Source organism: Anabrus simplex, chromosome 1 (assembly GCF_040414725.1).
Source record: "Anabrus simplex isolate iqAnaSimp1 chromosome 1, ASM4041472v1, whole genome shotgun sequence".
In the NCBI taxonomy this organism is placed as follows: Eukaryota; Metazoa; Arthropoda; class Insecta; order Orthoptera; family Tettigoniidae; genus Anabrus; species Anabrus simplex.
In genome coordinates this window covers 87240250-87445464 of record NC_090265.1, presented here as the reverse complement: position 1 = coordinate 87445464, position 205215 = coordinate 87240250, and the positions used below count along the sequence as shown (strand labels likewise).

The window sequence follows — 205215 nt, the reverse complement described above, 5'->3', positions numbered from 1 at the left end:
GACTTACTCTGAAGATCGAGCACAAGACCAGTGTGAGAAATAAAGTCCGCTCCCAGTATGATGGGGCAAGACAGGTGCTTAGCCACAAACAATTTAATTTTCCAAGTAAACTTAAAAATACGAATTTTGACCAGTACGGAACCTAGAATTTCTAATGGAGAAGAATTAGCCGAAACATATTGAATAGAAGATGAGACGTAGTCAGGTAGTTTACAAACAGCTTTCAATTTAGAATACCATTCAGCCGAAATAATCGAACAAACACTGCCTGAATCTAAGAGAGCTGTTATAGGCTCGTTATTTAACTCAATCTTAAGTAAAGGAACAGGTGCGGGGGTATCCGCCGCAATCCTAAGGCACTCTTTGGGGCATTCAAAAGATGTATTCGAAGACTTATCGTTCCCTGAATTCTCGACCTTTTTGCCAGGGGCTGAGCCTTGGGAAGCAGAATTAGTTGACTCAGCCGCAGCCACTAGTCACTTTTGATTGTTGTTGGAAGTTACACCAGAAGTTGAGCAGGAGGGGGTGCTATTCGAATTGGGACAATTCTTTGCGATATGTGAGAAAGCCCCACATTTAAAACAGCCTTGTGATGAACCAGCTCCATTATTTGCCCTACTAGTTTTGATCAGAGGACACTTATTGCGCAGATGGTCAGGCGACCCGCAAGCATAACATTTACGGGGGGTGACTGATCGGCGAGGTGGAGGCCGAGTATTACTAATGGAAGGCGGGGGTTCTTTCGCGACACGCAAAGAATCGGCGTATCTAACTCCTTCCGCTGAGACGGCCAATGCTTCAAGTTCCGAGAAAGTTTGCGGGCACGCCGCGAAACACAAATATGACCTATAGGGAGGTGAAATTCCCTCTACAATAGCCTGTACAATCTGATCTTCAGGAAAATGAAGGGCAAACACCCTAGTATAAAACTTAATGTCCTGTATGAAATCAGCCAAGTTTTCATCCAAGCGCTGTACACGATAATAGTACTTCTGAATAAGGGAGGACCTGGCCCTAGCAGGGATGAAGTTAGCTAGCAAATGGGCATGGAAATCCTCAATAGATGATTGCTCGGCAATGGCTCTTACGATTTTATCAGAGAGAATACCAATAGCATACGGATAGATAATTTGCAAGATTTGACATGGAGAAAGAGAAAAAACAAGGGCATGATCCTGAAATTCCACTAGAAATCTTAAAAATGAAATTACGTCACTGGTGGTATTAACGGAAAACTTAGATATACCTCTGAGCAACATTGCCAATGGATGAGGCAAGCTACTAAACCCGGGTGACATAGTAGGTAAAGGTTTCAATGGCAAGGAAGTTAATTCAGAACGGATGTTACTCAGCGATGCACGGCGTTCAGACTCGTTGTCCAGTGGGGCAGGGATAGTTTGAGCAGCAACGGTTATTCTATTAACTTCTCCCTTGGGAGGCGCTTCCTCACTACCTGCATTTACTATGGTGGGTTGATCAGATTTGGGAGGAACTTCCCCAGTTAACAATTGAGTGACCTTACTAGATAATTCGGAAATATTTTCCAGGAGCGTACTAGCTTCCTTCCTCTGAACATCATTCAGTTTTAGAGACAACAGATCGTTAACCCTATTCGAAAAATGATATAGCCTGCCTTGCACACGCTTAATTTGATTAGGAGACGGATCATTTTCATCAAAAAAACTAACTACAGAAGCTAGCCCAGTAATATTCTCCGTGATCGTGGAAAGAGAGTCGTCAATTTCTTTCTCTCCCAAATTGGGGATAGAAATGGGCAAATCAAGGGACTCTCTAAGTTTGTTAGTGTCTATTGCAACCGTGCCTCCAGATTGCACATTTCTGATAGTTAATTCATAGATCAACTCCTCCTTACGCAAATAGTTAAGAAGGAGAACATCGCGAGGGCCGGGCATGATGACAGACCAATTTTGAAAAACTCAAAAAATTCCAGCAACTGGGAAAATAGTTAGAGTTCGGAACAAACAATATTTAGCCGTCAAAAGGGGCTAAATTGAGACCCATTCAACCACGCTCTGCTACCACTTGTTACGGACTTTTCCGTGGTAGGTAGAGGTGAAAGAAGGTGCGGGTGTGAATGGGTTTCAAGCTACGAAATTATAGTGCAATGTAAAATTAATTTAAAAATTAACAAGGTTATATTTTCTTTTCGAAAACAAAGAAATAACAAGCATGGCAGGTACAAAGTAGCAATTCAAAAGGGGTTAGTTACAATATTTACAGAATTTGGGCTTCGCGCCCTGACTTCACAATGCTTGGGCAATCAGCTCAGTTTTACCTCAAACACAAGTTTTAACAGAGGGGGAGAAAACCCCATTCATACCTAGGAGCCCTTGCTCCAAATTACACTGAAAAACCTCCATGAGGCATACAACCCAGAATTTTCAAAAGAGCCACTCGCTCTCAAAATTTAAGCCTCTCCCAGGCCACACCAAACTCCACCTTCAAGTTGTCCTCAACGGACATAAACACAGGGGTAAAATACCCAATCTACTGAGGTCTATTAAAAGAAAAGCAGGTTAATTAAATGACCTCTAAAATAACAATTTGAGAGGAGGCGAACTTGCACTCCTAATACACTTTGATTAAGACCTACTTGGCACTAGGCCGTTAATACAAGGGCTAATCCCATGCTAAAGAGGTGACTTAAGAAAAGAACAATTTGTTTTACATTAACGAAAAATAGGTCGAGAAAATAAGTTCACCTCAAGACAATGTGAGTGGGAGCTCGAGAGGGTTAGCACTCTCTATCCCAATATGTCGTTTTACAAGAGAATAGATGAAAAGGGAAGTTACATTTTAGGAAAAGGTTACATGGTTGAACGCTTAGAACCCGCCCCGAAAGTTAAACTGCTGAGCTAGCAAAGAAAGAAGTTATTAATCGGCCATTACCTTGTGTTGAACGGCTGGAGAAGAAAGAGGCGCTTCCCGCCCCCTGCTATGTACTTAACACACTGAAAGATGGAACAGAAGTGGCCTAGAGACCCAAAAATCAGCAGTTTAAATACTCTCGCGGAAGTTTCTAGGCGTTAGGGGAAAGAAAACACCCTCCCACAAACTCTTTATTGGATAGGACCCCGCAACAGATTAAAGTTGGGGGAAGATACATCTGATTGGATAGAAATTAATTGAAGAAATTCGGGATTGGATACATTCATAACAAGGGGAAGAAAGGGGTAAATATTGCCAACTTAAACAATGACAGAAAGAAATTTAACAAATAACAAACTCTTGAAATTAAATTTTCTCCAAAAAAATAGTTCTTTGACTCCGCACTAGGTTGCACTATTGTAGATCTTCAGTAGTGTCCTCTAGAAGAGAAAGTTCACACTTCTTACTTCAAGCGAAACAAAAACACATCAAAAATGACACAGTTCAAAAACTCAAAATTTTCCACGTGGTGACATCTTTTGAGACGGTAGAAAATTAATACTGTCAATAAAGTTCAGACTTCCTCCAGCAGAGGAGTTTCAACAGGCGCACATTTTAAATTAGCGGAGTGGAGGTGTACCGCCCGGTACAATATTATTAATGGTTTGATTGATATTATTAACACTGCGTAAAGTTAAATATAAATTAAGCTGTTAAATCTAATTCATCATCATCATAGAACCTCTCCAGCGTGTTGGGTACGATAGTGTTGAACGAGTCTTCGCCAACGTTGTCTGTCCAGAAATGCCCTCTCTCTCACCACTGACTCCCTATTCCATCCTCTTCTCTCTATATCCTCTCTCAGCTGGTGTAGCCATCTCTTCCTAGGTCTTACTGCTGGCCTTTTTCTTTCAGCCCTCCTTTCTAGGCATGCACGTGGAATTCTTCTGGCAGGCATTCGCTTTACATGTCCATACCATGTTAGTTTCCAAATCCTTAGTTTCTCTTCTAACGAGTCCACTTTCTTTTCCACTCTGATGCCACCGTTCCCTATATAGTCCTTGCGTGTGGTTTTGGCGGGTAGTTCGTTGAAACTTCATTTCACAAGCTTGTAATTTACTAACTTCTCTCTCTTTCAGTGTACATGATTTTAACTGACCGCGCTCGATAGCTGCAGTCGCTTAAGTGCGGCCAGTATCCAGTATTCGGAAGATATTGGGCTCGAACCCCACTGTCGGCGCCCTGAAGGTGGTTTTCCGTGGTTTCCTATTTTTACACCAGGCAAATGCTGGGGATGTACATTAATTAAGACCACGGCTACTTCCTTCCCACTCCTATCCCTCTCCTGTCCGATCGTCGCCATAAAACATATCTGTGTCGGTGCGACGTAAAACAACTTGTAAAAAATAATAACTGTATGTTCTAATGAGCGCAAAATATGACTTATGCAGAGTCATTCAGGTTCTCAATGGCACTTTGTTATCCCAAAGTCGACGTCTTATTAGGTTGTAGAAGATAGAACTTCTAGCCACTCTGTTTACTATTTCTTTAATCAATCAATCAGTCAATGCTGAACTGCATATAGGAGAGTCGCCCAGGTGACAGATTCCCTATCTGTTGTTTCCTACCTTTTCTTAAATTATTTCAAAGAAATTGTAAATTTATTGAACACTTACCTTGGTAAGATATTCCAATTCCCAACTCCCCTTCCTATAAACGAATATTTGCCCCAATTTGTCCTCTTGAATTCCAAATTTATCATCATATTATGATCTTTCATACTTTTAAAGACACCACTCAAACTTATTCGTCTACTAATGACATCCTATGCCATATTTCAATTGACAGCTCGGAATATACCACTTAGTCGAGAAGCTCGTCCCCTTTCTTCCAAGTCTTCCCAACTCAAATTTTGCAACACTTTTGTAACGCTACTCTTTTGGCAGTTAATTCTACAGGAAGGTGGGAGGGTTTTACAGGCAGAGTATGAACAGCAACGTAAGAGCATGTATAAGGGCGGATGGCTGGAAAAATTAAGGGATATTTGGAGATGATAGGATTAGGGCATCTGTGGGGGGAGGTTTGGACGAAGACAGAAGTTAGAGGGATGAGGATGCTTGTGAGGAGGATTAGAGACATTCATAGGCAGAAATTATTGGGGGGAAGTAGACTGAGAAATTCGCTGAATGTTTTTATTAAAATAGAGGAGGTAGCAGGGATAAATATTAGATACGTTGACAGGTCAAAAAGGTATGGGATGGTGTGGTGGTTTATGGGATTGCATAGGAATAAAGGATTGTTACAAGGGAGGTACAAGACAGTGTGTATACTTTGCGGGGCAGTGAATGACGATTAAGTGACTGTGAAGAAACGAATAAGATAAGAAATAAATTACTGAGTGCCGAGCATCGGAAACTATTGGGAAGAAGGGATGAGCAGTCTATTTTAAGATGGATTATCAAGCAGTGGGAAAGCGGGGGCGAGTTGAACAGGTATTTATGTGCGGTAAAAAGTCATGTGAGAGCAGAATGAAAGAGGTGGAGTTAGAGGGTGGACAAGGGGGTATGTGTTTGGAATGGTGATGTTTGTCTATGGGAAGCGTGTTTAATAATCGGATGATATACAATGGATGGAGATAGTATGATCAAATTAATGGGAAGGGGAGTATTGGTGTTGAGTACATAGTTAAGTGGGTGGATTTGGGTAAATGATGTGCGATTTCATAAAGGTAGGGACTTTTTGTTTGTGACATGGCTGGTTGGAATGTAATTGCTGACTGTCACTGTTTTGGTATTGATCGGGAGTAGGTCAGGGAATAATGAATGTGTCGCAAGTGCTGAGCGCATAAGGACACGTGATGAGTTTGCTGGATCCATGAGTCGGTGGCTGCTACAGCTAATTGTTATTATTTTTTATTAATTCTTCCCATTATTATTATTATTATTATTATTATTATTATTATTATTATTATTATTATTATTATTATTATTATTATTGTATTTTTATTTAAATATCATTATTATTATTAATATTATTATCATTTTTATTAGTATTATTAATATTATTATTACTATTATTATTAATACTATAATTATTAATATTATTTTCAATAGACTTATTGCTTTGTGAACATGTATTGGGGCTGGAAGCCTGTTTGTTCATACATAAATACTGTAAATACTCTTTTGTCAGAAATCAGCCAGAACAAATCGAGCTGCTTTTCTTTGGATTTGTTCCAGTTCCTGAATCAAGTAATCCTGGAGAGGGTCCCATACACTGGAACCATACTCTAGTTGGGATCTTACCAGAGACTTATATTCCCTCTCCTTTACAAACTTACTACAACCCCTAAACACCCTCATAACCATGTGCAGAGATCTGTACCCTTTATTTGCAATCCCATTTATGTGATTACCCCAATGAAGATCTTTCCTTATATTAACACCTAGATACTTACAATGATCCCCAAAAGGAACTTTCACCTCATCAACGGAGTAATTGAAACTGATTGTGAGAGGACGTTTTCTATTTGTGAAACTCACAACCTGGCTTTTAACCCCATTTATCATCATACCACTCTCTGCTGTCCATCTCACAACATTATCGAGGTCATTTTGCAGTTGCTCAAAATCTTGTAACTTGTTTATTACTCTATACACAATAACATCAACTGCAAAAAGCCTTATCTCTGATTCCACTTCTTTACTCGTATCATTTATACATAGCAGGTGGCTCAAGAACGCCGTACTTTCTACTTACAATTGTACCGCATGCACAAATGATGAATGGGATGTCTACCAACTGATTTTTACAGGCGCACTACTGCCAGAGGGTAAGTTACGTCAGAATGTGAAGAGATAAGAAACAGCCTGTCGCTCGCAGCATGTTACTCAGCGTTCCAGGTCTAATGCACCCCTTGCAAAAGTAAACATCGTTTTCCACCGCATAGTTTTAGGCTGGTGTATGGTACAGCCGCACTATATTTGTTGTCAGCATATAGGCAATGTATAGTGTGTTCAGCAGCGACAAATAATCAGACATTATTTTAATCTGGACAACCTGGTCGGAATGCAGCCGAAGCTCCAAACAGACTTAGGCCAATGCCCCCTACACACGTATTATACCTAACAGTATTAGTTTTTGTTTCATACAAGCAACTCTATTATCGAGTGGAATGTCTACACATGTATAAATTAATAAGTTATTAAATTTAATTTTCTGCATCTTTGGCGTGTTTACAAACAGTAGCTACGATTTTTGGAGTAAACATTACATTTTTCTTCCACTTTAACCAGCTGGAACTAGGAATCGTTAAAAAAAAGCTATTTGTACAAACCTTGTTATCGTATCTGCTAATTCTTTCCTTTGTTTTTTAAATATTAACATTATTATTGGTGGAAATACGCACAAAATGCCGTTAGTCGCGGCTAACTGATTTGTATAGCGCTACGGCGAGTAGTGGAGACATTGCATGTGCTGTGAGGAAGGGTAGTAGGGGTACATACTTTTTTGACAAGGTCGTGGACACTGAATTATAATTCACCCGCTTGCCGAGCGCATCCGTCAGTCTGGCAGTCTCGTTTAGTGCCTGTTAGTTTCTTAGTGTGTATTCAAATAATTTTAATTGCATAATCATGCCGTGCTTCTATTTAATTGCACCGGACGAGCAGGCCGTGGGGTTAGTGGCGCGCAGCTGTGAGCCTGCACGCGGGAGATAGTGGTTTCGAATCCTACTGTCGGCAGGCCTGAAGATGGTTTTCCGTGGTTCCCCATTTTCACACCAGGCAAGTGCTAGGGCTGTACCTTAATTGAGGCCACGGCCTCTTCCTTCCACGCGTAGCCCTTTCCTGTCTCATCGTCGCCATAAATCGTATCTGTGTCGGTGCGACGTAAAGGTAATTCTTCTTCTTCTTAATCTGCTTACCCTTCAGGGTTGATTTTTCCTTGGACTCAGCGATGGATCCCACCTCTACTGCCTCAAGGCCAGTGTCCTGGAGGGTGAGACATTGGGTCGGTATACAACTGAGGAGGATGACCAGTACCTTGCCCAGGCGGCCTCTCCTGCTATGCTGAACAGGGACCTTGGTGGGGGAATGGGAAGTTTGGAAGGGTTAGACAACTAAGAGAGAAGGAAGCGGCCGTGGCCTTAAGTTAGGGACCATCCCGGCATTTGCCTGGAGGAGAAGTGGGAAACACGGAAAACCACTTCGAAGAGGGGTGAGGTGGCAATCGAACCCACCTCTATCCAGTCGACCTTCCGAGGCTGAGTAGACATGTTCCAGCCCTCGTACCACTTCTCGAAACATCGTGGCAGAGCCGGAAATCGAACCCGGCCCTTCGGGGTGGCAGCTAATCACACTAACCACTACACCACAGAGGCGGACGTAAAGCCAATTGTAAAATAAATTCTATTGCAATTGTAATTTCAGCGGGAGATAATACCAACGTTCCTTTCACTGGGTTGGATTATTTCTTTTGTGTTATGTTATTTATTAAGCAAATCTATTTAATCTAGCCCGTGGTTTGTTTGTGAGATCTGGTGAAAATTTTAATATAAAGCGTTCAATCACAATCTCAAAAAGTATTATTACAAATAAACCACGGGGCAGGTTAATTACGTTTACATAAATAACATAACACAAACGAAAGAATTTAGTCCGGTGAAAGTAAAGTTGGTATTATCTCCCGTTGAAATTTTAATTAAATATTTTTTTTTTACAATTGACTTTACGTCGCCGCGACACAGATATGACTTATGGCAACGATGAAACAGGAAAGGGCTACGCGTGGAAAGGAAGAGGCCGTGGCCGTAATTAAGATAGCCTTGCCTGGTGCGAAAATGGGAGACCACCGAAATCCATCTTCAGGGCTGCCGACAGTGGGATTCGAAACCACTATCTCCCGCATGCAAGTTCACATTTGCGCGCCCCTAACCACACGGCCATCTCGCCCGGTACAATTAAATAGAAGTACGGCATGATTATGCAATTAAAATCAATTAGTATTTGAATACACACTAAGAAAGTAATTGGTACTAAAAGAGAGTGCCAGACTGATGGATGCGCGCGGCATGCGAGTGAATTATGACTAAGTGTCCACGACCTTGTCAAGAAAATATGTACCCCTACTACCCTTCCTCACAGCACATGCAAAGTCTCCACTACTTGCCGTAGCGCTATACAAATCGTTTAGAAGCGACGAAGGGCATTTCGTGCGCATTTCCGCCAATAATTATGTTAACAATAAAAAAAATAAAGGAAAGAATTAGCAGATAAGACAACAAGGCTTGTACAAATAGCTTTTTTTAATAATTCCTAGTTCCAGCTGGTTAAAGTGGAAAAAAAATGTAATGTTTACTCCAAAAATCGTCGCTACTGTTTGTAAACACGCCAAAGATGCAGAAAAGTAAATTTAATAACTTATTAATTTATACATGTGTAGACATTCCACTCGATAATAGAGTTGCTTGTATGAAACAAAAACTAATACTGTTAGGTATAATACGTGTGTAGGGGGCATTGGCCTACGTCTGTTTGGAGCTTCGGCTGCATTCCGACCAGGTTGTCCAGATTAAAATAATGTCTGATTATTTGTCGCTGCTGAACACACTATACATTGCCGATATGCTGACAGCAAATATAGTTCGGCTGTACCATACACCAGCCTAGAACTATGCGGTGGGAAACGATGTTTACTTTTGCAAGGGGTGCATTAGACCTGGAACGCTGAGTAACATGCTGTGAGCGACAGGCTGTTTCTTATCTCTTCACATTCTGACGTAACTTACCCGCTGGCAGTAGTGCGCCTGTGAAAATCAGTTGGTAGACATCCCATTCATCATTTGTGCATGCGGGACATTTGTAAGTAGAAAGTACGGCGTTCTTGAGCCACCTGGTATATAAGAAAATATAAATGTCCAATAACACTGCCTTGAGGAATTCCCCTCTTAATAATTACAGGGTTAGATAAAGCCTCGTCTACTCTAATTTTCTGAGAGTTATTTTCTAGAAATATAGCAACCCATTCAGTCACTCTTTTGTCTAGTCCAACTGCACTCATTTTGCCAGTAGTCTCCCATGATCCATCGCATCAAATGCTTTAGACAGCTCAAACACAATACAGTCCATTTGACCTCCTGAATCCAAGATATATGCTATAACTTGCTGGCATCCCACAAGTTGAGCTTCAGTGGAATAACCTTTCCTAAACCCAAACGGCCTTCTCTCGAACCAGTTATTAATTTCGCAAACATGTCTAATATAATCGAAAAGAATACTTTCCCAAAGTTTACATGCAAGGTCAAACTTATTGGCCTGTAATTTTCAGTTTTATGTCTATCACCCTTTCCGTTATACACAGTGGCTACTATAGCAACTCTCCATTCATTTGGTATAATCTACTTCATGCAAATAATAATCAAATAAGTACTTCAGATATGGTACTATATCCCAACCCATTGTCTTCAGTATATCCCCAGAAATCTTATCAATTCCAGCCGCTTTTCTAGTTTTCAACTTTTGTATTTTATTGTAAATGTCATTGTTATCATATGTACATTTTAATACTTCTTTAGCATTGGTCTCCGCACGTGGAGGAACAGGTGGTGTTTCCCATTTTCACGCTAAAGAAGTTACCCCACCTGCACGTGTAAAAGGAGCTTGGATATGTTCCACTATTTGTTCTAATAAAAAGTACATATTAAGAACAATTGGCGACGAAAATGCCGTAGTAAACGTTAGGAGATTGTAAGTGAAACAATTTGGTAATTAATGATAAAGATTTTAGACCGCTAAATAGCTCCAGAAGGAAATTTGTCAAAAGACGCGCCTATTCGGTTGAACTCTATCACATCGTCTAAATATAGTTCCTATCGGTTGAACTCTATCACATCGTCTAAATATAGTTCCTATCTTATTAGGTAATTCAACAATTTAGTTGGTTAAGAGAAATCCGTAAATGCTTATCATTAACACCGTCACTAAACAAAACAACTGTGTGTTACATCGTGTCATGCCATCAATATATTTTTATGGGGTAGAAAAAGTGTCTGTGAAAATTTGACGGTAAATGCAAATGGCATTGGAGTGGGAGTCCATGGTATAAAGGTACGGTGCGCCAGTTACAATCTCGCATTGTGTCCAGTGAATTCGAGGCGACTCCACGCATTTCAGAGACTAGCATTGCAAAACAGCGTTTGGGAGACTAAGTCCCAAAAGGGAAGATAGGTTTTGGCCGAAGGTGTCTGTAACATCATCTCCAAGTGGAGATAGGTTTTAAAAGTACGGGATCACAAACATTCTATGAACTTCACTGAACGCAGATCCCTATCTCCTACCCACCCATTAGGATCTAGAAATCTCACTCCCAGTTTCCCACATACCCACTCCATAGTCTCATTTAAATCCCCAATCATCCTCTAGTCAGTATCCTTCCTACACAGTATTCCACTGATAACAATATCCGCTTCCTTGAACTTCACCCCTGCTGCAGTTACCAGATCCCACACATCCCCAAATATGTTGGTACTTATACCAGCTTGCCTTACGTTGTTGGTACCAACGTGAAACACTACCACCTTCTCCTTCCACTCCTCCTCTTCCACTTTCCTCAACATCTGCCTCAACCTAATTGCTGGATAATACTCTACCCTACAGTACCCCTCCTGGAAATCATACTCCCGAGTATGTGAATACCTGTACACATTGAATGTTTTCACCTTCAAGCTTTATGTGGCTGCCAGTATCTTCCTAGATCTAATTCATTTTGAAACATTGGCATCGAATTAATCACGAATTAGAATCAAACAATAGCACACACCGTACTTACCATAATATCAAATTCAAAACGAACCCTAATTTTTCGGAGGTTCCTCGAGTTGCAGTAATGGTATAGTAAACAAGAGCAATGTACTTTGCATTATTATAGTTTATTATAGCAAAGCCTAGCCGGTGTCATTTAATCCTACTGCCATTTGTGACGTATAGGCTACCTTACTAAGTGTTCCGAGCAAGTAGTTGCTCGGTTTGGGTCACGTAGCTATCAGCTTGCTTTCGGGGGATAGTGGATTCGAAAACCACTGATGGCAACACTGAAGACGTCTTTCCGTGGTTTCCCATTTCCACACCTTGTAAATACTGGGACTATACCTTAATTAAGGCCACGGTCACTTCCTTCCTACTCCTCACTAGTCTCTACGCGACATTTATACGCCAAGCAACACCGCGCGTTAACTGAACTTCGACAGCCAAAACATATTGTTACGAATAAATCTCCGTCTGCTTTATTACTCTACTCTGTTTCAGGATGACCCAATAAATGTACACACACATACATACACTTAAAATTCTAATCAGCTATGAATGGCCACACTTACTAATTGCTGTCTACCCTCAAGTCTCTCTTCCTTACGGTACAGCAGGTGGTCCGGCACGTTGCTATACCTTGGGACGGTTAACCCTTACTTTCACTTCTCCAAGTCCAGTCACCCCAGGCAGCAACTGTGTGTAGACCGCTGAATTTGAACACAGGACTAGGGGCTACTCAACACACGATGAATATTCCTTGGCTCGATTTCAGAGACAGGTCATAAATTCACACAGTCACATGCAGTGAACGACTAAACAGCTCAACAGTATTCATAAGCAGGACGACACTCGCAACAGCGAACATTAACACAGGTCAGTTTACCCTCACACTCACGATCGCGGCTTTCTACGTTGGCATGTGGCGATCCTCAGTCCACAGAAATACACAGACGCACAGTACTCTCAGGTAGCACACAGTCTTTCTCTCCGTCGTCTCCAGTCCACCTACACTCTGGAATCTCCGACACCACAACCACAGCTCCTGGTTCAGACCTCGGTGGGACACTAGCGACGGCTAAAACCTCTGTCTCCCTCAGCCCAGCCACCGAACTCCAACACACGGAGTCTCATACTGACTCCACTACGGAGTCCAACAATGACTCCGAGTATTTTGTAACACAGAGTTATCAGATATGCTTCACTCCAGGGCGCGTGGAGTTTTTCCTATGAGTGAGCTGCGCGCTTTCGTATTTTGTTCCCTGACCCGGCCTTTGTTTTGTGCGCTCACACATCTCTGCTAGCTGACTTCATACACTTGTCCGATGTCGCAGTCATATTTCAGCTGTTACAAAGCGCGCGCGCGCGTGTGTGTGTATGTTCTGTTCTTAATCCTGTAATTAATCACAAATCATTAATCATGAGCTCGTTTGTTTTCAAGGATACAGCGTCTTTTTAAGTACGTTTCTTTAGTGTTAACACAGCTCGTGAAGTTCAAAGATGGCTTCAGGGAAGATTCTCGGATGTAGACGTTCCATACCGCAAAACAGTCCATAGTCTTTATGATAAATTTCATGAAAAGAGAAGGAATAAAAAAAGCAGCGTATGATTCTCACCACAGAAAAGTCTACCTCAGTAGCTGCCGTCCTCAGATCCAGGTGTGGTTCTGGTACTGTCAGAGTTAAGAATGGCAGGAGGGCTGGCACGTAGTTAATATGGTACACACAGTGCCTGAAAAGAGCTGCACCATTTCGGGATGAGGATATTAAATTCTTTTTACCGTAGAAATAGTATTAGATGATATTGGTCATCGTTAGGAAAATTCTCCTGAAAAATTACTTCGTCGTCTTGCAGAACAAGTAGGAATTTCATTTGGGTCTGTGTAAAAGGCTACTGGAGCGTGTCGTTGACCAAGCCAGGGCAGGGGGCGTGGCATAGAGGAAGGTCAACGAACTGCCTAGCCACCAGGACTCGCGCCAATGACAGAGCAACTGTTTTTTCAACACTTCGCATTCTATGCTAGAGTAGAGAGAAAACATGTCTTCATTAAGATAAGTTCCAGATTTCAAGCTCATAATTATTTAAACGAAAATGAACATAAATGTTTATATTTTTATAAATGCTTGAGTGTGATTTGATAGAATCTGATGATGTACTTTCAAGAACGAAACATGTCATTCTATTTTAATTAAATTGTTTATTTTTCAGGTATAATACTGTGACCATACCTTTTTATATTTCATATAGTTTATAAATTCATTACTTAAAATTAGTTTCGGCAGACTGAAGAACCTAACGGATACAACTGAAAGTGTTCACAAAATGGCGGACGCCCCCACCAGTCGTCATGACGTCATGTGTTATTGAAATTAATGTTGAAGAACATGTTTGTCCTTCAGCTCTTTAATAGGGGCTGCCTGGCCGAGGCGGTAAAGGCGTGCTCGGTTCGCCCGGAAGGACGTGGGTTCGAATCCACGCCAGGAAGTCGTAAAATTTAAGAAACGAGATTTCCACTTCCGGAGGTGCATATGGCCCTGAGGTTCACTCAGCGTGCACCAAAATTGAGTACCAGGTTAGTTCCTGGGGCCGGGCGTAGAGCTAACCACTCTACCCCATCACGTGCCGAGGTTAACAATGGTGGAAGCCTTTACCTTCCACTCCTCCAAGGGCCTTCATGGCCTGTGCGGAGGTAACTTTGCTTTGCTTTGCTTTGTACATCATCACCCTTCCTGTACAGAGTGACATCACTCACGTATTCACATTCTTTTTTGGAGAAGGTATGAGTTGATAGCACTCCTAAAACTAAAATTTATCCTGGCCAACAAGGATGTTCCAATTAACCTGAAGACCAAGGTTTATAATACGTGCGTTCTGCCAATTACTACTTGCGATCTGGAAACGATGACTCTAAGGCAAATGCTCGCAAGCTTCAGCGAACACAACGAGCCATGGAGCGACAGATGCTAGGGATCAGTTTTAGGGATAAGATCCGTTCGGAGGACATCAGGAGAAAAACGAATGTTAACAGACATCCTGGAGAGAGTAGCAAGACTAAAATGGCAATGGGTAGTACACATAGCTCTACAAGACTACAACAGGTGGACCTCTAGGACTGTTCACTGGAGAGCATGGGAATAGAAGAGAGGCATTGGAAGACCCCAGAAGAGATGGCTCGATGACATAAAGCTATTGGCTGGAGACGATGGAAGCATATAGAAGATGTCTACATCTAGCAGTGGATAGAAATAGGTTAAAAAAGGAAGAAGAAGAAGAAGAAGAAGAAGAAGAAGAAGAAGTATGTGGGACCCTTTGGCCCCGGTCCTGCCTGTATTGCAAGCCTTGCATGCCCTTGCCTTACACTACTGGCTAGCACCCCAGTAGGAGCCAGCTAGTTTCTTGAGTAATTTATTTGGGGTTTTCACTTTAGTTGCCAGGTATGGGAGATGTTGTTTGATAGGTAAGTATATCTCCAAAATTATTCCCAGTTACTTAGATGTGCTGCAGTACGGGAGGCTTTTGCCCTCTGAATTCAGTCTCTGGTCTGTAGTATGAGTGAACCTGCTGTAACAAATGAGAGAAGCATTCACATTACACTTTCTGGTACTGTTGAAGTTGTTACCTGCTTTATGGTTGGTACGGCATTTCTTAATTAACGACTACCACCTTAACCCGACATAGATTAACTGAATGTGATGACCACGGAGTGATATAAATAATGGAAGGTACAATGGTGAGGAAAGCAACGGGAAACTACCTCACTCCTCATTTCCCTAGTACGCCTCTTCAATGATGCCTAGGCCATCTATGACAGCTGATGGCAGAGCTGTTGAGGATCCCACCAGAGGAATCGCTGACGGATTGAACATATATACAGGGTACAACGGTATTCAACTGATGATGAAATTTTCGGGAAGACATTCGGAGTACTTGAAAATGTTTTTTTTTTGCTAGTTATTTTACGTCGCACCGACACAGATAGGTCTTACGGCGACGATGGGACTGGAAAGGGCTAGGAGTGGGAAAGAAGCGGCCGTGGCCTTAATTAAGGTACAGCCCCAGCATTTGCCTGGTGTGAAAATGGGAAACCACGGAAAACCATTTTCCGGGCTGCCGACAGTGGGGTTCAAACCTACTATCTCCCGAATACTGGATACTGGCCGCACTTAAGCGACTGCAGCTATCGGGTTCGGTGAGAATGTAATTGCTTATCGTTCCAAATGACCTATGGATCATTAAGTCACAAACGTAAACAACATATCAGATGATTATCACAAGTTCAAGTGGTCGGTCATGAGGTATATATAGGAGTGTATGTACTGGTTTGGTTACTTCTTTCAAGTACACTTCAAGACTACACCATTTGACAAAATATTGTAGCACGTAAGTACTGATTTATTATGAAGTTTCTAAAGTTTAACTTCCAGCTTTAACTTTTTTACTGAGTTTTTTAAAATTATGCTTTACGTCACACTGACTCACATAGGTCTTATGGCGACAATAGGATAGGAAAGGGCTAAGAGTGGGAAGGAAGCAACCGTGGCCTTAATATAGGTACAGCCCCGGCATTTGTCTGGTGTGAAAATGGGAAACCACGGAAAACCATCTTCAGGGCTGCCGACAGTGGGGTTCGAACCCACCATCTCCCGAATGCAACCTCACAGCTGCGCGATCCAAACCTCACAGCCAACTAGCTCGGTAGTTTGTTAATTAGTTTGTTTGTTTGTTTGATATTTGATTGAATGCTCAGCTTGAACCCTGGTTGATCCGCCAATAGTTGCACCATCACCTGTCTACGCACCTCGGTCTAGAAAGCCAAGAATAACGGCCGAGAGGATTCGCCGTGCTGACCACACGGCACTCGTAATTTGCAGGCATTCGGGCTGAGCAGTGATCGCTTGGTAGGCCAATGCCCTTCAAGGGCTGTAGTGCCTTGGGGTTTGGTTTGGTTTGTCTACGCATCACTGAAGAGCTGTCCTACAGAAGTGAGAAACGTGGTGGTGGTGGTGGTGGTGGTGGTGTGAGTACAACTAGGCAACTATCCTCTCTTAACACTAATCAGGGGGGAAATGTAAGAAGTGAGGCATTTGGAAATGAAATGGCGCACGGCATTTAGTGCCGGGAGTATCCGAAGATGTGTTCAGCTCGCCAGGTGCAGGTCTTTTGATTTAACGCCCGTGGACGACCTTCGCGTCGCGATGAGGATGAGATGATGATGAAGACGACACATACATCCAGTCCCTGTGCCAGGAAAATTAACCAATGATGGGTAAAATTCCCGACCCTGCCGCGAATCGAACCGCGGACCCCTGTGACCAAAGCCCAGCACGCTAACCATTTAGCCTTGGAGCCGGCCGGCATTTGAAAGAATGAAGGTAACTGTAAAATTGATAGATGCCCTGGACCTAGTAAACCTAATATCGTTGGGGTCGGAAGGGAACAGAAGTTGACCAAAGGAGGTCGGATAGGAAAGATAAAGGAGAGGAGCCTGGCACAAGTAAGTGGAAGCAATATCACACTCAGCCTTAGGGGTCTCGTGGTAGCCAATCGACGCTCCCAAATTGAGATCCTGTGGCATTCCACATTCACTTGCGTTTCACGACAGGCAGGGTATATTTTGCATGTAGCCTATAGTACTGCTACAGAGACATGAAATGAGGAATGAGGTAGATTCCCGTTTCAAGGAGAATCTAACAGCTAGGACAGAAAATGACCATAAATGTTCAAATATAAATAATTTCGTATCTATTTCTAGCCGAGTGCAGCCCTTGTAAGGCAGACCCGCCGATGAGTGCGGGCGGCATCTGCCATGTGTAGGTAACTGCGTGTTATTGTGGTGGAGGATAGTGTTATGTGTGGTGTGTGAGTTGCAGGGATGTTGGGGACAGCACAAACACTCAGCCCCCAGACCACTGAAATTAACCAATGAAGGTTAAAATCCCCGACCCGGCCGGAAATCGAACCCGGGACCCTCTGAACCGAAGGCCAGAACTCTGACCATTCAGCCAATGAGTCGGACGAGCCTGTAGATTACGACGTGACACATAGTCGGCTTAAGATATCCTCTCAGCCAAAAAAATAAATAAGAGTGACCTTCTGTTTACAATGTTTATGTTCAGTAAAAAACTAGATTATTTTTCTCATAAGTTTATAGACTAAGAACTGATTTGATCTAAATTATGTATTTTCAGATCAACCTGAACATGAAACTCTTCGTTGCTATTGCCACGTTGGCTCTCTGCCTGGTGGAACTGAAGGCAGAACGTCCCGAGTATATCGGCTGCGTGGATACCAAGGAGTGTGGTCGTAACGAATGCTGCGTAATTTGTAAGTATTAATGGTATTACCTGGACATTATAACAGCGAAGTTCATACCAAAGCTTCAAGCATTAATCAAAGTGTTGGAAACATTTATTTGCGGACAAAGTTAGAGACCCCATACGTAAAGTGGAACAATTTCCTCAATTGTGCCGAAAGTTGAAGGGCTAAAGAGGCCGGAAAGATTTCAAATTGAGAATCTTAGATATCTCTATCAAACTAGCGAAATAAATTTCTAAAAAATCACTTCCGGCCGAAATGCAGTTCCGGAAAAACAGCCTAAAACCGCGTGTTTCTTCACTCGTTTCCTTTTTGATTCGAATCCTAACCAAATTAACTTATTTACATGCTTCTTTCTGTAATGTGTTACTTGGTCCAATCCCCTCATGCATTTTTCGATTTTTGAAAATTATCCACACCGAATGTAGTTATAAGGGCTTAAGTGAAACTCTGCATTGACTCACATTAGCGCTCGTAGTGGAGCTTAAGTGAAACTCTGCATTGACTCACATTAGCGCTCGTAGTGGTGCTTGAATGAAACAATGCATTGACTCACATGAGCGCTCGTAGTAGTGCTTGAATGAAACAATGCATTGACTCACATGAGCGCTCGAAGTAGTGCTTGAATGAAACAATGCATTGACTCACATGAGCGCTCGTAGTGGTAGAAAAAGGCAAACTGCTAATTTAATCGACCGGACATCGACCTCTACTATGACTGGGTTAGCGCACTTATAGCAGAGGGTGATGAACCGGATAACGGTGATTAAGGTAAGGATTGTATTTTTTAGGAATAAATAAATAAATAATATATTCTCATACTTTATTGTATTATATTTTATTTACCTAAAATTCGTATATCATTGCATTTCTGCATTGATCTGCTTACCTGAAAGGCTAGAAATGTAGATATTTTTACTGTCCGGACTTCACATGGGAGCAATTTTGATTTTCGACTTTGATTTTTTCCTATTTGTTTTATGTCGCACCAAATACCAATTTCGGTAGAATTGAAGATTGTTTCCCGTGGCTTTTCTTTTTCACACCAGGTAAATGATGGGGCTGAAGCTTAATTAAGGCAACGGGCCGCTCGCTTCACAACTCTTTCCATCCTTGGGTCACTGAAAATCTTCGATAGTTTTACGTTGCACTGACACAGACGAATGAGGCGCTGGCCTTCTGACCCCAACTTGGCAGGTTCGATCCTGGTTCAGTCCGGTGGTATTTGAAGGTGCTCAAATACGTCAGCCTCGTGTCGGTAGATTTACTGGCACGTAAAACAACTCCTGCGGGACTAAATTCCGGGACCTCGGCGTCTCGGAAAACCGTAAAAGTAGTTAGTGGTAAAGCAAATAACATTATTATTTATTAGTAAAATATATTTTGAAATGGAAATCCCCGGAAACCATTTTCAATGTTGCCAATACTAGGGTTCAAATCCTCTATCTCTCGAATGCAAGCTAACGTGACTCAAACGGATTTTATAAAAAAACAATTTGCTTCAGGTTGCACCGACACAGATTGGTCTAATGGCGACGATGAGAGAGGAAAGACCTAGGAGTGGGAAGAAAGCGGCCATGGCCTTAATTAAGGTACAGCCCCAGCATTTTCCTGGTGTGAAAATGGGAAACCACGGAAAAACCATCTTCAGGGCTGCCGACAGTGGTGTTCGAACCCACTATCTCCCGGATGCAAGCTCACACCTGCGCGCCCCTAACGACACGACCAACTCACCCGTTGACTCAAACCGAGGAGTCAACTCACTCGGTAAGAACAATTTCGAATATATGGTTGTAGTCCTCGTAGACGACATTAGCTCCTTTCCTCGTGACCTCGTGATGTATGTACAGTGCGTAGCTCAGTCACAGTGCCACGTTTTTCCCAGGGCCTTCCGGTCACCTGCCGAAGAGCTCGCTCCTTTCTTCCAGTACGATATTGAAACTATCCCTGCGCTTTCACCAAAATTACGGTAGTTCCTAAACTTAGGCATGGGGCCGATGACCTAGCTGTTAGGCTCCTTTAAGCAACAAACATTGCCGTCATCATGAAACTTAGGCCTGTATGCAACTGTAGCGATATATTTATTTTAATAAGATTATTGAGGTCAATAACCGATTTACTTTAATAATAATAATAATAATAATAATAATAATAATAATAATAATAATAATCATAATAAATTGTGGATATATTGGGTTCGAACCTCACTATCGACAGGCCTAAGTCCGGCACCTCGGCGTCTCCGAAAACCGTAAGAATAGTTAGTGGGACGTAAAGCAAATAACATTATTATTATTATTATTATTATTATTATTATTATTATTATTATTATTATTATTATTATTATTATTAACAAAATGATTGATTTTTAATTATACCATTCTGAAAATCAGTGCTTTTGTAACAGTATTATACAGAATATTATGTTCAAAATTGTAAGGAAACTAAAATACCGTTCTTTCTGAATGTCGGATTTGAGTAAGAACTTGGATCTAAACTCAACAGCTAACAAAGAGCCACTTACTCTGCTTAACCTTCCTTTTTGTTTCAAATGAGTTAAATGTGTACTGTATCAGTAGACAATTAACTGTAGAATCATTAGGTGATGTCTTCCATTCGATGTCCAAACAGAGGCCATGAAGATTTTGAAAAACCATTTACGACCATACTGTAATGACTTAAAGTTTTTTTCCAGAAATACAACGCTAGTACAATATTGTTTTTGTGAAGTTACTGTTATGGTTGTTTCACTGGCAAGAATACGATGGGAATTAAACTGTTGATCAGGGAAACTAACAGATTAAGACCCGAAAAATCTTCTGAACACAGAAATGGAACGTATACTTTTAAGATCAGGCTAAGGAAAAAAAAAATCTTAATTCTATTTATATTTTTCTTATGAGAAAGTTTCAAATAAAGAATAATTTGCTGCAATTGACAAAAGGAACATTGACAAAATCACCACGATATGGACTAAGGTATACATTGGTGGAAGAGAAATGCAACGCCCATGGGCGCCCGCAGGATCTTTTCCAGGGGGGGGGGGGCACATTAACAATTTTCTTGAATATAAAAACCAATATAACGTCAGCAACATTAAATTGTTTACATAAACTTCCAGTTATAACATATGCTAGATGACTGTCAGTAATTTCAGTTTATGAAATAATCTGGTATGATATTAAACAATTGAACATCAACATATTTAGAATTCCAGGGGGGGGGCAAATCCCCCCCTTGCCCCCCCCTTGCGGGCGCCCATGGCAACGCCCTGACTGTGTAAGTCACTTTATGTAGCTTAATGATATTACAAGATCAACGATACAGACTAAGCCAAGCAATAGACGCCATGTATTGAAATTTCTTATTGGAACAACAATGTAACACTCTCTCCCCACTCACTCTTCGGGCTTACATGTATACGATCGTACGGTTGATATATACATCTTGCGGTATAGTGTTCCATGCCCCTTGTTGCAGTTGGGTAACGTTGGTAGCTGGTCGTATAGACTGTGTGAGACCTCGTCCTATCATGCCTCAAACATTTTCAGTGGGTTAGGCGTCTGTAGATCGTACTGGTTAGGGTAGTTGTCGAACACCACGAAGAGCACGTCGCGTGGTAGTAGGTAGTACAGGACATTGATGAGAATATCCTGCTGAAACAGTACATCACCTTCCTTTCGCCGTAATGGCAGCAGGACGGGTTGAACAATGTCGTAGATGTAGTGAGCACTGTTGAGCGGACCATTGACGAACACCAAAGTTGAACGGGAATTGAAGCTTATTTAACATCACACCATGATACCAAGGGGTGGACCGTGTATTAGGGGCGAATACATTCCTGAAGATGACGCTCACGTAAGGTCATCACTCGCATGAACGCGTAACGTGCTATCGTAACTAAACATAACATAGTGGTATTTCGGTATCCAGAGGTCCTTACCTGACACCACAGGGGATTGCACGATAGTGTTGTGACAGAGGAGAAAGCCGCGACGAAGCCATGCGTGTTGGCAGTTCTGCTGGAATTAGACTGTTCCCGATGGCACATGTGATCACTTGGTGTCACATTCGTTCCGATCTCCGCTGCGGACTCGTTTTAGTCTGCCAGTAATACCTTGAAAATACGCCGAATTTGACGTAAGTAATATGCCACCATCCGAAATGTGGTGTTGGATTGTTCATTTAGGGTGGGCCGAAAAAACTCGAATTCTTTTTTCCAATTCGTAATACCGCGGAAAAGTTGCGAATTGCGGAGAATAAAAAGGGGTAAGAGAATAAACAAAATAGTTTCATTTCTTTCGGTCGCGCACGTGCTCTAAAGTTTGCCGAAATTCGGAAAAATGTATATTTTTACGATAATTTTCTACCTTGCTTAACTTGTCAATATTTAAATGTAATAGCTCTAGCCGACTCTTACTCCAACCAATAATGATTTAGAAAAAAGAATGGTTCAAATCGGTTAAGGTCTTCCGCTCGCGCAGCAGCCGTCAAAAATCTAACAAATTCTCGCGCTCGTCGTAACTCGCTCGAGTCAAAGACACTGACTCTCAGCCCACCTACCACTCTCGCCACCACGCCGTGCCATTGTTGTGTCAGTCTGCACTTATCCCTCGTGTTTGATGTGTGTTTCATTGTCTCTTCCAGTTACTATTGTGGCATTTGCATCTACCGTATTTCGAAGTTTGTTTTGTGTTATGACATTTTTGTGTAACTTTGTGACTTAACGGTGGTATACTATGGCTGTTCCGCCTGTTGCCATTTCTTGATGGATGCAGTATTTTTGTATCCGTCTCTTGGCACAGGCCAGAGCAAAGTGTAGCTTCACCGGGCGAGTTGGCCGTGCGCGTAGAGGCGCGCGGCTGTGAGCTTGCATCCGGGAGATAGTAGGTTCGAATCCCACTATCGGCAGCCCTGAAGATGGTTTTCCGTGGTTTCCCATTTTCACACCAGGCAAATGCTGGGGCTGTACCTTAATTAAGGCCACGGCCGCTTCCTTCCAACTCCTAGGCCTTTCCTATCCCATCGTCGCCATAAGACCTATCTGTGTCGGTGCGACGTAAAGCCCCTAGCAAAAAAAAAAAGTGTAGCTTCCACCAAAGTCCCTGTCTCATCCATGGCTGTGACAATATGGAAGCTGCTGGGGTATGGGTGGTGCTGAGTAATGACATTTGCGGCACAACTAGTGTCTGAGTGTTATGAAAGGTGTTGCTCATAGGATCAGTCGTGCTGCAGTGGCACCTTCTGGTCCAGTGAGGAAAGCAATGGCAAACTACCTCACTCCTCATCTTGCCTAGTATGCCTCATTTGGGCTCTGCCATTGGTTTTTGCAGTTTCCCTATAACTGCATAGCCTTTGGTGGTGCTATTTGAGGATCCAACCAGCCTCTGGGCTGATGACCTAACAGACAGACAGACAGACTATGGCTGTACCTCAGAAACTCATCACAAGACAGGTATTTGATTGCCCTATATTTACTGCACCCAAAGACTTTTCATCAAACAAGCTTCCTACTGGTGAGGACATCATCATCATCATCATCACAAGGTTGGTTCATTCCCACCCCATTGGGAGTGGGCGGGCCACCAGCTCAACCAAGGAGCTCTTGGGCCATTCGAAGAGAAAAAGTAAGAAATAGAGATAACAGTAAAGGAGGTATGTACTGTACATACCAGAAAGGAAAAAAAGACTACATTAGGCGCAGGGGCACCGGGACGCCAAGGCGGAACCCAAGGGAGACCCGCAAAGCACCCCGCATAGGCCAACCCCCAAAAAATACCAGAGAAGAAGGGAAAGAGATTTATTGAGACAGCTACGCGGTGTATCTCGGGCGCGCATTCAGAAAAGGAGAATACATGGAATTACAAAAGCATGTTACATAGTTGATGCATGTGCAAAAGGTGCGGTCGGTATGAAGGTGGAGGAAGGGTTCGGGTAATGTTGTAGGAGAAGATAATAGAGGGTGGTGGTAATATTCGTAATGGAGGTGGCAAGAAGTCGAAGAAGGTCAAAAGTAGGATATGGTAAAAGGGAAAACTGTGGTCGGAAACCAGGAAGGGGAGTGTTTGGCGGTGGTGGGGTGGGTGGCGACGAGGGCGTAGGAGAAGGAGGAGACGGGAAACGGGTAGAGCCAGCAAGGCGCGGTGGGGAGCGAGAACGCTCCACTCGATGGATTCGTCCTCGAAAACGGACGCCGGTAGTAAGAAGATGGTCGACGTCAGCAGGAGAGGCGAGGCGAAGGCGGACCATAAAAGTCGGGCCATCGGTGTTAAAGATTCGAAATACCCGTCGGACTGGGACGCCCTCCTGTTGTAGTTCATGTAGGATATCCTGATCCAAGACGTCGGGTGCAATCCCACGGACGACACAGCTCGGGGAGAAGAACGGTTGAGAGGCTGTCGTAGAGGGGTCTTCATTTCCTTGGGAGACGTGCGGAGCTGCGATAGTAACATCCAGGCGATGAGCAGGCGACGACTGGGAAGTAGGTAGGGTCGAAGTGCAGGAGGTCGTGGCTGTGGACATGATAGGGGAGGGATGACTGTACGTAACAGTAGAGGGAGAAGTGGACGATACGCAGGAAGTGGCGGAAGAAGGGGAAGGATGAACGGAAGCTGTGACAGTAGTGACGGTAGTAGTGACCGGAGTAGGGGAAGACAAGGGAGAACAAACGGAGATAGTGGTAGGCGGGACAGAGGAGGGAAATTTAAGGTGGAAATCAGGATCGGAGGCGAGTTGCTCTAGAATATGGGCCGGAGTAGGGAGAACTTTATGTTGAGAATAGAAGAGGTATAAATAGCCGTAGAGGATGGTGCTCTTCGCGAACCCTGATGAACGAAAGAAGACCACGATATCCGGAGAAGGTTGGCCCGATGAGGCATCTTGAAGTCGTATAACCATAGTAGTTGGGACATTGTTATCACTCAGCCATTTGCGAATGTCAGATGGAGAATATTGAGTGTCCACATTCTTGACGAGACAGGAATCAGACAGCATGTTGAGGGAAGGCGACAGCCAACGAGGCGTCTGCCCATGTGTTTATTCTTGGGCCGACTGAGCCGCAGCAAGAAGGAGCGCCACCCAGCCGAAAAAATGCGTGGACATGCGTAGTACGAGGGATGTGGTGAGGACGTGATTCGGTATTGTTCACAGGAGAGATACCGCTTGGTGCTTAAAGTTAATAATAAGAGAGAGTCAGTTTTTCACACGATGCAAGTACAGTAGCTAACAAAATAATTGGTTTGTATCAGAAAGCATACATCCCAACGGTTACATATAAGATAATTTTGCAACTTATAAAGGCGTTGCATGATAAATATTACAAAAGTCGAAAATTATATACTCGGGATAAGGATAAAGATTCGTTTAAGCAGAAAATTGAGTTTAAGCAAAAATGCTCACTGATTTTTGACGTATCGGCTTGCAAATGCCCCATTGTTGTTAATTGCATTTGTAACAGAACTCCTGATTTATGTAAGTGCGATATAACTGTCAACTGTGTGCAAAATCAAACATACATACCTGCTATTGAGCTAAGATTTGTTTACTTATTATGAGCACACGGAATAGGAAAAATTGGAAGGTTGGACGTGTCTGAAACAAAGAAACTTATTAAATCATCGGAAAGGAGATCGCGTGACAGCCATTTAACTCTGGATGATAAATCTGAATCTCATCTGAAACCCTCGTGCTCGTATTCAAATGTAAATATTGTTGAAACTGATGATGAAGACCAATATCTTGGTTGCTATCGCTACCTTTACTAGAAGGATAACAGATTTAACTTTAACTTTAGCTTGTCTGATGAAAAGTCTTTAGGTGCAGCAAATATAGGGCAATCAAATACCTGTCTTGTGGTGAGTTTCTGAGGTACAGCCATAGTATACCACCGTTAAGTCACAAAGTTACACAAAAATGTCATAACACAAAACAAACATCGAAATACAGTAGATGCAAACGCCACAATAGTAACTGGAAGAGCGAATGAACCACACATCAAACACAAGGGATAAGTGCAGACTGACACAACAATGGCACGGTGTGGTGGCGAGAGTGGTAGGTGGGCTGAGAGTCAGTGTCTTTGACCCGAGCGAGTTACGACGAGCGCGAGAATTTGTTAGATTTTTGACGGCTGCTGCGCGAGCGGAAGACCTTAACCGATTTGAACCATTTTTTTTCTAAATCATTATTGGTTGGAGTAAGAGTCGGCTAGAGCTATTACCTTTAAATATTGACAAGTTAAGCAAGGTAGAAAATTATCGTAAAAATATACAATTTTCCTGGTTTCGGCAAACTTTAGAGCACGTGCGCGACCGGAAGAAATGAACCCATGTTGATTCCTTTTCTACCCCGTTTTATTCTCCCCAATTCGCAACTTTTCCGCGGTATTATGACTTGGAAAAAAAGAATTCGAGTTTTTCGGTCCACCCTATGTTCAACTTACCACCATTGATAACAACTTCTCACTAGTTATGCATCACGACCAACAAATGCAGCAGTCCGTCGGTATGTCCTTCGGGCCTCGCGGTTGTAATTGCTCAACAGGGGTACGTACTAGTCTGAACTTAGTGGCCATACTTCCCCCAAGTTTATCGCCCTAATATCGAGGAATTCTGCGCTTAACGTTGTCAATGTCTACTTCAACATCTTGCCTAATAACCCATTCATTCATCTCATATTTTTTTAATGACGTTATAGATGCCTTGTCTATCTGAACAAAGTGTTATGGGGCATTGTCCACTACAATTACCATGTTTGCCTCTATGTTTGGCAGTAACTGTCGCTTGAAACACTTTATACATCTATCATGATTCACCTCTTCATGATAAGTTCCAATTCTTTTTGGTTTGAATACGGGTTGGAAACACGTGAAATGCCCCGGCTCGCACGATTATAAATCTTCCTCCCATCTCAGAAGCACCAGCCGTAGTCCCCGCTAAAGTGCCATTAGTGACCAGCATTCACCTAAGTTTCGTCCAGCCGGACGATGCCCCTAACATTTTTGCCTCGAATTTTTATTTTTAACATTTTGTTTGGACACTATGTCACCCTTTTCGAGTAACACGTTCCTTCAATTAATTCGCCTGTAATCGAAATAAATTAAATTTTGTATGGTCACTGTGCAGAAATGTTCTACTTCCAGAAAATAAATCACAGAATTTATTACAACGAAGCAATTTCTTAACGGTGAGATCCTCACCCTACAGTAATAATCACAAGTACGGCGACAAATAGCATCCTCCTGGAGTTAATCAACACTCGCCTGCTTTTATATGGAGTAGATTCTCTTCTGGGGAGTCCGGCTCCATGGCTGAATGGTTAGCGTGCTAGCCCCTGATCACAGGGATCCCGGGTTCGTTTCCCGGCAAAATCGGGAATTTTAACCATCATTGGTTAATTCCGCTGGCACGGGGGCTGGGTGTAGGTGTCTTCTTCATCATTATATCATCTTCATCACAACGTGCAGGTCGCCTACGGGAGTCAAATCAAAAGACCTGCATCTGGCGAGCCTATCTTGTCCTCGGGCACTCCCAGCACTATAGAATAGAATAGATTTATTTACCATTAAAAGGTTGTTTCCCAATTAAAGATGATGCAATAAAACATAATATACTACAAATACACTTTAAATAAATAACATTAATTTCCTAAAATAATAACCAAGCTCAAACTAAATCTAGAGCCCTTTATATATATGCATATTTAGAACATCTTAAATAAATAAATACAACTAAATCTCCTTAAATAACTAACAATATTAAACTACATCTAGTGACATTTACATATTTACATATCTTACAGATAGGGCCTTACATTCATGAGGTCATTAGGGCATATCTGATTTTAGACGGGGGTGAGTGAAAAAGGTCCACTGCTTCACCCACCTCATTCAGTGATGTTAGTGCCCTCACAAGCCATGAGTTAGCCCGAGCCACAGTTCTCATTTTAGGCAGATGAAAAATATACCTTGCCTAGTATTTCGACGAGGAACATGTAATGGAATCAGCTCCAGTAATGTTGAGCAATCCACTCTATTCGTCAGACACTTATAAAGAAAGAGGGCATTGGTACATCTGCGGCGTGAGTGCAATGTCCTCATGCTCATAGTCTCACAAAAAGACTCGTAATCGGATGAAGAGAGAGAAATACCCAAACCCTTGTAGCTGATCCATTTCATGAACCTTATTTGGACTCTTTCCAAGTTTTGTATTAAATACTGCTGAGAACACCTCGCAACAGTATTCTAACGATGGCCTGATTAGAGTGCAAAACAAAGTTATTAGAGTTCTAGGAGAAACAAATTCGGTACAATTTCTTTTCAGAAAGCCAAGTAATTTAAACCCTTTCCTTGAAATCTTGTCTAAATGTTTCACGAAGGAAAGACCGTAGCAGTTTGAAAGTGTCACACCAAGATCATTTATTTCATTCACACGAGCTATTTGGTTATAGCATAAATGGTAAGGGTAATTTATTGGTTCCAACTTGCGTGAAAATATAATTGCGTTGCATTTTGAAGTATTCAAACCAAGCAGCCACTTTTTACACCAGTTACTTAGGAAGTTTAAGTCAGACTGTAGCAACTTACAGTCCAACTCACTATTGATTACCTTAAAGATCTTTAGATCGTCACCGAGCTCGATAGCTGCAGTCGCTTAAGTGCGGCCAGTATCCAGTATTCGGGAGATAGTAGGTTCGAACCCCATTGTCGGCAGCCCTGAAAATGGTTTTCCGTGGTTTCCCATTTTCACACCAGGCAAATGCTGGGGCTGTACCTTAATTAAGGCCACGGCCGCTTCCTTCCCACTCCTAGCCCTTTCCTGTCCCATCGTCGCCATAAGACCTATCTGTGTCGGTGCGACGTAAAGCAACTAGCAAAAAAAAAAAAAAACAACTTAATATCGTCAACATAGAGAAGGCAATTACTGTGTTGTATAACTGATGTTATATCTTTTATGAATATGACAAAGAAAAGAGGCCCAGTAAAGAGACTTGGGGGACACCTGAAGTAGGGTGGTACGACTTTGACATAATACCATCAGCTTTTACTACGCAAACTCGATTAGTGAGATAGCTTCTAATCCACTCCAAAGCACTTCCTCCTATCCCATATGCTGAAAATTTGTTGAGTAGAGCATCATGTTGAACTGAATCAAAGGATTTGGAGAATTCCATGTAAACAACATCCACTTGTTGCCTCCTATCCAGAGATTCTAAAATGAAATTCATTTTCATTTCTCTTCTGGGGAAGTAAATTTCACCTTCGAGGTCCTTCCATGCCTCTTGCAGCACGTTCTTGTACTTAATTGAATAAGTGCATATAAGAGGAGATCCTGTTTCCCGAATTCTGTCTGATTCCCTATCAAAGAATTTCTGTGCTGCACAATCATTTCTCTTCCCTGGCTTTGAACAGTCACACCTTGGCCAGTTGTGTTTTCCGGTGCATATTTTAGCCTAAGAAATCATTGTTAAACTCTCACAAGAACAAATAAAGTAAAATATATCACGGCTTGTTAATGAATGATGAAGCAATTTTAACAAACTGTGGTCATAGTAAAACGATCGCTATATTCTACAAACGAATAACACTAGAAAATGTGTACAACCGGTCACTGTTCAAATAAAGAAATAAATAAATAAATAAATAAATAAATAAATAAATAAATAAATAAATAAATAAATAAATAAATAAATAAATAAATAAATAAATAAATAAATAAATAAATACATCAATAAATTACCACTGATCGACATTTAGGGTTGTAGGCCAGGTGGTAGATTCCCTATCAGTCGTTCTGCCCAGTCTTTTGTTAAAAGACCCCAAATAATTTGGAATATTTCCAATCCCCGGTTTTCCTTCCTATAAATAAATATTTACCATAATTTGTCCTCTTGAGTTGGAACTTTTTCATCACATCGTGATCTTTCCTACTTCTAAACTCCATTCTAAATTATTCATCTACTAATCTCATTCAATTCCATCTCTCCACTGACTGTTGATTAACTAAAATTAAGTAAGAACAACAACAAAAATAATTAAAAACTTTTAAACTCTTAAAGTCTTTAGGCTTTTTTCAATCGAGAAATTACCAGCTTTTCGCCCCAGTTGATCAGTGGGTTCATCAGTTGGAATGCTACACCGTTCCAAGGCGCCGACGCTAGTGCGCCGTTGCGACACCACTGCAAGCCTCCTATGTAGGACAATGCAGTGACGGTGCACTTGTATAAATGTCTGCCGTTGGCCAATATCATAAAATAGGTTTCCTAGAAGGAAACCATAACTTAATTTAATCGATTGCAAATGTTAAAATCATTTAAGCTATTAAAGTCTTTAGGCGTTTTTCAATTGAGAAATTACCAGCGTTTCGCCCCAGTGTAGCAGTGGGCTCATCAGTTGGAATGCTCACCTTTCCAAGGCACTTGAAAAAAATAATATTCGGGAAACAAACACGTAAAACAAAATGAACTAACACAGCTAACGCAGTACCACTTCGAATGAAATCACAAAAGCGAATGAGAGCAGGCCTAGACATGTGGCGATAGAATCCTTAAATTAGGGCATCGCTGGGATCGTTTCTATGGCAAAATACCATTAGCGGACAGCGTTATTCAAGTTTTCTCTCCTCGAGCTAAGCGACAGGCCCCACAACTCTTATGAGTCCTAGTACAGAAAAATAGTTTTGTGTCTGCTTTGATATACATTGGTCCAAAGAAGAGGTTTAAAAAAAGTCACATACATATTTGATTGGCCCTCGAATATTTATCAATAATATAGTATAATACAAGGAATATTTTTTTCCAACTTCCGATCGGTCGCGAAATTAAAACCACAGTGAGAATCCGACGAAGCGTTGCACAGATGTGTTGCGCAGTGTCTCTAGTATGCCTGTCAACCGCGCTACGTAACACTTGTCAGTGCTGAGCGCGCAATGTTCACGTAAACATGCCTAGGACAATACAGTCTCCCGCCAAGTGTGTAGTACATGCTGTCATTCGATTTCTTCATGCTGAGGAGTGCAATGCAGCCGAAATTCATCGACGAATGAGTAATGTGTACAGACGTGCACATTAATGGTGTCCCGACGTAAACAATCAACACTGCCCCACTCCAGTACTGAAAAGAAGGGGAGAGAGTGAAGGAGTAGTGTTGAAGGCCAATCCAGTACAAAACATGGGGCAAGACTGTGAAGGGGTAGTGTCGAAGGCACAATGACTCACCTTCTCGCTTAACGCATTGCTGCATGGACTGCATGCAGACAGCCCGCTATAAGACTTAGTTATGATCGAAATGGGCACAGTGACGAATGTATTGAAGTACAGCATTAGGTTACCTACTCGTCCGGCCCCGCGGTGTACGGGGCAACGCGTCCGGCCGCCCCGAGTTCGATTCCCGGCCGGGTCAGGGGGTTTTAATTTTAAATGATTAATATCCCTGGCCTGGGGACTGCGAGTTTGTGTCGTCCTTAACGTTCCTCACATTCAACACTCAACACATTCGCAATTCCAATTACATGCAAGTTCATATATTGTGCAAGTAGGGGCAAAAGAACTCTATAGGTCGACGCCCCGAACAAATAGCATTTTAACATAAACAATTTAAAAAGTAACCTACTCTGATAATTACAGTATCAAGAGGTAAAGGATGTTTTTAACCGAAAAGTATTTTATACTACAGTAGTTAGGAATATTTTGTAGCTGCGTTATATTTGGTTTACCAATCCTTCTTCACCTCGTTCTTGCCATATTTCTATCCATTTCCAAACTGTCTTAAGACTGCATGGTATTGCTTCTGCTATTGCTTGGGGGACCATGTGAGCCTCCCACATGCCAATAATACGGCCTCGATTCACCTGCGATAGGATAGGAGCCATCTTATTACAATGTTACAGTATAACGCCGGAATACAACACACTGTGTATTCAGCACTGCCTGTTCACTCCCTTCCCCTCCTTTTCAGCACTGGAGTGGCCTTCAACACTATCCCCTTACTCTCTCCCCTCCTTTTCAGTACTGGAGTGGCCTTCAACACTATCCTCTTACTCTCTCCCCTCCTTTTCAGCACTGGAGTGGCCTTCAACACTATCCCCTTACTCTCTCCCCTCCTTTTCAGCACTGGAGTGGCCTTCAACACTATCCCCTTACTCTCTCCCCTCCTTTTCAGTACTGGAGTGGCCTTCAACACTATCCCCTTACTCTCTCCCCTCCTTTTCAGTACTGGAGTGGGGCAGTGTTGATTGTTTATGTCGGGACACCATTAATGTGCGTGCGTGTACTTACGGAGAAACTTTCATGAGTGACAGCAAAGTGCGGTTATGGTGTAGGAACTTTGAAGCAAGATGTACAGACGGTCATGACTCATGATGCAGGCGGTCAGGGAAGGAAGCGAGTGTCAGACGTTGATCTCGTTCAGCAAGTGGATCAGGCGATTCGAGAAAATTGCATTGCACCCCACAACATGAAGAAAGCGAATGACAGCACGTCCTTCACACTTGGCGGGAGACTATATTGTCCTGTACCGCGCGAGTTGGCCGTGCGGTCAGGGGCGCGCAGCTGTGACCTTGCATCTGGGAGATAGTGGGTTCGAACCCCACTGTCGGCAGCCTTGAAGATGGTTTTCCATGGTTTCCCATTTGCACACCAGGCAAATGCTGAGGCTGTACCTTAATTAAGGCCACGGCCGCTTCCTTCCCATTCCTACGCTTTTCCTATACCATCGTTGCCATAAGACCTATCTGTGTCGATGCGACGTAAAGCAAATAGCAAATATATGTTGTCCTAGACATGTTTACGTGCACATTGCATGCTCAGAACTGCCAAGTGTGACGTGATGCGGTCGACAGGCATACTAGAGGCACTGCGCAACACATCTGCGCAACGTTTCATCGGATTTTCAATGTCGTTTTAATTTCGCGACTGATCGGAGTTTGAGAAAAAATAGCCCTCGTATTATTCAAGTACTATTATCTTGTACACACTGTTTAATGATCGTGCGGCAATTGTAGATATTGTTGCGACAAACACTTCTGTTGCAATTACATTTTTTTTAATACAGCATTGCTCCAAGAATGACGTTTGAATTTAGACGTGAATGATAGAAGTGGAGTCTTCCTCGTAAACTGTCGAGATTTCCTTCTGAAGCCGCAGAACGAAGTTCTCTCTGAAACGGAAAGAATCTAACCTTATTTTCTTGACAAGGCATAAGCCCATAAAGCCTATATTATATCCATAAGTCGGGCCATGAAAGCATCAATGGTAACAAACTCTTGTACTGCAATGGTAAATTAGATGCTGCCATGATCGTATATTACAGTATCAATGACTAGTTGAAAAAGGAAGCAATTTCAATACCATGCAATCAAACGCTTTATCCTTGTTTCATATTTTTAAGTTCCGTTTGGGCCTGCTATGGACCACGTGGTTCTTATCTCTAGCAGCTTTCTTCTTTGACCAGTACTCCTTCATTCTTGCAGTGTGAATGTCTTTTCGCTCCTGAGTCCATTTCACACCTCCTCCCAGACGTACTGTTTTTTCTGTTAGTGACTGGAGAGAGTTTGATGTTCTGATCAACGTTCTGTACTTATTCCTGTCATAAATTTCATTTATTATATATTATTTTTTCTGTTTCAGCGCAACAGCGCTACAGTTTGCCTACTTGCACTCCAGTCCTTCCTAAGGGCGCGTATTGTAATCCCTACATCAAGACTGTGAACACCACTGTGGGCTATCCGGACGGAAACATCGTGGAACTCACCAACGTTTACTTAAATGTGTGCAAATGTGCGAGCGATCTCTCTTGCGACTTGAAGACGGCTACCTGCGAACACCCGTGAAATACATTCTTCCAGAACATTGTTATTTGTTAAACCTCTGTGAAAATGATTTAATAAATAACACAATATAATGGAGTATATAGTTCTTTACAACTTATGTGCTGCATGCTACTGCTATATAGTTTGCCATTTAAGTTTCCACACTGTATGACGATGTATGGAATAACAGGCGGAGAAGGAAAGAGAAGCAGAAGAAAGCTGAAAGGGAAATGGGGAGACTGGATCTCAAAGGGAATACTGAATCAACTTGATTACTTATCAGCTTGATTTGACAAAATTTGACCAGAAAAAGGAGTAAACTGACTGCACACACCTTGAAACATTGCGTGGTTTTCCATGTTCACACCAAGCAAATGGGGCGGTACCTGAATTACGGCCTCGGCCGCTACCTTCCCTTTCCTCCTTGCGTCGCCGAAAGTCTTCGATGTGCTAGTGAATTTTAGAGAATTGTGGAGATTAAGAATGGTACGGAGAGACCAAAACATGAACAAGACAGAGGGTTAGAGTATACGAAGTAAACGGGGAGATGGGATGTTTTTTTTAAAAACTATTGGTTTTACGTCGCACTGACACAGATAAGTCTTACGGCGACGACGGGATAGGAAAGGCCTGGAAGTGGGAAGGAAGCGGCCGTAGTCTTATTTAAGGTACAGCCCCAGCATTTGAATGGTTTAAAAATGGGAAACCACGGAAAACCATCTTCAGGGCTGCTGACAGTGGTGTTCGAACCCACTGTCTCCCGGATGTAAGCTTACAGCTGCGCGACCGTAACCGCACAGGCCCACTCACCCGGTTGGGGTGGGATTTTTTTTTTTTTTTTTTTTTTTTGCTAGGGGCTTTACGTCGCACCGACACAGATAGGTCTTATGGCGACGAGGGGTGGGATTTAGGGCTGCATCAAACAAGTCTGATAATCCAAATAAACAACATTTCATTGCTCATAAACAACTATACAAGTTTCAGGATTTCAATACACTGAATAATAATTATGATGTGGTATGTGCGAATAGAACGTGCATCAGTTATTTGGCAGGTTGTCTGTGGAGAAGTTCCACAGTTGAAGAACCTCCCTTTGTGGATCCGTCATAAAGTGATCCCGAGATCATGGGTTCAAACCCGCACTCCATCTCGTACGATGTAGACATGTAAAAGATCTCGGGTGACACACTTGGCTTTTACCCGACAAATTAAATTAAAAACAGCCATAGATCGCCCATTTCAGTGACATCTGAAGGTGTAAATTGGAACTTCACACAAGCAACCTGGATGGCGTCAAATCAAAATAGTTGCAACCATACTCTTCTTCTTCTTCTTCTTCTTCTTCTTCTTCTTCTTATTATTATTATTATTATTATTATTATTATTATTATTATTATTACAGGTAATGTTGCATTCTCTATCGCAGCCATGGTCTACCAGATGATAAAGTTTTTTGTGGCATTCCTCCACTACTGTCTTTTTTTTTTGTTGCAATCTAGTAGTTGAGAGCCCCAAGGCGCGTTTCGGCCTCTCTACTCATCTGTATCAGAAAATTTGCAAACAGCTCGACGTAGCACTAGCGGGGGGAAAACGATCTGTCGTGAGAAAAACAAGTTTCCCACGTCAGGAATGAAACCCCCTCTTCGCTTCGCTGATAAAATTCTAATAAGCTAGTGCTAGTGGGCAAGGGTGGGAGACATTGGTGTTAAGTTTGCGTAGCAACAAGAAAGAATGCAATTGTTTTGAGGGAGGAAACGTTGGCAAGGCGAATGATGGGATGAGTTAGTGGACCAGGATTTGTCGGGAGGGCATGGCTGGGACTTGTAGTGGAGGGAGGGGAGAGAGTAGGCTGAGGAGGAGTTGGAGGAGGGCAGAAGTGTCCTGGCTGATTTGGGGAGAAGAAGGTAAGAGCGGCGGGGGAGTGAAGTGGTTTGAAATGTAGTGGTGGATATCTTGATTGGTGCAGATGCCTGGAGTGCCTATAGTGAGACCTGATGGCCCTCTTGATGTATGGGCACCCAGGGAACGACGCAGCATGCTGTCCCTCGCAGTTCGCACACCTCGCCCGGTCACGTAGTTCCACGCAGTCAGTGTGGCGGTGGGGCCCGCCACACCTATTGCACCTGGTGGAGTCGGTGCACGTCGCAGCAGTGTGGTGCAGCTGGAGACAGTTGAAACATTGCACGACCAGGGAGGGGCGGGGAGTGGAGGGGGACTTTGGCGGAGGGGCAGGTTTAGGGTTCGAAGTAGGCTTCGGAGCAGATGTCCGGCGTCTTCTTCTTCTTTGAGATGTCTAGGTGGCACTGGTGGTGAGGTTGGGTGAGGGTTAATCTGACTTAGGGCTGGAGTCAAGTGTGGGGGGTGGAGATGGCATTGGTGAGGGGGGAGGGGTGGGGAGGGTTTGAATTTCCGGAGTACTGGGTGAGAAGTGGTCAGTTTGAATTTCTTTGACTTGGGTAGTAGGCTTTTGAGTGCATGGAATGGGTCAGTTTGGACTTTTGTGTCTTGGGTAGTAGGCATTTGAGTGCTACAGTCGGGGGTGGTTGGTTGGGATGACATGATAACAGGATTATCTAAGATCGGGGAGGGGATGTCAGCATGTTTGAGTCCATTGAGGATGGTGGGATTGAATTTGTTACTGAGGGGGGTGATGAGGAGGTGATTGTTGTGTCTCCTCGATGACTGCGATGTGGCCGCTTAAGATTGGTTCTATTTCTTCAATTATTGCTTTCCTGATGAGAGGAATGGGTCCTAGATTTGTCAGGGGTATGATGAGGAAGCTGTTCTTGGGGCTTAACGGGGAGGAGGTATTCTTCCGGGTGTAGTGGAAGGGTTGCTCGTAGGGGGGGGGGGTTGGTTTCGAGGTCTTCTTCTGCTTCTTCTTCAGAGTCGAAGGCAGCTTCCACCAAATCTTGCAATCCAGGGAGTTCACTTGAGGGGGTGAAGGGAATACCTTTACCGGGGAGAAGGTTGGAAAGGACGGCTAGTGAATCTTGGACTACGGGGAGGATGATTAAGTGGGAGGAATCATCTTCGTCAATTCAATGGATCAACTTGGAGGAGGTGCGGAGGGTGGCGGCTATACGCTGCCTGAGCCATTTCATGTTTGTTGGGGTGGGTTCGCTGGGGGTGGGGATAACCAAATAGTTGTCAGTGGGACAGGGGTCGGTATCGAGATATTGGATGTTTATACTGTCTTCACTGGTATCCTCGCCACATGAACTGCTCCACGACATCTGTCTGCTTCTCGAGATGTTTGTGATTCGTTGTCGACCAATCAAACTGTATACTCTTTGACCTCTGTCTACACACTCCTCCATTTTAATATTCTCAAGGATTATTCGTATCACTTTCATTTCGTAGATATCGAGCTGGTCTCGGTCAACTTTTCTAGCTGTCAATGTTTCGAAGCTATATAACACAGTGCTGTGAATGATGGTTTAGTAGGCTTAAAACATGTGTGTATTTCACAGTTTAAAGAAGCACCTGTTTCCGGACTGCGACAAAATCTTTACGGCGAAATCCACTTACAAGGAAACCCTTCATCAACGTGTCCGATCTGATTGAGCTTTACTACAACGACTTCAGCACGAATGATTTTTACAGCCACATCAACATTGGAGGCACTCCGCCTGTCCATGATTCAAATCCCGGTCACTCCATGTGAGATTTGTGCTGGACAAAGCGGAGGCGGACAGGTCTTCCTCCGGTACTCCGGTTTTCCCTGTCATCTTTCATTCCAGAAACACTCTCCAATATCATTTACTGTAATTTCATCTGTCAGTCATTAATCATTGTCCCAGAGGAGTGCGACAGGCTTCGGCAGCCGGCACAGTTCCTGTCCTTGCCGCGTGGTAGATGAACTGACCGGCCGGCCCACCTCTACCTGCTTCCCGCCGCTCACTCCTGCCTGCGGTGATTCAACGAGCAAACGTTAACACTTCAACATAGCTGCTAAATACACTGAAGAAAATGGAAATTGCAACACCCAGAAAGAGTGGTGCTACATTGCTGCAATTGAACATGCAGGACGAGTGTTCTGTTGTGATTCAGTGATTATACTTTCAGGTCCCTCTGACCGCAAGTTTGGACAACAATCAGTACAGGATGTGCCCACCACGAGCTGCAATACATTGATGAATTCGTCGAGGCATGGAGTCAATAAGGCCCTGGGTCGCTTCCTGAGGAATTGTACCCCATGCTTGCTGCACTGCACGGATCAGTTGTTCCAGAGTTGTGGGTGGCTGAGGACAGTTGGCCAGTTGTCGACCCATCATGTCCCACACATGCTCAATAGAACTGAGGTCCGGGGATCTGGCGGGCCATTCTAAGGTTGTGATGTCGTGGAGAGCTTCCCTGGAGATGCGTGCAGTGTGAACCCGAGCACTGTCCTGCTGAAACATCCCATTAGCAATGTTCGACATCATAGGGACAACCACTGGATTGGCTGCCTTATCGACGTACTGTCGAGCAGTCATGGTGCCCTCAACAAGCACTAATTGTGATATCACATTCAAGCCAATAGCTCCCCAGATCATAATGCTTAGTGTTGGCCCTGTGTGCCTCTCTACAATAAGATCTGGGCGACCCCTCTCCCCGGTACGTCGGCGCACACGATTCCGGCGATCACTGCGGGCAAGACAGAAGTGCGATTCATCACTAAAGACGACCCTATGCGATTCGTCGACCCACGTCGATCTTTCTCGACACCAGGCCAGCCTTACACGGCGCTGTTGTGGGGTCAATGGAACACCTTCTGCAGGGACACGGGCTCGTAAGCCAGCTGCACGCAGGCGATTACCAACTGTTTGTTGTATAACGTGGGGTGCCACAGCTGCTCGAATTTGCGCTGCTCTTGCGTGGGGTTCCATCCGGGCCATCCGAATGATGCGGCGATCCTCTCTCACAGTTGTCTGTCGCGCTGGGCCTGTGCCAGGTCTACGAGTGTGGGTACCTTCATTTGACCACTGCTGCCATACACGCTGTACCGTAGATGCCTGTCGGCCACCACGTGCAGTGACAGTCCTTAGCGATAATCCAGCTTCACACAGCCCAATTATCCGAGCCCTCTCAAACGGCGACAGTTGTTGATAGCGTGCTCTTCTCTGTCGTCGAGGCATGTTTAACGGTGAACACTTCACTGCACAGACTGCAAGTCAACTACGCTACACCAGAGTCCGTATACTGGAGTTGATTCCTCCGCGACCAATCACGTGGGGAGACCTGTAGCAACAATCCAATGGGTCTAAAACTTTGATCATTTACATACCTACATAGTATCGTATCTTGAAAATCAACACAAACAACCAATGCCTTCATGGTGTTGCAATTTCCATTTTCTTAAGTGTATAATATTTGGGCATCTAGTTTTGAAATGCCTGAATAAAGCATTCCTACTGAAGTCGTTGTACCAAATCTCAATTGACCGGATATTACAGATCAAAGGGTTTCTTTGTTAGTTACGTTTGATGTAACACGCTCCCAGCTACTTGAATTAATATATCCACTGACTGAAAACCCATTCTGCCTGCAGATAATGAGGCCTGGTCTTGCTTGGATCTTGACAGCATGTAGGCGTACTTAGTCTCATTTTTGTTGAATTGTAGATCCCCGTTGGCAGAACTCTATTGATTAGTTTTATCATAATGGTACATATTAAGTTGTATCATTTTTAACAATCATGTCAAGTTTCTGTTTGAGAAAATCTGCTTCTTCTTTCTTAATTCGTTTACCTTCTAGGGTTGGTTTTTCCCTCGGACTCAGCGAGGGATCCCACGTCTACTGCCTCAAGTGTAGTGGCCTGGATCGGGGATACAACCGAGGAAGAGGACCAGTACCTCGTCCAGGCGGCCTCACCCGCTATGCAGAACGCGGGCCTTGTGAGGGAATGGGAATATTGGACGGGATAGACAAGGAAAAGGGAAGGAAGCGGCCGTGGACTTATCTTAGGTACCATCCCGGCATTTGTCTAGAGAAGTGGGAAACCACGGAAAAACACTTCGAGGATGTTTGAGGTGGGAATCGAATCCCCCTCTACTCAGTTGACCTCCAGAGGCTGAGAAGACCCCGTTCCAGCCCTCGTACCACTTTTCAAATTTCGTGGCAAAGCTGGGAATCGAACCCGGCCTCCAGCGGTGGCAGGTAATCACGCTGACCACTACACCACACAGGCGAACTTTAAAAATAAAATGATCAAAAATATATCTTTAAAGAAATGAAACACAAAAATTGATAATGGTTAATTTATTTGCATCTAACGAATAATTTTCTGGCGACATCTGTATGGAATTCGGTGTCGACAAGAGTAGGATTCAGTGCACCGAAAAGAGGAAATTGACTCAGAGCCTGTTAAAGCACGAATGAAATAATTTCCGTAGAGTGTGATGAGATGAGGCCACTTTGATTGTTTATATTGTTAACAATTTGCTTTACGTTGCACCGACACAGATAGGTCTTATAGCGACGATGGGATAGGAAAGGGCTAAGAGTCGGAAGAAAGCGGTCGTGACCTTAATTAAGGTAGAGCTCCAGCATCTACCTGGTGTTAAAATGTGAAACCACGGAAAACTATCTGCAAGGCTGCCGGCGGTACGGTTCGAACCCACGATCTCCCCATTCCAAACTTTCAGCTACGTGACCTTAACCGCATGGCCAACTTAATCGGTGCCTTTTTGATAAAAGGAGTCTTCTATGCTGTACTTCTCTCAGGCATGGCCATCCATCAATACTTCACATCAGAGCCTGCAAGGTCACATCGGCCATACGTACTCTAATGCCCCTCTTTGACATACGTTGGTTTAGAATTAAAAATCTGCTTTTTTTTTTTTTTTGCTAGTTACTTTACGTCGCATTGACACAGATAGGTCTTTTCGCGACGATGGGACAGGAGAGGCCTACGAATGGGAAGGAAGCGGCCTTGGCCTTAATTAAGGTACAAACCCATCATTTGCCTGGTGTGAAAATGGGAAACCACGGAAAACCATCTTCAGGGCCCCCGACAGTGGGATTTCGAACCCACTATCTTCCGGATGCGAGTTCACAGTTGCGCACGGCCAGAAGTAAAAAATCACTAAGTGCACTTTTTGCTGAAGTTCAGTTACCGTACATATAGTTTCAGAACAAAATATTCTTTTCTGTTCTTTTCTGTCTCATGGAGAGGTCCCCCTGTGGGTGGGGGCGGTATCCCCTGTCAACAGTAAGAGGCAACTAAAAGGGTCCCCAGGGGCTTTTAGCTTGGAAGCATGGGTTGGCGAGCACAGGGCCCTCAGCTGAGTCCTGGTATTGATTCCACTTACTTGTGCCAGGCTCCTCACTTTCATCTACTTTATTCGACCTCCCTTGGTCAAATCTTGTTTTTTTCCGACCCAGACGGAATTAGTGCACTCGAAGTCTAAAGAGTCTCTCATTTAACGCCCTTCGAGGTCCTTGTCTTTCTTTGGCCGATACCGTCGATTTCGATGTTTCGGATCCCTTCCATTTTCTCTCTCGGATTAGTGTTATATAGAGGATGGTTGCCTAGTTGAACTTCCTGTTAAAACAATAATCACCGGGCGAGTGCGGTTAGGGGCGCGCAGCTATGAGCTTGCATCCGGGAGATAGTGGGTTCGAACCCCACTGCCGGCAGCCCTGAAGATGGTTTTCCATGGTTTCCCATTTTCACACCAGGCAAATGCTGGGGCTGTACCTTAATTAAGGCCACGGTCGCTTCCTTACCATTCCTAGGCCTTTCCTATCCCATCGTCGCCATAAGACCTATCTGTGTCGGTGCGACGTAAAGCAAATAGCAAAAAAAAAAAAAAAAAAAAAAAAAAAAGTCACCACCACCACCATCAAGTGCATTGGAAGGCTCCATCCGATTGTTTATTTTAGAAGAATTTTTTTTTTTTTGCTAGTTGCTTTACGTCGCACCGACACAGATAGGTCTTATGGCGACGATGGGATAGGAAAGGGCTAGGAGTGTGAAGGAAGCGGCCGTGGCCTTAATTAAGGTACAGCCCCAGCATTTGCCTGGTGTGAAAATGGGAAACCACGGAAAACCATTTTCAGGGCTGCTGACAGTGGGGTTCGAACCTACTATCTCCCGAATACTGGATACTCGCCGCACTTAAGCGACTGCAGCTATCGAGCTCGGTTTAGAAGAAATCACCAACTGCATTTTTGGTTAAATTATGGTCAGGAATAGTCCAGAAATAGTACCATGAATCTGTCACTTAGTGGGTTTTACCACTAAACCAACGATAATATGTATCTCAGTCATGGCCATCCATCAATACTTCACATCATAGCCTGCACGGTTGCTAGGTAACATCACGTCACACAATTTGTATCGTTAATTTCGTTGAGCTAATTTTCAGATGATCTCCAGACGACATATTCATGTCAAAATAGTCTTTAATGGATTAACACCAGGAGAAGTTTATAATAATATAATCGCGTTTCGACTATAGCGATAGGATACTGTTATTAAATCCATTTTAAGTCTCTGTTCGTCAAAGTATACCCTGGGTTAGACACGCTAGATATCAACCAATGTTATCTTATCAATAATGTGGAAATGGTGTGCAATGTCAGGAGCTATGTAGGCTACTTTCGGACTATGAAAAGATTATCACGATCAGTCTAAATCCTCACTGCAGTGAAGGTGCGGCGTAATGCAGTCTCCTTCAGTCTAAATCGTGTACTTCAAGATAACAAATGAAGCGAGTTTTAAATTGTTTTCAGCATGCGACTTGGTTATTAAAGTTTAAGTTTGTGGGATAATTGATTATCATTTATGGGTATTTACTCGAGATATCTGTGTTAAGGGTTTTAATCCTTTTAGGTTGGAAAAGAGCGAGTTAGGCGTGCGGTTAAGGCGCGCACAGCCGTGACCTTGCATTCGGGAGATTGTGGGTTCGAACCCCACCGTCAGCAGACCTGATATATTCTTCCGTGGTTTCCCATTTTCCCACCAGACTAATACCTTATTTAAAGCCCGGATCGCTTCCTTTCCAGTCCCATCACATTATTTTTTTAAATGCTAATTTTCATAATCATACACTCAGTATGGTTTTTCAAGCTACAAGCTTTCAGAACAGACAGCCGTCAGGACCAAGTCGTCAACGTAGTGGTCTTCGCTTCAAAAAGCTCCGGTTCGATTACCGGCCGGGTCAGGAGTTTTAATCTTAAATGGTTAATTCACCTGGCTCGGGGACTGTGATTAGTGCTGTCCCCAACAAACCCTGCAACTCATTCACCACATACAAAACTATCATCCACAACAATAACGCGCAGTTTCCTAAACCGGCTGATGCTACCCACCCTCGTCGGAGGGTCAGCCTTGCTAGAGCTACTCCAGGCTAGCAACAGCCATACGAAATTAGACAATTACCTGACCGGATCACCTGTTTTTGTTGTTCTCTTCCTGGAATTTGACCTTTTCTGGGAATTGTTGCGCGCGAAAATCAATCCCAGATCCTCTGAAGAAAAGGCCATCACGCTGACCATTGAGACAAGTAGCCGGACACCCAACTGGTTCACCCTCTTGCTATTTTATACCATTGTGTAAATGATTTATGTACGTCATTACAGCAATGGTGAAATATTACAGCCTTATCTAACCTCTGGAACAACTTTGAACCAAAAACTCATCCTACCATCAATTATTCTCGCCGTTGCTCGACTGCGGGCATAAATCTCTTTGATTGTCTGTAATTATGCCACCTAGCCTAAACCCATAATCCCCCAGTACGGTCAAAATATTTTTACCTTAGTTCTCTGTCATATATTTTCCTTGGATCTAGAAACTGAACTCCTAGCATTCTTAAATTAAAACTCACTCAGTACGTATACTACTATTTTTTAGTTACTAGACGCACGATGAAAATATGGTTCTTAAAACTACTGTGTCGCCTGAAACCATACTAGTTTTCATTTAGCCTATTCTCCACCATTGATCGCAACCTCCTTTCCAAAATTCCCCGTCAACGAAATACCTCAATAACTTTTACAAGACTTTCTAATCTCTTGTTTAAAGACAGATGCAATTACTATTTTCGTCCAATCAGAATGTATTTCATTTACCTTCCATGCTAATGCTGTTACTCAACGAAGCCACCTCATCCCTGCCTTCACAATGTATTTCACCATTTCAGTTCTAATAACCAGGAACAATAGCAAGAAGAAATACAAGACATTAACGGTACTGAAATATGAATTCTTAAGAAGAATTTACTATGAAGGTTCCACCTATTCAATACTTAATGTCTACTATTCAATAAATAATAATAATAATAATAATAATAATAATAATAATAATAATAATAATAATAATAATAATAATAATAATAATAATGCCATTTCAATGTGAAATGTTTAGCATTTGCTGATGATCTCGCAATCATTACTAAGACCAAGGATGAAACAAGGTATGCCATACAGAGACTACACAATATAGCATCAAAGGCAGGCCTCCAGATATCCTACGAGAAAACCAAGTACATGGAAAATCTACGTCAAAATAGCAAAAGAACTCCGCTAGAGATGGAAAACGGCACAATTTCACAGGTGCCCTCCTTCAAATACCTTGGAGAAATTATACTACCATCAGGATTAGACAGTAGTGCCAATGTAGAAAGAAACACCAAACTACATAAGGCATACAGACTGACGTGGAATTACTACAACAAAAGAGTCATATCGCGTAATGAAAAATTACGACACTACAAGACAGTTGTATTGCCCGAAGCTTTATATGCCTCAGAAACCATATGCTTAGGTGGTCACTCTAAAATTACAGAAATTGAAAAGTAGGAGCGGAAAATTCTCAGGAAAATTTATGGTCCTACGAGAGAAAATGGAATGTGGATTAAGAGGAAAACAGCGGACCTCTACTCCTTCACCGACAGGTTTACTGATGCTGTACGGAAAAGGCGCCTTAATTTCTATGGCCATATCTACAGAATGAACAGCGACAGACTAACTAAAAGATTATTCAAAGTAATCAACTCAAAGAAGGTCAAAATAAAATGGCTAGAAGAAACTAAGGCGGACCTCCAAGAAATAAATATTACAGACGACATCATGGAAAATCGTGGAGCTTTTAGAACCAAAGTAGCTAATCATAAATTTAGGGAGAAACCAAAAAAGACAACTGGTAGGAAGTGGTCGACAGAACGCAAGATGCAACACAGTGCATTCATGAAGAGATTTTGGGAGGATAAGAAGGCACAAACCATCAAACCAACTAACAAGTTCAAACGCGCTCTATGAATGGGCATAACGAAGGAAGAAGAAGAATAATAATGCCATTTGCTTTACGTCCCACTAACTACTTTAACGATTTTCAGAGACGCCGAGGTGCCGGAATTTAGTCCCACAGGAGTTCTTTTACGTGCCAATAAATCTATCGTCACGAGGTTGACGTGCTTGAGCACCTTTAAATACCATCGAACTGAGCGAGGTGGGGATTGAACCTGCCAAGTTGAGGCCAGAAGGCCAGCGCCTCAACCGTCTGAGCTATTCAACAATTAACGTAATGCCTAAACTAGCACATATTTCGGCCTTCTTGTGGCCATCTTCAGCTAGATTCATCTTTTTATTTTTGAAATACAGATATCAGTATATCATTTCAAATTTTTATTTAGCTCAGATGCCAGTTGGGCAAGTGAGTCCACTTCAATATTCCTTTGGTCTTCCTTGACCCGTACTACACTTTCAAATATATTGGCTCATATCGTAGAGACTAGACAGTAGACGCTGCTACCAGGTCACCTTGAGAGACCTACAGTAATGTGTTTGCGAAATGCTACTTTAAAATAAACTCCACAATTTTATGAATCTTCCTGGGTGGTATTAAAGAAATTGTATTTCTTAGAAAAAATCGACTAAAATGAAGAAACACTAATAACTTCGAAGATTCGCGGCAGAGCGTTTCGTAACACAACCCGCAAATCTCAAAAGCCATGGTCACAACAAATAACCTCGCACAGGATTCACCCGGTGAGGTGGCCGTGCGGTTAGGGGCTCGCCACTGTGAGCTCGAATCCGGGAGATAGTGGGTTCGACTCCCACTGTCGGCAGCGCTGAATATGGTTTTCTGTGGTTTCCCATTTTCACACCAGGCAAATGCTGGGCCTGTACCTTAATTAAGGCCACGGCCGCTTCCTTTCCATTCCTAGGCCTTTCCTGTCCTATCATCGTCATAAGACCTATTTATGTCGGTGCGACGTAAAGCAAATATCAAAAAAAGTGCACAGGATTCAAAATCCTACAGCTCTCAAAATTCGATGGAGTGGACGCCCATGCCCCGTACGACTTGCTTGCCCCGCCCTTCTCTTCTACTGAGAACTGAAAAGTGGCCGAATACTTAGATGTTAGGCACCTTTAAACAACAAGCATGGCTGTGAGCTTGCATCCGGGAGATAGTAGGTTCGAATCCCACTATCGGCAGCCCTGAAGATGGTTTTCCGTGGTTTCCCATTTTCACACCAGGCAAATGCTGGGGCTGTACCTTAATTAAGGCCACGGCCGCTTCCTTCCAAGTCCTAGGCCTTTCCTCTCCCATCGTCGCCATAAGACCTATCTGTGTCGGTGCGACGTAAAGCCGCTAGCAAAAAAAAACAACAAGCATCATTATCATCATCATCAGAACTGAAAAGTAGTACTGTCTAATGACAACTACATAAGTTGTTACGGGTGGAATAATAAGATGAGGAATGCCTTTTCGCCATACATATTTTTGGAGGGATGAAAATTTAATATAGTAAAGTAGTAATCAAAATGCAAATAAACTTCATAATTTTTGAACGTATCATTCATTACACCTTTGTTGAGGCAACAAGCTTAACGTGAACAAAAAGAAGCCAAGGTAAACCCTTGCAAGAATGGAAGTCGTTTAATCACTGGGCTGGCATCGTCTACATAATCGTCTGTAGCGTCTGGGGGCACTTATGTTCAGAATCCGCTGTTCTTGAGACAAGAGTGGCATTTGTGTTAAGTTCTGTGGTCGTACTTGGGTAATGGGGGAAGATTACTGTTTCCGCTGTACTAAAGTTTGAAAAATATTCAATGTGTACATAGGAATTATACATTGTTTATCGATCAATGGGAAGTGGAGATTTCAAGAGGTGTTAAGTACGGACGTCACCTTGCGGCGGATGCTTATCATTCGTTCACGTGGATGTTGACGTAACGGTAGTAGTATATATACTGCCCTCCTACATCATGCAGTGCATCTCTGGAAGCACTATCACAACAGGTGAGTACTCTTACAGAAGTTAGTCTTCGGGGGCAGATCAGAATATTAACCTGTTGATTTATTCTAGGCTTCCTTTACTTACAGGACTTGTTTATTTTTATTTTTATTTTTACCGAGCTCGATACCTGCAGTCGCTTAAGTGCGGCCAGTATCCACTATTCGGGAGATAGTAGGTTCGAACCCCACTGTCGGCAGCCCTGAAAATGGTTTTCCGTGGTTTCCCATTTTCACACCAGGCAAATGCTGGGGCTGTACCTTAATTAAGGCCACGGCCGCTTTCTTCTCACTCCTAGCCCTTTCCTGTCCCATCGTCGCCGTAAGACCTATCTGTGTCGGTGCCACGTAAAACAACTAGCAAAAAAATAAATATATTTTTACAATGTACCGTGACCCCTGATGAAGGGGGAGGAGTTAAGTTTAGTGTAGGCTATATCTAATTTCCACGGCAAAAACTAAACTAAAATTCCCGAATTCGTTATTAAATATGAAATTTTGTATGGACACAGAATGAGAAACATCCTTTGAAATGTTTATTTACATTTACGGCACGAATATCATATTCAGGTTGCTCTGAGAGGCATCGTTGGTTATCTTTTAACAAGAATGCTTATGGTACAAAGCCAACGGCCGTAGCCGTGTTCAAACATCATATCCCGTGAGATCTCCGAAGTTAAGCAACATTGGGCGTGGTCAAGATTTGGTTGCCACCCGCTGTTGGTGGGGGGGGGGGGGGTAAGGTAATGGAGGAGCGGAAAGGAACTGGCCACACTACCGTACGTAAACTCCGGCTCAGGCACACCTCTGCGGAGGTTTGCACCTGCCTTCGGGCAGAATACACCCTTATCTTACTTACGGTACAAAGAATCTCAATTGTATATAAAGTGGATATTTGTTTTAAAATTAAATGTTTATAAACAGGTGGGAACAATGGCAGGAAGGTACTCGGAATGAGGAGATAAAGACTAATTTAGGAATGAACTCGATGGATGAAGCTGTACGCATAAACCGGCTTCGGTGGTGGGATCATGTGAGGCGAATGGAGGAGGATAGGTTACCTAGGAGAATAATGGACTCTGCTATGGAGGGTAAGAGAAGTAGAGGGAGACCAAGACGACGATGGTTAGACTCGGTTTCTAACGATTTAAAGATAAGAGGTATAGAAATAAATGAGGCCACAACACTAGTTACAAATCGAGGATTGTGACGACATTTAGTAAATTCTCAGAGGCTTGCAGACTGAACGCTGAAAGGCATAACAGTCTATAATGATAATGTATGTATGTATGTATGTATGTATGTATGTATGTATGTATGTAGGTATGTATGTTTACTTTCTTATAAAAAAGTGATGGACAATTTACCTGACGCATGTTCAGTAATGTTTGCAAGCTGTTGTCCATTTATTCTTCTAATTCTGGAAGGATCTGATAGATGAAAACATGTTACCAAACTTGAAACCCAACAAGTCCACGATTAAATGAAACAAAAAAGAGAAAATAAAATCTAGAACAACGTGAAAGTGAAAATTGGAATACGTGTTGTCGTTTAATGCGGGGACTACCCAAAATAACTAAAAGTAGAAATAACTGCACTGTTGCGGAGTGTAAGTTTAAGTGGAGCTTTTAAAGGTTGGAAAGATCATAACGTTGGAACTGAAGAGGACAGATTGGGGCAAAACTTCATTTACAGGAAGAGGAATTAGGGAATGGAATAATGTATCAACGGAGCTAGTTCGATAGATTTCCAAGTTCCTTGATTTAGTCTAAGGGAATACGAGGTGAACAATTGGTAATGAATCTCCCACTTGGGCAAAAGTCCTAAATACAGATAAGGTAAGGTAAGGGTGTATTCTGCCCGAAGGCAGGTCCGAACCTCCGCAGAGGTGTTCCTGAGCCGGAGTTTACGTGCGGTAGGGTGGCCATTTCCTTTCCGCTCCTCCATTTCCTTACTCCCACCAACAGCGCGTGGCAACCTATCCAACTCCTGACCACGCCCAATGTTGCTTAACTTCGGAGATCTCACGGGTTCCGGTGTTTCAACACGGCTACGGCTGTTGGCTAAGTACAGATGAATGATGATTAATTAATTAATTGAAAAAAGCATGCAGAAGATATTTCTTTAAATTCAGACAAAACATTAGAAATAAATACGCAAAGTGTTTACCGAGCGAGTTGGATACGCGGTTTTTGGGGCATGTAGCAGTGAGGTTGGAAGCATTCTGGATATAATGTGTCCGATCCCCACTATCGGCAGCCCTGAGGATGGTATTCCGTGGTTTAGCTTCTTCACACCAGGCAAATGCTGGGGCTGTACACTGATTAATGCCATGACCACTTCTTTCTCAGTCCTAGCCCTGCCATATCACATCGTTGTCATAAGACCTGTCTGTATTGGTGTGACGTAAAAAGGAATAGCACATAAAATGTTATACATAATAAACAATTCTTGCTTTGAACGTGTTGAATAACATTTGTTAAATTTTGGCATTATCATTGTTTCAAGTTCAAGTTCCCAGAAAGGAACCGTAATTTAATTTTACCAATTACGAATATTAAGTATTCAAGTTCGGAAGGATTTTTAAATCGTAAAATTGTCAACGTTTCATCAGTTGGATTGCCTCACGCCGGTCCTTTTTATACCCAGTTTTACTTCTCGCCAACACAGATATACTAAGTCTTATGGTGATGATGAGATAGGAAAGGGTTAGGAGTGAGAAGGAAGCAACCATGGTTTTAATTAGAGTACAGCCCCAGCATTTGCCTGGTGTTATAATGGAAAACTATCTTACAGGACTGCCGTCAGCGGGTTCGAACCCACTATCTCCCGAATTCAAGCTCACAGATGTGTGTCCCTAACCGCATGGCCGTCTCTCACATCGGTTCGTTGGTTGACTGGTCAGCAAATTGACCTTCGGTTCAGACGTCCCCGAGTTCAATACCCGGCCACATCCAGGATTAAACTTCGTATGGTTAATTCTCCCGGCTCCAGGACTGGGTGTTTGTGTTCGTCTTAATAAATGTATCTTCGTCTACATACAATATACCACTCTATCAACCACCACAGAAACATGCAATAGTGAATGCACCCCTCCACATAATGGTTGTAGTAGGCCTAAAGGAATCCGACCGTAAGACTCAGCCACATACGTGTCTCCCCAATAAATTGGAGGACAGTCCAGGAAGGAGGAATGTTGGATTGCTATACCTTTTAAAGTCGCCAGTGATTGGTTTTGGGAAACTATATGATATGAATGCCTAGTGCACTATAACGGCCAGCGCTCTATGTACGGAAATGAAATGGCGTATAGCTTCTTGTGCCGGGAGTGACCGAGGACAAGTTCGGCTCGCCATATGCATATCTTTTGATTTGACTCCCGTAGGCAACCTGCGTGTCGTGATGAGGATGAAATGATGATGAAGACAACACAAACACCCAGCCCCCGTGCCAGCGAAATTAACCAAATATGGTTACATTTCCCGACCCCGCCGGGAATCGAACCCGGGACTCCTGTGACCAAAGGCCAGCACGTTAACCATTTAGCCATGGAGCCGGACTCTGTGTATGGAGTACGGTTCGAATGTACGCGTTATATACGGTTCGGTGACATTTTTAAATTATCATCTTTTATTATTGGAAATGTTCCGATTTTGTATGCAAAATTATTTTCCCTCCTGTTTGAACATACCTCATTTCCTGGACATGTATGACGTGGCCTCCATTTCTCCAAGGAACTCGCAAGCTTTGAATGTTGTGATTCAACTTTGAGCTGGTTTCAGATCGACCAATCAAGCGCCTGAATAGTCTGACACGTGGGAATTTTCTGTCTCATTCTGCGGCCGGGATTACGCTACTTCAAACTTTATCAACTGTGGATCTCGTAGTCGTATATTTGTTCGCAGTCATAATCTTGAATCAGCCGCACCGAATTCCGTCACTCGTTTCTTAACCAGACTGAAGTGTGGTGTAACATCACACAGAGCTGCGTCTAGTTGTAAATCTGATGGATAACGTAATTTCGTGAAACTTATGAATAATATTGTGATGTACTTTTGCGTGACAATGCAGTGCTTCTATTTCTTGTTGGTTAGCTTACTATGTATTAATTAAGTATAAATTATTTTCTACCGTCCGAGTTGGCCGCGCGGTTAGGAGAGCGCAGCTGTGAGCTCGCATCCGGAAGATGGTGGGTTCGAATCCCACTGTCTGCACCCCTGAAGATAGTTTTCCATAGTTTCCCATTTTCACACCAGGCAAATGGTGGGGCTGTACCTTAATTAAGGTCACGGCCATTTCCTTCCCATTTCTAGGCCTTTCCTATCCCATCGTCGCCATAAGACCTATCTGTGTCGGAGCGACGTAAAGCAAACTGTAAAATGATCTGGATTATGAAAAGAAAGAAAAAAGCTAAAATTGTTACGCATATATGAATGAAGTTGAGTTTCGCCTAATTAAACTAATTACTGGAGCCACCGTCTAACACCTTGTTATCTAGTGCACTTTTCTTCTTATCATTCCTCTTTTTTTTTTTCCTCTGCTGGAAGAGTAGCTAACTCTATCTTCTACCGTCGGGAGAGTCCTCCTCCATGGCTAAATGCTTAGCGTGCTGGCCTTTGGTCACGGAGGTCCCGGGTTCGATTCCCAGCAGGGTCGGGAATTTTAACCATGAATGGTTAATTTCCCTGGTACGGGGGCTGGGTGTATGTGTCGTCTTCATCATCATTTCATCCTCATCAAGACGTGCTGGTCGCCTACGGGTGTCAAATCAAAAGACCTGCAACTGGCGAGCCGAACTTGTCCTCGGACACTCCCAGCACTAAAAGCATACGCCATTTCATTTTTTACCGTCGGGAGAGGTGGATGTGGAAGGAGTACTGGTTTCTGTGATGTACCAAATCCAGAGGTATGTTTCTGCTTCTCAAAAGCATTTCGCAAGTTCTTCTCCACGTGCTGTTAGATTTTTCTGTAATGTAATTGTCATTCATTCAAGTGGGTGCTGACGTCATGCTAGTAGTATATATATACTGCACTGCTTCATCATGCAGGACATCTCTTGAATCATTGTTACAACAGGTGAGTACTGTTACGAAAGATTGTCTTCCAGGACATATCAAATTTATTTATTTACTAGCTGACGTACCCGTGCTTCGCTACGGAATTCTACATTGTATACGGAATTCTAGTGTACACGTTGTGAGCAAGATTGTATTAAATTGCACAGCTCTTAACGTTACCCTAGAAACGCGACGGGGAAGTCACCAAACATCTTTTCTGATATGAAGACTGAGTTAGGGAATTTTCCCTGTAATGGTTGACCCGCTTGCATACCATCAGTCACAATCAGGTTGGGGAGTTGTCATTATACTGGTAGACACTCACTCTCCACCTGCCTTTCTACATCCTCAGAAAGACTGTCTTAGTGGTTTTCCCACCTGAAATGAACATATTTTACAATGACGTCAATAGGAATGGCGCGATTAAAAGCAATGTTTTCATATGAAATACTCGATCAACATTGTCTCCCTTTTAACGAACAGGACTACACTGCCGATCTAACAGTCCAAAGTTCCAGAGCTGGAATGACCAAACCGCAGACAGTGATTCGTGAACACTCTTCGTCTTTTTCGGCGGAGAGAGGGTCGAATAGTGGAGACTCCCAGGGCAAAAACTATGCCCTTTCACTAATCTGTTTCCTAGGAGTACCTGATGAGTCGCTAAATATCAATTCACTACACTGGCGGCGAAAAAATCTATCTGACTTGGAGGCAAATTCTTCCTCCAAGCCAGAGGAGAAACCCCCCTCTTCACTGATAATTTGGAATAAAATTCATGTAGAATTTAATAAAAGTGAAGACGAAGAAGCTTTTCTTAAGAAACGGCTCTTTGCAGGGTTGATATTTGAGTTATTTAGTGAATTGTGGTTAAGTATGCATGCTGCTCATTCAAAACAGCGTGTCAGAGTAGGGATCGAATAACTGGAATACTAAGAACCAGTACGTTACGTACCAGCTGTATCAGAAAATGTATGAACCAGAGGAATGGCATGCTAAAGAACAAAGTATTCTAACTCCCCGGCTATTTCCCGCCAATATTCAGTCAGGCTATTATACTCGGTACGCAGCAGTACTCCCATCTATCGGAGTTGAGGGCACCATAAGAGCCAAAGAACATCACAACAAACAATGGTCAATGTAATGTATTGTTGATCAATGTTATGCGCTTTCGATATTGTAGGCCTTCACATTTCGTTTTCTTTCGACTCTGAAATACCACTCATCATAGTCAGTACGGTAAAACTGAATAAAACATAAATGATCGGAAATTGTATTCCCTGTAACGTTTGTTATGTAGTACATTCAAAACATAACCAAAAACATAGGTATTAAAAAATTACATTTTAGGCGCCTTCCCATAAACTACAATTTAATCCAGGGTGAATAAAATTGTTTATAGCTTCGACTGTAGTTTATTATTCCCCGACTCTATATACCGATTTTCATTAAATTCTGTTCACCCATTTTCTCGTGGCTTGGCGTCGATATGGACTTGGCAGTAAAAATAAAAATTCATAAATATCTGTGTTATCATAGCCGGTACGGTAAACATGTATAAGATATAAATGGTCGGCAATTTCATTCTATATAACTTTGGTTATGTAGTATTTATCGATACGACCACTAATAATAAAAATATTTGATAATTAAATTTTAGGCCTTCCCCTAAACTACAATTTCATTCAGCGCGAATAAAATGATTTATAGCCTATATTATATTGGTTCATTCTCCGACTCCATATACCGGTTTTCAATGAGATAGGACCACTAATGACGTAAATATTTAAGAATAAAATTTTAGGCCTTCCCCTAAACTACCATTTCACTCAGCGTGAATAAAATAATTTATGGCTTAGATTGTAGCGACATATTCCCTGACTTTTCATGCCGATTTTCATTAAATTCTCTTCAACCCTTTTCTAGTGATGCGTGTACATACATACAGACAGCAGACAGAAATTACGGAAAAGTAAAAAGTGCATTTCCTTGTTACTGTGGACATGACCGATACAGAAATGCCATTCTTTTCAAATTCCGAGCAATGTACAGACAAAACTCTTATTTTATGTATATCGATTATTTATTTAGCGTATGGCTTTTAGCGCCGGGAGTGTCCGAGGAAATGTTCGGTTCACCTAGCGCAGGTATTTCTATCTGACTATCCTGATTAAGGTGATTTTTGATTCTCTGTTGTATATGTCCAAACCATTTCAACTGTCCTTGGCCCATTTTATCTGTTATCGCAGAGGCTTCCATTGAGCCACGAATGTGTACATTTTTGATCCGATCTTCACGTGTCACATCCACTGACCAACCTAATGTTCTCATTTTAACAACTTGCAGTTTTTGATTATGCTTGGCTTGCCTGACCCATGACTTTGCACTGTATGTCATTGCTGGTCTGATCACAATGCTACAAACCTTGTCTTTGATAGTTATCACTAGTCATCGGATTTATGAAAGTGACAATCCAGAGCCTGTTTCCAGCCATTCGACCGGGTCAGGAATGGAAACAATGAAGCCCCCATCCAGCAGCGAGGATAGGAACTGTGCCGGCTGCCGAAGCCTGTCGCACTCCTCTGGGACAATAATTAATGACTGACAGTTGAAATGAAATTATATTGATGAGTGTTGCTGGAATGAAATATGACAGGGAAAACCAGAGTACGCGGAGAAAAACCTGTTCCACCTCCGCTTTGTCCAGCACAAATCTCACATGGAGTGACCGGGATTTGAACCACGGAACGCAGTGGTGAGAGGCCGGCGCGCTGCCGCTTGAGCCACGGAGGCTATGGACATCGGATTTATATGCTGTATAAATCACTAATGTAGCCATGCAACTATGCTGTAAAGTGCTAAAATACGCAGTTCAATATGCACTTATTGTCATGCTATTAAACACTTTTATGAAATGCGAACGTAATATTCCTTTACTAGACACACGCGATTCATGCACACCAACACATAAAATCACGATCATGAATACACAAATTAATGAAAAACAAAAACTCACAACTGTAGCTGTTCCACTAATAAAAAACAATCCGTGTATGATGTGTGAGACTATCAATCCATCAGTGTTCACTGTTAAAATAACATGCCCACTTCTCCTAGATAAGGCATAGAGTGTTAATTAACACACATGATAAATAAGTTAGTAAGGTTTTAAGAAAACCGTGGAACAAAGCATGAAAGTGATAAACACACAACAAAATCCTCTTTCATCTTACACTGCACACCCTACTTGTACTGTTCATACTTTGCTTTGCATTGCACTACAACAGTCTTCTCCAAGTTTTATGGTTTAAATCTGTTTCGATGGTCTTAGTTTATATGAGATACCCTGTATGTCCCGAAATACTTGTTCCATCTAAAATCGGTACAAAAAATGTTATAGAAACTACTATTTCCAGTCGCATGATCATATATTACATCTCATACATTTTACACTTTCTTTTTTCAATCCATTCACAAATTTAGATTTTTAGTGCAAAGCTCATCACCTCCGAATATAGCTGACATGGAAATAATATTGTTCGACTTTCTTGTCAACGAGTTAAATGATGATGATAGTCGTTGTTTTGATTGTTTTTATGAGGTATAAAAGCGTGTCATCGGCAGTCGATACTGGTTAGGTGGGTAGTTAAGATTACCATCGAAATGGCGAGGAAAACGTGTAGAAAATTAATGCAAAACAATGTAGTCATGAAGACAGGTGGAAATAAAAGACCTCCTTGGCCTGGAATGTATCGGTAATAGGCATCTCAAAGCACAGTTTACTAAAAATGGCCATCCTTTCTTTAGATTCGTGGCATTTTGTGACTCGTTATGTACACCTCGCCAGTGACATCCAGGCAGTCTATGACAGCCGATGATTGAGCTGTTGGTGTTCTAACCAGCCTTCTGGTTGAGGACTCACCAACATCTCGATTTCACTCTTTTCGACCCAAGCATTTCTAGTTTAAGGTTAAAAAAGCATTGCCCTATAACCTTGTATGGTGAATTTATTGAAAATGCTTGACATTCTTGTTATTTCAGAGCGTATGGTAGTGTTCTATTGGAACTATCTGGATCAGGAGGTTGATACAATGCCATTTAGTGATGTATGTTTTCGTTTCTGGCAACTGCCACCAAAACCTGTTGCAATGGACTTGATTTCCAAGAGTTTAGTTGAATATTGCTTCTTTCGATGGCTGTAACATTGTAGACTCACTGATCTCAACTATAACTGTAGTATTTGTTGTAAACATGAAACGTATTGGGAGATGGTGGAATACTTAACACTGTACAAGGTATTACGCCTGTATCTTGTCCCTTTCCAATTGATCTAAGCCCATGCACAAGTATATGGCAACCAGGAATGAGTTAGCTGGAAAATTTATAATGTCCAATAACGGACCAAATATATTGGTATTATAAATTTACTCATTCGAGACAAATATTTCAGGTTCTCTATGGGAATCAACATCTGTATCACCATACGCAAGTGTTACTATGTTGTATTGCAGTCTATTTTGGCTAAGTAAAAAGTCATTGTATTAGCAGGAACTTCATATATCAAACAGTTCATTGCATAATTACCAACAGTGCCATTCAATTTCCATACGTTCTCAGCAAAGTAATTTTCTTCCCCGAACTTTAAAAATAGATACAGTTCTCCACAAACGTTATACAATAATGACAGAGAAATAAAGATGTTCGACTCAGAGTGGTGGCTGAAATGCTACTCATATAAAATATTTCACTGTTAAAACTTGCGGAGGCTATCAGAGTATAGAAAGAAGATACAAGTTATATGTGAGAAGCACTAACATTGAGGTCAACTATATCATTATCACACCATAAAGGCCAAACCTTGTCCCTGCAGCTATGGGTTTCTGTCCAGAACTTATAGCTTCATCTCCCCATAACACTTGCAGTTCATGGTTTTCATTAAGTTCTTGAAATTGAATTCCGTTTCTCGTTATCTTCTTTTCTTGCCAGAAACTGTTTCTTCAAATTGAAGTTTTACAATGGAATGTGGCCAAGGTATTTTACTTTTCTTTTCTGGACAATGCTGACGAACACCGGTTATCATCTACCTCATTCAGTGCTTCGTTATTGTTTTTCATATCCGTCCAACTCGTTCGATGAATCTACAATTGCAATATGATTTGGTTCCTTCGATTCCTGAATCCCCATATATCTCTTTACTTTAATATGTTTCTTTCCTAGGAATTTTGGCTAGTGAGAAATCAATCAATCAATCAATCAATCAATCAATCAATCAATCAATCAATCAATCAATCAATCAATCAATCAATCAATCAATCAATCAATCAATCAATCAATCAATCAATCAATCAATCAATCAATCAATCAATCAATCAATCAATCAATCAATCAATCAATCAATCAATCAATGATCAACATTTAGGGCTGTCGCCCAGGTGGTAGATTCCTTATCACGTATACATTCTGCCTGAAACAAATTCTAAAAGCAAGAAACAACCTTCTGAACTAATTTTAGCAGAATCACGAGCAACAAAAGATTATCACACTAGAAATAAAAAAGTGAGTCACAATTTACTTGCGGTGAGATGGCCAGATCTTTTCCGCTCCTCTACCAGCCAATCACTGACAGTTATGAACCAAATTACTAATCACGATCGATCTTATTTAATTTTTAAGATTGCATGGAACTTGTTATTGTAACATAGTTTAGAAGTTCTGTAATGGAGGTCGATCATTGAAGAGTAGCCATCACACTTAATTTTGATTATGAGCAGCTCGTACGATTATGAACTAGTCTATTCATCGCTTGAAGTATTATTCTCTAAAGTCTAGTATCGATACAATATTCACTGTGCATCTAAAAAACTCTGGGAGATTCACTGGAATATTTACATCAGAAGAAAGCAAACTGGAAGAAAATGTACTTAAAAGTGCACTTAAAATATTGAATATTGAAACTTCTGGTCGAAATTAAAACACAGTGGTAACTCTTTAACACTTGAAGATATATCCACTTCGTCCGTGTGTGATATTGGCCCAACTTCAATAGTGACCTCTCCAGCAGAGGTATCTTCAATTCTTGCTTCTTTGGATACCTCCAAATCATGTGGTCCAGATGACGTACCCGCAATAGTATTGAAAGAATGTGCATCTGAGCTAGGTAGGCCACTTAGCATCATAATAAATATGTCATTCTCGTCAGGGTATTTTCCGTGTGAGTGGAAGAAAGGTTACGTCATACCAATGTACAAGAAAGGAGACAAAATGGTGTTTGATAACTATAGGCCTGTTGTGTTATTGTCCCTAATTTCAAAGGTGGCAGAGAAGATTGTGTATAAGAGATTGTACAGTTCAGTTTCAGAGTATATTAATATAGCGCAACATGGTTTTGTACAGAAACGCTCTACCGTGTCCAATATGGCGATGTATATCAATTTCATTTCAGAATCTCTCGATAGGAGGCAACAAGTGGATGTTGTTTATACGGACTTTCCCAAAGCCTTTGATTCAGTTCAACATGATGCTCTACTCACCAAATTGTCAGCATATGGGATAGGAGGAAGTACTTTGGAGTGGATTAGAAGCTATCTCACTAATAGAGTTTGCGTAGTAAAAGCTGATGGTATTATGTCAAAGCCTACTTCAGGTGTCCCCCAAGGCTCTTTACTGGGCCCCCTTTTCTTTGTCATATTCATAAATGATATGACATTAGTTAACAACACAGTAATTGCCTTCTCTATGCTGACGATCTACAGATCTTTAAGGTAATCAATAGTGAGTTGGACTGTTAAGTTGTTACAGTCTGACTTAAACCTACTAAGTAACTGGTGTAAAAAGTGGCTGTTTGGTTTGAATACTTCAAAATGCAACGCAATTATATTTTTACGCAAGTTGGAACCAATAAATTACCCTTACTATTTATGCAATTTATGCAATTTCCAAATAGCTCGTGTGAATGAAATAAATGATCTTGGTGTGACACTTTCAAACTGCTACGGTCTTTACTTCGTGAAACATTTAGACAGGATTTCTAGGAAAGGGTTTAAATTACTTGCCTTTCTGAAAAGAAATTGTACCGAATTTGTTTCTCCTAGAACTCTAATAACTTTGTATTGCACTCTAATCAGGCCATCGTTAGAATACTGTTGCGAGGTGTGGCTGCCTTCTCAGCAGTATTTAATACAAAACTTGGAAAGAGTCCAAATAAGGTTCATGAAATGGATCAGCTAAAAGGGTTTGAGTATATCTCTCTCTTCGTCCGATTACGAGTCTTTTTGTGAGACTATGAGCATGAGGACATTGCACTCACGCCGCAGATGTACCAATGCCCTCTTTCTTTATAAGTGTCTGACGAATAGAGTGGATTGCTCTACATTACTGGAGCTGATTCCATTACATGTTCCTCGTCGCAATACTAGGCAAAGGTATGTTTTTCATCTGCCTAAAATGAGAACTGTGGCTCGGGCTAACTCATGGCTTGTGAGGGCACTAACATCACTGAATGAGGTGAGTGAATCAGTGGACCTTTTTCACTCACCCCCGTCTAAAATCAGACATGCCCTAATCACCTCATGAATGTAAGGTCCTATCTGTAAGATATGTAAATATGTAAATATTACTACATGTAGTTTAATAATGTCAATTATTAAGGAGATTTAGTTTTATTTATTTATTTATTCACCTTTCACCTTTGCTGTTCGTAGTTTACATGGATCATCTGCTGAATGATATAAAATGGCAGGGAGGGATTCAGTTAGGTGGAATTGTAGTAAGCAGTCTGACCTATGCTGACGACTTGGTCTTAATTGCAGATTGTGCCGAAAGCCTGCAGTCAAATATCTTGGAACTTGAAAATAGGTGCAATGAGTATGGTATGAAAATTAGCCCCTCGAAGACTAAATTGATGTCAGTAGGTAAGAAATTCAACAGAATTGAATGTCAGATTGGTGATACAAAGCTAGAACAGGTCGATAATTTCAAGTATTTAGGTTGTGTGTTCTCCCAGGATGGTAATATAGTAAGTGAGATTGAATCAAGGTGTAGTAAAGCTAATGCAGTGAGCTCGCACTTGCGATCAACAGTATTCTGTAAGAAGGAAGTCAGCTCCCAGACGAAACTATCTTTACATCGGTCTGTTTTCAGACCAACTTTGCTTTACGGGAGCGAAAGCTGGGTGGACTCAGGATATCTTATTCATAAGTTAGAAGTAACAGACATGAAAGTAGCAAAAATGATTGCTGGTACAAACAGGTGGGAACAATGGCAGGAAGGTACTCGGAATGACTAGATAAAGGTTAATTTAGGAATGAACTCGATGGATAAAGTTATACGCATAAACCGGCTTTGGTGGTGGGGTCATGTGAGACGAATGGAGGAGGATAGCTTACCTAGGAGAATACTGGACTCTGCTATGGAGGGTAAGAGAAGTAGAGGTAGACCAAGACGACGATGGTTAGACTAAGTTTCTAACTATTTAAAGATAAGAGGTATAGAACTAAATGAGGCCACAACACTAGTTGCAAATCGAAGATTGTAGCGACGTTTAGTAAATTCACAGAGGCTTGCAGACTGAACGCTGAAAGGCATAACAGTCTATAATGGTAATGTATGTATGTATTTATTTATTTATTTTCATTTATTTATTTATTTATTTATTTATTTATTTATTTATTTATTTATTTATTTATTTATTTATTTATTTATTTATTTAAGGATTTATAAATATGCATATAAAAAGGTCTCTAGATTTAGTTTGAACTTGGTTACTATTTTAGGAAATTAGTGTTATTTGCTTGAGATATATTTGTTGCATATTATGTTTTATTGAATCATCTTTGATTGGGAAAATAACCTGTTGATTATAAATAAATTCTATTCTATTCTATTCTATTCTATTCTATTCTATTCTATTCTATTCTATTCTATTCTATCGTCAACAGTTATGAACTATATCAGAGTTTGTAATAGATGCATCTTCTTCAATGAAATTGATTCTCCTCTTATGTCTTCAATTTTATAGTTTCTATTTATAAGTGTAATATAATAAAACATTCTTGTTCAGAGCACCACAAAGACTTTTAGAAATTTCATTGTCATTTAAGCATATAACAGCCGACTTACACCAAACTTGTTTGAAGTTTAGTATTCCTTACAAGGCTAGGATATTTTGTATCTATCATGGAAGCTTTTTACTTCGTTTTTGAGGGAAATGCAGGTAGTAAGAACAATAGGGATGTATCAAGACAAGCAGAATACAGTATACAACAACAATTAAACTTCTTCTAAAATTAATTTGGAATAAACATGGTGTTTAATCTGAATTATTTGCCTACTTTTACAAATAAAAGAGGTATGTATTGCTTTGGTGGATTCCGTACATCCGTCAGTCGGTCATGTCGTAGTGAAGAAGAGGTTGCGTGTTAGATCATGGATGAATTTTAGTGGCTCAAGTGAGTAAGGAGGAAAAATGAATTGGTTTTCCGCCTGAGATAATTTACTGTATTGGAAACCTCGAAAATGCTCAAAAGTTTTTGATCGTGCTGAAGTTTTGTGAATTATAGTTTGCACTACTCTGGTAGTAATAGTTACAAACTGCGTGATTTGGAAACAGTAATAATTTCTCTTCTAGTTGTAATGGAAACTTAAATTAAACATTATTATATATACTTGTTTGTGAGCAAAGCAACGGGAAACTACCCCATTCCTCATTTCCCTAATACGCCTCTTCAGTGATGCCTAGGCCATCTGTGACAGCCGATGGCAGAGCTGTTGAGAATCCCACCAGCGGCATTGCTGACGGACTGAACATACATACATATACTTGTTCCAGGGCAATCACATAATGAAACTCCTCGCAGTAGTTGCTGTTTTGGTTCTGTGTCTGGTCGGCCTGGAGGCAGCACGTCCAAAGTACATTGGCTGCGTAGACAGCAGTGAGTGTGCACTCAACGAATGCTGTATGATCTGTGAGTACCGAAATAGATGGCATTTTATTGTCGAATACATCTAATCATTTCTACGTAATCTAAACTCTGCTTATCTCCCAAATGCAATACAAATCTCGAAGTATTTCAGTTCATATTTCTGCCTTATGGTATTTATATTATTCATAATATTGCGTTATACATTCATCCATACTTTAAATGCACTTCCCAGACTTGATGTTTGTTGTTTAAACGGGCCTAACAGATAGGTCATCGGCTCTAAGTCAGGAGATATCTTAACCCAAAATCCACAATAATCATACTATCCTATCAAGTCATTATATTCCTGCCTTCTCATTATGCTGTGTTCGCCATTCCAGGTCTAATCTCATCCCCATTTTCTCTATAGTGACACTGTAATGTATTCATCAATTCACTTCCGCCTCTTCTCGACTTTCTTCCCTTTCGGCATCACCCTGTAACAAGATCTGATCTGATCTGATCTGAAGAACTACAGGATCATCTCCTTGGAGAGCTTCTAAAGTCTCCGATATTTTGTCCAAAGTTTCTAACAGAACTTTTTGGGTGAAGATCCTCTGAATAAGAGGATAATCATCGGACCTGTTATATTCTTATCTTGGTTTGGTCATCTCCAGAGATCATCTCCAGACATGAGTTTCACCATTGGGTTCCAGCATATCTTATACATCATGGAAATCCATCCCTAACCAAACCGGAATTTTGGAAATCAGTTACAAATTCTTTGATTATATGTTATTATTAAAATAAGAAAATATATAAAGAAATACCGGCTGTCCACTGTTAAAGTCAAGGTATTCAGCGCTGTACAGCATGGGCTGTAATGATCGTAGCAATCTGAAATTTAGTAGATATGGTAACTAAGCAATGCTCTCGCAAAGTATGCCTTAAGGATATTAGCTCCACGTTTTGGCACCAGCCGAAAATTTGGCTCTATAAGCGATGGTATGGGTCACAGAAAAAAGGCAGGAAAGATCAAACACATGATAACCTTGGTTCTGGCTAGTCTATTAGCATTTATGGTTACAAACACTATTCAATATAGCCTCCGAACTCAGCAACATGCTGTATCAGCAACACGGCATGGTCGACAGTTGAAATCAGAGCGACACGTCATCGTATGCTAGCCTTTAGGCCAGGGGTCATCTCCTCATAAAAAAAAGAAAAAAGAAAAGGCGGACCGAGAATGAAGGAGCTTGTAAAACCACACCAAATATTCACCTAAGCTGAATGTAATGGTTGTTCCTGCACAACGTTTGGAGGAGTCGAACCCAATATGCGACAGTTCTGTGCATTCACTGCACCCTCCAAAGTAAAATGCACCTCGTCAGTTCACAGAATATTCGCCGGTCGCATGTTGTCCACTTCCACGCGCGCCGGAAACCGAAGTGCAAAGTCACGGCGCTGTGCAATATCTTGGGGTTTCAATTTGTGAACAGTATGAAGTTTGTAGGGATACCAGTGTAAAAATACGCCGCAGAATCTTGTGAACTGTTGAACGGAGTAGGGACAATTCAAGTGACACAACCCGAGCACTTGTTACAGAAATGGGAGAATATGTTGCACGGTTTGCTACAGCTACAGCAACTTCATCAGCAACATCCATGGGGATGGGCCGCCGTCCCCTACCTGATGCGAGACCTAATTCACCTCTTCCCTCGAATTTCTTAATCATTTTCTCAACCCACTACTTGTCATGGTACCTCTTCTCTGGTGTTTCTGTCGGCGATATTCCCGCAATGCAGCGTTGCTATTGCTGCCATTCTGATAAATACAACTAATAGTGCACGGTCTCTCTTCCCAATAGGCATTACATTTCACACAGAAAAGTTCAACTTTCGTACGTTACAACGAAGATTCACTTCACAAAAGCAAGCAACATATGTCGCCAAGCAACATCCAAGGAACTGACACAACGCAATTCTACCGGAAGAATATTTTGATGTCAGATTTACGGAATATTGCACGTTCTGACTGCTTAGAGCGCCATATTTTCGCCTGGTGGCAGTATTGAGAACTAATAATTTTTGTGGCAAAATTCGCGAGCGCATTGGTTATTTAGCAAATCTACGAAAATTCGGACTTCTACGATTATTACAACCCGTGCTGTACCGCACTGAATACCATAACTTTAATTGTGGACACGCGGTATAATGAAAGAACATTCTACGATGGGCAAGGCTAAACGATTGTATTACTGTATTCGAAATATGACGTTGCAGAGAATAATGAACGTGAGGTGAGATTATCGAATCATAAATGGTGAGACAATGAACTGAGAAGCTGAGAGAAGGCAATGGAACTTAATTTGACGAAAAAGTAATCGAGATCTTACTCACTAATGTACCTCATGGTAGGTGACGCCAACACAGGAATATTACAACAGATTAGTGAAGCATTCATCAGTAATACAGATGAGGAATAGTAGAATACAGATAAATCGGAAAACTACGTCAGAAATGTTCAGTCGTTAAGTCCGATATTTATTTCTCCAGATCGAAGTCATACATTGTAGCAAGTACCTACCTATTCTGCCTTAGGCTTATGCTTCTAGACTAAGGCGATAGTTCCCAAACTTCGACAACTGCAGCTCCCTTTCCTTGCTCATCATGTAACTGCTGCACCCTCATAGCATTTGCGATCTGGTATACTCTGTTGCTTGTATTTATTGTATTTTCATTTTTAAAGAAAAAATTAAGTTCAGTAACAATAAATGTATAAACGCTTTGAATATCAATCAATCAATCAATCAATCAATCAATCAATCAATCAATCAATCAATCAATCAATCAATCAATCAATCAATCAATCAATACTGATCGGCATTTAGGACAGTCGCCCAGATGGTAGATTCCCTATCTGTTTTTTCCTAGCCTTTTCTTAAATGATCGCAAAGAAATTGGAAATTTATTGAACATCTCCCTTGGTAAGTTATTCCAATCCCTAACTCCCCTTCCTATAAACGAATAATTGCCCCTATTTGTCCTCTTTAATTCCAGTTTTATCTCCATATTGTGAACTTCCCTACTTTTAAAGACATAACTCAAATATATTCGTCTACTGATGTCATTCCACGCCATCTCTCCAATGACAGCTCGGAACATATCACTGAGTTGAACAGCTCGTCTCATTTCTCCGAAATCTTCCCAGCTCAAACTTTGTAACATTTTTGTAACGCTACTCTTTTGTCGGAATTCACTCAGAACAAGTCGAGCTGCTTTTCTTTGGATTTTTTCAATTCTTGAATCAAGTAATCCTGGTAAGGGTCCCATACACAGGAACCGTACTCTAGTTGGGGTCTTACCAGAGACTTATATGCACTCTCCTTTACATCCTTACTACAACCCCTAAATACCCTCATGACCATGTGCAGAGATCTGTACCCTTTATTTACAATCCCATTTATGTGATTACCCCAATGAAGATCTTTCCTTATATTAAGACCTAGGTACTTACAATGATCCCCAAAAGGAACTTCCACCCCATCAGCGCAGTAATTAAAACTGAGAGGCTTTTTCCTATTTGTGAAACTCACAACCTGACGTTTAACCCCGTTTATAATCATACCATTGAGTATTGAAAATCTCACAACATTATCGAGGTCATTTTGCAGTTGCTCACAATCTTGTAACTTATTTATTACTCTGTACAGAATAAAATCATCTGCAAACAGCCTTATCTCTGACTCCACTTCTTTACACATATCATTGATATATATATAAGAAAACGTAAAGGTCCAATAATACTGTCTTGAGCAATTCCCCTCTTAATTATTACAGGGTCAGATAAAGCTTCGCCTACTCTAATTCTCTGAGTTTTATTTTCTAGAAATATGGCCACCCATTCACCCACTCCTTTTACTAGTCCAATTGCACTCATTTTTGCCACTAGTCCCCCATGATCTACCCTATCAAATGCCTTAGATAAGTCAGTCGCAATACAGTCCATTTGACCTCCTTTAGTATAGCAGCAGAAACTGTAGGAGTGTGGAAAACCTTGTACGGGTTCTCATTTGCTGGGCTTCCTGACAGTTAGTACAATACGATAAACGACCACAGAATTATCACTATCCCGTAGAAACTTGTTTGTGTACTAAAGACTGTAAAACTGGTATCATTTTATCATTTCTAACATCTGAGTAGGCACATGCTAATATTCTCGGCGAGGTGCACCGAGGTGTCGCGGCGAACACTTTTGGAACCATTAGACTGAGGTTTACATGAACCTCGGGTCCAACTGAGTTTTCTGTGTAAATGCTGTTACATTTTCTGTTTTACTAGAATCTGTTATAAGATGCAGATTTATACAGTGATTGAGAAATTAGTTTTGGGATGTTGTTATATATGAAATATGTGCTTCAGCTACAGATTATAAGCAAATACTCTTACTTTTCAGCTCAGGGTCGCTACAGTATTCCAACATGCACTCCAGTATTGCGAACGGGTGCGCCGTGCAGTCCATACATCAAGGCTATCAACACCACAGTGGGCTATCCAGACGGTAACCTCGTGGTACTGACCGACGTATACATGAATATGTGCAAGTGTGCTCCCGATCTTTCCTGCGACCTCAGGACAGCTACCTGCCAATAGGCGTGAATTAAACTGTAAAATGTTAAATATCTTTGTGAAATTAATACAAAATTCTTATACAAAACTATGTGCGGTTTATTTCCTCCCATGTGACTGTAATACCTATATCCAGCAATTAATTCTCAATCTTGAACATTGAAAGTAAAATTTTGACCTCAGCTGTGACCTTGTACAGCGTGCTCTAGAACTCCGCAGTAGAATGGTCCGAAATAGACGTTTTAATGCTGGTACACGAAACGGCTGCTCGCAACAATGAAAAGTCGGACCCTATTTCCGAATATTGCAGGGGCTGCAGTAAACTGAGTTCCCGCTTAGGCTACTAAATTCTGTACCTGAGAACTAAATCAGTCCGCCTCTGTGGAGTAGTGGTTAGTGTGATTAGCTGCCAGCCCTCGAGGCCCAGGTTCGATTCTCGGCTCTGCCAAGATATTTGAAAAGTGGCACGAGCTTCGGTAGGTCAAATGAGTAGAGGTGCGTTCACTTCCCACCTCAGCCATCCTGAAAGTGGTTTTCCGTGGTTTCCCACTTCTCCTAAAAGCAAATGCCGGGATGGTACCTAACTTAATGCCACGGCCACTTCCTCCCCTCTTCCTTGTCTATCCCTTCCAATATTCCCATTCCCCACAAGGCCCCTGTTCAGCATAACAGGTGAGGCAGCCTGGGCGAGGTACTGGTCCTCCTTCCCAGTTTTATCCCCAGACCCGATGTCTGACGCTCCCGAACACTGCCCTTGAGGCGGAAGAGGTGGGATCTCTCGCTGAGTCCGAGGGAAAAACGAACCCTGGATGAGAAACAGATTAAGAAGAACTATGCCAACTTAAGTCACTAGTAATTTCACAGGAGGGAGGAAAACTTCACTTGTAGGGCATTTTTGCTGCATTGTGTTGTAGGCAATGAATGAATGAACAGTGTGATGACAGTAGTGCCAGACCACCGGGCGAGTTGGCCGTGCGGTTAGGGAGATAGTGGGTTCGAATCCCACTGTCGGCAGCCCTGAAGATGGTTTTCTGTGGTCTCCCATTTTAACACAGGCAAATTCTGGGACTCTATCATAAAGAAGGCCACGGCCGCTTCCTTCCCACTCTTAGGCCTTTCCTATCCCATCGTCGCCACAAAACCTATCTGTGTCGGTGCGACGTATAGCAAATAGCAAAGAAAAAATGCCAGACCTGTAACTTAGATACTTCCCAACAGAACAAATATGACCTAGGACACCATAGCTCAATTGGTGAAACAACCGACACGCAATCGGAAGGTTGTAGGTTCAGATCCCACTGATGTCCGGTTGGCCATTTTTGTCCTGTACTTAACATCTCTTCAAAACGTACTACTACTACCACTACTACTACTACTAATAATAATCATAATCATATGGCCTCAGCTACCGCGTGCAGTCATCTCAATTTGACGCCATCTGGCCGTCTGCTCGTCAACTTCGACGTTTCGTTTTACTCTAGGCCTACTAGATGGCAGACCGAGTAAACCGAACCTCTCTTGGGCGTCTATGGCTGAGATTTAATGAATTTTGTCGGGTAAACACCGAATGAGTCACCAGAGATCTTTTACATGCCAATATCGTACGACATCGAGTGTCGAATGGACTTTTTTCCGCCCTTCGAAAATCCGGCTACCTCTGCCGGGTTTGAACCCGCTATCTTGGGATCCGGAGGCCGACACTCTACCACTGACCCACATCTCCATAATCCCTCCATAAGGCCCCTGTTCAGCATAGCAGGTGAGGCCGCCTGGGCGAGGTACTGGTCATACTCCCCAGTTGTATCCCCGACCAAGAGTCTGAAGCTCCGGGACACTGCCCTTGAGGCGGTAGAGGTGGGATCCCTCGCAGTGTCCGAGGGAAAAGCCGACCCTGGAGGGTAAACAGATAACATACTCCCCAGTTGTATCCCCGACCAAGAGTCTGAAGCTCCGGGACACTGCCCTTGAGGCGGTAGAGGTGGGATCCCTCGCAGTGTCCGAGGGAAAAGCCGACCCTGGAGGGTAAACAGATAAAGAAGGCCACGGCCGCTTCCTTCCCACTCTTAGGCCTTTCCTATCCCATCGTGATGATGATGATGATGATGATGATGATTAAATAAATACAATCTGGAATAACCACAGTCCGCCTCTGTGGTGTAGTGGTTAGCGTGATTAGCTGCCACTCCCGGAGGCCCGGGTTCGATTCCTGGCTCTGCCACGAAATTTGAAAAGTGGTATGAGGGCTGGAACGGGGTCCACTCAGCCTCGGGAGGTCAACTGAGTAGAGGTGGGTTCGATTCCCACCTCAGCCATCCTGGAAGTGGTTTTCCGTGGTTTCCCACTTCTCCTCCAGGCGAATGCCGGGATGGTACCTAACATAAGGCCACGGCCGCTTCCTTCCCTCTTCCTTGCCTATCCCTTCCAATCTCCATAATCCCTCCATAAGGCCCCTGTTCAGCATAGCAGGTGAGGCTGCCTGGGCGAGGTACTGGTCATACTCCCCAGTTGTATCCCCGACCAAGAGTCTGAAGCTCCGGGACACTGCCCTTGAGGCGGTAGAGGTGGGATTCCTCGCTGTGTCCGAGGGAAAAGCCGACCCTGGAGGGTAAACAGATGATGATGATGATGATGATGATGATGAATAACCACATCTAAGCATTGATACTTAATAATGTTTAACATTGCGATAAATAGGTGGCTTCGTGGCTCAGGATGCAGTGCGCCGATCTCTCACCTCTGGGTACTGTTGTTCAAATTCCTAGTGATGTGCGCGAGTGACGCTTGGACTCGCGAGAATCGAGTCTGGCGAGTCCAAGCCTCGCCGAGTAAGGCCACTGTGACGTCACGAACCGTAACTGCGACCTCTTGCCGAGCAGTCGGAAGAAATACTCCAATCATTAAGTACTATTACAACAGCTACGTAAATGATGACCATAACGTGAAACACGCGAGTGTAAGACCGTAACATATTTGTTTCGAAATGTCATTCGTTTAGCTTGTCACACAATGACATTCTTCCTTTTCTCCTTCGTCTATATTTAGTTGGGCTCGGTCATTACAGCGTCTCTGTAGCGTACCGGGTAGTGTTATTAACTTCCGTTCTTAGAAGCCTGGGTTCGATTCTCGGTACCGGCAGAAATTTTAGAATGTCAGGAAGGCTGGTATGTGATTGAAATGGTACATCAGCTCACCTGCAATGGGGGTTTTCCCGAAAGGAGCTGCACCATCTCGGGATGAGGATATGGGTTTGCATATTTGCATTATATCGCCCAGTAGGTTAGCCTTTGGTAACTTGAGATACGGAGTGAAGATTAGGAACATAATTTAACTATTCATTGTAGGCTTCCTTCCCTCTTCCTTATCTATCCCTTCCAATCTTCCCATCCTCCACCAAGGCCCCTGTGCAGCATAGCAGGTGAGGCCGCCTGGGCAAGGTACTGGTCATTCTCCCCAGTTGTATCCCCCGACCCAATGTCTCACGCTCCAGGACACTGCCCTTGAGGCGGTAGAGGTGGGATCCCTGGCTGAGTCCGAGGGAGAAACCAACCCTGGAGGGTAAACAGATTAAGAAAGAAAGATTACAATCTAGCTGTATCCCTATTTCGCATTAAAAATATCTTAACACAGTCGCTAGTTACGTAGATTCATCTGAACACACTGCAGACAATTGCCAGTGCGAGACGCAAGGTTCGGTAAGGGGCGCAATGTTCACACAATATTGTAGAGATCAGATATCATCATCATCATCATCATCATCTGTTTACCCTCCAGGGTCGGCTTTTCCCTCGGACACAGCGAGGGATCCCACCTCTACCGCCTCAAGGGCAGTGTCCTGGAGCTTCAGACGCTTGGTCGGGGATACAACTGGGGAGAATGACCAGTACCTCGCCCAGGCGGCCTCACCTGCTATGCTGAACAGGGGCCTTGTGGAGGGATGGGAAGATTGGAAGGGATAGGCAAGGAAGAGGGAAGGAAGCGGCCGTGGCCTTATGTTAGGTACCATCCCGGCATTCGCCTGGAGGAGAAGTGGGAAACCACGGAAAACCACTTCCAGGATGGCTGAGGTGGGAATCGAACCCACCTCTACTCAGTTGACCTCCCGAGGCTGAGTGGACCCCGTTCCAGCCCTCATACCACTTTTCAAATTTCGTGGCAGAGCCGGGAATCGAACCCGGGCCTCCGGGGGTGGCAGCTAATCACGCTAACCACTACACCACAGAGGCGGACCAGAGATCAGATATACCACACACAAATCTTTCGATTTGACACCCGTAGGTGCCCTGCGCGTCATAATGAGGATGAAATGATGATGAAGACAACACACACAACCAGCCTCCGTGTCGGCAAAATTAACCAATGATGGTTAAAATTTGCGACCCTGCCGCGTATCGAATCTGCGACCCCTGTGACCAAAGGCCAGTACGCTAACCATTTAGCCATAGAAGCAGACTGTGGGTCATAAGCACCTGTGTCCACACGTTCCTTAGTTTACGTTACAATATGGTTTTGTTGTGTAGGCCTATACATTCATGTAAATACGACATAATGTACACGTTCGGCTGTATATATTGTTGTGCAGTAGAACAACGAATGCCCTAGTTAAACGTCCACAACGTTCAATTGATTGAAGGAATGCTCTGGGCATTTGGTGAGATATCCAAGAATAACGATTATATTGTTTCCAACTCCCGTATTTTGTCATCATCATCATCATCATCTGTTTACCCTCCAGGTTCGGTTTTTCCCTCGGACTTAGCGAGGGATCCCACCTCTACCGCCTCAAGGGCAGTGTCCTGGAGCTTCATACTCTTGGTCGGGGGATACAACTGGGGAGTATGACCAGTACCTCGCCCAGGCGGCCTCACCTGCTATGCTGAACAGGGGCCTTGTGGAGGGATGGGAAGATTGGAAGGGATAGGCAAGGAAGAGGGAAGGAAGCGGCCGTGGCCTTAAGTTAGGTACCATCCCGGCATTCGCCTGGAGGAGAAGTGGGAAACCACGGAAAACCACTTCCAGGATGGCTGAGGTGGGAATCGAACCCACCTCTACTCAGTTGACCTCCCGAGGCTGAGTGGACCCCGTTCCAGCCCTCATACCACTTTTCAAATTTCGTGGCAGAGCCGGGAATCGAACCCGGACCTCCGGGGGTGGCAGCTAATCACGCTAACCACTACACCACAGAGGCGGCTCCGTATTTTGTTCTGCCGTATAATATCGTACTTATTTTTTCGGTAAGGTACTGTGTGTATGCTTCGGGATTAACGACTGTTTCAAAGGGTGACTGTGTACACACTTCTTTAAAGTGATGTTAAGTACCGCATCGCAACATCAGTTTGTACATTATATCACTGCACATTATTGGGAAACGGGCCCAATACTTGTCCTTGGCCAACCTACAATATTAAGCATCGTGTTGTTTCCATACACGGCTCGCAGATAACGCTGCCAGCGTCCTCGGCCTCGAGTCCGGACTCGAGTACCTCGAGTTTTACGATCCCAGACTCGAGTCTTCGCGAGTCCATTCGCAGCCCATCACTACGAAATACCGGTCACTCCATGTGAGATTGTGCTGAACAAAGCGGAGGCCGGACCGGTTTTTCTCCGGGTAGTCCAGTTTTTCCTGCCATCTTCTATTACTGCAACACTCAGCAATACTTGTCCGGCTCCGGTGTCGACTCATTTGCGATCACTCAGGTAGAATACAAGACTAATTTATTTTTGACGGGTTAAGCATTTTTCCATTTGCGACCACACTTTATCAGTGACATACAAACAGTCAGGTTGCTGTGAGGGAATACCCTACTGAGGGACTGGTACAGGAAGACATTCCTCAAGTATCTGGCCAAACTACATACTAGGATTCTTACAATCGTATGTTGAAACTCATTAAATTACTTATATTTACCGTTTAAGACTGATGCGTTTATATCGGGACTGACAGAGAATAAACATGACTCAAATGAATCTTTTATTTAGAGTTACCGGATTGTTGTAGGTGTAAAGGCGGTTAAATGAGTTTTAAGAAGTAGGACAAAAGATGGACGTATTAAAACCGTTGAATTTTACACTATCCAATTTCAACACAAAGGATTTTGCTGTAATACTTTGCTTCTTCGATAGTGCTACGTTGTTTGAAGCTCATTTCAAACCTAACAGTTAACCTACACTTTCTTATACAATAGGTAGGTAACGGTTTTTCTGCCCGAAGGCAGGTCCGAACCTCCGCAGAGGTGTTCCTGAGCCGGAGTTTACGTGTGGTAGGGTGGCCAGTTCCTTTCTGCTCCTCCATTCCCTTACCCCCCACCAACAGCGCGTGGCAACCCATCCAACTCCTGACCACGCCCAATGTTGCTTAACTTCGGAGATCTCACGGGATCCGGTGTTTCAACACGGCTACGGCCGTTGGCTATACAATAGGGGACACTATTAAATTACTGCTTAAATAATGCTCAAACGGTTCAGACATCATACTGACACGATAAGTAAGCAGCTGCTCAAAATATAATTAGCCTACGTACATGTATCTATATGTATGTCTTCCCCTTAGTTTCGTTTCTTGATACCGGGCCGGGATGAGATGAGATTAATTTATACGGGATGTTTCTACGGTCGGATGCCCTTCCTGGCACCAACCTCAGTTGAGGAGCTAATGAAGGTGAAATGTGTTATGGTGAATGAAATTGGTAAAGAGGCGGGAGGACTCAGCTCTGGCCTATGAATGGGACTGTACCGGCATTTCCCTGGAAGTGAAAATATTAAACCACAGAAATCCACTCTGGGAACAGCCGACGGTGGGGTTCGAACCCACGTAGAGCTGGGCTCCATAGTCGTAGCGCGGTAAAACGCGCGGCCACTCAGCCTACTTTCACCTATATAAATAAACTGGTAATTTTTGTCTGTACGCTCGGATTAGATTTACAAGATTATAGAACTTAATGTTAAGAAAATATTTAGATTAAAATAAGTTGAAGAAATTATAATCCTATAATGATAACGCGAAAAGATGAGATTGCATTCGGGAAATAGTGGGTTCGAATCCCATTGTCGGTAGCCCTGAAGATGGTTTTCCCTGATTTTCTATTTTCACAACAAGCAAAAAATTGCTGGGGCTATACCTTAATTAAGGCAACGGCCGCGTCCTTCCCACTCCTAGCCCTTTCCTATCCCATTGTCGCCATAAGACCTATCTGTGTCGGTGCGATGATTTTATCAAGTACGGTGTTGGAAAAAATTTTGGAGGTCAGCATTATAGGTTTTTACCTGGTATTGAACACTGTCTTTTCCTTATCCTCACTTTTTAGATGGTATCTGGAAGTTCCTTCTTCTGTGAGTCTGTCTTGGTTTTCCTTAATGGCCTTTGTTGACTCATTCTCCAGCTGGCATTTATACAGATCACACAGATCACAAGTATTGATTTATGAAAGGTAGAAAGATGAAATGAACTCTTCATTAAATATCCACTTGAAAAGCCACTCTTTTGCTTTCTTCGTAGGTGCTGCCTTACATGCTTCAACCTACAATGAATATTTTTGAAATATCGTCTCTCGACAATAGTACCTTTCATTTGAAGGATACTTCATGATGCCTGTTCCATTATTTGTTCTGAAATATTATCAGAAGTTTTGCGGTATATTTTAGAGTAAAACTGACTGGTCATTAGATTATTAAAGCACTGATCATTTAGAAAGTTTAAACATGTAGCGTACATTCAGTCATGCCAATCAAGAAACACGGCACGGCTGGATTCCTGCTGCCAGTTATTTCGTCATTTTGAGTAGGCTCATTTCCTTTCACAGATAATGCTGCTAACCATTTCTCTCTAATTAAATTCATGGTTTATATGTAGTGTGCTTCACAGCCTTAGAATCACTAACAATGCCTTTGTCAAGATCAAGACAAGGCACGCACATAATATCCCACGACAAGGACTTGAACCGATTATTTGATTGCTTAGTGCTAAAACAACGCATTTGAACTACTGCTTATAGTTCCCTAAAATATTTACGAGTGAACCATTTTGTAGTAACGTGAAGTGCCTACGTTTGTTTAGGTTCAAGGTGCATTATTAAACATGAATGTTTCTTTTGTAAATTAACTTTTGGACTTGATTTAATTTAGTTCTAATGCAGGAGTGCATAGGAACCTTGTTTTCAGAGTTTTCTCAGTTCCAGCAAAAAATGAACTTCCGTGAGTCTGTCTAGCTCTCAGGTTACAGAAGTGCAAATTAACATTTTATCTTCAATCAACTCCAACCTGTGGTAAAATGAATTCAGAGATAAATCACAACTACGGCTCAGATCAATCCAAAACTACGATGTTATTCATTCAGAGATAAGCGATAATTGCAGTTCAGATTGTCGTTATCTGTAAAGTCATAACTCTCAATGTTACGCAGTAGATACGGTGACCTCCATTCAGACTTCCTTCCTATCTGCTCACTGATTCCCCTACAGTAAGCGATAGATACAAAAATAATCGAACTTCTGTTAATGTAAACTGTTATCATCCGGAGCAGTGCACAATGAGTTTCTTTTGGGTATGTATGTACTTTGAATATTCGGTACAAAGGCTGGTTTGATCTCAGCAGCTCGTTTGGATAAAGAACGCATTTACAGCTATCGATTTGCGTAAAGACTGCACGAGCACATAGATTTTAGTAAACGTGTTTTATGGGAAAGAGGGCTGCCTGCTTGAGATGGTGAACAATTTCCCCCTAATAATAATAATAATAATAATAATAATAATAATAATAATAATAATAATGTCCACCTCTGTGGTGTAGTGATTAGTGTGATTACCTGCCACCCCCGAGGTCCGGGTTCGATTCATGGCTCTGCCACGAAATCTGAAATGTGGTACGAGGGCTGGAACGGGGTCAACTCAGCCTCGGGAGCTCAACTGAGTAGAGCTGTGTTCGATTCCCACCTCAGCCATCCTGAAAGTGGTTTTCCGTGGTTTCCCACTTCTCCTCCAGGCAAATGCCGGGATGGTACATAACTCAAGGCCACAGCCGCTTCCTTCCCTCTTCCTTGTCTATCACTTCTATCTTCCCATTCCCCCGCAAGGGCCCTGTTCAGCATAGCAGGTGAGGCTGCCTGGGCGAGGTGCTAGTCATCCTCCTCAGTTGTATCCCCTGACCCAGAGTCTGAAGCTCCAGGACACTGCCCTTGAGGTGATAGAGGTGGGTTCCCTCGCTGAGTCTGAGGGAGAAACCGACCCTAGAGGATAAACCGATATAGAATAATAATAATAATAATAATAATACTAATAATAATAATAATAATAATAATAATAATAATAATAATAATAATAAGGCCTTTGCTGGCAAGATGTAGTGTTTACAGTGCACCATGTCTTCTGGTATGGGCTAGAATAAAATTGTTACTTTCATTGACCTGTCTCAGTCTTATCCTTGGCTTTGACAATATAAAAATGGCTGAGGTATGAGTGACGCTAGTAATGCCATTCGTCATGCAGCCAGACCCTGCTCTGAATGGTGTGAAAATGTCGTTCATAGGGTCGGTTTGTGCACGCATTTCAGTGGGCTTGGCAGACTGATGTGCAATAGCAACTTCTGGCTCAGTGAGGAAAGCAACGGAAAACTACATCACTCCTCATTTCCCTAGTACGCCTCTTCAGTGACACCTAGGCCATGTATGACAGCTAATGGTGAACCTGTTGAGGATCCAACCAGCCTTCGGGCTAAATACCCAATATACATACAATAATAATCATCATCTTTATTTCTATAAAATTCAAAGTAAGTTTGTTCCTTGTACAGATCTACATGCCTCGAGTGATTAGTACCAAAATTTGCACCCAGTGCTAATGAAGCACTATGAAGGGTCATAAAGGTAGCAATATCGTCAAAGCTTTAATAAAATAAAATTGGTCATAATATTTGATATACGGGTAGAAGGTTTTATATATTGACGCCATTTTTGATATCAAATCTCTTAACGAATAGACTGGACGAATAGACTGGACACACGAAAATAATGAAACTTAGAATAGGAAGGAATGTTTGCAATAACAAAGTTTTATTATCCACCTGCTCAATACATTATAAAGTGAGATTAGTCACTTGCAATAGGAAGGAATATGTTCAAACCTTCTACACAGGTACAAGGCTTAACTCTTTGTTGCTACTTCCTTGCTTTATGATACAATCCAGTGATTTCTTCTCCGGAAAATCAAGCTCAATCCCATAAATGAGTCGGGCGGGTCCTAGAGATAGTTATATCGTCAACGATTTCATAAAACTTGTCATAATATGTGATATACGGGTAAAGGTTTTATGTGCTGATGCCATTTTTGATACCAAAGCTCAGTAGCGTAGGCAGGATTGACCGACGGGATGGTTATAGTTAATGACCGGGCGAGTTGGCCGTGCGCGTAGAGGCGCGCGGCTGTGAGCTTGCATCCGGGAGATAGTAGGTTCGAATGCCACTATCGGCAGCCCTGAAAATGGTTTTCCTTGGTTTCCCATTTTCACACCTGGCAAATGCTGGGGCTGTACCTTAATTAAGGCCACGGCCGCTTCCTTCCAACTCCTAGGCCTTTCCTATCCCATCGTCGCCATAAGACCTATCTGTGTCGGTGCGACGTAAAGTCCCTAGCAAAAAAAAGTTATAGTTAATGATAGAACACAATGATGATACTTCTGCATGTATGGTGAGCGCGTGCATGAGTGTCAATGTAAGGACACTGATTCAAGTGAATTATGCTGATATTCAGATTGCAGTACCGATACACGACAAAATCTTACATTAAACTACAGATCAAGAATAAAGTGATATCAAGGTAAATAGTTTTACAATCTGTATGTTCAGATTACGGTCTAAAATCCAAATTCCGAGGCTTCTTACAAAATAAATTCGAGAGATCTATTGGTTTTACAATTATGTCTCTGCGAATGCTCAAAAGAGCAACCCATTCTGTCGACTTTCACTCGTTTATTTTCAGGTTCCGTTTATTTTCTTTTGTAAAAATGTCACTGGGTGTCCTGATTCACAATATTCCCTCTCCCTTGGTTACGCCCCTATCAAAACTCTTAACGGATAGACTGGATGAACTAACAGTATTGAATTTAAAATAGCAAAGAATGTCTATAATACCCTTTAGCGATTTATTCTCTGGAAAATTAACCTCAAGTCCATAAATGAGTATCGCATGATTGCTTATGCGCATCATATTGTCGTAATTTATATTACTTGTAAAAAATATATCGAAGGAATGCAACCAGATTACCTTCAAAATTGAATTCAGAACACGTGTAACTTTCAAAGCAATTTACAATTCATTCCTCTTGACAATAATACACTTAACAAAATGGAAATTGCAACACCATGAAGGCATTGGTCGTTTGTGTTGATTTTCAAAGTATGGAACGATGCTTTGTAGGTATGTAAACGATCAAAGTTTCAGACCCATTGGATTGTTGCTACAGGTCTGCCCATGTGATTGGTCGCGGAGGAATCAACTCCAGTATAGGGACTCTGGTGTAGCGTAGTTGACTTGCAGTCTGTGCAGTGAAGTGTTCCCCGTCAAACATGCCTCGACGACAGAGAAGAGCACGCTATCAACAACTGTCGCCGTTTGAGAGGGCTCGGATAATTGGGCTGTGTGAGGCTGGATTATCGCTAAGGACTGTCGCTGCACGTGTTGGCCGACAGGCATCTACGGTACAACGTGTATGGCAGCAGTGGTCAAATGAAGGTACCCACACTCACAGACCTGGCACAGGCCCAGCGCGACAGACAACTGTGAGAGAGGATCGCCGCATCATTCGGATGGCCCGGATAGAACCTCATGCAACAGCAGTGCAAATTTAAGCAGCTGTGGCACCCCACGTTACACAACAAACAGTTGGTAATCGCCTGCGTGCAGCTGGCTTACGAGCCCGTGTCCCTGCAGAAGGTGTTCCTTTGACCCCACAACAGCGACGTGTAAGGCTGGCCTGGTGTCGAGAAAGATCGACGGGGGTCGACGAATGGCATAGGGTCGTCTTTAATGATGAATCGCGCTTCTGACTTGCCCGCAGTGATCGCCGGAATCATGTGCGCCGACGTACCGGGAGGAGGGGCCGCCCAGATCTTATTGTCGAGAGGCACACAGGGCCAACACCAAGCATTATGGTCTGGGGAGCTATTGGCTTTAATGTGAAATCACAATTAGTGCTTGTTGAGGGCACTATGACTGCTCGACAATTCCAATAATTCTTGATACCAAAGCTCAGTGGCGTAGGCAGGATTGACCGACGATGTGGTTATAGTTACAAAATAATGATAGAACACAATGAAGGTGCTTTTGCGTGTATGGTGAGCGCATGCGCGAGTGTCAATGTAAGGACACTGCTTCAAGTGAATTATGCTGATATTCATATTGCAGTACCGATACACGGCAAAATCTTACATTAAACTACAGATCAAGAACAAATTAATTACAACAATATAAAAAAATGATCAGTAAGAATTATATTCTTACTGATCATTTCTTTATATTGTTGTAATTAGTTTTATCGTTGTATTAATAGACGTTTTTACATTATACTAGAAAATATAACTCCGTTGAAGAATAGAGCAGTTAGGTACGTAGATTATAGATATAGCATATAATAATTTTATCGTAATAGTTCTATTAGTCTGCACGTTTTTTTTCTTTCGAAAGTCAATATTAATATTCATTTCAGGAGTCGGACATATGGAGGGACTGAGGGTAACTACTGTGCTGACCTCTTTGGGGCGGGTGCCATGTTTCCTCGATAGCATGTCCGAGAAGTTCCATTTCTTACAATAATATTTCTAACACACTTTTCAGGCCTTTCTATTTTCTGTTCAACTTCTAAATTACTCACAAATACTTGTATTAAATTTTTATTCATCATATTTCCGGACAGGTTATTCTTTGTTTGTGCTTTTATTGCACGTTTTTCAATTATGCTATAATCATTTTTGTAAACTGCATGTATCGAAAATGAAGATTAAAATAATCAATACCATCTCCCGGCTCTATGATTTCCGAAATTATGGAAGGTGTGTATTATCTTTAATCTCCCGTTAACACTATGGTTGTGAGCTTTTCAATAACCCATCAGTGTATATACATTTAGCCTTCTTTATTTGATTGAATATTAAAAAGTACTGCAGTTAAGAACAGTGATGATGAATTTTATTTAGCGAATATCATAGGGATATACAAAATCATCCATACATAGATTTTATTACAATCCATTGATACCAACATTTTACAATTGAAACTATTCACATCAACTGAACATGCGTCATTTTGTCGATTCACCGCACGTTTCTTCTTTCTTGTCAGATAGTGGGTAGAACTTCTCCACCATGCCTCCTTGACCTAACGCAGGAAGCTTTTGTAAAGGTGATGGCTCCTCCCCGCCATCACCCGTGGCGACCATCCAGAAAGTCGATGCGCTTTGTCGCCCCCGGAATCCTTTCGGACGCGCACCTCATCCCGCGTATTTGTTAATATCTCCGAAGTTTCAGTCGTTTCCGACACTCGGGACTGAATCCCCAAACAGAGCAAACCCCTGTTCTGAGGAGCAGTACCTCGTGTCGAGTTCGACTGTCACCCCGACGATATTAACAAGTACAGTGGGGTAGTACCAACTGCGATCGCAGCAGGCTTCCCCGTAGTGATGGCCCCTCCCCGCCATCACCCGTGGCAACCATCCAGAGAGTCAGCACGCTTGATCGCCCCCGAAATCCTTACGGACGCGTGCTGGGTGAACGGGGAATAGCGACAACTTTTCTTATCCTTCTTATATGAACTGAATGCGGACTGCACAGTAAGCGACCTGTTCAACAATAGTATGTTTCTGTCGTGTCTTATTGTTGACTGTGCACCGAATGTGTTGCGATTATGGAGCAGAATGAAGGCTTCTCCCAATTACATTATTTCCTACCAGAACTTATATAGGTATATTACACTAAGGAATAAGGTCGTAAGAAAATAGAAAGTTTCTCTCGTATATTATATTGTTTCCTTACGGAGGATTGTTGAATTGGGCTGTGAAACTTCTGCCCTCGCATTCTGTTCCGGACACTTTTTCCTTTAAGGATATCAAATACTGTAGTAATGTTTCTACCTCAGTCCTGGAGATGGCGCATCACGCTCAATGATCAGTGACTACTATGTGTCGAATGTATGAGAAGCTGCCACTTTCTCATATATTAATACGTTTTTGTGACAATAATGAGATTATACGTTTCCTTAGAAACAAATCCGACATGTCAAGCTTCCAAAAACTGAATAGTAATATCATTTCCAGTTATTCAGAGAACTTCCTTCGTGATATACAGGCCGTATCGAGGCTTTCATCCACCCAGAGTCCACATGCATGCCCCATAAATTCTAAATACTACCTTACATTGCTATATATAATCTTCCCCCACGAGCTACATCTCATATTAATATAACAGTTAAACTTTTTTAAACCGGGCGAGTTGGCCGTGCGCGTAGAGGCGCGCGGCTGTGAGCTTGCATCCGGGAGATAGTAGGTTCGAATCCCACTATCGGCAGCCCTGAAGATGGTTTTCCGTGGTTTCCCATTTTTCACACCAGGCAAATGCTGGGGCTGTACCTTAATTAAGGCCACGGCCGCTTCCTTCCAACTCCTAGGCCTTTCCTATCCCATCGTCGCCATAAGACCTATCTGTGTCGGTGCGACGTAAAGCCCCTAGCAAAAAAACTTTTTTAACTCTCCATCACATACTTTCACAATTTCTGTGAAGCTTATACAAGAACATGAAAGCCCCAGGGCTCTTAACTTGGAAGCGTGGGTTGGCGACCAGGTGGCCTTTTGATATATTACACAACTCTAAATCACAAAATAAATCCAGTGCTTTTTCTAAATCTGGAATATACAGATTCAAATGTAACAACTGCAGCTCCTCGTACATCAGTCAAACTGGACGCAACTTTAATATCAGATACTCCGAACATATCAACGCCGTTAAATACAACAGATTCTCTGTTATAGGACAACACATACGAGACTCCAAACATAATTTCACAAATATTGAAAAAGACATAAAAATACTTAAAATCATTAACAAACGCCCCCTTCTAAACACTACTGAAAATCGTTTTATTCACCTTGACCAATACTTCAACCCTAATTTAAATTTAAACGACATATCTGAAAAACCCAATATTCTTTTCGACTTCCTAATTCTTCTCAAAAATGCTAAATTTCTAAACACGAATCCAATTTCCCATGCCTTACACAGTTCCTACCCACGTTTTCTACCTCCAATAATCCATCCTCCTAACCCACTCTAAACTACCCCTCCTTTATTTCCCTATCCTATCTTTTCCCATTTTCTTTTAACGTCCAGTTCTTTTAATCTACTCTTATCTACTAATCCTCCTCCTTTATTACCTTATCCTATCTTTTCACCTCTCCTCTCGATAAAAAATATATTTTCCGAATTGAACTCTATACTATACTAGTTGGTTTAGGATGTTTACTTTTAAGATTAGTATCACCAGTTAGTTGTCCGACTCGTTGGCTGAATGGTCAGCGTACTGGCCTTCGGTTCAGAGGGTCCCGGGTAGGGGATTTTAACCTTCATTGGTTGATTCCAATGGCCCGGGGGCTGGGTGTTTGTGCTGTCCCCAACATTCCTGCAATTCACACACCACACATAACACTATCCTCCACCACAATAAAACGCAATTACCTACGCATGGCAGATGCCGCCCACCCTCATCGGAGGGTCTGTCTTACAAGGCCTGCACTCGGCTAGAAATAGCTACATGGCATTTTTTTTTACCAGTTAGTTATGTTAAAGTGAATTTTTATAGAATTTCTTTCTGGGATATGGATTTTTACCATCTATTATAGAGTTTTAGAGTTGATTTCAAGTTTTAAATGATTTCATTTTTGGGTAAAATTTTATCCTTGTGGAAGCTCGAATTGATTGGGAAGTATTTGATCCTTTCAAAAACATAATAAGTGATAACTTCATGTATTTATCAGTCACGGTATAGATATGATCTACACGATTTCAACTGTCATTGAGACTCTCATCAATCAGCCTTGAGACCCCAAACGCAGTGGATTCACCACTAATCTCGGTCATTTTATACTATACACTACAAAACCCCTTTCAGTGCACCGTCCCAATGGAGGCTGAACGTCGACTTAAACGATATTTAGGGAGTCACAACAATGAATTCGACATTAATATCGGTTATTTTCTATTATTTTTAAAATGTTGACGGTTATTTTTACATTCATTTTCACCCATTCTCAGCCTCCATATCAATTGCGGTGAAGTATGACTTATCCATCCAGAGTGTCACAGATCAACTCAGCGAACTCGTTAACATTAATATCTGTCCTTTTCGTTTATTTTTATATTTCACCACCTCCACGAGGAGTGCTACTGGCGTTTTACCCAACAGTATTTTTTTCAGATGGTAAGTCTTATGTGTACCAATTTTGTATGAGGGCTATGTTGGAAGAAACATACACAGAACTACGCCCGGAGTATCAATATTCGTCTCACTACTCTACACTATTTTCGATTATTTTTACATCTCAGCCCTTCCCACCCCACCCCTAGCGTGCTAGGTCTACCATACCTTCTCGCAGTTTGTATCACGATAGTAAGTCATAAACGTACCAAGTTTAGCTGAAATCTCTCCCGTAGTTCAGGAAACTATGGATTTAACACTAATATCGGTCGTTTTTAGTTATAATTATATTTCGTCCCCTTCCCTAGGGCTTCTAGGGGTGTCTTGCCTCTGCGATATTTTTTACAGATAGTGTGAATTTATTAAATAAATTTAGTATTGTACCAAGTTTAGTTAACACTATGCTGGAACATGCATACAAACACCCAAAATCTCGGTCATTTGCACAATTTCTTTTCTTCAGCCCTTCTCACAACCCTGCTTATTTGGGCTCAACTTGGACTTAAACGACATCCGGAGTGTCACTATTCATTTCAGCCATCCTGAAAAGTATGGATTCGACACTATTTTCGATTAATTTTCTGTCTCACTCACCCCCCCCCCCCCAAAGTCGCTGAACTCACTTCAATAGGGAACACTACGAAATTCGTATCTCTTAATGCTGAACATGGACTTTTAAAAATCCGGAGTGTCACTATACATCTCAGCGACCCCGAAAACTATGGATTCGATACTATTTCCGATTATTTTTATATCTCACTCTCCCATCGCCCCTCACCCCAAAGGGTGATGAACTTGGACTTTAAAAAAAAATGCGGAGCGTCACTATACATTTCAGCGACCCCGCAAATTGTGGACCGAGCTCGATAGCTGCAGTCGCTTAAGTGTGGTCAGTATACAGTATTCGGGGGATAGTAGGTTCGAACCCCACTGTCGGCCATCCTGAAAATGGTTTTCCGTGGTTTCCCATTTTCACACCAGGCAAATGCTGGGGCTGTACTTTAACTAAGGCCACGGCCGCCTCCTTCCCAGTCCTAGCCCTTCCCTGTCCCATCGTCGCCATAAGACATATCTGTGTCGGTGCGACGTAAAGCAACTAGCAAAAAAAAAAAAAAAGCAAATTGTGGATTTGGCACTATTACCCATTAATTTTATATCTCATTACCCCTCGACCCCCACCCCCAAAGGGTGATGAACTTGGACTTTCAACAATTCCGGAGTGTCACTATTCATCTCAGTGACCCCGAAACTATGGATTCGACTTGTATTTTCTATTATTAATATGTGTATATCTCCCTCCACCTCGCCCCCCCCTCGCGAAGGGTGCTGAATATGGACTTTAAAAAATCCCGAGTGTCACGATTCATCTCAGCGACCCCTTAAACTATGGATTCGACACTATTTCCGATTATTTTTATATATCATTCCCCCCTCGTCCCTACCACTCCAAAGGGTGATGAACTTGGACTTCAACAAATTCCGGAGTATCACTATTCATCTCAGCCACCCTGAATATTATGAATTCGGCTCTATTTTCAATTCTTCTTCTTCTTCTTCTCCTTCTTAATATTATTATTATTATTATTATTATTATTATTATTATTATTATTATTTCTCACTCCCCCTCGCTCCCGCCCCGAAGGGGACTGAAATTGGACTTTAAAATCCGGAGTGTCACTATTTTATCTCAACGACCCCGAAAACTATGAATTCAACACTATTTTCGATTATTTTTTTAACTCGTCCCCCAAGACTCCCCCTTTAAGGGTGCTTGTGGTGTCTCTCCCACACGAGGTTTTTTTTCCTGATACTAAGTCATAAGTGTACCAAGTTTGGTTGAAATCGCTGGAGTGGTTTAGGAGAAGATGCAATACATGCATACCTACCTATATACCCACCTATAGACCTATAGATTACATAGACTCGCCTTTGCTCGTAGGGAACCCCCAGTTGCTCTTCGTTAGGAGAGGGGTGATAACTCTTGTCATTCCATTGTTGATATTCTATATTTTAAAGAATTTCTTAAATATTTTACACGTCTAATACAGAGCTACATTCTTCAAAATGGGCAGACCTATCAATGTTGGTACTATGACATGAAAGTACATCTCGATCACGGCATGTTGAATTGCTATTTCAAAATAATGGGCATAAGAATGCACCTCCTATCAAGAAAGGTACTTTGTAAGTCAATGCGGCGTGTTTTCATCTATACTAATATTATAAAGAGGAAAAATTTGTTTGTTTGTAACGAATAGGCTCAAAAACTACTGAACCAATTTTAAAAATTACTTCACCTATAAGAAGCTACATTGCCGGTTATTTTCAAAACAATTCGAGGAGGGGGGCACGGGGGGAGGAGATATAAAAATAATAGGCTAATATAGGCAAAATATCGAATTTGTCGTATAAGGACGAGACAAAGCTCAATTTAATCCTCTTGACGCAAAGAACAAAACTTGGTAAGCCCTACGGGGCCGAAAACCATGTTTTAAGGCCCTAAAACCAACCGTTACGGAGATATTGGCACCACACTACCCCTGCTCTAGGAATCGGATAAAGTAATGAACTGCCGTAACCATGGCAACGTCAGCTCGAGGATTCTACAGCAGCGAAATTATCTACAATAAATCACAAAAATCTAACATGTCACAGACATGATAATTGATATTTGGAATCCCCTTTAAAAATTAGGTAAGGTAAGGGTTATTCTGCCCGAAGGCAGGTCCGAACCTCCGCAGAGATGTTCCTGAGCCGGAGTTTACGTGCGGTAGGGTGGCCAACTCCTTTCCGCTCCTCCATTCCCTTACCCCCCACCAACAGCGCGTGGCAACCCATCCAACTCCTGACCACGCCCAATGTTGCTTAACTTCGGAGATCTCAAGAGATCCGGTGTTTCAACACGGCTACGGCGTTGGGATTTAAAAAATAAAAGAACACAAATATTCGTTTTCAGAAAATCCACTTAAGGAGGGGGAGAGTGTGAAAATGAGTGAGGAAGGAGTTGAATTATTTATATGAGGATACATATATCTCAAAAATGAAGATGTTACAGACTTTAAAATTGGTACTTGGAGTCTCCTTTAAAAATGAACACACTCTTTTTTGGAAAATCCACTTAAGGGAGTGATAAGAATAAAAAAGCGCATGAATTTCTAAAATGAGTATCTTCTTCTTCTATCGCTTTACCCACACCTGTGGGGTTGCGGGTGCGAACTGTGTGGCACATGTGGATCTGAGCATATTTTATGGCTGGATGCCATTCCTGACGGCAACCGTATGTGTAGGGATGTAATCTATACTTCTATACTAATATTATAAAGAGGGAAAAAATTGTATATTTGTTTGTAACGGATTGACTCAAAAACTACTGAACCGATTAAAAAAATACTTCACCTATAGAAGGCTACATTGCCAGTGAGTAACATGGGCTGTATTTTATTTTCAAAACAATTCGATGGGGAGGAGGCGACAGGGGAGATATAAAAATATTAAAATAATAGGCTAATATAGGCGAAATAGAATTTGTCGTAAAGGACGAGACAAAGCTCATTTTAAGCCCCTTGACGCAAAGAACTAAACTCGGTAAACACTTCGGGTCCGAAAACCATGTTTTAAGGCCCTAAAACCAACCGTTATGGAGATATTGGAACCACAGTACCCCTGATCTAGGAATCGGATACAAAAACGAACGGCCGTAACCATGGCAACGTCAGCTCCAGGATTCTACAGCAGCTAGATTATGCATGTACGTTTGGGCATACCTGCCTACCAAAATTGATACACATATGACTTACTATCTGGAAAAGATAAACTGTTGTGTAAGACGCTCATAACACTCCTTTGGGCGGGGATCGAAAGGGAGTGAAATATAAAAGTAATAGCCCCGGAGATCTCCGTAGTACAACGACCAGCGGTTGCCGACGGGCCTCTGTTTTTTCATACTGGCTTAGGTTTCAGCATTTTGGGGAGTCTGTTACCTATAGTTTAAACTATTTTCTATCAAATAATGGAGTAGTAGGATCACTGATGTTATTAGTGCCGATATTTTGTTCCAATTTTACGATCATTGTAACCATGAAAACAACCTATATACTGTACACAATTATCAAGATGGTGCGCCCATGGCTTGAAAAAATTTCTCATCATTTATACTCAGATTCATTGTATGATATGTGCGACATGAGTGACAAGCCCCGAGAATTATAATTCTCGATAATTGTAGTAGTTTCTTTTATGCATTGCGTATTTCCTTGATCATTTGTAATAGTTACGAAATGTTGGATCAAACAAATACATTCAATAATATTTATATTTGTGGTACTATCTAGCGGAAGTATACTTACACTAAACCTGCACCTTTGTGAAGGGAACAGGTATATCTCGGTGAGAATGACAGAAAAACATGGTAGTAAAAGATCTTAGAGGTCGACGCTAATTAGGAACTAATTTAGAGAGGCCCCCATGAATAAAAAGAAGAAGAAGATACAGTTTAATTCCAAATATGACAAATAATTTTACGTACTTAAGTAAATACACCAGTGATAAATCTACCAAAGTCAGTCACACCGATAGTATGAGTAACTAAAGCCAGTTTCTGATAACCCGTACGAAGAACGGGTACTTCTGCTAGTCCTCCTATATACAGCAAATATTATCCTCATCACGACGTGCAGGTCGCCTACGAGTGTCAAATCACAAGACCTGCACGTGGCGAGCCGAACATGTACTCGGGCACTCCCGGCACTAAACACCATACGCCATTTCATTTAGCGGACTATCATGGTATAACGTAAGCTGCTGTCGCCTAGCAACAATCTGTCCATAAAGTCGATCCAATCTTGGTGCGGCTTTGCAATTTAATAAAATTACATAAAATTACTCATGATAATAAAACTCCCTTACCGATTTCGTTCAAACCACTTCATAATCCCTTTCAGATGAAATAAGAACAAACTGTGAAAATTTCAGCGAAATCGGTCCAGTAGTTTTTGAGTCTATTAACGTCAAATATAAAACATCCAATTTTATATATATAGATGTATTAGGGTCAGGGGCCTGGACTACCTTGAATTAAGTTATTTTGGCCGATGATGCTCACAAAGCATGTGCGAAACATGTCCTATTTTTAATATATGTTAATGGTTTTATCCTAAATATTGCCCCCTTATTACCTGGCTACTCAGCCGGAAAACGAGAGTCTCGGTGGCAGACTGTTCGTTTTCTGGCTATGCAAAAAAAATGTTAAGGGCAGGGATTGCTTAAGGACTAGCGACAATAAAAATAAATACTAAATAAGGTTTTAAACATTTATTAAACTAGCACCCTTCACAAAACTCAATTTTGATAATAATAATAATGCTATTTGCTTTACGTCCCACTAACTACTTTTACGGTCTTCGGAGACGCCAAAACTCAAATTTGAACAAAATCTTGTGTTTTTTAAATTTTTTATAAAACATCTTCTCCGCCGGCCTGTCTCGATAATATGGAATTTCTTCCCCCAAAATTCAGCTGATTTAAATATCTGTAATTATACATATAATTATTAGCCTACGTTGAATGAAATAAATAATAATAAACTCTACTTGTGAGAAGACCTTCTCTACTAAAATCAGATTATTTTAACATTAAACATTTCTTTGACTAAATAATCATTAATGATTGAGTTAACTCTTCCTATAATTAATGAGAAATATCTAAAATAAATCGCTCCTGTCGAATTTTTCATCATATTATTTTCCTCAAATTCTAAATTCATTAACTGGAATATTTCTATAATTATCATCTTAAAATTCTCCTTAATAATTACATAAATTTACGTAGCGTTTTTCATCAATATCACCTTCATTGAAATTTTTTTAACAATGTAGGGTTTACAATGAATGACTTCGTGAGTCCCATCCACGGGCATGACCCTTGCTTATCCATTTTTTTCTAGTACATCAGACCCTATATTATCTTATTTTGAAATAAAATTCACTAAAGATTCACATCTCCCTAAAATATGGTCAACGCACGATCACGAAAAATTGATCAGAACACACGCAGTAGACAAGAGATCAAGTCAGAATGTCGTCAAGAAAAATATCACAATTCCCAAAATAATGGCAGATCACACATAGCACATTCACACTAGGATACACGGTAACATTAAATAATATTTACAACAAATACTTGTCCTTGATTATTACTTTTAAATTTTAAACTAGGTCATGGAAGATTTCATATGACGGTATCGGCTAAAGAAATACCATTGCGACGAAATGGAATGTAATGACGTCACGATATCACTTCAATAATGAAACTAAGCTCAACAACGATGTTCATGAGAATGTTAGAGATAGATATCATCGGAAATATCATGTAGAACGTCATTAACGCAGGTTAAAAATAAATATTCGCGTCTATGGTTCATGAGTTGCGACACTATTATTATCCTCCTAATATCATGGCTATCAATTAATACGTGCTCCACTCGAATAAATTATGTTCAACAACATATTCTGTCCACATTAGACTCAATTAATGGATCCATAAATCAAACACCCAGTAATTGATCCATTCCCAAGTCCATAAATATATCAAATATAATAAATGTAATAAATACAATTAATGTAACAAATGCAATAAATGATCCTTCAGGATTCGGCCGTATTCCAGGCTCACATTTGCCTATTTAGAGCACACACATTAATGTCACACAAAAGCAAACAATATTTGCACTCATGACCTTATGTTATCTTTTAACCCGAGGTGAAGTTAAATTATTATTATTATTATTATTATTATTATTATTATTATTATTATTATTATTATTATTATTAACCGTGCGTGGTCACTTATCCGGGTATACTAAAGCTCGATAAATATCAGATGACTCTAACACGTTTAAAATGCATCCAAAATATCGCAATATCGTCGAGGAAAATCTGACGTAAAGAAACATACTAATAATCTGTCCCTCATGACTTCAAATAAATTATAATTTAACTAGCAAATGTACCCGTGCTTCGCTACGGTACTCTACATTGTATACGGATATCGAAGTAAATTACTGCACATGAAGTGAATAAGATTACTAAATTGTGTCTTGGCTTTATCCGAGAAATAGCATTGTGAAATCCACAGACGTTGATTCCAGTTAAAGTGTGGTTTGCGGAATTGCGATGATACAGGCAAGTCCACTTGTCTACTGCAATTCACAAAGAAGTTGGTAATATTCATTTAACGCCAGGCCCCATTGCCTAGTGCGCGGCCAAAATCGATTTGGGGAGGTTTCATTACAATGGCAGATCACATTTCCTACTTTTAGATAGATTACAGTTGAGGAACTTTTAATATATTTGCAAGGACCTTCCTTACTGCCAGTCAAAAGTGAGTTGCGCTCTTATCATTATAATGGCAGACGCATTTTCTAATGCCAGTCAGCTTACTGCCAGTCACACCGAGTTGGTGAGTTTCCATTATAATAGCAGGCCACTATGCCTAATGTCAGTCACATATTTTTTGCTAGGGGCTTTACGTTGCACCGACACAGATAGGTCTTATGGCGACGATGGGATAGGAAAGGCCTAGGAGTTGGAAGAAAGCGGCCGTGGCCTTAATTATGGTACAGCCCCAGCATTTGCTGGGTGTGAAAATGGGAAACCACGGAAAACCATCTTCAGGGCTGCCGATAGTGGGATTCGAAACTACTATCTCCCGGATGCAAGCTCACTGCCGCCCGCCTCTATGCACACGGCCAACTCGCCCGGTCAGTCACATTTTAGATGGGTAAAATTGCTTATAATGGATCGGGTACAAGAGTTTTGAAGAAAATGTCACGCTCCCTTGTCTTCTGCTAGTCGAATCGAGAAGTGAATTATGCATTAAAATAGTGCACAGGAGATGGAGGACAACACCATTCTTACTGCCTGTCAAAGTCGATGTGGGGAGGAGTAAATACAATAGCAGACGCCCTCCTTCTGTCAGTCGGTATCGATTTGCAAAGTATTTAATAACAATGACAGACAAACCCTTTCTAGATCGCTACAAATCGACGTCAATGAAGGAATATAGTCGTCATACGGAAGTATACGGATGTTTACCTTCATTTACAGAATAACTGCTTCTAAATCAAATCGAAAAAAGGATAAGACACACTTTCTGGCCACATTTAGCGATATAAATAGGTGGTCCTATTATATGTTAATATTTATATATACTGTACATCGCTCCAGGCCGACTTGTTATATATATATATATATATATATATATATATATATATATATATATATGACGGATAAGCATGAGCACGTTGAAAAGTGCAGACTTCCACTTCGAGATTCTTAACTCCCAAACGGTTCATGATATTAACAAGCCGAAATTTGGGTACATTTGTAACGTTTTACATTACTTTTTGCCTACTTGTGTATAAGCTAAAATCATGAAATTTGGTCCACATATGGCCCTTGATCGTGCCAATCTGCGAACCCAACTTTATGATCCTATCATTCATATAAGTGTGTCAAACAATGAAATATACTTGTAAAAATCACCAAATTTACCAACAATCCAGAAATACGGCCAAATCGAACGTATTAGGGAGAGAGATACGACAAAATGTCATAGGACCAAAGTTATAGATCACTCGGAATTGAAGTGAGATTGTGCCATCCGTTTTGTGATACGACTTACCGTTTATCCAACAAATAGCTCAAAAAGAATGTCTGCACAGTCATTAAAATTGCCTCCATATTTCGATATCTTTGGGGGTAAAAAGTGAAAAATTTGAACATGTTGGAATTTTTCCGTCGGTTAGGGACCAAAAGCTATAATTTCACCAAATTTCAATTTTCTACCTCGTCTGGCAGGTTGTGCCACCATCTTAATTTGGGGGACGGGAAAAAAAAAATAGGTAATTCCCGAAAATTTTTAAGCCCACGTAACCTATAGGTTGTTGTTTTGGATAGATTATACGACTGCGTTCTTACGCTGAGCCCAAAATTTGAGGCCTCCCAGCGTGCCCCCTTGAGGGAACTTTGAGAATTTTCGATTTTTCTAGGGATCCTGGGCTCGTCAGCTTCTCCCATACCAAGTTTCAAATTTCAAAGATTTCTGGAAGTGCCTCATTAATTCACGTCTTTTTTCATTTTTAAATATTTATATATACATCGCTCCAGACCGACTTGCTTTTATATATATAGATTTCAAATTAAATCATTATTATCGGAGAGGTCTATTCTTTTTAATACACTCCTATACTGCTGAATTGGGACAGTCAGAATGAATCTCGAAGACATACACAGTGCACTGTCTATGTAATAGAGTCCAATACACATTCACACACAATATCTAACTACCTTGCACCATGAAAAGAAAAAATGAAATATCTAACTACTGCAATACTAAGAGAAACCTATGCAAATGAATAAGGAAGAGTAATGTCTACATTCTGTGTACAAAGATTGACAGATATAATTTATAATATGGTACTTAAGTGAATGTTGAAGCTGGATTTTGGCTGATGACCTTAGACATGGGATAGGTCACCCACCATCGAACTCCGTCCTCTCCATGTCCGAAGTCGCCTCACATTTTAGAACATCAGTGCAGCTGCGAGGACGAACATGGAATATCAATGGACTTCCTTTGGCTGGTGTGCTGGCATCTTGAATTTATCTCGTTCTCCACGTATTCTTCCTCTTCTGTTTTCCGGAATAGAATAAGCTGAAACTAACAACCAAGTCTTAAAATGTGTCCAGTACACACACGCGATGAGAAATGTTATGAATTAATACGTATCTTCTCCAATAATCTTCTAAATTCGTAGACCAACATTTTTAATAAATCTGAACTGCCGAATAATCGAACCCAGGGAGGTCTGTAAATTGAGCGTCGGCGTATTTTCCAAGTAGAAGCACGTCCAGAAGAAGCAGTCAGAATCAGACGCAGAATAAGACGAGAATGAGCAGTTCCTCCGGGAAACACCACATTATAATTGTCTTGTGACGAGGGTGTGTCGCCGTGAACGTTTCTGATTGGTCAATAGCTTGCACTCGAGCGGGTGTTATAATTTTATTGGAGGTACAGTTAGATGTAGAACGGCCTTGATTTTATCGATAGGCTCGCCTTGGATTCTCCCCCGCCGGTCATGTGGCATACAGCTGGCTGTCAGGCACATAAAAACAATTTCCAGCTCTCCTCTCTTGCTTCGGAAATTCCGGTTTCGAGCCGCTCACCTCTCGGTGATACTGAACCGGGAAAATTTTCACCCTGGCTGATGAAATAATATTTTAACACACTGAGATATTAAAATATTTAACACACTGAGATATTAAAATATTCCTTCTTTTACCAATTTTGAAGGGGACATCATCTCCCTTGGTTGGAAATGATTTAGTCGGAAGATTAAACCATTATCACATGGAATATACTATTAAAATGTTCCCTGAAAATTTCCAACTACAGTCTTGTGTCACACTATTCCAGCGGTATTTGTAGATGCTGTCTCGGCACGTAGCCTCCTATTATCGGCCTCTAGTGCAGCACTCAATAATCGAAGATGGCCTACTATTGTGCTCTGTATCTCCTGGCATTCTTGACACATATCCTCCAGCATATTGACCTGTGTTGAGGCATGATGGTGCGCCGGATCCTCCTTTTCATCCCACGATGTTTCCTCTTCAATAATCACATTTACTTGATCTTTAGTTGCCTGCTTGGGAAAATAATAGCTTCTTAAATTAGAGGCATTGTGAACACCTTCATAGGTCTTATCCAGGCTTTGGATTCGATACGCATTATTCCCATAAACTTTAATAACCTGATATGGTCCTACAAAAAGTGGTGCAAATTTAGCATAGAATTTACTAGTGGTCTCGGAAGTAGCTGGTTTCTTCAATAACACATACTCGTGGAGTTTTAGAGGTCGATGGAATTTCTTGTCTCTTACTCTTCTTTCAGCATGTTCCCGTAAAGATGTAGCAGCTCTCTCGATATTTTCCTCTAAAGTCGGTCTCAAATTTCCTGGGCATTGAATAATATCGCCCCAAGGTCGACGAGGTTGTTTGTCAAAATGAAGACTAACAGGAATCTGTGATGTGGCTTCATGTACAGTATTATTTAGGCATTCCATAATGATTGGCAAAACATCCATCCACAGCCAGTGTGCGTCTCCACAAAATATACGACAAAATTTAGATAATTCTTGCATAACTCTCTCTGCTGGATTACTGGCTGGATGACGAATGGAGTTTAGAATATGCTTGATTCCCAATTGTTCCATAGCCTGTCGAAATTCAGTAGAAGTAAACTGAGATCCATGATCAGTTAGTAAAGCTTTAGGCTTGCCCATGTGAGGAACAAGGTTTCGAATAATTCGGCAAATTACTGATTTCGAATTTGCCTTTTGAATAGGATACAAAGTAACATATTTTGAGAATACATCGATTGTAACAACGACATGCCGGTTACCTCTTTTAGATGTTGGAACGGGTCCGAAGAGATCCATTGCATATAACTGTTTTGGTCCAGAAGGTATAATTGGTATAGGAGTGTGTTGTAGCAGATGAGAACTATGTTTCACTCTCTGGCAAGTGTCATAGGTTCGAGCCACGTTTCGGACTATAGATCTGAGTCCTTCCCAAGTAAAATTTTCCTGTATAGTGGCTAAGGTCTTATCAATGCCTCCATGACCTGTAATTCTGTGTGCGTGCCAAATAAGTGGTTCTTGTAATTTTGACGGAACAACTGCTTTTAATTTTGACCTGGCGGGATCCACAAACTTGAATAAAATATTATCCAGATATTGGTATCGGGAAGCTCTCCTTTTAACTTTCCGGTATCCAGGCTCTCCAGGTTTAACTTTATTCTCTAGGAAGTCTATGATAGATCTTAAGTTACTGTCCCGTCTCTGAGCTTGTCGGATATATCTGAGTTTCCGTAGAAATTCACGGTCTTCTGGGATTAGTTCTAACTGGTTAACTTCCAGAGTTTCAGCGTTCGGGTTCCTACTTAAACAGTTAGCTAGGAGATTACTTTTCCCTTTACAGTGTTCTATTTGTATATTAAATTGTTGTACGAACATAGTCCATCTGAATATGCGTTCCGACGCCATTGTAGCTTTCATCATGAATGTTAAGGCTTTATGATCAGTCCTCACGATTACAGGAAACCCATAAATTATCTTTTGCTAATACTTCAGTGCATAGACAATGGATAGCATCTCAAGTTCGGTGACTGAATAATATTTTTCATGATTGCGGAGTTTTTGGCTGACAAGTGCCAAGTAGACCCTCTTCACAGGATTTTTCTCATCTTCTTGAAATAACACGGCCCCAATTCCGATTCCAGATGCATCTGTTTGTAAGATGAATGGCTTTTCAAAATTCGGGTATCCCAATTTAACATTATTAAGGAGCATTTCTTTGGTTTTCGTGAATGCTTGATCACACTCTTCGTTCCATCGCCAACGATTTCCTTTCTTTAATAATTCCTGCAGTGGTGCTACTGTCTGTGTATATTGAGGGCAGTGATTAGCAAAGAAGTTAGCCATACCTAAAAATTGCCGAACTTGTTTGACTCGGATAGGTCTTGGAAATTTGCTAATAGCTTCGATTTTAACTAGATTGGGTCTTTTCCCAGTACCGTCAATAATAAGATTTCAGGTTGACAGAAGCGTGATTTTGCTAAGTTAATGTGGAATCCTGCTTGTGAGAGATTGTCAAGTAGTTTCTCGAGCTTAATCAGGTGTTCTTCAAGAGTTTCGCTCGCCAGAAGCAGATGATCAATGTACTTGGTTGTAAAGCCTTTCACTTCATCTGTAAGACATCTATCAAGTGCACGGATGAGCGCAGATCCTGCATTAGAAATGCCAAAGGTAATTTTCGAAAAACACATGTCTGCTGGTCGTACATAAATCCTGTGAGTAGTCTGGATTTCTCCTCAAGAAGGATGTGATAATATGACGAGGTGAAATCAATGGAAGAGAAAAATCTCATCCCTCGGAATTTTCTCAGAATGTCCTTGATAGCAGGTGCCTGATCTCTCTCTGGTATCAGCTTCCGGTTTATATCACGAGTATCTAAACAAATCCTCAAGGAACCGTCTGGTTTATTTCCCACCACTAAGGAACTAAGAAATGGTGTACTAGCCTTCATGATAATACCATCCTGTTCCTTCTCCTCAATTATTTTTCCAACCCAAACATAGAATTTTTCTGGGATAGGATAAGGTTTTCTTTTGAATGGTATCCAGTCAGTTGCTACAAGCGAGTATTTGAAATTAGGAATTTGACCTGGTTTGTCATCAAAAAGAGTCTTATATTTTAATAGCAGATCCTGGAGTTGACTTCTTTCCTTATCTGACCCTAGAGCTTGTTTAACCTTCTGGTTTATAAGGTCAAATGGGTGTGCTGATTTTTCGCCCTCTTCTACAATATTATCCAGAGCCTGATGAACGTCTTCTGTGGCTTCCTGGTCTTCAGATTCCCACGATGTGTAGGCGTTATTGACATAAAAAACACTCTGGTCATTTACATCAGATGGATTTACTAAAGCTGATTGATGATTCATTCATTCTGAATAAAATTTGGTTTGAATCCAGGCCGATATTTGCGTGATATGACAGCAAAAAATCCACTCCAAGGATAATATTAAATTTTATATTCGACATGGCCAGAAAAACATGAGGAAATCTTGTATTGCCAATTTCTACATCAAGAAGCGTCTGTTGTTTACATGCCACGGTTTTATCTGGAATAATCCCTTTGATTTTAACATGGGGCACCGAGATAATTGGAATATCATGCCTATCCTTCAAATAATTCAGGTATGAAGTCGATATTACACTAATAGTGGATCCTGTATCTGTTAAACATTTAACGTTTACTTCATAGACCCTGGCCAAAATTATAGGTAGTGTTTTAGCGCAGTTTCTATTTGAATCTTGTTTTTCCTCTAATAAATCTTCCGACTTAGTCATCCATGAGTCTATTTGAGCAACAATCCATTCCTGGGCTTCATTTATACCACATGAACTAGAATTCAACCTATCATTTACTGATAGAGTGTTTTTTAATGGCACCCTGGTTGTATCCTTCATTTTCTGGATTTTCCTTTCCTTCCTTCTGTTTTGCCCTCTGATATTCTAGGATCTCCGCTCCTACAATGTCAGGGTTTGTGTCTTGGTCGTTTATCGCGTGTCGCCATTTGCTCCTTGGTTAGATTATTGCAACTCACGGAGTTATTTTTCCTTTTCTTCTTGTCGCCAACTCCGTTTTCTTCCTTCTGTTCGGTTAGTATCACTGTCTCTTCTCCATCTTCCTCTGTTATTGTCGTATGGTCTCCACCTAGCGTGCCGCCTAGAAATGTTCCAATCTTCATTGTTTTGGTATCCTGGCCTGGGAGAATGATCCCGCGGTGATCTATCTTCTGAGGTTCGGTTCCAGTTTCTCCTTTGGTTATTAGGAACTCTATCTTCCAACCTGGTGATCGTAATCTGGAAAACCTGTTGTTCCTGGCCACTGTTACGTCTAAGTTGCTCTCTAGACGTCATGTCTAGCTGTCTGAGAATCGCTTCGGCTTGGATCGCTGTTTGAACGTTAGATGCAATCATTATTGTTTGAATATCAGCTGGTAGCTGTCTCACGATCACTTTTATTATCTCAGTCTCTGATGGTGGCGTGTCTAGTTCCCTGAGCTTCCTTAATTGACTGGCAAAGAATTCAGAGAAACGCGTGGATGTATATGAGGCATATTTCTTCGCATACAGATCAGTTTTTGAATTATTCTGAATATCTGAATTCCAATATTTGTCCAGAAAAGCCCTCTTGAATCCTTCAAAATCGCCAAATGAATATTTAAATGCAGTGAACCATGTCAAAACTTAATTTTCCAGGTATCGTTCTGTGACTCGTAATTGGCGTTCTGGTGGGACCTTCTTGTCACGAAAATACTCTTGAAGTTCATTTACAAAACTCTTAGGAGTTACACCCTTCACATTATTATTTTGGGGTGGTCTTCGTGTAACCTGATAATATTTACTATTTGTGTTTGACCTGAAGTATACATTTGACTCGTTCCGCTGTTGTCAGGAGCTAGGAAAGGATTAGTAGTATTTACAGGGTTAACCACATTCGTCCTGATGTCAGGTTTGGGAGTATACGACGGGACTTCTCCAGACACCTGGTTTTCTAATTGACCTTGTCTTTCAAGCAACGTCGTGGCAACAATGTTGTTACTTTCGCCCTGTATTTTAATCAATTTCAACTCACGAGCGAGTTCCTGAATCCCTCCTTGAAGTTCTTGTCTATAGGCTTCGGAGTTAGCCTTAACCTTGTAGATTTCCTGGCCTAGCGTAGTTTTCATGGCCTTGAGGCCTTTTTGTGTCTCCTCTATGGTTTCATAAAAGTATTCTAACCTTTGGGAAGTGGTTACTTGTGACACTTTTATTTCCGCAATGACCCATTTCTCAACCTGTTTGACGGTTTCATAAATGCCAGTAAATATTTTCCCCCATGCTGCTTTAGTTGCTTTCGGGTCTTCGGCATTTTCATCGATTTTTCCATCGATATTCTGGAAATTTTTTCCACTTCGTCTTTGTACTTGTTCAGTCCCTGTAAAATACCTGTTTGTACCTTAGCTAATTTTTCGCTGAATTCATTGGACATGGCCGACATTGAATGAGTGTTACCAGCTTGAATTTCCCCTTTGAGATTTGAAAATTTTTGCTGAACAGAGACTAGTTCACTTTGGACTGATGCGAGTTATTCGTTAAATACCTTCACGTCCATGTGTAATTATTCAATATTTTCGTCAGTTTTAGTTTGAATTTCCTCCAAGGCATTTTTAAGATCTAATTTCAGTTTATCCTGACCCGCATTTAATTCTTGTTTCAGCTGATTATTACTCTCACTAAGTTCGCGTTTTAATTGATCTTTATTTTCACTACGTTCCTGTTTCAACTCCTGTTTTAATTGATTATTATTCTCATTTAATTTAATTTCTAACTGATTTTGGTTTTCAGCAAGTTCATGTTTTAACTGACTATTACTCTCACTTAATTTAAGTTCTAGTTTATTTTGATTTTCACTTAGTTCTTGTTTTAAGCTGTCCTGAGTATCCTTAGGCTCTTGCTTCAGGCTGTCTTTCAAATTAGCCATAGCGCCCTCCAAAAATCTACGCAGATCCTCCATAGTTACAAATACTTTAAACGGCATTTCAGACAATGGAGAAGATAGCGATCGATGGCAAATACCAAAATCCAGTTCATCAAACACGTGTGGATGGAATTCACAACCTTAGGAGAAAATTTATATTAAATCAAATTAATATTCGAAGACCTAGATCAAAATTTTGCGGAAAACCTACCGCTTGAAAATAAATTTTCCTATTCTTCTCAAGATTTTGTCTATGACATTACAACACGGCCCTTCCTAAACTTTAACATGAGTGCAGTTCGCCACAAAATTTTGGGCAAATAAATGTCATAAAATAACCTGAAAAATTTAAAATTGCCGCCGCATCTTGTTTTTGTCCGAACTCTGGACTACAAGATCGAGTCCTTGTATTCGCACAGCCAATATATATCGAGCCCAAGCACGTTGGCCGCCATTCTAAACCTGCCCCCTTCTTACCTGGCTACTCAGCCGGAGAACGAGAGTCCCAGTCGCAGACTGTTCGTTTTCTGGCTATGCAAAAAACTTTTAAGGCCAGGGATAGCTTAAGGATTGGCGACAATAAAAATAAACACTAAATACGGTTTTAAACGTTTATTAAACTAGCACCCTTCACAAAACCCAAATTTGAACAAAATCTTGTGTTTTTTTAATTTATTTAAAAACATCTTTTCCGCCGGCCTGTCTCGATAATATGGAATTTCTTCCCCCAAAATTCAGCTGATTTAAATATCTGTAATTATACATATAATTATTAGCATACGTTGAATGAAATAAATAATAATAAACTCTATTTGCGAGAAGACCTTCTCTACTAAAATCAGATTATTTTAACATTAAACAATTCTTTGACTCAATAATCATTAATGATTGAGTTAACTCTTCCTATAATTAATGAGAAATATCTAAAATAAATCTCTCCTGTCGAAATTTTCTTCATATTATTTTCCTCAAATTCTAAATTCATTAACTGGAATATTTCTATAATTATCATTGTACCCCTGCGTAGGTTTACAAACATCCCCACAGGGGAAGGAATGAAGGAAAAAGCGCACGGGCCTGGGCCTGTTTCAAGCTAACATTCCTTTCAGCAAATAACCACATTTATTTTCAATACAAATCCCCTTAGTGGGTTTTCCTTTTAGCGTGTTAACACGTACAATATCGTTTAAATCTCAAGACAGCCTCAGGCTGTGAACTAAGTACATTCATACTGGGCATTGAGCCAGAACATTAAAAACAAAATTCAACCATTCAACTGCCCTCCGTTCAAAAGCACTCAGTACTTACAATAGCAGAGAATCTACTATCCTTAACCAATGACGATGGAGGTGGCAGCTAATTTTGAAGGTGCCTGCCCGTATACAATAACATTAAAAGGCACTGGGTTACACTCATATCGTAGGACTGAATATTTCGGAATCCCAACAGTGAGATCCTCCCTTCGTTCTACCCCGCGCTAGTACATCAGTTTTATCATGTAGAAGAGCTTACCTCCACACCGTGGATAAGGCAGGGTTCGAAACCCAAACGGACCAGCCGCCGTAACTCAAGGCACCGAGTACATCTGCCGCTGCTCGCTATCAGGCAAGTCAAGACCCTCACCTCTGTCCGTAGCTCGACTAGCGAGCGGCGGACGGGAGGGAGGGTAGGAAGGCCAGCCCAATTGGCTGGAAAAGCGGGGAAGGCACGTTGCCATAGCAGCGCGGCGGCAGGACGAAGGGAGAAAATCAACCTTTAGAAATACGTCGAAAGAAGTTAAATATTAACCCATAAAAGGCCGAACATACCTATTAATATCAATAATAATAATAAATTAAAAAACAAACGTCAATCTTAAAGGCGCAACCAGGCAATCAACAAAGCCCAAAAGGGGCAGGGGAATTGCCTAAAACATACGGCACAGATCTCCCCTCCCAAGACTCTTACCGGGGGGGGGGGTAGTTTGGGAATCCCTTCACAAGAAGGGGCATGTTTTTCTTTTTTCTTTCCTTTTGAAGAAACATACAAAAGGTTATACAAATATACATCTTGATATACATTTTTCATCAGTTGTATTCGACGAGTTCTTGCTTGTAGAGATGAGAGATGAAATATGAAGAGATATGTCTTCCCGGGATGACACGATGAGAAATGACAGAGCTGATGAGTCCCAAAACACACAATTGGACCAGACTGGCCAGCATTGGCAACAGGTCCGCAAGATGGTAAGGCCTAGGAGTAGGCGGCCCAGCACATCACCCAACAATGGTGATGGTTGAGAAAGTTCCAACCCCGTAAGTTAGGGCAAGGTGACACATGCTGCAGTTTGCAAGATTTTGCCGCTGACACACGGCCTCAGGAGAGTAAGATGCCCATGGGCCAGCTCCAGCGGGGGGCCCTCCCTCGAAGCTTGGGAGCACAGGCGACGATCTTCCCGACACTGCAAACACAAATCAGAAAGCCAGCAGCACGTCGAAGCAAGTAGATAGTCAGGTGATGAGGCGGAACGTCAGTCGAGGCGCCGCGGCGGCACAACCAACGGTGTGGAGGTCAGGAAAAGGACGCGGGGGGAACTCCAGGAGGATTTACATACATACTCAGATAAAACAACAATTAAGAAGGCAAAATTGCCAAGATAATTAAATTACCCATTAAGTATAGGAAAACCCACCGAGGTGGAAGAAAATCAAAAGTAATAAACCAAGGAAACATGAAAAGCGCGAAGGCCAACTCTCAAGCGGGCTTAACCTGAGACAGGTGCACTCTCAAAACTCTCTCGGTCTCCGGGTCACTGACCAGCAAGGTGACGGGGGTGAGGAAATCGAGAATAGTACAGGGGCCTCTGAAACGTGGACGTAATTTCCCAGATGGCACAAAGTTTTTAATAAGCACCTTGTCATCGACAACCAAATCGGTAGGTCGGCGGCCTTGGTCGTAGCGAGCACGCTTCTGCTCGTACGACACCTTAAGGTTATGTTTCGCCTTCTTCCAAATTTCCCTAATGTTAGGAGGATCAATCTTCTCGGGAAGCAACTCATTAATATTCCATATGTTGGAAATAGGAGAATTTGGTACGAAAGAAAACATCAGGGAAATTGGAGAAAATTTGTGAGCTTCATGGACAGCTGAGTTGAAGGCGATGGCGAGCCAAGGAAGGGAGGTATCCCATCTCGACACATCCTGATGGTGGAAAGCAATGAGGGCCGAACGAAGGTTGCGATTGACCCTTTCAGCATACGAAGGCTGAGGGTAATATGGGGAAGTCGTGACATGGGAAATCGAAAGATTGAAACAAAATCTTCTAAACAAATTGGAAGTAAATGCCCTAGCATTGTCGGACACCAAAAATTGACACGGCCCAAAGGATGAAAAGATGGACTTAAGGCATCTAATAGTAGTTTCAGCGGTAGCAAGTCTGGTGGGAAATAACCAAGAAAAACGGGTAAACATGTCCACACAAACCAAAATAAACCTATTCCCATCGCCCTTTGACCGGGGGAGGTGTCCCACGTAATCAATATACATCCGCTCCATGGGGCGAGTAGCTTGGTAGGACGACAAGTGACCCATTCTCGAGTTCACAGTAGGCTTGCTAAGGCCACAGACCTTACAGGCCTTAACCATCTCGCGAACTGCCCCATCTAGGCCTTTCCAGATGAAGTTCTCTCGAATCTTCTCCCTAGTCTTGAACACTCCTAGATGACCACCTGAAGGAGTTTCGTGATAATATTTAAAAATCACCGGAACCAAGACCGAGGGGATAACCACTTTCATTTTCTTATCGGCCCGGGAAGGGCAGCACAGAACATTGTTTCTCAGGACGTAGGGGGCAATATTCTGCCCGGATTTAAGATCCTGAATAATAGGGCCCAACACCGGATCCTCACCCTGAATTTTAGCAATCTGGTGGAACAGCAAGGGGGTATCCAATAGGATACCACCGGTAAGAGGTAACGAGAGCACGGGTTCCGACCCTGTTGAATCAGAAAAACCAACGTAGTGGTCAGAGAACATTCGACTTAAGGAATCGGCGACGACATTTTCCGTCCCTCGGATATGGTGGACATCGAACTGGAAAGCGGAAATGCGAATAGCCCATCTGGCTAAGCGACCGGTCCTTCTGGGCTTACCAAGGACCCAGCTAAGCGCCTGATTATCGGTTTCGAGCAGAAACTTAACATGCTCCAAATACATCCTAAACCGCTAAACCCTCAAGCTCATAAACCGAATACTTCGACTCGAGCGGGGATAGCGTCCTAGAGGCGTACGCGATGGGGCGCCTACCCAATTCCGAATCCTGTAACAAAACCGCCGCCACAGCGGACGAGGAGGCGTCGGTTTGAACTACAAAGGTCTTACTAAAATATGGCATAGCCAGCACCGGGGCATAAGCTATAGCCATTTTCAAGTCCTCAAAGGCTGCCTGCTGCGAAAACCCCCATTCAAACTTAACCCCCTTACGACGAAGCGAGTTAAGCGGGGCAGCACGATTAACGAAGTTTGGGATGAACTTGCGAAATAAATTTATCATCCCCACAAACCGAGCGACGCCTTTAACATCCGTCGGGGGCCGGAACTGGTGAATAGCCTGGGTGCGGGATTGGTCAACCGAGACCCCGCTAGGGGAAACGATATGACCAAGAAACGACATCTGAGGCCTAGCAAAAGAGATCTTAGAGAGCTTAACCGTCAACCCAGCTTGACGCAACCGTGTGAAGACTTCCTTGAGATGCTGAAGATGATCTTCAAAGGTTTCGGAGTACACGACTACATCATCCAAATAATGGTACAAATAGCTGAATTTGATGTCCGAAAACAAGTGATCAAGGAGCCTAGTCAACACGGCAGCCCCCGTAGAAATACCAAAAGGCACCGGCAAAATTCGTATAGGTTCCAGTCAGTCGCGAATGCAGTTAAGTGACGAGATTCTTCGGCCAAGGGAATTTGATAGTAAGCTTGGTTCAAATCCAAGACAGTAAATACTTGGCGCGTTTGAACCACGAAAAACACGAGCGCAGATCAGGGAGAGGAACCGATTGCAATACGATCTTCTTATTTAACACCCTGTAGTCAAGAACCGGGCGAACGCCACCTTGCGGTTTGGGAACAAGAAAAATGGGAGGGGAGTATGACGAAGAAGAAGGACGTATGATCCCGTCATCCAGTATTTTGTTAATAATTTGCTTCAACGCCTGCATTTTGGGAGTCGAAAGGCGATAAGGAGGAATCCTCACAGGGATGGAATCAGTAACTTCGATTTTATACTCAAGTATGTTAGTACCTCCCAATTTTTCTGTAAAAACATCAGGAAACGCACTACATATCTCCCTAATGGACTGCGCCTTATCCTCCGAAAAATGGCTAAGGTCGGAGACCATTTCGTTTTGAGGGGGCGCGACACATGAAGCTAAAGCAGAATTACGCAAAGACAAACTTAGTTTTTCCCGTTCAGCAAACTGAAACCAGCAATGGCTATTGTGCATGTCTAACACAAGTCCAGCATAAGGAAAAAATTAGCCTCAAGAACCACAGGATACGATAAATCCTTGGCCACATGAAATCAATACTTCCACGTAAAATTGGAGATGCGAATCTTACATTTGATTACACCAATTACTTCAAGTTTAGACAGGTTAGCCGAAATACACGAAAAGGATACAGGCTGAATATTAGCAATTTTACAAATGGCCTTGTGTGAACTAACCCAAGATTCACTCACAAGGGAAAGGACACTTCCCGAGTCCAAGAGTGTTTGAGCAGGTTCATTATTTAACTCGATCGAAATAAAGGGAGCGAAACCCTTAACATCACCCGATATTTTCAAGCAGTCCGGTGGGCAATCAACCCCAGACTGAAAAGGAAAATGGGAATCACGTCTCTCAACAACAAGGGAAGATGGGTCGGCTGGACTGGAAACCGACTCCCGGAATAGTCAGAGCTCTGCGGAACGATTAGGACACCGCCTCGCCATGTGTCCCGCTAATCCACATCGAAAGCAGACGACTCCCGATAACCCCGTGTTATTCCTCTCACTACCACCGGCATTAGGCGAGGAATTGGTGGAAGTACGAGAAGGACATCGATTACGCAAATGATCTATTGCCCCACAGGCGTAACACTTCCTAACAAGAGCAGGTTTCCCAGACGAGGGCGTTGGTCTGACAAAGGTACATTCGACTCGCGGAGAGAGTCGGCGTGCCGAACTCCCTCGGCAGATACCACCACAGCCTCGAGTTCGCTAAATGTACGAGGGCGAGTAGCAAAACACACATAAGACCGATAATTAGGGGAGAGGCCCTCCACGATCGTAGACACCATTTGCTTTTCAGAGTAACCAAGTGCGAACACCCGAGCATAAAATTGAATATCCGAAATAAAATCAGACAAGCTCTCCTCTAAACGCTGCACTCTAAAATAATGTTTCTGAATTAAGGAATTAAGCGCACGTGCAGGAATAAAATAGGTCAACAAGTTCGCATGGAACTCGCGCAAGGAAGTTTGGGCCGCTATGGCATGAACAATTTTATCAGCTAACACACCGGTGGCATAGGGGTAAATAATTTGGAGGACCTGTACGTTCGACATTCCAAAGACCAAGGCATGGTCCTGGAATTCGACCAAAAATCGAAGGAACGACACAACCTCACTCGCCGAACTGACCGAATAACAAGAAGCCTTTTTTAACACCAGACTCAAGGGGTGAGGAAGACTAGAAAACCCTGCGTTATAGAGCACCGAAGTAGACTGCTGATTCTTGCCTGAAAGGCCGTCACAATCTCTTAATGGAGGCATAGACAAAGGGGCCGACTGCCCATTTAACTCAACTTCGTCAACTGCCTTATTCGACTCACCTTCAGCTGCAGTAACGGAAAGGCAAGTGTTCTTAGGTTTAGCTGACAACCTCATCAACCATGAATCAACCTTCTCTAATAATGTGGAGGTTTCCGATTGCAATACCTCAACCTGACCCTTAAGGTCATCTTTAAGTTTAAGGAGAGCAAATCTTCGATCCTATGTAAATAGTGGCTCAGGCGACCTTGAACCCTCTTTAACTCATGAACCGAAGCAATATCAGTTTCCAAAAAATCCATGACTGAGATAATCTCAGTTAAGTTTGCCCGGATAAAGGACGTCGCCCCACCGACCTCGCTATCAGTATAAACAGGCACAGTAATAGGTTTATCAAGGATCGACTTTAATAAATTCTCATCGCTTTTCACCGTACCTTTTGACTCCAAATTCCTAATGAGCAGTTCATACAATAACTCTTCCTTTCGCAAGGCCCCCGGATAAGAGACATCTCGAGCCACCATAATGCTGTAACACTGTTAGACACACAGGTCGAAAGAATTCGAAGAGTACACTCACAACTAAACGGAATAATACTCGAATTCAAACCAGGCCCATTCAACCACGCTCCGGCAATCACTCTGTACCCCCGCGTAGGTTTACAAACATCCCCACAGGGGAAGGAATGAAGGAAAAAGCGCACGGGCCTGGGCCTGTTTCAAGCTAACATTCCTTTTAGCAAATAACCACATTTATTTTCAATACAAATCCCCTTAGTGGGTTTTCCTTTTAGCGTGTTAACACGTACAATATCGTTTAAATCTCAAGACAGCCTCAGGCTGTGAACTAAGTACATTCATACTGGGCATTGAGCCAGAACATTAAAAACAAAATTCAACCATTCAACTGCCCTCCGTTCAAAAGCACCCAGTACATACAATAGCAGAGAATCTACTATCCTTAACCAATGACGATGGAGGTGGCAGCTAATTTTGAAGGTGCCTGCCCGTATACAATAACATTAAAAGGCACTGGGTTACACTCATATCGTAGGACTGAATATTTCGGAATCCCAACAGTGAGATCCTCCCTTCGTTCTACCCCGCGCTAGTACATCAGTTTTATCATGTAGAAGAGCTTACCTCCACACCGTGAACAAGGCAGGGTTCGAAACACAAACGGACCAGCCGCCGTAACTCAAGGCACCGAGTACATCTGCCGCTGCTCGCTATCAGGCAAGTCAAGACCCTCACCTCTGTCCGTAGCTCGACAAACGAGCGGCAGGACGAAGGGAGAAAATCAACCTTTAGAAATACGTCGAAAGAAGTTAAATATTAACCCATAAAATGCCGAACATAGCTAATAATAGTAATAATAATAATAAATTAAAAACAAACGTCAATCTTAAAGGCGCAACCAGGCAGCCAACAAAGCCCAAAAGGAGCAGGGGAATTGCCTAAAACATACGGCACAATCATCTTAAAATTCTCCTTAATAATTACATAATTTGACGTAGCGTTTTTCATCAATATCACCTTCATTGAAAAACTTTTAACAATGTAGGGTTTACAATAAATGACTTCGTGAGTCCCATCCACGGGCATGACCCTTGATTATTCATTTTTTCTAGTACATCAGACCCTATTCTATCTTATTTTGAAATAAAATTCACTAAAGATTCACATCTCCGTAATGAAATGGAATGGCGTATGGCTTTTAGTGCCGGGATATCCCAGGACGGGTTCGGCTCGCCAGGTGCAGGTCTTTCTATTTGACACCCGTAGGTGACATGCGCGTCGTGATGAGGTTGAAATGATGATGAAGACAACACATACACCCAGCCCACGTGCCATTGGAATTAACCAATTAAGGTTAAAATCCCCGACCCGGCCGGGAATCGAACCCGGGACCCTCTGAACCGAAGGCCAGTACGCTGACCGTTCAGCCGAGTCGGACACATCTCCGTAAAATATGATCAAAGCAAGATCACGAAAAATTGATCAAAACACACGCAGTAGACAAGAGATCAAGCCAGAATGTCGTCAAGAAAAATATCACAATTCCCAAAATAATGGCAGATCACACATACCACATTCACACTAGGATACACGGTAACATTAAATAATATTTAAAACAAATACTAGTCCTTGATTATTATTTTTAAATTTTAAACTAGGTCATGGAAGATTTCAGATGACGGTATCGGCTAAAAAATACCATTGCGACGAAATGGAATGTAATGACGTCACGATATCACTTCAATAATGAAACTAAGCTCAACAACGATGTTCATGAGAATGTTAGAGATAGATATCAACGGAAATATCATGTAGAACGCCATTAACGCAGGTTAAAAATAAATATTCGCGTCTATGGTTCATGAGTTGCGACACTATTATTATCCTCCTAATATCATGGCTATCAATTAATACGTGCTCCACTCGAATAAATTATGTTCAACAACATATTCTCTCCACATTAGACTCAATTAATGGATCCATAAATCAAACACCCAGTAATTGATCCATTCCCAAGTCCATAAATATATCAAATATAATAACTGTAATAAATACAGTTAATGTAACAAATGCAATAAATGATCCTTCAGGATTCGGCTGTATTCCAGGCTCACATTTGCCTATTTAGAGCACACACATTAATGCCACACAAAAGCAAACAATATTTGCACTCATGACCTTATGTTATCTTTTAACCCGAGGTGAAGTTAAATTATTATTATTATTATTATTATTATTATTATTATTATTATTATTATTATTATTATTATTATTATTATTATTGTTACCGTGTTTTTTCGGTAGTTATGCGTGAAAGAAGGTGCGGGTGTGAACGGGTCTCAAGCTACGAAATTATAGTGCATGTAAAATTAACAAGGTTATATTTTCTTTTCCAAATAACGAAATAACAATCATGGCAGGTACAGAGTAGCAAGGCAATAAAAATACAATTACAATATTTACAGGATTTGGGCTTCGAGCCCCAGCCTCACACTTCTTGAGCAATTAGCCCAGTTTTACCCCCAAACACAAGTTTCAACAGAGAGGCAGAAAACCCCATTCATGCCTAGGAGCACTTGCTCCAAAATACACAGAAAGGCCTCCTTGAGGCGCGCAGAAAACAAAATTTTCGGGTTTATAGCAACTTGCTCTCAAAATTCAGGCCTGTCAAAGGCCACACCTAATTCCACCTTCAAGCTGTCCTCCAAGGACATATACACAGGGGTAAAATACCCAACCTACTGAGGTCTATTAAATGAGAAGAAGGTTAATTACATGACCTCTAAAATAACAATTAGAGAGGAGGGGATCTACACTCCTAATGCATTTGTTTTTAAAACCTAATCTGGCTCTAGGCCACTAATACAAGGGCTAATCCCATACTACAGAGGTGACTTGAGAAGGACACAATTTACATTACGTTCAAGAAGAATAGGTAGAGAAAAAAATAAGTTCACCTCAAAACAATATGAGTGGGAGCTCGAGAGGGTTAAGCACTCTCTATCCCAATATTTAGTTTAAAAGATAGAATAGATACAAGTTTCTTTACATTTTAAGGAAGGTTACATAATGGAAAAACTTCGGACCCGCCCCGAGAGTTAAACTGCTGAGCAAGCAAGAAAAGAAGTAATTAATCGGCCATTACCTGGTTGTTGACTGTCGCCGAAGAAAGAGGCGCTTCCCGCCCCCTGCTATGTACTTTACACACCGAAAAATGGAACAGAAGTGGCCCGGAGACCCTAAAATCAGCAGTTTATATCCTCTCGCGGAAGGTTCGAGGCGTTAGGGGAATGAGAACACCCTCCCACAAAAACTTTTATTGGGTAGGATACAGCAACATATTCAAGTTGGGGGAAGATACATCCAATTGGTCAGAAATTAATTAAAGAAATTCGGGATTGGCTAAATACAAAACAAGGGGAAAGAGAGGGCTATACAGCCAACTTAAACAATAACAGAAGGAAATTTAACAAGAAACAAACTTTTGAAATAAAAATTTCTCCAAAAAAACAGTTCTTTCACTCCGCATTAGGGTGCACTATTGTTGATCTTCAGTAGTGTCCTCTAGAAGAGAAAGTTCACACTTCTTTCTACAAGCAAAACAAAAATACGTCGAAAATGACACAGTTCAAAAACTCCAAATTTTCCACGTAGTGACATCTTCTGAGAAATTTGAAAATTAATACCGTCAATAAAGTTCAGACTTCCTCCAGCAGAGGAGTTTCAATTGGCGCACATTTTAAATTAGCGGCGTGGAGGTGTACCGCCCGGTACAGACCTCCCCCCCCAAAAGTTCCTCCAGGGGTGACACATGAAATTTGTTTGAAAACAAGGTCCAAGTTTTGATGTAGATATGGAGATTAATTGCCGAAGAATTTATAAGATTTTCTTAATGTGGTTTGATTCAGTTTCAAAATTTTTGTTGTAACTGGAGAAGTAAAGTTTTTATGGTTGTAGAAGTTGAATTCAGAAGATAAACTTTTAATACTTGAAAGTGATGAAAAATTTTGCAAGGTCCACCAAATATTGCTGTTGAATTCCCAAGTGCAGTAATTGCTGATAGTAATAGTTCATGTAGTTAATGTTGATTAAGTTGGATGGCCAGACCGGCCGTTGCAGCTTGCGTCCAGAGGAGGCCGCTCGGACCCCTCAAGTACCCTGAGATACCGCTCGCCCGCACTATGAGGGGAGCAGTGGTGTTGAAGCACGCCGCGCCCGCGGTGAACATATACAGGCTGCGGGCAAGTAGCAGGTCGTGCGCCGCACATCAGCCTTGGCCGGGAGGAGAGCTCCGGCTCGCCGTGCACATGTGGTCCTCGCTGGGGAAGAGGGGGCCCTTCCTCTGACCCAGTCGCAGCACGGCGCCGCGCGGCTGCGGGGGCACTGAAACATTAAAGCTAGGCGGCAGAATGCCTTAAAAGTGAAAACTCAAAAAAAAAAAATATATAACCTTCATATTCCTTTCACGATTATAGGAAGCTAGTTAACCCAGAAATTACACCGGTTTCACCTGTGACAGGTGAACCCTAAATATCCTCTCGGTGGCTGGATTGCTTAATAATAATGTGACCGGCGTAAGGAAATCTAGAATGATACACGGCCCATGAAATCTGGGGGCAAGCTTGCCCGCGGGAACAAAATTCTTGACCATCACCTGGTCACCTACCTTCAAATGGGTGGGTCTCCGTCCACGATCATATCTTTCCCTAACCTTTTCATGAGAGACTTTAAGATTGGCTTTCGCCTTCTTCCAAAGATCTTTAATATTATCCGGATCTATTGTCTCGGGTAGAATGTCACTCAGAGACCAGAGGTTAGAGAGCGGCGTGTTGGGAACGAACTTGAACATCAAAGAAGCTGGAGTAAACTTGTGAGATTCATGAACCGCCGAATTCAAAGCAAAAGCTAACCAATGCAGGGACGTGTCCCACCTGGAATGATCTTTATGGTGATAGGCAATTAGCGCGGACCTGAGATTACGGTTAACCCGTTCAGCCAGAGATGGTTGAGGGTAATAAGCAGAAGTTGTCACATGAGAGATGGACAGGTCAAAGCAGAACTTACGAAATAAATTAGATGTAAAAGCCTTAGCATTATCAGATACAATATATTGGCACGGACCGAAAGAAGCAAAAATAGAATTTAGGCAAGTAATGGTGGACTGAGCGGTAGCCAGCTTAGTCGGAAATAACCAGGAAAATCTAGTAAAGCCATCTACGCATACAAAGATGAACTTGTTGGCATTTCCCTTTGACTGGGGGAAGGGTCCTACATAATCGATATACAGGCGTTCCATGGGACGCGACGCTTGATGCGAAGACAAAAGGCCTACCTTGGTGGACATGGTGGGTTTACTGAGCAAACAAGATTTACAAGCTTTTACTAGTTCACGGATTTCACCGTCCATACCCTTCCAGATGAACATTTCACGAATCTTCTCACGAGTTTTAAAGATTCCAAGATGCCCTCCTAATGGGGTCTCATGATAGTATTTGAAGATCATAGGCACAAGAACAGCTGGAACGACAACTTTCATCATCTTATCATGCCTCGATGGGCAACATAAAACACCATTCCTCAGAACATAAGGGACAACATGTTCCCCAGAAGAAAGGGTTTCCATTATCGGAGCCAGCGTCGGATCTTCACGTTGGTATTTCTCGATATCCCTAAAGAGCATGGGAGCATCAGTTAAGATGGCATTGACACCAGATAGTATGGACTCGGGAGGTGATGAACTGTCGGCCGGTTCGTGGATCTCGACGTCGTTGGAAAACATACGGCTGAGTCCATCAGAGACAACATTTTCGGTACCTCTGATATGCCGGACATCGAATTGGAAGGCAGAAATACGGATGGCCCAACGGGCTATACGACCAGTACGACGCGGCCTACCTAAGACCCAGCTTAAGGCTTGATTATCTGTCTCCAGGTCGAATTTGACATGTTCCAGATAGAGACGGAACTTCTCTAAGGCAAATAAGACTGCCAACCCTTCGAGCTCATAGATAGAATACTTGGCTTCTTGAGCCGATAGAGTCCTAGATGCATAGGCGATGGGTCGCCTCCCTAGTTCAGTCTCTTGAAGAAGGACTGCAGCTACTGCTGACGACGACGCGTCGGTTTGGACGATGAATTTCTTCGAGAAATCAGGCATAGCAAGTACAGGGGCGTTACAGAGAGCTAATTTAAGATCTTCAAAAGCGGCTTGTTGAGAAGGTCCCCACTCGAATTTGATGCCTTTCCTACGAAGAAGGTTCAATGGCGCCGCTCTATTAGCAAAGTTAGGAATGAACGTCCTGAAGAAATTCACCATACCAATGAACCTGGCGATACCTTTAATGTCATTGGGAGGTTTAAAATCACGGATGGCCTGTGTTCTAGAATGATCGACCGCTACACCATCAGGTGACACAATATGCCCTAGGAACGACATAGAGGGCTTAGCAAAGGCAACCTTGGACAACTTGGCAGTTAACCCAGCCTTACGAAGGCGATCGAGAACTTCTCGCAGATGATCTAGATGTTCTTCAAAAGTCTCTGAAAATACGACGACATCATCCAAGTAGTGATATAAGTACTCAAATTTGATGTCGGAGAAGACCCTATCTAGTAGCCTAGTGAGTACAGCTGCTCCCGTGGGGAGCCCGAAAGGCACGCGGTTGTATTCGTATAAGTTGCAGTCCGTGGCAAACGCTGTAAGATGTTTAGACTCTTCGGCAAGGGGAATTTGATTATAGGCCTGATTCAAGTCCAAGATAGTAAAGAACTTGGCCTTACGGAACCATGAAAAACAAGAATGAAGGTCGGGAAGGGGCACAGATTGTAACACCACCTTCCGATTGAGAGCCCTATAATCAATGACAGGCCTGAAGCCTCCTTGGGGTTTCGGGACTAGAAAAATAGGTGACGAATACGCCGACTTAGAGGGCCTAATAATACCATCCTTCAACATCTGATCAATGATTTCTTTCAATGCCTTCATTTTAGGTGGAGATAGCCTATATGGTGGAAAACGGACAGGAATCGAATCCGTGACCTCAATTTTGTATTCAATAAGGTCAATAACACCAAGAGTATCAGAGAACACCTCTGGAAATGACTGACATAATTTACGAATACTATCAGCCTGCTCCTCAGGTAGATGTCTAAGGTCTAACAACATCTCATCCTGGGTAGGCGAAATAGATGAACATGATACAGAATTACACTTTAGCAAGGGAATTTTACAATTGGACGCAAATTTGAACGTGCACGACTTACTCTGAAGATCGAGCACAAGACCAGTGCGAGAAATGAAGTCCGCTCCCAGTATGATGGGGCAAGACAAGTGCTTAGCCACAAACAGTTTGGTTTTCCATGTGAATTTAAAAATACGAATTTTGACCTGTACAGAACCTAAAATTTCTAATGGAGATGAATTAGCCGAAACATATTGAACAGTAGATGAGCCATAGTCAGGTAATTTACAAACAGACTTCAATTTTGAATACCATTGGTCCGAAATAATTGAACAAACACTGCCTGAATCTAATAGAGCTGTTATAGGCTCGTTATTTAACTCAATCTTAAGAAAAGGAACAGGTGCGGGGGTATCCGCCGCAATCCTAAGAGATTCTTTTGGGCATTCGAAAGATGGATTTGCAAATTGAACGTTCCCTGAATTCACGACCTTTTTGCCAGGGGCTGAGCCTTGAGAAGCAGATTGAGTCGACTCAGCCGAAGCCGCTAGTCACATTTTATTATTGGCATTGGTGGAATTTGCACCAGAAGTTGAGCAGGAGGGGGTGCTATTTGAGTTTGGGCAATTCTTGGCAATATGTGAGAAAGCCCCACATTTAAAACAGCCTTGTGATGAACCAGCTCCATTATTTGCCCTACTAGACTTGATCAGTGGACACTTATTGCGAAGATGGTCAGGCGACCCGCAAGCATAACATTTACGAGGTGTGACTGATCGGCGAGGTGGAGGCCGAGTATTACTAAAAGAAGGCGGGGATTCTTTCGCGACACGCAAGGAATCGGCGTATCTCACTCCTTCCGCTGAGACGGCCAACGCTTCAAGTTCGGAGAAAATTTGCGGGCACGCCGCGAAACACAAATATGACCTATAGGGTGGTGAAATTCCTTCTACAATAGCCTGTACAATTTGATCTTCAGGAAAATGAAGGGCAAACACCCTAGTATAGAATTTAATATCTTGGATAAAGTCTGCCAAGTTTTCATCCAAACGCTGTACACGATAATAGTACTTCTGAATAAGGGAGGACCTGGCCCTAGCCGGGATGAAGTTAGCTAGCAAGTGGGCGTGGAAATCCTTAATAGATGACTGTTCGGCTATGGCTCTTACTATTTTGTCTGAGAGAACACCAATTTCATAGGGATAGATGATTTGCAAAATCTGACATGGGGAAAGAGAAAAAACAAGGGCATGATCCTGAAATTCGACTAGAAATCTTAAAAATGAAATTACGTCACTGGTGGTATTAACGGAAAACTTAGAGATACCTCTGAGCAACATTGCCAATGGATGAGGCAAACTGCTAAACCCTGGTGATATAGTAGGTAAAGGTTTCAATGGCAAGGAAGTTAATTCCGAACGTATATTATTCAACGATGCACGGCGTTCAGACTCGTCCAATGGGGCAGAGGTTGTTTGAGCAGCGATGGTTTTCCTATTTACTTCTCCCTTAGGATGCTCTTCCTCGCTACCTACATTCATCGTGGTGGGTTGATCAATTTTGGGAGGAATTTCCCCAGTTAACAATTGAGTGACCTTGCTAGATAACTCAGAAATATTTTCAAGTAGCGTACTAGCTTCCTTCTTCTGAACGTTATTCAACTTCAGAGACAACAGATCGTTAACTCTATTTGAAAAATTAAACAGCCTGGCTTGCACACGCTTAATTTGATTAGGAGAAGGATCATTTTCATCAAAAAACTAACTACAGAGGCTAGCCCAGTAATATTCTCGACGATCGTGGAAAGAGAGTCGTCAATTTCTTTCTCTCCCAAGGTGGGGATGGAAATGGGCAATTCAAGGGACTCTCTAAGCTTGTTGGTGTCTATCGCAACCGTGCCTCCAGATTGCACATTTCTGATAGTTAACTCATAGATCAACTCCTCTTTGCGCAAATAGTTAAGATGGAGAACATCGCGAGGGCCGGGCATGATGACAGAACAATTTTGAAAAACTCAAAAAATTCCAGCAACTGAGAAAATGGTTAGAGTTCGGATCAAAACAATGTTTAGCCGTCAAAAGGGGCTAAAATGAGACCCATTCAACCACGCTCTGCTACCACTTGTTACCGTGTTTTTGCGGTAGTTATGCGTGACAGAAGGTGCGGGTGTGAACGGGTCTCAAGCTACGAAATTATAGTGCATGTAAAATTAACAAGGTTATATTTTCTTTTCCAAATAACGAAATAACAATCATGGAAGGTACAGAGTAGCAAGGCAATAAAAATACAATTACAATATTTACAGGATTTGGGCTTCGAGCCCCAGCCTCACACTTCTTGAGCAATTAGCCCAGTTTTACCCCCAAACACAAGTTTCAACAGAGAGGCAGAAAACCCCACTCATGCCTAGGAGCACTTGCTCCAAAATACACAGAAAGGCCTCCTTGAGGCGCGCAGAAAACAAAATTTTCGGGTTTATAGCAACTTGCTCTCAAAATTCAGGCCTGTCAAAGGCCACACCTAATTCCACCTTCAAGCTGTCCTCCAAGGACATATACACAGGGGTAAAATACCCAACCTACTGAGGTCTATTAAATGAGAAGAAGGTTAATTACATGACCTCTAAAATAACAATTAGAGAGGAGGGGATCTACACTCCTAATGCATTTGTTTTTAAAACCTAATCTGGCTCTAGGCCACTAATACAAGGGCTAATCCCATACTACAGAGGTGACTTGAGAAGGACACAATTTACATTACGTTCAAGAAGAATAGGTAGAGAAAAAAATAAGTTCACCTCAAAACAATATGAGTGGGAGCTCGAGAGGGTTAAGCACTCTCTATCCCAATATGTAGTTTAAAAGATAGAATAGATACAAGTTTCTTTACATTTTAAGGAAGGTTACATAATGGAAAAACTTCGGACCCGCCCCGAGAGTTAAACTGCTGAGCAAGCAAGAAAAGAAGTAATTAATCGGCCATTACCTGGTTGTTGACTGTCGCCGAAGAAAGAGGCGCTTCCCGCCCCCTGCTATGTACTTTACACACCGAAAGATGGAACAGAAGTGGCCCGGAGACCCTAAAATCAGCAGTTTATATCCTCTCGCGGAAGGTTCGAGGCGTTAGGGGAATGAGAATACCCTCCCACAAAAACTTTTATTGGGTAGGATACAGCAACATATTCAAGTTGGGGGAAGATACATCCAATTGGTCAGAAATTAATTAAAGAAATTCGGGATTGGCTAAATACAAAACAAGGGGAAAGAGAGGGGTATACAGCCAACTTAAACAATAACAGAAGGAAATTTAACAAGAAACAAACTTTTGAAATAAAAATTTCTCCAAAAAAAAAAAAACAGTTCTTTCACTCCGCACTAGGGTGCACTATTGTTGATCTTCAGTAGTGTCCTCTAGAAGAGAAAGTTCACACTTCTTTCTACAAGCAAAACAAAAATACGTCGAAAATGACACAGTTCAAAAACTCCAAATTTTCCACGTAGTGACATCTTCTGAGAAATTTGAAAATTAATACCGTCAATAAAGTTCAGACTTCCTCCAGCAGAGGAGTTTGAATTGGCGCACATTTTAAATTAGCGGCGTGGAGGTGTACCGCCCGGTACAATTATTATTATTATTATTATTATTATTATTATTATTATTATTATTATTATTATTATTATTATTATTATTATTATTATTATTATTATTATTAACCGTGTGTGGTCACATATCCGCGTATACTAAAGCTCGATAAATATCAGATGACTCTAACACGTTTGAAATTCATCCAAATTATCGCAATATCGTCGAGGAAAGTCTGACGTAAAGAAACATACTAATAATCTGTCCCACATGACTTCAAATAAATTATAATTTAATTTCAAATTAAATCATTATTATCGGAGAGGTCTATTATTTTTAATACACTCCTATACTGCTGAATTGGGACAGTCAGAATGAATCTCGAAGACATCCACACTGCACTGACTATCTAATAGAGTCCAATACACATTCACACACAGTATCTAACTACCGTGCACCATGGGAAGAAGAAATGAAATATCTAACTACTGCAATACTAAGAGAAACCTATGCAAATGAATAAGGAAGAGTAATGTCTACATTCTGTGTACAAAGATTGACAGATATAATTTATAATATGGTACTTAAGTGAATGATGAAGCTGGATTTTTGCTGATGACCTTAGACATGGGATAGGTCACCCACCATCGAACTCCGTCCTCTCCATGTCCGAAGTCGCCTCACATTTTAGAACATCATTGTAGCTGCGAGGACGAACATGGAATATCAATGGACTTCCTTTGGCTGGTGTGCTGGCATCTTGAATTTATCTCGTTCTCCACGTAGTCTTCCTCTTCTGTTTTCCGGAATAGAATAAGCTGAAACTAACAACCAAGTCTTAAAATGTGTCCAGTACACACACGCGATGAGAAATATTATGAATTAATATGTATCTTCTCCAATAATCTTCTAAATTCGGAGACCAAAATTTTTAATAAATCTGAACTGCCGAATAATCGAACCCATGGAGGTCTGTAAATTGAGCGTCGGCGTATTTTCCAAGTAGAAGCACGCCCAGAAGAAGCAGTCAGAATCGGACGCAGAATAAGACGAGAATGAGCAGTTCCTCCGGGAAACACCACATTATAATTGTCTTGAGACGAGGGTGTGTCGCCGTGAACGTTTCTGATTGGTCAAGCGGGTGTTATAATTTTATTGGAGGTACAGTTAGATGTAGAACGGCCTTGATTTTATCGATAGGCTCGCCTTGGATTCTCCCCCGCCGGTCACGTGGCATACAGCTGGCTGTCAGGCACATAAAAACAATTTCCAGCTCTCCTCTCTTGCTTCGGAAATTCCGGTTTCGAGCCGCTCGCCTCTCGGTGATACTGAACGGGAAAATGTTCACCCTGGCTGATGAAATCATATTTTAACACACTGGGATATTAAAATATTCTTTTACCAATTTTGAAGGGGACAATATAAAGGATTACTAAGTATTGGAAAGGTTGTTTTTATTATTGTAACAATTTCTGATTCTGAATTCCAATACGGTTTTATAACGAGATTTATAACGTGTAACTCTGTGTTTCTCTCATGGTCAATTACTGGGTTCAATATTAACTTGCCCCAGGATTGGAACTCCGAGGAATATGTCCATTTACGCTCTCAATACTGTGGCACGTAATGTTCTTTATCCTACGGCACTGATTGATAATTTTACGGTTATAAAAACGTATAAAATTACGAATCGATATCAATTATTCGCAATAAGTTCAAAAAGTTACTAAACTGCAGATAAATATATTTAATTCAATTTTTGATTTATTTTCAAGTGTTTGTTGATATAGTATTATATTCTCTTACCACAATAAATCATGCGCATTATTCCATTATCTCAAAACTTAGCAACTTTCCAACACGAACAACATGATATATAGCAGACGGAGCCCGCAGGGTAACCGCTAATTTATAAATAAAATCCATTACTCTGTTCGTCCAAACATGGAACTATCTAGCGAGCTATTGAGTTCTAACTTTACGTACAGTACGTATATTGCTGGCCTATGTATTTTAACTTTTCTCAAAAATCATAAAGCTGCCAAAAGTTTGACAGAAATTCTAAAAAATGGTAACATTTCCTGGTAAATCTCCGTCTCTTATTTCCCGCTCACTCTGTCTCACTTATCACGTAAATGTCTTCTTCTTTTATCCATTACCTGAAACTAATGTGAGCAATGTGAGCGCTTTTTTCCTATCAGGCAGCCAGGCTCTAGCTGAAGCGAGCAACTTGCGGCCTCACAGCATTCCTTGGCGTGGATTGAGTTCCAGTATTTAATTCTTATTCTTTGCTGTTTTGGTTCCATACTTCATACACAACAAATTGAAAGCTACTCACTCTCTTAGCTGCATTCGATTCAATGATATATTATTACCAAAATGGAGTCCTTAGTGGTAATTATTACCTCTGATACGTCCAGCACTTTGGGAAAATGGTTAACAAGCTGACCTTCGGTTCAAGGAATCCCAGGCTCGATTCCCGGCCGGGTCGGGGATTTCAACATTCATTGGTAAATTCCTCTGGATCGGGGACCGGGTGTTTGTGTCATCTTCAACATTAGAATTCATCTTAGGCTGGGTCCCCTCGTCATAGGCACGCAGGTCGCCTATAGTGGGTCAATTCAAAAGACTCTTGAAACAGGCCATATGCCATTAAAAAACCCTCTTGTAACAATCAATATTCAATGATTTCTTGATGAAGGCGTTTATACTGGAAGTATTTACTCCCCGTCGTTGACGGGCTTCAAACTAATAATAATAATAATAATAATAATAATAATAATAATTTCAAATTGTTGCCATTACGGATTATTTTGACAACAGAAATTAACGTGGTACGTTACTGTTTTTAAATATAGGTTGGGTGAACCCCAGAATCTTATGGCCCTTCTGGAAAGACGTGGGTTCCATTCCCTGTTATTTAGTCGAGAAATTTAGAAACTACATATCCACTTTCGGAACACACGAAGCTTTATTTATGATTTCGTTTGCGGAGGATCCGGGATGCCTTCATCAGTTCACTAAAGATCCTCCTCCTTTCTCCCGTCCACTTGGTACCTGCTCTTTTTGGTACTTCATTCGCTGGAGTAACTTACCACTTGTCAATTTATATATATATATCGATTCAAAATCTCTTCAGGGTGAATTTGTGCGTTCTTCATGTCCACTTTTGTTTGTTGGTTTCAAGGGAAATTCTTCAGTTTAACAACTCTTTCGAGAATTGGGTGGGTTAGTCAGGTTTCTGGAGGCCTCTTAACATGTCCATAAAATTCTTAGCCTCTTTTCCTGAGGTCTGCCGCAATATTAGATCATTTTTCTGTGGATTTGCGAGATTGGAGGCGGTACCTTTCTTCCGTGTGTGTTGGTCCTAAAATTGCCCTCATGATTTTCGCTCTTATTTTGGGATATTGTCGAGCTCGCCCTTTTTTATGAAGTGTTAGAGTTTCCCATGCACGTAAAGCCTCAGGTTTTATTGCAGTATTGTAATGTTTAATCTTAACGTGGAGAGACATAAATGTTTTGTTGTAGATTTCTCTTGTTCTCCCATATGCTCTTCTAAGTTTTTGGACACGGTTGTTTTGGGTTATTTTTTCTTGTCGGTTGGTTTGAGGATTTCGCCCAGGTACTTGAAGTGAGGAACTCTGTTGATTTGTCCGTATTTTGTATCGAGACAATGGATGTCTAGTTTCGAACACAAAAATTCAGTTTTCTGGAAGAAGACATAAAGTCAGACCTTTCTGGCACATTCTTGGAGAATTTCAACTTGCTTTACCACTTCATCGCTGGACAAAAGGGCCAGGTCATCTGCGAAGGCTAAGCATGGAATTTAAAGCTTGTTTTCTTGTGTTCCAATGTTTACTGGGTTACAGCTATTTAGCGCTTTCAGTTCGTTTTCCCATTTCCTCGTCACCTTATCTAGGACGATGTTGAAGATGAGGGGTGTTAATCCATCTCCCTGCCGAACACCAGCTTTTATCAGGAATTCGTCTAAGATTTCTCCCATGAATTTCACTCTTGACTTAGTGTCAGTGAGGGGCTGTTTTGTCAACTTTGACGTTTTAGAGTCTAGTCCTTGTTCTTTCAGGATGCTGAACAGAGATTGGCAATCAACTGAATCATAATTCTTCTTAAAATCTACGATGGTACAAATGAACGGGAGGTTTCTGAGGGCCCTGAATTTTAGAGCGGTTTTGAGGTTGAAAATCTGTTCAGTGAACGATCTGTGAGGGCGGAATCCAGCCTGATATTCACCAATCTTATGCTCGAGTTGCTCTTGTATTCTTTTCAACCGGCATGCAGAGAAAATTTTGCAGAAGACTTCAAGGGGGGAGATTCCCCTATAGTTGTTGACATTAGTTTTGTCTCCTTTATTTTGAAGTGGGTGAATCAAGGAACATTTCCAGTCTTCGGGGAGTTTTTCGTTTTTTCAGATTTTCAGTACGATTTCTGTAAGTTCTTTGAGCGAATGTGGACCAAGATTCTTAAGGAATTCTTCAACAATCCCGTCCCTTCCTGAGGTTTTGTTTTGAACTTTAGTCGTTTAATGTGGCTCTGAATTTCTTCCTGGTTTGGTAGAGGTGATTCTGGGTGAGCGAAACTGGATGCTTCTTCAAGAAATCTTTCAGTAGGTTCGGGGCAGTTAAGAAGTTCTGAAAAGTATCGTGCAAGTTCTTGGCAGTTTTCTTTATTAGTAAGCGCCAATTTTCCGTCTAGTTTCCTGAAACATAACTTGTGTGGAATATATCCTTGGACATTTTCTGTGAACATTCTGTATAAATCCTTTGTGTTGTGGTTTCTAAAGTTTTCATGAGTCCAGTTGTTCTTTCAGGTCCTTTCTTTTTTCCTGCCTGATGGTTCTGGATACTTGTTTTCTGGTCTCATAAAATTCTTGTAGAGTTTTCTGAGTTTTTCTACTGTTGTATTTCTGAAATGCAGATTTTCTTATCTATAGGGCTTGGTCGCATGTTGAGTTCCACCAGGGGTGTTTCAAATTCCTTTATAAGGGTTCCATTTCTCGTGCCTTCTGTATGATTTTGGTGTGGAATTCTTCCCATGATTTCACTGGTTTATTTTCCAATGCTTCTTTTAGATCGGTAACAGGAATCCTTTTTATGTCCAATTTCTGTTGTTCAATTTTCTTGGGGTGGTATTTTCTTGGAGTAAATTTTACTTTAACTCTTGTCAGATAATGATCAGATTCGATGTTTGCTCTTCTCACTTGTGCATTGTGTACCTCTTTCTGTAGCGGATATGAGATAGCTACATGATCAACCTGAAATTTGCCAATGGATACAATGGGGGACCTCTAGGTTTCTTGTTTCTTGGGATGCTTCCTGAGGGATGTGGACATGATTTTAAGTTTGCACTGTTGACATAGTTCAATCAGTCTTGAACCATTTTCGTTGGTAAATTTGTGCGCCGGGTAGAGTCCATCGGGTTTCCTTGGACGGAGCTGCAGGAGAGCCTGGATGACCTGAGGCAGACAAGTCTCACTGTACCACATCGCAGTAACCTTGTCAGGATGCCCCGTTTAGTGAAGAATACTGCAATCGTCCTTTTCTTCACTGACCATAACAGGAGTGTCCAGCCAACCATTTTTGCGTATTACAAAACTTTCCTAGTGCCGTTTGTATTTTCAAGTTCCAAGATATTAGACTGCAGGCTTTCGGCACAATCTACCATTAAGACCAAGTCGTCAGCATAGGCCAGACTGCTTACTACATTTCCACGTAACTGAATCCCTCCCTGCCATTTTATGCCTTTCAGCAGATGATCCATGTAAACTACGAACAGTAAAGGTGAAAGATTACAGCCTTGTCTAACCCCTGTAAGTACCCTGAACCAAGAAGAATTCATTCTACCATCAATTCTCACTGAAGCCCAATTGTCAACATAAATGCCTTTGATTGATTTAAATAATCTACCTTTAATTCCATAGTTCCCCAGTATGGCGAACATCTTTTCCCTCGGTACCCTGTCATATGCTTTCTCTAGATCTACGAAACGTAAACACAACTACCCATTCCTCTTGTAGCATTTTTCAATTACCTGGCGCATGCTGAAAATCTGATCCTGACAGGCCCTCTGTGGTCTGAAACCACACTGGTTTTCATCCAACTTCTTCTCAACGACTGATTGCACCCTCCCTTGCAAGATGCCAGTGACTGCTTTTCCTTGTATACAATCAATGAGATACCTCGACAGTTGTTGCAATCCTTCCTGTTCCCTTGCTTATAGATAGGTGCAATTACTGTTTTTGTCGAATCTGAAGGTACCTTACCAACACGCCATGCTAATCTTATTACTCTATGAAGCCGTTTCATCCCTGCCTTCCCACTATACTTCATCATTTCAGGTCTAATTTCATCTATTCCTGCTGCTTTATGACTATGGAATTTATTTACCATCCTTTCAACTTCCTCAAACGTAATTTCACCAACATCATTTTTCTCCTTCTCATGAGCTTGGCTGTTCGCAACTCCGCCAGGAAGATTTCCTTTTTTCGTTGAGAAGATGTTCAAAATATTCCCTCCACCTCTCCAATGATTCCTTGGGATCTACTATGAGTTCACCTGAATTACTCAAATAGCTGTTCATTTCCTTTCTTCCCTCCCTCCCTAAGATTCTTTATTACTGTCCAGAAAGGTTTCCCTGCTGCTTGACCTAGCCTTTTCAGTTTATTACCAAAATCTTCCCACAACTTTTTTTTTGGATTCAACAACTATTTGTTTCGGTCTGTTTCTCTCATCTACGTACACATCTCTGTCTGCCTCGGCCTTTGTTTGGAGCCATTTCTAATAAGCCTTCTTTTTACGTTTACAGGCTGCTCTCACTTCATCATTCCACCAAGATGTTCGCCTTTTCCCATCTTTACACACAGTGTGCATTCCCTTGCTATTTCTACTACAACATCCCTGTATGCCACCCATTCTCTTTCTATATCCCAAACCTGCTTACTGTACAGTACAATGTTCGAAACTTCTCACTAATCATATCCATGTACTTCTGTTTAATTTCCTCGTCCTAGAGATCTTCTACCATTATTCGTTTGCAGACAGATTTCGTCTTCGATTACCTCTAAGTGTGGTTGGTAGTATTTAAACAGTGCGCGGAGTGAAGCCCATTACTTCACACCGTAAGGTGCTTTCTGGGATTTGCTATAATTTTTAATGAATTTCTCTTCTACTTCCGTTTTCGGTTTTAATTTCTTGCCTCTGCATTGCCTCTTTATTCTTAAGTAATAACACCGTAAGTCATCTTCTTATGTAAGAATCCCTGCGCCTAAATTTCTCCCCTGTACCGCTTTCCTTAAATCCGTAACTCATATAATCATCATTTAGTGAGGGAAATTTCATTTTTCCAATACATCCACTTCGTTTTTAGCTTTAGATAGAGCTGCATTTCTCGATTACAATCCAAAACCCCTAACTCGATTCTGATTAGCGTTAGTAAAGGGGTCTCGTTTTTATAATGAAAACTCCACATCTCCATTGTAAATTGCAGTAGGCAAGTGAGCCTGCCGTTACAGTGGAAACTCCCGAACGTGACTGCGAATTGCGGAAGGAAGCGTGGCATGCGATTTTAATAAAAACTTACCAACGCGCACCTTACATCGCAAACAACGTATGGGGTCCTTCCAGTGGCGTTTCTCGGATAACGCTGAGACACGCAATCTATATATCTAAAATAAGAGTTTTGTCTGTACATTGCTCAGAATTTGAAAAGGATTGTATTTGTGTATCACTTGTGTCCACAGTAACAAGGAAATGCACGTTTTACATGTCTGTCTGTCTGTCTGTCTGTCTGTCTGTCTGTCTGTCTGCCTGCCTGTCTGTCTGTCTGTCTGTACACGCATCATGAGAAAACGGCTGAAGAGAATTTAATGAAAATCGGTATACAAAGTCGGGTAATAAGTCTCTACAATCTAGCCCATAAATAATTTTATTCACGCTGAATGAAATGGTATTTTAGGGGAAGGCCTGAAATTTAATTCTCAAATATTTATGTTATTTGTGGTCATATATTTAATGAAAATCGGTATACAAAGTCGGGGAATAAGTAGCTATAATCTAGGCCATAAATAAGTTTACTCACGCTGAATAAAATTGTAGTTTAGGGGAAGGCCTAAAATTTAATTCTCAAATATTCGTTACTAATGGTCGTATCTTAACGAAAATCGGTAGGGGAAGTCGAGGAATAAGTCGCTACAATCTAGCCCATAAATAATCGTATTCATGCTAAGAAAAACGGTACCTCAGGGTAGGCCTACAATGGAATTCTCAAATATTTATGTTATTAGTAGTGCTATCTTAATGAAAATCGGTATGCAAAGTCGGGAAATAAGTCGCTATAATCTAGGCAATAAATAATTTTATTCATGCTGAATGAAATGGTAGTTTAGGGGTAGGCTTAAAATTCAATTCCCAAATAACTATGTTATTAGTGGTCGTATATAACTAAAGTTATATAGTATTATATTTGGGATCATTTATGTCTTATACATTGTTACCATACCGGCTATGATCAGAGATATTCATGAATTTAGATTTTTGTTATTAAGTCCATATCAGCGCAGAGTTACGAGAAAATGGGTAGACAGGATTTAATGAACATCATTATGTAAAGTCAGAGAATAAGGAACTACAGTCTACACTATAAATGATTTTAAGACTCCCTAAGGTCACAGAGTCGACAGAAAACTAAATGTGAAGGTCTACAGTATAGAAAGCTTATAAAATTGATCAACAATAACATTACGTTGACCATTGTTTGTTATGATATGCTCTGTCTTCTGTTACCACTCATCTCCGATAGATAGGACTGCGTACCGAGTATTTTTTTAAAAAATTTTGCTTACGTCGCACCGACACAGTTAGGTCTTATGGCGACGATGGGCGAGGAAGGGGCTATGAGTGTGGAGGAAGCGGTGTGAAAATGGGAATCCATGCAATAACATCTTCAAGGCTGCCGACAGTGGGGTTCGAATCCACTATCTCCCAGATGCAAGCTCACAGCTGCGTGCCCCTAACCGCACTGCCAACTCGCCCAGACGTACGAGTGTAACAGTCTGCCTAAATACTGGCGGGAAGTAGCTGGGGAGTTAGCATGCCATTCCTCTTTTCGTAATTTTTCCGATACTACTGGTACGTATGCAAGCTCACAGCTGCGTGCCCCTAACCGCACTGCCAACTCGCCCAGACGTACAAGTGTAACAGTCTGCCTAAATACTGGCGGGAAGTAGCTTGGGAGTTAGCATGCCATTCCTCTTTTCGTAATTTTTCCGATACTACTGGTACGTAACACACTGTTTTACCATAGCATTCGAGTTTTCAATCCCTACTCTGAGACACTGATTGGAATGAGAAGTGTGCAAATTTAACGAAATAATGGCGGAAAATTGTTCACGGCTGTCTGCGGCCTAGTCATTCCAGCTCTGGAACTTTGGACTGTTGGATCGGCACCGTAGTATTGTTCGTTAATAGTGAGAAAATGTGCAGTTTTTCATTTGATCGAGTATTGTATATGATAACATTGCTTTTATGGCTACATTCCTACTGACGCTTTTGTAATTACCTATAATGACTTCAGATAGGAAAACCACAAAGTCAGTCTTTCTGAGAATCCCGTAGCGAAGCACGGCTACGTCAGCTAGTTTAATATAATCTTATTCATTGCGTGTCCATGAATTTACGTAGAAATCCGTGTACAATGTGAAATACCGTAGCAAAGGGCGGGTGCATTGCTAGTAGTGTATTAATCCAATACATTTGTATGTCGTATAATTATTCTGTATCCTAGGAAACTGTTAACAATAGGGTTAATTGTAGCAAATATTGTTTTAAAATTAAGATGAGCAAATGCAGTAGAGCTAGCAAACAAACTAAGAACGTGTAAATATTCCTCCGATAAACTGATGGACGTTTGTCCGGGTCCTTGGTTAAATGGTCAGCATTGTGACTTTCGGTTCAGTGAACCACGGGTTCAATTCCATTTCGGACTGGGGATTTTAACTGTGTATTGTTAATTTCCTTCTGGATTGGTGACTGGGTGTTTTTATTTGTCTTAATGCACTTCTCTTCACTTACATAAAACACATAAAACCACCATCCATCACAGTTGCAGGCAATAGTGAATACATTCCTCCAGATAGGGTTTGCGTCAGGAAGGGCATCGGGAAATAAAAATAGGTCAAAACCATACCAACTGACGACCCAAATAAATTGTAAAAAGTCCAAAAGAAGACGAAGGAGAATTAGATTGTTAAGAAGGAATCCATACTTCCCAGTGTCACCTTAGTTAATTTAACTTAAACGCTTTTCAGTCTATCGGAGGAACTAGTTCAAAACATATATAACACTATAACATCCCTGTAAAAATATACACCATGTTAAACAAAGAATGACATATTTATTTCTACACAAACATCCTCAGATTCTATCAAATCACTTTAAATGGTGCGTATGACTGCACAATACTGTTAACGTTGTGTAAACTAGTCAATGCTAATGAATTGGTGATTACTGTATATGAATAAATAATGAATGCATTTGTCTTCTACTGTAACTTTAGTAAATTATGCGAATTTTTCTGTACTTATCTCAGCTTCTGTCATCCGTACACAGCCCACACACAGTTAATGAAGGTAACACACGATAGAAGCTAAGATAAGTACAGGACATTTTCCATAATTTACTAAAGTGGCAGTGGAGGACTAATGCTTTAATTATTTGTTCATAACATCACCAATTCATAATCATTGACTAGTTTGCGCAATGTAAACAATATTTTACATATTATTTAATGATTCATAGAATATGAGGATGTTCTTATAAAATGAAACATATTGTTCTTTGTTTAATAGCGTGTAGTTTTTACAGGTATAATCTCTTTTGAACTTTTATGTTCAAAAGACTGAAAAAGTTTTAAGTCACAAGAATAACATTGACAGACATTTCACCTATAGGAATAACACAATTTTAAATATCAAAAGAATGGCAATGTAAGGCATCGTCCACTTATTTAGTTTAGAGATATGTTCAACACAAGTCACCAGGAAATTTCCTACCCAAGTCTAGCTTAGAATCTGCTATGTTAGGAACATGATGCCTAGTATCTACTACCTGATCAAAGGTTGGCACCAAATTACCCTTAAAGTGTTTAAAAATGCAAACATTCACCCGTTGTAATCCGGTGGAGACTCATTCCCTGTACGGTCCGCTTTCAACAGATATAAGATCATAGCCCAATACGGATTCCCAGGTGGCGATACTTCTTGCGGAGGCGACAATGAGATTCACCGTCAAGCCGAGCCTTCAGGGGTCCAGAAGCTCATAGATACTAGAGCCGGCTTCTGGGACGTACGTCGACAGCGAGTTCTGTCACGAGGCGGCGATTTCCACTGCCACCGCCACCTTCCCCCCTCTTGGTACCTTCTTCCCCGTTCCTCCCTTGGTGGATATTCGTTGCCTCGTACTGAACTGTGGGCCGACGTACGTCGCGACTTCTTGGTGAATCTCTTTTCTTGTGGTTGGTCGTCACGCTTTGTTGGGGGCGTGGTTGGGGTCCCACAACAGCACCAGCTAACCATCACAGATGAAGCTCTGGTGGTTAAGTGTATTGCTATACTATGTGTATGAATGTACAATGTTGTAAAAATAAAAGATTATCTAATAACATATTGTTCTTATATTTGTTATATATATAAACTTTTAATCGTGTCAGGTCTAGACTTTAGGTACTGTAGTTCCTACTGAAGAAGAATAAATTTATTTCCAATAACTGCTTGGTTTCAGATGTTAACAATACATCGTATGACAGAATATGAAAGTAATGTATCATTTCTTGGTTCTACTACCAATTTTGGGACATGGCACAATATACTCTCATATCTTTTACGTTGAACTTCCGCTGGTATTTTTAGAAGAAGGACGTCCCAGACACGTGTAATATGAATGCCAGCAATGAAGCCAAAATATCAAGCCGGCACACACAACTATCAGATTGATGGTGGTGGTGAAACTTACCATCGCAGATGGTTCAGTGTACTGTGTATTCAAATGTTAGTCTATAACATTTAAGTGCACTTGTCAACACAGCACTTGCTGCTAACAGCATGGCAACCTACCTGTGAGTGAGATACTTCTGGTTAGGTTTGAGAGACATGGTGCGACGTCCGTCGGGACATGCAGATGGACACAAATCTACCTCCATATCCAAAGTGAAAGGGAAAGGGAATCACAGTCCAAGGAGAGGAAATCAAAACCTTGAGATTTGCCGATGATATTGTTATTTTATCTGAGACTGCAGAAGATCTCTAGAAGTTGCTGAATGGTATGGATGAAGTCTTGGGTAAGGAGTACAAGATGAAAATAAATAAGTCCAAAACAAAAGTAATGGAGTGCAGTCGAACGAAGGCAGGTGATGTAGGAAATATTAGATTAGGAAATTAAGTCTTAAAGGAAGTAGATGAATATTGTTACTTGGTTAGTAAAGTAACTAACGATGGCAGAAGTAAGGAGAACATAAAATACAGACTAGCACAAGCAAGGAAGAGCTTTCTTAAGAAAAAAAATTTGCTCACTTCAAACATTGATATCGGAATTAGAAAGATGTTTTTGAAGACTTTCGTGTGGAGCGTGGCATTATATGGAAGTGAAACATGGACGATAACTAGCTCAGAAAGAAAGAGAATAGAAGCTTTTGAAATGTGGTGTTACAGAAGAATGCTGAAGGTGAGATGGATAGATCGAATGACGAATGAGGAGATACTGAATCGAATTGGTGAGAGGAGATCGATTTGGCTAAATTTGACGAGAAGACGAGATAGAATGATAGGACACATCTTAAGACACCCAGGACTTGTTCAGTTGGTTTTTGAAGGAAGTGTAGGTGGTAAGAACAGTAGGGGTAGACCAAGGTATGAATATGACAAGCAGATTAGAGCAGATGTAGGATGCAATAGTTACGTAGAAATGAAGAGGTTAGCACGGGATAGGGTGGCGTGGAGAGCTGCATCAAACCATTCTATGGACTGATGACTCAAACAACATCCATGTATATTAAGACGTTTTGTACGTCAAGTGTATAGTAAGTGTTGTAATTGATTTTCATTGTGTACAGATTGTGTTGTTTAGATTATATTCCATACATGTGATTATTTTTTGTCCGAGTGATTTTCAACCAGGATAACTAATGCATGGCAACCTTTATGTCTGTGCTACTAAAGCAGAACGTATTTTTGTGTGTTTAATACTAGTATGTACATAGAGTAACGAGGTTTAAGATGGCAAAACCCTATACGGTTTGGATTAATCTAGGATACACAGTTATCAAAAAATCGCGATATGTCGATTTCTTTGAAACGTGTTGTGGGCAAAACCCAATATTTTAGACATATTAGGCTTTGGCATCTTCTTGTAACAGCCAAGCGACTTTTAATTCCGATATGTCTGATGTATAGTGTTACGGCATCTTCATAGCCATTCACAATTGGACATATCAGGGGCAGCGGTGAATAATGCAACAGTACAAGCGTGTGTTCCCGCTCTTTTTAGTAGTATTATTACTGTTGTCGGCGATTGTAGATGTTCGTTCAACTCCTTGGTATGTTATGAGTTTCACAACTGTCTCATACTGTGTGGAAACATTAGGAGCGTCAAACTCCTCAAAATGTATTTAGGTAAGTATAATTAATGTAACCAACTTGACAGAAACATACAATACGAAACTCGAAATTTATTGCTGGGTTCATTCCTTTTAGACTAAATGAACAATGATCGCCTTGTTGAACTGAAGGCGATGTCATTGCCTCCGCAGCTGCTCTGCGAAGAATCTGTTATCGAACAGAGAGAGACCTTCTTCCAATGACTATCGGGATAAGCCGTGCAAATTTGTGCTCCTATCGTACAACTGCCAATGAGAACCAGATAATTTATTTTAAAACAACAAATTTAACCTTTAGTTTCTAATGTATTAAACCTAACGCACTTTTCCTCATGATTGTTTTGTACCGGAACATCTTATGATTAAGGACTGACGAACTTACTGAAGGATTCAATTTCAGAAATGTTCATAATGTTGAAAATTTCAATTCTTCACAGAATTGAAGCATGAATATCACTATTATAAAATACATAACTTATTTAACTTTTGTTTTCAAATAATTTGGAAACCATTGTCCCCTAGATCGCTGACAGAAACTCCGAATATATTGACACCACTCTGCATGATGTTTTGATGGTAAACAAAATCTTAGTTCCACCTAAAGATAGCCTTTTGGATGACGGAAACGTCCAAGCAGAAGACACCTCGGTATGGAACATAACAGAGGACGTAGAAGTAACTGAAAATGCAACTGAAGCAGAAGGCATACCAGCACGGAAGAAAAGAAAAACTAATACAAGAAAGCAACAGAAGCAATTGCGAGACCGTGGGAAAGAGGCAAAGACTAGAAAAGGAAAATTAATTCCAGAGAAATTATTCCAGCCATCTGGTGTCTGTTGTCGTGGAAAGTGTTTTGAAAAAGTAAGTGAAGTCCAGCATCGGGATTTTTATAAATGCACAAAGGACGAATAACATTATATTTTGGCCGTAGGAATAAAAATCTGCAAGAAAGGAGACGAAAGGAAGGGCCGCAGCAAAACAGGTATTACACACGACCGACAGATTACTGTACAGTATTCTCTGAAATCAGAAGGAAGTCTTCAAGTGGTCTGCAAGAAAATGTTGCAGTCAGTTCATGGAATAAGCAAGTTAAAAATAGAGTATTTAGTGGAAAAATTAAAATCATCTACCGTTCCAGTTGTTTGTCTTGAGGATCAAAGAGGTCACCATGAACCCGCAAAGAAAATGACCCAGGAACGAAAGGCTATGTTGAAGCATATAGGGTAGTATCCAAAGTATGAAAGTCACTTCTCAAGAAGAGAGTCTCACAAGCAGTATCTACAGAGCCACTTAAACATAAGAATGATTTATGACGAATATCAAACGGAACATCCCAACGGTGGTTCGTACGACTTATTTCGCGAGGTATTTAAGTTAACAGGTTACTCATTTAAACAACCACATTTGATACATGTAAAACATGCAACGGTTTTATTTCGAAGATCAAGCGAAGTAATGATCCAGATCAAAAGAAACAATTGACCATGGAACACAACGAACACAAAGAAAAGTCAGATATGGCCTACAAAATGAAAGACGGTGACAAAAACAAGACAAATGATGACCAGACAGTATGGGTATTAGTTTCTGACTTACAACAAGTTTTGGACACTTCATCTCAAACGGCAAACGTTTCCTTTTACAAATGCCTGCTTGCAACTTATAATTTGACCATTCTGGATTTCTCCATAGACGGAAGCACCGCTGGTTGATATAATATGTGGCACGAAGCAATCGGTAAAAGAGGTTCAGAAGAAATTTCAGCATGTGTTGTGAAGAAACTTGAAAGTCTTCCTGAGGATTTGACCCACGTCATAACATATTCAGAAATCGGGCGGACAAAACAGAAATATTATCCCACTAATGCCCACCGTATGATGTATCATACGCAAAACGTGCTTTCCAAATTGCGTTATATCTAGGTCACCGTAACTGTTTTGCAATTTATAAAGGTATCATTTAGCGCACCAGGGACGCAAATAATGTTTCCTAGCTAATGGCCTTGTTGTTTTCCTCCTGTTACGATGATAGTTGCCAAGAAAGTGCGGGTAGCGCAGCAGGCTGACAAAAATAACGCACCGGTGGGTATTTATAATTATTGTGGAATTGAGCTATGAAAAATTAATCATATTTCAGTATATTTGTTACGGGAATAGTATGAGGATTTGACCTCGTATGATAGTTACTATCTTCACCGATCGAGATGGCATTCAAACACAAATATCTTTTAACGTATGAAATATCATACGCTGGGCATTCGCAAGATGAAAATTTTCAATTTCAGATAAAATACAATAACAGATGGGGAGGCCGTTCTGAACATTCTGGACAGCTTAGAAAATGGTGATTGTGATAATGACCCATTTTCAGAAGCAGATGAAATATGATTAGTGCTTACGGGAGCTGTTGATGGCAATGACAGTGATCAAGACGATGGGCCTAGTGATGATGATGATGATTGTGCTACAGCTTAGGGTGTAGGGAAGGGTGTACTTAGACAGGAAATGGAGGTCAGAGGGTAAAGAAAACTCCGTGTGGCTTAGAAGAGTGACTTGATGAATGCATTTTTGAAAATTCAGAGAGAGTATTTGCTGCAGCTGATGAGAATCAAGTACCACTACAGAAGGCTCCTACAATTACAGAATCCATTGATGTATCTTCCGAATGGAATAAATCCAGGAATCCACAAAAGAAAGTAAGGAAAGTAAGAAATTGGGTAAACAAGGAGCTTAAGAAGTCAGTGAAGTTTACAGAGAGAGATGTGCCAGAACCATCATGCGTTCAACAGTGGAGTGTCAGTAAGTTCACTCCAGTGCTTTGTTCAGTTCCATATGATGAAGTGATTACTAAATGGTGATGGAGAGAATCATGAAAACAAACAATACAATGTTTTCTGTGGTTACTGTTACTAATAAGTTTCTGTTGTATTACAAAAACAACAGTAGGCTTCAAAATTCGCTTCAGATCATGCTAACACATCATATGATAGGTGGGAAGGAGGGACCTTCCCCACGAGTATTCCTTGCCCCAGAGGGTTCTGAATTATTGAAATTCCATCTATAAGATCAGTATTCTGTTTTTAGTTCTAATTTATGTTGCAATAAATTATTTTTGTTCTTAGTAAATCATAACTATATTTGGTGTAATATGTTACTCACTACTGCCGAGCGTATGATATATCATACGCCAAAAAAATGGTCCTTAAAATTGAAATATTCAGATTTTTTAAGTATTCTTGCTTCAAGGATCGATTATAGATGTAATGTTGGAAAAAGTACAAGAAAACTCGAAAAAAAATATTTTCTGGGCATTAATGGGTTAATATGGCCTGCATGTTTTCTTTGTTTGTCAGCCAAAGTAAATTCGTTGATTGTGCGGATCAGAAGTTTCTACTACCAGGGCACACACATTTGGAATACGATGTAGATCATGCTGGAATTGAAAGAGTAATAAAGACTGCTGAAATACCAACAATGGTACCCCGAGAATGGTTTCAATTTGTCCGAAATATTCGAGGCAAAAAGTAATTTCAGGTCCGTGAAATGGGTCAAGATGTTTTCAAAACTCGTTGCAGAACAAATGACGAGAAGAAACATCGACACGGAAGGTTAAAGGGTTAGCTGGCTTGAAATGAAGTGGATCAGGTACGAGAAAACTTTAGGGCTAATATAGTTCAAGAATTCACTTGATGATACTTACGAGTACTTGACTTGCAGCAATCCAAGCGGGGAAAACATAGAAAAAACGTAAACCAACCGTAATGAATTGTTACGATGGTCCACTGCCTATAAACCCTCGGAAGAAAAAGGATCTATTAAATCTGCTTCCACTAATACACGCCGAGTGTCACAGTTTCTAAAAAAATCTGAAAACTGATGACAGTGTACCTGAACTTTTGGAGAGTGATGTTGAGGAAAATGAGTGTTTCGTGATTTTACTGAATAAACATATTTTTTGTTCTGTATTCTGGTATTAATTTAATAGCTTAGATAGTTTCTAAATTATTATCATCTAACCTATGAGCTCAAATAGTTTCAAGTATTAGAAAGAATTTATTGCAGCCGAATGGCCAAATTGGTACATACACGACATATATTACATTTCCTTAGGAGCTTATTCTGTATAATAGTATCTAATTATAATATTCAATATATAGTATTCAAATAGCTTTATCCGTACTCATTTCTCCCTGTTGTATTCATTTAAATGTCTGGTTCCTTTTAAGTGTGTACGGTTATGTCTTGCTATACTCAACAATAGACTTTTGCCTCTTACTATACATGGTTAAGTGGTACCTGTCATAGAGGTGATTACACAGTCCGCATACACAGTTTTTGGATGGTTCGTGGTATTTCTTGTTCTGGCAGATTTTATGGTGAAATCCATGAATTGCCAGTCTGGTGAGTACGTTCCTTAGTTTCTGGTTTTCGTTCACCCATCTCCTGTCTATCATAGCGTCTGTTGCATAGAAGTCTAGGGGTATTCTCCTCGTTTCTTCTCTCTAACCCCGATAAGTGTCTTCGCTGGCTTGGTGTATGGCAGGAATAATTGGAGTCCTAGGTCCTCTATATAGAATGTCTCTTTTGCTAGTTCGTAAACAAGTCTGGATGGGGCCGTTTTCGCTACTCCTAATGCTCCTTTTAAATATCGGGCTTTTACTTTCTCTATGGTCTTACGTCTGTCAGGGATAATTTTTCCCATATTACTTCCAGACCGTATGTTAGGACTGAGCTTATTTTCGCGTGGAAAAGAGTAATGGCTGTTTGTAGTGATAGGGAGGTAATATTCTTTACGCTGTAGATTCCCCTCATTGCGGCAGTTGCTTTTTCTTTTACGTGTTTCCTGAATGAGTTGCATGTTGTCTGTAGGGTGATTCCAAGGTATTTTTACGAGTTTACTAGCTCTATTTCTTCCCCGTCCAGTATCATTCTATCTGTGGCTGCAACTTGTCCTCCTTTTCTGAATCCCATGTATACCGTCTTGTTCTGGTTAATTTTGAGTTCGTTTTCCTTCGCCCAAGTATGTACGTTGTTCAGCGTTTCCTGTAGTTCGACCTTGTTTGGTGAGCTTATGACCATGTCATCTGAGACCGAGGTGGTTTTCCCTAGTATTTTCGTGATGTCTGCCGTGGCAATATTGAATAAGATAGGGCTCATCGGGTCTCCATGTAGTACTCCATTTGTTTGTACTATTTCTCTTGATGTTGAGACTCCATCATTGATTTCTATTTTGATGTAGGCCAGAATGTTGTTATTCGTTTCTGTGATGACATTGTTTTCTCCCATCATGTTTTCCAACTTTTGTAGCAGCTTCGTCCTGCTTAGTAAGTCGAAGGCTTTGGTGTAGTCAATGAAGTTAGTATGATGTTTACCTTTGAGGTGTCCTAGTGTTTCATGGATATCACTTAGCAGGTTGTTTATGGCATGTAATGTCGACCTTCCTTCTCTGAATCCGAACTGCTCGTCGGGAATTAGTGAGTCTACCGATGCAGCGAGTCTTCTGGTGAGTAATTTGCAGTATACTTTGAATATATTACTTTCCAAGACTATTCCTCTATATGAATTTGGATATTTTTCTTCTCCTTTCACCTTATATAGGACCTTGATCGTTGATTTTCTCCAGTCATCTGGTATTTCAGCAAGAGCCGTACATTTATTAAAGAGATCAGTCCATACGTCTATTAGTATTTCCACCGAGTCTTTCAGCATTTAATTGTAGATTCCGTCGGGTCCAGCTGCCTTACTGGTTTTTTTTTGTAGAGTTTATTACAGCTTCCACCTCTGTTTTAGTGAATGAGGTGGTATTTTCCTCATTACAGGGTGGTTTGATATCATGTGATATGTTCAAGTTTGACATGTTTAGTATTAGCTTGTCCACCTTCGGTGCCGAACAAGTGGGATAGAGCCACAATATTTGCAGCCTTGAAATTGGGTAGTTTCTCATCTTCATATCAGGAATTTTATGGAGTTTTACCTCAATTGTCTATGACTGGTTCCTGAACCTTTCTTTTTGCGAATTCAGTCAGCGATATCGTTCGTATCCACATGTTTTATTGACTTGTGTATTCATTTAATTCTAGTATTTTGCTAGCAGTCATCCCAAATTAATAAAGTCAGGGAATGTTTTCCGTCCCAGGAGCAATAAGTCGATAGCGAAAACAGTTCAGGTAATATAACAATATACATGTCGCTAGCACAATGTACAGTTTGTATTGAATATACGGAGGCAAAAATGATATGCCCAATGAGTGAAAGTATTTTCGCTCCCTTTGAAAGTTTTACAACAATGCCAACACAGAACGGCTGAAAACCCTTTGATGACCTTACCAAGTTAAAACTGATTTTGGGTAAACTAGCAAACCTTAAAGTGCATCTCCTGAAAAATCACGTTGGACATATCTGGTTCTGCCTTAGTACCACAGATATAGTATACTCACCAGTAATTCACAACAACATAACACTGGGTATATGAATGTATAATGGTGTAAAAATAAGATATTACTGTTGTATGTCCGGCGCTCCCTTCTCGCTCCGCCAGCCAGCTACACGCGCGCCAAGTGTCATTCTTCTAGCCTCGACGCGCAGCCCTCAGTGCGCGTGCCTGAACAGTCGTGTGTGTACTATAAAGAGGAACTCCCAGCCTGTCCTGATGCCCACTTGCCCCGGTGTCCCGCTCCAGAATACACCCTACGTCGAGCACGGAGGCTACTCCTCTTGAAAATGTGCTTCGACCAGGTGGACTGAATTTCTGGCAGTACGAGGTCTCACCTCTGGTCACCGCTCCTCTTCCGCTGCCCATATCCAGTCATACTATTACATACCGTTATATTTCCTAATTAATGCAAGCTCCCTTGGTTTCGCCAAGTAAGAATTCTTCCAACATTGAACTTGCTTTTATGAACTCAGCAAGGAAGGACTTTCCAAAACATTTATGTCAGTACTTCGGATAGTTTTCGACTATCGACTTTTCTTATCACAAGGACTATCTTTTCGAGATAGAAGTGGATGTAAATACTGTAAACTTGTATATAGTGTACAAAAGCTAGACTCTTTCTCAAGATTCCTAATTCATTTGCTTCAAGTTAAATTTCATTTTTATTTGTGTAAATAGTGTATTTTGCATTTGAAGCGAATAATAAAGTTGTGTTTTGTAAATCTCAACCTTGGTTACAACACAACTCTATGGCGACGAGGTAAAAAAAAAAAAAAAAAAGGAACGCAACAAACACTCCAATTCATCGGCCCCAGTCAACCAACTCTGTGGCGACAGGATAATAACTTGCTATTCATCCACTCCTTCACAACGAGGTACAGCAAACTCAGTGCCCTCATACACTTAGACATTGGCGACGAAGTCAATCAGTGCCCAGTGTGTCGCCCACTCAACAGACATTCCACAGCTCTCTGACGTGCGCTCCACCTGTGTGGCACGCTCCAGCGTGTTTGCTTGCTCTCTCTCTCACTCCCAGCATATACCGGTCAAGGTCGCGCCTACAACCAGTTCTGACACACAGCTCTCCTTGCTCTTTATTGCACGCATCTCGCAATGGCTACAGCTGAGCAACTCGCTACGGTATTCCAAGCCTTACAGCAGCAACAACAACAGTTTTTGCAACAACAACAGGCAGCATTAATTCAGGCTATTCAAGCTATTTCTGTCTCTACACAGCCATCAGCTATTCCTCCGTTCTCTGCTTTTGATCCGGCTAAGGAAGAATGGTCAGTTTATTTAGCACGCTTACAACAGCATTTCATCTGCCATTCTGTCACAGATGATCAACGCCGCCGAGCACTATTTCTTAGTTCAGTTGGCAATGCTACGTGTGAATTACTACGTAAATTAGGTCCAGAAGAAAACCTTTCTGAGGTACCATTCGCACAGCTCCTGGCCCGTCTCACTGAACATTATGCCAAAGCTCCTCACATAGTGGCTGCTCGCTATAAATTTTTTCAGAGCAGAAAGCAACCCCATCAGACACATACTGAATGGATAACTGAATTGCGTGGTCTAGCTAAACCCTGCCAGTTCATATGCTCCAAGGACGGTTGTGGTTCACCCTACACTGATTCTCTCATTCGGGACATGGTAATTTTACATACTCCTGAGGACAAGATACGTTTTGACGCTGTCAAGCAGAGTAACCCTTCTTTAGAAGACGTCCAGCGTATTGCTACGGTTTATGAGCTTACTACCAAGACTGCCGCAGCCATAGCTTCTCCACATGAAGTTGCTCAAGTCTCGACTCAGGCCCGCAAGTCCTCTGCTACAGTGAACCGTCCAGATAAGGCGCTCTCTACCAAGCATTCTCGCCAGGTTCCCTCTCGTAATGCTACAAGGAAGCCTAATTCTAAAAGCACCTCGAAACTCCTGCCTTCCTGCCGAGGCTGTTTCAAGCATCATGAACGTCGTGACTGTCGTTTTTTCAAAGCCACTTGTGAACGATGTAATAAACTTGGACACATTAAGACTGTATGTCGGAGTTCGCTCCGCCCTGCTAAGACTCCTGCAGCACGCCCGAAGCATATACAGCCCCGCCAAGACATGGAAGTTGATCAGATCAATCTTATTCTGCCCACAAGGAATTCTCACAAGATCATCGTTCCTCTCTCATTCTCTACTCGATCTGTCGATTTTCAATTAGACACTGGATCACCTGTCTCTATTATTAATCTGGCTACCTACCATGACTTAGGTTCCCCTTCATGCTCTCCAGCTGACATCCAGCTTGTGACGTTTAACAGAAAGAAAATTGACATTAAAGGTCAAATCCAGCTTCCGGCTAGTTATAAAGGAATTCAGAAGGCCATTCCTCTTCTCGTAGTTAACAACTACACTGCATCCAACATTATGGGCATGGATCTATTTAACTTATTTGGTTTCCAGATACATGACAACATTAACGTTGTATCTACATTGCATCCTACTTCTGACGTTACCGATCTCCTACAGCAGTTTCCTGAAGTCTTCGACTCTCAGCTCGGAACAGCAAAAGACTATACCGCTCACATACAGCTGAAATCCGGAGCTAAGCCTCGCTTCCTCAAAGCACGTCCAGTACCCCTAGCACTTCAAGACCTGGTCACGAAAGAATTAGACAGATGGATACAAACTGGAATTGTGGTACCAGTTACTTCTAGTCAATGGGCTACTCCACTAGTGGTAATCAAGAAACCTGATGGTAATGTTCGACTTTGTGGCGATTTTAGATCTACAGTCAACGCACAACTCGACACAGATATCTTTCCTATTCCACGTCCAGAAGACTTATTCCGTCGTCTCGCTGGTGGACAATTCTTCTCTCGAGTTGATCTTAAAGAAGCATATCTCCAGCTACTTTTAGACGAAGACTCTAAGAAATTTCTAACACTCAACACTCCTCTCGGACTGCTCCAGCTCCAGCGGCTCCCATTTGGTGTTTCATCCTCAGCGGCTATTTTTCAGCGCTATTTAGCTCAACTCACTGCCTCCATTCCCGGTTGTGCTAACTACCTGGATGATATTATTGTTACGGGAAAAGATCATCAGGAACATCTAAACAATCTACGCCTCCTTCTACAGAAATTGAAAGACAATGGCCTACGAGCGAATCTCGCTAAATGTACATTCTTTCAGCCTCAAGTTCACTACCTAGGACATATCCTTGATAAGACTGGAATTCGCCCTAGAGCACAGAATGTCTCAGCTATCGTCAACATGCCAGCACCTCAGAACCTCAAGCAGCTCCAGTCCTTCATAGGCAAAGCGAACTACTATAACAAGTTCATTCCCCGCTTCGCTACAGTGGCAGCTCCATTAAACGCTCTACGTAAAAAAGGTGTTAAATTTCAATGGACTCCGCAATGCCAACAGGCATGGAAAACCATCAACAACGCCTTAATTCAAGCTATACAACTCACTCATTTTCAGCCCGACAAGCTCATCACGCTAGCTACTGACGCTTCAGACTACGGTGTCGGTGCCGTTCTCTCCCAGAAGGATCGTCATGGACGGGAACGCCCCATCGCTTTCGCTTCGAAAACACTTAATGACCATCAACGTCGATACTCACAGATAGAGAAAGAAGCTTTAGCCATCATCTTTGGTATTCGCCGTTTCAATGAATATCTCTATGGCAACCATTTCCTGATCATTACTGATCATAAGCCTCTCGTACACGTATTCCATCCTGGTAATAAGATCCCTGAGAATTCCCTCAGAAAGCTTCAAAGATGGTCCATGTTCCTTTCTGATTATTCCTATCAGATTGTCTATCGAGCCACATCCCAGCATTGTAATGCTGATGCCCTCTCACGCTTACCAGTTGGTCCTGATACTGCCTTCGATTCTCAAGAATCTGAATGTCTTCAGTTGGACATAGAACTTGAAGATACTGTCTCCAGTTTTCCTATTGATGCTACCTGCATAGCTAAAGCTACGGATAAGGACAGTACACTTGCTACTGTGCGTACTTACATCCGCAACGGTTGGCCTCTTCAGAGCAATCTTCCCGCCCACCTTGCACCTTATCATCGTATGCAGCATCGTCTCATGACTCGTGCTGGAGTCGTACTCCTAGAAGCAGGCACCATCTTCCGAGTGGTTATCCCACTTAGCCTACAGAAACAAGTTCTCGAATTATTACACCAAAGCCATTGGGGTATATCCCGAACGAAGCAACTTGCACGTCAACACTGCTACTGGCCCGGTATTGATGCCGCCATCGAAAAGCTCATCCGTCATTGTGAACAATGTCAACTGAATCAGAACGCCCCGTCTTCTGATCTAGCTTCATGGCCTCCTGCTACTACTCCATGGGAACGAGTTCACATCGATTTCGCAGGTCCTTTCCTCAATTCCATGTGGTTAATAGTCATCGACTCACTATCGCACTTTCCATATGTAGTGGATATGCATTCGACTACTACGACCGAAGCTACCATTCGTGCTCTACAGAAGATATTTACTACAGAAGGCTTACCTCAAGTACTCATTTCGGACAACGGACCTCAATTTACAGCTACTGCTTTTAAGAAATTTTGTACATATAATGGCATTCGTCATATCCTAGCACCGCCTTTTCACCCTCAATCTAATGGTGAAGCTGAACGCTTTGTACAAACATTTAAGAGAAGTATGAAAAAAGCTGTCTCTTCAGGCTTAACTAAAGACCAAGCATTGCTCCAACTCTTAAGCAACTACAGAACTCTGCCCGGCGCTGATAATATCACTCCTGCACAGAAGCTCCATGGACGACCTCACAGAACTTTGCTTTCTCTGTTGCAGCCTCTTCCGGCCCAGTCTACGACCTCACCAACGAAGTTCTCAGTCAACGACAAGGTCTACACCCGGACATTCAGGTCAAACCCACTCTGGATACCTGGAGTCATCTGCAGATCTTTGGGTCATCGTCTCTACGAAATACAGACTACGGAGAAACGTATCTGCCGCCATCAAGACCAGATACGTCTGCGCTACCGCCCATGTCCAGCTATTGATTCTATTGCTCAGCCAGATAAATCTATTGCTGAACGAGCTTTAGACCATTTAATAACAATGGGTTCCTTTCAGGACGAGACAGCGCCACTCCGCCCGGTCCCAGCTCCGGACAATCCAACAGAGACATCAGCAGCTCCGGCCCAGCATCGCAGCCGCCGCCAGCGCCGCCGCCGTTTCACGCCGTACCGGCGTATTTAGGAGGGGAGGGTGTTGTATGTCCGGCGCTCCCTTCTCGCTCCGCCAGCCAGCTACACGCGCGCCAAGTGTCATTCTTCTAGCCTCGACGCGCAGCCCTCAGTGCGCGTGCCTGAACAGTCGTGTGTGTACTATAAAGAGGAACTCCCAGCCTGTCCTGATGCCCACTTGCCCCGGTGTCCCGCTCCAGAATACACCCTACGTCGAGCACGGAGGCTACTCCTCTTGAAAATGTGCTTCGACCAGGTGGACTGAATTTCTGGCAGTACGAGGTCTCACCTCTGGTCACCGCTCCTCTTCCGCTGCCCATATCCAGTCATACTATTACATACCGTTATATTTCCTAATTAATGCAAGCTCCCTTGGTTTCGCCAAGTAAGAATTCTTCCAACATTGAACTTGCTTTTATGAACTCAGCAAGGAAGGACTTTCCAAAACATTTATGTCAGTACTTCGGATAGTTTTCGACTATCGACTTTTCTTATCACAAGGACTATCTTTTCGAGATAGAAGTGGATGTAAATACTGTAAACTTGTATATAGTGTACAAAAGCTAGACTCTTTCTCAAGATTCCTAATTCATTTGCTTCAAGTTAAATTTCATTTTTATTTGTGTAAATAGTGTATTTTGCATTTGAAGCGAATAATAAAGTTGTGTTTTGTAAATCTCAACCTTGGTTACAACAATTACCAAATAATAAATTGCTGTTATATTTTAGGTGGATGAAACGTCAGGCAAGTGTACTGTAAATGACAGCAATAAAGCCAAAATATCTAAAAGAATAAAAGGAAACCTATGAAATAAGGTTGATAGTGGTGCTAATTACTTCTCAGGAAAAGCAGAACTTAGCAAGTATCGCCTCTTAACTAATCAGCAATTAGAAGTGAAACAGGAAGAAGTCTGCCTCTCCGAATAATGAACCCCTGACAAAGGGGAAAAAATGAAACGCACTGTAGGCCTCGGAAACTTACTACTTTTGGAGTCGTAAGAAAAGTTGTCGACGGGAAGTTGAGTAGGAACGTTGGAAGTGAGGACCATGACGCGAGTGGGAACAATATCAGGCTCAACTAGGAGGCCTGTGATTGCCAAACCACGCTTCCTGAAATCCTACTTATATTCTCCTCCTACGAAACTCGGAGGATACCATGGATGTTTTCTATCGTTCCTCCCCACACAGCGAACTAAACCGATGATACATTACATTACGATCACCTTTTTATACGGTGTAGGACCACTTTTAGCCTTGAAAAAACACGACCGATCGGCGATCCATCGATTCAACAGGTGGCGGAAGATCTGCTCGGGTGTTTTATACCACAAAGGCAGCAGCAGGTCTTCCAATTGGCGTAAACTGCATGACGGTTGTGATGTAACACGAACTCGCTTCTGGAAGTTGAGCAAAATATGTTCAATTGTGTTCACATCCGGTAAATTTTGGAGCCACGGTATTAAAGCAAATTCACCGTTGTTTTCTTTTTGCTAGTTAATAATAAATAATGAACAACTGAAATAATTTGTTCACCCCTTCCAATATCCACCAACTTGAGTAGGCCTATGGCTGCTCCTTGGACACCTCTCACTTGGGTCACTCCAGCAACAACAAACGTGGCGAGCTATGTTGTCACCTTAAATTAATACTCGAACGAAAGAAAATCTATCTCCCTGGAATTACTCCCTTCGTTTAAAAACAATGAATCTAATACCTCACAAGTTAACGTTAATTCTCTTGACTAAATAACAATAGCGTTTCCCAATACTAGCACCGAATGATAATTTAGTCTCCCATTTGTCGTTTACCAAAGTGTGCAGGCTAGCCGACCTAGCTAGTCCCGAACAAATGGTTTCGTACCTGGGCTCAAATGTTGTAATCTCCCTAGCGTGAACAAAATCATTCCTTTCAACCTCTAATCAGATCTCTTAAAACGCATTTAAATATACGAAATGAACTCATGTTTCCACAACATTTGCACGACAGAAATTAACACCAAACGAATACAATATGCTAGAAGGTTTGAGTAAGTAGGTCTCATAAATATTTGTCTTCCCAAATTTCATTCAATGGGATCGATAGTCTATACCAAACCACGGCTTTCAGAAAACTTTCCCGTGTAATACAATATACTCAAATAATCCTCGGACATCTCTAACACAGAATGCCGGCATGAAACAATCTGAAAATACCTCAGGACAATCTCCCGGCAATCTACTTCTCAAAAACTACAAAACTTCAACCGCCTGAGCCAAAACCAACCTTCCTTCTACAACACTGATACGGGATATCTGATCTACAACTACATATACTTCTGAGGGCGTAAACCTATTTCCCGCATACTTCTTAGCATTAACAACATTTCTTCAATAAACCGACACTCGGCGCTTAGACTCCCTGACAAAATTTCCGAGTAATAATTCACAATGCATCTCACAACAATTTTTACCATGCAAAAGACATTTCCCTTCTCAAAATCGCACACTATAAGACAATTCTAATTTTCATCGAAGATATGCGCTTCGCTACTTCCCTTACAGATTCCACGCGCTATATGACAGGTGATCGCGACCCGGATGTACAACTCACGGAATACGTTACAAATACCAGAATATTTTCATAAAAGTTTTACATTTTATTTCCAGTGGACAATAGAGTTATCAAAACACGTCAAATATTCTACTGAACATAACTTTTTTTGCTAGGGGCTTTACGTCGCACCGACACAGATAGGTCTTATGGCGACGATGGGATAGGAAAGGGCTAGGAGTTGGCAGGAAGCGGCCGTGGCCTTAATTAAGGTACAGCCCCAGCATTTGCCTGGTATGAAAATGGGAAACCACGGAAAACCATCTTCAGGGCTGCCGATAGTGGAATTCGAACCTACTATCTCCCGGATGCAAGCTCACAGCCGCGCGCCTCTACGCGCACGGCCAACTCGCCCGGTCAGAACATAACTAGATGGCTCCCAACTCAAACAACTGACATCAAACTTTCGTGTAACGATACTTCGACTGTTTTACCTTCGAAATTTATATAAAAAGTAAGAAGATTTTACTTTACGGAAATAAACCAGCCCTCGACACAAATATCATATACCTCTCATTAAATACACAAATTTAAACACTCACAAGAAAATATTTCCCTATATTGATTTCCCAAGATGTGAAACTTACGTCGTACATTACAGACTTTGAAACACAAACAAATGGTTGACCACAAAATTTCGTCACAAAATTTACAGGACACTAGGCATAATTAAATAAACACTCTATGAAGGGGGTAAGTCACATTACCTTATGTACCACATCAGGATCCATCGCGAAGGTTGTCACCAGCTTTCTATATTCCTTAGCCGGCCATCATAAATACATTCCTGGACTTGTTATACATTTTATTCCCTTATTTGGGATTTTCCTTTTGATGCGGTGGCTTTTATATTTTTCTGAACCTGTAAATAATTACACAAAACATATATCTTCACGCGCAAATTGGCTTTTACAATTCCGCACTCGTTGCACAAACATTTCCCGCACACGCTTTAATTTTACGTACATGAACTGTTATAACCAGCGTTAGGATTTTTAGGTGCAAATTTCAGTTGAAAAGAGGAAGGCAAAAAGTTCTCAAAGGTAAAAAGGAATAAAATGTTGCTGGTTTATTCAACTAATTTAACGATTTCTCTTCCCTCTATTCTAGTTTATTGAACTACAAACAAGTACATCAAATTGCCACTCATCAAAAGAAGGAAAAAACATGAAGATGTTGTACTTCAAGGTATTAAGCATCTCTACATTTCTAAAAGTAAATCTGTTTCTACTAGGAGATAGAATGTCTTTGTAGATGCTAAAGCTTCTTTCGACATCAACAGAAACCAGTGAAGCAAAACTTGTATTCACTCGGAATGGCAACTCTACAGATATGACGAATTCCTCAATGTCTGGATTCTTCTGAAGACTAGACTCAAGTTTGTCTTTGGGAAAGTCATCTACCTGCTCCCTCACGGAAGTAAAAATATCCCACTGTTTTTCCTTTTCCAGGCCTTGTTCTTCTAATCGTTTAATAACCGCAGTCAAGCACTTAACTATGGACACAATATAGTTCTGTCTGCAAATTATGTATTTTCTCCGGTAACAGAAGTTGCTGTGCCTTGAAAATTGCACCTGCGTCGGCTGGATCCAAAGAAAGCACAAACTCTCTAATTTTGTCAAAATTCCTACACAACATAGCAGCACACTCAGTCCAGAATCCCCGGCGAATAATGACCGGGAAATTTGGAAGGGGCAGGCCAGTGGTTTCCCCGCAGGCAACAACACGTCTCGGAGCTTTCAATACAATCTTATTCAGGGCAGAGATGAATTGATTTGCGATGTCGTATTCGTTCCTTATGGATTCAGAAACCCTGTGAAAGGCATGAACCAAGCATGCCACATGCTTTAAATTAGTAAATAAAGGTTTCAATTGGTTAAAAGCTGAAACCATTTATGGAGCTTGGTCCGTAACCACAAGAAGAAGTTTTTCAAACTCGATACCAGTAGGCCAAAGTTTTGGGCAGAAGCTCATAATTGATTGCATTGCTGTACTGGCGTTGGCTTTCTGAAGCTCATACATTTTTAACAACATGGGCGTAACGTTCTCCCCTGCTAAGGGAGAAACTAAAATGTTCAAAACATATCGTTCCATTGAGTCTATGGTTTCCTCCACCATCAGACACTTTCTCCTTGATTCTTTGTATGGTTTCTTGGCAAACAGGCTCCATGTAGTTTTTTCTTAAAGTACTCTCATCGGGCATCGACATTTTTGAGTATTTTTCAAGAAATCCCTTGAAGGCTGGATTGTTCACCTTATTGAGTGGAATTCCTGCGTGTGTAAGAGCTGCACACAAATCAATGTTTAATTCATTCAAATTTTGGCTTTTTGGAGAATTCTGTTGAAACGCATTTCATAACAGAGATTGCCGCGATTTGTTTGCTTGAAGAGTTTTATTCATTTGATGCTTAGTGCTGGAAATGTGTTGTTTGATGACATCTCGCTGGTGTTTTTCACCTAACAAGATTCTTGAATCACAAATAGTACATCGCACAACAGTTCCATCAGTGTCTATGAAATCTTGTTTGAATTCCTGAGCCAAAGCAATAAATGGGCACTGGACACCTTTGGCATGGTAAAATTTAGTAGTACACTCGTCTAGTAATGTAACAAAGTGCTATCACCAGTTCACTTGCTAACTCAATGAGACTATCACACAACTCACTCTTGCGCTCACTCGCTCAATTGCTATCCACACTTTCTTTAACACCGCGACAGTTACCAGAACGTTCTCATTCATGCTGGAACTGAAGTCTCAGCGAATTCTAGTAGCTCCGAACAGAACCAATTCTCAATTCTGGGAACTACGCGGGTGCGGTTGCTGACATCTCTGCGTCACCAGTCTCCGCCTCCATGCGAACAGATGGCATCTTTCACAGTAACAAACTCACATTCACGAACAGCAGGCTACTGGTTCTGGTGGGATAGAATCACTCATTGTCAATTGCATAATTGCGGGCTACATTATAGCGGTAAAGCGAGAGAAAGAGGTTTTGTCGAACACACAATTATTTTCCGTTGTTGCAAGTGTGCTTTCAACTCCCGCGGTGTTTAGGGAAAGAGGTAGGCTTACTATTCGCACGTACACAGCAAGCTGAGGAGACATTAATTCAAAGTTAAATATTTTATATTGATTATAAATCTTATAGAATAAATTGGAATTCAAAGAAAAAGGGGGAAAAGGAGATTATGGATATGGTTAGGGGAAAAAGGGATAAATGTCCCAAAAAAGAGAAAAGGTTGCGTGATAAATGCCTCTTTTCGCAGCTAGAAATAAAATTTCACACTGTGATATCTTTCCGAACAGCTTTAATATACCCTAAAAAGTGCGCACCTAAAAATCCTAACCCTGTTTATAACTGACAGTTTCATTCGCTATTCGAAGTGTTTTACTAATTCCTTGGCTACTGTCAAATTCAATCTGACTGACTAGGAATTATCGAAGACAAAATTCACTAGTGTTACAGAAATACTTTCACCTCTACTGATGGAGGCTATGTTCCAGACTAGCCTACACGGCTAAAACCTAAGCCTGTTTTCGAACTTAATCTGTAAACGTTGATTTGGAGCGGATACAAAGTGATGTGGATTCACTCCGAGTTATCAAGCGAAAATTACCATTTTATTGCATCGTAATGATGTCATAGACCAGACACTGACAAAATTGCATGTCCAAATAATTTTAACCGGCACTCGTCATACGGTATTGGAAAAAGAAACCGTTGTTTTTTCTATTCGTCCAAGGATTAAGAGATTTTTAAATAAGTTTTTACCTTCCAAATTGAAAGTTCACTCAGGCACTATGCTTCTGACGATGTCACAGAGTTTTAACAAACATGTGCGTCTTTCAGGATGTCCCTTATGTGAGCAACTAGAGACTTCAAACCTTAGTCATTAACAATGAGTTACACTTGTAGTTTTCTTCCGTCAATTTCATCCCGATTCCTCTCTAGATCAAATACGACTGGCATAAATTCCCGCCAAGCATCCTATATTCTTACACCCATACGTGACCTGACTTCATTTCTTCATTCGTGGGAAACAAAATACTCCCTTGCCTTTCCATGTGTCTAGGCTGACCAAGAGAAAAATACGAGTCGAGCTCCTCACGCTGCTTGCCCGCCTGATTCAAACTTTTCGAACTTCTCCTTTACGAGCTCTGGATCACCCCTCGGGTTCAAGACTCCGGTTGTTCCTAGCTCAAAGACCTTGGGTTCAGTACCTAATATGATAACCTACTGCACTCGTCCATACAATAAAATTCCATAGGTTCCCATACGACATACACAAGGAAGTTCAAATTATTATTATTATTATTATTATTATTATTATTATTATTATTATTATTATTATTATTACATAAATGAAGAATTTGAAGTACTGTAACTGTCTTATTTCATTTCAGAACGCTATGACATTGGTGACGCTGCTATTACCAGGAAGAATCTGGGCTGCCAACCAGTGTGAAGACACTCGAGCGAACGATTTCAACCTGTCAGTTACCAGTCGAAGGAACTTCACTGGACATAGAATTGTACAAGTGCGGATACAATGAATATGTGGTATGTTTATCTTAGATTCCTTTGGAATGAGTACGGATAAAGAACAATTTCCCTTTGCTTACAGGTGGTTACAGCAATGGGAGGTTCTTCCTTGAGTTACACCCCGCCAGTAATTCTAGACGTCGATCATCGCCAATTAAATGATCATGGCTCTTGTTCCACAATGATGACTGTCACAACAACAAGTGAGTTTCAGATCACTGATATAGCTTAAGTTGTTCATTGTAACCGAAAGTTAAAAATATATGATTTTAGTTATTTAACACATACAGTGGCTCAAAAAAGTATTGGTCTGTCGAGATATGCTACATGTGAGGACGAGGAATCGAATGGAATTATGATGAAAATTGACATATACTAGAATCCTTGATTATTTATCATCTTGTGTAACATGTGCATTGTAAAAAACATAATTTTTCCATGTCCACATAACTAAAAAACCATAACTTAGAACAATCATTTTCACTTGCCACCAAAAAAGTATTGGTCTGAATTAACATAACGCAGTTTCCTGATCCTTCGTGAACGTTCCAGTACTTCGTAGGTTCTCCTTTCCTCTTTATAATCTCATCTAACCTATTTGGCATCGATCGTACCAAGGTTTCCGCAGTTTCCTTTGATATGTTATTCCATTGGGCGAGTAAGACTTCTTCCAGGTCAGCTTTTTTCGATATTGTACGCTTTTTCATGTTTTGCTCCAAATAGTGCCACAAATTCTCGATAGGGTTGATGTCGGGAGATTGCGGTGGAGTTTCCATCCAACGAGGTGTATTATATAACAGCCACAGCTTCGTATTCAGGGCTGTGTGTTTGGGGTCGTTATCTTGCGTAAACGTATACTTTGCTGAGTGTCCCATTTTTTGTACCCTTGATGGAAGATGTGTCTTGAGGATGTTCATGTATGCTTTGTGATCCATAGTCCCTTCAATAAAGGCTAATTCACCTTCACCATTCGTACTCATGCAACCCCACACCCTCTGGGAACCACCTTCATGTTTCACCGTAACTGTCAGATTCGTTTCTTCAAGTTCAGAATTCGTTTTCCTCCACACAGTCACTCGTCTGTCTGACCGGAAGAGGGTAAATTTACTCTCATTGGTAAAAACGACTGTCTTCCAATCTTCATAGCTGTAATTTATGTGCTCTTTAGCGTACGCAAATCTCTTCTTCCTGTTAGCCTTACTGCTGTACGGCTTTCTACGGGCTGTTCTGCCCGCATATCCTCTCTCGCATAGCACATTTCGGATGGTTTCAGGCGACGCTTGCACTTCTACATCTTCTTGTAACGCACTTGCTATCTTCAGCGCACTTAGTTGAGGATTTTGGGACACTTCACGCACAATTTGCCATTTGTCTTGTACTGATAACTTCGAGGGGTGGCCACTTCTTGGTCTATTTTCTATTGTCTTTGTTCTTTTGTACCTGTACACAATATTTGTAACAGTTGTAACAGCTCATCCAATAATTTCACTTATGTCCTTGAAAGATTTACCATTTTGAAATAGTCGCACTGCAATCCTCCTTTCTTCCACAATTGTTTCTTTCATTTTCCTTTCCATTGCTAGCTGAACGCTAAAACAATGCTGAATATTACTTTCCAACGTCTCAGCACAGACATCATGAGCCTGAGTTGCCGCAGAGAGCACGATATCACGTTGATATTGTTTACTAGACCAATATTTTTTTGGCGTGTAATGACGCACGTCATTCTATTACTGGTCCGTTTGCAAAGGGCGTGAATCTCCTTGGCTCAATATTCAACCTACTTATGGTACTTGACTGTCCTACATATTATCCGCACACTTTATGTTGGTGCATTTACACCCTAGTGCTGAATCGGTCGACCTCGGCGATCTTCGAGATTCGTACTGGCAACCTTTGAAACACAAACTATGAATCGCTTAAGCATCGTTGTGCGACATCTGGCGTACACTTTACGTACTAGTACTGTTGTTGTTTACACAACAAAGCCAAAGTATAGAATTCATGCTAGGAACAAGATTCGCATCGAGAAATGTTTTATAATGTTATATAATGTGTATGTGACATAGTTGTTGGCTTAAGATGATAACGGTTTAGAAACTTCGTATCGATCGATCATATTCTCGATTCAATTCAGATTTCATTTTCCTTCGGTTGGTAGCACTATCGATACCGGGACACCTCCCTCCTTACTCCTCACCCCCGTACACAAATGCACCAACATAAAGTGTGCGGACTATATCTACATACGTGTGATTCCATTATATGTTTCGTTATTTGTACTATACTGTTCCGTTCATACCACGGCTATGGACAGACCAATACTTTTCTGAGCCACTGTAAGTCAAGCTCAGTAATATTTCAAGGTGAGCTTTCTACCATTTGAATCGGGCACTTAATTCTAGCATGCAACTTGCATTTTTGAGATCACACATTTCTCCCCAGTTATAAGTACCCCTCCCCTACCTCATTTAACCCTTAATTGCTCAGAATTAGTTATTTATCATTTCAAACACTTTTATCATATAACTAAATCACTCATGAGCAGGATAAAATAGCAAACGAATTTACTGCTACAGTGAACCGTTCCCATCCATCTAATTTGAGCATGCCAGGATAGGTTCGGCGAGCTCGCGGAACGTTCGAAAGGGGCGGCAAAACTAAAGACTAACTTCCGAAGAAGTAAATACCAGAGGTATATGAGAATGGCGAACAGTTGCATTTTATGTGAATAAGAGACCAAGTAAAGGGGTAAAATCGATTTATTTATCCAAAACGCATGATATTAATTCAAACTAAAATGAAAATTAAACTGAAAATGAGATAATTGGACTCCAATGTCCATAAATTTACAGAACATGTGCCGCGCACATATAAATACAATGAAAAGAAAAACACTGCTCGGATCAAATACCGATCAAAACTTAATGAATAATCAAATTACAAAAGAAATTTACATGAAATCTTGGAGTGAAATCTACATCTTGCATTGTATTGACGCCGATAAGATACTATGCCGGTTATCCCAATGGGATTGCGTTAGCGAAAACGTCCATAACATGTTCCTCGATAAAAGAAAATCACGCTAGTTTCAATCCCCAACTTACACAAATAATTCATAAAAATATAGACACATTACAATAAAACCAGGTTCCCTAATCTTAAAGCTATCGACAGACCGTTCTGTCGTCAATGATTCAGCACTGAGACTGGCTTCCCTTAAAATTAGTATCGGGCTAAGTAGAATGCAAATGCTTTACCAACGTTGACACAAAAGATATGAACAACGACAAAATATAACAAATCACACACATTACACAAATATATACAAATCACACAACAGAAAAATCAGGGCGTTTGAAAAATAAACACATACAAATATGCACTTCCTCCTACTAGTGCCTCTCAGTTGTATGGCCCAGTTAACGGAATGGGCGTTTAGGTAACGCCCCTCTGGGATCAGCTGTTAAGGCGCTCTTCTTAGTCAGCTGGCTGTAAACGTCAGAATCTTTACCTGCGGGAAAGAGTACACAGCGACCGGTGGGGAGCCATTCCTTCAGAGCTTATTTTCAAGGGCAAACTCCTCGCTACACAGCAGAAACCTGCTTCCTGTTCTGTCTTTCACGTTTCAAGAGAAACATCATTTTAACAATTCAGCTGCTACTTTATTCAAAATATTATGTCCTTTTTTCATACACAATGTGTTCGATCGCAGCTGGAAGCTAGGCCTCTATGTCTCTTGCAAAGGTGGGGCGCAATCCCCTATTAAACAAGACGTCGCTTGGGCCATGACGAACTCGCAGCATAAGAGATCGACTCTCAACTTCCACTCCGCATATCCAGACGTATTCTAGCCCGTTTCCCTAAATGCAGCTATAACTTATTTATTCCCCTTGGACTTACACAGGCCTCAACTTCTGTTCCTCGCTCTCGTTAAAGGCGGTATCTGGCTCTCTTTATAATTCCCCACTCTCCTACCGGGTCGCTGGCTCCTTCCGCATAAGTAACAGACACTTGCAACGCTGGCTTCCAAGCCGTCGGTGGTCAAGAACTCCTGAAAACGCGCTACATCTGTTGATAAAGCAGCCTACTCTGACTTGGATACCTTCTCCCTCACGAAATTTACGGTGCATAGCCTCATCCATAATGAGGCTAACGCCACCATTACCTACTAAGCACACAGTACGGAATACTCTGTAAATAAAGCAAAGAAACACACTCCTGACTAAACCTATCCATATCCCCCTTCCCAAATTATCTCAAACACAACAAACAAAGGGCTCAACATGCATCCCTGGATTTACCTTTAACTGAAATTGAAAAAAACCCATCAAACTCAACTTCACAGAGCTGAAATTTAGCGTTGCAATTATATTTACAATGGGTGAAACTAAGCTGATTCCTTCTACCTAAGAACATGCAGTCAAATTCAAGGCATAGTACTTATCTTGTCGATACTGCTTCCAAAACCAGTCACATAACTGCTCCGCCTGTAAATTTTACTCCTCCATATCAGAACATAGGAGGTTGACACAATACTCTGGGTTATGTCTCGATGTTGCCATCTTGATAAATGCAAATAGCAATCCTATAGTGAAGATACCGTTGGTATCTCTTTACTACTATGTACACACGTTCCCTAAACACAAACACTATTAAAATAAAACTTTATATAAATCACACAGATATAGGACTTCGTTCACTGTTACTATTGGGCGGGAAAAATACCACCACTGTCTGTTTGCAAAGTACACGACCGCGGTTCACGACCCGATAACAGTTTAGGCATACATAAATACACGTTCGGTCTGCAAAGATAATTGTATGCCTACAACGACGCGTACCGTTTTACTGGTGCGAACGAAACCGTGCCTACAGCACTTGGCAATCCCGTCTTCCAAATACGGGCAGAAGTAACTGAACTGCCACAGATCATGAACTTTTCACTCCGGTGAATTAGAGAATTAAACTGCACCAGGTTAGAGCGTTATTAACATAGTTCTCTGTGGATCAGCGGTAGAGTGTCGGCCTCCGGATCCCAAGATAGCGGGTTCAAACCCGGCAGAGGTAGTCGGATTTTTGAAGGGCGGAAAAAAGTCCATTCGACACTCCATGTCGTACGATGTCGGCATGTAAAAGATCTCTGGTGACACATTTGGTGTTTACCCGACAAAATTAATTAAATCTCAGCCATAGACGCCCAAGAGAGTTTCGGTTTACTCGGTCTGCCATCTAGTGGGGGCCTAGAGTAAAACGGAACGTCTAAATTGACGAGCAGACAGCCAGATGGCGTCAAATTGAAATGTCTGCACACGGTAGCTGAGGCCATACGATTATTATTATTATCAAGATTAAGTCACTGTTCATTTCACACTGTCTCAGCTAAACGGTAAACTACTCACTGACGATTTTCGAGACAAAGACTTTCGCCGTTACAACTGGCGTGAACACGGCCTCACGACTGAGAAACGAATGATAAAGCTTCACACGCTCTAGGGTGTTTTATAGTTGCGGTTGTCTCATTCAAACCACGGGGTTGCCTAGGAGACTTCGGCTCGGCGTCTCAACTGCCATTTGAAAACAAAGAGGGCAGCCGTTTGAAAATGTCAGTTCAAAATTGTTATGATAAGTAGCAAAACTTTTACACAGAGGCGTCTCTAAATTCACCCACGACTCAGTGGAAATATTAAAACCGTGAAGCAACGGCTTAATGACAGATTTGACTCGTCGGTTGATGGTAAGGTCAGCTCTGCGATGTATGAAGTTGGTATCGCTGGCTCTCTTGTCTTGGGGATAGCTGCCGCGGTCGACCACGCCTACACACTCGTGATAGGTCTATTTCAAACGCTTAGCAACAGGCGATGCACCTTGCAGCCTCGTTCAAATTTTTAAAATACCCGCAGTTTGAAAGCTTGCCACTGTCTCCCCTCTATCGGCGCGCGGTCCAGAAAGAAGTCCGTTGGCAAACCGCCCCTCCTACAAAACTTTCCAATCTGGTGAATGCATAGTGTTGCGCAATATTAAATAAATTAATTATGTGGCATATATGGTATGTCACAACAGAAAGGAGCTGAAAAGTTTCGGCAAATTCAATGGCGAAAACATTGTAGGAGATGCAATGACAGTACAATGACTTTTAAAAAAGTGAACTTCCTAAAATAAACTTTGGTGATATTAAAACAATTGACAGCAACACTTACGTTTTATACCAGAATTAAATGTAGACATTCGCAAAATCATGCTATAGAATAGCACATCCCTATCACACAATTGACTTTATAGTGAAAGATTGTGACTTACAACAGACCAAATACAAACAGGACTTCATATTTACCATATTATTACATTTCTTTAAACGCGTTACAGTTACAATTGCAACTGCGCCCAAACGGGTTAATGAGGGTTGATTATCCCTCTGTAATCAATGGTAGAGTACCGGCTTCAAATCCGACAGAGGTAATTGAATGTTTTAAGAGGGGAATAAAGTCCGTCTGGAGCTCCTAATTGTACAATGGTGGCATGTAGAAGGTCTCTGATGACAAGTTAGGTGTTGCACTTCCGTCTAGCGACTGACACTCAGGAGCCAGTGCCGAAAGCATCATGTCGTCTCAAGTCCCGCTTATCTTTGAATCTTTGAGAATCTTGGAGCGAAATGATTAAATAAGATAGTGTATTATTTAATTCTAAAATGGCCACAAATAATTTGGTGTGCCCAGTATGTTCTACCGCTGCATCCTCTAATTATTGACATGACTTACTTTCCTTCCTTTGTAGTATATGCATTCCCGAAGGTCTCATTCTCTCAATCTGTAATCTGTAGCTTGCGGTAGTCAGATAAAGTTTGTTAAAACGTGGACTTGAGTTTTTTCATTCAGAATTTTGGAGTAAAATTATTAATTAAGCTGGTATACTATTTAATTCTAAAGTAGTCACGAATAACTTGGTGTGCTCAATGCGCAACATCGTTTAATTATAGAAAAAACTTGAATCGTTATTATAAGACGAAAAATTCAGGTAAATCAGTGATATTTACATGTGACTAATGCATCTACAATATTATATGGGCCTCCACCATAACGATTTGATAATATGAATATGTGTAAGTAGGTGTAGTGTATGTCTTTCATAATACACTAGTGTCCAAAGGTTAAGCATAATCACTACACGAGGCCATACCGCCTGATAGGAATGTCGGACGGATTGCTGAATAAACGGAACCTGACGCACACACCATATGTCACACAACTTGTCCAATCAAACAGTGTCAGAAAAGTTCTGATAGCTAAGGTTCACCTTTGACAACAACTAACAAAACTTGGCATTGTCTTCCACAACAAAATATGCTGTTAATAGGGTGTATGGTTACCCACCCCTAACGGCCACACATGCTTCGCAGCGTGGTGGCATGCTCTCTATCAGATGGTCCAAGAGCGCCTGTGGCAGTCGATCCCATTCCTCCGAAAGGGCAATGCGAATGGCTTGGAGGGTCCTTGGTGGAGGCTGACGGGATGCAATTCACTTCCCCAATGCATCTCAGACATGTTCTATAGGATTCAGATCCGCAGACCTCGCTGGCCAGTCCATGCGATGAATGTTTTCCAAAGCCAGAAATTCATCCACCAAAGCAGTGCGGTGCGGTCGGGCATTATTGTCCATTAAGAGGAAGTGTGGACCAACCGCACCTCTGAAGAGTCGAACATGTGGTCTCAGTACCTCATTCCTGTATCTGCGAACGTTAACAGTGTTCCTCGGACCACCCATGAAGATGCGTAGGTCCGTACAGCCATTCAACATGATGCTGCCCCACACCATGACGCCACCACCATACTGTTCCCGTTCCACGATGTTCCTGTGGTTGTGTCGCTACCCGGGTCTCTCCAGATTAATCGTTCTGCAAACTGAAGCGGGATTCATCTGTGAAGAGCACATGCCTCATTCATTCATGGCCCAGTTTCGATGTTGACGGCTCCACAGTAAACGGGCCCTTCTCTGTTCTGGAGTGAGCGGAACGCACACCGCTGGACGTCGGGCAAACAGCCCAGTTGTTCTGAGCCTCCGGTACACAGTTTGCCGGGAAACGGCAACCCCTGAGACGGCTGCAAGCGCCGCCGACAATTGTCTTGCAGGTGCACTCCGATTTCGTCGGGCGGTTAAGGCCAGAGATCGGTCCTGCTGTGGGGTGGTTACCCTTGGTCGACCTGGTACTGGCCTACAACTAACATCTCCTTTGTCAAAAAATCGTCTCCAAAACCTGGAAATGACACTTTGTGGCACACTCAAGGATATGGTGACTTCGGTCTGTGTCTGGCCTGCTTCCAGGCGGCCGAGTATTCTACCGTGCCAAACGGGGTCCAAATGGTGTCGTTGTGCCATTATGTTGTCACGTTCCCTACGAGACTACACTCCGCACACTATAACAGGACAAACACGACTGAGGGAATATGGGGCCCAGGCACTGGCTACGTTTACCTTGCGGTTACGCCGCTAGTCAAAGCAGGGAACACCCGTTTATATACAGAGCGAACACGTACAGTAAGGTTGGTGGGTGCATATGTCGTGTGATTTGCGGTCTATTTCCTGTTTCCCTGCTTACTCGTATGCTTAACGTTTGGACGCTAGTGTAATATTAGCCACGTATTTCCTGTTTAAGATATTTGAAATAATGAATGCACACCAAGTAGCATTAGAACCGATTATTAACTGGGCACGTAATAGCATTGTGAGCGTTCAGCTATATCAGCGAGCCTGCAATTCTGTTCACAATACACTGAGCTCGAGGAAAGTGACAATTCTTAGTGTAAAAAGCTCAAGCAGAGGGAGGGTTTGGCGAAGTATCCGACCGCGGTGATGGTGCACGAACTTAGCCATTGACGGTTCCTGAGTGTCAGGCGCTAGAACAATGTGGTGTTTACCCGACAAGATAAATTAAAACTCAGTCGTGCAATGCTGCATTCTGTTCTCATTATTAGTCTGTCCTTCCACCGCGGTGTCTAGTTTTGGAGCGAAAGTCGGAATTTCTGCGTAAAGACCACGTCATCGTATACTGAAGCGTGCATTGTTGTGGTGACTGTATAGGAACCGTCGCCACATTGGTACAGTGGATGACTGGTGAAGGTAATAGGGCTGGATTCCAGTGGGTGTTGGTAATGGTGTTAAGAGCCTCATAAAAATAATTCAACTAATTGCTCAATTTCCCTCCTCCCTCTAGGTGGATTTCCGAAAACAAAAACTACGTATTCCTTCATTTTTAAATGAAATTCCAAATACGAAATTTCACGTCTGTAACATCTTCAGCTTTTGAGATATCAGTATCTTAATTAACAGAATTCAACCCCATTTTCGGTCACTTTTACCTCTCCACCCAAGTGGTTTTATTTTAAAAAATACATGTTTCTTTATTTTCAACAGAGATAAAAAATACTATTTTTCACTTCGCTAACATGTTAAGTTTTTGAGATATACTGTAGAAATGCTCATTTTAAAATTTCACCTCCTTTTTAGTTCCATTTAAGTGGAGTTTCCAAAAACAAATCACCCATGTTTCTTTACTTTTACAGGAGATTCCAAATACCAATTTTTACGTCTGTAAAATTTTACGTTTCTGAGATATACTGTTGATATAGTCTTTCTAAAAATTCACCCCAATTTGTCACCCCTGTTTAACCCCCATTAATTAGATTTTCCAAAAACCACAAATAAGTATTTCCTTATTTTCAAAGGAGATCCCAAATACCAATTTTCAGGTCTGTGATATCTTGTTTCTGAGATATAAGTATCCTCATTTAAGACATTCAACTCCTTTTTCACACTTTTTCACCCTTTTTCACTCCTATTCGGATTTTCCGAAAACAAAAAGTATGTGTTTCTTTATTTTTAAAGGGGATTCTAAATACCAATTTTTACATCTGTACACTTTAAAAGTTTTGAGATATATATATATATACATATTTTAAAAATTCGCCCCCCTTTTCAACCCGCCATTAATTGGATTTTCCAAAAACAAAAAATATGTGTTTCTTTATTTTTAAAGGAGATCCCAAATACCAATTATCAGGTCCGTAATGTCTTCATTTTCTGAGATATAAGTATCCTCATTAAAGGCATTCAAACCTTTTTCACCCTTTTCCACCCTTCCTATTGGGATTTTCCGAAAACAAAAATTACGTGTTTATTTTTAAAAGAGATTCGAAATACCAGTTTTAACATCTATAATCTTTAAAAGTTTTGAAATATAGATACACTCACGTTAAAAATTCACCCCCTTTTCACCCCTATTAATTAGATTTTCAAAAAATATACATGTTTCTTTATTTTTAAAAGTGATCAAAAGTACCAATTTTCAGGTCTGTAATGTCTTCAGTTTCTGAGCAGTTTCTGAGATATAAATACCGGTATCCTGATTACAGACGTTCAACTCCTTTTTCACTCTTTTCACCCTTCCTATTGGTATTTTCCAAAAACAAAAAAAACGTGTTTCCTTATTTTTAGAGGTATCTACGTGCCAATTTTTACATCTGTCAACTATTAAAGTTTTGAGATACGGATACACTCATTTTAAAATTTCATTCCCTTTTCACCCCCTTAGCGGCGGAATATCCAAAAATCCTCTCTCAGTGAGCACCTACATCTTAATATGAATGTATCCCCAAAGTTTCATTTCTTTATGTCTAGTATTTTTGGCTCGGCGATGATGAATCAGTCAGTCAGGACAAGTTATTTTATATATATAGACTAGCAGTTACCCACGGTTTCGCTCGAGTGGAGTTTGTAAAATAATAAAAGTAATCGTTCCTCGGTACTGTACTAAACATTATTTGAAAATCCCTAAAGTATAAAAGTTCACCGACAAATGAGTTTCATTTACCCCGGAAACTCTTTGTAAACCACGTTTGTGTTATTGCCTTTTGGGGCTAAGATGGCCATGCAACATAGAACTGTACATATGAGAAACAGTCTTCTCTCAAATCGAAGAAAATATTTTTAAAGGAGATTCCAAATATCTATCTCCACGTCGTAACATTTTCAGTTTTTGATATAGGCTATAAGAATCCCCATAAAAAAATTGAACCCCTTTACCAGTCCTTCCCATTTTCCGAAACAAAAAGAAACACATGTTCCTTTCCATTTAAAGGAAATTCCAAATACTAATTTTCCCGTCTGTAACATCATCAGTTTGTGAGATATAAGCATCCTCATTATTTACTTCTTTCCTCACTTCTTTTCACCCCCCGTTAAGTGCCTTTTCCGAAAACAAAAAGTACGTGTTCCTGTATTCTTAAAGGACTTTCCAAATACCAAGTTTCATGTCTGTAACATTTCAGTTCTTTTCAACCCCTTAAGTGTGGATTTTCCGAAAACAAAAAAGTACGTGTTTCTTTATTTTTAAAGGAGATTCAAAATACAGTACCAACTTTCACGTCTGTAACATCCTCAGTTTTTAGATATAAGTATCCTCATAAAATGAATTCAACTTCCTTTTTCCTTTTTCCCACCCTCTCTCCCATTAATTGGACTTTCCGAAGACAAAAAATATGCGTTTCTTTATTTTTAAAGGAGATTCAAAATACCAACTTTCACGTCTGTAATATCTTCAGTTTCTGAGAAGTATCCTCTTAAACAGAATTCAACTCCTTCTTTACTTATTTTCACCCCTCCAACCCTCAAGTCGATTTTTTGATAAAAGTGTTTATTTTTGAAGGAGATTCCAAGTACCAAGAGATATAAGTATCCTCATACAAATAATTCAAGGAATATTTCAATTCTTTCCCCCCGCAAGTGGATTTCTGAAAACAAAAGAAGACGTGTTTCTTTATTTTTACAGGAGATTCCAAATACCAATTTTCACGTCTGTAAAATATTTTTTTGAGATATCAGTATTCTCACAAAATTAATTCAACTCCTTTCTACCCCACCCCTGTTAAGTTGATCCCCCCCCCAAAAAAATGCGTGTCTCTTTATTTCTAAAGGAGATTCCAAACACCAATTTTCACGACTGTACCCATCAGTTTTTGAGATATAAGTATCCACTTAAAAAGAATTCAATTTTTTCACTTCCTTTCACCCTCCCTCCTTAAGTGAATTTTCCGGAAACAAAAAATACGTGTTTATTTATAAAGAAACTTCAAAATACCAACTATCACGACTGTAACATCTTCATTTTTCGAGATATGTGTCCTCATAAAAGGAATTCAATTTCTTTTCACCTGCACACACCCCCCCCCCCACTTAAGTTTATTGTTCCCCTGAAATTCGTGTTTCTTTATTTTAAACTAGCTGATGTACCCGTGCTTCGCTACGGAATTCTACATTGTATACAGAATTCTATGTTAAATAGTGTACACCTTGTGAGCAAGATTGTGTTACATTGCATAGCAACGTTACCCTAGAAACGCGACGGGGAAGTCACCAAACGTCTTTTCTTATATGAAAACTGGGTTAGGGAATTTTCATTATGATGGTAGGTCTGCTTGCCTACTTTTTTGCTATTTGTTTTACGTCGCACCGACACAGATAGGTCTCATGGCGACGATGGGATAGGAAAGGCCCAGGAAGGGGAAGTAAGCGGCCGTGGCCTTAATTAAGGTACATCCCCGGCATTTGCCTGGTGTGAAAATGGGAAACCACGGAAACCATTTTCAGGGCTGTCGACAGTGGGGCCCGAACCCACTATCTCCCGATTACTGGATACTGGCCGCACTTAAGCGACTGCAGCTCTCGAGCTCGGTTGCTTGCCTACTATCAGTCACAATCAAGATGGAGAGTTTTCATTATAATGGCAGACACTCTCCACCTGCTTTTTCACATTCTCAGAAAGACTGCCTTGGTGGTTTTCCCAAGTGAAATGAACATAGGTTATTACATTGACATTCAGTAGGAATGGCGCGATTAAAAGCAGTATGAAATACTCGATCAAATGAAAAACCACACGTTTTCTCACTTTTAATGAACAGTACTACGCTGCCAATCTAACAGTCCAAAGTTCTAGAGCTGGAATGGCCAAGCCGCACAGCCTTGATCCGTGAACACTCTTCGCCTTTTTTTTTGTCGGGGAAGGGGGGTCGAATAGCAAGAAGTCCCAGGAGGACAAATCTATGCCCTTTCACTAATCTCTTTCCTAGGAGTACCCGATGAGTCGGGAAATCTCATTTCACTACACTGGTGGCGGAAAACTCTAACTGACTTGGAGGCAAATTTTTCCTCCAAACCAGAGGAGAAAACCCCTCTTCACTGCTAATTTGGAATAAAATTAATGTAGAATTTAATAAAAGTGAAGAGGAAGACGCTTTTCTTAAGTAACGTCTCTTTTCAGTGTTGAATTTTGAATTATTTAGTGATTTGTAGTGCTATAATTTGGAATAGGCCTAAATTGTAATTCTAGACCAGGTCATACTACTATTACTAAGTGAGCCTCTGCCAAATCTGCACACTGCTCATTCAAAACAGCGAGTCAGAGTAGGGAGCGAATAGCTGGAATACTGATGAACCGGTGTGTTACGTACCAGCAGTATCAGACAATGTATGAACCAGAGGAATGGCATGCTAAAGAAAAAAGTTTTCCAACTCCCCTGCTCTTTCCCGCCAATATTGAGTCAGGCTGTTATACTCGGTAAGCAACAGTAATCCCATCTATCGGAGTTGAGGGCACCATAAGAGCCAAAGAACATCACAACAAACAATGGTCAATGTAATGTTATTGTTGATCAATGTTATGCGCTTTCGATATTGTAGGCCTTCGCATTTAGTTTTCTTCCGACTCTGAAATACTACTCTTATCACAGTCGGTACGGTAAAACTGAATAAAACATAAATGATCGGAAATTGTATTCTCTATAACTTTTGTTATGTAGTACTTTTCTATTGGAGCAATAACGAAGGTATTTAAAAATTGAATTTTAGGCACCTACCCCTAAACTACCATTTCACCCAGGTTCAGTAAAATTGTTTATAGCTTAGACTACAGTTTTTCCTTCCTCGACTCTATATACCGATCTTCATTAAATACTGTTAACCCATTTTCTCGTGGCTCGGCGTTGATGTGGACTTAGCAACAAAAATCGAAATTCAGGAATATCAGTGTTATCATAGCCGGTACGCTAAAATTGTATAAGACATAAATGATCGGAAATTTAATTCTATGTAACTTTAGTTATGTAGTATTTATCGATAGGACCACTTAAAATATAAATATTTGAGAATTGAATTTTAGGCCTTCCCTTAAACTACCATTTCACTCAGCGTGAATAAAATGATTTATAGCCTAGATTGTAGTGGCTCGTTCCCCGACTTTACATACCGATTTTCATTAAATTCTCTTCAGCCGTTTTCAAGTGATGCGTGTACAGGCAGACAGACAGACAGACAGACAGACAGACAGACAGACAGACAGACAGACAGACAGACAGACAGACAGACAGACATTACGGAAAAGAAAAAAGTGCATTTCCTTGTTACTGTGGACATGAACGATACAGAAATACCATTCTTTTCAAATTGTGAGCAATGTACAGACAAAACTCTTATTTTATATATATAGATGAGATTCCAAATACCAATTTTCACGTCCGTATCAACTTTAGTTTTCATAAGGTATAAGTATCCTCATGCAAATAATTCAATACATTTTTCAATTCTTTCACCCCCCCCCCTTAATTGGATTTTCCGAAATCAAAGGAACATGTGTTACTTTACCTTTAAAGGGGATTCCAAACACCAATTTTCATGTCTGCAACATCTATAGTTTTTGAGATATAAGTAGACTCATACAAATAATTTAACTAATTTTTCAACTTTTCACCCCCGCCTAAGTGGATTTTCCGTAAACCAAAACATATGCATATCTTCATGAGATTCCAATCACCAATTTTTACGTCTGTAAGGTCTTCAGTTTTTGAGATATCAGTATCCTAATACAAAGAATTCGACCCACTTTTCAGTCCTTTCTACCCGCCCCACCCCCACTCTCCCAAGTGGTTTATCCGAAAACAAAAAATACGTGTTTCTTATTTTTGAAATGGATTAAAAATACCAATTTTCACTTCTGTAACATGTTAAGTTCTTGAGATATACTGTAGGTAGGCTCATTCTAAAAATTCCCCCCCCCCTTATTTTGTTGCCCTTAAGTGGATTTTCCAAAAAAATATTTGTCTCTATACTTTTACACTTTATTATTATAATTTATTTTTAAAGGAGGTCCCAAATACCAATTTTAGGTCCGTAATATCTTCAGTTTCTGAGATATAAGTATCACCATTTAAGGCATTCAACCACTTTTCACTTTTTTCACCCCTCCTATTGGGATTTTCCGAAAACAAAATAATACGTGTTTTTTTTAATTTTTAAAGGAGATTCTAAATACCAGTTTTTACATCTGCAAACTTTTAAAGTTTTGAGATATAGATACACTCATTTTAAAATTTCACCTCCCTTTTCACCCCCTTAGCGACGGAACATCCAAAAATCCTCTCTTAGCGAGCACCTGCATCTTAATATGAATGTATTCCCAAAATGGCATTTCTTTATGTCCAGTAGTTATGGCTCGGCGATGATGAATCTCTCAGTCAGTCAGGACAAGTTATTTTATATAGGTCTATATAGATTGAGGGGCTGCCTGGCCGAGGCGGGAAAGGCGTGCCCGGTCCGCCCTGAAGGACGTGGGTTCGAATCCCCGTCAGGAAGTCGTAAAATTTAAGAAACGAGATTTCCACTTCAGGAGGTGCACATGGCCCTGAGGTTCACTCAGCCTACACCAAAAATGAGTACCAAGTTCATTCCTGGGGCCAAAGGCGGCCAGGCGTAGAGCTAACCACTCTACCCCATCACGTGCCGAGGTTAACAATGGTGGAAGCCTTTACCTTCCACTCCTCCGAGGTGAATTTGCTTTGCTATATAGGTTGTGTGCTGGACAAAGCGGAGCCGGACAATTTTTTTATTGTCCTCTTTCAGTCCAGCAACACTTCAGTATCATTTCATCTGACAATCATTAATCATCGCCCCAGAGGAGTGTTACGCAAGATGGGGGCTTAATTCATTTCATTCCTGACCCAGTCGAGTGACTCAAACAAGTTGCAGGTTAACCGTTTATAATTTAGAAACGTAATCCTAAAAAGTAAATTCGTATTCTCGTTCTCAGGTGGTGCAGCTCTTCTTAGGCATCCTACCAATGGAGGTGAGCTGGATGTATAATTTGATCTAACTACATACCACCGGGCGAGTTAGCCGTGCAATTAGGGGCGCGCAACTGTGAGCTTGCATCTGGGATATAGTGGGTTCGAATCCCACTGCCGGCAGCCCTGAAGATGGTTTTCCGCGGTTTCCCATTTTCACACCAGGCAAATGCTGGGGCTGTACCTTAGTTAAGGCCACGGCCGCTTCCTTCCAACTCCTAGCCCTTTCCTATCCCATCGTCGCCATAAGACCTATCTGTGTCGGTGCGACGTAAAGCCACTAGCAAAAAAAAAAACTACCTACCAGATCTTCTGCCATTCTTAAATCTCTGCCAGTACCAGCATTCGAACCCTGGTCTCCGAGGTCGGCAGCTAATTGTGCTAGCCGTTACGCTAGGAGGCTGACATCTAACTACTACTTTGCTATTTGCTTTACGTCGCACCGTAACAGATAGGTCTTATGGCGACGATGGGATAGGGGAGGCCTAGGAATTGGATGGAAGTGGCCGTGGCCTTAATTAAGGTACAACCCTGGCATTTGCCTGGTGTGAAAATGGGAAACCACGGAAGACCATCTTCAGGGCTGCCGACAGTGGGGCTCGAACCCACTATCTCTCGATTACTGGATACTGGCCGCACTTAAGCGACTGCAGCTATCGGGCTCGGTCCGACATCTAACAAATGAAAGTTGGGCTTAATGGCTCAGAGGGTAGATCACTGGTTTTCTGAGCCCAAGTTGGCAAGTTTGATACCGGCTCAGTTTTTGGGTATTAGAAAGCAACTAAAAGACATCTTGAGGGACCGTAAAATTAGTTACTTGTTACGTTATCAATACCATAATCAGAATTCGTAGTAGTATTGCTAGCAAGTAAAAAGCTGTCCCAGGAAATAATGCAATCTAGGAGGTCATGTAAGATTGTAAATTAAACTAATGTCACGCTCCTATCTGTCCATAATTTATGCTATTAACACGTCGGCGTTAGTATTTTTAATTTAAGGACAGATCTCGCATTAATCATTCGTGTATTGCTTTCTGTGTTTTTTTTTTTTTTTTTTTTTTTTTTTTTTTTTTTTTTTTAGCGAGCTTGAAGTATAAATCGATACCATGATACCAAGCCTAGTAATATATAATCCTTTCATTTATTAGATGATCTTGTTCAAAATTTGAGTTTAAAACTAATATATTTTGGTCTTTTACAGTCAGCCATTGCTTTTGGGTTTGAGGACTTCCATTCATCTATGAAATTACAGGCTGTCTTATAATAAACTGAACGTGTTTACGAAGCACTTTCTTTGAATATCATGTAGGCTTATATAGATATTTAATTAGTCGAATTATATACTGTATTTATAGCCACTTCCTAATTTAAAAAATAATTTGTTATTTGGCTCATCACACTACAGTCCTTACAGGTAGTCATTCCTGGCTTATACCGTGTGTTGTACATTTTGTATCTTAAGGAGCATTTACTTGTTTTTGGACACTTGACACCTGACTCCGTGAATGAGTCTTAAAAATTACAAGTCGTACGAAGTTGTTGCTACTCGACAACAGGAAATTAAGTACTCATAATTTATTTCTTTTTCACTATTATTTATTTTATTAAATTCAGTATGTAGATTCAAAAAATCTTACCAATAAAACACCGACTTTCGTGTAGTTGGATAAGGTTCATCAGACACATTTTCCTTAACTATCAACTTATTTTACTTTCTGATCAACATCGCAACGCGTCTTCAGTGTCTGTTATCCTCCTTAATTGCGATTTTTTTCATTAATACTGATAGTTTAGAATTTAGTTTATCCACATATTTTACTTTCATTTCCTTTAGTGGAAATAGTTGTAGAAATAGTCATCTCCCTGAAATTATTTTATTCACGGTCGTATGTTCTTATCAGCTATTCACTGCATTCTTGCAGGCTAATAAGATTAACTTCGTTCAGCTTGTTCGTGCTATTACAGACGCCATAACCATAACTGATCCTCTATAACACAATGGCCTTCTCCTCTCGATTTTAAAATTTGTCCAATTCTATTTTACCCAGGGTTAATATTTTCACCCCTAAATTGACTTGGCGCCGGGAAGGGCCACCGCCCTCAAACACCCATTCAAAAACCAAAATGAGTCTGGATGGCTCCAGCGATCCCAAAAATAAATGGAATAAGTTGAAGAAAGAAAGAACGAAGAAAAGAAAAGAAAAGAAAAGAAAAGAAAAGAAAAGAAAAGAAAAGAAAAGAAAAGAAAAGAAAAGAAAAGAAAAAAAAGAAAATTTTAAAAATTCTATACTATGTAATATTACCAACGAAAGAAAAAGAGTCCGCCTTTGTGGTGTAGTGGTTAGTGTGATTAGCTGCCACCCCCGGAGGCCCGGGTTCGATTCCCGGCTCTGCCACGAAATTTGAAAAGTGGTACGAGGGCTGGAACGGGGTACACTCAGCCTCGCGAGGTCAACTGAGTAGAGGTGGGTTCGATTCCCACCTTAGCCATCCTGGAAGTGGTTTTCCGTGGTTTCCCACTCCTCCTCCAGGCAAATGCCGGGATGGTACCTAACTTAAGGCCACGCCCGCTTCTTTCCCTCTTCCTTGTCTATCCCTTCCAATCTTCCCATCTTCCCCGCAAGGCCCCTGTTCAGCATAGCAGATGAGGTCGTCTGGGCGAGGTACTGGTCATCCTCCCCAGTTGTATCCCCGACTCAGAGTCTGAAGGTCCAGGACACTGCCCTTGAGGCAGTAGAGGTGGGATCCCTCGCTGAGTCCGAGGTATAAACCGACCTTGGAGGGTAAACAGATAAAGAAGAAGAAGAAGAAGAAGAAGAAGAAGAAGAAAAGGACCGAGCAAGTGGCTGCGCGGTTTAGGTCACTCAGCTATCAGCCTGCATTCGGGGGACAGTGGGTTTCAACCCCACTGTCGGCAGACCTAAAGATGTTTTTCCGTGGTTTCACATTTTAATACGAGGGAAATGCCGGGGCTATACATTTATTAAAGGGGCTGCGTGGCCGAGACGGTACAGGCGTGCTCGGTTCGCCCGGAGGAACGTGGGTTGGAATCACCGTCAGGAAGTCGTAAAATTTAAGGTACCGGATTTCCACTTCTGGAGGTGCACATGGCCCTGAGGTTCATACATCCTACACCAAAAATGAGTAACAGGTTCATTCCTGGAGGCAAAGGCGGCCGGGCGTAGAGCTAACCATTCTATACCATCAAGTGCCGAGGTTACCTTCCACCTCTCCAAGGGCCTTCATGGCCTGTTCCGAAATGACTTTGCTTTTTTTAAATACATTTATCAAGGCCACGGTCGCCTCCTCCCCACTCCCTCTTCCCTCTCCCATCATCGCCAAAAGATCTGTATCGGTGTGACGGAAAGCAAATTGTAAATTAAGAAGATTTTTTGTTTCCAAACAAATGTCGAGCAAAATAGCGTCTAATGTAATAATGTGCCAAAATAATTCATAAAATAGTATAAAATAGACAAAGAATTGTCATGTAAACAATAAAATTTATCCTGCTGATACTACTGATACTGATAGAGATTACTACGGTACTCCATTCGTAACTTGCAAGTCGACATCTCGATAATCACTGGTCTATCATATATCTCATGATGTTTCAGTTTCTCCATCTCCCCCTTCTGATTACGAAGTGGTCAACGGACTTGGCTTCTACAAGATGCACACTACAGCCTTGAGGTGGGAGGATGCCAGAGACAAATGTGTACAAGAAGGTGCTCATCTAATCATTATAAATTCTGACGAGGAGGCCGAGGTGGTTCGAACGTACTTTGTACGTAAACCTAAAATTCTCAACCTCACAGAAAATGGACATGCTAAACTCTACGCACATGTAGGGTTCCATGATCGATACGTGGAGGGAACATATATTACATTAAAAGGTAAAATATTTATTTCATAAATAACCTTTACTGTGTATGGTAGTTGTGCTGAATGAACCCCCCGTATTGTTTATTCTCTAGTAAGATTGTCTGTCATCTAGTAGGCCTAGCGTTACAGGAAACGTCGAAATTGGCGAGCAGGCAGTCAGATGGCGAGTGCATGTACACGGTAGCTGAGGCCATATTATTATTATTATTATTATTATTATTATTATTATTATTATTATTATTATTATTATTATTATTATTATTATTATTATTATTATGTTACCCGTAGAGGAGACAGAGGTTAAAGAAGGTGCCGGTGGGAATGGGTCTAACTACAATATTAAAGTTAATTTATAACTTTAACAAAGGTTATATTTATTTAGAACTTCAAAAATCAACAAATAACAACGTAACAGGTACAATTAGCAAATTTAGAACCAAGTTAAGGAAAATACAATATAGTGAATTCCACAAGTCATGGGCTTCAAGCCCCTCGCTTTACATTTCCTGAGCTTTCAGCTCAAATTTACAAAGAGCACAAATTCACTCAAGGGCAGAAATCCCCCTAATTTATGGAGCACTTGCTCCCAAAATCCAACATCTAGCCTTCACGAGGCATACAGTAATCTTACTTTGAAAAAGAGCTAACAGGCTCTCAGTTTTTCAAGCCCATTCAAGTCAGCACCAAGTTACAATTTCTGAATTATACAGGGGTATTTAATACCCAACCTACTGGGCCTTCATGGAACAAGAATAAAGGCTAAATAAATGGCCCGAACACAAAATGTATGGAGGCGAAGACTTGCACTCCTAGATTTGAACACTTAAAACCTAAAGGGCACTAGGCCGATGAAACAGGGGCTAATCCCAAACTATGGAGATGACTCGTATAAGAATAAATTAAGACATTGCGGAAAGGAAGAAAACCCGTTACAAAACGTAGTCACCTCAAACCAATATGAAGGGGAGCTCGAGAGAGAACATCAGTCTCTATCCCTGATTTACAGTTAAAGATTTTATGAAGTTTTTACATTAGCCGGCAGAAAGTGACATTTTTAGGAAAACTAGGTTACGGACCTTTCCCTCAGGTTAAACTGCGGAGTTAGCAAATAAAGATGTTATGTGGCCATTACCTTGTCGGTGTACTGCTGCCTGATGAAAGAGGTGCCGCCCGCCTCCTGCTTTTACACACACACTAGGTCAGATGACGATCAATTGGCCAAGAGACGTGAAAATCCGCAGTTTATAAACCCTCGGGGAAAGTTCGAGATCATTCAAGATTAAACTAGCCACACCCTTCCATTTTTATTGGTGAAATTAAAAGTTACACTGAAAATCGAAGAAGAAGAAGGAGAAGAAGAAGAAGACTGTGATTGGTAGAAAATTAATTGCAGAAATTAGGGATTGCCTAGATTCAAAACTGGCGGAAATAAAAAGGAAATATTGCCAACCCAAAAATAAATGATCATCAATTAGAAAAAACTTATGAACACAAAACTTCTTTAAATCAAAGGTTCTTTCACTTCGCACCAGGGCGCATGATCATCGTTCTTTGGTAGTGTCATCTATGAGAGAGTGTCCAAACTTCTTGATGAATGGAAAACAAAACAAGTAGAAATTCACACAGTTCAGGAAACTTCACAATTACAAAAATATGTCAGATTTTAGTGGTGAGATCTTCAGAGTAAAGTTCTAACTTGTTGTATGTTGTATTATTGGTTTCACATTTGATAGATAGAGGAGTTCTTTTAGGCGCTCATTTTGAAGGCGCGGCGTAGAGGTGTACCTCCCGGTACAATTATTATTATTATTATTATTATTATTATTATTATTATTATTATTATTATTATTATTATTATTATTATTATTATTATTATTATTATTATATTCGTGAAACACTTACAGACACTATCTCGAAAGTAAAATTTATGGGTGAAGTATCTCGACCTTTCAAAATAAATACAGGTGTCAGGCAGGGCGATGGTCTATCTCCACACCTTTTCAATTGTGTCATGGAGAAAATTGTAAGAATTTGGAATGAAAAACTGAAAGAATCTAAAATATTGCCACTCATGCTGGGGAAGAAGAACAAAGGTGTTGCAATAAATTGCCTAGCATTTGCAGATGACTTTGCCATACTTTCAGAAAGCCTTACAGATCCAGCAAAGCAAGTCAATCTCCTAGAAAAGACAGCCAACATGACAGGCTTGAGAATCTCTGCTGAGAAAACAAAATTTTTGACGAATATAAAAAGTGCCTCAAAGTTTTTAGTAACGGATATTGGTCAAATAGAAAAGGTAAAGAAATTCAAATATTTGAGTGAGACAATTCAAGAAAATGATTTAGAAAAATCTGCTATAGAGGAAAGGATACAAAAGATGGAAAGAGCGTACGGTATAACTAAGAATACTTACAACAATAAAGTGCTTATCAAGAAAACTCAAAATAAAGCACTACAACACAGTAGTGAAACAAGAATGCCTTTATGCCAGCGAATGTCTAGCACTGAACTACAAGCTTGATAAATTAGAAATATTAGAAAGAAGAATTATAAGGAAAATATTAGGCCCTCTAAGAATTGCAGAGTTTTGGAAATTAAGAATTAACAATGAAATTTACCAGAACGTAGAAAACATATCAGAAACAATAAGAAAAAGGAAATTGCTATTTCTTGGTCACATTTACAGAATGGATGACAATAGACTAACTAAACGAATCTTCAAGTACCTTTGGGAAGAGAAATCAACTACCACCTGGATTCAAGAAGTCAAGAAATACCTGGAAAGGAACGACATACGAGAAGAAGAATTATTGGAAAGAAAGATTTTTAGGAAGAAAGTCTTTCAAATGGAAGGATTCCAAGGGAGGAAGGAAAAGAAAACAGGCACAAAGTGGACTGAAGACAGGAAAAAGAAACATAGTGAAACAATGAAACAATACTGGAAGAAAAGGAAAGAACAACTAAGGAGGAAGAATTGAAATTGTAACGTTGTCCTTAGAAGGCCGGAACGCAAGAAGAAGATTATTATTATTATTATTATTATTATTATTATTATTATTATTATTATTATTATTATTATTATTATTATTATTATTATTATCTGAATAAAATAGGTAGGAACTGCTAATATTACTATATTTTAGTACGTCCTTAATTTAAGGATTAGAATCATTTTCAATGCTACTGTGAAGTTAAATTTAAATATTTCATTCTACATATAAGTTCACAAACCGGGCTTAGTATCTCAGATGATAGAGCACTGGCCTTTTGAGTTCAAGTTGGCGGGTTCGATCCCAGCTCATTTCGGTAGTATTTGATGGTGGCAGTGGTGGTGATTATTGTTTTAAAAGGAAGCGCATCTAGGCAACCATCATTAATTAAGGTACGATTTGCCTGGTGTGAAAGTTGGAAACCAGATAAATTACTCCTCAGGTCTGCCGATAGTGGGTTTCGAAACCACTGTCTCCTGAATGCAATAATCATATTATTATTATTATTATTATTATTATTATTATTATTATTATTATTATTATTATTATTATTATTATTATTATTGTTACCGCGTTTTAGTGGTAGGTAGAGGTGAAAGAAGGTGCGGGCGTGAACGGGTCTCAAACTACGGAATCAAAGTTAATGTAAAATTTAACAAGGTTATATTTTCTTTTTAAAATAAAGAAATAACAAACATGGCAGGTACAGAGTAGCAAGTCAAAAGGGTAATTACAATATTTACAGAATTTGGGCTTCGAGCCCTGACTTCACAATGCTTGGGCAATCAGCCCAACCTTACTTCAAAATGAGTATTAACAGAGGGGCAGAAAACCCCATTCATGCTCAGGAGCACTTGCTCCAAATTACACCGAAAAGCCTCCACGAGGCATCCAACACTCGGTTTTCAAAAAAGAGCCACTCGCTCTCAACTTTAAGCCTATCAAAGGCCACACCAAACTCCACCTTCAAGTTGTCCTCTACGGACCTAGACACAGGGGTAAAATACCCAACCTACTGAGGCCTATTAATTAAAAAAAAAAGGAAAATTACATGGCCTCTAAAATAACAATTTGGGAGGAGGCGATCTGCTCTCCTAATACATTCGTTCAAAACCTGATCGGGCTCTAGGCCGCTAATACAAGTGCTAATCCCATACTGCAGAGGTGACTTAGAGAAGACCAATTTACATTACATTAACGAAGAATAGGTTGAGAAAAATAAGTTCACCTCAAAACAATATGATTGGGAGCTCGAGAGGGTTAAGCACTCTCTATCCCGATATGCAGTTTAAAAGATGGAATAGATACCAGTTTCTTTACATTTTAAGGAAGGTTACATAATGGAAAAACTTCGGACCCGCCCCGAGAGTTAAACTGCTGAGCAAGCAAGAAAAGAAGTAATTAATCGGCCATTACCTTGTTGTTGACCGCTGCCGAAGAAAGAGGCGCTTCCCGCCCCCTGCTATGTACTTTACACACTGAAAGATGGAACAGAAGTGGCGCAGAGACCCTAAAATCAGCAGTTTAAATACTCTCGCGGAAGATTCTAGGCGTTAGGGGAATGAGAACACCCGCCCACAATCACTTTATTGGAGAATAAAGAGAAACCCCTACACAAGATGAAGAAGAAACACATTATTGGTGGAAAATTAATTTCAGAAATTCGGGATTGGCTAGATTTAAAACAAGGGGAAAGAAAGGGGTAATATTGCCAACTTAACCAATGACTGAAAGAAATTTAACAAAGAACAAACTTTTGAAATAAAATTTTCTCCAAAGAACAGTTCTTTTTCTTCGCACTAGGGTGCACTATTGTAGTTCTTCAGTAGTGTCCTCTAGAAGAGAAAGTTCACACTTCTTACTTCAAGCTAAACAAAAATACGTCGAAAATGACATAGTTCAAAAACTCCAAATTTTCCACGTAGTGACATCTTCTGAGAAACTTGAAAATTAATACCATCAATAAAGTTCAGACTTCCTCCAGCAGAGGAGTTTCAATTGGCGCACATTTTAAATTAGCGGCGTGGAGGTGTACCGCCCGGTACAGACCTCCCCCCCCCAAAAGTTCCTCCAGGGGTGACACATTATTATTATTATTATTATTATCCAGTACCTTGGCTGAATGGTCAGCGCAGTGACCTGTGGTTTAGAGGGCCCCGGATTCGATGCCCGGCTGGGTCAAGGATTTAAATATGAACCGTTTATTTCTACGGCTCGGGGACTAGTTCTTTGTGTTTATCTCAATACACATCAAGATACAACATACTGTACCGTACCCAGGGGTCGTAACCCACTAGGACGATGCCTCCATTCCTGTATGAACATCCGACTAACTCAGGGTTGGGCAGAAAAGTGAGTTGGTTGTCGATGGGCCAGGCTAAAAGTCGAAGTTTCTCACTTAAATATAAGTAAATGACAGGAAAATGGAGGTATAACTCGAATGAGAAACAATAATATGGGGTAGGATGAATTTAATCACAAAATAGCCCAGAATCATACTAATATGAGGCAAGAAAACCAAAATAAAGATGGCATTGACATAATCTCAAAATCTGAAGAAGGACTGGACATTGAAACGATCATTAATAAAAAAAGAGTTAAATGTGAAGTGAAATTTTAAGCACAACCTTGAATATTTAAAAACTTTTAAAAATTCTTCATCTGATTGTCCAGTGTTTATTTTATGTCACAGTATACGTACGCGTATACTGATAAGTTATCGATTCGCATGGAGCCTCATAATTTAAAGTATCACATTGATACGGGTTTTTCAATTTATAGAGTCGTCGCAAGATTAAACGTTAAAAGAAAACATTAAGATAAAAATAAAACATTCGATAAAAAGTAAAATTAAGACGCAATGGGACACGATATAAGTTATGAAAAATACTAGTGGCATTTCCCTACGCTGTATTTACAATAAACACAAAATAAGTAAAGTATCTCACTTATCTACGTCGGATAAAGAAAAGGAAAGGCTTACATACTACACTGACTCGACAAGAAAGGCGGTTCACCAAAGGATCTAGTGAGAACTAGATTGCATATCAATATTACTCAGCACTCAGGCTGTTCCCCATTAAACAACCAGACAACATTTCCAAACAACATGAAATATCACAAAATACAATCCTGTAAGAGAAAACATATTATTATCCTTATTAACCAAGTGGAAAGCAATTGGCAACATTGCCTTCTTCTGCTGCATTGCGCACCCAGAAGCGCGTTCATACGACACATATTTCCTGCTGTGCTGTGGGCTGAAAGGAAATGTTATAATTCAATACTGTACTGAGGCTTGGATTCTCTTCGCCAAGATTGTATCACGGAAATACCATCTCATTCACGCTGTCTATGTAAACACGGCTAACAAGTAAGCTTGTGAGGCAATATCATCTTTCTTCGGCTACACGGAAACTCACGTACAATCGTACTTCTTACTGGCATGCTTCGATAATTTATTACACACATCAGACTCCTTGGCCTGGAATCAATTTCCGTCAATTCTGATAATTAATATACTCTCAGAAGACAATAGCAGGGACACTTTCACTGCACATCATTCTTTTCACTTCATCAGGCATGCAATCGGACTGCATAATCTACTTCATAACTTAGCATGCATTAGAATCTCTTATACTGTATTTCTTACAATTCTCATCGGCCTTTTCCATTATGAATCTAGGTTCGATTCCCGTACAAATCATTGGGCGAAACAGTTTCCAACCTAAATTTGAAGATCCTATTCCTTCAACGTTGTTACGCAGCTTCACACGCGTCAGCTTCTGAAATATCATGCATCATGCAATCTAACTGTTACTAACATTTTAAATGACCAAAATTAATTGAATTTACTCTCAACGTAGCAAGGGTTTAACTTGGAAATTGGATGATCTTGTCAATCTAATCCTCCTATCACTAATATACAAGGAAAAATCGGAATAATGCTAAGCTAATTTCATGCATAATATAACAACAAAATAATCCTAACAACTCCCTCTTTATCCCATCTAACTAATCGTAAATAAAAATACAGAGATCATGCATTCCTCTTATCCGTATCTACAACATTACAAAGGTGAAATAAACACATGCCTTCAGGCTTAATTTACGTTAAAGAAAATCCCTACACTAAACTGCACTAGTATTTTAACATTACCCATATAGCACTCCATAATTAAAACATGCGTCCTATCTTGGACGACTCTCAGGACACTGGCAATGACTCACATCCTTGCTGTGGTATGTGGGTATTCCATGTTGATCACTGCTTTAACACATAGAAACAATCTTCCTTCTTCCATGGGCGGTGTCATCTTCTTGCCGAAAGTTACTAAACACTGCAACACACAAGGCTTTAGATGAATGTCTCTTCACCGCTCAATTCTGCACGTGCCGAACCAACCCTTGTTAGCTATAAACTCAGCCAACACACTGACACACAAATACACTTGAAATTTAACAAATTAGGGTTTCTATATACAGTTATTGGGAGCGGCTCGCGGTACGGATCGAGAATTCCTGGCGAAACGCGACCGACACGAAAATATGAAACAACTCAGCGTCTCTTCTTCACTTTCCAGTCTGCGGCTAAGTATTACCGTCGATTTATCTGTAGTGAAATTTGCGCCATCATATAATCTGCAATTTAACACTGCACCAACAAATTTATTCAACTGCACGACTGAAAAACACTGTTTATCGGTCTTAAAAACCATACACTGTTATTGATATATTCACGTAGTAACTTTCACGTACAAGTATCGGAGCACTACCGAACAACGTTCACATCACATCGGCTTCCACGATCAGAGTGACGCTATCAGAGCTTGTGACGCTAAGGAAGCGTGGCTAACGCAGTTGTAGCTATGGGATTCCCGCATGTTTAGACAAACCACCAATCAGCGTGCTTGCCATTCATAATGACTTAATATTAATTATAACTGTTACGGGGGTACCCGTGGAACAGCAGAGGTGAAAGAAGGTGCGGGCTGGAATGGGTCTAACTACAAAGCCGAGGTATTGATTAAAATTGCATTAAAGGTTATATTTTCGAAAATAACCAAACTTAACAAGTTTCACATATAATTTCAGAGTTTAACAAATAACAACAAGTTAACAAATCAGACACAAGACCAGGAAAAACCAAGATATAGAGATAATTTAACAAACTGGCTACAAGCCCCACTTTATACAATTTCTGAGCTCTCCCCTCACAATCAAAGGGCAGAAACCCCCAATAACATGGAGCACTTGCTCCCACCTCGCAATGTCAGGCCTCCTAGAGGCACATATCCAAATACTAGAAAGAGCTGACCCGCTCTCAATTTTTCCAGCCTATTAAAGGCAATACCAGACTTTAACACTAAATTGCCATCAAGGCACAGCTTACATCAAATGAGACGGGGATATCTCGTACCCAACCTACTGGGCCTCAGTGAAAAAAGAACAGATTAAGTAAATGGCCCAAAATACTAAGATGAATGGAGGCGTTGCTTGCACTCCTACATGAAGCCTTTTAAAACCCAAGAGGCACTAGGCCGATGAAACAGGGGCTATTCCCAAACTATGGAGGTGACTCGTATAAGAAAAAATTAAGACATTACAGAAAGGAAGAAAACCAGTTACAAAACGTAGTCACCTCAAACTAGTATGAAGGGGAGCTCGAGAGGGCAAAGCACTCTCTATCCCCGAATTACAGTTGAAGATATTTGAAGTTTTACAAAAACGATGGGAGATTACATGTTTATTACATAGCAAAGGTCTCGGACTTTCCCTGCGGATTAAACTGCTGAGCTAGCAAGGAATAAAGATGTTAAGTGGCCATTACCTTGTAGAAGAGCTGCTGCCGGATGAAAGAGGCGCTTCCCGCCTCCTGCTACACTTCCATACACTAGGCTAGATGTTGTTCGCGTGGTCCGGAGACAAGAAAGTCAGCAGTTTTATAACCTCGTGCAAGATTCGAGACCTTTCATGAATAATCAAGCCACACCCTCTTTCTTTATTGGTCCGTCTTGAAAATACACTCAAAGTCGAAGAAGAAATACACGATTGGTCAAAAATTAATTACAGAAATTCTGGATTGGCTCAATTCAAAATAGGCGGAAAGAAAAGATTTATATTGCCAACCCACAAATGAAAGAACGAAATTTAGTAAAGAACAAACTTATGAATACAAAATTTCTTCAAATAAAGTTCTTCCACATCGCACCAGGGTGCATGGTCATAGTTTTTTAGTAGAGACATCTATAAGAGAATGTCCACACTTCTTGATCAATGGAAAACAAAACAAGTTGAACTCCACACCGTATTGATAACTTCGTAATCACAAAATTTACTGTAGTGACATCTTCTGAGAAACTAAAGAATTGATCCAGGTTTTTTCCTTGTTTTTTTTTGGCATTCGAGTCGAAGCCCACTCAGCCAGTGAATTATGAATGGAAGGGAGTTTTATAGGAACTTATGTTTTAATTTATTTGTTGCTCGGAGACAGGAGAGATGGATTCGTCTTCTCATCATAATGCCTATGAGGACATCCAGTGGTACGCGTGACTAGGCCGTGGATCAGAAGGTAGGAGTGTTGTAGTACTATAGGGTAAGTTCGATGCTAGGTGAAGGACTTAGATTCGCAGACCAATGTCAGAAAGAAATGCATATAACTCAAAGTAAGCAGATTGATCACTTTTGTGGAGAATTGACGAAAGAATAGGGGGTAATTGGTATCCTAATGCCAATAAATTTTGAAGTAGGCAAGTAGTGCGTACAAAGTGGTGTGGACATCCAAAGAATATATGATTAAGATCGGCAACTGTATCAGCTGAACATGAACAGAAGGGAGATCGTAGTACTTGGATTTTGTGCAGATGCTGACTGAAACAACCATGATGAAACTTCATTCTTGCGATTGCTCTGATGAATTGACGCGAATAGGGACGCTGATGGTGCCAAAGAAAGTTTGGAATATCTGGATGGATAGTGGCATAGTGTTTTCCGCGTTGTTGGGAGGTATCATGCCACTCGTTGTTCCACGCCGTCAATTGCCGTCGACGAAGCAAGGAGGTGTAATCCGATGCTGGAACTGTCGTGTAAGTCTGTTGGCCTTCAGTGGCAGCAGATCGTGCTGCTTTGTCTGCTAGTTCATTGCCTGGGATTCCTACATGGGCTTTTACCCACACAAATGAAACTTTCTTCCCCTGTGTCTCAAGTCGATGTACCTGTGCAATAATCTCGTGTACGAGAATCAAGGATGATGTCCGCGAGTTAATGGTTTGTAGACTCTGCAGTGCTGATCTAGAATCAGACAACACCACAATCAACCGCTCAGGAAGATTTGCAGCGTATTCGAGGGCCCCCAAAATGGCTGTAAGCTCAGCCGTAAATATAGATGCTGTCGGAGGTGGCTTGAACTTACCACAACTGCCGGATTGAACATCCATATAGGCGCTACCCACTGTATTACAGTCCTTTGATCCATCTGTGTAGATGTGTCGGGCGTGTGGCCATTCAGCCAGATAACGTTTCAGGCAGACATCGTTACAGTTCACAGTGATCTCAAATGATGTTTCTAGTCGAATATCCAGTTTCTTAATAGTAGTTTCAAAAGAACAGTTAAAACTGGGATGGGTATCTGTAGTGCTTATAATACGCCTGCAACCACTGAGATTGGTAAATCCATCCACTAGGATCGGTTGACGTTTCTTTCTCCAGTAGCGTGAAGTCAGTACTAGGGTAGTCAGCTTGGATATCTTGTGAAGTATTGGAGACTCCCTGTATTGAAAAGGTTTGAAAATATATTTCCCCGCTAGATGTTGCCTTCGTAGATGGAGAGGAGGTTCGAGTGTTTCAAGTAGCAGAGCATTTGTAGGTGTAGTCTGCATTGCTCCTATGCAGAGTCTAAGGGCCTTATACTGACATTTGTCTAGTTTAGTTAACAATGTTTTGGAAGCCGTAGCAAAGCATCCACTTCCATAATCCAGGAGAGGTCGAATCAAACTTCTGTACAGTTGCAGCGCAATTTTCGGGTCACAGCCCCACCAAGAGCCGCTAATGGCTCGTAAGATATTGACTGAAATATCACACTTACGGAGCACATGATGAATATGTGGAGACCATGTCAATTTGTGATCGATGAGTAGTCCTAGATAAGGCACCACCACCTTGTAGGGAAATAAGTAGGAACCCAGATGAATCGTGTCCAGTGGGGGTCTCGAATGTCGAGTGTAGATAGAGACTGCTGATTTTCCTGCAGATATCATTAATCCATGGTTATGAAGCCAAGGAGTGAAAGTCCTCGTGGCAACCGTCATCTGTTCTTGACACTTGTCCAAGGATTCAGCTTCTGTATAAATGCAAATATCATCAGCATACTGAAGAACTTGAATCTCAGGAGAAAATATAGATGTGAGGTCTGCTGTGTAAATGTTAAAAAGCAACGGAGACAAGATAGAGCCTTTTGGAAGACCTTGGGATGTCATTCGAGGACCAATTGCCGTGCCATTGTGAAACATGATGAGATGTCTATCTTGTAGAAGGCAACTGAGGTTCCCAATAAAGTCCTCTGGGAGATGTAGTAGGCGTAATTTGTCTTCTAAGACGGGAATAAGCACGCTGTCATACGCAGAAGACAGATCAGTGTACAATGCCACAACGTAATTGTTATTGCTCAGACCAAGTTGGATGTCTGTAATTAGATGTACAAGTGTATCTATTGTACCTTTCCCACGTCGAAAACCCATTTGTTGAGGTGGTAGCAGCTTGTGATTTTCTACCCACCATTCTAATCGATGCTTAATCATCCTTTCCATAGTCTTGTACAAGCAGGATATCAAGGACAGTGAGCGATAGGATGAAGACAGTCGTGGATTTTTCCCATTCTTCAATAATGGTACCAGACGAATAAGTTTAAATGACGGAGGATGCACTCTTTGAAACCACATCCTGTTCATCAGCTTAAGTAGTTTCTTATGTCCATCACTAGACATGTTGAGTAACATTGGGTAATGGATGTTATCTGGGCCTGGGGAAGTATTATTACTCGTTTTCAAGGCTTTAATAAGTTCTTGAAATTCAAATGGACGAAGTAGTGGATGGAAATTTTCTTCATGGCCATTGCGTGGTAAATAACCTATATGAGCTGAAGGAGGGGTCATTTTTCTCAGGATGTCCTCTTTTATTGGTATCGTACATGTAAATGTAAACTGAGGGCAGTTCTGTGAGTTTCGGAAACGACGAATATTCCGCCAAATCGTAGCAGGAGAGATAGGTGAGTTGAGAGAAGTACAATATTGGCGCCAACGCTGACGCTTTTTAAGCTTGAATAAGCGTTTTGCTTTCGCTTGAGTTTGTTGTACGGTGAGGAAATTAGCTTCAGAAGCATCCTGTTTATAATGATGAAGTGCCACACGCCTGTCATGCAACGCAGCTTGACATTCGTTATCCCACCAGGGAGTTGGAGGTCGTTTGCTGTATGCATATGGTCTGTTTTGTGGAATTGTAAGGCAGGCTGCTCGATTAATGGAATCGCAGAATGTTTCGTAGTCTCTGACAATGTCATTCGTTTCGTAGTATTCTTCCAGGATGAGATCTATTGCCTCCTTGTAACTTGCCCAGTCAGCTTGTCGAATTTTCCAACGATATGTTGGGTAGATGGTATGAGGAATGGTTGATGTATTAGTCGATGTTAATAATATTGGAAAGTGGTCAGATCCTAGAGTGTCCTGTAGAACCTGCCAGGAGAAGTCGAGTGCTATTGAAGGAGATGCACAAGTAACATCTACTGCCGAAGGAGCTTGATTAGGTCGGGAAATTCGGGTAGGGGACCCATCATTCAGTAGCACTAAGTTTTCTTCTTCAGCTACACCCATGAGTTGTATTCCATGTGAGTCAGTAGAAGAACTTCCCCAATTCAAGTGGTGTGAGTTGAAGTCTCCGAAGATAAGTACAGGCTGTGAAAGTTGGGAAAAGAGTCGACGCAGTTCGTGTACAGATACCAGTTGGTTAGGTGATCGGTATACGGAAACAATAGTTAACGGTGAACCCCTGTAGTTAACCTTGATGGCACATGTTTCCAATTTCGACCCTCGAAGATTAAGAGTTACTTGATCATAAATGATGTTCTTCTGGAGGAGAATTCCAACCCCTCCATAGCCATCACCACGATCACTTCTTATAAAATTGTAGCCTGGAAGGTGAAAGGGGGTAGTATCCTTCAGCCAGGTCTCACTAACTACACACATTGAAACGGAGTAATCTCTCAGTAGAGTCTGAAGGCTAAGTTTATGCGCTCGTATTGAGTGACAGTTCCACTGTATTATTTTATTCAGTTGATGTGCGGTATCCATGGTTATTCTGATTCAAAAGTGATGAAATAACGTCACGTATATGAGAGGGATCAATTTCCGAGGAGGCCGTGTTTTTAAGCGTCAAAATAAACTGGACAATGTTTTCAAGCAGTGGAGTTGTAGGTAGAGCCTGTGGTGTTGTTTGAGGCTGTTGACTTGGTTGAACTTGTTGTGTAGGGTATATACAGTGCATAACAGTCTTGTTTGTACACCAACTTACTGCTACGAAATAACGGTTAGACTTTTGTATACAATTATTGTGTTGTATTTTATCGCCATATCGTAATAGATACACTAATAAACAATGTAAATAATAAAAAACAGATCTGTGATCTTATAATTTAACACAGTTACAAGTAATCTACCAAAACTGGGCGTTTCATCGTGCAACAATCTTGTTTGTTCACTTACAGAAGAAAATGAAACGTTTACTGAAAAACATTTGTTAGCTGGGATTTAATACTCCGATGAGTATTCTCTGGCCTTGAGAACTGCCTTGCACCTTTGCTACGCGGAATGAACCAGTGTCTCACTTCTTTTTGGATCGGTTTTACCGCATTCTTCGTTGACTATACTTCTTAACTGCTCAAGATATTGAGGGTTCCTTGCATAAATCCTTATTTTTAATCGACCCACAAATGTTTTATGGGGCCAAGTCAGGGTATTTGGCAGGAGTTGGCAGTTGCATTGGTACGTTCCATATCAGCCACGCCTTGCAAATATCAGCTGTGCGCTTGGGGTCATTGTCTTGCTGAAAGATGTAGCAAGACACCAACCCCATTTTTACTGCACTCTGTTTGACATTGTTCTTTAAAATGTTTAAATAACCCCATCTGTCCATGATTCCATTGATGATTTCGATATTTCCCACTTCACAAAGTGACATGTACCCCCAAATCATAATTGATCTACATGTTTTATGGTGGGTGCGTATTTGCAGGTTTATTGGCTGTCTTTACTTTTCTCCATACATAAACTATTTCCATCCGATCCGTACAGAGATACTTTGGTCTCATCGGGCCAAATAACTTTGTTCCAGAACGTACAATTCATGTTTTCATACTCACTGCAAAATTTCATTCTGGCTTGTCGATTTTTCTTAGTAACAAACGGCCTTTTCCATGGACGTCTGTCGTGATAATCATATTTCCACAATACCCTACGAATTGCCTGACTTGACATTTTCTTCTTCGTACTTCCTTTCAGCATTACGCGAATCTTAGGCGCACTTAATTGTGGATTTTGTTTCACAACATAACGTTCATCTCTCCTATTCAGTATCTTTACTTTTGCTTTTCTTGGCAAATTCTTTGTGGTTCCTCTATATCTGAATTTGTTCATCACACAGTGTATTGTGGAATGCGGTTTATATATTTTGCATCCAATTTCACGCAAAGAATACTCTTGCAATCCGAGAGATTTATTATTTATTTATCGTATGATGTACACAGAAAGATCCGAGAGATACAATTACATTTTTTTAGTTCGTCAACTCCCTTTCTCTTATCCATTATGTAACACACGGCCTGGTGCACTAACTGCGAAACTATACACACTAGCACTACACAGATACACACTAGCTAACTAGCAGTGTTCCCGAGCGAATACGAGGCAGTGAGCGTGTACAAACAAGACTGTTGCAAGCAAATAGGCCACTACACAAGATATTTCTCTCCTATTCTTTTAAAATGGTGTACCGAGACTTTTGATCACTAACATCAAGTTCTCAACACCTTGTACAATAACTTGTCTAAGTCTCGTGCATTGGTTATGTACTATTTAGAAATTATAAAGACATTATATGTGCTAAGTGGGGTGTATAAACAAGACTGTTATGCACTGTAGGTCCAGTGGAGTTGGCAGGAGAACGCTGTCCATTGTAGTATGTTTTCCACTGGTTGTGAACTGGAACTCTAGACTTTGGGGTGGAAGAACGTTTGGGTGTAAAACGAGAGGACACCTTAGAGGTACTAGGGAAAGAAGAGTTGGAAAGGTTATTGGTGGGAAGTGGCCCACGTGCAGGGAAAGGAAGGGATGGAAATTCCTTGTGATAAGATGTACTTGCTGGAGGAGTGTTATTTTGCATCACAGTATTAGCATATGTGCTTGTAGATTCCATTTCGAGTGCTTGCTCAATGGTGATATTTAAATGGGCCATATTATATTTAATCCTACGCTGTCGTTCGTATTCTGGACAGGATCGATCATCTGCACGATGAGGGCCAGAGCAGTAAATGCATTTAGGCGGATCTGGAGTAGGCAATCTGCAGTGATGTGACTGTCGCCGCAGCATGCACAGCGTGCTTTGCCACGACACTGTTTATTTACGTGGCCGTATTTAAGGCATTGGTAGCAAAGGGTTACATTCTGGACGTAAGGTTCTACACCACACCGAGTGTTAAATATACAGTATACACGTAACGAGGTAAAGTGCGACCTTCAAATACAACACGCAACAGTTGCCGAGGCACTAGTACAGTCTGTCCGTCTCGTACAAGTTTACGGTGAAAGCGATGCACTTCTAATATTTTCTTATCTGACTGAATTTCTGAAAGTAATTCTTCCTCCGAGAAGGACGTATCTACTGCACGAATAAGACCTGTCTTCACCGTTAGATGCCTTGGTATGTAAAGACTGAGTGAGGGGGATTGTAACTGAGCAAGCCTGTTTGCACAGGTAGCGGAAGAAAGTTCTATTTGAACCCTATTACGTCCCTTTGTAGTAATGTTCATTATAGAAGTACGCATGTCTGGAATTAAGGCCCTAATACACTTTCCCACGGACATTGGATGTAACCGGCCGATATGTTTAGTTACCGCACCTGCCTCATCGGGTTTATGTTCAGCATACACTATGAACGGACCTTCATCATCTAACTTATAGAGGTATGACTCATGCTGAGCGCTGCTTCGTACCTGTTGACTTGGAGCAAGCTGGCTAGCTGTATGCTGGGACGTATTCAACTGCACAGGCTGCACAGATGGGGCTGGCGGAATTGGGCAGCTAGTTCGATGTTCATGAGAATTTTCACTGGCACTTATTGACACTGATAGCTTCTTCACACTTAGGCCCTCTTCATTCCAGTAATCAGGACGCTCGTCCGGGAGACCACGTTTACGTAGTGTAGATATTTGAGAAGGTATTTGGTCTACATCACTTAACGGTCCGTCTGAATAGCACAAGTTTAATGCGGTACCTATAGCTGAGCTAAGTGAATTATGGTTAGATAGAGTACCTAGGCCACCGTCTGATGATTCCTCCATCCTCACTAAGTCCCGGGGACCCTCGTCCCCACTCACAGGTAACACTAATCCCTTATGTGCACGTGTCTATATAATACTATTATTCAATACAGTCACACAGTTCTGTAAACACGGGCACGAGGTGATAGCGAGCTCTAGAAAGCAAAGCGAGCACATCACAACCGTGTCTAGATGTTAAGGATGTTGGAAAGTTATTTTCACAAGATTAGTTTGCGTAATTACTTAGTTTTGGTATTTATTTGAGGAGCTTGTTTTTCTTCCGACTATATTCAATATGGCAGCCAACAATGAATGATTGATCCAGTTTTTAAAGTTCAGAGTTTCTCCTGTAGAGGAGTATTTATTGGCGCAATATTTAAACTTGCGGCGTAGAGGTGTACCTCCCGGTACAATAACATACCATAAAACACACTTCAAATAACATCAAATTTCTTCAGATTATTTCTATCTCGTAGTCCTGATTATATTTCACTTGTAGACCTGTGGAAATTCATAAAATAACAGAACTGATTTCAAGCAACTGTCCATGTTGGTTAACCTGGGACTATGACTTCGCGCGATTCCGACTCCATATTTGCCACACCCACGCGTTCTCATTGGCTGAATATTACTCTTGGCCAACATCATGTACACGTGCCGAGATGTGCTAACTTCTGGTGACGCTAAGCCTTTCTCACGGTCCTGAGGAAGTATCGCGCAATATCCAGCGACTTGATGTCTCCATGGGCTTCCGGTCTCCGCTATCCTGCGATTCATTACTCTTACCAAATATGACTGAAATTTATCTCAAATAAATTATATATATGTCAAATAATAATGTTAGTATCACTTATGGGCCGTCAGGATACGGCTCAATACCACAGTACTAACCATAGCAGAAACACACAATTTCTATGAACTAAAATCTCGTGAAGTATGAATGCATTTATGGCCCAAAAATTACCAAAATATTACCTGAAACCCTGAAAATATGAAATAAAAATTAAATCGATAAACGAAAAAATGAATTTACGTCTATCAGTTAGTTATGGATTAAATAATTTATACCTGTCATTTTCGGTAGACGACTATCAGTTTCAGATGGTCAAACGTGAACTATCACTGGTTGTCAGCAAGTACAGTACAGCCTTGTATTTGAAGAAACGTCTTCCTACATCGCACGACGTAACAGAGAAAGTAAAATCGTTAACGGAATGTTCCGGTCCACTTTTGTCGAATTCTGCTTCTTTTCCACAGAGAAAGTCAGCAAATTAACATGATGTTGTGTATCCAGGATTTCGTTCAAACAAACGTCTTAATTTTTCTCCAACCATGTCAGCAATTTCACCTCGTGCTCTCGCCGACAGCAGAGGATTATTACCTGATTGTACTTGCTGTTAAAACAAAAGTCATCACCACTCTCACCTTCAATTTATTTCACAATGCGTAATGCATCACACAATTGCATGCCTTCAGTTTGAAGACAAAACAAATTATTTCTAATGGCTGCAACAATTTCTATGTTAATTGCTGTATATTTCCATTTTATAGATTACTTATTCAATTTTGACTGTCTGTTAAATACAGGACAACCTCTGGATCAGTCAGGATACGCTCGCTGGGACGCCAATAAACCAAACAGCAGGAATGATCACAACTGCGGCTTTGCCAATAAGGATGTGAAATACCATGACGGACCATGTGAATGGCAGCAATTCTATATCTGCGAGTTTGAACCATGATAGTTGTCAATGAGGACTTATTCCTGTTTGTAATTTTCTAGAATATTATTTTACCTTATCCTCTTCAAACTTGAGAATGAGAAGACCACTTGATGCGTACACATTTGATCAGAAATACACTATGAAAGGCAAGAAACACTTGTTTAATTTTCTTGGATCTTGGTTTTAAGGAAAAGCTGCAATGATCACAGATTATCCTTCTTGAAGAGCAACAGGTAGACTAACAGTGACATCCATCACTGCATAGCTATCTGATGCTTTTTTTAAAATAAATATGCCAACTATTAAAAATTAAGATCCTCACAGAAGACTACAACCTCAAATTTCCTCTTTCATTTGCCTTTAAAATGTTCCATTTTATTCTAAAACTAGCAAGCCTGCTGGTGGCCGAGATCTTTAAGGCGTGGAGGCTGTATGGCCTGACACTGTGGTCAGCCGGCGGGAGCTTAAATCTCCTCGTAGGGTCACCTGGTCCTCCAGGTTGTGGGGGTTGGAGGCATTGGCACAACACACGCAGGAGACCACCGAGAGCCTACCGGCTCTCACCGCCAAACCAGCGGCCCTGGTTGTCTGTATGCTCCACCTATCTCCTTTGTGACGTGGCGATACCGGTGTCTCATTTGAGTCTCCTCTGTCGGTCTGTAGTATGTTGTAACTGTATTAGTGTTTGTACCAGTTTGGGTATTCATACATCAGTTAAGTTTTAGTAAAACAGTATGTGTGTGGGTCCGCCAAACCAGTCTCTAGCAGCCAAGAGTGCTAACCCTCCCCCGCCAAGGCTTCAGACAACATGGCCGCCAAGTGCGGGAGCTTCCGTCTCTCGCGGCCACCACGGCCGGCCAGCAGCCAAGTAGTTGGCCCCGGCAACACTCACCGACCAATCAGAGCACATCTCATCGACCTTGCGACTAACCAGCGTCCACAGTGTACCAGCACCACGGAAACCGAGGAGGGACTCAAACCAAAGCTCCATACTACTACTACGTCCCCCCAAGTCAAGATATAGTAGTATGGAGACATCAACTTCGGCCTTAACGTCGCTTCAGCTGGTATAATGCCAACCGTGTCTCAAGCTCCAGCTACTACAATACTGGAAAGCAATTTGTCGCGGTGGCCCGGTGCCCTGTGTTCGTGACTTCTCAGTGGCGTTAATCACTCGAAAAATTAGCCCTGTCACGACTCAGGCAACGGATTGCCATCTAGGTCGGTCCGCCAAGTGCGTTTGACCCTTCTGGTGCTTCAAACGCACCCCTCCCCTCCTCAGTTCCCCATGAAGCAGAATACCTAATGTTTCATGGATCCTCCCTCCCAGGTCCCCATTGTCACAGGAAAACCTAATGTGACGTGGATCCTCCCTCCCTAGGTCAAGGGAAAATGCCAAGGTACCTGCGACCTACCCCCCCCCCCCCTTCCAACCTCAGGGCTCTCACGGGTCGTGAAACTCATGGTTCCCCGCGATTGCGGGTTGGTCTGCTCTTGGGCGCGTGGCGCCCCGCTTATTGTTTCGACTGACACGTCGCGATTCCGGAGCATGCAGCAGGGACGCGAGGTTGATTGCGTTTACGGTGGGTGCCCCCCTCCCGAGGGGCCATATCTTCCCAATCCCGACCCCTAATAACCCACCCCTTCAACAAGCACCCTAAATTAATCAAGTTCCCTCCACTACAGGGCCATCTGGGTGGATTGAGTAGCCGAGACCCTCTAGCCAGGGTATCTATATATCCCTGCCAAGCAATTACTTATTCATACCAAATCAACAAGTTTTTCCTACCCGGACACCACCAATACTGCTTTCTTTGCCCATAAAATCTGCCTCATCTTATAACACCTGAAACCCCTTTACAGGACACCGAGGCGGTCGCAAATCGCTTAAATGCTGCCTATTTCGATGCTGCTTTTTTCTAAATTCAACACCGCACACTCAAATCCCAAGATGTAACAGTCACTGCATAATATTATCGGTACAGACCCGTTGCAATTCCCTCGCAACATTGGACGTGGTACCTGGATGGGTGACCACAACATACCGATACACTGTAAATTACTGTGTCAGCCAACGTCAGCAGGCACGCTCTCCTGGCCACACACACATTTAACAAAAACACATAATGTAACGGTTCAAATCCCGTTACAAAGTGATATCTGTAATTTTATTATTATTATTATTATTATTATTATTATTATTATTATTATTATTATTATTATTATTATTATTATTATTGTTACGGAGATATCCGTGGTAGGTAGAGCTGAAAGAAGGTGCGGGTGTGAATAGGTCTCCAACTACGGAATTAAAGTTAATGTAAAATTTAACAAGGTTATATTTTCTTTCAAAAATTCAGTAATAACAAGAATGGCAGGTACGGAGTAGCAAGGCAACAAGGTACAATTACAGTATTTACAGGATTTGGGCTTCGAGCCCTGAAAACACAATTCTTGAGCAACTAGCCCAACTTTACGATATACAAATTTCAACAACGGGGCAGAAGACCCCAATCAAACCCTGGAGCACTTGCTCCAAATTACACAGTAAAGCCTCCTCGAGGCATACAACACTCAGTTTTCAAAAAAAAGAGCCACTCGCTCTCAACGTTAAGCCTCTCCCAGGCCACACCAAACTCCACCTTCAAGCTGTCCTCAACGGACATAAACCCAGGGGTAAAATACCCAATCTACTGAGGCCTATTAAGTGAGAAAAGGTTAATTATATGGCCTCTAAAATACCAACTTGAAAGGAGGCTCTCCGCACTCCTAATACACTTTATTTAAAACCTACTTGGCACTAGGCCGTTAATGCAAGGGCTAATCCCATACTACAGAGGTGACTTCAGAAAAGAACAATTTACATTATATTAACGAAGAATAGGTTGAGAAAAATAAGTTCACCTCAAAACAATATGATTGGGAGCTCGAGAGGGTTAAGCACTCTCTATCCCGATATGCAGTTTAAAAGATGAAATAGATACAAGTTTCTTTACATTTTAAGGAAGGTTACATAATGGAAAAAGCTTCGGACCCGCCCCGAGAGTTAAACTGCTGAGCTAGCAAAGAAAGAAGTTATTAATTGGCCATTACCTTGTTGTTGACCGCTGCCGAAGAAAGAGGCGCTTCCCGCCCCCTGCTATGTACTTTACACACTGAAAGATGGAACAGAAGTGGCGCAGAGACCCTAAAATCAGCAGTTTATATACCCTCGCGGAAGGTTCTAGGCGTTAGGGGAATGAGAACACCCGCCCACAATCACTTTATTGGAGAATAAAGAGAAACCCCTACACAAGATGAAGAAGAAACACATTATTGGTGGAAAATTAATTTCAGAAATTCGGGATTGGCTAGATTTAAAACAAGGGGAAAGAAAGGGGTAATATTGCCAACTTAACCAATGACTGAAAGAAATTTAACAAAGAACAAACTTTTGAAATAAAATTTTCTCCAAAGAACAGTTCTTTTTCTTCGCACTAGGGTGCACTATTGTAGTTCTTCAGTAGTGTCCTCTAGAAGAGAAAGTTCACACTTCTTACTTCAAGCAAAACAAAAACACATCAAAAATGACACAGTTCTAAAACTCCAAAATTTACAGGTAGTGACATCTTCTGAGAAAGTAGAAAATTAATACCGTCAATAAAGTTCAGACTTCCTCCAGCAGAGGAGTTTCAACTGGCGCACATTTTAAATTAGCGGCGTGGAGGTGTACCGCCCGGTACAGACCTCCCCCCCCCCCCAAACGTTCCTCCAGGGGTGACACATGAAATTTGTTTGAAAACTAGGTCCAAGTTTTGATGTAGATGTGGAGATTAATTGCAGAAGTATATTTAAGATTTTCTTAATATGGTTTGATTCAGTTTCAAAATTTTTGTTGTTGCAGGTGAAGTAAAGTCTTTATGCTTGTAGAAGTTGAATTCAGAAGATAAACTTTAGTTTTTAAAGTTGGGAAAAAAATTTCTAAGTCCACCAGGTATTGCAGAAAAATCCAAGAGAAGGTAGTAATGTCGAACTGGAATGTCCATGTAGTTGATGTAGACTAAGTTGAATGGCCAGATCGGCCGTTGCCGCTTGCGTCCAGGAGAGGCCGCTCGGACCCCTCAAGTACCCTGAGATACCGCTCGCCCGCACCATGACGGGAGCAGTGGTGTTGAAACACGCCGCGCCCGCGTGAAGATATACAGGCTGCGGGCAAGTAGCAGGTCGTGCGCCGCACATCAGCCTTGGCCGGGAGGAGAGCTCCGGCTCGACGTGCACATGTCGTCCTCGCTGGGGTCGAGGGGGCCCATCCTCAAACCCAGTCGCGGCACAGCGCCGCGCGGCTGCGGGGGCACTGAAACATTAAAGCTAGGCGGCAGAATATTGTTGGACCATCATCTTTTTGAGGGCACAGACTTTGTGGAGAGGTTGAGGGGCCAGCGGCGTGCAGATATCCATGGCATTTAATATAAGCAAGCCACAGTGTGTATAGCAGGAGACGGGAGCGTGGTAATGGCCGTTGTAAGGACAGAATGGCAGTTTAACCGTGCGGGAGGGGTTTACAAAAAGTTACATATGAAACAAAATATTATAGAAGGGGCAGAATGCCTTAAAAGTGAAAAATCAAAAAAAAATATAACCTTCATATTCCTTTCAAATTATATGAAGCAAGTTAACACAAAATTTACACTGGTTTCACCTGTGACAGGTGAACCCTAAATATCCTCTCGGTGGCTGGATTACTTAATAACAACGTAACCGGCGTAAGGAAATCAAGAATGACACACGGCCCCTGGAATCTGGGGGCAAGCTTGCCCGCGGGAACAAAGTTCTTGACCATTACTTGGTCACCTACCTTCAAAGGGGTGGGTCTCCGTCCACGATCATACCTTTCCCTAACCTTTTCATGAGAGACTTTAAGATTGGCTTTAGCCTTCTTCCAAAGATCTTTCATGTTGTCCGGATCTATTGTCTCGGGTAGAATGTCACTCAGAGACCAGAGGTTAGAGAGCGGCGTGTTGGGAACAAACTTGAACATCAAAGAGGCTGGAGTAAACTTATGTGATTCATGAACCGCCGAATTCAAAGCAAAAGCTAACCAATGCAAGGACGTGTCCCACCTGGAATGATCTTCATGATGATAGGCAATAAGCGCGGACCTGAGATTACGGTTAACCCGTTCAGCCAGCGATGTTTGAGGGTAATAAGCAGAAGTAGTTACATGAGAGATAGACAAGTCAAAACAGAATTTACGAAAAAGGTTTGATGTGAACGCCTTAGCATTATCAGACACAACATATTGGCACGGACCAAAAGAAGCAAAAATAGAATTTAGGCAAGTAATGGTGGACTGAGCGGTAGCCAGCTTAGTCGGAAATAACCAGGAAAATCTTGTAAAACCATCTACGCACACAAAGATGAACTTGTTGGCATTTCCCTTTGACTGGGGGAAGGGTCCTACATAATCAATATACAGGCGTTCCATGGGGCGCGACGCTTGATGCGAAGACAGAAGGCCTACCTTGGTGGACATAGTGGGTTTACTAAGCAAACAGGATTTACAAGTCTTCACTAGTTCACGGATTTCACCGTCCATACCCTTCCAGATGAACCTTTCACGAATCTTTTCACGAGTTTTAAAGATTCCAAGATGCCCCCCTAATGGGGTCTCATGATAGTACTTGAAGATCAAGGTACAAGAACAGCTGGAGCGACAACTTTCATCATCTTATCATGCCTCGAAGGGCAACATAAAACACCATTCCTCAGAACATAAGGGACAACATGTTCCCCAGAAGAAAGGGTTTCCATTATCGGAGCCAGCGTCGGATCTTCACGTTGGTATTTCTCGATATCCCTAAAAAGCATGGGGGCATCTGTTAAGATGGCATTAACATCAGATAACATGGACTCGGGAGGAGATGAACTATCGAGCGGTTCATGGTTCTCAATGTCGTTGGAAAACATACGGCTGAGTCCATCAGCGACAACATTTTCGGTACCTCGGATATGCCTGACATCGAATTGGAAGGCAGAAATACGGATAGCCCGACGGGCTATACGACCAGTACGACGCGGCCTACCTAAGACCCAGCTTAAGGCTTGATTATCTGTCTCCAGGTCGAATTTGACATGTTCCAGATAGAGACGGAACTTCTCTAAGGCGAATAAGACTGCCAAACCTTCGAGCTCATATATGGAGTATTTTGCTTCTTGAGCCGATAGAGTCCTAGATGCATAGGCGATGGGTCGCCTCCCTAGTTCAGTCTCTTGAAGAAGGACTGCGGCTACTGCTGACGACGACGCGTCCGTTTGGACGATGAATTTCTTTGAGAAATCAGGCATAGCAAGGACAGGGGCATTACAGAGAGCTAATTTCAGATCTTCAAAAGCGGCTTGTTGCGAAGGACCCCACTCGAATTTGATGCCTTTCCTACGAAGAAGGTTCAAGGGCGCCGCTCTATTAGCGAAGTTAGGAATAAACTTCCTGAAGAAATTCACCATACCAATGAACCTGGCGATACCTTTAATGTCCTTGGGAGGTTTAAAATCACGGATGGCCTGTGTTCTAGAATGATCGACTGCTACACCATCAGGTGACACAATATGCCCTAGGAATGACATAGAGGGCTTAGCAAAGGCGACCTTGGACAACTTGACAGTTAACCCAGCCTTACGAAGGCAATCGAGAACTTCTCGCAGATGATCTAGATGTTCTTCAAAAGTTTCTGAAAATACGACGACATCATCCAAGTAGTGATATAAGTACTCAAATTTGATGTCGGAGAAGATCCTATCTAGTAGCCTAGTGAGTACAGCTGCTCCCGTGGGGAGCCCGAAAGACACGCGGTTGTATTCATACAAATTCCAATCCGTGGCAAACGCTGTAAGATGTTTAGACTCTTCGGCAAGGGGAATTTGATTATAGGCCTGATTCAAGTCCAAGATAGTAAAGAACTTGGCCTTACGAAACCATGAAAAACAAGAATGAAGGTCAGGAAGGGGCACAGATTGCAACACCACCTTCCGATTGAGAGCCCTATAATCAATGACAGGCCTGAAGCCTCCTTGGGGTTTCGGGACTAGAAAGATAGGTGACGAATACGCCGACTTAGAGGGCCTAATAATACCGTCCTTCAACATCTGATCGATGCTTTCTTTCAGAGCCTTCATTTTAGGTGGAGATAGCCTATAAGGTGGAAAACGGACAGGAATTGAATCCGTGACCTCAATTTTGTATTCAATAAGGTCAGTAACACCAAGAGTATCAGAGAACACCTCTGGAAATGACTGACATAATTTACGAATACTATCAGCCTGCTCCTCAGGTAGATGTCTAAGGTCTAACAACATCTCATCCTGGGTAGGCGAAACAGATGGACATGATACAGAATTACATTTCAATAAGGGGATTTTACAATTAGAAGCAAATTTGAACGTGCACGACTTACTCTCAAGATCGAGCACCAGACCAGTGTGAGACATGAAGTCTGCTCCCAATATAATGGGGCAAGACAAGTGCTTAGCCACTAACAGTTTAATTTTCCATGTAAATTTAAAAATACGAATTTTGACCTGTACGGAACCTAGAATTTCTAATGGAGATGAATTAGCCGAAACATATTGAACAGGAGATGAGACATAGTCAGGTAGTTTACAAACAGATTTCAATTTAGAATACCATTCAGCCGAAATAATCGAACAAACACTGCCTGAATCTAAGAGAGCTGTTACAGGTTCATTATTTAACTCAATCTTAAGAAAAGGAACCGGTGCGGGGGTATCCGCCGCAATCCTAAGACACTCCTTGGGGCATTCAAGGGATGGATTTGAAGATTGAAATTTCCCTGATTTTTCGCTCTGTTTACCCGGGGCTGAGTCTCGGGAAGATGGATTAATCGACTCAGCCGAAGGCACTAGTTACTTTATATTGTTGTTGGAAGTTGCACCAGAAGTTGAGCAGGAGGGGGTGCTATTCGAATTGGGACAATTCTTGGCGATATGTGAGAAGGCCCCACATTTAAAACAGCCTTGTGATGAACCAGCTCCATTCCTTGTCACACTAGATTTGAGCAATGGGCACTTGTTCCGAAGGTGGTCGGGCGACCCGCAAGCATAGCATTTACGGGGTGTGACTGGTCGGCGAGGTGGAGGCCGATTATTACTAAAAGAAGGCGGGGGTTCTTTCGCGACACGCAATGAATCGGCGTATCTAACTCCTTCCGCTGAGACGGCCAATGCTTCAAGTTCAGAGAAGGTTTGTGGGCACGCCGCGAAACACAAATATGATCTATAAGATGGTGAAATACCTTCCACAATGGCTTGTACAATCTGATCCTCAGGGAAGTGAAGAGCATACACCCTAGTATAAAACTTAATGTCCTGTATGAAATCAGCCAAGTTTTCATCCAAGCGTTGTACACGGTAATAGTACTTCTGAATCAGAGATGACCTCGCGCGAGCAGGAATAAAATTTGCAAGCAAATGTGCATGAAAATCTTCAATAGGTGACTGTTCGGCTATGGCTCTTACTATTTTGTCTGAGAGAATACCAGTTGCATAAGGATAAATTATTTGCAAAATTTGACACGGAGAAAGAGAAAAAACAAGGGCATGATCCTGAAATTCAACTAAAAATCTTAAAAATGAAATTACTTCACTGGTGGTATTAACTGAAAACTTAGAGATACCCCTGAGCAACATTGCCAATGGATGGGGCAAACTACTGAACCCAGGTGACATAGTCGGTAAAGGTTTGAGTGGCAAAGAAGTTAATTCAGAACGTACATTAGTCAATGAGTTACGACGTTCAGACTCGTTGTCTAATGGGGCAGAGATAGTTTGAGCAGCAACGGTTATCCTATTGACTTCTCCCTTAGGAGGCTCTTCCTCGCTCCCAGCATTCATCGTGGCGGGTTGATCAGTTTTGGGAGGAACTTCCCCAGTTAACAATTGAGTGACCTTGCTAGATAATTCAGAAATATTTTCAAGCAGCGTACTAGCTTCCTTCTTCTGAACGTCATTCAACTTTAGAGACAACAGATCGTTAACTCTATTTGAAAAAATGAAACAGCCTAGCTTGCACACGCTTAATTTGATTAGGAGAAGGACCATTTTCATCAAAAAAACTAACTACAGAAGCTAGCCCCGTAATATTCTCGACGATCGTGGAAAGAGAGTCGTCAATTTCTTTCTCTCCCAAAGTGGGGATGGAAATGGGCAAATCAAGGGACTCTCTAAGCTTGTTTGTGTCTACTGCAACCGTGCCTCCAGATTGCACATTTCTAATAGTTAATTCATAGATTAACTCCTCCTTGCGCAAATACCCAAGATGGAGAACGTCGCGAGGTCCGGGCATGATGACAGAACAATTTTGAAACAGGAAAAATCAAAATTTCCAGCAACTGAGAAAATCGTTAGAGTTCGGAACAAAACGAGGTTTAGCCGTCAAAAGGGGCTAAATTGAGACCCATTCAACCACGCTCTGCTACCACTTGTTACGGAGATTTCCGTGGTAGGTAGAGGTGAAAGAAGGTGCGGGTGTGAATAGGTCTCCAACTACGGAATTAAAGTTAATGTAAAATTTAACAAGGTTATATTTTCTTTCCAAAATTCAGAAATAACAAGAATGGCAGGTACGGAGTAGCAAGGCAACAAGGTACAATTACAGTATTTACAGGATTTGGGCTTCGAGCCCCGAAAACACAATTCTTGAGCAACTAGCCCAACTTTACGATATACAAATTTCAACAACGGGGCAGAAGACCCCAATCAAACCCTGGAGCACTTGCTCCAAATTACACAGTAAAGCCTCCTCGAGGCATACAACACTCAGTTTTCAAAAAAAAGAGCCACTCGCTCTCAACTTTAAGCCTCTCCCAGGCCACACCAAACTCCACCTTCAAGCTGTCCTCAACGGACATAAACCCAGGGGTAAAATACCCAATCTACTGAGGCCTATTAAGTGAGAAAAGGTTAATTATATGGCCTCTAAAATACCAACTTGAAAGGAGGCTCTCCGCACTCCTAATACACTTTATTTAAAACCTACTTGGCACTAGGCCGTTAATGCAAGGGCTAATCCCATACTACAGAGGTGACTTCAGAAAAGAACAATTTACATTATATTAACAAAGAATAGGTTGAGAAAAATAAGTTCACCTCAAAACAATATGATTGGGAGCTCGAGAGGGTTAAGCACTCTCTATCCCGATATGCAGTTTAAAAGATGAAATAGATACAAGTTTCTTTACATTTTAAGGAAGGTTACATAATGGAAAAAGCTTCGGACCCGCCCCGAGAGTTAAACTGCTGAGCTAGCAAAGAAAGAAGTTATTAATTGGCCATTACCTTGTTGTTGACCGCTGCCGAAGAAAGAGGCGCTTCCCGCCCCCTGCTATGTACTTTACACACTGAAAGATGGAACAGAAGTGGCGCAGAGACCCTAAAATCAGCAGTTTATATACCCTCGCGGAAGGTTCTAGGCGTTAGGGGAATGAGAACACCCGCCCACAATCACTTTATTGGAGAATAAAGAGAAACCCCTACACAAGATGAAGAAGAAACACATTATTGGTGGAAAATTAATTTCAGAAATTCGGGATTGGCTAGATTTAAAACAAGGGGAAAGAAAGGGGTAATATTGCCAACTTAACCAATGACTGAAAGAAATTTAACAAAGAACAAACTTTTGAAATAAAATTTTCTCCAAAGAACAGTTCTTTTTCTTCGCACTAGGGTGCACTATTGTAGTTCTTCAGTAGTGTCCTCTAGAAGAGAAAGTTCACACTTCTTACTTCAAGCAAAACAAAAACACATCAAAAATGACACAGTTCTAAAACTCCAAAATTTACAGGTAGTGACATCTTCTGAGAAAGTAGAAAATTAATACCGTCAATAAAGTTCAGACTTCCTCCAGCAGAGGAGTTTCAACTGGCGCATATTTTAAATTAGCGGCGTGGAGGTGTACCGCCCGGTACAATTATTATTATTATTATTATTATTATTATTATTATTATTATTATTATTATTATTATTATTATTATTATTATGTCCGTATTATTATTATTATTATTTTATCTGTGAGATTACTATTATTTTGTTATAATTATTATTCAATTCCATTATGCAATGCTTGTCGCTTGCGTAATTGCAATTGAGTGTATGCATATATACGTATATGTAAATTAACATTAAATACCTGTACAGTGACAGTTTCGATGTATCAGATGTGGATGTGACGTTGTTATATTGTGCAATACTGCTGACATTTCTGCCAAGTCATCGCTACGTCATGGCTACGTCATCGTATTTAGTTAGCACCGAGCTCATTTTCTTTGAGAAACCCAGCGAGCCGGCGGCGGTTTCACAACTGTATGTAATATTTGCCGCGCGGTAGGAGTACATCATACTTATTTCTGGAGATTACGTAGATGCGTCAACCAACGTCTATACAAGGTGGCTGCATATTGTAGCGTCAGTCATTAGTTAAACGGAAGCTGAACAGTGAAGAAGTCTACGAGATGAAGAGGCCTCAGTCGGTCAGTCAACGAGTGTGAACGAGAGATGGAGAAGACTCAGTGAGCCATTAATTATTGGTCATTGAGAGAGCGAGGCCCAATTTGGTCGGTCACTTAGTTGAAGACACGGACGCAAGGGCTTACCATGGAGTCAGAGAGGGATACCACCTGCCATGAGGTAATACCATATTGACTTACAAAGAAGTCAGATGATATGGAGAAGAAGCAGTCACAAGGATGTATCACCAAGTTAGGCGTGACACATCTACAGTAAACACCAGATCAAAGGAATACGTCGTAATTACACTCAAAGTGTTGAAGGTACAGTCAAGTGAATAAGTGAGGGAAATATTTCGTATAAATTGTTAAATGTCCGGTCAAGAAGAATTCAAATTCATGCCTAGTTTCTTTCAGTTGCAATGTCATAATTTCATATTCTCATCGGTTTTATCGCAACAAGACTCACTATTTTGATATATTATTTAAAGAATATATTTTGTTCTATCAAATGAATTTATAGTATTATTTCAATAACAGTAAAATACCTTAACCTCAAAATTAATGGGGAAACCGAACGCCAATCTCCTTTTCCCAGAACTTATATGGTATGTTGTCAAAAGTAAGCTTATTACCCCACACCCTAGAGATAGTCAAGATTCTCATTCTATTATTGCTGCACTGAGTGGTAGCTGGCGCCCTTCAAATAACGTATGTGTAAGTAAGCAGGTAAGAAGTAAGTGTGAGTCCAGGGTTCGACGATTGTGTATTTTATTTAATGAATGTTCATTTTCATAATTTTCATGTTAAATGCTGATATTCAGATTTTTCAATATAAAAGCAGTAAATTCAGTAAAGGAGTTAGGAACGTCTCAATAAATACTTAACACACACACAAGTATATACGATATTTTACGCATCATACTGTTCTCAAACGCATCATACATAACATTCTTTTACACATATACATGACCGACAGAGGAGCGCACACACCACCTATCTCTCCGGAGAGAGGTGACACATACGGATAACCAGGGTGGGGGTTTGATGTAGGGTTAACTCCACTACTTCATAAAATACAATAAAAAGGTTAGGGATACCTTTAAAGCGGAATATGAAGACTGGGGGAGGAAGGCAGAGGGCTGTGAGGAGTGGAGAAAGGTGACCAACAAAACCAGGTTTCTGCATGGATTGTATCGTCGACTAGTGAGTGAATAAGTAAGTATATGGATGCATTTCTAAATGAGAAAAAGCGTCTTATGGACTGTCTTACTGTCATGACCTCAGCCGCTGGAAGGTATGCAGGTTATCTCTTAAACCCAGACCGAACGCACGTTGTCTGTACTCTGCCCAGCGGCAGCTGCCTCAGCCGAACTTAGAATCTTATACGAAATCTTTCCTTATAAAAGATGGTGGAGGTGTCTTCCTTCCTGAGTTATACAGACATTTTATTTGCTAACCACATTCTGGCTGACGCAAGTAAGTTAAACCATTATAACATTTCTGATTTCATTCGTAATATTTTATTTCAGTTCCTTCAATGTGTGAGGATTTGTTCGATACCTTTTTTTTTAAATTTCAGTTTATCCCACAAGTAAAAATCACACACTGTTAGATCTGGAGAACGAGGGGATATAGACAGCACTGATCACTTTGTCTGCAAACACTTCCGAGATTGTAAGAAGGGAATGTTCTGCTGTTTGAGCAGGGGCTGAATCTTGTTGAACCAGGCGAGTTGGCCGTACGGTTAGGGGCGCGCAGCTGTGAGCTTGCATCCGGGACATAGCGCGTTTGAATCCCACTGTCAGTAACACTATAGATGTTTTTCCGTTGTTTCCCATGGTCGCTTCCTTCCCATTCCTAGCCGTCGTCGCCATAAGACTTATCTGTGTTGGTGCAACGTAAAGACAAATTCTATTTAAAAACATTGTTGAAACCATCCACGCGATATTTCTTCTTCCGTTAACTGAAGGAAGAACGGCTTCAAAATGTCATCTTGGTACCTCTGCCTTTACTGTCATCTCGAAAAAAGAAAAAGAAATAGGCCCAATTATTCGTCTTGCACTAACAGCACACCAAACACCAATCTTTGTATCGTAATGAGGGACTTCATAAACACCGTTAGGACTTCCTGCACACCAATAGCGAGAGTTATGACTGTTCACACGACTTTTAAGATGAAACCAGAACTTTTACGTACGAAAAAATGGTGTTGCAATGATAACTGTCTCACCATGTTAACAGCTGAGATTTAGACTGGCGACTCATGCTTGCCAGGTCGAACACGTGCATTCTGCTTGCAAGGTCAAGACCTACGCGCGCGCCTCCCGTACTGCAGCTGCTGTAGTTCAGAGTACAAAGACTGTGAGTTTGGTCTGGGTTCATAAGAGAGACCCTGTATTTGAAAAAGTATTTTGTAATTGTAATTGAGTAAAGTACTCCTCAGGTAACTGTAATTCGGCCCAATTACTATTTCTTTGTACTTTTCTCATCACTGGGAATAAACATGCTAGAACGAACATGCTATGCCACTAGAAGAACCATTACAGTACTCTGCTACATGTCAACATTGCATCACTTCCTGCGACCAGAAATTTGTATTCACTAATTACCCCACGTAGAGTCTTTGGACCCACTCATGAGACACCACATTATTTAGTTCGTCTGGTGTATGTTCTTCGAAAACATACTCACCCTCAAGGCGAACTCACGCCAGAGGAAATAACGGAAGTCTGCAACTACTATTTAAGAGCAATGTAATCACAATGATTCTCCATAGAACATAAAACTTTCTCAGGATATATTCCTTTGCTACATGAACAGATCAAGTGATTCTACCACCGAGCAAGTTGGTCACGTAGCTGTCAGCTTGTATTTGGGAGATATTAGTTTCGAACCCCACTGTCGGAAGACCCGAAAATGGTTTTCCGTTGTTTCCCATTTCCACTCCAGCAAATGCTGGGGCTGTCCCTTAATTAAGGGCATGGACAATTTCTTCGCACTCTTGGCCCCCTTTCGTATCTCATCGTCGCCATGAAACCTACTGTATCTGTCTCCGTGCAACGTAAAAATATTAAAAAAGAAAAAAGTGATTCTGCCCTTTCCTGGGTAACAGATTGATACACAATGATGGCCGACTGGGTCCGCTGACCCTCCATGAGAACATTTGAGGAGCTATATAACGCTGAGACAGCGGCTCTGATCTAGAGATCCAAGAATGACGGCCGAGAGGATTCGTCACATGGGCCATGCATCACCTCGTAAACTACAGGATATCGGGATGAACACCGGTCGCCCATCAGCGTTGTAGCGGCAAGGGGTTGTTTTATTTTTTAAAGAGAACAGCGAATTCTAGGGGATTATCCACATTGCTGATACAAGGCACTCATATCCAACTCCATCACCTGGGTGTTCACGTCACGCTTTCGGAACTAAGATCAACATACTGGATAGCCCGTTCTTGAAGTGCTACCACGGAGATACCGCTGTACATCCTTGTCGCCTATGTAAAATGACAAACAGTACCTCTTGACAAGTTTGTGAGGACGGAAGCTATTGTTTTCAGTGTTGATTTGGTTAATGTAATCTTAAAGATTTTTCGATATAACACACTTGTAAAACTAATAACAGAATGATATATTTCGTTCAACAAGAACACAGTATTTTGCTATTAAATTTCATTATAAAATGCGTACATAGGCCTATCTACGAAATTGTTTATGCAGACGTGCAGTAGCCGTGGCTGCACTAAGACAAGTTCAGAACATATTTTCGATTTTATTAAGATTAAGGTAAGCCTCCGTGGCTCAGACGGCAGCGCGTCGGCCTCTCACCGCTGGATACCGTGTTTCTAATCCCGGTCACTCCATGTGAGATTTGTGCTGGACAAAGCGGAGGTGAGACAGGTTTTTCTCCGGGTGCTCCGGTTTTCCCTGTCATCTTTCATTTCAGCAACACTCTCCATTCTCATTTCACAGCATCTATCAGTCATTAATAAATCACTTTGGGAGTGGCAACCCCATCGTACTAATAGCCTATATATGATTCATTCATTACATCCCTGACCCGGCCAATGACTGGAAAACAGGTCGTAGGTTTTCATTTTCATTTTCATTCATAAGATTAAGGTGTTGAACACAGACTTTTAGCATTCACATGTTTTCTTACACCTGTTCATAATATTACCCATACACAATCACTGAAAGTTTCTTTCTTTCTTAGTCTGTATATCATCCACGGTTGGATATTTCCTGGAACTCAGAGAGGAAACCGACCTCTAAAGCCTCAAGGGCAGTGTACTGGAGCGTAAGACTTTTGGTCGGAGACACCACTGGGGAAGGACAAGTACCTCGCCTAGGAGGCCTCGCCTGCTATGCTGAACAGGGTCCTTGTGGGGGATGTGAAGATATCTCACCTTCTGCACGATAATATACAGTATACACCTTTGTACGTTATTTGTAGCTCCTTATTACAGGTCAAGCAAAGTGTGAGAGTCTGAGTGAGTTCGATCCCGTCTCAGGCCGCTGGTATTTGCAGGCGTTTATTCCAGCCTCGTGTCGTTAGATTTACTGGCACGTAAAACAATTCCCGCGGGAGTCACAGAAAGCGGCTTATATTATTATTCGTTATTACTGCAATACCAGGGGTACGCCTCCTTGGCAGAAATGTCAGTGTAGTAGCCCTCGGCTCAGAATGTCCCGAGTTTGATTTCCGGCCGGGTTGAGTTCTTTTACCGAGGAAATGGGTGTTTTTGTTCGTCTAGATACACATTAATACACAACCAGCGGTGGTTCGTGAGGATCAAGAGAAATGGGGCAAAATGTTTCGATAGTCTCTTCCCAACACAACAAAAGTCCCGGAAAGCAAAAATAGTGCGTTAGTTAATTGACATCAATCAATCAATCAATCAATCAATCAATCAATCAATCAATCAATCAATCAATCAATCAATCAATCAATCAATCAATCAATCAATCAATCAATCAATCAATCAATCAATCAATCAATCAATCAATCAATCAATCAATCAATCAATCAATCAATCAATCACCACCGCTTTGCATTTAGGGCAGTCGCCCAGGTGGCAGATTTCCTGCCTGTTGTTTTCCTAGCCTTTTCTTAAATGATCGCAAAGAAATTGGAAAATTTTTGAATCTTTCCCTTGGTAAGTTATTCCAATCCCTAACTCCCCTTCCTATAAACGAATATTTGCCCCATTTGTCCTCTTAAATTCCAACTTTATCTTCATATTGTGATCTTTCCTACTTTTAAAGACACCACTCAAACTTATTCGTCTACTGATGTCCTCCCACGCCATCTCTCCACTGACAGCTCGGAACATACCACTTAATAGAGCAGCTCGTCTCCCTTCTCCCAAGTCTTCCCAGACAAAACTTTGCAACATTTTTGTAACGCTACTCTTTTGTCGGAAATCGCCCAGAACAAATCGAGCTGCTTTTCTTTGGATTTTTCCAGTTCCTGAATCAAGTAATCCTGGTGAGGGTCCCATACACTGGAACCATACTCTAGTTGGGGTCTTACCAGAGACGTATATGCCCTCTCCTTTACATCCTTACTACAACCCCTAAACACCCTCATAACGATGTGCAGAGATCTATTAAGAATCATATTTATGTGATTACCCCAAT

At 41.4% G+C, this 205215-nt stretch overlaps 2 protein-coding genes and 1 long non-coding RNA gene across 3 annotated transcripts; all 3 read left to right on the top strand.

The window, feature by feature from the left end:
* Positions 1–15931: 15931 nt before the first annotated feature.
* On the top strand, positions 15932–33907 carry LOC136884286 (uncharacterized). The gene is made up of 3 exons (XR_010861339.2): positions 15932–16070; positions 17879–18014; positions 33627–33907. It is a non-coding gene; the product is annotated as an uncharacterized lncRNA (long non-coding RNA).
* An 18168-nt stretch (positions 33908–52075) lies between these two features.
* On the top strand, positions 52076–66708 carry LOC136861716 (astakine). The gene is made up of 3 exons (XM_068230125.1): positions 52076–52115; positions 61920–62055; positions 66448–66708. Exons 2-3 carry the CDS (start codon positions 61932–61934, stop codon positions 66642–66644), a joined length of 321 nt encoding a protein of 106 aa, XP_068086226.1. The 5' UTR covers positions 52076–52115; positions 61920–61931; the 3' UTR covers positions 66645–66708.
* Positions 66709–75099: 8391 nt separating this feature from the next.
* LOC136861690 (hemolymph lipopolysaccharide-binding protein) lies at positions 75100–188243 on the top strand. The gene is made up of 5 exons (XM_067138838.2): positions 75100–75156; positions 149594–149728; positions 149815–149935; positions 169509–169787; positions 187936–188243. The coding sequence occupies exons 1-5, from the start codon at positions 75142–75144 to the stop codon at positions 188088–188090; spliced, it is 705 nt and encodes a 234-aa protein (XP_066994939.2). The 5' UTR covers positions 75100–75141; the 3' UTR covers positions 188091–188243.
* Positions 188244–205215: the final 16972 nt, after the last annotated feature.

Coding starts and splice junctions, on each gene's coding strand:
- LOC136861690 (XM_067138838.2), top strand. Junction 149,936..169,508: donor GATGACTGTCACAACAACAA/GTGAGTTTCAGA, acceptor ATGATGTTTCAG/TTTCTCCATCTCCCCCTTCT. Junction 169,788..187,935: donor AACATATATTACATTAAAAG/GTAAAATATTTA, acceptor TGTTAAATACAG/GACAACCTCTGGATCAGTCA.
- LOC136861716 (XM_068230125.1), top strand. CDS start 61,932: ATGAAACTCCTCGCAGTAGTTGCTGTTTTGGTTCTGTGTCTGGTCGGC. Junction 62,056..66,447: donor CAACGAATGCTGTATGATCT/GTGAGTACCGAA, acceptor CTTACTTTTCAG/CTCAGGGTCGCTACAGTATT.